The sequence below is a fragment of the Melopsittacus undulatus genome, chromosome 7 (assembly GCF_012275295.1).
Source record: "Melopsittacus undulatus isolate bMelUnd1 chromosome 7, bMelUnd1.mat.Z, whole genome shotgun sequence".
Taxonomy (NCBI): Eukaryota; Metazoa; Chordata; class Aves; order Psittaciformes; family Psittaculidae; genus Melopsittacus; species Melopsittacus undulatus.
Window position 1 is genome coordinate 37,381,022 of NC_047533.1, and position 288,358 is coordinate 37,669,379.

Below are 288,358 nucleotides of genomic sequence, written 5' to 3' on the forward strand. Positions count from 1 at the left end.
AATAGGAAGCAGTCTTCTCCTCCAGTTCTTAGGGACTTTGCTGTAGCATAGAAAACCAACATGAAAACCCTTTTAGCTATAATGAAACTTAAATAATTAAAAAAATTATGAAGTAAACTGATCTCAAATTGAAATAATCTGGATCAATCAACATCTCAAATTGAAATAATCTAGCAGCATCTGCTAGTATGCTAGTAAAAGTGTTAGATCAGACATATTTTCCCCTAGTACATTTGAAGAGTCATATGAGTGGGGAATTTTTTGCTTATAAAAGCTGTCTTTGCTGAGTTTCTTTTCAAGACTGTTGTTCTTTTCCTATTTGCTTCTCTGATTATTTTTGTTACCCTTTTTTTGAGTTCCTCTTTTACAGACGGGATCACAAAAGAGGCTGAAGAAGAGACTACAGAAGCAAAATGTGGACTGGATGCAAAGCAGTGGGCATATTGTGCCCAATCCTGATGTTTTAGCATTAGAAGATGGCATTTATGAAGAGTGCAGGCCACAATCCCAAGTCAGCAAGTGCCTACGTGGAGCTTGACATGAACCGAGGATGAAGAAAGCCATGGGTAAAGAAGTAAAAGTAGCAGTGCAAGCAAGATAGGAAGAAACTGGGATGTGTTAAGACACAATAGTGAATTGTTAGCAAGTTTTGGAGACTAGACTCTCATACGCTTAATGTAACAAAATTGTATCTTTGCTGCTCTGTGCTACACTGTACATGTAGCCACTATTACAGTGAGCTATTGATTATGTATCCAATCTTAATACAGCCAGTTATTGTGTATGTATCAAAGTATAATACACTGAGCTGTTGTAAGCAGACGCAGAGACTAACATGGAAATTCCAGTTTAGCCAATAGCTATATATAGATAGGCAGGTGGACAAACTAATGTAACCAATGAAGGAGTGTTTAGTAACGCATGGGCTATCAGTAAGTGTATAAATATAGGCGATCGTGATCAATAAAGTGAACAAGATGTGTAACTCATATTGAGTTGTTCTCTTGATTCTGGCTGTTCTCTCTGACAGCAAAAGCTCTTTCAGGTGGATGTTTGATTTATGTTGGGGATTTTCTCACTCATGTTATTCACTTTCTCAGATAGTCTTGGTTGTGCAGCAAGAGTTTTTTCATTTCCTAGTGTCTTTTTATCACATACCTGACATCTTAGTCTGCAGTTAATTCTGTCCACTTCAGCTAAAGAAGCAGTCAAAGCAGCTGTTACTTAGCTAAACTGTGGAATAAGGATTAGACCTTAATCCTTGCATGACAGTTGGGGCTAAAGCCAGTCCAGTCTTTCCATGAAAGAGATGAGATTTAAGTTTTAAAGATTTAAGGAAACTAAGAGTTTCAAAGGTACTCTGCACTTACCTGGCTAATATTTAACACTTTCTTTTTCATTTTTGGCCCCTCCCCACCACTCTCTCCTCCCCCTTTGGATTTTATTATATTTTCTTTGTGTGTAAGTGTTGGTGATAACTTTCTAGATACAAGGGATGATCCCCAAAAGACAGCAAGCAGCCCTCTTTTGTGTTCCAGTGCTCTTACAGGGATCTTTTCTAAATCCAGCTTCTGCAAATGCGAAATTCCCCTGTATAGCTGATTTCTTTTGCTACATATCCAGTTTGGTCAGAAAACTGGTGGTGGAGGACAGTAGTGTCAGTCTGGATTGCCATAGGGTAGGTACTGTAGCTGGAGAAAACATGAGCTGATGCTCCTTGGTAGATCTGTGCTGCTGAGAAGATAAGGTGCTGTGATAAACATCTAGGTATGTTCACTCAGCCCTATTGCACAAGGGCAAACTAAGTGATCTCTAAAGACCTGAGAATAGTTTCATTTTCATTGCAAGTTTGAATCTGGCAAGCTAAAAATATGTACCTACACTCTGACTTAAAACCTAGATATAACTTCTTGTAATGTCACAGAAGTTGAATCCAGAAGGCAACTGTTGTACAGCTGAAGAAATAAAATACCGTGTCTTTCTAATACTGTCCCTATCTGAAGTGATTTGCTATACTTAATTTTTCAAGTGTCACTGGATGTGTAATGTGGCAGCATTATATGTGGCTTAGGTCAACACTAACACAAACAAAAAAAATCACAGAAGTCTTACACAAATATAATACCTTGTGTTATTACATGGAGCATCCTCAAATGCACCATAATCCACTTTCACAAAATTGACAGATACTAGCTGCATTATCAATATTTAAGGCATGACCTGTTGAGTAAGATAGGATAATTTGCCAAAGATGAATGCATCTGATTAATTATTGCATACCATTTCGGCTTGTATTTTTTTTTTTACACTTTAGGTGACAGGTTGAATGAACATTAGTTGAATAACATTAGTTAGATGAATAACATCCATCTAGTTATTAATAGACCTTGAAAATACTTCTGCCTTCTGGAACCATTCAGCTGTTTTCTTTGGCATAGAATGTCTTAATGAAAATTAAAATCATAAAGGGTATGCTTCTGTTCTTACTCAGTTCCTTTAGTGCTTTCTGAAAGCTGTGTTTGTGGTTCCAAGGACTGCTTTACTGTTTGCTCTCAATTATATTACTGGACTTGTTTTATAATTGATATATGAAAGAATTGACATTGGCTGTATGTGCACTTACCTGGAGGATGTATATACATGAGTGTCTGTATCTGTGTGATAAAGATATATATAAAATGAAATACATGCATTTGAATAAAATAATTATCTGTTTTTTCAAGATTTTAAAATGTGCAATTTTGCTTGCTACATCTCATCTTTACAATTCTGCTTCCATTTTTTCATTTATTACCTCCATTCCTCTTTTCCATTTACTGTGTTTTATCTTATGGGTAATTACAGCAATACAATTAATTGGTTTGGGCCCTGGAGATTGATGTCCTTGAAGTACTGATGTTTGCTGAAAATCTTAGTATAATAATACGAGTAAAGACATAGCCGTTATAGCTTTTCACTGTTATCATTTTATCCGATAACATGGTTGATGCTAAGTTAGATTTTGTTTTGCATTTAGCAAAGTTAATAAGATCTCAGTACTATTGAACTGGGGGGTTTGTTAAATGCTGATCACTTTCAGGAGAAATCTAGAAACTGGAATGACTACCCAAGTTGGAGACTGAATCCTTGAAGGTGCATCAAGATGCATATACAAATGGCATATGTCATAATTCCACGTAGCAGCTCAGTCTGACACCATAATTTAAGATCTCTGTCCCATATAACTAATTATCTTAAACATCTTAAAATCACTGAGTATTGCAAAAATAAGATCCCAGGAGTTGCCATAATTTTGTCATAAAAGTTTACCTGTTAACTTCTGGATTGGCAAATGAATGCTAGTAATGATGTTGTCTTAAAACATAGTAAGATTGTTACCGTGGATTAAAGGCCTTCATTTGGCTTCCAGAATGTTGAGATATAATGGATATAATTGAGAAAGGAATGACAAAGAGGAATGGAAGTGGTTCCAGTAGACAGACACTTAAATTAAAGCATATAACTTGGAGATTAGCAGTAAAATACTGTTTTCAGACATTCACCAAAATAAGCATTACTACACTAATAGTCTAATAAATTTTCTAAATAATAGGTGAATTAAAATAACAACATAAAGCCAACTAATGTCACTAAACAGATGAAAATAAATCAGCTTTTCTGTGCCAACTAATATACACATTCAGTGCATCTTCAAAGCTAACACAATAACCCGTGCTGTATTAGTAGGGGTAATTTCTTCAAGATGTGGCTACTTAGGGTTCAGATTGGTTGTTAGAAGCATGACCATATTATTTTGTTTTACAGCTTTCTTTGACTCTTGTAAAAGGTTGATTGGTTGGTTTGGGGTATTTTTATTCATGGGTTTTTTTGGTTGTTGTGTTTTGGTCGGTTTTTTTGTTTTGTTTTGGGTTTTGTTCTTAAACTTACCAAAGAGATGAAGTGACAGAGGAATTAACTGCAAAAAGCTACAGTTCACATTGCAGACATAATTTATCTTGATTCGCTGGCTTATTGTCTCTTTAGGTCTGAATTTGCAGGATTCTATAGAGAGAATAAATCAGACATTCTCATTACAAAGATGATGTGGATTAATCTGCCTCCCATGCTGTGGTTCGCTGACACATACCTTTAAGATGATGAAGTTTGGTGTCACTAATTAAATCTCTAGCTCTTGATTTGTTTGGTTCTTCAGCTTTAGTAATGTTGTAAATCAAGTCTTTTAAGGTTTGAGAAATGGGAAAACTTGTAGTTGCTGAAGGAGAGGGTTCAGTGCATGCAGATACTTCTTGCATAGTGGTTGTGATTTTTAGAAATAGTGAAATTGAAACCTAATTATATACATTTTGATTTTTTTTTTTTTTGCAAACATGGCTAACAGAAATTTTAGGGGTAGAACAGTGAAAGAAACAACAGAAATTTTAGGGGTACTGGAGATGCAGGAGTCAGGGACAACGCGGAGACAATCAATGTGATCAAGAGATCGCCAAAGTTTATTTGGATACAGTGCTCTTTTTATACCCTTACATTATGTAACAGCCTCAGATAGCAAGATATGATTGGTTAATCTAGAGGTTATTACAGTTTACAAAGCTAAACTAATATTTATGATATGTCATAATTGTGGCTAATTATCCTGTTCTAGAAGATATATTGGAAAACTACAACCTTGGCGCGTGTTGCTGGTGGTCGGCTTCTCCCCTGCAGTCTTCTAGGCCATGTGTAGGGTGTCTGGGTCTGACGGGTGTCACCATCGGTCAGGCCCAGGGTGGCTGGAGCGGCTCCTGCCCTCACACACTGGGCAACCGTGGCGTGGTGCTGATGGCATCTGTCTGCTGCTGCTGGGGCTGCTGGAATCCTGTGCTGGAGGTTCCAGAGTCTGCCCCGATGCTGCTTGGCTGGCAGTGCTGGGGCTGCTGGTCTCCTGTGCTGCATGTTCAAGTGTCTGCCCCAATGGTGCCTGGCTGCTGGGGCTGGGGCTGCTGAACTCCAGTTCCAGATATCCAAGAGACTGCCCTGATGCTGCTGGGCCGGCAGTGCTGGGAGCAGGAAGCTCTGAGCTGGCACTGGAGGCTACAAGGGAAAGCAGGAACATTAAGGGCTTGACTCCCATGCCTGGGGTAGGGTAGGCCAGAGCAGTGCCCCAGCCCTCCGGGAGCATTCAGGCTCTGCCAAGCCCATAGCAGGCAACCACTGCCAGGCCTTTCCTGGCCCCTAGCCCCACACTTACAGCTGCCCAGGCCAGCACAGCTCTCACACTCCCATGTGGCCTCATGACTGTTCCCCAGGTTGGAGCAACATCTGTGAGTGCCCATGGCAGCGCAGGAGCTGCACAGGAGCAGCTGCCAGGGCCTGGGGAAAGAAGTGGATTCATGTCTCTAAGGATAAAGTACCCACAGCACGGGATTTTCCAGCAGGTGCTGTGGAGAAGCCTATGTAGCTGCTGGCCTTAAAACGCAGCTCCCAGAGGTAGCAGTTGATGCAGTAGTCCAGGAAGAGATTAGTTCTTCTCCGGAACCCTGAAGATACAAAAACCTGAGCCCCTGGCTGTACTGAAGAATGTGATGGAAGTCTGTGCTTATCAGGCTGGGAAGTGAAGATTTCCACGGTGGCAGAGGCAGAAGCCTGTGAGTTCTGGCCTCAGGAGGAAGGCTTCTGCCCCCCTTGCAACTACAACTGCAACTGCAGAATAGCTTCAGTTCCGTGGGTGCGGATGCGGGACTGGAACTCTGTCCAATAAAGCATCTGAGCCTGAGAAAGAAGGCTGGTGGCAATGGGTGACTGTAAAGGATGGAGTCCTCATCTGTCAACCCAACCTGTGTTCTAGGGGATGTTTTCTGCTTACCAAGGGCTCAGATCTCAGATGCTGTAGACACACTGATTGGGCTTTTCCAGCCCCTGGGCTATCACTCACTTCAGGTGAGCATCAGTGATACAGTCAATGGCACCTGGAGAGTATGCATTATGGCTATAAGTTTTCACAGGTCATGGTTGAGGACATATGGCCCAGATGGTTTTCTTATTTATGGGGTAGGGCTAGAGAAGGAGTGGACAGATCCTGTAGGTCTGCAACTGTTTGCATATTTAGTGTCAACAGCAAGGGCTGGCCTCTTATGACTATGGGATCTTCTTTGGGGATCAAAGGTGCCTACAAAGCAAGGTGATCTTCCTGATCAAGTGGGGCAAAACCATCACAGGAATGACGGGGGAGGGCAGTGAGGAACCACAGCAGGTTTTGCACATTATGTGAGGGAACTTTGCCTTGGGACCAAACAATGAGCCGGCTGGGAGCTGCTAGGTCATAGAGAGCAGACCAATGGAGGTGATGCTGTGGTGGGTGTTCACCACAGACCACCAGATCAGAAAGAGGGAGATGACTCCTTCTTCAGACAATGGGAAGAAACCATCCCAGAGGAGATAAGGCTCAGGGGATTTTATCCATGTGTATAAATATCTGATGGAAAGATACAGAGACAGAGACAGATTTCTTTGTGGTATCCAGTGAAAGGGCAAGAGGATATGGGCACAAGCTGAAATTTAGGAAATGCCATTAATAAAACCCCCAAAATACACAGCTTTTCACAATGTGGGTGTGTAAAAACTGGCACTGACTACCCAGAGAGGTTGTGGCCTCTCCATCCTTGCAGCTGTTCAAACCTTGCTGCACATGGCCCCTGGGCAACATGTTCTAGCTGACCCAGCTTTGAGCTGAGGTTGAACTAGGTGATCCTCAGAGGTACCTACCAGCATCAGTGATTCTGCAGCTCTGTGGGAAGCCACAGTCCTTCTTTTCCTTTCCATCAGTGAGGAACAAGGTAACTGATTTCTGGTGATGTGCATGGAGTTTATGTGGAGACAAAAAGCGGGAATGATTTGCAGCACAGCTTTCCCAAAGCATATTTGCTTTTTGTGAGTGAAATAATCTACCTTGAATTGCTTAGTTATTGGCAATAAAAGAAACCACAAGGCTGAACTGCAAATTACAGGGAAATGATGGACGGGGTGGTGCAGTTGATGTCATCTACCTGGGCTTGTGCAAAGCTTTCGACACTGTCCCACATGACATCCTTGTCTCTAAATTGGAGAGACATCAGTTTGATAGATGGACTACTCGGAGGATAAAGAACTGGCTGGATGGCCGCATGCAAAGAGTTGTGGTCAACGACTGAATATCCAGCTGGAGACCAGTAATGAGTGGTGTCCCTCAGGGATCGGTGTTGGGACCGGTCTTGTTTAATATCTTTGTCGCAGACATGGACAGTGGGATTGAGTGTGCCCTCAGCAAGTTTGCCAATGACACCAAGCTGTGTGGTTCCGTTGATACGCTGGAGGGAAGGAATGCCATTCAGAGGGACCTTGGGCTGATGCGAACCTCATGAAGTTTAACCATGCCAAGTGCAAGGTCCTACACCTGGGTTGGAGCAATCCCAGGCACAGCTACAGGTTGGGCAGAGAAGAGATTCAGAGCAGCCCTGCAGGGAAGGAGTTGGTGTTAGTCAATGAGAAAATGAACATGAGCCAGTTTCAGTGTGTGCTTACAGCCCAGAAAGCCAACTGTATTCTGGGCTGCATCAAAAGGAAAGTGACCAGCAGGTCAAAGGATGTGATCCTGACCCTCCACTCTGCTCCCGTGAGACTTCACTTGGAGTATTGTGTGCAGTTCTGGTGTCCTCAACATAAAAAGGACATGGAACTGTTATAACATGTCCAGAGGAGGGCCATGAGGATGATCAGGGGACTGGAACACCTCCCATATGAAGACAGGCTGAGAAAGTTGGGGCTGTTCAGCCTGGAGAAGAGAAGGCTGCGTGGAGACCTCATAGCAGCCTTCCAGTATCTGAAGGGGGCCTACAGGGATGCTGGTGAGGGACTATCCATTAGCGACTGTAGTGATAGGACAAGGGGTAACGGGTTCAAACTTAAACAGGGGAGGTTTAGATTGGATATAAGGAAGAAATTATTTACTGTAAGGATGGTGAGGTACTGGAATGGGTTGCCCAGGAGGTTGTGAATGCTCCACCCCTGGCAGTGTTCAAGGCCAGGTGGAACGAAGCCTTGGGTGATATGGTTTAATGTGAGGTGTCCCTGGCCATGGCAGGGGGGTTAGAACTAGGTGATCTTAAGGTCCTTTCCAACTCTAACTATTCTATGATTCTAATTCTATGAAATGTTTGTGTCTCTGTAGATTTTCTGTAATAGCACTAAGGGCTTGTACATTGCAAAATTAACACAAAAAAAGTTATAACTAGTACCTCTCCTTACTGCAAATGCAGTCCAACCATCTACATCACTGGTGTGTGATTTTTGATTCCAACTGATTTTTTTTGGCTGCAACTTGTTATTGTAAATTATTGTCCATCAGTGTAAACAATCAGTATTATATCAGTTGGGAGAGGCAACATAATGACAAAAAAATCCATTCAGGTGACATGTAATTCTTGCCATAATTTATAATGAGAAGATTTTTCACATAATTCTATTTAGTTTAGAGATTTAAAGAGACATGGATTGTGAGACTGTAATTTCAGTTTTATTTTTCACTAGCTACCCTAGCTAGTCACCAAGTCACAAATGAGTGTAGCTGGAGGTGTAACAACTCCAATTAACACCACAGCAGGTGTTTAAGTCCAGATAATTTACTTCATGCTTACAGAAGGTGTGGAAGATGAGAAATGAGGATTTAGACAGGCAGTAATTCTAAAGTGATTAGGTGCAGTAATTTATCTTGAAAACAGAGATGCAAATGACTGAGGTTTGGTCTTGCACCAAGTTTTCTGTTATAGTGCCAATGTGTTTTGAAGTCTAAGAGCTCACTGAGTAGTTAAGTATCACATTAAAATTATGAATATCAAACCTGTGCTCCTGATCCTCAGATATTTCTTCTAATCCTTCTGCCCTTCTTATCCCTCTCTCGCCCTGGAGCCCACACCCTCTCCTACTTAGTCTTTTATTTTTAGAACTGTTTCAGGGGAAATGTAAATGGCTTGCTGGTTTGCTGCTTTTTGTGACAGTTGAAATCAAAGTTTCTTGGGGCATGGCCATTGTCTCTGATTTTCTCTTCACGGTGCATGGCACTACTGGTCTGTGTTACTTCACTGAATTTCTACGCAGTACCACAGTATTACTAGAAAAAACATGGTTCTCTTCTGCTTTCCATGCAATTAACGTTCTTGGTTGAATAGAAATTTAACATTCATATGTATAGTTCTTCAAATGCTGTATAAGGACTTTCAGGAAAAAGATCAAATAAATAGTATGGTATCTCTATCAATATTTATCATGGAAAGTTATACATATGCTCAAGTACATATGTTACATATACTGAAAGTGGGATCATCAAGTTCTGCTAATTAGTAGGGAAAATGCTGCTCACATTACAGTTTCAAGAAAATGAAAATTTTGAGTCTCCTCTTTTCACAGGTTCTGGCTTCAGTTTTATCCTGTGCATGATTTGCATTAACTTTTAATTCCTTTCACGTACAAACTGCCTAAATTAACTCCCTTATTTCCTGTGTCTTCTAAATTGTTAGCCTAATTAAGAGCTCAGTTAGCAGAACACTTGCATATTAATCACAGGGCTTCTTAGCATGTTATTAAAATAACATGCTAACATATTAAGTTAAAATAACACTGTAATACTTAAAGACATGAAACTTCCATAGTGTTTCTATTCATAATATCTTAATATTCAGCAGATATCATAATCCATCATTTTTGCTGAGTTAAAAATGTGGCTTCAAATGCTCAGTGATGGGAATTTTATTTTCTTCATGTTATTACTACTTTCAATCTCTCTTCTTTGAGGCAGTGTCAGGTGAATAATATTGTTAGACTGCCTTCAGAAAGAAGACTTTCTGTTATTCTATGGTTTAGTATGTAATTTTGATTGTGGAAATATGAGGTAGTGTATATCTGCTTTTGAAATGTAATTCAGCTCCCCCCCAGGTTTATAAGAGCGATGATTTATAAAACAAATTTCTTTATAAGAACTGTGTTTAGTTAGAGTTTACTGTTGCAGCTAATACTGTAAGTATGTGATTTAAAAAAAAAGTAGGATTAGCAAGAACATAATTTATTATATTATTAATTCTGTCCCAAAATGTTTCAGAATTCTGTAAGAACCATGATTCACTTTCTCTTACTATGTCTATTCTGGCATAAAATACTTGCAAAGAAAAGAACTACTTTTCTTGCACTCTCCTCCTACTTCCTCTATTATAATGTTCCTTTATTTTCTAAATGTAACACTTTTACACCTGTATTCTAAAACTGAAAAATCTGAGGAATGAAAAGGAAAGTTCTAAGAGTCTTTAGCATTTGGGGTATTATTACAATTTTTACCATTTTATTCAATTTTCAAGCCATTCATTGCAGCTAATAACTTTCTAAGATCAAAGTATCAAAGTGTCTATGAATGTAAATTTTAAAGTAACTCATAGCAGCAGTGACAATGCCTGCTGAATTCTGAATATGTTTTTCCCAAATAGTTTAACAACTTTGATATACCAAGCACTATGAGGTTAATCTAGTCAATTTTGTAGGCTACCTAGGTTAAATTTCTGGCGCAATTTGTGTTAGATAACTTGGTTAGTCTTTTTTTTTTTTTTTCTTTGAACAAAAATCCCAGGGTTTATTGTAACTGCTGAGGACAAAATGCATATGTTTTTAGAAATGTTTTTCTAGGGGTTTTTCCCCGTGTTTTGTTTGAGATTTTAAGCTATGAAAATAGTTATTTTCAGAGAAAGAACTGAATATTTACCACAATAATTAACATTTTCAGACTACAGAACAAATTTTCAATTTAGTTAGCAATTCCTTGCAACACCATCTTAATGTATCAGAAATAATGAATGTCTAATGCTCAATTGACCTTATTGATTTAAAGTCATCTCCTGCTTATAGGGAAGAGAGAAAAGGCAAGAACTTCTTTGTTATTCTACAGCACATATGCTTTAATTATATGATATGAATGACAGAAACATCTCATTGAAAGAATCAAAGACTTTGTTTTATGACAAAGCATTATGATAAAGAGATGGGTTATAAGAGTGAGGTGAACAAGGTTGTGGACTCACTTCAAAGTGTGCAGATTTGTTCTGATTTAAGACACTAATTTTGCTCCTAGACAATCCTCTTTTCTTCACTTAATGCTAATTTGCAGCAGCAGTTTTGAGCCTGAACCCCTAACAATTGTATAGCAATTCAGTCCATGAAACTCTAAGTTACTTCTGATGTATAAGGAGATAGAAGAAGGAAAGAGAAAGTCATCTGCTTCTCTAACCACATTTCTAATAGGTACATGAATGCACTTACCTAAATTGTTTTGTCTTTTTCAGTGCCATGCAATGAAAAACCTCATTTTAATTCTGTAAAATACTGTTAAAGAGATTACAGATGTATCATGTAGCTATTCAGATTATCCATGTTTGATGGAACTCAGAACTAGGAAAATTGAAATCCTGCAAGATGGGGTTGTTACTCTCTTGTTATAGTCATATTACTTTAGAAGCAGCTGTCAGTATTTAATTATGGTGAGGCCTGCTACTCAAGGAAGTGATTTTTATTCTTTTCAGTCTTTGAATAGAACAATGTATTCTCTACACTTGCTTTAAATCACTTCATCTCCACTAGGGAGAGTAAAAATTAGCAGAAGAAAAAATTGTCAGGAAACGTATATGGGAGCTGAGACAAATGTGTCGTATAGAACCTTTAGAGAATAAGTTGGCTATCTTCAGGTTGTTGTTGGTAGTGGTGGTTTGTTGGTTTTCTTTGTTTTTTTGTTTTGTTCTGTTTTGTCTCATATTATTTACTGGAAAGCAAACACTGAATGAGATAACAGTTCAAGAATATCTACTGTGTTGGGCATTAAGTAGCTAATTTTGAACAAATTTGAATCTGCAATCTGATCTTCTCTGAGAGCTGATCTTCTCTGAGAGTTTTGGGGATGTTACCATGGCTAGGGAGATATCTAGACTAAGAATGCAAACTATAAGTTACATAGGTGAGTTGCATGAGATGGAGAGTCCTTTACATATATGCCTGAAAATCCAAAAACTCAAAATGTAAACCCTGTGGGGCTTTAAGGCATAAACTGTCCAGCCTCTGCAACACTGTTGTCTCTGAGCAGTGTGTTTTGTCTTTTAATAGCTTTGTCTACAATACCAGCAGAGTCTTGACAAGAATAGTACTGTCCTTGAATGCATTATTCTGCAAATCTTCAGTAGCTGTTGAAAACAGACTCTATGGAAATTCAAAACCTGTCAAAGATATTCCTCAGACGTGAATTGTCCCTTTTCTATTGATGCTTCTGTTGTTCCTCCAGAAGGACCACTTTTGTCACCAATTTCATCAGCTGTAGTGAGGGAAGGGCTTGAAAGCTCTCTTGTTCTGAGACCTAAGAGGACACAATGATTTCTGTTCTTTCTAAAGGCTCTGCATCATTGTGTGAATGTTACTTAGATAAAAAATTAGATGTAAATTTCTGTTAGAGGAATTAACCTTGAGATCTGACATGTATGATAAACTGGAGAGGGGTATGGATAAATACAATTAATATCTATGCAATTTTACAACTGAAAAGATAGTGAAAAAAAAAAGAAAAACATTTAGAAGCAGATAAACAATGTAATTGATAACATGGAAGTAAATCGGTGATTATATCAAATACAGTTAAATTATATATCCAGGCCAATGAAACATCTGTAGAAAACAACTTTTCCATTTGGTGGAAGGCTGCATTCCTTTTCTTTGTGATCTGTATATTACAGTGTCTCAACAACTTGAATTTATACAATAAAGTTAACATTCATCGTTTCTTTGAGGTCATACAGATAATAGAACTGCTAATGTACTTTGAGGAATTTTTTATTATTATTTGTTTTGAGCATATTTTTTTTGAGTACTATATGCCTGAATAGTTGATTCATATGTAGTTTGGTTCAGGATGATGGAATGAGCCCTGGTAATTCTGTCTTTCAGAGTTAGAAAACAGGTTATTCTGACTTTGAAGCGAGAGTTATGTGTCCATTATATGTAACACTGGTGAAGAATAGGATAGCTGTCAGTCCAGATTGAAATCTAGAGTTGTTTCTACAGAACTCGTCACGTTAATGTGTGACCTCTGTCAACTTCTCTTCCTTATTTCTGTTTGATGTCAGAGGGAGGGAGTGAAAGGATGCTTATTAATTTCTCACAGCAATGCTCCCAAACACAGGTCTTCAGGGTCACATTTCTTTTTAAAGTAACAATAGTCAGAACTTCAGCTGTTACCTTTCAGTGTATTTTCAAGCAGTTATACAGTATGTAATGTCATTTTTTCCTTTATGGTGGAAGTATAATGGAAAATGTGACTGCCCTACTGTAAGATATTACTGAAATGAAATAGCGAGGCAATGGCAGGACTGTGGGAGATGGTCATCCACCCTGTCAGTCCTTTTTTCTCCTATTTGGTCATCTAAAGTATTGATAGAAGCAAAACTTCTTTTTTTTTTCCTTTTTTTTTGTGCTATTCCCTTCAATGTCAGCTTCAAGGAAAATGGATGGTATTAAGCTATTTGTTGGGGGTCGAGCATGGGTGCTTGAACAGGCTTACAGCAAGCTGTGAGAAAGTGAACTTCTGACCCCAGGTTAAAAGAGGAAGAAGTGTCAAGATCAGCAAAACAGGAATGCAATAACAAGATGCCAGTAATTGCAGAAGCATGATGTAACGCTAAGCTGAAGCGAAGGTGTGAAACCAATCAGGAGAGGTAAAGGGGAGCGTGTATCCCTCGTGGGCAAAGTGAAGCAGCCAATCAAGTAATGCGTGATCACGTGTAAGACAGTATATTAAGAGCAGCCTTGTAATCAGTAAAGGGAGCATTTTGTGAACCTACATTGTATCGGTGTTTTCTCCCCTCCACCTGGCCGTGGCAGCTATTAGTAGTAGAATTATCCCCAGATATGGTAAAGCATTATAATTTAAGAACTGAAAGAATTCTTATACTGTGTATTTGATTTTTTGTTTTGTTTTGACACTTGCTAAGAAAACCAAATAGAAATATTTGTCTTGAAAATATTTCTTCTACAGCTGTGGGGGGTTTTTGGTCCCAGTTCCACCTTATCCTTAAGCTGCTTCATTGCTTTCCCCACTTCTTGCAGATGGACCTCCCAAGGCCTGCATTTGTCCCTGTTAGCAGCAGCAAACACAAAGCAAATCGCACTTCCTCTGCAGCTCAGCCATACTTGCAAATACAGTTTACAGATAGTAAGTGGTGAACAGATGAATGAAGTTGGTGCTATCCAATAGCATATTATTCGGAATGAACAAGTGCTTAGAAACAGCAGAGCTCTGGTGTTGAGCATGCGGAGAGAGCCCTGCTTTGCTGAGTACTAGTGCTCGAGTTTGCCATTAAAATCATACTGCTGTGAACATTTCACAAAATACTACATTAGAAAAAGGCTTTTCAGAGTCACCACATTATAGCTTGTTTGAACGGATGTTCAGTAAAGATAGCTGCGGGCTCTGTGCTAGTCAGTCAACGAAATTGGGACTGTATTTTTGAGGAAAATATAAAAAGGGAAGCAGACATTGGACTGTCCATACAAATGTGAAGAATAAAAAGTAGCCTGAAGATACTCTCACAACTCACTCACACAAGAACTTTAAAAAGGGAGAATAAAGAAGGAGGTCTGTATTTTCTTTAGGCTTGGTTTTTAAATTGCCTGTTTGCATACTTGTAAAAAAAAACCAACACGTATACGTACAATAAAATAATGTGATAAAATGTAAAATTAGTAAAATCACTGGTTAAAAATTCTAAATAGAACTCTGCAAAGTTTATAACAACATCTACATAGCCATAAAAGCCTTTATATATCTGTAGGTTAGATTAGCTGTAGAAGTAATTTTCATACAGTAAATTCTAGCTGTTGTGAGATGTCCAGCTTTTCTGGTTGATGATCCAGTTCCTGAGCAACCCTTCATGGAATTATAGAATCACAGAGTAGTTTGAGTTGGAAGGGGCGAAAACCGTCTGCCATGGGCTGGGATGCCTTCCACTATACTCATGGTTGCTCAAAGCCCCATCCAACCTGGCCTTGAGCACTTCCAGGGATGGGGCATTCACACCTTCTCTGGGCAACCTGTTCCAGTGCCTCACCACCCTGACAGTGAAGAATATCCTCCTAATATCTAATCTCTCTTTCAGCTTAAAGCCATTCCTCCTTGTCCTGTCACTTCATGACCTTGTAAATAGTCCCTCTCCAGATTTCTTGTAGGCCCTCTTTAAGTAGCAGAAGACTGCTCTAAGGTCTCCCCTGAGCCTTTTCTTCTCCAGCCTGAACAATTTCAGGTCTCTCAGCCTGTCTTCATAACATAGTTTGTGCAGTCTCAGAAAAGATGTGTACACTCAAAAATTTGAAAATCTCACCAATGAATGGACAGACTGTAGCAACTGCTAGTCATCTGAAGTTACACATCTAGTTATTTCATTTAAACAAGGTTTGAATAAATCTCAAGTCCTGGGTTTTTTTCCAGCTATGTCTGATCTCAGCATTTCTTGTTATTGCTGAAGCGGTTTCTGTGGTCCAGAGATGTAGTTCATGCCCTTCTCATTCTCAAGAAAAGTTTAAATATATGCCTTAGTAGATGGTAATTTTTCTCCATCATTATAGCTAACACAATGAAATATATATATCATCATATATTTCAAGGATACTATTCAGGGTTTAGAAACGTCTGCAGTTTTAAAGTGGCTAGTTTCTAAGTTACGCATATGTGTGTCGGTCAGTTTATGTCTATTTGTTTAATCATTGATGTTTGCCATGGTAATGAAGATAGTTGAGGTACTAGTGCTACTTCATGAAGTTTGTAGTTTAAGTAGTGACAAACAGTAGAGGTAGGTAATCTAACTGCTGATAGTCACAGATGTTTCAGAATACATAATTTTTAATCTAATAATAATATACTTTAAGAATGTGGCAATAAAATATTTTGTTTCTGAAAGTTGTCATGTTTCAAGTAGTTGATCACCTGTTCAAATGGAGGACGGTAACTCTGACCTACACTAAATTGCTTTTCAAGTTTAGCAGCATACTCACCCACCATTTTTTTAAAACACCTGCACTTCATAACTATATAACAGTATTTTAGAGCAGTTGAAGTAGTAAATTTTAGTTTTGAAAAAGGGACAAAATCAAATAAAGGGGGAAAGATTTAAAGTGTTCCTACAGCAGAGATAGAAATTAGTTCCAGCAATACTAACTGATATGCTAGAAAATGATAGAGCAAGAAACAAAAAAGCTATGAAGTGAGATATTTGTGGGTGACATTGATAAGACGAAAAGAGGTACTGACAATGGCAATTGACAATTTGAATTAGGTCCTGAAGTTGTGGGGTTAGCAAGAAACAGCAGAAAGCTTGGTACCAGCAAATTATGTTGTCCAGCTAATGAACCTGGTATATAGCTGAAAGTCTGGAATTTTGTTAGGCTGGAAGAAACTGGGTGGAATAGCAAGGTGGAAATAGCATTAGCAAGAAGGTGGGTTTTTTGGTTTTGGGGTTTTTTTTTTTTTTTGGGGGGGTGTTTGCTTTTTTTTTCAGTAGTGTAAAGAAACACATTATGTGTTTCAATAACTAAAACTAAAATGATATTTTTTTATTTGCAAGAGTGATCTCAATAAAAGAATGGTATAGATATGGTTATAATTATATAAGAAGGCCAGGCTGGTATACTACCCTTAAATGTGTACAACATTGGAGCTGCCACGAAAAGATGGTGGCTGCTTATGTATGATAAACAAAAAGGAAGGTAACGCATATCTATAAATAAAAACTTAGAACAGTCTCTTAACAGCAAAAATGTATGATTTTTTTTTTTTTTGACATGAACTTCTTAAAACCATATGGAGTGTGTGAGAATTTTCTAGCATTTCTCTGGTTTCATAAATACTCCATGGCTTACTTCTGAGAGATTAATGAGTTCAGTATTACTGACAATAACTATGTTTCTTTAAGTATGTGCAGTGAGGTTTTCTTGCTTACATATCACAGAAAATAATTTGTCTTGTGTTCTCTTCTCAGTTTGTTTATAGGAAGACTCCAGAGAAAGAACCTTTTCTGTTTAAGAAAAAATATTATAAAAATGCAGTTAGTGTACAGTTAGAGAAAAATGTTCTTCTGAATTATACTGGCCCTTAATGATGTGTTTCTGTTGTCATGGAATTCGGGGTGTTTCTTCAAGTAGGTTTATTTGTTCTGCTTTTGCCTTTTACAGTCCTCCATTTGTAAGTTCAATTTTTTACTGGCAGTGTTATACCTCATGAAAGAGCAGCCATACTTCCTTTATCATCCTTTTATTTCTCTTTTATGTCCATTAGAATTTGATGGCTAAAAGGCTGAGGAAGGAACAAATATTGGCAGACATAAAGATAGCAGGTATGTACTTCATATAGAAACAGTTGGCTTGAGTCTGGCAGGAAAAAAGAGGCATTGTTGTAAGGAAGAATGTATTAAAAAAGTTAAAAATTGCATTGGCCAAACATAGGTATTGTTAGCAGTTGCTTTCTCATACGCAGGTAAACTACAAAGTTAAATTACTGATAAAGGTTACGAAAATAGTGCAGATCTCACGGTGTCTATTCTCAGTTATTGACTGAACAGGAGATTCACTGCTACAAAAGTAATTTCCAGTTCTTTCATACTTATTTTTCCTGGTTCTTGGTAAGAAAAATGGCTCAAACATATATGTGGTTAAATTAATATTTTTTATTATATACCTGAATAATTAATGAGTTGATCTGATGCCGCTTCTGATGCTGGGAACCCCTGAGGTGCGTCAGTGTCATTCCTACGAATGACACATAGGAATATGTGTATCTGTTACATGAATACAGCTATGTGTGAATACACACACAGACATATATATACTTTCATAAAACACACACATATATATATATATGTACAGTTGCAGTTAATTTCTAGAGCTCTCTCCTAGCGGAGAGGAGGACCCACCTAGCAGCCTTTTGTTTATTTGTCTCTTTTTTACTCTACTGCTAATCTCCCTTTTTTGGCTTGTTTTTCCTTACTTATTCCCTTCAGAGCTTTGATGAAATGGATGCAGTTGGAGAAAAGTCCAGTGGTAGCAAAAACATAGCTGGCATGTACATAAAGAATTTACTGTAGCTGCTCCTTCACCAGGTCTTGAAGAAAAGACTCTGCAGTGGGGCACCTGAACTCATTAGCAACCAAATGCCTATTGCCATTGCAAGGACATTGTTCCTTTTTTTTTTTTTTTGTAAATTTTATTTTCTATCTTCTTATATTCCATAAAGTTCAGCTGAATGTTCCATAACATTCTGAGCTGACATGAAAAGTGTCTGAAGCATGATGACCTCCTCAGTGTCCTACATGTTCCTCTCATGCACTTTCTAATGGTCTTAGATGCATAATTTTCATTAATGCTTCCATGCAGTTAAAGAGAAACCATAATGTGCTGCTTTTCTCGTGAGAAAATCATTACTATAAATTGGACAGTCTCATAATCAATTGTATTTCTTATCAAATGTATATATTAATACATTAATTTTACAGTTCTAAAAAGTAACAGTAAAAAAATCAGGACACTTTTCATGTTTGTATTTTCTGAGTTACTATTGAGAGTAAATAACACATTCAGCTCTATGTAAATTCATTGGAACTTTTGCTATGGACTTAAAAGGAAATAAGAGTCTTATGTATATCATTCATAGTTATTTTTTCATTCATTATATTTCACATGACTTTTGACTCCACAGTGTGGAAAGCTGTGCATTAGTAATTCCTGATTATTATTCATATGTCTTGTGATGTGCAAGAGTCTTAACTGCAAAGGCTACTCTGTGCCAAATAGTGTGTGAACAAAGACAATGTCTAAATATAACTTGTAGGATAATGGAGAGAGAAGGGTATTGCAGATAGTCTATTGAGTATCTTGTTGACAAGATATTTCCTCTTGCAACAGGTGGCTGAAAGATGTCAGGGAAGCTGAGAGGAAACAGGACTGCTTGCTCCAGGCCCAAACTGTGCAGGGGCCTAAAGCATCCATTGTAGCTCATGGAGGGAAGAAGGAGGCCGATAACCCAGGGAGCTGGGAAATAACGACAAAAAAGAAAAACAAAAAAGAAAAACCAACAAAAAAAGGAGGAAGAGGATAATTAAAAGCAAGGGGCTTCCTCCTCAGTCTGTTGTCCCCACCCAGAACTGCTTTGCTGTGCTGCAGGGGGCTGATGAGGAAACGCACTTGCACCAGGAACAACCGGCTGATGCACTGTTAAAGATCTCTACTGGTGCTGTCAGGAAAAAGCGGTGGGTCGTAGTAGTAGGGCACTCTGAAAGGCACAGAGGCACCCATCTGTCGGCCTGACCCGGTCGCAAGGGAGGTGTGTTGCCAACAAGGTGCATGGATTAGGGATGTTGCAGAGAGGCTGCCTGTTCTAGTAAGTCCCACTATTACCCCCTTCTAGTGATCCATGTGGGAGCTAGGGATATAGATAGCAATAGCCTGGAGAGCATAAAGGAGGACTACAGAGCCCTGGGGGAGGTGGTTAGGGGGTCTAGAGCTCAGATTGTCTTTTTGTCAGCTCTCCAGGATAAAGGGGAGGACCTTGAAAAGGCTAGGAAGACTGGACAGGTTAATCAATGGTTAGAACGGTGGTGCCATAGTCAGGCGTTTATGTATCTAGAACATGGGACTCAGTTTAGTAGGCCAGGTAGACTGGGGGCTGGTGGAGCTGGTCTGACAATGAAGGGGAAGAGCTGAGGTTCTTAATGACTTCTTTGCCTCAGTCTTTACTGGCAAACACTCTGACCACACTACCCAAGTCTTGGAAGGCAGATGCCGGGACTGCGAGAATAAAGATCTTGGGCCCACTGTAGAAGAGGATCTGGTTTGAGACCATCTTGAGAACGTGAACATGCACAAGTCCATGGGCCCTGATGAAATCCATCCGTGGGTCCTGAAGGAGCTGGCGAATGAAGTTGCTAAGCCACTGTCCATCATATTTGAAAAATGATGGCAGTTACATGAAGTTCCCAATGACTGGAAAAAGGGAAATATAACCCCCATTTTCAAGAAGGGGCGAATGGATGACCTGGGGAATTACAGACCAGTCAGTCTCACCTCTGTGCCTGGCAAAATCTTGGAGCAAATTCTCCTGGAAGGCATGCTAAGGCACATGAAACCTAACACAGTGGTTGGTGACAGCTAACATGGTTTTAGTAAGGGGAAATCCTGCCTGACCAATTTGCTTGCCTTTAATAATGGGGCTGTGGAACTGATGGACAGGGGTAGAGCAGTTGACATCCTCTACCTGGACTTGTGCAAGGCGTTCAACACTGTCCCACATGACATCCTTGTCTCTAAATTGGAGTGTCATCAATTTGCTAGGTGAAGCACCTGGTGAATAAAGAACTGGCTAAATGGCTGCACACAAAGAGTTGTGGTCAATGGCTCAATGTCTGGCTGGAGACGAGTAACAAGTGGTGCCCTCAGGGATTGGTGTCGGCACTGGTCTTATTCAGCATCTTTGTTGGTGACATGGATAGTGGGATTGAGCCTGGACAAGTTCCTGTGTGATGTACTCTAGGTTACCCTGCTCTTGCATGGGGGTTGGACTAGATGATCTTTCGAGGTCCCTTCCAACCCTTGGGATTCTGTGATTCTGTGACTGAGTGCGCCTTCTGCAAGTTAGCTGATGACACCAAACTGTGTGGTTCAGCTGAGGGAAGGAATGCCACCTTAGCACACTTGTTAGGTGGGCAGATGCCAACCTCATAAGGCTTAATGATGCCAAGTGTAAATGGGTCAGAGCAATCTCAGGCACAGCTACAGGCTGGGCATGGATTCAGAGCAGCCCTGTGGAGAAGGACTTGGGGGTGTTGGTTGATGAGAAAATGGACATGAGCCGGCTTCAGTGTGCACTCACAGCCCAGAATGCCAACTGTATCCTGGGCTTCATGAAAAGGAGAGTGACCAGCAGGTTGAAGGAGGTGATTCTGCCCCTCTACTCTGTTCTCATGAGACCTCACTTGGAGTATTCTGGTGTCCTCAACATAAGAAGGACATGGAACTGTTGGAACAAGTCCAGAGGAGAGCCACAAGGATGATCAGGGGACTGGAGCACCTCCCATACAAAGATAGGCTGAGAAAGCTGGAGAAGAGAAGGCTGTGTGGAGACCTCATAGCAGCCTTCCAGTATCTGAAGGGGGGCTATAAGGTTACGGAGGATGAGCTGTTCTTCATTAGGGGCTGTAGCGATAGGACAAGGGGTAACGTGTTCAAACTTAAACAGGGGAAGTTTAGATTGGTATAAAGGAGGAATTTCTTTAAGGGTGGTGAGGCACTGGAATGGGCTGCCCAGGGAAGTTGTGAATACTCCATCCCTGGCAGTGTTCAAGGCCAGGTTGGACAGAGCCTTGGGTGACATGGTTTAATGGGAGGTGTCCCTGGCCATGGCAGGGGGGGTGGAACTAGATGATCTTAAGGTCCTTTCCAACCCTAATTGTTCTATGATTCTGTGGGTTTTGTGCTGTGCATGAACAGTCACTTGGTTATTTCTTCTCTGTTGTGATTCATGTGAAGAAATTGTAGAACCTGAAGTGGAAAGCAGAACAAATGGATGAGTTTATAGAGATTCCCTATCACTAAGTATAAATCAGCTCCTCCATCTGAATCTTGTAGGCAGAGTGTAGGTAACAAATACTGAGCCTTGAGATAAGATTTAAAGGATAATTTTTTTTAATGCTGCCTTGAATTTTGTCACACTTGCACACACTGAACTGTGATGGAATTGAGGGAGTGTGCGTTCAGTTATAAAAATATGATACTTTCTTTCCCTGTGAAGCAGTATCTTGTATGGGAAGCTGCTGTTTTCCAGTGGGAATAGTCAAAACTCTCTGTGATAAGGAGAAACAAGATAAGACAGTAGTGGGAACCATGTGGAAAAAGGCTTATTCTTGTCTGTGCATTTTTATATACATCCCATATTGTTATGTTTATATTTCTTGTTACTTTAACTGTATGCTGTGCATGCACTGCATACTCTTCTGTGCCTAGCTGCCTTCTTAGTTCCTGACAGGGAGTTAGTGGTAGTCCTCTTCATGACAAAGTGTTAGACCAAGTACGGCCTTTTGAAATCATCAGATGGTGCTTTCAGAAATTTCTCAAACTCTGAACACAAGAGAGAGACTTTACAAAGAGAAACTTGAGTGCTTTAGAAGACTGATACCAGTACTGGAACAGAGGCACACAGGGAGGTACACATACTGGTGTTGCATGTGGGGCAAATAATGTCTTTAATAGCAGTGTGTCAGCAACTTACTCCAAAAGACAATGGGGAGGGAAGAAAAAACAATGGTGTTATCTGTACCTGATTTTCACATATACTAGTCCTCTAAATTTTGAAGCTATTTGCATGAACACTTTGGTGTACAAAGACCACAGGAGTCAAGGGAATCTCAGAGCACATTAAGATATGAAATCACTCAGCAAACATTATTACAGCTTTAATTAAGTGATTGAAAAAAACAGAAGGGACTAATGTGGTCATCTCGTCCAAACTCCTGCATGATATAGGAATTAATCAGAGATTTCCTATGACCTAATTAAAGCATAACTAGGAAAATATCAGATCATTATTTTGATTTTGTGTGTGTGTTTTCAAGAATCCAATCTTGACAAACTTCTATAGTGTTTGGAAAAAAAAAATATATATATATATTTTGTTCCGGACTGGAATAGTTTCAAATTCCAACAATATTGACTTGACTTGAACAACCTCTCAACTGGATCTCTTTTCTTGTAAGTACTTTGTGATGTAGATGCTTCTTAACCTTTTTGTTAAATTTATCAGACTAATTACTCTGAGGTTTTTAAATTGAAAGGATGTTTTTCATAACCATGTCTGATACCATCTCAAATAACCATGGCTATTTTTTGAAGTACCTCCAGTTTTCAGCTACATCTTTGCATTGATGACACCAGAAAATGCATAGAATATTTCAATACTAGTTATAACAGTAAGGAATCAGAATATAGTCACAGTGTGTTTGAGATTGGAGAAGAACCCTGGAGATAGTGTAGTCCAAGTCCTCTCAACTTGAATTGTCAACTAGAATTGTGTGTGTGTGTATGTGATACAAAAATGATTCCAGTTCTTCAGAATTTTAGAAGGAGAGTATAGGTAATGTTAACTCTCTTCAATCTGGAAAATATAATTTATTTGCAAAAGTAAAACTTTACTGATAATAATCATGAAACACATCCAGTCAAACTGAAAGTTTTAACTTGCTGATAATACTTAAAATAGCTATAGATAATAGTCTGGAAGTATACTAATATTGGTATTCTGGATCAGAGGTCCTATTAATCAAGTTTTTATTATCTTTCTCCTCTTGATTGATACAGCATATATTAAATACATGTTTGAGTACTGAGAGGAACACATTCTTATCTCTTGTATTTTAAGGCTGGATATATGCAGCAGTGACGGATTTTCTCGGTGAAGGATTTTTTTCAACCAGGTGAGAATTCTGCAAAGGGGTTAATTTCCTGAACATGATAATGATGTTAGTGGTTATTAGTGTACAACATAATGAAGCTGCCTGCAGAGGTCTCCTTCACAGTCTCCTGTTCAATAAAATCCCTGTTGCTAGAAGTGTTAGATTATAGAAGGATGTAGAAAGGAATGAGAATAAATTAAGGTAGTTAAAGAAAGGATGTCTATCACACCTCTGTCATATATAACATCTGGACTTGAACACAAATAGGATTGTAATAACCTATCAAACCTCTGTTTTAGTATTCTGTGTTTGTACAGAACTTTTTTTCTCAATGGTTTAGCAAACAATGATTGACATTATTAGTAAGAATGCAATGATTTATTTCAATTAGTAAGACTTGTGTCAGGTGAAGGCCTGTTCTGAAATGCCTTCACATTCTATGATTATCCTGCTATTTCTTTGATAACTGCCTATTTTAAACAGGTACTTTGTTCCTCTAGATGAATGCAATTTCCCCAGAAAAATAACTGTGGGGAATTAGTAGAACTGTACACAATCCCATCATTTGGATAAGCAACAACATTCTACCAGTGTTGCACTTTACCTTCAGCTTCCTTCCTTCCTCTCTTAACATTCAATTTCCCCATTAATTCTGATAATTTTTCATGTCATTAAGCATTTCTCCTTTCCCTGGACACTTGTGTGAATGTCTGGCATGAGTTAAACTCTAGGATGGACCAAGTGCCCTTTGTTTATTTTGATAAAGAATTTGTGAAGCTGTAAATGAGAAATACACATCTTAGAACAGGCCATTAGATACATCTTGGAAGTCTTAAAGCTTCTCAATGCTTCCTCTAACCTTAGTCTGTTGGGATATTCCAAAGCTTAAATTTCTTTTGCCATAATTTTATAGTTATATTTCTATTTTGAATATGAAAGATATTAATTGTGGAGAGCTTTAAACATCAATTTTTATCATCCCATTTTAATTATTTTTGTGAGCCATTTGCAGATTTCCATAATCTGCTGCCTAATTTTGTAAACTAATTGCTACCTGTACATCAATGTGACTGTTTTGGTGAGTTTAGAAATGAGCTTTTGAAGTGAATGTCCCAATTTTTCCCACCTGCTGCATTTTGGTTGCATCACAGAATATTCTCTAAGAATGTAAGTTATTTTTCATATAATGAAACCAGAACATACTTTCCAGGATTTTGCTTTATGCTGCTCCTGCTGCTAAAGGGCAGTCTGTGGGACCTGACTGGCATTAGTCTGAAATGAAACCCCCTGAAACACAGAGAATGGGTATTGCTTCACTCCACAGATCTGTCACAACTTGTTCATACAGTCCTAAGCAAATTGTTGCAACATAGCTGAGGTAATTTGAGCTGGCTCTTGATTTTTCTTGCTCAGTTATAGAGGTTGTAGTTTTGGCAACATAAATAACATTGTAAACTGATAAACTGATTTGAAGAACATACAAAACCGGGAGCAAAGTCAGGTGTCTTGTCATGCTGTTCAAAGCTGCAAGTGCTCAACTACATTTCATAATATCAGAAGGGATACCAGGAGATCTGTTAATGTCATCAGCTTCCAGTTATTCTCTTGATTAGCTGTTTAGTCTCATTATACAGTTGGATGTTCTGTCTTGCCTTGCCATTTACAATTGTCATGGTTGTCCAACGACCACTTGCACCAATTACCTCAGCTCACGTTAGGAAGGAATTTTAGAGTTCTGTCTAAATGTAGTAAAGTATATAGTTACTACTAGAATAGTTTCCTTCTGCACAGAATTGTGCCGAGAAAAAGAAGACTAGCAGCTTGGGTAGTTTCTGGGTATACTTTTACAATAGTTTGTATATCGCTGGTGGGAAACGTGTTTCACAGGATGCTGAAGAAAAAAGCTTCTGTGGCTGCTGATTAGAAAATCACATGAAGTTTACATTTTCTGGTTTACTTTGTTACTCTTAACAGTTGCAGAGCTTTTTCTGTTTTTTGATTTTTAGGATTAACACCTAGTCATAATTTTGTTTTGTAAGGTCCTGGAGACACTTTTTAAAGGAACATCTAGTTTTCTGTTTTAACATTAATATCTTAATAAAATGCAGGTTCTCTCTCTCTCTCTCAAACTAATCAAGAGAGTCCTCTTAAGAAGGAGCTTTGACACTTATGTAGTTTGGAGGAGTTGATGTTTAACAGGAAGAGCTACTAGTACCTTTATGGCAATAATATCCACACAGAAAAATAGATTATTGCAAGCAGTGGGGGGAAAGCTCAAAGCTGTTTGGCAGTGCTACACTTTGCTTCACCAGTTACTGTGATTTCATCTTAACCTCTCACATATGAGTGTAGTCTTTTTAGAAAGTTAAAAACCCTATCATTAAAATTAAGGGTTGTGTGAACCTGATGTGAAAATGACCATAGTGAGGTTTACACCAAGCACTTACTCAGCCCAAGTTCTCATGTTTGTGTCCAAAAGCAGACAGTCTAGGAAGTGGTATAAGAAAAAGATAAAACTTTTCCATAAAATAGTCTTCTACTCTCCAATAATTTGCAGCTCAGGGTCCAGAGGTGAATATTCATATCCATCAATCTTTGTGATTCAGATTCTCCCTGCTCTCTTGGTTTTTTTCCCCTGTTCGAGACCCTGCTTAACTACAAGTTCCCTACTATGCAAGTTCTACAGTTTAACTACATGTTGTGTACTATGCCTTGGTTTTCTTCTGATCCTACTTTCTTTGCAGTTCATTCTCTTTATTGTTTCTTATTTTATTCTAAAGCACTCATGTTGTACAGTATTTATTGTATCCTATACCAGTTTATATTCAAAACAAAGCTTGTATGATTGTTTGAAGGAAAAAGGTCATTTGGTTTCATAAGCAATGTGTGGATTCCTCTGTTGCAAACATCACTGTTAAAGAAGTTGCTTAATTATTTGGTATTATCAAGAAACAAAGCTTAGAACTGATTGCTACCCTAAGTGAAATATTTGCCAGACACTTTTTAAAATATGAAAGTATATTAACATATATGTAAGAAAATACTTTGAAAATATATCGGGAGACTTACACAGATCTTCAGGTTTAAGGAAATATGCCTTTTTTTTCTTTTAAATCTAAGTGAAAGAAATATTCCTAGAAAGATGGAAGATACTTAAATGCTGTGATGTTGCTGCACTTCCATTTGTAGTGGCAGCCTCAATGTGTTGATTTTGAAATGATCAGTTGGATCCTGGCAGTGTTGAAGGCCAGATTGGACAGAGTCTTGGGTGACATGGTCTAGTGTGAGGTGTCCCTGCCCATGGTAGGGGGGTTGAAACTAGATAATCTTAAGGTCCTTTCCAGCCCTAACTATTCTATGATTCTATGATCTGAGAACTAAGACAACTAGTTGTTGCTTTTCACTTAGAATCAGAACCCTAGAAAGGTGAATTAAAAAGGAAAAAAGGAGAAGGAAATGCATAGGGTAGCAATAGAAATATGCATTCCGCTATTTAATTATATAGATGCAAAAAATTTAATTTATTTATAAAACATATATTCTGTTATGAACCAGATTTGAACAGATTTATATACAGTGTAAAAAACCCCAAACAGGAGAAAAAATGCCAAAGAAACCAACAAGCAAAAAAATCCCAACCAACCAACCAAAAAACTTTGTGTTTCTTCTGGGGTGAGTTTTTTGGTTTGTTTTCTTTTTTTTTTTGTGACTTGGAAGACAACACTAAGTCAATCTGTTTAGACAGCATATAGTAATGGGTGAGCTATTTATCATTTATATGTAAATATAGATTTTCTACCTTAGTAGATTTTCTTGGGGGTAAGTTTTAGTCAGTTTTTTTTTCCAGAAGATTAAAAGTTAAAAGTATAAAGAAAAATTGGACTTGTGTTCTAATTGCAGTCTTGGTGAAATAATGTTGAAATGATGTTGCATTACTCTCTAGACTTAGGTACAAAAATGCTAATTTATTGCTAGACTGCAGCTTCCAATTTGCATTCCAAATCAGACTGCAGAGCTCCCCAAATTAGTAGGTGCCCTCACAGTGTATTTAACCTATGCTTTTCTTTAGTAAATTCATAACTGTGTTTGTATGTGCTTCCTCACATACATATTGGGTGCTGCACCATTTTAAGAAGGTCCAGGTGTTTTAATAGTGATTTGAAGTATACAGCTAATTTTGGATATTAGCAATCAGGAAAAAAAATGATGCAAGGACTGTTTAAAATCTCTGAACTGCCCCTAAATTCCTGTTTACCGTGACACTGACAAATAATGTGTAGGGTGCATATAATTTGCAGTGGTTAGTGGTATGCGTTAAATTGTGCTTGTATGTGTGTATAAACACAGTTGCATACAAAATGGTAGGTATAAAGATGTTTACTAGAATGTTATAAGGTAATAGTGTATATTTGTTGTTAGCTCCAGATGATATAGATATATGAGATGGAGGGAAGAGTCATATTATTCTTAAATGTGCTGATACAGAAGGAGGAGCTGGGGGGGGGGGGGAGTTGTGGGTGGGTGGGAGAGAGAGAGAGAGTGAAGTAATACAGCATAAAGAACCCACGGGCATCTGGGCTTTCCCACTTCAGTGGCAAATAGGGGGAATTATGGGTTGGTTGTCTGCTTCCCGTTAGGAGGACACCCCTCCATCTGTTTTCAGACCAGCCAGCTTCCAATTTAAAACACAGATTTCAATACAAACCTTAATTTCTTTTCTCCATTTTATATGCTAAGTGAGGCTTATGAATCGGTGTTGCTGCCGTAAGGGCTCAAACCAAATTTCCCCAAAAAATTCACGGCTGTTCATTTGAATACCTGCTTACAGTGGTACACAATGGGCAGCTTTGAGAAGAAAAATTGATAATCTTCACGGAAGAGTAATTTGAATGAAATTACACTTGACAGCCTGTCTCCAAGCAAACAAGGAGAGTGAGGGAGCCTTAGCTAAGCTCTGAGGACTTGCCTAAGCCTCTGCTGTTGGAGCTTCCCAGGGAAAAAAAAAATCCACACTTTTTCCTACATCTGACTGAAGCTTTTGATTAATTCTCTGTAGCTGTTTCTAGTGAAGAAAGGTAGCCATGGAAGAGAATATGGAAGAGGGACAAACACAGAAAGGTATTGTGCTAAAATTGTTTCTCTTTGCAAGGAGATGATTATTTTGCAGTTCCTTATTTGCTTTTGCAGCATGATGTAAGGTTTGTGAATATCTTTGTGGCAGATGGGGATTTTTTCATTTCTTTTTTTCCTTTTTTTCATACCATTTAATTCATTTGCCTCTCTGCAATAGCACTGAGCACTAACATGGTGACTGTTATACAATATTTAGCATTTTACATCATGCTAATAGTATTCACAGAATCTCAGAAAGTATTTAATGCAACCTGCTTCCCAGACCAGTCTTTGTTAACCTTCATTTATTTAATGTTTTCACGCTTGTCTAGCTGGGTCAAGGGAGACTAGTGTGAACTATGAGAGAGCTACTCACACAATATTTGGAGCCAGTTGCAGTTGATATCTAACAGTGTAACCAGTATTTACACCTTGAATGAGAGTCCAGACTGAACAAAGACATGGGGCATATTTTGAATATATTTAGGCAGTACTGAAATTTCCTTCTGCCTTTTTTCCACTGCTGTTTTGTGGTGTGTTGAAGCAGCCTTGCTATAGTTCTAATATTTGCATGGTATATATTTGCATTCTTGCTGAAATCCATTTTGCATGTTGCAATCGAAATTGCTCTAGCAAGGTTTAAGCAGCATGTTCAGAGCATTGCTGTTCCACTGTTTCTGGTTAAGTTGAAAATAGCTTAATGTTATTGGATGTGTTAACACTTAAAAGTGCAAATAAAAATTGTTGCACCCTATTAATTTGTGAATCTCTGAGAAATATAGAGGGTTTAGTCTTTTCACTTAAGTGTTATACTATACAAGTGACATTACAGTATTGAAAGAAAACAAGAGGTTTTTTTAATTTAGTTTTCTGCAATCACAAAAGACAATCTTAGTGATTATTTGCTACATTAAATCGTGCATACCTTTCGTTTTTCCATTTATTTTTAATTCATTTCTATTTTTAAGGAGGATTTAGGAACTCACATTCATTTGATATTAATTGCCTGTAAAGGCATATTTTTCTGCACTGATGCCATATTCTGTTTTTCTGCTCCCTGATCAATCTGCTTTTTATATGTAAATGTCATTCTTTCTCATTATAAGTGACCCATTTAGACAGAATGCAGCTTTGAATTGTTTATGGTCTTGACTTGATATAGGTGCACATTAGTCATAATAAGACTGAAGGAGGATATATGTGCCCCTTCTCTGTGTGGGGCATACTTATATTTAGAAATTAATAGATTAGTATATGATCGGTGATTTCAGCAGTTTCTCTGGTTAAATTTTATTATTTGCAAGTGGTAGAAATAAGGGAAAGTACAAGGCAGTTCAGTGGGGTCTTATTTTGGTTTTGTTTGTTTCTGAAGGTAAAATCAATAATCTTGTATGGTTCCAATTATCTGTTGTGCTTTACATTTATGAGTTGAATACATGCTTTTTATTTTTAAAGTTTGAATGCATTTTTTCCCCTCTTAAAGAGGGTGAATTGAACTGTTTGACCACTGAATCAAAATACTTCCATTGTTAGTGAATGGTACTGAAAAAAAAATGTGAAATTGAAAATCCTTAATTTTTTATTAAATAGAAAAAATAAAAGCTGAGGAAAAAATGAATAGTTCTGTGTATTAAGAGAACATGTTGTTATTGATAAACTATCTCTTCATTGTTCATATGATAAGCATCTGAATGACCAATAGCCTCTCAAAATGGTGTGATTGATAGTGTGATTACAATAGCTAAAACTACTTATTCCCCACCTCCCATTTACAATGCCATGTGTTCAGCCTTTTTTCCCTTTAGTGGTACCCAGCTGTCATCACAGACAGTGACAGGAGAATGTTAAGAGCTCACAAATTATATATATTTTTCCTTATTTGTGTGGAAGGGGGTGCTGCTTAGTTCCTATGACCATACCTGACAACTGGTCATGTCAATATGTCGTGTTCAGATTATACCAACTTTTAAAATTTATTTAGAGTTTGAATAAAATTACTCACAATTAAGGAAGAAAATTAAAAAATAATTTATTTTTTATTTTTTGGGGGTGCTTGAGTGCAGTTTTTTGAATTATAGTGAAGTACAGAGATGATTATGAAATCATGGATTTCTTCAAGGTTTACACTTGAAAAATATTGACTGCTATTGGTATGTCTCCATACTTACGTTTTGTAGTTTCTGGGGATTTTTTGCTTTAATTTAGCAAGATTTAATAATTATGTGTTTACTTGATATCCATAGTATAGTTCGAGGTCATCTGGACTAGCTTTTCTAACGGTAGTGTCCCAGCAAGTTTAATTGTAATTCATATATTCCAGTTTTTGTCCTTCTGCCATCTTGAGTGGAACTGTTTCTTTCTCCTCTGCTTTCTACAAAATCAATGGGAGTACAAATTGTCACTGCTTATCAACTCCTATGCTCTTCACAGCAGATGCTTTGCACCTCCCACTGAACAGCATTACGTCTTCTTATCAGCCATGATGGAAGTGAATAGCTTCATATTGATGCATTTCATAAGTACCGTAAAGATAACTCGAATAAGAGGCTTGCAGATTTGAAAATCTTGTTATTTTAGATAATTTTAGGCAGTAAGATACCTATAAATGCAGACAATTCTTACCATAGTGTCTCCAAATAACGATCTTCTGCCCCACACAATCTCTGTACATTCTAGTGTTTAACACTTATGATTTGTTAATGGCTGTACCTTGGAAAATTGTCAGTAGGGAAATATATTTGTTTCCTGAAAACACTGATTTACTAGAAACTGTATCATTTGTGGTAATGATTGGGAAACAGAAATGGACACTCTACTCCCCTTCCCCTTTTCTTACTATTGGTCTTGGAAGTTGTTTCTTCTGAGGATCAGTATCCTTAATATGGTAAACTGAGATAATGCTGCTGTCCTGCAGTTTTCATATATAAAGCTGTAAAAAAATTAACAAAAAAATTATTCATTAATTTTCTCTTTTAAAGTATTAGAAGACTTGTTATCTTCCTTTTTTTTTTTTTAACTTGATAGCACATTACCTTCACTTACAAGCCAGTAGAGGTTGGGGAGGAGACTTCAAAGGTATTTGCTATATAGCTGACTGTAGCTGTCCAAGAAATGAAAGTGTATAGAAAGTCTGTCTGAAATATAAGCTATGTGTGAACACTAGAATATATTGTAATAAAGTAAAAAGTCATAACGTCCTAGAAATATCAACCTGTTCACAATTTCCATAATACTGACATTATGTTACATGCCTAGAACTGTAACATACTAACAGTTTTGATTGCAAATTTGCTGGCTGGAAAACCCAGGATAACTAAAGCTTGTAATTTATTTGGTTTATTTTTCAAAACATTATCAGATCCATTTAAAAGCAGAAGTTTCACTGATGTCTTTAGGGATGCATCATAATTTTGAAAACCTCATGTATAAATTTGCATGTGTCAGTGGTCGGTCTCAGCTGCTAGTATTTGAAAGACAATGACGTCAAACTGTTTGCCTTGCTGTGTGGAGAATGGTATTAGTGCAGTTCCTGCAGAACAGGTTGTAATGATGTCCCCAACCCCAGTCCTTTGCTCCAACAGAAAACTTCTCAGAGGGCAGGCACTGTAATTTTTTGCATTGTGTGGGACTTGGTACAATGGAGTTTGGGTTTATTCATTCTCATTGCATATCTATTTCAGAAAAAAAGCATTCTGTAGCACAGCAAGACATACAATTTGCACTAAATTGAAGATAAATGTGTGGGTTTATGGTTCATCCATAACTTCATTTTGTGTTCTGAATTCCTTTATGAAATAAAGTCCTTGGAGTGGGTGGAGCATCTGTGTTTGTACACTAGCAAACATGAAGAAGATCTAAATTCTGGCCGTAGTAAACCCAACAAAAAAAGATAAGGTTCCACTGGTAGTATAGCAAAAAAGAAAAAAAATATTGTGAAAATACATATTTGACTACTAGAAAATAAATAATACGTGTGTATTCGATCTGCACTAATGAATTAAGTGGTATTGTGGCCTATTATCAAAGTTTTTTGTTTGTTCCACAACATGCCAGCAAAGGAGAACTTTAAGCAGAGTTTTAGAAGAAATTCATAAGGAGTATAGGATGCTATTAGTAATATGTACACAGAGTCTCTGCTTGAATTGCTTCCTCTTGTGTCAGTGCTTTTTGGAAAATGGCAGACTGAATTAGTAGAGTACTATAGACTAGATAAAAGGGAAGATTTTTATTTTATATTAAGATATAGGCCATCAGCCAATAGTCGAAGCACTGCTGGCATCTTTTGCAAGTTAGTCTTCTAAATCTTTTTATTTACCTCTAAGAAAGAACAGTTGCCCAGTTTCTTGTTGTCTGTTTTTAGAAGTCTTAATATTTTGGACTTTCTTGAATGACTATACTTGTAGATAAAGCCAAGAAGTTATTTTCTTCCTTAATGTAAATGCCATGCTAGCTGTGAGCCATGCTTGTATCTTCAGTTAGATATTTTTTTACATTGTCAGTACTCCGCCTAGTCTTATAGGACCCCTGAGCTACAATCAGTTTGGTGAGTAATTTGGAAAAAGTTATTAAATTTAGCCTTATAAGTAGGAAGCAGCAAATATTTATTGGCTGATGTTCTTCATGCAAAACGGGGATTTGCAACATTTGGTTCTTAAAGAAAACATGGTGGTCAGAGGTCAATCTCTATTTCCTTTGGAAATGTATTTTCAATTCCACTTTTAGTTCCCAAGATTGGATTTCTGTGTTCAGATTGGATTTTTACAGGTTCCTTCAGAGTAGGATGCTCTTAACTTTCATCGTGTTTAGTGTTACCTGTTCTTAAAAGTGTGTGGCAGATAAAATACTTGACAACCAAAAAGTCACTATCAAAGTAAATAGTTTTTCTTCTTGATCAATGTCAAATATGGAAATAAATTTTAGCATCTGGCAAAATATATCACTATATTTCCTGTTTAATGCTCCATAGTAGTTAATCAATAAGGTTTGTTAAAGAATAATGTAATAACATTAAATGTAAAATTGAAGTTAATTGTTCCAATATTGTAAGAGATATTCTCCTTTATGTAGTAACATTAGACTACCTTATTTAATATTTTTATATTAGGAGCAGTGAGTTCCAGAGCTGTAATTTGAACATATGTTATTATTCAATACATTAGGCTTTTAATCACAGATGTTGTAAATAAGTTCAGTCTTTCTTGCTTATTTAATCTTCATCATTGAAATGTCTCTGGGAAGAGTAGAGAACTTTGTGTTTCTTACAGGCTTAATATCATACTAGTCAGAGGCATGAAAATCCAATATTAATAGGACCTAATTATTATTTTATATACATTCTCACAGGGTAAAAAGTATTACTGCTCCCCTAAGGCAGATGGAATCCTCAATTTAATGTGTAAGAATTTAAGTCTTCATGGTATTTTCACATTTGTATGTCAGTTTCATAAATAAACTATTTTAGTAATAAGATACTAAATAAGAGATGTAAATGCTTAGAAAAAAGTGTTGAAGATATTTTAAATGATTAATATATACTAATTATAGAAAAAATACTGTATCAAAACAACAATATAAATTTATGAAAAGCTTTTGCTACAGTTTGTGAATGTAATGACTCACTTTAGGGGGGAAAGGAGTATTTTGCTGTTTCTAATTACTCTGAAAAAATAAGCATTTGGTAATGACAAAACAATACTATAGATATAGCAAAAATAAATTTGATTCAGCTTAGTGCTTAGGTTCCTTTTGTACAAAGATTGACAGATTGATTAATATCTAAAAATGGATTCATTTTATATTATGAATATGCATTCATTTTAGATAAGCACCTTAAACAATTTTGTAAATGCAATTTTTAACTTGTTTGAATTGCTTAACATTGCACTAAAATACAAACTGGAAGAATGGATGGAATACTGTTATCCTTACATAACAACATTTGCTTTCTTGAAACAGTAGTTCTGAACTGGCAATTCTTCCTATATAAACAGATGAGAATATGTTTTTTTTTTTTCCTCCTAATATTCCTATATGGATAGTTAAGTAGAAAATATGAAGAAAAAACTAAAACAAAACCACTTTTTTGGGCTCTTTTGCTTCAGATTACAGACACTGTGTATGATTTTGTAAAACCATAAAGCACATAATCACCCAATGGCCATTGAACATCAGAATGTAAAAAAAGCACAGGTGTAATATTGCTGTTATAGAAAATATTTTTTCAGTTAATATTCTACTGACTAACCTCTTTGAGAATTTTCAGCCAAGTCATGCAACTAAAATGCATATTTGCTGCTGATATCTTACCCCATGATTGATTCCTGACACAGACCAGCAAGTCCACATTGATGTGTTGTCACAAGTCTTTTGCTCAGGGGGAGAGGAGGGGAATTACAGAGTTTTCAGCTCCAGTGTGGAAGGAATATGAAATAAGTCTTGTCATTTTCTCAGTTGCAAAGAGATCAGACTGAGAGCATCAAAATTGTGAGAGTCAAAGATTAATATCAAATAGGGATTAACTATCAGAACTGTGAATTTTTGTACACATGTGCTCTAAGGCCTTATGAAACAAGGGCATTAACACAAAAAATGGCTTAAGTATTCTGTTAGCTTATTTATGCCAACTCATTCTACAATACACTAGTCTCAAGAAGGCTAAATCTTCTCTCCTCTCCCCCTTTCCCAAATATTTTTATCTTCTTCTTACTAGTCATCATGTAGGACTTCAGAAGTCCTCCCAAAATTTATATTACAACCATCTGGAATACCATTGTTCCAAATAACAGTTGCTAAAATATCACCAACTACAACTAATTGTATTACTCTTCTATTTACATTTATAATATCACTGATAGTGGACACTTTGACAGTTTCTGAATAATTATTTGGTTCACATATTGGAAGTTGATGTTTTCCCAAGTAAAGACACCAATATAACTTCGTACAGCAAATAGATATCACAGTAAGTTTTGTATCAATTTAAAATAAAAATCTATCTTTTTAATGTGGTGTGAGGAAGCAGTGGATTTGCTGCAGTTCTTGTATAAAACTAAATTTCATCAAAAGGTGAATTTGCTGCACATTTGACATGTAAGCTTTGCAGGCAGGTGCTATTAAAAATAAAGTTCCAGGAAAATATGGTATTTGGAGTTCCAGTGAGCATTCCTTGCTTGTCAGTATCTTGCCATTTGTATCCTAAGTGCATGTTTTATAAAACGTAGCTCATTATGACTTCTGTCCTGCGGAAAAAAAATTACTTCCTGTGGAAGTAATTTTTTTTGGCACCTGGAAGGTGTGGAAATAAAATTCTGCAACATTTTAAAATTTCTTCTGTAATATAAGATGACAAGTGCTGCATATTTATTAATTAAGTCATAACTCATCACATTCTGCTTTTCAAACTGCAGTAGGATTGTTTCATATAGATAAAAGTGGACATTAAGGAGGAATTTGAAGAGAGCGTTGAAGCATAGTGAAGTGCTTAAGCATGGATTGCTTTGCATCAAGGCACAGTGGGGAAAAAAGTAGAGATGATTATGTTGGTAGAGGTTGAAGAAAAGCAGTATGATAAAAAAAAAAAGAAGAGCTATAATTTGAAATACATTTGGCAGTGTTAAGAAGTTTGAAACTGATATGGAAATAGAGGAAGACAATATTTGAGTTAGAAGAATGAGAGGTACTAAAATCTGGTCTTTCAGAGAAGACCTATAGAGGGTCTTGATGAAAATTTTAGGAGTTTCTTAAAATATAAAATGTGTTTTAAGGTGGAATGTTTTTAAATTGCTTCCAAATCTTTACATTTTAGTCTTTCAAGACAAAAAAAACAGACACCCCCCCAAAAAAAAAACAAAAAAACAAAAAAAACAAAACCTCTTATGGCATTGATATAATGATACAAATTTCAATAACTTTAAATTTAAAATAAAACCCAAGCAAAGCACATGTAATTTGAACAGAATAGTACTGGATTGATATTTGAAGATTAATGTTAGTAAATAAACATTTGAAAATCTTTACAGGCAAAGTTATTAGAAGCATAAATTCAGATTATTTTTTCTAAATAGTGAACATTTAAGTTAAACACGGTTTTTCCCCCCAGGTAAAACAACAGCCATTCTATGCTCATGGTACTGTGGTACTATTGTAATATTAGTATGGGAATATTACAACTGTGGGCAGTTTCTAACTATTTTGCAGTTATCCTTAGATGTTAGAAAGAGGGATAGCAAGTCTGGTTTTATCTTAAAGTAATGAGAGATAGGAAAGATTCTCTTGGAAAAGGAAAGTGTATCACTTCATGTTCATGGAAAAGTTATCATGGTTGACCTGTTGGCCTAGTTTCTCTGGTGAAGGAAGCTGGTACTGCCAACCTTTGCTTAGCAAGGTGATGTAGCCAGTGTGGGAGGCTTCACAGTGTAGGGGCACCCTGTACTATTGCTGAATCAGCTTACTTTCTTTACGTAATTCATCAAAGCCTGCCACCCCCTGATTTCCCACCAAATCTTGTCTATTAAACTGTATGCAACAGTAAGCAGCTGGTGTAATTTTGAATCAGTTTAAAAGCCTTCAGAAAACAACCATGGGAAAATCTTGGGGTGTCTCTTTGCAGCTCTCAAGTGAGGACACATTTATCCATAGTAAGAGTTTAGGATTGTATATTTTTATATAGGAGTAGATCCTGAGCTTCTGGTGTCATGGTTTTGGTTGATATCTCAGGGATAGATGAGGAAACCTATCCAAGCCAGGTACTCATCTCTAAAGTAGGACCTCTTCAGAAGAAAGTTGAGATATACATCTCATTGTGCTTTGCTTCCATCTTCCAAACTATTTGTTCCCCATCTTTTACTCTCCTATTACACATCTCACCCCAAACAACCCTCAACCTTTCAAAACCTTCTGCTCTGACAAAGTGCAAGTTACTAGTAGTATCTTGAATACTTTGGGACTTACAAGTTAGAATCTGTATGCAGAAGTTTATGCTGTGCTAAGTTTTCTAGTATGACAAGAAAAATCTGGACTGTAATACACAAAATACTGTACAGGTGCCAAGAGTGAACTCTTGAAGTCTGCGCTAGAGGTGGAAGGCATGTCAAAGTTAGCACTGCTGCTAGTTCTTTTGGTTCTGTTTTATCAGTAAACAAATCCTGCATCTTAAGACTGCTCTTTAACCTTTCACATTAGTAAACAGTTGCAGTTTGAGTGGTATTCTTTCTGATATGATTTGAGGGAAAAAAACAAAAATATGTCCAGATTCTAGATATTGTGGTGGTTTATATAAAGCCCCAAAGAAACTTGCAGATGGTATTTGTTGCTCTTATATTTTGGGTTTTACCTGGTCATATTCTTGGCCTTTCAGGAAAAACAAAGATGTACATTTTGACCGATAAGGCCAAAAAGGCTGGACTTGCTCCATGTCTCTCTTGTATGGGGGAGCCCAGAATGGACACAGCCCTTCAAATGAGGCCTCACCAGGGCTAAGTAGAGAGGGAACGTTTCCTCCCTTGACTTACCGGCAATGCTCTTCCTAAACCAGCCCAGGATACTATTTGACTTCTTGGCCAAAAGGGTACTCTGTTAGTTCTTGGACAACTTTTATTGTTCACCAGGTCCCCCAGGTCCTTTCCCGTAGAGCTACTTTTCATCAGATCAGTCCTTAGCCTGTACTGGTGCCTGGGGTTGTTCCTCTCCAGGTATAGGACCCTGTACCTGCTTTTGTTGAATTTCAAAAATGTTCCTCTCTGCCCATTTCTCCAGCTTCTCAAAGCCTTCTTTCCAACTATGTTTTTCTGCATCATTTATTTACCATGCACATGACACAATTTAGAGGCTGGATCTGGTCTCTAGGAAGCCAACATTTGATATACTCCCTTTTCAATGGAGAAGGAAGAAGGTAACAACTGAGCAGAAGGTGCTGCTGCCACTTGAAGCAGACAAATGCTTCTGTGCCCTATCTGAGTACAATGTTAAACAGGTCAGGTAGCTGCATTAGAAGAAAGGAGGTATCATGGCTTCTACTGGGTGCAGTGAGCCCAGATTCAACCTCTCTGGCTGTTGGATTAGTCCATTCTGAAAAACCCTAATTGAGCAGATGTCTATGATGAGATTTTTATTTTTATTGAACAAAAATAATAGTAACATCAATAACATTTTGAATTCTGTATATGGCACAAAAGAAATTCTAAACTTTCAAAGGATATTTTTTTTTCATGAAGGTTGTATACCAATGCACGAACTTATGGGCTTGTAGGTTGCTAAGTCATTGTAAATAGTAACTCAATATGCATAACTGCTTATGAAAGTAAACATCTTAAATTGTCTTGAGAAAGGGACCATTGACTACTGGCCACTGTGCTGTTCATAAACTTATTCAATTATATTATTGAATGTTGTATTATCAACTTTTGAACTGAGTAGCTTTAGTATGAAATACTTCCCACTTAACATGGTTTGCCTTTGTTAATGACTTGTTCATAAATCACTCCTATCTAGAAAAGGAACCTACATTTGCAGCTGAAAGACACAAATACAGTGATTTACTTTCTCATGAAACAGCCTGTTAGCTGTATAAAATGCTTTTGTTATTTTTTGCCATCCTTCAATGTAGCAGTACAATTGTCTTCAGAGACTTTCTCAGCCTTCTAGTTTCTTACTGAGAAGCTTACCACTCCTTCTGATCAGCATACACTTTTAACAATATACATAAGCATAACCATGCTTTCCCCCTTGTCTTTCCTCGTAGTACTAGGTTGCAATTTTTTATGAACATCTGTAAATTCTCTTTGTGGTTCTCATGCTATTCAAAATCATCTGATTACCATGTTAGTTAACTGCATGGCTAAACAAGATCAAAACTAAACAGTACTTTGTTTTCCTGGGTTTCATAATTAACTTGAGATCTACTTCTCTGAGCCATAAAACTTTTCTTCTGTTTAGTCTTAACTGTGTTAGCTATATACTACTTCCCTTTTGCTGGAAAATTCACAGTCCTAGTAAAGTAAGGACCACTCTCATTCACACCAATGCTGTAGAAATGATCAGGATTTGCTTGTAAATGCATAGATTGCCCTTGATTTTAGGGGAATCTAATGCTTCAAAACTGTACATGTAAGTAACTTCAGAATCTGGAAAATCAGTGACCAAGGCTCTCATCCTGCAAAGACTTATGGCATCTTTGATGTTATGCACTGTGAGCAATCCCACTGGTTTTATACCAGGTATTCACATGAGCAAAAAGGAAGCACATTCACATTTTTTAAGATTAAGAAATAACAATGCCGTAGAGTAATTTGCATGTAGCTGTCAGGTTTTGGCAGGAAATCTGTGAGAGGATATGACGATGTAATTCAGTAGGATCTGAGAGGAGACTGGAAGGAAAGTTGAATGGAGGTTTTTTTTAATCAGCTGTTTGCTTGTATTGGGGATTTTGTTGTTTGGGGTATATTTTCTTCTTTGGTTGGTTTTGTTTTGTTTTGCATGGTATTACAGTAGATTAATATGCTTTCAAGTATCTTGTGGCTGTTAACAGATTCCAAGACATTATTATTCTTTTCTAGATTTTTTAATTTTTAAGGGGTTTTGTTTGAATTACTAGAATTTGGATTCACTCTTGGGCAGGTTATACTGGACCTTCTAGGGTATTGAAATATTTTGCTAGTATGTTTTTTTTCATACTCTTTAGCCAAGCTGACCATCAAATTTGCTGTGCAAATGGAATTTTCCCCAAGGCAGGCTACTAATGACCTTGTTACCTTTTCTATGCAACATGGTCGTGGTCTGCTTTCTAAGATTCTCTGGGAGTTTAATTTTGTTAAATTTGTGCTGCAAGTATTAGGGCTAACACTGGACCTATCCTTCTCCTTGTCCTTTTGTAATGAGCTATATTTGAGACTTTTGGTCTTTTAATGCAAGTCTGAAGCAGTGTGTTAGTCGCCTGTGTTTTGTGGGATGGAGTGGAGTAGATATTTGATAAATCTTTCTGAACTGGGGTTCTATTACAAGACTTTCTGTTATTGCAAGGTTCTGGACTCTGACAGTATCTAGAGTGAACATAGAAAATGGGTGTTTCTTTATGAGATTTTTGCCCTATAAACTGCGCTGTTTAAAATCCTAAAGGGGAAAAAATATAGTGTTGCCAGCTATCTGTATAGTTGGCAAGAGTATCTTCTATTTTTATAATACCATTCTATCATACAGATGAAATTAATTAAAAAAGGTAGTTATCACTGTGAATATCTTGAGTTTAGTAAGAAATGAATACTATAAAAACATCCATGACATGAGGCACAAAAGCCATAAAATATAAAGTAAATTTATTTCAGCTTTTCAACAGCATATGGAGTCTACTATTTCTCAAATATATCATCTTTCAAAATTATTCTAGATTTATGAACACTGTTCACTAGTGAAAAAGCTGGAGTAATTATTACCTAGTGGTCAGTAGGCCTTTTAGGTCAGCTGTGTTTATGGTAATGGGTCACACAAGGTTTTTTTTTTATTTTACTCCTCTCCATCTGGTATAGTCATTAAATACTTAAGAAGCAAGGGAATTTCTTATGGACATCTGGGGTCTTTTATCAGCTTTATGAACGTGTTTGCACATGGGGGACTTTTAATGTTAACATTTTCTTCATTTTAATCTGTTATGCATGTCTGTACTATCTGTATTGTCTGTGCTTCCAGCAGATACTCTCCATTATTACCTATCTCATCCCCTTGTGGAAGATGAAAACATGGACTTTATTACATATTTATTGTTAGCCTTAACTTCTAAAACCCAGTTCAGGCTCCTCTGCCTTTCTTGAATGTCACTGGAATGTGCAGATTTCAAGACTTCAAAATACCTGTAGCTAGGGTGAGTGTGTTTTGTGAATGTTATACACAACCAGAGCTGAGATACACTTCTGTTTGCTGATTGAACAGTACAGTTATGTCCATGCCAGGGTTATTACCTTCTAAAGAACAGTTATTCATACTTGTCTGTCTTGATTTATTTCTCATATTGTTTTATTTTTATTATTATCTTTTAATGGAGACTCAACAAGATTTGATGTAGCTTCGACAACTGCTAAATCTTATGATAGCTTCTGGGATCTCACTTTTCTCCTTTGGTGGTTCGTCCTCTCATAATTCCTGATCTTTTTTTTGAGTGCATACAAGCTCTGTACCTCAAGCTGGAAACATGAACTCTCTGTTACTAGAAGTCTGAAAGTATCAGTACTCAGGAATGGCAGGTGTATATCATTCCTCTAACATCCTGACAAGTCAGTAGACTTCAGTGTTGTTACAGAATGTGGTTGTTTTATTTCTAAAGGGATGATTTTACTAGGATTTTCATGGTCCTTCAGGGACAATGAATTACACAATGGCCCAGATATAACAAGCAATATAGGAGTATCAGTCATTAAACTAAATTACTGCAGTCATACTTACTGTCCTTAGTCTGTAATGTTTTTATTCCATAACAACCTCAGTGTGATAAACTGTATAAATGAAAAGCTTCCCCACAGAAACGTGATTAGGAGTAATTTGACCAGGGTAGTACTAGGTAATAGCACTTCAAAATTTTTTTTCAGGTAGGCAAGATCATAAATTCTGCAAGAAATCAAGCTGCTAAGTACTAAAATATGGAATAATTGCATGTAATAAATGCAATTAAACAAATTTGCTCTTTGTGAGTGGGAACACATGGTAGAAACTTCCACAACAATTTGTTCACTATTGTCAGAATATGAAAAAACTTCCAATGTTTTTAATTTTAATCATGTTATGAAAAAAGAGGGCAATTATTTGCATTTACTTTATGCAATTGCTTTGACGGTTTTTATTCTTTGTCCATTATGACTCTTTTTATGAAATTGTTTGTTTTTCCTTTGTTAAGAAATATTAAGGAAACACTCCTCTTTTCTAAGTGTCTTTATGGCTGCTGGGATAGAACAGGAGTTGCTCTGTCAGTGTCAGTGTTTATTTTAATCTCTGAATTAATTTTCTTGGTTGCTAGGCAATTCTGCTTCGTAGTTTTAATGGAAATGACTAATTCATGCTGCTCTTATTGCAGATATGCAATCGTTTGCTTTAAAACTGAAACTAGGTTTCTCTATGACATAATGCTTGACAAATATTTATGTTGGTATACAGTTTTATGCCTATAGCTAATAAAGTACCCACATTTTTGTAATCCAGTCTTATGTTTCTTGTACATTCCAACAAAGCTATTGTAAATCTGAGGTACTCAAGGTAGAATTGGGCTTTTATATGTACGGGATAAATATCTGCTCTAACGTCTGATGGTTTAGAAATTTTTAAAGCCATCTTATCAAGCTGTTTGTGTAATATGTATGTGGAGCTGGTATCAGTTAAGTCTTTATATCCTCAATGGCAATAGTGTAATAAGTGCTACATATCTCAGTTACAGTTTCCATCCGTATTCAGCAAGTCTTCCTTATTAGCAGTGCAGAGAATTTAAAAAATAAGTGCGAATATTCAAAGTAGTAATAACCATAACTCTTAATTGTCTGTAGTTTTGGAGCTGTTTTTCATACTGGAAAAATATAATACCTTGGCACAGTTTCTTTAAATTTGAAAATATTTTTTATTCTCTTTCTATTCTTATTTAAGGACAGATATAGAAGAAAAAGAACTTTAAATGAAATGCCATCAGTTCCTCAGTATCAGGGTGGTGCAAAGGCATAGCCCTTGTTTATTTTGTTGCTCTCAGCTCTGCTTTCATTTCTTCTGAGCTATCAGCTAGTGAAATACTGCCTTTTGGCTTATTATTTCCCTTCCACTCTTGTGTTTCCATGTTGGTGAACTGCACAGCTTGAAAGTGAATGAAATCCAAGCATCTTGTGGGCCAGAATACCAATGACATACCCTAGTAGGCTCTCTGCTCCTGAAATTGGTTCAAGGTTTATCAGCTCAGTTTTACCCCAGAGCATCATTCTGCGTGCTTAATTGCTCTTTATTTTCCTTTTCCCTAGTTTATAGTAAACTTTTCTTCCTGATGGGGCCACCTTTTTCATAGCGCACTGAGGACCACAGCAGATTTGGTTTATCTGACTAATTTGTTGCAATCAGAAATCTAAATGATGAGTCTAATTTTGTCTAATTCAAAGACATAATATGCTATCAAGACACAGAAGATTTGGAATGCTGTATATTTTAATGATTTTTTATTGAGTTTACAATCTTTGTAGCATCTATTAATGCAGCTAAGCTCCTGTAAAATGTTCCAATTATTGTCTTGCAACTTTAATTACAGCTGATGTTGGTGTTAGGTAAGCAACAATACTGTGATATTTCAGAGATTTTTATTTAGATACGAGAGAAAACAACCTTCAAAAATCATACAATTAATGGGATTTTAGAGAAAATATCAAAAGGATATGGAAAAAAGAAGAAATTAAACATTCTGCTGTATTCTTGAGAGAACAATGTGCTTTTATTTAGTTGTTTGTTACATATGAGGTAATAAGGTGGGTAGATAGCAAGAACGTTTGCAGATGTAACTGTAATGTTTAATGAAAGTAAGTAGTTAGATCATTAGTGTCCAGTATATACCTGGGAGACCTTCTAACTTCTTGTAAGTGAGAGCTGGAATAAGCAGCCAAAATTCATGAGATTATATTCATTTTAGAGAGTTCTCCCAGCTCATCTTAATCTGTTTTACCAGCTAAAGAAAGCAGTAGTTTTTAATTTATGAAACTGGGTCATGAAACTCATGAAACAGAAACCTAAAAATGTTCATTTGAGTGAAGCAAACCTGTGGGAAATATGAAATAATTTTATTAATGAACGTATATCATTCCCTGGCTTCATGAGGCAGTACACTTGTTTGGATAAACTGATTATTGTAAATACAACTGCTTTACTGTAATAACTTTACCAAATATCAAGAATTGCCTTTCAACAAATAAAACCAACCAATGAAAGATCTCATCAAAGACCTTCCTAAAGTAGTTCCAGAAATGAGCAGCTTCAATAGGTACAAATATTGGACCTTTGTCTAATATATTAATTTTCGGTAAGAATACACAGCTAAAAAAAGGAAATGTATCATAGCAATAATTTACATCATGCTTGGTAATTCTAAAGAATAAAATGGTTATGAAATAATGAAGGTATCAAAAGTTGTATTATTAGATTAAAAGGACAGCTTTCTTTTAACCAGTAATTTATAAGATACTGGTTTAGAAATAATGTTTTGTGAAAATTATTAGGCTATCATTTAAGATTCTGGACTGAGATACCAAAGATCTGAAATTGATTATCTGTATCATTTACTCATTGTGTCTTTATTTCCTATATGTGAAAAACCTTACAGGACATGCATAAGCTTTCATGTCTTCCAGCCATGTTTATTGTTTTAGTAAATTTCTAGTCTTTACATTTCTCCAGTGGAAATTTCATCATAATTGAGGCCTCTAGATACTAAAAAAAGAGGAAGTACGCAAGGGAATACTTACTGGTTTGGGAATAAGTAAATAAATAGAAAAATGAATTGCAGCCAGTAAGTGTTTTTTGCTATTAAAGATGGAATACAAGGTGATTGAAGTATCTTGTCTGTACCATTTTAGTTTCTAACCAAATATTTTATTTAAATGAGCAAAACTAAAGGAGTTGCAATCATTATGCATATGGCATATGTGTTGTTAAAATGAAGAGTGACAGACCTTTGATTTTTAGCAGTGACATAATCTAAGGCAGAATGCTGTGATATACATATGGTGGATGTCTGTGCAGTATGCCAAAGGAAGGAACAGTTCAGAGAGTTGTTAAATTCAGCCCCTTCAAAAGAACTGGATTTCTTAGTAATAATAGAACTGTGACATGCAAAGTTCAGGACAGATATGATTCTACTAGGGATCACTGTCTCTTTTTACTCATTTTACAGAAGTGATACACAACAGTGACAAATCAGCCTGTGTTTGCTTGCTTGTTTGTCTAAAAAAAAACCAAAACATTTTCTTCAGATGATTGGACATTTTATTTTGGAAAGGTGACTGTAATGAAATGATGAAAATATTTGTTCTGTCTTTGGTAGCAGAAAACACGGACTTTCTATTAACAGCACATGATGGAATTGAATCCAAATACAAAGAAAATTTAAAGAATAAGATTAGAATTAGAATTTTAGAATTTAGAATTAGAATTAGAATTTTAGAAGTTATTTTAGAATTAGAATTAGAATTTTAAAGAATAAGATTAGAAAAGCTCTTTATAGAAATATACTTATAAAACTGTTTCTTAGATGTATCTGCCTTCCTTGGATACATTTGTTGTACTGCTCACCCAAAAAGAGGCTCTCAGTGTGTTCTCCAATGGGGCATGGGATGTGGTCCCATCATGTCACACTGTACTCAGCCTCTACTCAGAACTGTAAGGACCACTGCAAACTAGTTTGTCTTAGTGGAAAGAGTATGCTGTGGTGAGTTCTGCACGCAGAGGTAGATTTATTTCTGCTACTTAAGCTATCTTGTTTGAATGTTGTTTATAGTTCTTTCTTTCATACTCTTTGCTAACAAGTTGTGTGCTTAGGTTAATTGTTGAAATAGGCAGCCTTCTGAATACCCCTCATTTCATTGCAAATTTGAAGTCCTCTAAAACAGCATCTCCTGAAATGAACAAAATCTCAGTAGCTGAATTACAAAAGCAAATTCCTGGTCTCCATGACTTCAGTGAAAAAGTTATTCTTCAAATTACATATATAATGTGTTCTATCAGTAGGATATGTGTTATCTGAAGGCTCTGATGCTGCTGGTGAGACTTTCAGCATGCATATGTCCTATTCTCATATTCCCTTGCATGCTTCCAAATAACTTGAAATGCTGAGGGTTTTTTTGTTTTGTTTTGTGTTTGGTGGTTGTGATTTGGTTTTGGTTTTTTTCTTTTTCTGTGGTAAAAAGAGTAGCCTTAACCCTTTGATATTTTAGGTTTTGTGTCAAAGAACATGATGTACTGAGCTTTTGCTGCTAATGTGAGTAAAATAATGAAGAGTAGTTCTGCCTTCCTTGGGGTCTGACTGAAGGTAACAAATGTCAAGATTAGAATGAACAAAAACAATGTCAACTATTAGAAACTTCCCTAAATATAAAAGTAAAAAAGGATTTATTACAAATGAGACAGACAAAGTATAAGACATGAAGGTCTCTGAAGTTAGGCTGTCTAGTACATGGATCAAGGAAAAGTGGGTGGAACTTTGTCTTCAGCATCCAGTCAAGAATTATAATAGTGGGGTAAGCTTGCTGGGGATTAATGAAAATGCTAAGAAGTCAGTCCATTGAAGCACCCACCCATGTGTTACATCGCTGAAGAAATGTGGTTTTCATATTGTATATGAGAATCCTGTCACAACTCTCATTATTCCACTGTGCTTTGGAAAAAAAAAATACTTTTAAAAGGTACATCTCCAGGGGGGATGTATAGCTGTATACAGACAGCTGTATGGCTTTGTTTCTGAAGCTGTTATTTGTCTCAAAGAGTATCTGTGGGAAGTGAATTCCCCAGACCTTCAGCAAAGGAATTGGAATTTTTCTCCTACTGCTGCATGAAAATTTTCTTTGCTCTTTTTTTTTTTTTTTTTAGACCATAAGCATTTGTTTCCTTGCATGATGGGCAGAAAAAAAAACAACAACCCCTCACCCCAAAACCCTGAATGGCTCAGTTTTCATTATAATCTAATGTAGGGTATTCATACTACATTATACTACACTGCATACTATGTCAGTGCAGTAGTCACTGCTTGGAATGATTATCTGACATTTGATCCAATCACTTTTGGATGAACTCTTTGAATTAGTACCATGGTGACTACAGAAGGATCAGGCCTGTTTGTATCCTGTATATACTCAGGAAAAAGAAGTTCCTGTGACTCAAAGATAGATTACCAACAGCAAGCAAAAAGGTGTCATTGCTTTGGTTCATTGGCATGGAACTTGGAATGGTTCATTGCTCATAAACAATAGAGCCACATGTAAGTTATCAGGTCACGTTAGAGTACTTTCAGGAATGAAGTGATATTCATCAACCGGTTATATTACATATGTTGCATTCGACATTCAAAAAGGAATATTTTACTGGTATTTGGCAGGACTTTTTTTCTTTATTGGGAGTGTTTTCCTGTAAAGCAAGTTTTAGCTCTACAAAGTCAGCAATCTTTTAAAAAACTCCTCAAAACAATACAATTTATAGCTATATATTTAACATCTTAAGAGGACAGAGACAATGTAAAAATTTCTTTAAAGCATCCAAAAGAGTTTTCATACCCACAGATTACAATGGCTTTTTAATGTCAGTATTCTGAAATGTTGAATAACTGAGTACTTGATTCTGCTAGGAATGGGGTGAGTGTGTGTGAAGGGTGTGGGAAAAGAAGGGAAGTGAAAGTCATGTATTTGAAATTATTTCAACTTTTTCAAGCAAGTAATATTCAAAAGAAAGCTTTAAATTAATTTTGTACAAATTTCATACAAGCCTGGGAAAATGCATTTATTATTAAAAAAAATGGAAAAGTTTATTCTTTTCAAGATTCTATCTGATCTCATAACATTTTTTTGATACATAAGTGTAGTGCTTTCTTTATATTTTGACACATATAGAAAACTGTTTGGCTATGAGTAAACACTGCTATTCCTGGGAGACAGATATATTTCTGGAAGTGGCAGTTTATGATGCACAGACTGGTTTAGTAATGAAAAATTCTTCTCTGAGTCTTGAGTAGAGGCAGGTGAAGTAGTAGTAAAAGGTACTCAGAAGATGAATGTAATGTGTGAGCTTGCACTCTTGGGATACTGCATGTGGCAGGTTGTACTAGCTGTGCAATAATTATTGTACTTTCTGAATATAACTGTATTGTAGTTGCCATAAAAGCAGCGTGTATACCATTTCATAGAACAGTTTTCTCAGTACTGTGGAAAATCTGAGTCCTGTAAATGATGAAGAATAAAGCTTCAAGAAAATGATTTGAGGAAAAAATACCTTTTGTAGAATATCTACCTTTGTTGTGGAGCAAGCATTCAGCTATAGCATTTCAGAGTCATGATATAAAACAGACCAATAAGGCTTCCTGTGCTAGCAGCATGGGTAGAGCACAGTTGTATGTTGGTATTCCTTGCCAAGTGAAATTAGGAGAGAAGAAAATGGAAAGTGATTGCAGCTTTCTCATGCTTCACTGTTCAGCAAAGCCAAGCAGATATGGAGGTGAACTAGTGTGGAAGAAATAAATGATTACTGTTATTCATTACCACTGAAGAACAAAAGAACAACAGAAGAGTGAAGAGGATTTTAATCCTGAGCGAATTTAGAGCAGCTATGCAGTATATAGGGTGGCTGCTGCCTGGAAATGTATAGCAAGTCTGCTCACATTTTCAAAATTTCTGAGGACTGAGTAACAGAGATTAAATGAAAATTTCAGTCAATGTCAGAAATGAATGAAACATGTCGAAAATATGGAGTATTCTATAGGTTCAAGAACCAAAAAACAAGTGAAAGAATAGAAAAACATTCAACATTGCCTTGCTTTCTAACCACCCCCAATGCCCACCCCTCCCCCCCCCAAAAAAAAAACCACCAACCAAACAAAAAGACCCTAAACTGTTCTAAGAGGTGTATGAGCCTGATTTTTCTGTTTTATAGTTCATAGCAATTAATGTAGTCTTATAGGGTTAATTGTTTTGCGATAGCAGGCTTGTGACCCCACTGCAGCTGCTGCTTGGGTGAGAGCTGTCCTTTAGCTGTTCCTTTCAAATGAATCCTGTGTTTTTTGACTCCTAGAGGAGGTAGTAACTGGGCTGTTCAGAATATGTAGTTGGAGGTTTTGTGTTTAGAGGTGATGTACAATACAGTGGGTTTGTACAGGCAAAATGTATAATGTTAGTTCATTATATCCACTCAGTGAAGACCTGAATTTGCAGTCAGAGACTGTCAGGGCTGTATGGATTTACATGGAGTGGAAGGGTGAATAGCTGTTGGAATTGCCAGTGTCTGGCAAATGAGGTAACTAGGTGGATTGGGAGTGTTTAGTGTAGAAAGGGAGTTGTTAAGACAGGATGGTCTCCATCTTAGCAGGGATGTGGTATGGTATCTACACGATACTTCTGCTATTTGCTATCAAAGCAAGAGGCTGAGCAAATTAAAAAGAGAAGCACTTTTCAGCTAGAAGGAGTTTCTGCAACAGTCACGCTGGATCTGTACAAAGCTGTTGGGGACAGCCTTGGCACTGAGACTATAGCCAGAGTGGAAGCCTTGAGGACTTCAGCATTCTCCCCGGGTAACAACAGAAGAGAAACAGAAAATGCTGTGTCTGCTTCTAGGAGAAAAGTTCCCATGAACTCTTAGCCCTCTATCACTAGCTACCTGACAGTGCTGCATAGGATGGTCACATTAATTTTTATAAAAGCATTGCCTTGCTTTGAGCAGTAACTTGAGTATAGTCCAGTGCTAAAGCTGTCCTTTGGTGATATTTGCCAAAAGCTGAGTGCAGCATGTGCAATCAATCATAAAATGTTCCTTTTTTTTGTACTACAGTGAATTCTTTCATGTTTACTGCCCTCAGTCTTTGGCTTTGAGAAATGCAGCACAGTGTTAGGAAGCATTTGTACTGTTGAAAGTATTTTGCCACTGTTTCTCATGGAAATAACAGGTACTGGACTGGGATCTGCCTGGAGTTTTCCTGGTAACTAGGAAGAGAGTTCAAGCTTGTGTAGGGGAGGTAAGGGATACCTAACTGCCTAATATTGAGAACATACAGTAAAGTCTGATTTTTCCCTTCCAGATGCAGTTTGAGAAGTGGAGAGGAAGCTGAAGTAGTGCTTTTTTCCCTTCTAAAGGGACGTAAATGCTAAATTATATTTGGAAAGCTTCCATGGAGACAAAAATTATGAAATCATTATCTCCCACTGATTTGTATTTAAGGATGTGTTGAGAATCATAAAATCACAGAAAGGTTTGGGCTGGAAGGGACCTTAAAGACCATCTGCTTCCTGTCCCCATTCCATGGGCAGAGGCATCATCCACTAGAACACATTTTTCAAAGACCCATCCACACTGGCAATTAACACTTCCAGGGATGGGTCATTCACATTTTCTCTAGGCAACCTGTTCCAATGTTTCAACATTCTTAGTAAAGAATTTCTTTCTAATGTCTAATCTAAATCTATGCTCTTTCAGCTTAAAGCCATTTTTCCCCTTGTAAGAAGTCCCTCTCCAGCTTTCCTGTAGTCCCTGTTTAGGTACTGGAAGACTGCATCTTGTAGTCACTGACAGATGCAAAGCAGATGATCCTGAGGAGGGAAAACTGGAAGCTTTTTATGTCCTGCAGTCAAGGACAGCAGACAGAGCTGTGCAAATTAGAGAATTGCCAAGAATTTGAAATCATGGTGAGGATTTGGTAAACCAGCAGATACTCCCTCTTCACCAGAGCACCATAGGCTTTACATATGATGCAGTGAGTACGGGATAATTCTCCTGATATCCTATTTTGCAGAGGTGCAGGAGAAACTGTCCTGTGCTCCAACTGACATAGACCGAACTCCTGACAGCATTTGTTTCACAGGCACAACAAATATCCTCAGAGTGTGTGTGTGCCACAGATTTCTTGGACCAAATCTGAGGGAATTTGGGGAAATATTTCAAGTAGCACATCTCTGAGACTACACACATCTTGTTGCCATTTTCAAGTCCCTCCTGTGAAGCCTAAGACATCCTAAAGTGGTTCAAATAAAAGCTTGCTAGGTTTCCCAACCCTGAGGGCAAATTAATATATCTTCCTTTGACTTTACTCTGCAATAGTGAGCAATTTTTTTGCTGTAACTTTTAAGATTACAGACTAGTGGGAAATCATGCATAGCCAATTTCATGCTTAATAATTGATTTTGAAAAAATAGAAAATAAACCCAATGTTTTATGTTGGAAAATATTGACATAATGACAGGAACCCCTACGTCTGAAGGAAGTTGATTGTAAGGAAGAGGGGAAAAGAGTGGAAACAGCAAATTAGCACAGGTGTATAACTGTGTTACTGGTGTGTAGTATCTGTGAAGAATGAGTGATTATGGCTTTGATAAAAAATGTATTATGTGAAGTATTAATAATATATGTAGTTTTATAATATTCTGGTATTTTTAACAGCAAATATAAAGATGAATTTACTGTGTAGGGAACACGGCAAGAGAATAGGTAAAGTTAATCCTCCTGGGATATAGAAAGGAGAGTCCTTATGTTACTTCTGTGTGGCATAGTAACACAGTGGCCTAGGGAGCACTTAAAAAAAATGACAGAATTAGGATTTAATGTTGGGAAAAAAAAAAAAAAAGCTAGAAATGCCCATAGGAAGGACTGAGGGCTCATTAGCATGGATATAAAGAATGTGCATGGGAAAGAGCTGCATGTCATTCACCATCTATGTAAGCTATCTGAACTATTAGGCAATACTGCAGAGATATTATCTATAATCTAGAATTACAGTTTTTACCACTTACTGATGCTGAATTTCCTACATTATTGTTCTCCTCTTTAAGTCTGAGTGGTATCCATGATCTCAGGCAAGCATAAAGAACATTTTCATTCCCCCTCACGCCACTTCCTGTAATTTTTTAAAAAATAAAAAAGTTATGTTATATGGATACTATGGGTGTCTGCAAGCCATGTCAGGTTTGGAAACATCAGTTTCAAGCTGTGAAGTGATACCCAGTCTTAGGTGTTAATCAGAAAGGCATTTCTGATGGAGGCAGGAAGTGGAGAAGCAGTCCCAGGATTTTAGTAATATCAGATAGCTGTAGTATGGGTTCTTATAGCCAGGCAACTAATACACATATAGAAAATATTAGGAGTAAACAGATAAATAAAACCTTCATGGTTTAAAAAGTAGCCTGTTCTACAGATACTGCAGAAGGCTGCAGCTATTTTTTGCTCTCTGCATGGCTCCTTAGATAATGCCATTTGGTAACTGGTGACACATGCCTTTAAAAAATTGTTGACTTTCTTTTAAAGTGACAGGGTAATATTGCTAGGAAACTACAGGATGTACATTAAATATATATTTTTGCATTTGGCAGTATGCCATAATATATATTTAGTTCTCCTGATAGTTGCTATTCTCTTCCGGCAAAGTATTTATATTGGAATAACCTATTTGCAGGGAATAGAAGGGGAAGAAGCTTTTGGAGCATGTCTGTGATACTTATGTGAAGTGGCAGAACGGCATGGGAAACCTGTAACTAACCTGCATGTAGTTCATTTAAAAATACAAATCCATGATCTAACTATCTTTCAGAAATCACTGTGAGGTTTTATTATTATTATTATTATTATTATTATTATTTGCTCCTATGGTATCCACCTGTACAAATACATTCTAAATTACTTTTTTTTATAGCTTGGAGGAACATATATAGGTTTTAATTCTGACCAGTTCTCGCCAAGGACACAACATATGAAAGATATTTAATTCCCATTGCTCTTACAACAGTATTGGCGTAGGTTTATGAGCATAGTTAAAAAAACAAACGCACAAATAATGAAAGCAGATTATTGTGGTAAAAACGTCTCCTTTAAAGCAACAAATGTATTGGAGGATTAAAACATATTACAGCTAACTCTGTTTATGGTGTTCTGGCCTTTCAAACTGACTAAGATTTTGTTCCAGTCATCTTTGTAGTTCAGTCTCTGGGATTTAATCTCTCTAATGTGTTACACTTGCTATTGTCCCAGTGAATTTGTTGACAGACAGTAATTGGGTCACTGCATTGAGATGCCCGATGTAAGCTCTGAGTTCTCCCTGCTTGTTGGCAAGGCAACCGCTGTGGTCCAGGAAACATGCGCAGAATGGGCTCCCGGCCTGCCTTTCTCAAAAGGTGTCACTGGCAGGCAGGGAAGAAAAACCTCTTGGATGCTGGAACAGACAGCGAATTCTTCCCAATTTTTTTAATGTGTGCATTGTCTTTCATTGGTGGGGGCATGGGGATAGAAATTCAGACTTGTGAATAAAATGAAACCATGTGCAGCAACTGAACCTATAGATTATGGCTTTGTTCTTAAGTCTTTGGATATTATTTTAGGGTGCAGTGATTGAATACATTATACATCAGTCTGATGTAGTTGTTCTAATGTATGACAGAAGGATAAATATTTCATAACTCCTTTAGACCTTGCTCTGGATTTCTTTCCCCCCCTTACCCCCTCAACTCCCTATAGAGAAGCAACTGATATAGATATATACAACACTGATAACGTGCTGCATACCGTGAATCTATAAATATAATTCCACATGTGTTGGAATTCTTATTTATGGTACTAGTTGACACCTTTCATTGACAGTTTTTTGGTGCTTTTTTTTTGGGGGGGGGGGGGGCGTATTTGGAATGGGCACAAAAAAGGAGATAAAAATCCATAGAGACTGTTTCACTGTCCATCGTGTATTCTTCTTTTTTATCTGTTTCCTTGGGCTGCTTGAAAAAAGCAGTTTGGAGATAGTTTTATCTAGAAGCATACCAGATGCTTGAAAATAGAGAACTTTGTTTTTTTCCAAGCTAAAAAACCTCTACAAATTCTTCTGCTTTTTGTTCAGTCTGATCTAGACTGTGACAAATCACAAGATGGTACAAGAAAATGAATACAAACTCTTGTGCAATCACTGAATTTTTAATTTCCAAGGGTGTCATTGTCATGGACATTGTTTTTCATAGATTATATCACCTCCTCATTGGCTTAAAAATCTTTTCAAACCTAGAGTTTTTAAGTGATGAGAAAATAAGAAACTGAAAATAAATTAGTTCAATAGTTTATTTTTTTGTGTGTGTGTGGATGAAGGCGTTAGCATAGGATACTATTCTGTACTAAAGTATGGTAATAGTGTAAGTAATAATATAACAGTATCAATATTAGTAATATCACAGTAACAAGTAGTTTTTATCGTAGGATATAGCAGTGTGAAAGTATGTGCTCAAGAAGGAATGATGTAGATGTGTCTCCTGTAGGTTTTGAAAATTTTGCTTGCTTCAATATATGCAGATATTATAATAGGATTTGAAAGTGAAGCTGAAGTGAGTTATACAGCTGGGATTAAAGTCTCTTCTTCAGTGGCATATTCTTGCTATCCTTACAGACAACAGTTAAAACTCCAGTTAAGTAAAAAACACCTGTGCAAAACCAGCTTGATTTAGAGTCTCCACAAAATGGATTCTACATGTCTGTGTAATTAATAACAATGAAACTTAAAAGCATGAGGAGCTATGTGATTTTTTACTCAAGTGAAATAAACTTGGATTTTGTGCCTACACAAAAATTTCAAACAAGGAGAGAGAAAACTCATTGTGTCTTATTGAAAAGGAATTCTGCTCTGTCCAGTCAAGATATTTGAAAGTGTGGGGGGGGAAAGTTATGTGAAATTAGTTGAAGGCTTCAGACATATAGTTCGTAAAATAGTTTCCATTCTTTTAAATACAGAATTTTCATTATTGTCAGAATCTCTTGAAGCAATATTCTTTTGATCTAAATAAGTAGAAATTTAAGAGAAATGCTGCATACTGCAGATGCTTATGGAAAGATAAGTTAGGAAACTTCATTTGCAAGTCAAGGAGATGGGATTTAGCTGAGTTCTTCATGGTTGTTTTAGTAGCTTTTTCAAATGGCTAGAATTTTCCAAACTTCCAAAAAGGTAAAATAAACTGCTAGTACTTTCTATTTACTTGCTTCAGTTCAATAGTTATTAGCATTTATATTGTTACTAGAAGTTAAATATTTTGATTTAGACAGAAAAATCTGGAGTAGAAAGAACTGACATTTTATCTTGAATTTTACCATAGGTTACTTTAAACTAGACATCCAACATTCAACAGATGTCAGTGATAGTTAACATCCTTACCAGTTTCTGAAAAGTAATGCAGAGGGGAAGCTTGAATTTGAACATCCACAAGTTTATAGTAAAAAAAATCATTGGTAAAAACACCTCTTTTTTTTTTTTTTTTGCAAAATAAAAACACTCTACAGAGTTGAGGGTCATACTGTGTTCTGTAGCTAAAAAATGTATTCAGTTAGGAATTCCCACAATTATTTTCTCAAGGCAGCTGCCATGGAGTTGGTTACAGTAACAGCAGCCAGCTCTGTTTTACCATCCATGCTAACCTACCGTAAGGAGCCAGATTTCCTTGTACCTTTCACGTAGGTCTCAGTTATAAAAAAAATCCCAACAAACTAGTAATGCCAGTGTCATAGTGTTGGACACCTGAACCTCATACAGCATGTAACTCTTGTCGCCTTCACAACTTCCTCATCAGCTTATCAACAGCAATTGCTTCTGCTGAAGGATAAACTCACACTGCGTGGTAAATATTTCACACTTTGTGTTTTGGGCCTGCAGATGTTTCAAAAGTAGCACAAAAAATACAGTTTTGAAATGGCTAGACATACTGCTGTTCAGTTTGATCATGTAGCCCTGTGATTCTAACTCTTTTGTCCTTGTGGCTAAGGGCTCAGTGCTGCTTTTATGGAAATTAATGATAAAACTGCACAGATTTCACTGCTGTATAGTCAGATCTTAAATTTTCTGATTCTGCAGTGCTTTAAATTTCTTCAGGTCCAGGAATAAATACACTATATTTCATTGGAACATGTTAAAGTATGTGAGTGACAAAGCTATAGAAAAGCCAGAAACAGCAAATAAAATCTTCTACAACTTCAGCCATTTGCTGTGCTTAAGGAGTTTATTTTCAAATGGATGCACAAGACAATGGAGGACATATGGCACAGTCTTAAATCTCTCAGATTTCGTTGCTTTTATTTCCTGTTAGTAGCACTTTAATTTTCACTGTGTGATGCGTATTTTCCAAAATGAACTTTTGATAGAAGAATTGTGAATTTGATTTTATTCAGATGCTTTTTCTCCTTTAGACAGTATATTTGGAGATAACTAGTACCTGTAGAAAGCATACCTTAAATACTCACTGGATATCTGTTTTAACAGATGGACTACAGTGAGCATACATGAAACTGGTGCCAACTCACAGTCAGCAAAGTGTGTCACAGCTAAGGATATCTTTAAGAGGTTAAAGAAAAATAACTTTCTCCAACACCAAAAATGCCCAAGTCGCCCAAGCCAAATAAGCCTAAAAATCCTACCACTTTCATTTTTTATAAGTAATTCACTGCATCATAAAATAAAATTAGACAGTTGAGGGTTTTTTTGTTTGGTTGGTTTTTTGTGTTTTTTTTTTTTTTTTTTTTTTTTACGGAAAGAGCAGAAATGCATTTTCGCATTGAAATGAATTCAGTTGAATATTTTACCGATAAGTCAAGATGACCAGTACACCTTTTTCTTGGTCTGGTTATCATGTCTTTTTGAATAGCCTACTAGATGTGAAAGGTAAACCAGAGATATTTAAAATACTGCAGAGAGATGTGGGGAAGATCTTTCTTTTGCCTGAAATGTGGCAAGGCTTCCTATGGAGTCTTTTTCAATTACGTTTCTCTGGCGGTTTTGAAAGTGCCAGATATAACTTCCCCTGCATTCTTGGGGAAATAACGCATAGCCTAATAGATTGAAACATCACAGAGGCCATTTATGTTTTTCTGTATTTTAAGATCTTGCAAAGTTAATGGAATGCCACAAAAGCATCTCTCTCCACATTTGCATAGTCAGGAGTGCTATTGTAACACAACCCGTGGTTGTCTTTTATTGGAGTTTTGTGTACTGGGAAAAAATAAAAGCTACAGCTGAAAAATATGAAGGGAATGGGAGGAAAAGCAGTTTTTCTTATTGTGATATCCTTCTGCAGTAGAAATGTTGGGACCTGACCATAATTTTGTTAGTTTGTTACATTTACTCTATTTCAACATGTACGGAACATTAAATCACAGATATGTTAGCTGTGAATTTTGATGTTTCTGCCACAAGATAGTCAACAATACTTCTCAGGGTTTTGCATCAAGTGTTACATCATGAACTTCCAAAGAGGCTTATTTTAAAGCATATCTACTTCTCAGAAAAGCAAGCACGGGAATACAAGCTAGGTAATACCAAGAAGATCTAAAAGAATCTCGTCATACTGTTTAGTTCTGTAGTTTCCTTCCTACCCTTCCCCAGAGATGTCTAGGTGCTTGTCCCCACAGAGCAGCTTTGGGTCTAAGCTGATAGAAGGGCCTCCTGAAATCCATAGCAGTAGTTCCATGTGAGCTGTGATGGGCCATAGCACTGTATTTTCAGGTTACCAGCCTGAATACCTTGCAGTTGTCCATATGAAAGGAGTGGAAGACTTAGGATCCATCCAAAAGGGAGTTAGGGGTTATGTATGCGCATTTTAATCTGATCCTCACTAAACCTCATAAGGTGATGTGTAATCCTGGTGGCTTCTAAAATGTGCATGTACCATAATATGTAAGTTATATTAGAGGCATCCTGGAAGTGGAGCTGCCAATAACTGGCTTACTGACATTCACATCTTTGTACAGTTCAAATACGTGCAGAGTGTTGCCTTGCCTGTGTTCACTTGCAGGTTTCATCTTGTCAAGTGTGATCTAAAAATACATCAGAGATGGAGACTGCTAAATTAATTGTTGCAGAACATGCTTGGGATTGATTCCTTCCAAACACACGTTTCCTGTGTCCCTGAATATATTCTGACAGCCAAGCTCTAGGTCAGGTCGAAATGGAGGCCATTCCCTCTCTGCTGAAACTGTTGGATTTTACTGAAAATATTTATACATTCAGTAGAATATAGAGAGGAAAGAAGGGGAAAAAAAAAAGGAACGGTAAAGAGAGCATGATGATGAAGCCTAGTGTTTTCATGCATATTTTAAATAAGCTGATACTAAATAAATTATTGAAATGAGAATTTGAAAGTTTATTTATCATGCTCAGCTATCCCGGTTTCATATCTGACACATGTAGTTATTGTCCTTGTCTGGGGTAGGAAAACTATGCATCTTACAAAGAATTTTTGTAAGCTGTAATACCAGTCTTATACTAAGGTTGTAGTAATGGCAGCTAGTATGTATCAAAAGAAATGTGTCCTGATTATTGTCTGTTTTTGCAAAGGGAATATAATAAATGCAAAGTCCTCTAAAAGTACAACATATACTTTGATGCCCAGCTTCTATGGTTGTTGGTCCTCTAAAATCTTCAAGGATGGAGTGTTTCAATTTAGCCCACACACTTTTTCAGTCTTTTCTATACCATTATTATACATTGGACACTGAATTCTGGATCTCAATGGGTATATTTTTCAGATATTATTAAAGCACAGTTATTATTGTAAATGAAATATGAAGATAAAGTACATAGCTAACACTTTCATATGCAAATATTAGGCAGTTTAAAAAGCCATTACTGTTCTTTTCAGCCAATGACAATATCATTTGCTGAATTCAGTGAAAATTCAAAGCTCATGTAACACTGTAACTCTGTAAAAATAGTTTTAAAAGCACCAGTAATATGTAAAAAGAGGTTTTTCTGGTGTATCTTAAGGTGTATATGCAGTAATTACATGATGTGGTTAATGACTTTTTTCTCTGTTCTCTCATGATGGCTAGAGAAGCCTCCAGTGCTCTCAGTCAGTGAACGCAGTCATCTGAGACTCCTGCACATTCTTCTAGGCATCTCTTCTACTTGCACCATTACATTCTGCCATAGTTTTAAATGTGAAAAATAAGGTAATCTGTCTAGGCAAGTAAGACTTGAAAAATCTCTCAGCCTTGTTTTTGTTTAGCAATTTGCATATGCTGAGGAAGAATATATATCTCTGAGCCTTGAGGTGCTAGCAAGCTGTCTAACCAGACACAGAGTTGTATGTCAGACTGTGGTAGCTTTAGCTGTTCCATGCTCTCGTGTGCATAGATGGTCATATGTTTCCTAAGACAGGTGGTACTCCTCTGCTTAGCAGGAGTATCAAGCGTTACGATCACAGAAAAAGGTACATGTATGTCCTAAAAATCAGTCAGATGAAATAATCTGATGATAAAGGCAAAGAATACACACATGCTGGATGTGAGGCAGAAGAGATTCATAGGTGCAAAATAGTGTGCATGAAAACATTAATGTTACAGGTACCTAATACTTTCATAATTACCTTCTGTTGATCCACTGTCTTCCTCCTGGGTATCTTCTAGGTAACACAGTGCTGTGAAACATTAAGTGATGAGCCTATCAGCCTGCCCTGTTAATCAGTATTAAACAGACATTCAATGTGTGCATTCTATTGTTAAATATGTATTGCAGCTTCTGACTGGGAGACAGCCAGTCATTTATTCTATTGATCAAGTACTGGTGTTTTGTGGACATTGATTGGTCTCATAATCAAATCTTGTATTTGCATGAATTGTGATTTAGTATATACTTAGTAGTTTTTTAGAGTACACAGTAATGTACTTAACCCTTTCAAAATGCCTTGTATTGAATTTGTAGATATGTGGCTTTGCTCTTACTAAAAACTTCAGAATTAACACAAAGCTCCTCAGTGCATGCATGATAAATTTGTTGATGTTTGACATGCCTGGCATATTCATCTGTATCAACTTTTCAGGGCTTACTAGTAAAATGGAATATTTCTTACATGAAAGTGGCTTCACACTATGAAGGTTTTGAAGGCATCCTATATGTGCAAAGTACTTGTGATCTAATTATCTTAAATCCTGTCTATTTAATCTGAACTGTAAAGTTAAGTACTAGTCTGGTCTTCTCCTGCATTAGTATGTCAGATATTCTGGCTGTATTAGCATATGGTAAAGACACTATTTTGCATATATTTCAGCTTCATATGGGCAGGAGCTCATTCAAGAGAAAACCAATTTGGATTTATGGTTTCTTCTTTAAAAGCTACCTCCTTACATTCTCTTCATGTCAATAATCCTTGCAGTGATACTTCTGAGACCCATAAAGATTACTTGTCTCTGCCAATGCTACCATTTGGTGCTATATAAGTTCAGTCTTGGCTATTTAGGTTTGTATGCATAAAGTTTTAGTGTTTAACATTTCTGATCAGTGCGGAGCTACTTTTTAAAAATACAGTACTCACTGGCAGTTATCTGCTAGATTCAGCTTTTATTGATTTTATGATTTTATAAATATTATATTAACAAAGCACAGCTGTGTTCTGATGGGATGGTGTGGCACTGGTAACTGAGTGAACCAGAATAAAGAGTATGGTAAACCCCCTGCCCTCAGCATTAATTATCAGTATGTGCAAAACATAGGTCTAAATATATTGTGAGGGGGACAAAAGCCTACATGTAACTTCTCAGATGAGAGCTATGCATTTCAGCGACTAACTCAACTGCCATACTAAGGCTTCAGATATTAAATGATGTATCTAGCTCTTATCTAACTGGGAAAACACCAAATTGCATCTGAATATCTGAATAGCAGTACTAATCTTCTAGCAGTATCTTATAGTAGTAATACTCTGATGTCTATTTTGCAGATTTTAGGGTGAAAAGCAACAGAATGAATATTTAGCTTATTCATCCTACACCCTTGGCGTATATCTGTAGTATAATAGAGTGGATAATTTATTAAAGGACATGGATGTTTTTGGTTTTGTTTTTGTTTGTTGGTTGGTTGGCAGTTTTTTTTGTTTGTGTTGTTTTTTTGTTTGGGTTTTTTTGGGGCAGGGGAGGACTCTTTGATTTGTTAGTTGATTGTTTTTTATTGGTTTGTGTTTTGTTAGTTTGTTTCTTAGAATCCTGTTCTTGTAATGTTTCCAGCATCAGTATCTGAATAAGTTACACACAGACTAAATCAAACCGTTGCATATTTTGCACATCTGACTTCTTTTTGGAACCAGTCCCTATTTTAATATTCTGAACTGTGCTGATTAGTTCAATCATGCTATCTATTTCCTGCCCCATCTGGATTCACCCCCTTTGTGCTCCTAACTATCTGAGTCAGTTTATGTGCCAAGTGTCATGATAAATACCTAGTTTGTATGAGTTGCATGAAAAAGGTGCGACACGATTTTATCACTTCTTTTCCATATTGCACAGTATGGTGTAGCATGAATGCATCAAAATACACAAAGGATAGCAGGATTTAGGTTTTCTGTTGCTTCGAGTTAGCTTTATATATTTTTTTTTATTTTTTTCAAGTAAATCTATTCAGTGTTTTATTGCAACTTAAGTACCTTCTCTTAAATGAGAAGCTGTTTGGTTTTATGTCTTATGACCATGTAAGTTTTTCCTAAAATAAACAGGAATATGTGATATGGAATTTCACTGCTTGGTGGGGTACCAGGAGGCAATATGTCTGTACCTCTTTCTGGATCCTTTTTAGAGAGTACAAATAGAAAAACTTGCTCATATTTTGTCCATCTTCAAAGAGGCTAGAGACAACCAGCTTCATGATATCAACGAGTCTAAATTTGTCTTGACTGAAAACTATAATTTCTTCTGTGTTTCTGCTTAACTGAATTTGAAATGAAATTTCTTCTGAATGATTAAATAATCTAGACACACAAATCTAAGCTATGTGTATCTAAGCATTCATGTACAAAGATACAATGCACCATGCTTCTCTGACTACTTCATATGGTCAAACCCAATTCATTACCATAAATGCAAATACCTTGGCAAATAAATCCAACTTTTGGAAATGCTTCAGAACCATCTGATAAGTATTAATGTGTACTTTGATTATGATTTATTTTTTATTTAACTCTAGTAAGTTTTAGTGTGTCTTTGTTCATGGTCTATATGTAGTTTCGGAGTTTCGGTTTAGATTTTGTTTGGGCTTTTTTTTTTTAATAACCTCATGTATTTATCTTTAAATTTTGAATGTGCTATGGTGTTGTCCATACTTAATTTTTCCTTTGGTAGACGTTTTCTACCCTGTGGTTATGGTGAAAAAAAATGCTGTTTAACAGGTTTGCCATTTTTTTTTCCATTTTGAAGTTTTCTTTTTAATTTGTTTGAAGATTAGTTTTGGAGTATTTTCTTTAGTTATCTCTTCCTCCCGCAAGTAATACTGGCCAGTGGGTATAACTCCAAAAAAGCTTTCTAAGCTTTTAAAGCAACCAGGTTAAAATGTCTTTAAAAGCGTCAAGCAAGAGTTCTTGATAAACTGAGTTCCTGTGCACAGTGCTTCTGTAATTGTTAGTTTGACAATGCTGTTGAGACTACATGACATACATGTTCTCTGAGAAATGTTCACCTTCCATTACAGTCTTACCTTATCAAACACTTGTAATTCTTTGTGGTTTTTTCTTTCCTTATGACTTGGGTAACAATATAATTCAATTTTACCTTGCCTACTTTATGGTTTCATTACTGCTACAGTTTCTTCTTTTTTGGATGAACATCTGTATCTATTAGAAAATCATCTCCTTCTAAGTTAAGAAAAAAAAAAAAAGGCCATTGCTAGGTAATATGTCAGGAGCCCAAGGCTGCGAGAATTGCCTAATGGAGGCTGCATTTTCAACTCATGTGAAACAGTTTCTTTCTGAACTAAAATGTGTTCATTATTGAGAAAGGAACATTTGCCAGCACTTAGTAGATGAATAATATCTATGTAGTTTTATACCTTATTTTGAAGGTGTGGTTCAGACAAATTTGTTTTTTCTTCTGAGTAAAAGAACCTCCCCGTACTGGAGGTTTCAACATTCCATATAGTAAACTGAAATGTTCAAAAAGCACGGATGTCAACATGAAATTCCAGTATAATCAGGAATAGAAGTATGAGTGCATATCCGTGAGCCTTATTGTCCAATGCTTCCAGTGCAATTTCAAAAAAAAATGTGAATCATCAAAAAAGTCTTTTTACTCAACCTCTGTTTAACATTTTCTCCAAAATAGTGAATTAGATAGGTATGTTATTACGAATCAATTTGATAATATTTAATTGTACAAGACAATATGTGGAAATATGTGGCTGTTTCAATCTAATGGATTCTGGGTAAGAGAATTTATTTCTGTTTCTCTTTTTGTAATTTTAAAATAATCTATAATTGAGATATAATTCATGTTTCTAATAAAAATGTATAAAAAGAGCAAACTGCATATCAACAAAATTTTATTACTAAACGATTTAATAAAAGGCTTTTGCCCTTTGAAAAATAATCTTTGCTGTTGTCCTTTAAGGAAATGATCTTGATTTCCTTCGAATCATTTTTAAAGTACATGATTTTCATTAAAAAAATAAATAGGGTATGCCTTATTATTCATGTATGTAAGAGAATTAAGATTCAGGGAAAAATGCCTATTCTATATTACTAAATTTGTCATATAGCTAATTGTCAAATGATCTTGATCTTCATAGAATCATAGAATGGTTTGGGTTGGAAGGGACCTTAAAGACCATCCAGTTCCAACCCCCCTGCCATGGACAGGGACACCTTCCACTAGACCATGTTTCTCAAAACCACATCCAGCCTGCTTTTGGACACTTCCAGGGATGGGGTATCCAGAAGCTCTCTGGAAACCTGTGCCAACGTCTCACCACCCTCATAGTGAAGATTTTCTTCCTAATAACTAATCTAAATCTATCAGTTTTTTGTTTGTTTAAAGCCTTTTATCCTTGTCTTATCCCAATGTTCACATTTTATGATTTGTTATGTTCTCTTGTTGTTTTTTTTTTGCTGATAATTCTTTTTCTTGATGTATCTCAACATAAAATTAATTTTTGAAAAAAAATGCTTATTCTGAATTTGGTGAATTTTTCTAAGAATAATTCAATTTATTATTGCAACAATAGCATTTTCTTTGTGATCTGTGAAAAATCATCTAAGACATCACCTAAAACTTGAAGAACTAATTTTCAATTTCTACAGTATGGGCCCTCCCCCATGAGATTTCTTTCCTTACATTAACTTCACAGAAACCCAAGGGTAGTTTTTGTGACAGGTACTCTTTATTAAATTTTATGTTCACATTTGTAGGAGATACAGTATATGCATGAATCATGTCAGTTTATCAATAATTTATATTATTTGTAATCTAGAAGTTCTGAATACATTCTTTTAGATGAATGATTGATTGTGAAAGGTGCTTTTGCTGCCTGTTTTCCATTTTGTAAAGCAGTGATATACAAAGAAAACACTGAGGCTGTTTGCCTTATTTAGTTTCTGAATTTCTCTGGAAATTAGTTAATGGGACCTTGGTTTCTGTATAAGAACTCTAACTTTTGTATGATTTGGTTCTGTGTTGTGAGTGTAAGTCCTCTTGCTAAGAAAGAATAGGATGGTATAAGCATCACTTAATAGTCTGAGGGAGGTGTCAGTGTTTAGTCTTTCTGAGGGATATAAACCATTTCATAAGGCCATTTTTATGGTGGGGTTGGCCATTTATATGGTGGGGTTTTCTTGTTGAATGTTAATGTTTTTAGCATTTCAAGCTACTTGCCAATCTTATGTGGGGCTCTGCAGGACAGGGAAAGACTTGATGACTGTACTGAAAGAGGTTATAGAACATAATTTTATAACGTCTAATAGTTCTTATGTGGCCATTTGGGGACTAATAATAATTCCTTGTGAGCACTGAGATCCCTATTTGCCATAGGTGTCCTATTTCTCCCCCATCCAGTAACAGCATTCACTGGCTTCTAAAGAAAACCACTGTTATTAGTATTCTCCGAAACAGACTTATGCACTATGCCACTGCATCCTGGTACAGAGGTTTGAACTAACAAGTGAAGAGGGAACTTTACGTGTGTCATCATCAACAAGCGGGATAACTGAATGAATTTGAAACGTTTTTTTGTCCCAGTGTCTCTGTGTTCCTTTGCCATGGAAAAGTCCCACAGGAAATTACAAATTCATTTTCTTTCTGTAATTTTTTACATATTTAGGACACAGGTCTAAATCTTTTTAAAGCATTACAGATATCTAAATCAATAAATCTTTGAAGTGGAGATTAAATAAACCTACTGCCACTGTTTGAACAGAACTAACTTTTGTCCTAGCTTGATATTTAGTTTTGTCTGGTTATTTTACTTTTTGTTTAGAACTGTACCCTCAGGCTGAAAATATCAATTAGATTGTTGCATATAATGCTAGCATGCTTAGCTTCAGGGTTGGTTCCTCCACCCATCTCCCACCCAATCAAACATGCTGTTGGATGTGTATTTTTTAAAGAGAATTGTATAAATAGCATTTAAAAATGACAAATTTTTTTCAATGGTGTATACCCTTGAGAGCATGTTTAATTCATTCCCTGAAGAACATGACAGTTCACTTTTAGGATTTCCTTCAGCTTTTGCACAGAAAAGCAGGGCTTAGAATTTCTGATAAGTATCTTTATACAATAGATACATATTCTTCTCAGCCTTATAACAGTTGGTGAATGTGCATTAAGAGATCATCTTCCTGTCCCCCACAGGAGATCACCTCCACACAACATATGCAGCATTTATCTGCCAAAATTCAGAAGTCTTTTGAATCAAGCTTTTAAAAAAATTCTTCCATCTGGAGCTCTTAGTGTTTTCCAGAAATTCCATAAATTCTGCTGAAAGAAATTTCAGAATGTTCCAGAAGCTATAGTTAAGCTTAAATATTTTCTAAAGGAAAGGTTCATTTGAGTATTGTGAAATAAGCAGCACATCATTTTTATGATGTGGGTGTATTTTTGTGGTCTGACATATATATATATATATATATGCGTTGAAATGCATATATATTACTTTCCCCCTCCCTTTACCCAGAGTTGTAAAGAGGTCAGATTCAGGACTGGTGTCACAAAAGTGGTATATACTCCCTGGGAAATTATTTGTCATGCACATAATTCATTTTATAGTAATAGCAATTGCAAGTTCGTAGTATTGGCAACTGAAAACTTTATGCTGATTTTAGACATGAGGACTTGAAAAAGAGAAGCAAAGATGGAGTGGCAAAAATGGAAATTTCAACCCCTGTATTCTTCTCACACTATTCTCTTTGGTTTATATACACAGGATCTAACTCCCTAGTTGCCTAGGCAGAGCAAAGAAGAAGAAGAAGTGATATTATGAATACTAAACAATCTCTGCAGTTCAGCTTTCTTGCTGGGAAAATGTTAACCTTTCTTTTTGCTAGCTCTACAAAAGCATGTTTTCACTTGTGGTGATCAGCACAATAAAAATGAGTCTTGAAGAACAGAGAAAGAGAAAGGCACAGTGGAACTGCCGTGGTTCCTTAGACTTTAGACTATTTATTTTCAGTGCTAATAATTTGGATAATGACAGTTGTGGACTGTGGTAATGGTCAACATTCACAGATCAGATGGGTGCAACTTACTTTGATTGAAATTCTGAGGTAATTTTGTCAGCTGACTTCATTTAGCAAAAAGCTCATTTTATAAACTACTTGTTTCCTAACAGGTTTTGACAATCTGATTTTATGAAATGGTTGTCTTGGTAACCCATTCACTTTGCTTACATCTATGAAAAAGCAGATGAGAAAACAGTAATCTAGCTAGAATTGTTTCTTTAATCTTCCACCATATACTTGTTTTCATTTTCATGTCAGATAACATAAAAACTGGAAGACAAAGTAATATAAATATGTAATATGTAACATTGAATAATATTATCTGTATAGCTCACAGGCAGATAGATGTACTATCCTCAGCATATAATTCAGAGGGGTTTTAATTATAAGCTCTTGAAGGCAGTGACCTCATTTTCAAAGACATCTGTTGAGTGCTAAGCATAACAATTGTACATTCTGAATAATAACTCTGTAACTACGTAAATTCTGTAAAATTATCTTGTGAAAAAATAGAAATTTAATTCCTTCTTTGCTTATATTTTATAAGGGTGCATATATAAGTTATACTTTCCTTTATTTGCCTACTTTCTTAATGGTTATTTTTGTTAAAATGTATTTACATTGAATTATTAGTTTACATCATGTTTTCAAGATGTGCAGTATAATTGAGTATCTGTAGTATAACATAGCATTTGTTTTTCCTGAAGTACAATATTTTTGGGGATTTAAATGCCACAGGAAGATTTGATTAAGATAAAACTATAAATAACAGGAAGGTTATTACTGAAAATTATCAAAACCACCACCCTGTTATGAATTACTTGTAACTGTATAAAATTAGGACTATGTCTAGCATATAGCCACATAGGAATTTTAGAACCTAGAAAAGCAAATTTGCAAGGCATAGAGAAATGTAGCTAGTAATGTGAAAAATGAGAAAGAAAATTATGCCAAAATGAAACACAGTCGAGCAGTCTTAAAAAGCACACTGGTTAAGGCATGACTGATCACATCTCCAAGTGAACAGAATGAAAGAAACAGGAAAAAAGCCATGTGCCTTCATGACACAGTTAAAGATATAAGGCTGAGAAAAAAAAAAAAAACCTCCCAAAAGAAAAAGGAAACAACCAAGTAACAATAAAAGGAAAAGGGAAATTTATTCATTTTAGTAAAAAGGTAAGGGGGCATATGAAATGCTTTTGGAAAAGTAGGAAGGAATAAAGAAAAAATAGAACCAATATTAAGAAAGGTAAAGGGGTTTATTTTTTTAATTTTATTTTTAAGAAAGGGTGAATGCCAAATCCTAAGGTTTAAATATTTTTAGTTATTTCTTTATTTTTGAAAATTGAAATAAAATTGAGTCCTGATTTTCAAGTTTCCCTTTTCTCCACTAACTCTCACAAGGATGATAGCCCACAAAAGTTTAAAAAAGGGAAAAAAATGGGATGTGTGTGTGGGCTTTATGGAAACAATAGGGTTTCATTTACCACAGATTGTTTCCTGAGATGTTTGGGCAAATGTCTCTAAAAGTTTGTTGCCATGCACGTTTGGGATCAGCTTTTCTTAACACTTGTGGGAGATACCATATCTCAGCTTTATATGGTAGGTATATTTATTTATTTATTTATTTAATTTTTTTATCTATTTAATTTTTTTATTTTCCAAGAGTGGATGTGGGAAATTGCTGTGATTTCACTTTTGTTATGCTAGTATTCAACTTTCCAGTTCCAAACCACTGGAAAGCACTAGAAACAGAAGAGAGGAAGGTGTTGCAGAAACAATTTGCAGAAAGTTAGTTTGTTTGGTGGTGGTATGTTCATAATTATTTTACAGTATGCTTTCTCTTATACTGAACATGGCATACAGGCTACCTGAAGCCTAAGCATATGTTCTCTAAATTCCCTGCTGAATGGTCTATCACAGTCACCTTGTGTATTCAATTCACTGTGGTGATTTGTGGTGTGGACCCCTTACTCTTCCATTACTGCATTCTGTCTCTATGGCACTTGGACTGAAGGAGATATCCCAATATTTTACTGAAGATAAGAGAGTATCTCAAGCCTTATTCAAATCACTTCTGCTTCTCCTGCCCCCTGCTTTCATCTGGCCTGTGCTGTGCCTGGTGGAAGGCTGTGCCAGTAGAGGATGTGCTGGTGATATTGTTAAGGCTTCCCAAGGACTTAAAAATTATAAATTCTCCATGCTTTTGTTGTCAGGATTTCCTTGCTATTATCTATTCCCTAAGTCATATTTAACTTGAACCAAATTAATGAATAATGCAAGCATAAGCATTTATTTATATTACTTAAATCAGGCAGTATGGTTATAAATTATTATGAAATACTTAGAATACTAACAAGAATGGTTCTTAGTATATTAATATAGCTGTAGTATAATAAGGCTTTTCTGCTTCTTTCTTCATCTTACTGTTTCCTTTTCATGGTAGCAATCATCTCAGCATTATTTTTGTGCCTTTTTATTTTGTATTTATATTTCATTGTCAATCTGCTGTTTCAGGTCTTCTCAGGGATCTTGACTGATTTAATCTTTTTCCTGAAATTCTTTTATTTGTTTCCTTCAGCAGGAGACAGTTGTAGTTTGGCATGACAACAGGTTTAAATGGCTTTCCCCAGGTTCTTTCATTGGTGAAAACTACCCACCTTTAGTGAAAACCTTACTGACAGCAGTAATGTCATAGTAGGAGATTTTCAAAGTCCCTCATACTCATTTCTCTATGCTTTATACCCTCCCTGTTTTGGTATGTCCCCACAAAGCACCAGCAGTCTTTAGACTGCTATGGGCATACAAGTCATGTGTGAATGTTGTGCATAGCTGGCTGGATGCCCAGACATTGGTCTGTGGCCTTGCTGACTAAGAGAAATTCCTGGTGCCTAGACATATGGCCGTACATTGCATTATGTGGTAGGTAAGATCTTGACTTTACACACAGATGGACAGTATGAACACATGCATTTTATATTTTAATATTAATAAAATAAAGAATTTTAGATGTGTGAATTAAAGTACAAGATGCCATGCAGTGAGTTAAGCATAATAAAGAAAGGTTATTAGCACTTGCTAAGACATTGTTCTGATAGACTTTACACCACTGCCTCATGTACGTTTTCTCTTTCCTTCCCTAAACAGGGCAGATTTTCTAGTAGTACACAACAGCGTCATCCTTCTGCTTAACCAGTAACATATAATAGTTACTATATATACTTTTATATATATATTATATATGATCTACTATATAAATATATATTATCATATATACTTATTCAATATATAATAACAAATATATAATGCAGATAATAAATTTTGTATGTTAATAATGTAATATAAACTATAGGTATATATAAATTATATTAAAATACATTATCTAAAATTATATATAATATATTGTAATATATATTTATTTATATAATATTATATATAATATAAACATATATTTATATACATTTATATATTATGCATAATTATATGTATTTTCTATAATAAAATATGTATGATATATAATAGTAATATAGTTACAAAATCATAGTTTTTGTAACTTCCTCTCTGGTATGTCTTTTCATTTCTGGAAGCATTTTTTTGGCATGGGTCTTTGGAAGCATACGCATCTGTAGGTAGTGTTACTCAGGTAAAAAAATATAGTGATAATAATCATGTTGCTTTCACAAGATTAATTATTGCCCCCCCAGATACGTAAAGAACTATTCATTTTGTTTGCATGACAGATTGCTAAGTGTGCTGGTTAGAAGTGTCAGCAGAAGAACTTTGGGTAGTAGAACTAAAAATGTAACAAATCCTTGCAGTTATTTTCTGGGTTGCTCACTAGTCAGAGATACTTGGCCTAAAAAATGTTTATAATTGATGCTCATCATTTTTGTTTGTTTTAGAAGTATTGAAAGATATCTCAGGAAAGGGTCTTTACCTGACTTTATTGTTTGCCTTGTAATTCTACAAGGATCACAAGATACTGTATGAATATTTGTTCATTTTTTCCATCTGTTGTAAATTCACTTGGCAGTTTATAGAAAACAATTTATCTCTGAGAGTGATCAGTCACTGAATGGGCAAGTCAAAGATACCTATATATTACTGACACTCCACTAATATTTTATGTATTACATACTGCAGGCCTTGAAGGTGAGCTGAGTTTCCACCAGATTCCAATGACTTCTCATGGAGTAACTTGATAGGAACAAACTCAGGTCTAAAATAGCTATATATGGATGATGCAGGAAACCTTAGGTGGGTTTTGTCATGTGTATGTCTAATAGCTTAAAGTTCCGACATGCTGAAGTGCTACTTCAGACTACTAACGGCTGCAGGTGGTCTTCTAGAAAAAAAAAGGAAAACCTGCAACTTACATTTATATAAGATTAATGTAAAGCAGAATGAATTTCCAGTTTATTCTAACCATGTGATGCATCATTGTTGACTCTCTTAATTACATGGCTGTCATCTTTCAAGAACATGGTATACACCACTGGCATGCAGCAAAGCCATCAGGAAAGACTCGAAGACAAAATAATTGTCTTTCGGTGATGTCTGTCTTTGAAAGTTCATGCTGAATTGGCTCACCAAAATAGGTCTCATTTTAATGGTCTGGATACATTCTCCACCATGCAGATACACCTGGGAAATCTATGCCACTAGCCTCACAAGATTGACATTGACAAAGGGGTGCCCTGGATCCTTCCCAAAATGTTTTGGATGTCTGCCAGCAGATTTGTAGGCAGTCAGAGCTTAATCAGGATGAGATGGAAAGCAAGTGTCAGCCCCAGGGGTGCCCACAGAACAAAACTGGATTCTTGAAAAATTCTGCAAGCTATGATTTGCCATATCACCTTATTGATTAGACAGAACCTCAGTGCGAGTCCCAGAAATAAAACCTCTGTCTGAAAATTTGTCTCTCTGTTTTCTGAGGTGAATTCATTCCAAATAAGCAAAGGAACTAGTCTGTGTATTTTGGTAGAGGATCACAGCATGGAAGAGTTTACCAAAAGCTTTGGGGTTTGTGTATGCAGGCTAATCTATGTAAATTTAATGTTGGCCCAGGATTTAAGGTCAGAGTTTATAAACTGGATATTTACCGAAACCCTGTGGGCACATTTAGATGATGTTCATAGACTTTTGTAATCATAAATGGGGTGTTGGCCCCCTCTAAATCTAAATTTAAAAGATAATTCATCTAATCTCTAAAAGTTATGAGAAAATTATTTCAATTACAGAGCAAGCATCACTCAAATTCTGTTAAAAACCTAATATATCCTGGATTTCACAAACTGTGATATGTATTGAAAGTGAAGTCCTTTTTAAGGACTGAGATTCTTGTCTCTAAAAGTTTATATAGTGTTATCCATGATGCAACTTCAGAACTTTATTTCAATCTTGTATCTTTAAGTTTGGTATTTGAGCAATACTTGTCTCTCTCTATGGTTTTGGATGTGATATTTGTTATGTTTTTCAAGAAACAATTTAAAGGGTCAGTTATGCAAGCATCTACAAATGGGCAGAGAGCATTTTGCACACAGGTCTGAGCGAAACCTATTGGTTTTGTCAGCCACCTATAATCTGTGGTCATAGCTCTGTATTAAATTTGCTGCTGGTGACTGATCAGCATGAAAGGTGAAATGAACAGACTGATATTCACCAGATCTCTTAGCTGGCTTCCATTTTTTCCCCCTGGCTTATCCATTAATAGTATTCCCCAAAGGAAATAGTATAAGTTTCTGTGTTACTTCTGTTTAGAGAGTTTCTGGAGCACCTACAGGGATGCAGTAGCAAGAGAAATGGACATCTGAGATGTAGATGTTGCTGTCTGAAGATTTTGCAGAAGCCATTCATTCAGAGATTTTTGAATGCTGACAATCAACAGCCTTGGAAGTGATGACTATTGATTGCTGTAGCAGAAAGTGAACAGTCCTACCCTTCTAGTAGCCAGGATCACTGGAAACAAAAACGTCTTACTTAACCATGATCTCAGGAAGCCCATGCCAGTTCTTTCCAGAAGCCTCTCAATATATTCTGGCAGTACATTGCAGATTGCTGTGCTCTTCTAAGCTCCTACAGCTGGGAAAATCTGAAAATCAGGAACAAGAGGGCAGAGCAATATTCATTGTACTTCAGCAGAACCCTAACGAGAATTTTCCTCCAGAGTCCTGTTGCTGCTCTCTTGTTTCGTATTGAAATGTGTACATAAAGGTAAAACTGGTAAGGAGAAATTTATTACTGCATCATAGGACTAAAATACAGCTCAATATTTACTTCTCTTGTTTTTAAGGCAGAAGAACCACAGGACTTTTTTCAAGAATTTAAGAATTCTAGTTGTGTACATTTGTAATTCACATCAAAATATATGCTTTGTGTGGTTAAAATAACTTATATTTTAAAAAAAAAATTCATTTTACTTGAAAGTGATATGCAGATATACTACTGATATGCTAATTAGAATATATATGATGCCTAATTTTTCAGCTGTTCTTGCAAATGAGACACTGTAGACAACCAGTAGTTGACTGTAGACCAGGATTTGTTTAAGAAACCGCTCTACTAGAGCTTTTCCTTTGCTTATTATCTCACACTTCATTCACATTGTCCCATTTGTTTCTCTCTCCTCTACTCAATATGCAGTAGTTCACAATTTCCCTCTCCTCTACTCAATATGCAGTAGTTCACAGAGATTTCTGCTGGCCCAGGATGGTTGAGCAGAAAGTTGTACTAGTTCTTGTGCTGCTTACACTTACCCGTATTGGACATTGTTAGCTGAAGAACCTGGGTGACCATAACATTTGTCTCCATTCAATTGGCTGATCTGTTGCATCTACTCCCAGTTCCAGGATCTTTTGTCCAGCCAAGATCTTCACCACCTTTTCTCCAGGCTCCCTTCTTTTTGTCCTTTTCCACTAACTGAAGGTCCCAGACTTCTTAATTTTAGCAGCCAGTGTGCAGAATCATGGTATGTGACCAGCATCCTAATTTGTAGTTCTGTCTTGTGTCTCTAAAAATTGGAAGATTTGGGATTAACCATTTTTAAACCAGCTGTTACAAAAATTTACAAGCAGACAGTACTTATTGCAGCTGGCAAATAGAAAACTTCTGCTTGATTGTTCAGCAATTCAGTTACTGACATTCAACCTTCTACACACATACACCCAATTATCTGCCACCTGTTAATGATCTCAGTTTAAGTTGGAAGGGTTTTCTTGCCTATGGCAGGTGCTGATACCTAAAATAATCTGTAGTTGTACCTCCTGCAGACTGACTCAATCCTAAACAGTTTGCTGTAGCTCTGCCCTTCCCTAGAGCTGTATGGTGTGGGGTCAGTAGGTATAGGGTCACTAGAGAAGAAAAGACCTCTTCAAGCTCCTTTGAGCTTTGCCCTAAAGGTGAAATGTGTTTTAAAAGCAGGTGATGACATCAGACTTTCAATAACTGCATGTGAAAGATGAAGAAAATTTTTGGTCCTTGGTAGATGACTGTGCAGAAATAAATTCCCATCAGTAATCTCATTGATAACATGTCATATAGCTTCTCTTATCTTGAGGCTCTGAAGAACTTCAGTGAAGAAATGCAAGTGTTCACATATTTGGCTTAGAAGGTACAACTAAGATAGTTCATAATATTATCAAACTATAATTTTCTTTTTTCCTTCTTTCACCATGTTAAGCCATAGTTGAAGCAAGGAAACTTCCATATTTTGTAAGCATAATCAAAACCAAATCTCTTTTCTCCTGGTTTCTTTTAGATGTAAAAATATTCTTGTAAGTAAAATATTGGGATGCCTTTTTTCATATTATGTGAGAAATATTTAATAAAAAGCTGGGTTTATTTTAATGTTTTTTATTGACTTAGAGTAAGCAATCTTCATTTATTTGAGATGCAGTCTTTATATGGGTACAGACATCCTTTGTGACTTTTATAACTGCACATGCTTGTGTGTTTGACAATGTCATGGGTTCAGCAGTAGCAATCATTTTTTCTCCTTCTTGGTAGCTGGTGCAGTGCTGTGTTTTGACTTTCGGGCTGAGAACGTTTGCTGATAGCAAGTATGTTTTGAGTTACTGCTCAAACGTTTGGTTTTGTCCAAGGCCTTTTTCTGAGCTCATGCTCTGCCAGGGAGGAGGGGAAGCCAGGAGGAAGGAGAGACAGGACACCTGACCTAGGCTAGCCAAAGAGGTATTCCATACCACAGCACGTCATGCTCAGGGAGGTAACTGGAAGTTGGCTGGAAGGGGGGGAGTTAGCTCTTCCGGATTGGGATCGTTTCAGCGGGTGGTATTGTATTCTCTCTCCTTGTTTATTTATTCTATCATTGTTTTTATTAGTGGTAGCAGTACTGATTTGTGTTATACCTTAATTACTGGATTGGTTTTTATCTCAGCCTGTGGGAGTTACATTCCTTTAGTTCTCCTCCCCATCCCTCCGGGAATGGGGAGGTGGGGGGGATAAGAGGTGTGTGGTACTGTGGGAGACTGAGGCAGGGTTTTAAACCACACAGGCTGTGCAAACTTGGTTTTAAACCACGCAGTCTGTGCGGACTTGGTTTTAAACCACGACAGACAATGAGCATTTATAATGTGCATTTATAGATGCTTTGGTGCATTACAAAGATAACTTATGTCCAAAGAATTTTACAGAAGAGCCCACTGATATCAAGTGTGTAAGAACTTTGCCAGTATTTTTGGCAGTCAGTACTTCATTCATTTCCTGTTTATTCATAAGCAGATTTTGGTTGGTTGTTTGGTTTGTTTTTTTCGGTTGGTTGGTTGGGGTTTTTTTACTACTGTACCATTACACACTCCTGAATTCTAAATTTCAAGAAAAGATACTCTTGCAGGAAGAGCTAGTACAAGTAGGTTGTGTTAAAGAGAAATAGTATTCTGATCGTATCACCAGTAACAGCTGAAGTGAATCCAGGCAAATGATTTCAGGCACAAAGCCGTACTAGTTGCAGCTTGTCTATGAATTTAGTGATTAAGAGATTGTATATAAGCAACTACTGCTTCTGATTTTTTATATATCAATCAGTCAAGAACTGGAGGATGTATTTGAATAAATGAGCATCAAAAATTACTAAAAATTTATACATTTTAACAATGATCCAGAATTTGTCCAAATATGTTAGGCTGGTGTTCACTGACTGAAAGACTGATGTTTAACTTACATTGTCTTCTATCTTTATTAATATGAGTAAAAGAACTTAAATATTTTTAATTGAATGTCTATTTCATAAACTAAGTACTATTTAAATACAGTACACAACTATGTTTCTAATGTTTCTCTTTATGAATGCTCAGTATAAAAGGTATTCTATATTTTCAGTTTCCATCATAACTTGGTATTGCAAAGGCAGTTAAATGAATATGATTATGAGTAATTTCTATAACCATCATGACTGTTCATATCTATTTATGTGGGATAATAAACCACTACTAGGCAAATTCCTGAATACAAAATAAACCCCAAAATAATCGCCAAGTTTACTGATGACAGTTTTGTTCTTCCTCAGCACCGCTGTTTGTGATAGTCCCTGGTGAACACAAATATTTACAAACTCTTTGCAAGGTTTGTTTTAGTATGAGAGTTTTTGTTTCATTTTGCTTTCCTACAGATTTCATTGCATGATATGCCACATGTCAGTAAGACATAAGCAGGGAACAAGCATATTCAGGAGAAATTGTGTTGACAGTATAGAATCATAGAATCATAGAACAGTTAGGGTTGGAAAGGACCTTAAGATCAACTAGTTCCAACCCCCCTGACATGCACAGGGACACCTCACATTAAACCATGTCACCCAAGACTCTGTCCAACCTACCCTTGAACATTGCCAGGGAGAGAGCATTCACAACTTCTTTGGGCAACCCATTCCAGTACCTCACCACCCTTACAGTAAAGAACTTCTTCATTATATCCAATCTAAACTTCCCCTGTTTAAGTTTTAACCCATTACCCCTTGTCCTTTCACTACAGTCCCTAATGAACAGTCTATCCCCAGCATCCCTGTAGGCCCCCTTCAGATCCTGGAAGGCTGCTATGAGGTCTCCATGCAGCCTTCTCTTCTGCAGGCTGAACAGCCCCAACTTTCTCAGCCCCAACTTTCTTTTTTTCTTTTTTGAACTTTCTTCATATGGTAGGTGCTCCAGTCCTGTGACCATCCACATGGCCCTCCTCTGGACTTGTTCCAACAGTTCCATGTCCTTTCTATGGTGAGGGCACCAGAATTGCACACAGTTCTCCAAGTGAGGTCTCACAAGAGCAGAGTAGAGGGGCAGGATCACCTCCTTTGACCTGCTGGTCAAGCTCCTCTTGATCTGGAATTATTACCTGATATTCTCTGAAGCTTCTTTAAAGCTCTGTTTCCATTAAAAACATTTGTTGCAGAAGTGCAATGAAGCCAAATAGCAAAATTCTCTGGTTTCACTGGTCTCTGTTCTCTATTTCTGCGTATTTAGAGAGAGCTTAATTCCATTGTTGCCCTGAGGTTTCTTTTCAAAGTTTCTGAAAGAAAATGGCACTGAATTATGAGTGTGCAATATGAGGTTCTTTCCCACAGCTACGATTTTCAGTTAAGGGAAAGAGCATTTCATCATTCACCATTCATTTTATAGTATAAAAGTATTCATGTAAAATTGGCTGCTGTAACTCCAGTCTACATCATGTGAGTTTATGTAGATATGAATGGGGCAGTAAATGAAGGGGTTTGATGTTAAGTGGATGGCTTTTGGAGCAAAAGAAGTGTTTCAAAATCCTCAGGCTAAAATGTTCCAAGGTATTACTGTGTTTCTCCAGACGATGAAATACACAGAGATTTTTTCCCGACTCTTCAGGAGCTGTTTTTTTAAGTCCCGCTGTGCATTTGCCATAAAGAAAGTAGCGTGGTTTATTATATTTTACAGAGTGAAGCCTGAAGTCTTCAGCCTCAAGAAATATACATTTTCTAGCATGTATTTGTCTTGTTAAAGAACTTTGTTTAATAACCTGAAGTATAAATCAGCCTCTACAAATCCATACTGGCTACGTACTATCATGTTTTTGACAGAGTTCTAAGTCTCCTAGAAAGATCAGTTCATTCCTGAGTTGTGTTTATTACCAACTTGCAAAAACCCAACCCATCCTTTTCCTCCCTCTTGAAGGACTGTGACTTTTCCTCATCGATTAAAACGTAGATGCTTAGGTTCTCTCCTCATTCAGCATTTTTAAACACTTTTTTTCATTTTTCTGCCAGCAGATTTCCCAGTGAAAATGAGATTACCGCTGGAAAAGAATTCTCAGTTTTATTGAAGCCTTTTTCTAGGTTGCAGCTGTAGAGAGAGCTTAATAAAGAAGCTATTCCATTGGACTGTTTCCTTGGACTGTGCAACTGAAATTTTCTGCAACCTATGACCTGAAAAATTCCCCTGGAAATGATTATAGGTTCCATATCTTGCCTTGCATTTAATGTGTACTTTTTGCAAATAAAATTATTGCTAAAGTTTCAGTGGCACATCATGGGTCTTTCAGGAAACATTAGAGGCTTATACCACTTTTGATCTTCTCTATTAAAATATGCTTACCTTGGGACAATAAAGCCATGATTTTTTTTAATCTGTTTTTTCTCTTTTTTTTTTTTTTTTTTTTTTACATCAGATCTGTACACTTAGCAAGCCATTGTGAGGACCTCTCTCAGTTCTGATAGCAAAGATATTACTAAGGTTTGGATATCAGCGTAAACTAAATTTACCAATAAGATCAGAAAGCCATCTTGCTTTTATCTGTGTTAATCACTGAATGTAGTAGATTAATGCTGGTATTAATGACTACAGAAATAAGTGGCAGGTTATTCAGAAGTGAAGATGGATGGTTTCTTGTCTCTTTCAGAGCATTCACAACTTCCTTGGGGAACCCATTCCAGTGCCTCACCACCCTTACAGTAAAGAACTTCTTCCTCATATCTAACATAAATTTCTCCTGTTTAAGTTTGAATCCGTGATGAAATCATTAATATGATTTTTTTTCCTGAATTTCCAGGAGTATGGTTTTGATTAGATTAGTTCCCCTGAACATTGTGGTTTATTGTTGATTTGTAAGACCTTGGACACCCAACTTTTCATGCCAGTAATGTCTTCAACCAGTGGATATAGAAATGTTGGTAACTGTAAATATTTACTTATTTAGAGAAATGTTTTAAACCTAAAACTTTTCGTGACCCATTTACTCTTAGTAAATAGCTAGTGATGAAATTATGGTGTATGAAGTGGGAGAACAAACTGTACATTGTCTCCCTACCTTTGCTTTTATCTTTCTGATGAGTTTTTCATGCTACAAGAGTATTTCATATTTAAATTTGATACTACATAGTATGTCAGATATGTCTTAAATTTCATATATCTCATGACATTATATCACTTCTGATTTTTTTCAGCAGTAAAGAGGTAGGACAGAGATTTTAACCAGGGCTTTTAAAGCAGTTTTCCTATTTAACAGGAATTGAGGAATTATAATAAGTAAGCATTCCTGTTTTATTTCCAGAAGCTTCTCCACCTTTGGAGACTTTTCTCTCCTTTTATTGTCTTGAATTGGAAATAAGAGGAGAGGATATACCTTTGTTGGCTTTTAGATGTACTGAAAAGCTAATTCAAATAAATTGTTTTTAAGGGGAAATAGAATATCCATTAGAAAGTGGTTTCAAAGTCAACTTACCAGAAGGTTAATATAAGTGCATTGGGTATGATTGGTTTCTCTGTGATGGGAGGAAATGGCCTAGATGGTTCTTAAAGGCCTTTTTTTCTCATATTGCATCAAATGATAGAAATTAAAATCTTCACATCTCGAATATACTATACTCAGTATAGGTGTTCCAGTCAGCTCTGCTGTTCTCTTCTGGGTTAAATAACAAACAAAAGAATAAAGAGAGAGAGGGGGAAAATTCAGTATACATTATCTCTTCTATACTTGGCCCATGACATCTAGTAGAACATTACAACTCAGTGGCATCAGTAAGCTAGTGCTGGAAATAACCCATATGCTGTGCTAGCTTGGTAGGTGACTCTGTTTCTTTTATTTGCATGAAAAGAAGGAAGAGTTTACCACAAAGTCTGCTCTTCAGTTTGTGAAGTGCCAGTAGCCTCTTTGCTTTTATAGTTGTTATGTCTGGGAAAGCAAAAAAGTAGACTTCTACAGCTGTTTAGGCCATCTTATGACCAATAGAACTGGTTTAGCAGTAGGCCGTTAATTCCTCTGGAAAAAAAAACCCAAACAATTCTTCAAATATACAGTTTGATAAAATGGTACCATAACAGCTACAAGGCAGGGGCAAGGTTGCTATAATTAGAAATCCATACAAGTTGAAATTTGAGCTAATTGCCTAGTTATAAACCCTGCAATGTCTTTAGGCCATTATCTTTGAAATTGACATCTACCCTATTGACCTCTCACGGTTACTGAGAAATTTAGTGTTCTACTTTCTGTAGTGGAGGACATGTGTAATTAATTGGCCAAAAGCAAATAGTATGTTAACAAGACTGGGAAAGCCTTTACTTAAAAACAATAAACCCTCTGGCATTTCCTTCCCAAAGTTATCAAGAGTATAATTAAATCTATCTGTAGCCCAATGCTTTTATCTAAGAGCACTATATATTTTGAAATCAGAGCAGGTTAATATGTAAAGCACGCCAGTTGTTTCCTAAAACTTTCTTATTGGCTGGATAGTCAGTCCCACAATCCCACTTTTAGCTTCATCTTAGGACTTGGACACCTGACATGCAAAAAAACCAAATAAAATAAGTCAATCAATAAGGCAAACAAATCTTACAAAGAACAACAATTTTAGTAAATGCCATTATACTTAGGAGGACAAAAAACCCTCACCAAACTAAAATTATGGAGATAGACTCTCATTCACATGCTTTTCTTACTAATGTACAAAACTTTGTGGTCTCTAAAATCTGCAACGATCTGACTGCAGTCATCAAACATACAGTTATTTAGGATTATTCAACTCTTTGTGTGCGAACATTCAGATTAAACAAAAATGTTTAACTTCCTTTATATTATTTATAGCTTACAGCTTCTCAAAAGGATGAAATACAGCTATGTGAATACATTTACAACATTTTTGTAATTGTCTATGTGTGAGTTATATGTGTGTTGTGTCATAAGTAAATTACTCCCGAAGAAGTTAGGGTGTTTTTAAATCATTTGGAGAATGGAAATTTAATTGTAGGTTACTGCTTCTGAACTTAATCTCTTTTTTTTTTTTTCTGATGCAGGGTTTCACTTTTTCTTTATCTCCTTCCTCTCTAGGATATTTTGTCCTACTGGGTCAGACCACTTATTGAAGAAGGAATGCAAGGCTTGTGTAGGGACATAAGTAAATTAGAATATATGTAAGAACAAACAGTAAATTCTCCCAAGTTTTCTGGACATTTTTATTCAGTTTTCAAATCCTTGGTATTTATGGATCATCTAGAACTTGTGGAAGGTTAACACATCAAAACAGGTATCATCGCATTTCTGCTGTTGATTCTAAAAATGCTTTCGTGTCTAAAGAATGATTTTGGAATTTTTGAGAATTTCACAATTTAAAATATATGATTATCTAGTGATTTTTTTTTCTGAATTAAGATTTTCAAAGCTTCTTTACAACTTATTAATTTCCAGTCCTGTGTTACTTAACATGCAGTAAATTTATCAGAATAGACAAGGAAGCCTGTATATCTTATGATCAGAACACAATAAATTAGTCAAAACTTCTTTGGGCACATATATGAATATTTTTATCTTCACTACAAAATACAGGGATTTTAGGGAAGTTTTGTACCAAATTATTGTCATTGAAATCAGTTTGTTACAAGTATGTTGACCAATTTTTCCTCCGCAAGGAGAATAAAGAACTGATGACTCAGTTATAACTGAATCATTATTCAATGAATCAATGAACATGAGCTATTTCTAGCTGGTTAGGAGTAGTAGCAATGAAGGATGTCAAACCTTTTTCTTTGCAAAATTTTTTCAAATGTATGGTTTATGAATGTTGGGGGGGGGAGGGTGTCCCACTTTGTCTGGATTCTACTTGATTCTTTGTCTTCTAAAGCAGTATTATCGACAGCAGTTTTAACCTGTGCTTCACTAGGAATAAATGCCTTGGCAAATGTCCATTGTAACAGATTTTCTGGGTGACATGCATATTCTATATTGATCTTGCCAAAGCCTGGCATTTCAGATAGCTTCCTTTTCAAGAGCAGGTGTTCATTTATTCCACATCATTCTGCAACCTTGGCAGATGAGATAAAATTCAGAGCTAGTGAAAAAGAGCTTGTTGATCATGCTCCATAGAAAATAAATTCTAAAGCTTGGAGCCTGAAGTAGAAAATTCAGAAAGAGGAAGAAGTGTGTGAAATTGCCATGTATCTGGGTGGAAAAAGGGAAGGATGGCAAATTATACCTGAACATATTATGTCATTAACTTGTCTGGATCCTGCACTTTTCCAAGGAGTATGATAAATCTTTGCCTACACAATTATTTATTTTCTATGTAATTCTTGTACTGGTTGGATTTATCTGGACAGGAATCTTAAAGTATTAAAAAATGTCACTTTACAACCATTCATCCATCCTTAGGAATACTGAGGATTTGTAGTTGCCATTTGATTACAATAGTTGCCATTTGCTTACAATAGTTTTCTTATTTTGTAAAATAAATCTTATCATGTCTCTACTTTGTATATCTTGACTTTATCAACATTGTTTTAATTGCACGTAATGTAAACCATCAACATTTGTTATGAGTGCAAAGCATAGCTTACACGCATGAGATCTGATAGCAAAACCCAGCTTGAGAACCTAATGTATACAAAACCCCCCATGTCAAGAAGGAAAAATATTGTCAGCCTGTGCGTTTGCATGGATATTGTACACTTGAGGGAGGTAAACATCTGATGAATTTCACACTATAGTAATCTCTACTTTCTATATACTATTCCATCACCACTGTTCCCTTGCTTTCAAATAGTAGATGTAGTTTATCTTTAAAGTATTACTTCAGATTTGCATAGGCCATCACAAATTAAACCAACTGCAACAAACATTTTTGTCTTATGCGTTGCTTAATTTATCCCTTGGCCAATGTAAATATTTAAAAACTGCTTATCAATCTTATGTGAGAAAAATAAACAAATGCGGATTATTAAGACTGCTGAGACAGAAAATAAGCTTACTGTAAAAGTGAAAGTGTACATGTATAACATAAAATTTAAATCGTCTGACTCACCTGCTCTGTGGACTGAAGACTCTCTAAAATGTTACAGAATCTTCTTGTCACAATGACACAAGAGCTAACTAGATGTGGCCAGAGGACCTCTTGTAAACTGATGGTACTTTTAAAGAGAGGAAGAAATAAGTTAAAATACGGCTGCAGCTCTTGGATACATCTCTGATCTTGCTACATGAATAAAAAAATCCTTAGGTATTCTCATCAATGTAAACTGGAAATAATGTAGGCCAACAATCTTCAGATGGATTATGGAGCTGGTGTTGCTATGTAATGACACAACTGCTTTGCTGACCATACCTGGACTTACTGCAGCGTATACCTGTATGATTTAGGATTCCAGGAATTATTCTGTTATAGTAATTTTCAACTATGAACTTGATCTACAAATACTTCATTAGTCTTACTATTTGGGACATGTTGAATAATCGCTTTTTTTAGAATATCTGAGCAGAAAACAGGCTTTCTACTCTGTAGGATTTGGGTCTCCAGAATTTTTTTTAGTCAAAGTAAAATTCAGGTTCACAAAACCATGAAAAATTAGTATAGTTTGTGAGAAGTAAGCATGCATCTTCTGGAATAGATTTATATCTCTAATTTGAATGTAACCACAAAGCAGTTCTCTGCATTTCTGCCATATTTTTGAGTAGACATTCATTCATCTAGAAATGACAGAATAACATTTTGTAAAGAAAATTTAATCAAAAAAGATAAGTTCCAAAAAACTTTTTATTCCCATTGAACTAGCCTCTTTAGAATGATTTTTGAAGCAAAATATTAATGATCAGCCTAACACTTACTGAAGAAAAAAAAACAATTATTTTTAGATTTTCAGCAATCCTGGAAGCTTATCTTTAATTGTTCAAGAAAAGAATGTGTAGTTATATTTGTCCACATCACACTAACACTGACATGACAGTGCCATACTTTTTTTCCTACATTCTGGACACTTTTTTTAGCTTGATCTACAAAGCAGTAGAAAAAGATGCTAAGTTATTACATATTTTGGACTGACTTAATTTGCCTTATCACACTGTAGGTTAAAATAGCATAATTAAAAAAAATTATTTCTAAAACACCTTTTATCACAATGTAAAGGTATGTATAATGCAGGGAATGTAATATTATGGAAACAAAAAACATATTAATTACTCAAAATATGAAAATTATATTTTGAAATATAAGAAGACTAAAGAATCTCTATTGGATCTTTAACCCATCTGAATTTAGTCAGTGGCCTTGGCACAAAAGTTTTTCAGGGAAGAATTTGGAATTATGTTTGAGATACTCTGCCCGACTTTTGTGCAATGCATATTTAAAGCATGTGCATTCCTTGGTATTGCAAATATCTTCTGAGTCTTCCTTTCCATAATTTTACCTGTGTTTTGTTTTCTTGTTAAAACTTTTTTTTTATTCCTCAGTCTAAAGCAAGATATACAACCTTATGAGGTCTTAAGCATAGAGTTTAATTAAACAGAAGTGGCCTAGGAGTTTAACTTATATTGTCTTGGTTTTGTCTGTTACACATCCCTCTCATATAGGTGCAGTTGGTTTTCCCTGCATCCCTGGCTACCTCTTACTTTCTTCACAGCCCTTTTACTTTCTTCCCATAGGTCATTGTTTCCAGATATGCATAATCCATAGAAAACACTTGTGTATCTAAGGACGATAACAAGGGATACTGGAGAAGCTAGACACTGCAAATTTAGTTATGAGGGATATCAGGAGGAAAGCAGGTGACTGTGACTGAAAAACATCTGTGGTTAGGAGAAGGTAAAGAGAAGAGTATCTGACAGCCGTCTATGATCAAAGTGCACTATTACTATCTTTATCCTATGGCAGATAGATAGAACCAATAACAAGTAATCCTGCTTTTGGTGATAATTTTTTCTTTTTTCATAGCATAAGTCACTAAAACATGTATTTGCATTTTAATAGTAAAAGTGATTGTGACTTATCTAGCTTGTGTTTCTCTTTTAGGATCTTTTTTAAGGTAATTTTATCTACAAGTGTGTTCCTACAGTTGTATAAAGTACTAGAGTTTCACAATAAGACTGAATATTACTGGAAACAAAAGCTGCTTAGATTATAAGACTTCTTGAGACTTTCAGTACTGTACATCTCTTTTTTACCCAAAGTTGTCACAAAAATGCCTATGGCTAAAACACAGCACAGTGAAAAACAAAAGTATAGATTTGGAAATGCAAACTGCAGAATAGAAATAAGTTCTAACATTTTAAATTCTTTTGACAAGTGATAAGTTCAAATTTTGTGGTCAGTACTGCTGAAAGTTTGGTTTTCATGTACTGAGACAATGACATTGTGTGTCTTTTACTAGAAGAATCTCTAAGCTTTTAATATTCTACCCGAAAGTAGTCACAGCACATTAGCTTTTCTTAATTGCTCTGATTAATATTTGGAACCTCTTAAAAACAAAATTTATTTTGAAACATTATTTTAAATATCAGTAATAATAATGGTTCTGCAATTTCATCACTGTTCTGCTCCAAACTATGACTTTAGTTAGATTTGTGGCTGTTCCAGCTGGTGTCATTTTTTAACTGATCTTCTTTTTATGTAACTTCTGAATTCGCATTTGGCTTGTCTTTGTAACATTAATGCACTGATGACTGCAGAAATAGTCTTCCCATAAGGACCTGTACACAGTCACTGATGGATAGTAGGCAGCTGAAGATTTTGTTTACCACTCCCAAAACATACCTAGGTGTCTCCAGAACAAAACCCAGAAATATTTATTAGCCTTTATTTTGTGTGACTAGGAGAATAAAACCTATGTATATATTTTTTATGAGGAACTATAATCCTCTTCTTATTTGCAAAAAAAAAAAAAAAGTGAATAAATTTTTATTTCAGAAATCGTTAACTGGGATGTATTTAGTGGTTTTTGAGGCCCATCTGGCATTGGACATCAGTATAATGGCCATGAGAAGCCTTTCAGGCTGTTAGTCCATATGTGTGACAGCACACCTTGATGGTGTCATACACACAAAAATATTGTACCAGACTCCAGGCTTACTCTGTTTACTCTGGTTGTTTACTCTGACAAAAACTGCATATATGAGCAGAATGTGAACAAATGTTTTGGTGATACTTAACTATCCTAACTTTAGGTGTGTGGGAGTGGGCGCCATCTAGAAAATGAGCTGTCTTCTTTTTTTAGTATAATTTTCAAGCCCACTGGGCCAGCACAGTTCTTCAGAGGCCTATGGGTAGGAGTCTGTGAAGCTGTAGTAAGGTTTAAAATAAAAAAGCCCACCAAAACAACAAAAAAACCACAAAACCCTTCCATCAGCAAAGCTGCAAATTCTTCCATGCTGAAATACCATCTGCTCTCCAAAAAAATGTATTTTTGCTAAAATGCAGCATGTTTGGCTGAAGATGCACCCTGCTGTGTGTTTTGCAGTTTTCCTCTGTTGTACTTGCACTACTACATTAAATATTTTCTGAAGTCTCTAACTTACTGTTACATCAACAGATCTGAAAGGTATACTTGCTGTCTGAAGGTATGACTGAGATCTAGAAGGACCCCTGAGTTCCTTGTCATCATCACCTAAAATATTATATTGAACTTTTCATCTCTTTTTAGAGTGATTTTCCTCAGAAGATACTATTCAAGAAAACAGAAGAAAGTCTTTTAAGGTCATTCAGATGAGCTCATATAAATATTATTGTAATTTGTGCTTGCGAACATGAGCAGTTTACTCTTTAGAGGAGGTATGATTGCAGATTCATCAGGATTTTTTTTTTTTTGCCTAGCTTACTAGAGCATGTTGGCAAAATGTTTTTGTGCTTTCCCAAGCTGCAGAGAAGTTTCTTTGGTTTGAGGATCGGATGAAAATCATTCTGATTTGATCCTGTTTTGCTGGCCTTCTCTTGTCAGCATTTCAGGCATATGTGGATGTAAGCAGTGCAACCTGTCTGTTAAATTAGAACAAAATATTTAGAAAAAAAGTGGAAATCTTCTATATTGTGTAAGTTTCTGTACATTATTTGTTTGACAATTTCTGGAAATTGGAACCTTTTTTCTTTGCTTATGTCTCTGAGAAGAACTGCTCTTTAATTCATTCTCATGAAGCTATACAATTACTCATATCATGCAAATTGCTTTTCACTACATATATGCCATTCTCCCAGGCCTCAGAATTCAAATATAGGCCAGCTTCCAAAAAATCCAGTTGTGAGTCTACTGATTCTAATACTGAGCTTCTAGAGGCCACTGCATGACTGTAGGTAATGTTTACTTTAGTTTATTCAGAAGGCCATTGGCTACTTTCCTTCAGTATCTCTTTGGACTGCAGGAATGTAATTCTCTGATTTCTGGAATGTGTTTCTCCCTTTGCACACATCATCCTTCTTCTGAATCTCTTTTTACAAACAATAATCAACTAAGTTATTTTTATATTCTGATTTTATATCTTTAAAGTGTTTATCAAGTTAGTCTATTATGTTGCAGGAGAAATATTTGTAGCCTCAAAAATAATTGGCAGATGATGCCTTAAGAAGGAAAAAGTAGTGTCCATTAGTGTTTCCTATGCAGAAAAGCAAATAAGAATAATTCTTTCTTTTTTTATTTTCTTAATATATATTTTTGGTTACATAAATTTTTGGTGTATGATGTTGAAATAAGGATAAGCAAAGGCATATGAGAATCTGAACTGTAAAAGACCATGAAAGATTATGAAAGAAAGATTATAAAAGAAAGATGTTGCCTCTAGTTCTATGTGGTTTTGTGTGCTCGTTAATGCCTGTTTGGAGTCTTTGGATGTTATATTTAAGGTAATCTTGAAGCTTTGCTGATACTCTAAGTGTTTACCCCTTAATATACTCAATAAGTGCACAGCTTATTGACACAGACCATGTGTGCTTGCAGCCAGACTGAGATTTTCCCACCATAAACTGGTAAGCTACTCTACTCATTTGTGTTCAGTGAGTTTTGTGAGCTGCACAAGGGAATCATTTATTGTAAACTGGTTTCCGCCCCGCCCCCATCATCTCTTTCAATGAATTCTGCAAGGCCAAGCAGATGAAACCCCTGGAGGCAGCTGGATTTTTGTTCCCTGTACTAGTGGCCTGTAACCTAGCCTGATTACAATTAAGCCATGATTGAAAAGCAACTGGAAGAAACCTTTCTGAGATTGCATGTAACATACTGGTGTGTTTCCTGAATTAAAATGGAATAGAATTACCAGCTTCTATATTTTTATCGGAATGCACTGAAATGATTGACAGTGATCTGAGCATAATTTTGGAACTATCCCATGATATTTATCTACAGAATGTGGAAGTAGACTAAATTGTAGTTGTTACAATAACAGTTGTTACAATAGAGTGTTTTTCGTAGTGCTCCCTGATAGTATTTGCTGCAGCATACACAGCTGTGGTATCTTCATATAGGGAGGAGATCAGCAGCTTTGGAAAGAACTTTCATGCATTCTTCTTCATCAGGCACTGTTATATTTGGCTATGTGTAATGAATAAGATCAAAATCTTTTGTAAACTAGGGAAACAGCATTATAAATCCATGCCAACACTGCTGCAATGTGACCAGCAAGGGATGTATAATCCAAATATTTTTAGCATAATATTTTATACATGTGTTGTTAACAATTTACTAGTGTCTTACCAAACAGAGAAATTTGTAACTTCCATGTTGGATAATATCCTGTTCATAAAATAGAAATTCTTAAATCAACATCATTTAAAAAAATTAAATGGAAAACTTGTGTTCTGGTTTCTGTTGCCTTCTTCGACATCTGGTTGCAAACTCCCATCAAAATGTGAATCCCATTAGCTTGCATTTTTTTGTTACACATAGTTCATCAGTTAACCTTCAGCTTGTTGGTATGCTTTCAGTATTGTTGACATAAATCAGAATAGCTAGAATTCACTGAAAATTCAGTATTTTACTATATTTAATTTCAAATACACTGAGGATTTGGTCAGCAAAACAGCTGTCTTCCAAATCCTTGAGTACCTCCCTATATAATGTTTAGGATTCTCAGTTTCTTTTCTGTGTTGCACATTTAGAGAAGAGGTAGTCCACATACTTGTCAAGCGATTCAGAATAAGCTTGTCTGGGATCCAGCTAATACATGTATTTATAAATGAAAAGTTTAGCACTCTTTGAGTATGCCCAGGCAGAATAGGTAATGCAAGAGGCAAAGTAACAAGGGTATCTTAATCTTGATACTTTATTTGAAGTTCTTAGAGAAAACAAGCAATAGATCATTACATGATGAATCAAAGTATATACCCGTCTTCTTTTCTCAGTGTCTTAAAGTATAAGGAACATAAGTTGGACACTCTGTATTCAACTCTTCTATCCTGAAAGAGCTGAAGTATTGAAATCTCAGTCTCATTTATGAATTGTTAATTCATAGAAACCACTTGGCTTTACCAAAAACTTCTGTGTTTATTTTATTTTAATTTTATTTTTATGTAAATCTCTGTCATGGTTTGAGCATGTTTTGAGGGTGTTTTTGTTCAAGGCTTTTTCCAGCCAGGTGGAGGAGGGGAGTCCGGGAGGAAGGAGAGACAGGACACCTGACCCAGGCTAGGCAATGAGGTATTCCATACCATAGCACGTGATGCCCAGGAGGCATACTGTGAAGGAGAGAGCTGGAGGGGGGAGAGCTGTGGAGGAAAATGGAGGAAGGAGCACTCAGTGCTCGGCCGGGCAGGGTGGAGTGAGTTATGGGTTGGTGGCTGGTGAGGTGTTGTATTGTTTTCACTTGCTGTTTGCTGTATCATTATTATTTGTAGTAGTAAATGGCAGTAGGGGTTTTGTGTTATGCCTTAGCAATTAAACCGTTCTTATCTCAATCCGTGGGGGCTACATTCTTTGGATTTTCCTTCCTAACTCTCCGGGAGTTGGGGGACTTGATTTAAACCACGACAATCTCCTATAAGAATATTTTTTAAAGAAAAGTACTGAAATTCAGGCAACGTGAAAAATAAACAAATCTGTTGAAATTGTAGTTTTCTTTCCAATAGATTGTATTTAATGAACAACACTTTCTGAAATGGTTGGGGGAGAGAGGGCTAAAACATTGCTTAGAATACCTCTGAAGATAGTACTAATTCCTTCTTGCCAGACTGTGTAGTTCTGTGCAGTGCTTCCACTATCTCAAAAAGTGGTCTAGTGGCAGCCAGAATAAGTGCTTTCTCAATTTGCAGTTCATACAGATGACATTAGGTCACAAGAGTGGCTGATTCTTCAATTTTCAAAATTTATCTATATTGCAATTGTGAATATCCTGACCACAGCCTCTTATCACACTACAGCAGCTGTTAAGTGCAACACAGCTTTCTTCTCATATGTAAGAGAGGAATTTCCCATGTAAATGTGGGTGATGGCGTGTGCTGGAAGTAATGATATTGTAAAGGCATACATGAGATCCCAAATGAAAAGACTCATCTTTGCATTCCCAAACCTAGACATAACTGCCATAGACATAAAAATTGATACAGTAAAAAAATAATTAAAAAAAACCCCTGAGTTTAACCTAAATTAAGTTATATAAATACTTATGAATAAGTATAGTACAGATACTTACAGATGTATACCTTTTAAATTTTTTTTCTTCTTCTAATGTGTTTGTCTTTGTTTTGATATTTTGTCTCAGAACTTTCTGTCTGTGGACCTTTTCACTTTTGCATTTTTTTTTATTTCCCTGACGTAAAAGATATCATTCTTAGCACAGTGGTAGAATGAGAAGACTGTAAAGGAGCTCAGTAAGACTTACAGACTATGACCTTTTCTAAATATGAAAAGCTACCTTCTGCAGATAACTGTGGTAACCTATTTAAATTAGTGCACAGACGCTGCAATGGATTAATTGGACAGCTTCAATTTTTAAAAAAGTAGTAGTTTGCAGCTGTTGTTACTTTAATTTTAGTGAAAAAATATAACATATTTTCATTTTCTTAAAAAAAATAGAAAAAAAAAGGTTGTGAATTTTTTTAATATAGTTATACATAATGGTAACTGCTTTATCAAAAAGGGGTTATTGCTCTTTAGTTCATGTTTACTATTTAGCAACAACTAAAACATGGGTGTGCTGTCAGCATTGTTCAGAGACTAAGCCAAAACACAACACTGCAGTGGCTACTAGGAAGAAAATTAACTCTATCCCAGCTGAAACCAGAACCAGAGTTATAAACTGAGAAACTAAAATGAAAACAAATTTAACATTCACTAATTAGTATTTGACCATCATCATCAAGTGACTTGTAACAGCAATGTTAGGTAAAAATCATTGCTGTAAAAAAATAAATATGGCTATTATTTATTGGTAATAACATCATGTGTTCCTAAAGCAGCTGCTGTACACTTTCTGTAGTGACCTTGCTTTAAATCACCAGTATATTTGATAAGATATTACATTAGAAAGTTTTTATGCTTAAACTTTTTGAGAATGTGAGAAACCATCTGTGTTTCAAAGTCAGACTTCAACTCTACTTGGAAATTTTCTTTGTTTAACCGTAATAAAGTAACTACAAATATTTTAAATACAGAAAATCCAATAAAAGTTTTACATATTAAAAATTATTTTTAAAGACTGTTCTTATTGAAGAGGTCCTTATACTTTTGCGAAATTTTCTTTTGAACTGTTTTTATTGTATCTATGGTTTCTTCCTACATATGATATATTGGTTTCTTGATATTTGGTTTGTTGTTTGATTTCTTTTTTTGGAACTGTTTCATTAAAATAATTTACAGGAAGGTGGGTATTTCTGGCTGTGAAATGTGAGATTAGAGAGCACCCCATCACAGTGGTGTAACTGTGGAGAACTAGAGAGCTCTCCTGCCATAGAAGCACAACTCTCTCACAGCCTGTCTTCATAAGAGAGTTGTTCCAGCCTTCTGATCATCTTTATGGCCCTCCTCTGGACTCACTCCAAGAGAACAATGTCCTCCATGTTTCATTCTGTGTCATTTGAAATTCATAAATTAATACTTGATTTCTTTTTAAAAAGCAATTCAGTTGTAAGTTACAGTCTTAGTGTACTTTTAGGTAAGGGTTAGATTTTATGGGAAGTATATTGGCTTCTTGCAGCTTGGTCTCATAATAAATGATTTTTTAAAAAAAAAAATTTGTAAGTTTCTGTCAGTATTTGGATAAAAGTGTTAAATAGCAGCTTTACTTTTACTTTTCAGCGAGTTTCCCACCTTTTTATTGCCTTGACTCTTTCAGAGTTGTTTTCTTGCTTTTCCATGTGCCTGTTTTAAAAATAGTTCCATAACCTTGGATTTCTAAGATTAAGAAAAGGATGTGATGCATATTAATCATGTTTCATGTTCTGTGTTACTGAAGAACTCTTTGCAATATTATCTATTACCTCCCTATCCTTCAATTAATCTTAGCTAAGGAAACACGCCTTGCTTTTAGCTCAAAAATTTCAAGAAAGCACAGAATTAGTAGAACGTTCTCATCTTGTGCAGCCATCATCCTTAAAGAAATTTTTTTTTCCATTGAATAAAACACCTACAAAAGGAAAGGGGGCAGGGTATCTAATAGCAAAGATATTAAGATTTATTAGTGACTTTCTGCATTCTATCTAGACTGAGTTTTGACTAAACTATCAAATTTAATGAATATAATTATATCTAATTATCTTACAGATGAACCTTTCTGAAACTAGACAGAAAAGAATTTCACGGCAAAGAAGCAGTTGAATAAAAGTAATATGAAACATGAATTCTGAGTGTTCTTGAAAAGGAATTTTCTTGTCTGCCTTTCATATATTAGTTGTGAGTGGTTTTTAGTAGTTTAATATATAAGAATAAATGTTTTTTCCAGTTTATGTAGAGAGTGAAAATTAAGTGCATGCTTAATGCAGATTGATCTTTCACTAGATTCTAATTTGTCTAGTTGAGAGCTATTTTCCTTGATGCAGTTATTCACTCCTTTACTTTAAAAATTGTCACTTCACTGAATACTTGCTGAGATTTCTGTTCCTGCTGGAGGCAGTAAGAAATGCTGTTTAACTCTAGTGAGAGACGGCTTAGGTTTTAAATACGTGGTCTTTCTGAAGCCCATAGAATTTGTCTGCTGCAGATGTTTCAGTTCAAAAGACATACATAACTTAACTTGAGATCTTCGTAGAATGAAAGTCAGTGACTCAGTTCCAGTGAAAAATTTTCAGTATGATATCATTATTAGTTTCAGGCTTAACAGAGTATGTCAAGCAAAGAGACTTAGCTTATGACCTGTATCTTTTAAGCTGTTATTAAAGAAAAAGGTGACTGTAAATTTGCAGTAACTAAATGATACCTTTAAATTGTTTAAGTTCAGTAACAAACAGTGATAGTTTTATTTATATCTGCAAAATTGCTTATTGGTAATTCCATTGATTTGTGTTTTTAAATAGGATTAAGGGGTTATTTACTATATATAGGAGTCTAAACAGTGCATTTTAAAGTGTTGTACATATTCACATGTATGTGTTTTGAAAAATGCATAAGATGTCATTAGTTAATTTCATGGAACAGTCTTCCTCATAAGTAGCCAAATCATGACTGGTTTATTCAGATCATTCGGAAGGATGACAGCTATCTGCCCCATCATCATCTGTTGCTTCGTCTATTCTTCTCTCTGAGGTGTTGAAGTGATAGTCATGTGTTATCTAATACTACCATTAAAAGATTATGGTTTTATTTCCAGACAGAAATATTCATGATATTCAAAGCTTCAGACTGAAGTTTCTATAATTGGTTTTGGAGTTTTTTTCTGCTTTATTTGGAGCTATTCTGCCTGTTTGTGTAATAAATATATATGACAACTTGTTTCATTGAGGAGTATTTCAATGCCTTGGAGAAAGTTGGTGGAGTTAGATGCCTACAACAAGGATGGGAAGAAGACAGAGACAAAGCTGTGTTCCCACTGCTTATCCCCCAAAGCACATGAGCTTCGTTTCTCCCAACTTTAAAGAGAAAGAAGAGAATGAGCAAGATTGCCTGCTTTGGTTGTTTCTCAGGAAAGCAGGTGTTCAAAGGAGTAAGACTGGCCAGGATGAAGACAGCCTGAGGGTAAAGGGAGAAGATAAAGCCAAAGAAAGGTTTTTGAGATAAAAACATCAGAAGTTGCATATGATATAGAATAAAGAGCGAGGTTGTTTTGAGTACCAAAGTCACTTGCCAAATACCCTGTATGTTCCTCTCTTCCACCACCAAAAATAAAAAGGAGGATGCTACCTTCTCTAAAATTAATTTTTGACTGATTTAATAATCAGTCAAAATGTTTGATTGGTAAACAATATAACATTTTTTTATGTTTAAAACAAAAAATAGCTTTTAAACATGTAAAAGGATTGTAGAACATTGCAATTAAACATGTGGATACACAGAAAAGTCATGAAGGGATATTCTCTGTGGTTGTAAGTTTTGGATAATGCACTAAATAAAGAAAAAACATGTACCATAAAGCCCTGTGTAACTCAGTCTATTTGTGAATGAGGAAAAATTACTGCTGAATTATGCTTCAATACATGCTTTGTAGTAGTTTTCTACTTGGGAGAAATAGTTCTGTTCAAGTCTGAAGAGAATGATCGAGTGATTGACACTATGAACTCTAGATGAATGGGATGAAAAGGATACTTATTGTCTAGTGTTATGGTCCATGGCATTGTAATTTGCTTTATAATGAGAGTAATAAATGTTGTACAGAATTAGTTTTCTTATAAACTGCTATTCTTTCCAGCAGACCAAAAACATTATTATGAACACCTGTAATAGTTTCAATCATTATTGATATGAATATAATAGTTCCATGCATTATTGATACATATCATATTTTTATAACCTATTTATTAGCAATAATGAATTGCTAATTTATTTTATTAACAAATCTTAGACACATGATGCATAACATGCATGTAGTGGGCAAACCACTGACTAAATTCTTATATTTCTATCACATTTCTGTAGCTAATTTCTTTCATTGCTGTCCCTTTAGTTTTAGTGATTTTGAAGCTGACAAACGTCTGTGTTAAATCAGCCATCAGTTTTTTTTTTTAAGATTACAAGATTGACTGTGTTATGCCTAACTGATTAGTATTTCAGGAACTGACTGCTCTGTGTCAGTAACTTTAATACTTATTAGCCACTAGATTAAGATTTGGCTCATTAAACAGCAATAAACCTAATGTACTGAAGAATCTATAACAGCTAGTCACAACACAGTTTTCTGTATGTTGTCATAATCAATAATGTCTTACAAATAGGAGTATTCATGTTGCTATGTCTTTCAAAGTTGTGACTATAAAAGTTTTTGCATGTACGTATGTCAAATATTTTAATTAATACTTTTTATGGAATAGTTGCAGTAGTTTACATTGCAAGCTACAACGGTACCTATAAAAAGAGAGACTTCTCAAATGCGTACAGATCCCCCTTCCAATGTTTTCATTTAATAATTGTTCCATCTCTCACTGGCAGCATTACACATTTGGACACAAATAAACAAAACCAGCATGAACATTTATAAATATCACATATGTAAAGTTTTTTATATAGATGTGCAACAGTGTCATGTACTGTGTCTCAAATTTGGTAAGAAAAGTCTACACCATACTGTATCAATTTTTAAAATTGTTTCAGCCATCTAGGGTCTGATCTTACTAGATTTTCCATCTACTTCTACAATACAACTATCAAACTACAAGCAGGCCTCAGGAACAACAGCAAGGATGGTGGTTGTTAGAGACAAAATGGGAAGAGGATAGAAAGTGTTTTATAACATACTTAATAGACCTAGTTAAAAAAAATATATATATATATAAAATTAAAAAATATATTGGTCTAAACCTGTCCCTAAACAACTGAGGCTTCCTCTCATTTTTATTAGTGAAAGTTAAAAGTTTTCATACATGCTTACTTAAGAAAATAATGAATTCAAGTAAAAGGTGAGGCTGCACTATTAGGAAATAATTGTGCTGTGATGTCACCTATTTCTGGCTATCTGCCTCATATTCTGTTTTATTGAAGCTACAATTTTAATTTGATTTAAATTGATGAGACATGCACATGCTCAATACCTTACTAAATGAAGACTTGTGTAGTAACTGAGCCAATTTATTTGACAAGCTGTGATATGTGCAGCCAAGAGTTTTCTCTTAAATTAGTTCTTAGAATTGCAGTTGACAGGCCTGGGAAAGGTGATAGTGATACCTCAAAGGAAGCATCTAGGATGTATGATGATCTGTCCATCAAGGAAGAAGGAAAAAAACCTAAAATGGTGAAAATGCTAGCTTCCTGCCTGATTTGCGGAGGATGAGACATTTTTCCTAAAATAAGATAGGTTTGGTCAATCAAAGATATCTCTCCTGGGTTCAGAGTTATGGAGTAGAAAGGAGGTACAGAGTAACAATTTGGGATGCTGTGCAGCCTCTGCCAAAGCTTGGAATGTGTCTTCATTGCACAAAATTTAGAACTTTCATCATGATTCATGAGTCTTCACTGCCGAGCCACTGATTTTCTGCTGTCACAGTAGCTTAGATCTGCATTCTGCCAAAAGGTACTAATATTATGATATATAGCAAGTCTCCTAATACTTTTACACTTCTTTAGTGCAACAGAGGAAGTCAGTAAACTATTTGATCATTGATCCAGTATGACAGAAGTTGAATTTTTGCACTTTCACCCTTCAGAATGGCTAAAGTATGACAAATGAAAGACATGAGGAAATTATTTTATTTGCTAATTAATTCAGATTTGCTTTTGTATATACACTCAACACATAACTTTTTTATTTCGTTCTGTACCGTTGTCGTGGTTTAAAGCAAGTCCACACACAGCTCGTTCACTCACTCCCCCTTGCTCCCCCGACTCCCGGAGAGTTAGGAAGGAGAATCCAAAGAATGTAGCCCCCACAGGTTGAGATAAGCACAGTTTAATAGCTAAGGTATAAGATAAATCGCTACTGCTGCTACTACTACAAATAATAATTATAAAGTCAATAACAAGTGAAGGGAATACAACACCTCACCAGCCACCGACCCATAACTCATCCCACCCTGCCCGACCGAGCACCGACCGATACCTCCTCCATCCCCCCAGAGCTCCAGCCTTTCCGGGTCTCTCCCGGTTACATCCTGGGTATGATGTGCTATGGTGTGGAATACCTCTTTGGCTAGCCTGGGTCAGGTGTCCTGTCTCCCCTTCCTCCCAGCTTCCCCTCCTCCCTGGCAGAGCATGAGCTCAGAAAAGGCCTTGGACAAAACCAAACATTTGAGCAATAACTCAAAACATACTTGCTATCAGCAAACGTTCTCAGCCCGAAAGTCAAAACACAGCACTGCACCAGCTACCAAGAAGGAGAAAAAATGACTGCTACTGCTCAAACCAGGACAACCGTGCTGGATGTTATAGTAGAAATGTTTGTATACACACTTTTCTAGTATATTTCCAGTATAGATAAATATGTGTATTTATCTATATCCAGCTGTGTTTCAGTTACCCAGGAATAAAAGCAGTAGGTAGCCGTTTTTTTAATCCTCTAGATTTCAGTGCAGTTAAGAAGGATGGAACAAAACAGAAGCATGTTTGTTATCTATGGGATAAGTATATACTTGTGACTCTGAATCTAGGAGAAAAAGAGGACCTCCTAGCTTGCTGTGTAAGTTGCCATTCTGTGTCCTTTGATGAGAATTAAAACCATGTTTCTTTATTTTAGATGTATCTTTAAGCTTAGTTGAAAACTGAATTTATATTTTTAATTATAAATATTATAAAGTTTAATAACAATAAATATATAAATAAACAGTATTACAAAGTTTTAATATAATTATTTCAGATATAAACCACATCTTTAATTTAGCTTTGAAAAGTTATACTGGGTGATGATAACACAGAAATTGCATATATCTCTGTCAAGTGAATTTGCTAAATAGTTTTTTTAATAGCTGAGTGTTATTCTGTTGCAGATTTCTTGAAATCATATTTCTTCTCATTGACTGACTAACATATTTCATATTACTACCTCTGTGCACTAATTCTGTTAATTATTTGAAACATATTTAGGCATTTCATTTGAGATTTAATTGCCTTGAATATAACTGAACAATTCTATCCAGTGCATATGATGAAAATGTATATCTAAATTATATTTCTGATATAGAAAGTATCATGATGGATTATTAGTGAACCTGCTGAATTAAGTTTTATTTCTGTAAATGTAATTTTTTTAAACATTACAATCTGAACTGGAGTTTTGAGTGCTTAGTAAAAACCAGGGACAATTCTGGATGAAATTATACTTAATTTTAAGCAGTGTACAAAACCTAAAAATTCTGTTGCCCTTGTTCAGGTTTTAATGTTACTGTTATCCATTAATCAGTAGAGGAGAGTATCAAAATGAGAAAGAGGGAGGGATATTGTGTCATGTATTGTATTTAGATACATGCCATATATTACAGTGCCATGTAATAGGTATACCTGTATTTTGAATGATAATTATCATGGAGAGAAAGAACTTGACAATTTATTTATGCACTAAGAATAAATAGGTATTTTTAAATTTATTTGGAAAGCAGGTCTTTAAGGGTCATAGTAGTTTTCCCATTCCAATTCACTGCATGATTTTCTATTTTAATGAGAATTAGTGTTCCAAGGAGGATTTACTGACGTAAAAAAAAAAAAAAAAAAACACCTTGCATTACATGAGACACTTGAATTTGCATTTGACTACCCTAAGCCAAAACTTCACTTTCAAAGACTTATGTGGGCAAGAGATGTTGCTTCATTTTTTAAATGCATTGATGTGAAATGGATCCTCACCTAAAAAAATTCCACTGCACAGGCTGGAAGGGCTTACTCTTGCTTGTCTATATGGACAGGTGAGGGTCGATACGATAGGTGACAAGGTGCATGAGAAACTGCAGATCCAACCTTTCATGAGGGCGGACCAGCTCATAGGTAGCTCGAGATTACCCAGGAGATGACAGTCCTGGTCAGACACTTCCTGATTACCTAAGCACCCTTTTCCAACCAGATTTGTATATTCCACATGCCCTTGGTCATCTTGCTTGTAGTAAGTGTAGTTAAAGCCCTTCCCAAATCTTCGCTCACGAAGCCAAGACATCAATCAATCAATATGTCTTGATCTGCACTGAGGAGAAAGTGCTCAAATAACTGTGGCGGTGCAATTTGTGTGCATATTTAGCATGTAAATCGTAGAATCATATAATAGTTAGGGTTGGAAAGGACCTTAAGATCATCTAGTTCCAACCCCCCTGCCATGGGCAGGGACACCTCACACTAAACCATATCACCCAAGGCTTCATTCAACCTGGTCTTGAACACTGCCAAGGTATGGAGCATTCACAACCTCCCTGAGCAACCCATTCTAGTGCCTCACCACCCTAACAGTAAAGAATTTCTTCCTTAGATCCAATCTAAACCTCTGATGTTTAAGTTTCAACCCATTACCCCTTGTCCTATCATTACAGTCCCTAATGAATAGTCCCTCACCAGCATCCCTGTAGGCTTCCTTCAGATACTGGAAGGCTGCTATGAGATCTCCACGCAGCCTTCTCTTCTCCAGGCTGAACAGCCCCAACTTTCTCAGCCTGTTTTCATACGGGATGTGCTCCAGTCCCAATCACAAAGACAATTTCTGCTTCTGCTCAAGGTATAAATCTTTTGACTTCTTGATGCAGAGGAGAAATCACATAAAAAGAAAAGGTCAAGTTATGTCTGGCTGGTGCACTTGGTTATATATTATCAATCTCTCACCCAAATAGCAGCATGAACTAGGAGAGGTGTGTGCAGATAGCCTGTACAAGGAATACTTCATATGCCTTTCAGGGCAGAAAGTTCTATATCAAGACTATTTCTGATAAAAACAGTAATAATTATACTAGAGGAGCAGATGTATTTCTATGTCTACAAGATCTTTGCTGACTGAAAGTGAGTATATGTAGTGCATTGTTCATGTGCACTATTTAAATAATTGAATATAGCCAGTATTTTTGAGTTATATTTTATCCTTGTAAAAGAACATTCCTTGTCATCTTCTATGTATTTTATTATTATGTTTTCTCCGTGAAATGATTTATGATAAAATAAAAAATTATAACATTCTTTATGTTGAAAGCTACAATAAAAGTATGATGGTTTGGATTATTTCCTATGGTTTATACAAAAATATGTCTTCCAGCAGATCTAGATTTTTATCTAAGGGAAAATATTGGTAAACTTAAGCAAAATAAGAACAATAAATGCTGAATTCTGTTGCATATTGTCATTATGCAGGCTTATTGTACAGAGTGAACTGTTTGAAAAGTAATGAAACCTGTATTTGCAGAAGAAAACAAGTATCAAAGGAGCATGCAATCTTTTTTATCTTTCCTAGTAATTATTTCTGTGGCTGTATATTTAACTGTCTTGTGAAGATGGTGTTCAGAGTTGTGAATGACTGCCTGTCTCTCACAGACATATATACAGATTGCACAGCTGAGTCAAATTCTGCACTGGTTGTTCAATACCATTGTGCAAGTTAAAATTGAATTTCTATTGTTCTGTTATTACACAGCTATTTTCACATTATGAACAGCTGAAAGAAAATAATCAGAGTAAATGTTACGTGCACTGCATTATCTTCTGTGGTGTATGAATGATGTGTGTTACCATTTTAAAATCTTAGCCCTGATTCACTGATCTCCTTTAGTTTTGAGTTGATTTGACAACCCTGATAACTCTAGAGTTACTCATGAAGTAAGTGGTGAGAAAGGCAGTAAGCTTATGGAAAAGCTGAATAAATGAGCAAAACCTCGCTCAAGAATACCTGATTATTTGAAAATTTTGTGTGGTTGGAGGAATTTTTTCAGTAATTTTTTGTACTAGTGAAAAAGTGTTCAACTGCTAAAATATACTACTATTGAAATCTTCCCTCAAAGTATTATAAGCATGAACATTTTTATCATGAGAGAGGAACAGAAGCACTTTTTCTTCACAAATTATAAATATGTTTCAGTTATTTTTCAAATTTGGAAATAACTGGGGGAAAAATGGATTTGTTCCTGATGAAATGTTTCATTGGTTGCACCTAATTTTATCTGTTATCACTTTATCGTACTGTTTTTACTGTTATGCTGTTCTACTGTATTACATTATTTCACTATAATAAAGTAATATTACCGATCCTGAATATTTATTTAGGTTGGTGATATCTGAGTGTGTGCTCATCTCTCATTGTAGAGGAGCTTCAGGAGGTAGTGCACAACCAGATGTTTCCAGATACCTATACTCAGTCTATTAAATACAGGAGTTGTATGTGAGTTTGACCTTAATGAAATTTATTCTCGTTCAGACTAGTAGCTATTTTTGTCCCTGTGTTATTTCTTTAACTATCTTCCACTTCACCTGTCTCAGAAAGTGAAAAAGATACCTTTAGAAAAGTCTCTCTTTCACCTCCCTGCCCCAAGCTATTGCAATATCAAGAAACACTCTCCCTACACTCCATGTGTCCCTGTAAATATTTGTCTACTTTCTTTTTTTATCTTTGACTTAACAGGCCCTCATACATCAGTCTGTTTATCACTCTACTGTCATCTCTTCCTCTCTTTTTACTTTTCATATAATGCTGACAGGTCAAGAGTGTTACTAGTTTCCTAAAGCTTTTTCTGCTGTTATGCTGTACTGAAAAATGGCAATGAGCATTTTGTGATAACTCTGATATCACACAACTATGTATTTCCCTGCAGTCCTTGTTCAATTTATTATTTTCAATACATATTTCTAGGTTTTATGCCCTTAGACAGTAGATTATCCAATGAAGGATAATTTTTCTAATATTTGTGTAGGCTTTTAAACACTGAAGAACAATAGTTATTGTTAACAGTAATCCTGGAAAACAGGGCTAAAGGAATCTTAGGCAATTTCCTGTATTTATGTGCATGAAGAATTAGTTACTCCAAAAGCTCTATTACAACTGTGCAGGTGATGGCTGCTGTCAGTGGGTGATTTGTACAACTGGTTCCTTAGTAAGACTTTAGAAGTAATTTAAATACCTGAATTAGTACATTTTGCATCTGGGTATTTTACAGCTGGCTGTGATAATAGTGATTTGTCCTCAAGCAGAAGCAGTCTCAAGATACATCTTTTTATTTTTATACAGCTAGCACACATAGTTGGGAATTACCCCGACTTTTGAAGTTTGTTTTCTTGTACATATTTAGTATACTCATTTCAATTTTTCTTACAGGAATTATCCAGCAATTTTAATAATGCCTTTTGTAGTACCTATATTTACAAAATACCAATAGAGGTTTCTATACTGCATGTATATTTGAAAATTGCTCTCTGCAGGGAATCTTGTGTATAAGTAGCTACTAAACATATACATATATATATATATATATATGAGATAGATTGTTATTTGTTCATTAAAAGTAGAAAATTAATGTTTGAATGAACAGAGGAAATTACTTCTTTGGTTATCCAAGATAGAGCAAATAAGAACTTATTAACTTAAAGGACAAAATACAAAATTACATGTAGAGGCTACATCTACTTTGAGAAATGTAGATATAGTTTCTTTAAAGATACTGGCTTTTTTGTGTTTTGTTGTTGTTTTTTTCTTTTTTTATGTTGTTTTAGGGGGTTTATTTGGGGGGATTGTTTGGTTTTTTTTGTTTCTTCTTCTTTTAATATATCTCTGGTATGCTTGTGATTTAGCATAGTGTAAAGCTTTTGGGGCACATTGAAATATAGTGACTCACACCTGTTGAATGTTTTATAACTTTTAATTGGCTATTGTGTGTATAAGCATTTCAAGTTTATGGGCCTCACCTTGGTTTCTATCTGAAATCCTTTCTGGCATTAGCTGGTAACGTTTAGTCAAAAATAAAACTTCTGGCATGTGGATGTTCACCTTCTCTCAGTCAGTGATTCATGCCTTCCCTGTCCTTCCAGAAGGCAATAGGAAGGGCTCTACAGGACATTAAAGTCCATATGGGAATGACGAGATTTGGGAGAGTCAGAGATGTTGCATTCACAAGACTACTTGACAAACTAGGCAAGGTAGTTTTGGAAACTTGAGCACCCTTGCTGGGTAAAGGGTTTGCTGTACTGGGGTACTGGGCACTGCTTTAGACACTGATGGCTGGACAAAATGCTGCTTTGTACAACACAGGAGCAGTTGTCCTCACGTAACAAATATTACACAGAGTAAAATATATTGAGAGAAAATTCAACTTCTATAATTGTTTCTAATTCTGTACTTTTCAGTGGATATCTTCATTTATACTTGTGAAGTATTTCAGTGACGCACAAAGAAATGATGCAGTAGGCAGGAGCAATTCTTTTGTCAGCACTGTATAGATGAGAAAAATGAATAAAGCTATAACGATGGAAGGAATTGAACTGGATATGCTCTTTCTGTGGTTTTCCTGTTTTTGAGGGTTCTCCTCAGTAATCCAGTATGTTAGCAACAGGAACTGTGAATGTACGTATAACTTAGGATTGACATTGTAACCTGCTCTGAATAAAACCATGAAGCTGTACAAGGAATTAACTGTTTAATTTTCATGATAATCAGATGGCATGTCTATATTTAATAGGTCAAGCAGTAGCTGAGAAGACTCTGCAGCAGTACTGAGAAGACTGAAGTTGAATTAACCTGTGCTGTTTCACAGATTTTCTGACATTATGGGTTCTTATACTTGACCTCATCTCTCTTTGGCCTGAAGTCTTTAATTTTCAAAAGCATTTCTCTAGAGCAAAAATCTTCTTTCTGCTTTCTTCATATAATATAGTAACAGACAATTTCATTTTTTTGTAGGGTGCTTTGAGTGCTGCATCAAATGCCTGGGAGGTATTCCCTATGCATCTTTGATTGCCACTATCTTGCTGTATGCTGGAGTTGCACTATTCTGTGGTTGTGGACATGAAGCACTTTCAGGAACTGTCAACATTCTGCAAACCTACTTTGAGATGACAAGAGCTGCAGGAGATGTTATTGATGTCTTTACCATGTAAGCTACTAGTTTCTTTTAATTATTTCTTTTTAAAACTACTGAAGTTTTCCACAGGCAATACATATTTGACTCAAGAAAATTTATTGCAATGAAAATCATAGAAAGAGTGACTTGGATAAGCTCAGGTGATGGATTTTTGACAGAACTGATATTTTTACTACTTAAAAGAAATTTGCAACACTATTTAAGTTCCCATAGTTATAATTTAATTTATTACTAAACATTACTTCATGTAATACTGATGAATCTGTTCCATTCATGCTTGCTTTTATCCTTTTTATCCTGGATTATTCTTTGCTGTAAAGTGTAAAAAATTAAAACATCTGCATAGATAAAGCAGGAGTCTGTAACAAGTAACAGATTAGTTCCAGGAAAAAATGCAATAAATGAGTTCTATTGCCTCTGGTTTTCCTAGATTTCATCTGTTTTGAAGGTTTCATGTTTTGCTACTCCTGAAACCTATTTATTTTGTTGAGCACCTCCTTCCTTTTGGCAAATAAATTTAATTTAATAATTTACTGTAATCTGAAATTAAATTATGTATTTGCTAATCTCTTTAATATTGTTTCTTTAAAACATGATCTCAGATATTTGAAATCCAAATTCTTATTTGGCTGTTAATGTTTATAACTAACGCTCAATATTATCCCCAGTTTTTTAAACCTTTTCTTTTTTTAATAATTTTTTGAGAAGTGATTTGATCATCCATCAAAACAATTACGTGTTATGTTGTATAGTTCCATGATAATGGCAGCTCAGTGCTTAGCAGTGGTCAAAAAACAAACCATGTACCAGGAACTACTGGGAAAACCACAGAGAAGCAGATAACATACTTATGACATTGTATAAATCCATCTTTCATCCATATCATTAATACTGTGTGCAACATCAGTGCCCCAAATAAGCAAAAAAACCCAAAACAAACCAAACCAAAACAAAAACAAACAAACAAACAAAAAAAACCCCACCAAAACACTATGTGGCTAAAAATTGAATATAATAGGACTCCTTAATCTGGAAAGAGGATGATTAAGAGATGGTGGGCTAGAGGTCTGTAAATGCACAACATTATGAATAAGCTGTGCAAGGTTAGATAGTCTTTCTCTACCAGTACAAGAAATTTGAGGTTTTGGAGGAAACTAGTAGTCATGAAGTTCAGAAGGTACAAGTGACAGTTCTTCAACTGCTGTATAGCAGACCTGTGAAGCTAGCTGCACACTATAGATGCTAAAAACTTCTGGATAAACCCCCAGATAATCTTGGAAACCAGATGATGGTTTCCAATGATATAAGGATTCATCCAGCAGAGGAAGTTTCAAAGGCTACAATAGCATTGGGTGTTATTCTGTCACCTTGCCTGATTTTACTTTTTTATAATTCATTGTTTGTGATGGAAATGGACAAGATATGTATTTGATCTGACTTGGTATCACGTGTTCATGAAAGCTGAAGACTGAATCTTAAATCTCAGCTTGTGTAGAGCTATATTATCAACATGCTTCCCAAAGCTTCTTTTGTGGTTTAAGCCCAGCCAGTAACACAGAACCATGCAGCCACTTGCTCATTCTTCCTCCTTTTTAACTCCCTCCAGCTTCTGGTGGAATGAGGAGGAGAATTGGAGGAGTGTAACTCCAATGGGTTGAGATAAGAACAGTCCAGTAACTAAGGTATAATACAAAACTACTACTGCTATCACTAATAGTGATAATGATAAGGCAAATAACAAGGGGAGAGAATACAATCACTCACTACCTGCCAACAAATACCCAGCCCAGCCTGAGCAGCGATCTAGCCCTTCCAGGTAGCTGCCCCCAGTTTATACAGTGAAACAAGGGGAACAGAAAATCACAAAATGGAATTTATAAACCTTTAGAATTAGTTTTAAGCAATGTTAAGTTCAATGGCTTTGTAACAGTAGCAGTGGAAAATTACTGAGGTGCATAATACATAGAAAAAATAGAGTACAGATAGAGAACATACTGGCACAAGATAAATCGTTATAGTTGATGTGGTCTTAAGAAAAACAGTCTAGAAAAACAGGACACAGGGATAAGGAGTATCTGGGAATAGCAGGTGTCCAGGATAGGCTGTGGGTAAACTAACTGATAAGTAGGAGGATAGGGGGATTATTATGTCTCTGGTGCTAGTGAACCAATTAAACTGGTATGAGCATCTACTGCGCGTGCTTCAAAGGCTGCCAGAAGTGATGAAGATTGTTGGAAGAAGTAAACGACCCTCAGAGACCACCACCACAGTTCTGTACGCATGCGGGGAGCTTTCTGGAAAATGATGTAATCCATACGTAGCCTCATGAATATGTATGTATGCCCAGGGACTATATAAGGATGGCTTGTGTAGTAATAGGGAGACACACGTTAGGAGGAGTTATCCCCCGTGTCTCCCGGCGCCGCAATAAAGAATACCTGCTTGTCAGCTTGAAAACTTTGTTGGCAAGTTTGTTCCTGGAGTTTTCTCCGAATCAATTTGGCACCCCAGATGGGACCCTCTCTGCTCGGCTGCAGGACCCGCTGAGGACAGGGCTCCCTAGGGCCCTCGGGAATTTTTCCCGGAGGGACCCCTCGACTCATTCGGATCACTGCGGGAGCAGACAAGGACCATCTTCATAAAAGGTATTCTTTTCTTTTCTATAGTCTGTAAGGTGCAGGGGGCATCTTGCATAAAGACTGCATTGGTAATTGGGTTGGTTTGGTATGCGTACGCAAGGTTTGGAAGCCTTCCGTAAATCGAGATAAGAAATCTCGTAGGTAAAGGCGTATACCCGGCTGCTAGCGTCCGTTTGGTATACACCCACAAGAAGCAGGGGGCTTCTTGTGGTTTGGGTTGTACAAGACGCAGTGGGAGTCTTGTAGAAAAGGTTTTGGATTTTACTGGTATACACCCTCAAGAAGCAGGGGGCTTCTTGTGGTTTGGGTCCTGCAAGATGCAGGGGGTGTCTCGTGGAAATGGTTTTGGATCTTGTTGTGGCTTGTGACATTAAGGATTTTGGTCTTGTGATTTTGGTATTGGTGACAGGATATTATAACTGTGTTATTAACTGTGGTTTGTTTGATAGAATTTTAGTCTCTGTCTGTTTCAAGTGTTGTAACTGTGTGGAGTGTGTCTGTGGGATCCCGTGTGTGTGTGAGTGAGAGATTAATAATGGAAAATCAGCAGAGTGAAGAGATCATGCAAAAGAGTCCTTTAGGGTGCATTTCGGCACACTGGAAAGAATTGGGAGGGTCTCCTGGGGGTTCGGTAAATAAGAAAATGTTGTCCAGCTGTTTTGAAAAATTTTGTAACCGATGGTGGCCTTTGTATACTTTGGAGGATCAGGAAAAATGGTCTAAAAATGGAATCTGAACTATAATACATTGTTACAATTAATGTTGTTTTGAGGCTGCAAGAAAAATGGCATGAAGTAATGTATGCCGATATGTTCTTCACTTTAAGAGACCACGTGGAGTGACAGACGCAATGCAAAATTAATATGGCTCCACCAGATCCCTTAATTTTGGCTTTGGAAAAGGACAGGGAAAAACTGAAAGTTAAGATGGAGAGATGTTGTTCAGCCTGTGATACTGGGGAAAGATGTTTAAAGTTAAAAAACAGTAATCAGGAAGATAGGCTGTAAAATTATCTATCACAGGTACCTCCGAGAGGAGCACCCTCTGCATCTCTCCTCTGATATTCGTAAGGAGCGAGAGATCACTGTCACTGGCACCAAACGGTAGATGCACATTCCGAGTTCAGAAAGGGTTAAACCAGCAGTGCTGTTGCAGAGGCATCTGCAGCCCCCGCAGAGCAGGGTGAGCAGCTGTGAGGAAAAAAAAAAAGGAAAACCTAGGGGGAAAGGAGGGGAGGTCGCGCAGCTCCTGTGTTTGAGCGTGGGATGCTGGGTGCTGGGGCAGGCAAACAAGTGGGAACAGACATGTGCACGGACGGGACTGAGGGGTTGTTGAATAAATGTGGACAGGAGGAAGCATGGAGAGAGTATAGGAATCAGGAACGAGTAGAAAAGAAAAAGCCGGGTCGTGCTATAGCCACGGCTGCGGTGGTTGCTTTGAAACTGCGGGGGGAGAGTTCGGACGCTGGAAGCGAGACTGCCCTTGGGGGGAGGGGTAGTGCCATGGTGTGGCTCCAGCGACTGAATTGGAACCAGACTGACAGGGACCTGGGGAATCTACCCTGGCAGATCCACTGGTTAAATTAAAAGTAGAAACTAAAGGAAATAAAGTGGAATTTTAGTGGATAGAGGAGCAACTTATTTGGTGTTAAATCTGAGAGAAAGGAATTTGTTACAGATATGGGAGCTACTGGCCACCAAGAGAAACAGAAAAAAAACAAAAAAAAAAAAACAAACCAACTCACAAACAGCCCGAGGCATTCTTTCTGAAACCCTTAAAGTACAAATTGGGAAAAAAATAGGAATGCATAAATTTTTATGCATGCCAAATTCTCTAAAATATTTCTTAGGGTGAGAAGCAACATTTAAAGAAGGCAGAATGGAATTTAGAGTTAAAAACAAACAGTTAATTGCAGTTTTGAGTTTATCTTTAATTCAACAGAAAAGCAAACACGAGAACCTCCCTGAAATAGAAGAAATCCTTAATCAGGTATATCTGGGAGTATGGGCATCTGAAATTCCAGGTAAGGTGTAAAATGCTTTGCCTGTTAAAGTGGAAATAAAAAGGGGGGCCTGCCCAATTAGAATAAAACAATATCCCTGAAAATTGGAAGATCAAAGGGAATAAAAAAAAAGTCATTGATAAATTTTAAAATATACATTATTAACTGAATGTGAATTGGAATATAATATTCTGGACAGTAAAGAAATAGGATGATAAAAGTTGTAGATTGATTCAAGATCTCAGAGCAGTCAACAAAACTGCAGAGGATGTTTGTCCAGTAGTAGCTAATTTGTATGAATTATTGACTAAATTGAATAATAATCAGAAATGTTTTGCCATCTTGGATTTAAAGGATGCTTTCTTTTGCTTACCATTGGCCAAAGAAAGACAAAATTTATTTGCTTTTAAATGGGAAAATACTGACACAGGAAGGGAAACTCAATTAACTTAGACAGTATTACCTAAAGGATTTAAAACAGTCTAGCAATTTCTGGAAATCAGCACGAGAACTAGGATCATGGAAGCCACCTGCTCAGATGGGGACTCTGTTACAATATGTGGATGACCTATTAATTGCTACAGAAATAAAGGAAGAATGTATCCAGTGGACAGTGAAATTATTAACTTTTCTGGGACTGAATGGTTATTGGGTATCCGGGCAAAAGGCCCAACTAATCCAAACCCTAGTTTCCTACCTAGGATATGAAATAACAGGAGGACAGAGAGAACTTGGAGCTTCTAGAAAAGAAGCCATCTGTCAGACTCCACGAACATCAACTGGCAAGGAGCTCCAGACATTACTGGGAATGACTGGATGGTGCAGACTTTGGATCCATGATTACGGTGTTCTGGTAAGACCACTATATGAACTGTTGAAGGGAAATCCTCCCTCTTTAGAATGGACTAATTCAGCAGAGGGGGATTTTAGAAATTTAAAAACAGAGCTAATGAGAGCAGCAGCTTTGTGACTTCTGGATGTAACTAAATCCTTTTGGCTATATTCCTATGAAGAACAGGGAATAGCCTTGGGGGTCCTTGCTCAAAATCTAGGACCCTACAGAAGGGTAGTGACGTTTTTCAAAACAGCTGGATGAAGCAAGCAAAGGATGGCCCAGATGCCTAAGGGCTGTGGCAGCAGTTGTCATGAATATTGAAGAAGCTCGCAAATTCACCTTGGGACAAAAATTACTGTGCTAATGTCCCATGTTGTATCAGCAGTCCTGGAACAGAAAGTAGCCCACTGGTTATCTCCTTCATGTTTTTTTAAATACCAGGCTACCCTTGTGGAACAAGATGATATAGAAAGTGTGGTCACTAATGTTGTCAGTCCAGCATCCTTTTGCAGGAACAATTGACAGAACCACTAACACAAGACTGCTTGGCCACCATAGAGACTGTATATTTGAGCCGACCAGACTTGAAAGAAAAACCTCTGGAAGATGCTGATTCTTGGTTTACTGATGGTAGTAGCTTCATGAAGAATGGTAAACAAAAGGCAGGATATGCCATTAACACCACTTCACAGGTAACAGGGGCTAAACCTTTACTCTCGAACACTTCTGCCCAGAAGGCAGAAATAATAGCATTAATGAGAGCCCTGGAATTGGCTAAAGACAAAAGGATAAATATTTGGACTGATTATGTACATGGTGCTATCTGAAAAGAATGAGGACTTTTGAACAAACATGCTGCAGAAATTCTACAATTACTGGAGGCTGTTCAGCTACCTGAAGAAGCAGCTGTTATGTACTGTAAAGGACATCAACAAGGTGACTCTGATCAGGAAATTGGAAATAATTTGGCCAATTCTGAAGCCAAACAAGCAGTTGAACAATCACAAATCATGTCCTTAATCCGTGATGGCAAACTAACAATTGAAAAATCTAAACCTAGGTATTCAAAAGGGGATAAAAATTGATTGAGGATCTAAAAGGACAGGAAAATAAAGAGGATTGGGTTCAGATACCTGATGGGCGAATTGTAATCTCCTATAACCAACTCTGGAAGTTAGTTCAGGGAGAACATAATAAAACTCATTGGGGTAGCAACTCTTTATATAAATATTTAGACAAATTGTAGGAAGAAATCTATACAACACAGTTCAATCAGTGACAAGACAATGTCAGCTATGTCTTAAGAATAAGCATAAAACTGAAAATAGAAATCAAATTGGGACAATTGTAAGAGGAAGTTTCCTGGGACAGCAGTGGCAAATAGATTTTTCTGAATTATCAAGAAAAGGGGGTTATCAATATTTGTTGGAGTTAACAGATACTTTTTCTGGCTGGCCAGAAGCATTCCCTTGTAGGATAAATAATGCAAGACAACTCATTAAAACATTATTTAATGAGATAATACCTTGCTTTGGAGTACCAGCAGCAATTTCTTCCAACTGAGGTTTGCAGTTTAGTGCAAAATTGTTATGAGAAATAAGCAAAAATTGGAAATTGATTGGCAAGTACATGCTCCATACAGTCCTCAGGCCAGTGGGCATGTAGAAAAGAAAAACCATCTGATCAAACAACAAATTAGGAAAATATGTCAGGAAATGAAATTATATTGGCACCAAGGTTTACCACTGGCTCTATTAAGAATTCGAACTAAACCTCGGTGGAAAGAAGAGGTTAGCCCGTTTGTAATTTTATATGAAAGACCATAACAGTCCCAAGTTAAAGGAGAAAGTCTGCAGGAAGTGGGGGAAGGCTATCTCTGACAGTTTTTGGTCAATGGGAACCAATTTTTTTGGGAAAAGAATTGGAAGAGATAAATAAGAGAGTAGCAGGGACAAGAGCAAGAGGTTTGGATTATCTGATTTACCCCTTCAGATCTAGAGACTGGGTTTATGTTAAGAATTTTTCAGGAGATCCTCTACAGGACAACTGGAGTGGACTGTACCAGATATTACTGACCACCTTTACAGCAGTGAAGATAAAGGAACAACCTGCTTGGATACATTATTCAAGAATAAAGAAAGCACCAGAACCAGAGAAGACGTGGCAGATGGAACCTTCAGTACTCTTACGTATGAAATTGCGTCGGTGATAATTTGGACTCATACGATAACTGGTGCATAAGCTTGAGACCAGAATTTATACCTGAAATTAATGCAAAATGTTACTGAAGTTTTAATCGTAGTGACTGTCAGGTGTGTGCACAGTTGCCTAAATCAAGAGAAAGCCTGGAACTCCCATTAATTGGAGTTCCAATTCCTAACACTGTTTCATGGACAAATCTGTGGGTGAACACTAGCAATTTGTATTCAAGTGAAAGGTTAAAGTTTGGAATAGTTAATCCTAATCCAGATAATAAATATTACACCTGTGCACAAAGATGTATTACACCAGGAACCAGGGTAGGAGACTATACTTGCTTAAATGCCACAGATGTAGGTCACCGTTCAAATTGCAATTACACTATTAATATAGATGGTATCGTAGTTCAGTGGTGGCCCGTTCCTAAAGGGAAAGGATGGTATTGGTTATGTGGAGAAAATGCTTATAAAACTTTACCCCCAACTGGAAGGGGGCATGCACCTTAGGTGCTATAATACCCAATTTTACTATTATCAACAGGTATCCTTCCAGAACCTGGATTAGAAGTTTTGTTAAACGGATTAAGCAAAGGTTTAACCCTATTATTGAACGGCACACTGCATTTCATAGTTTTGTGAGAGGGCTAATTCCATCTTTGGGAGTAAGTGAATTAGAGAAAGCAATTGTAAATATCTCAGCAACCATAGAGGAAATGGAAAGTAAAGATATTGATATAATGCAGGCAGAACAACAAAACATAACGAGCCTATCTAAAGTGGTATAAAACCGAATGGCTCCAGACATGTTATTGGCATCAGAAGGAGGAGTTTGTTCCATAATCAATGAAAACTGTTGTTCCTACATAGACCAAAGTGGCAGAATTGAAACATATCTGGAGGAAATTTGGAAACAAACTAAGATATTTCATGGGACAGCCATGGATGACACCTCCTATGGTTTCGAAGAAATATGGAAAAACTACATGGTTACCTAATCTCTCCTGGTTGAGGCAACTGATGGCAAGAATATGGATGTTAATTATTTTAATATTGTTTACTTGTGGTATGATACAATGTTCCCTCTGGTGTTGTAAACTATCTATGATAAATTATGAAGATTGGAAAAGGAATGAAATTAGGCACCGAGTAGAAATGGGAAATTATTTCAAAGGACTTTTGATGGTAATGGTAATATATAAGATGTTGCAAAAGAATTTGCAAAAGGACAGAAAAAGGGGGGAATTGAAACAAGGGGAACAGAAAATCACAAAATGGAATTTATAAACCTTTAGAATTAGTTTTAAGCAATGTTAAGTTCAATGGCTTTGTAACAGTAGCAGTGGAAAATTACTGAGGTGCATAATACATAGAAAAAATAGAGTACAGATAGAGAACATACTGGCACAAGATAAATCGTTATAGTTGATGTGGTCTTAAGAAAAACAGTCTAGAAAAACAGGACACAGGGATAAGGAGTATCTGGGAATAGCAGGTGTCCAGGATAGGCTGTGGGTAAACTAACTGATAAGTAGGAGGATAGGGGGATTATTATGTCTCTGGTGCTAGTGAACCAATTAAACTGGTATGAGCATCTACTGCGCGTGCTTCAAAGGCTGCCAGAAGTGATGAAGATTGTTGGAAGAAGTAAACGACCCTCAGAGACCACCACCACAGTTCTGTACGCATGCGGGGAGCTTTCTGGAAAATGATGTAATCCATACGTAGCCTCATGAATATGTATGTATGCCCAGGGACTATATAAGGATGGCTTGTGTAGTAATAGGGAGACACACGTTAGGAGGAGTTATCCCCCGTGTCTCCCGGCGCCGCAATAAAGAATACCTGCTTGTCAGCTTGAAAACTTTGTTGGCAAGTTTGTTCCTGGAGTTTTCTCCGAATCAACAGTGGGCATGACATGCTGTGGTATGGAATACATCTTTGGCTAGTTTGGGTCAGGTGTTATGCCTCTGCTTCCTTCTGGCTTCCCCTCCTCCCTGGCAGAACATGAGACTGAAAAGTAGTTGATCAGAGTAAACATTACTTAGCAACAACTGAAAACATTGATGTTATCAGCACTGTTGTCAAGCTAGAGTTGAAAACACAGCACTGTACCAGCTACTAAGAAGGAGAAAAAATTACTGCTACAGCTGAACCTAAGACAGCTCCTCTGTGATTATTTAGCTGTATTGTCTGATGAATTAGTAGAGGGGACAATGTACCAAATAAGGATGTCACTGTACCCAGTTTTCTTCTGTATCCAGATTTCATCTTAGGACTGAGAAATTTAGATGTACTTGTATAATAATATATGGGTCGATAGGAAGCACGTGACTTCTGCCTTGCCTTTTTGGCTTGGCATTTGGAATAATGGGTCTGACTTGACTTGGTGACTAAAGTTCATTGTTAACATGAGTAAAAGATCTGTCATTTTATTAGCTCTAACTTATTTTATTAGTCTCTGGGAAGCCATTAGTGCAGAACAGCCACAAATCAATGCTTTCTCTTCATAACAAGTTTTCCATCTTCTCTCTGTCAAATGCTTAAATGAAAATATCAATCTGGAGATATAGTTCAAATGCATATAAAACTGTGTGAAGCCAAATGCTTCCAATTCATGGGAAATAATTAAGGAACTGTAAAAAAAAGGGTTTTTTTGGTCTGGGTTTTTTTTTTTTTGGCATTTAATTGTTAAGCTTAACTGGTAGCTTTTTGATGCATTTGGGTTTTTTGATTACTTAAAGTTATACTAAACCCAGTTCTTTACTTGGCAAACCTAACGGAATAAAAATTTTAGTTTATTCAGTTGTGAAATTTGTCTCTAAAATTATGTCTTAAAGGAAAGAGGAGGAGGAAATATTTTGACTAAAAGGAGATGAGCCATTGCTTTTAACTGGGTAAACTGTGTAATTCTCAAGAAACTTGCACAGTCAATTTTCTACCTGTTTAAATATATATTACTCTGCTTTTAAAAATATTTTGTAGAAGAAATACTTCATATTTTGTCACAACTACCGATTAACAGTTAGTGGTACAAAAGCTTTGTGGTAATTATATTGCTTTGAAAGGTTAAAAAGCAGAAAGAAAAAATAAGTAAGTAGAAACAAACAGTGCAGTACCTACTTAAAACTATACATATTGAAAGGAAATTGCTGTCATAAGCTGCTGTTTGGGATGTGGATTACTTCAGTGTGTGTAGAGTGCTTAATTTAGTTCCTTGTTAAAGAGATCCTAAGAAAATAAATATGGTGGTTTAAATTATTCTAAAAACTGCCTTTATGATATTTTAAATGTAAGAGGTGAAAGGTTTATGTTGCCTGCTTTGTCCGTTTAACAGCTCTGTAGACCACTGAAACTGAGTAACCTGTTTAAGGAGGATGTGATATACAGTAATTTTTCTAATAACTTAATAAATTGTAGTATATATCTGCAAAGTGCTGGGTATAACTACATTCCCTTAATCACTGATTTTGGCAAGATTCTGAAGTCAACAGGAATAGATGTATGATTATCAAATGTGTGTTGTACTATCTGTATTTTTATATTTTTCTTCTGTTTTGAACAAATTCTAGAAGATATCTTGTAAGAAATCAGCAGCACAAGGTATGTTTGGTGCTATTTCCCAACAGCATCTTTTCACAGTTCTTTCTCTTTAGTATGCAAGGCCAGCTAGTGCCGTCTGTCACATGTTTATGATATATAGGCCACGAAACAAGGGAATCACACTCTTAGAGTGCAAAATAAAGAAATCTTCCTGATAGAAACATTAACGTTTTCCTACTACAGTCAGAGATAATTCAGGTTGTTGTAGATTCGCTTCCTTTTAAATGTGTGAAACCAAACAGTAAACTAAATGAAGTCACAGTCTATAAATCTGTTGTTCCTATCTTCTCTACTGGAAGTGCCACAGACACTAATGTAGGCACGCTCTTACAGCCGAAAGTTTCCTTTCAAGATATGAAAGCCTCTGTTTCAGGTGCTGTTGTGTCCATGTTTGATGCTTGCTGGTAAGCTTTCTGTCAGTGGACAGTCGTTGTTTCTGAAAAGGATATTATTTGGCAATATACATATGTACGTGAAACTGTTTTTATTTGAATGAAAAACAAAAGAGCATACATAGAAGTTTTTATATCCTCCCTCTTAGTGTTTGAAAACAGTGTTTTGAGAGGTAGATAGATAGATAGATGGATGATATCCTGATCTTCTGCTGGTTCTTTCATTCAGTTGGCTTTGCAATCATCACAAGTTAAATATTGGTACCACTGAAAATACTGTTGTTATCAATATTTTTATACTAATATGAATGGAATACTGTGAAAAATATTACAATGAGACCTGTAATAAGGGCTAGCTGGTATGAAGTCTGATATTTACAATACTTTTGCATTAGACCACGTGGTCTAACCCTCTTTTGATGACTATACAGAATCTGCCTTTTTGATATTTTGGGGATGTAATCTCCAAAGATGCGGTCCAGAGTTAAGTGGAGAAGTCATATGGCTACATGCATATTAGAAAGCAGTGTTAACACAATAGAAACTATTGGTAGACCTAAATACTTGGTTCTAATAACTTGCTGTTCATACAGTAAGTATTTCAGGGGCTTATTCTGGGCTCAGTCTTGCCTGGTAAAATAGCCTGAATACTCATGAGTGGCCTGAGAGCAGTAGGAGCACTCCTGAAGCATACTTAACATTTAGCTTTACATGGAAAGGAATTCACGTTGTGCCCTCTGAAAAACACGATGCAAACCATATTTCAATAAGCAGGGACAGCTGCAAGACTTGCTTAACCCCCTCCTCCATAGTATATTCTTGACCCAAAATGCTAATGGTGATGCACCCATAATCTCTACTACCCTAAAGCTTAATGATAAAAAGACTTGTAACTCGACTAAGGAGAGTTCCCACTAGTAGCACTCTGAGTTCTTGTACCTGGATTCTGGTTATGTGTAGAAGAATTAAGTTATCTCTTCAAGGAAGGCCCATACGTCTTGTTCATGTACAATAATTTGACAGGAACAACCAGAGAGAGTACAATGTCATCAAAGGATGCATTTTTTATATATATAAAAAAATGCATTTTACTTAAGGAGAACAGTTTCTAGTTCATGGGAATGGTTCAGTCACACACAAAAAGTATCAATGGACAAATACAGCATATTAAAGATTAGATGCAGAACATGGCATTTTAGATCTGGTATCAATTGTTAGATGCATTAACTCTAAAAAAATGTGCCAGGACCTGAAAATATGACCTTTTCAAGATGATACAATGCTGAAATGTCACATTTACTACCTACTCAGCTGTAGTGTGTAGCCTGGTGTTCTGTATTCTGTTAAAAGTAAAACCAGCAAGAAACTATGTAAGTAAAATTTAGGATGTGGGAGGTACCTGCAAAAGTGTGATCCTAATTTTATGAAATGATCGAAGAAGAAAATTCATAGGAGAGCATTTCAATAACAGCAGAATAATATTACATAAATAAGTATTTGGCCTTCTTCCCTTTGTCTGTGAAAATACAATCCACTACTTTTAGCCAAACAGCTGTATAATTTAATACTGTCTTAAGCAGCTCTCTTTCTTGGTTGGCTGGAGTTTTAGATTGGCTATAACCACTGTGTGCCTGTGACTCAAAGCATTTGCAATAGACCTTTCTCAGCAGGTGGCTCATCTTCATAGAAAATATCTTCTTTGTTTTTAGATGCCTTCATTTCCTTTTAATCTTAGTTTACTTTATAAACATGCAAAATGGAAAGTATAAATTCTTATGTAATATACATTTTGGTAAGTCTTGCTTCATGAGACATGCAAAACTAGGATAACTGGCCTTTCCACAGGAGATCTGAGAATGGTAAAATTAAGTATTACCTTCACAATCTGGAGTTTTAGTATAAAGTTGTTAACCTGAAACTATCAGTATGTACTGAGTATGACTCCAAATTTACATTAGTAATAAGAAAATACTCAGAAAACTTGTGATATGCCTTTGCCACATCTTTTTACACTACTGCTACAGAATTGAGTACCTATAGTGTACAACATCATGTAATTCTGCAATAAGTCTGTGTATTACTGTGCACTAATTTAAATCTTTTTTGTCCTTCTTCAGGCAAAGAGGGCTCCAGATTTCTTCTGTAATTAGCATCTTTAAAAATATTTCTAAGAAAGTAGTTTTGCTAGAGGTGAGCAGATAGAACAAACCTGGGTTTTCAGAAATAACTTTGAGAAGAGCCTCATCCATATGTCATAGTCAGAATCTTGTGGTTTGGACTAAAATTTTTCATGATTATTTAAATTCTTAAACTGGATGCTTTCCTCTTCCAAGAAAGTAACAAGATACACAGGGCAAAAAACAGCTTTACACTGGTATTGCTCCTTTTCCTTTAGCTTGTTAATTCTTTACTGTTTTTAGAGCTGCTCCACGACATCTTGGCTCAACTGTCCCATTCTTCTGAAGGAAGCAACCATCAAACTTTTACAGAATGATGATTTACGGTTGTATTCTGCTTACCTGTAGAAAGTTGTACACTACAAACCAATGTTAAAATCAACGATATCATATTCTGTTTAGAATAGAATAATTAAATCTGGCCCTTGCAGAATGTATTTTCCATATTATAGTATGATAATCTTTTATTTATATAATCCTAATCTGGCTTTAGTTTTGAACAAATTATTCATACCATTACATACAAAATTTCTTTCAGAAATACAGAATCAGAAGTTTCTGTTTTCTTTTTATAATGTTTTATTTCTACTTTTATGTCTTTGTTGCTCTTATGCTCTGTCTGCTGTTAATTCTTTCTCCTGTTAGCATTTCCTGACAAACTTTAATTGAGCATTCTGTACTCCAGTTTTGTTTTTCTCTCCACCTGATATTCACAAATTTAGACTCTGTATTAACTTAAATCTCAGAAAAATCCCTCATGGACAGAATGCTTGCATTTTGTTATTGGTTTCATTTCCCCTTTCTCCATAGTGAGGATATTTCTATTTCTTTTACCTCCTTTATGTTGCTACCTAGAGTTTTTTTGGACTTACTTTGCAGGTAGCAGGCAATTATTAATAAATCCTTCTTTCTCCTTGCTGTGTGCTTGCCTTCTAGGGTTTGTCTTTGCCTGTCTCTTCCTTTTGCTAACAATTCCTCTATGCTTCATGGTACCAACTACCATCTTTGCTCAAGCTGTTTAAGTGGATGTGTTATGAACTTACACCAAGAAATTGTTCCCAGGAGACCCTAAACACTGTTTTTAAATACTTCCACGGGAAATGGGTTCTGCATATCCTAGACAAACCTTCTTATTTGCAAACTTCCCCTTATATTGTCTCTTTAAAAAACATATTTGCAAAACTGCTTCTACGAGGTTGAGATAGCTTGAGGGATCAGGCTGCTATCTCAGCCTCTTAGCAGCCTCTCAGGATCAGTGTTTCAGGGGGCAAGAGGATCAGGATGAAGGCCAGCATTGCTGTTTTACAGAGTAAGGGAGATAATTGTGCACTCTAGATGTGATCATCAACTATTTAAAGAAATAAAAAAGAACAAAAACAAACCCCCCAAACTGGAAAAACTGATCTATCCCAATGGTAGTAATTATGTGCATTTGTCATGTTCCTAAATTGTCTATGCCAGCTATAAAAAAAAGGCAATTCTTAATTAGGAATTTACTATTATAACAAACTTTTCTTAGCACTTTGATAGCTTAAATATCCTTATTTTATGTGTGATTTTTTTTTGTCTGGGTTTTGTGGTTTTTTTTTTTTTTTTGTTTTGCTTGAAAATATGTATAATTGCCTTAATCTACTTGCATTCAGAAAGTGTAGGTACACTTACTGGCAATTGTCTGCTATTCAGCACCTGTAGTTATCGAAAGTCCATATCTACATTGGAGAAGTTATAAATTCAGGAAAATAAATGTGAGGCAGAATTATAAATGCTGGAAAACTAGTTTCACAGTAATATCTATTACTCTGGCTAGGCCAAACAAAATCTCTGTAATATTAGGATTATATTACTTGTTCAGGCTGAAGCCTGCACATACTCTAATTGTATAAAAAGGTTTTCTGGACAGCATGAGAATCACCTGTTACAGGGCAAACTGATGTGGTGGGTTTTGCTGCTGTTAACTGACAAAAAAGGTCTGCAATGCGTTCTTATGTTAACCAAATTAAAAATGTCCCTAGCCAGCATGTAGATTGCTCCAGAGAAATATCAAGTGTTTTTGATAAAAAAATATGTCAGCGTATATCAGTTGAATACCAACCTTCAAACTTGAGGGTAGAAAGTATACCATGATTAGACTGAGTAGTGTAATGCTTCAAGGTTTTTACAGTTTGCATTTCCTTCAATGACACAGTAGAATATAACAGGCCAGTGTTAACAGTTCTTCTTGTCTTCTGTGTTGGGGTAGTAAATCCATTTATTATGCTGGAACAGTAAAGATTTATTCCAGTGAAGTTACTTGTTCCACAAGACTAAAACATTATTACTGCTAGATGTGGTTAACAGGAACTAATTATGAATATTGAAATAGTTTCAAAACAGGCTGTAATAATTATGATCTTAGATGATTGAAGGAGTCTCAATAACAGCAAAATAACTTAATTTGTTATAACACATTTTTGACAAAAGCCTGCTACATATAGACCTGGTCATTCTGCAATTAGTCTTATTGCTCGCTGATTTATTTTACTTTTTAATCCTTGCATTTGCCAAAGCACTGTGAAAATCATAGAATCATAGAATAGCTAGGGTTGGAAAGGACCTTAAGATCATCTAGTTTCAACCCTCCTGCCATGGGCAGGGATACCTCCCACTAAACCATGTCACCCAATAAAATACACGATAGGAAGTCTGCGATATTGACCTGACTCACTGAGAATGTTTTTACCTCTTAACTTGTTTCTGCTGGAATAGTCTACTCACTGCTCAAGTACAACCTGTTCACAGAGATGCTAGCATTGACAGCTTCCATCAGTAACTTCTGCCAGTAGAAGAAAGTGTTTTCTTTATGGCTATTTTAATATTCATCTTGTTGAATAGAATCCAGATTCTGATGAATGAATTTGGAAGTCTGCTTCATATGGAATAATTAATGATGCAGCAGCAGAAAAAGACTAAAAATTGAAAGATCAGTTTGATTTAAGTCACAAATTGAAAACAATGATGTTTATTTTCCTAACATTTCTGAACACAGTGTGGGGAGGAAAAGTAAATCTGGAACCCGGGGAGCATCTACAAGATTAAGACAGTATGGACATTATGTCTGAGATTATTCCATTAAAAAAAAAAAGTGTTTTACTAATTTCAAGATGTGATTTTCGCAATTAAATTGGGGATTAAATAATCATTCAGCTTATGTTACCCAGCAACTTAGGTTATGTGAAAATTGCATGATCAGCGCAAATTTGTTGAGATCTGCACAATCTTTATTGACTGCCCTTTAATAGAAATGTTCCACGGCTTTAATTATGTTGTTATATGTATCACATAATATTAATAGGAGTACTACATTTACTGAATAAGCATTCAAGATTTCTTTTTGTTCTTCTCATTTAGTGTAACTTTAATCTTCATCTACTAGATCTCTTTCCAATCCTGTCAACAGTAAAAAATTTATGTTTATAATTTTGTCTCTTTTTCCTTTGCTTCCTGCCCACCCTTTTCCTTCCATTCCAGCCAACACATGTGTAAGCCTTGCTTGTCCTTTTTTTTGTCCTTACCCATCTCATCCATTGGCTCATGTTCATCATCCCTTCTGTCTTTCTCTTCAATCTCATGCTTTCATACACTGTCTGCAACATTTGAGAATTTGCTGAAACACAGATGGCAATTAATTGCCCTGGGTTCATCCAGGAAAAATCAAACTTTATTTTGAAGAAAGGCAATTTCCAATTTACAAGACCTATATTTTATTATCATTTTATTGGAAAATCAAAGTTTATGTGAAATTTATTAGATGCTGCAGAATAATTTAATACCACCACTATCATCAAAACTATATATATAAAAATATTACTTTTGTAGTATGTTCTCTTTAGCACACACTAAAAGTTGTTATATTTCAATAAAATTCTGACTTGTAAAGAGGCAGTTGAATGATTGTTTCACAATTTTTATTTTTACTCTTTGCATTATGCAATATCATTTCTCCTTGGAGTAATTCTGGCTATTTCATCTCATGTGGTCTGATCAGCAGAGATTTTACCACTTTCCTCTGTAGAGTGTGTATGAGGAAGAAAATTATTTCTATATTTGACGAGTGTGTAGCTATATATATTTTTCCTTTTGAAAGGAAAGTTTAAGGAAAAGGTATGCCTTTGGTTACACATAAGGTGGAAGAAAAAGCAGAGATCTTTCAGTACATTTTTTGATACAAGCAGCTCAGTGGGAGGCTCCAGACAGATGCTTTAAAGGGCTGTTGCAAGAGCTGAAATAGTTTCTGGATTTTCCCAAAGTCTTAATCTCTTAGGCAATTATAGTTTGTAATTTCTACAGCACTGAGCACACAGAGATCTGTGAGGAGCTGCTGCTGGCAAAAGTCCCACCCTTCAGCAGCTGGTGGAGGTCACAATTTTATAACATAGATAATGCAGGAATTGGAAGAGATCTTATGGAATAGTCACAAAGTTGCTGTATGCTTATTGTAAATTTATTTTCTTCAGTATCTATAAGACAGTCTCAAACCACCATTTTCCTACTAAAACAGTGTTACACTGTCTGAAGTACTATAAAATTAGAGAAGTAGGATTTTTACAATGTAATCAGCAGTCTTATGCATTAAAATAGATTTCATCTTTGCATCATCTAGTACTGCTACAGTGTTAAATTTGCTTCATCATTTTGAATATTCACGCATCTATTCTACACAGATACCAACTTACTCTCATTTTCACTTGAATATGAAATAAAAAGTGATGTAGGGAAAAGCTGAGAGGACTTTGTCAGTGGAATGTTGGGAAAAAATCATATCCTATCTCATTCCCAGAACCCTTCAGTTACACCCTTATGAAAAAAATGCTACAATAGGTGCCCAAAGCATTACTTTATAATAATTGTTCCACTCCCAATCAGGTCATAAGTTTAACCGTGTTTTTAAGAGACTAATGAAAACTAATGATACATTCAGTTAAGCTGTAGACACAGTTACACATCTGAAATATCAGCTGTAAACTCTAATCTGAAATGCTTGAAAACCGTCCAAACTCAAAGATATTTAATGGGGTTTTGAGCTTTGTTATTGGATTGTGTATGTAAAACATATTGAGAGTTTCCTTTTGGATGGTGATGAAAAAAATAATCCTAAATGAATATTACCATTAAATATTTCTTTCATAACAATAATTTTTCTTTTTTCTTGAGTAATATGCAGCTTGGGTAGCTGTTTGGTGCATGTCAAAATTCTTTTTGTAGATACTAATGGGTCTCTGGTTTATGTTTTTGTCCTACTTTATTAGGAGCTGTTGCTATATTGACCTGAACAATGTGACTATAACTAACTAACATCTTAAACCTAGTCATTTTCTAAGGTGTGGCACGACTTCTGCAGTGTCATATTGATAAACTCAAAGTTTACTGTGGCTAGTTTTTTAGGGAAATCCAAGAAAAAAATATTGAATGATGTACCTAGGTTTTTTTCAGTGATATCCAGTGATAGGACAGGGGCAATGGGTGTAAACTGGAGCATAGGAGGTTCCATGTGAACAACAGGAAGAACTTCTTTACTGTGAGAGTGACAGAGCACTGGAAGAGGTTGCCCAAGGGGGTTGTGGAGTCTCCTACATTGGAGATATTCAAGGCCTGCCTGGACAAGTTCCTGTGTGATGTAGTCTAGGTTACTCTGCTTTGCAGGGGGCTTGGACTAGACGATCTTTCAAGGTCCCTTCCAACCCTTGGGATTCTGTGATTCTGTGATTGAAACTTGCTGACCCCAGGCAATGTTCACTAGGAAAGTTTCTATGTTTAGACAAAACACTTAGAGCAGAGAGGTTCTTCCAAACATCTTTCCATAAACCCTGGTTGTGAGATACATCTGAGAGGCAAACACTCCTTAAGCCACTGTTGGGCTTCTAGACAGTGGACATAGCCCACATAGCCACACAGGACAGCCACATATCCCAGTTAATCTTCTATGTAATTAGTTGAGCCTTGTAGGGCTCTGCATGTTACACATAAGTCGTTCTTCTGTTTCTTGAATTTTGGGTCTGTGAAATGATGCTTTTGAAGCTCGATTATAAAATAATGCTACATGATCTGACCTTATGATTTTCATAATAACATATTTCTGGTTTAAAGTTAGGGATATCTCTTGATGACTATTATTCTGCATCAGACACTTTTTTCATTGGGATATAAGTGGAAAAATAATGAGGAGAAGATTGGCATTACAGCTTGACAATTACTTGTGTATGTAGAAAGGTTTATTGAAGTTTGTGACAAAATATCTTTTCTATAACAGGAAACGATGTTCTGGATGCAGTGCTGACTACAATGTGTTACTCAGGAGATGTATCAGATGCTTGTTTCCCCTTTTTTTTCTTTGTAACTTTAGAGAGCAAATAAAACAAAAATTAACTGAATTTTAAATTTTTCTGACAAATTATTCTGTCTTTCCTACACAGATCTATTTTTACATATTATTAAATTAAATGGCCCATTGTTTCCTTTATCAATGCTATTTTATTCCAAAATTTACTCTTGTCCTCAGCTTCAGCTATCATTATAGCACATCAGCACTTCAGATGTCTCCAGCATAGAAACTTTGAGATTTAGTTGGTCCTATTGTCTCACCCTGAAATTTCAGTCATCTTTAAATATTTATGCAGTTAAATAATTTTTTGCTGTTTCTATACAGGATTGACATCTTCAAGTACGTGATATATGGTGTAGCAGCTGCATTCTTTGTATATGGCATTTTGCTGATGGTGGAGGGATTCTTTACAACTGGTGCCATCAAGGATCTCTATGGGGATTTCAAAATCACCACTTGCGGCAGATGTGTTAGTGCGTGGGTAAGTGGTTATGAAACCTTTTGTACTTATGATAATTTCAACATATTTTGTATGCCTTGCGATGTATATTTTTTGGTTGTTTATTTTTTTGATTCTTTAATCTTTTCTTGTTTAGGAAAAAAGTCAGCAAAGGGGAATAGAGTGTTAGAAATGTTCTCTATATTGGTTAGTCACTAAGTAACTTGCTACTTAGGAACAATTAATTTCACTAGTCGAATGGGAAACCTTGTTGTCTTGGCAACATCAACTGTTTGGGACAGGACTAAAAGCATGCTATACCTTCAGGTCTACTAGGCAAGAAATATTTCTCTTACTAATATTTTCACTGTTTTTTAAGAAATCTTGCCTGTTCTGATTTGGGACAAGTTGAGACCTATCATCAGGTTTGTTTTGATTTTAAATGACAAACAGGCCATTATTTGCTCTTATTTTATCACCATTCACTTATGACCCTGGAAAACCTAGATTCAAAAAATTCTGGTTTGTATTGGGACTTTAATGGAGATTTGTCATACTGAAATTGCTGTTTGAACTAGGATTATTTTAAGATCTCTGTTCAACATCAGGTAACCAACCAACATTGCTGGTATTTGACTCTTCTGCATCCAAGGTAAGAGGCCTGGACACTTGGTAACTGTTGGAGTTGGATAACTCTACAGACACCATCAGTGTGAATAAATCATATTTAAATCATATTTAAATCATATTTTCTGATGAAAAATAAATTATTAAATATTGAAAAGTATATCTGGGTGTTAAGGTACACTTAATGTTGTACTATATTTACGAAAGCTGATATATAACTTAATAGCCAGAGGAGGGTTAGGGTTCAAATCTCAAAACTCATTAAATTGGAATACACACTAAGATCTAATATAAGCAATAGAGAATATCTTCCAGCCACATTAAAGACTATCAAAATTATTATTTTGGATATCCTGACATTTTAAATTAAGCTGAATACAGATAATCTAGACATTGGAAATTGGAGAATAGGGTGTGTATGCCATCCCTACATAGATGTAACATGTTCCACAGTAAAGCTGCTATTTCATTTTTTTTTTTTAATTTTTCACCTGCCCAATGTCATGGTATGATTTTAACACTGAATAAGTATTGTTGTAAAACCTTTAAATAAATATACAAAGACTGGGACCATTTTAAATAAAGAGCAATCATTGCTTATACCAACACTGCTTTTATCTCCTGGAAAGAAGTCTCTAATTTATATTCAGTGAGAACCTACTAAGCTAGTTCAAATTCTGTGCAGAGTAGCAAATTTTTCAGTGCATTGTGTTTTCTTCACGGTTCCCAAAATGCCTATGCTCAGTATTGCAGCAGAGCAATGGTGCTCTTGCAAGTTTCTTTTCCCTCACAGTATAAGCTGTAATTCTGTAGCGCATGTGTAGAAGAAATTAACAGTTAAACATCTATCCTATATTTAATATCACTGTTATTGTTAATGATTCATTAAATTGGTTCCTTCAGCATTTTACTTGCCTCATCAGTAATTTGTAATGTTTTTGTTTTACTTTCAGAAACCTTGGGTTGATATATGTTATGTAGCTAAGGCTAAAGTTGTATACTATTTATGACTGCAATTAAAATAAGACATCAATTATTTTGAGTTAAATACATTGTTGTCATTATTCTTGCACTGGTTGGAAGTTCTTTATTTTACCTGCAGTTTGATTGCTTGTTTTATTCTGATGATGCTATCAGTAAGATTGCTATGCAAATGCCTGGAGCTATTTTAGGTTATTATTCTGGCTTTTGCTTCTGTGCTCTAGAGGTTAGGGAGTAAAATAGCATGTACAGCAATTTTGTCAATTAAAACTTGATACTGTTTTTTACTAGGTTTATTTTGATTAACTCATATTCAAAATTCTAAAGGGGCAAATAACAGATTACATTTTAAAAAACATTTGGAATTAGAAAATATTTCAGTCTGGAAGTGACATGCTTGTAATTTATTCAGTTCCTTAAATCATGCAATGCTATGAAGAAATAAGTTCTAAAAACAATCAAAAGATGACTGGAGATGTAAATTGAACCTGATTAGTACTCTTGTGTGTCAAGCCCGGACTAGTGTATTGCTATGCAAATTTGCTGTAATAAATTTTGTTATGTACAGTTGCCAAAATGTGTTAATGTTATTGAAGAGGATTGGCAGATACTGTATGTTGCAAGAAAACTTCCTTGTATAAAATATTGAGATAATACTTTTATAAATATAAAAATATAAACTGCCAAAGACTAAACAGTTTGTCAATATCCTAATGCTAACGGGAATGTGCACACAGAATACTCGTTGTTTTGAAGAATTAAAATGATAAAATGGCTCCACATCAAAACCACCTTTTAAAAATCCAGTTGTGACTGATTCTATGATTTCCCTTCAAATTTGTTGATGTATTTCTAAATAACAAGTTAGCATTTTAAAGTTTGAAAATTATGTCCTTCTTTACCATTGTCACCAATCACTTCTCATTAATATTTTGCAATCTATTATGCAAAATATTAATGAGCATGTTTCTTATGCCTGTGACCAAATCTACTAGGAAAATGGAGGACAAAAATAAATGAATTCCAAGGAGGTAAAGCTTGTTTTAACTTTGTACCAAAAAGCTATATTTCTCACAGGAAATCTGAAGAGTAACATCTTTTTTCATCTTTACCAAAATAGTTTTTGAAAAGCAGGCTTTTAAGAAAACTGAAAGCCAACATCTACAAAACTTTTCATGTGCCCTTTCTGACTCTCCTTCACTATGAATAGCTCACTTTCAAGTTCTGCATAGCAAAAGGATTTTTTTTTGCCTGAAGTAATGGGAAAGGAAATAGCTCAACCTAACATTTCCAGGGATTATATAGTTGATTAATAAGAGTATTCAGAGTGTTAGCATCCAAGTCATGCCAGTGCTTCTGTGTAGTGTATCATCTCAGATCTGAGAGAGGGCCTGTGACTGTGACAGTGAAGAGCCTCATTGGCAACGTTTTCAGAATTCATTTGCTATGACAAGTAAAACAAAAGTAGTGTAACAATGCCAGTCACATTTGATAAGGGAAGGCTGTGGTTTAGTCTTCTTTTTCTATGTCTGAGCATGCTTTTAGAGAATTAAATAAACAGCTATATATAATTGTGCTGCAACATGGTTAGTGAAGAATGGGAGACGGGCCTGAAGCCAACTGTGTCACTGTATATTTGTGATTTGATACCCTTCCTATTTATTTTAAGCTAGCCTGATCATGGAAAGTTTCATTTACACCTTATTTTAGAATGCCTGCTTACAGAGTAAATTAAAAAAAATGAAGAAAGCAACAAAGATTAGGCTTTTTTCTTCATTCTATGCTAGGAAATGAGGAAGCAGATCTTTTTATTTGTCAGAAAACAGTGGATAAAGATTTCATCCTGTCAGTTGTATTTCTATTTCTTTGTATCTCACCTTTTAGTAGAAACATGTTAAGGCTCTAGAGAAGGCTATTTTATATTTGAAGTTGCACTGACTGATATATCTTTATTGTCTTTAGTATTTAGGAACATTTTATTTTAATAAGTGAAAGGAATTTTTCTGCCTTTTAAAATTATTTTGGCTACCTCAATACTATATACTATTTGACCCATGTTGCTTGAGTGCTTAAAATAAAACTTGAACTTTCAAAAATATTAAAAAAAAACAAAACGTGTAAGTGATGTGAAATTGTCACTTCATCTTTCCCTTACCAGACCAGTTATTCTAGAGGCAGTGAAACTGCATCATGTTAACATTTCATTCTCTGAGTAACAGAAGGAGCAGAATTCAGTGCAGGCTCAGCTGTCTTTCCCACCCAGAACAGATGCATCAGTTCTGAATGCTAGAAATGAAGCTCTCATTTCTGAAAATCAGATACTGTGTCTGCATATCCTGGTGGCAAAATGCTGAGCTGACAGACAGAGAGGCCTTCCTGATTGAATACTGCTTTATCTGAAGAACGCAAAATGCTTCATACCACTGCTTCTTCATTTATGAGAAGTGCCTTCTCTCTGAGACATCAGATGTACTTATCAGTCTAGAATCCTTTAATGCAATCTGAAATATGGAAAGTCTAACAGAACTCTTGTCCCCGTACATGGTAAGCAACAAATGCCATAAGTAGTTTCAGGCACTGACATAGGAAATGGGGAAGTTGAGATTCGTATGGTGGTCTGACCTTTCACACTACATAGTTAAAAAACAGAATCTTGAATTATTGCCATAATAACCCAGAAGCTAATGGAGAAGTTAGTTTCAGAGGGAATGTGTTGTGACACAGGTATATCTCACCTAACTAGTAATTTTGCTAAGGTTGCCAAAAGAAGGGCCTACACTCCTTCAGTAGTTAAAGGAGAGATAAGAGGGTTAGAGAGACTTTCTCAGGTGAGATGAATTTATCTAAGACTATCTTATTTTTTGCAAAAAAAAGTAATCCTCAAGTCTTTCAAGAGAGGCGTTTTTTATTAAGCATTTCAGACAGCTACCTAAATTTGATATGATGCTTGGCCCCTTTAACTGGAGTTTAGGTTAATAACATTTGCTATTTAAACATTGCTGGAGTTAGTAAATAAAATAAAACTTATTAACAATTGTATTGGTTTCTGAGATTCATCAGATCTCTGGATACTAGATCAGTGTTGGAATTTCTTTAAAGGGCTAGATTCCTTGTAATCTGTTCTTGGTCTTGAAGTAGGAAGGATAAGCCCCAGCAATATTTCAGAACTCAGATGAGTGGTTAAAAGAATCTCTCATCTTTATGCTAGTACTCCCAGGTACACTGTTAATACAAATAAATAATAATGCAATTTATTACTTTTTCTTAATTTCTATACTTGTTATACTTTAAGAAGTCATCTGCACTGAGCTCAGAGATTTTTTTATATATATATTTTTAGATGCTGACTGTATTTTCAGTCTGTCTTATTCCTGTAATCTGACAGGTTGCTTTGTTAGGTTATTTTTATTTTATACTGAGATTTTTCTCACTCAGGGATATCACACTTATGAAGTAACTCTTTCATCTAATCATTCCTGTTCTCACATAACTTACCATGTGTTTTATACGCAGCCTTTTTGTTGATTACAGAGATCTTTACTTCCTTTAATAGAGTGTGCCAGACATTGTAATATGCCTTGCCAGTAGCTTCTCTTGGCCTGGCTTCCCACTGACAGAAATTTTGTTGTTGATGATAAACCGGACAAAACATTTTTGCTTCAGATTGTGCTGTGTGTCTTTCACATCGAGGACAGAATTTTTCTTTGCCATGTAAGCTCAGTCAATAAGTAGTTTCTCAGACAACTGCAAGAAAAGTGTAGAGAACAGAATAAGAGGCTCTATGTAATGTTTGTTAACCTCACCAAAGCTTTTGACACTGTGAGTAGAAAAGGCCTGTGGCTGATCTTGGAACAATTAGGTTGTCCCCCCAAGTTCCTCAAAATGATTATTCTCTTACATGAAGATCAGCAAGGCCAAGTCAGATATGGTGATGTATTCTCTGAACCCTTCCTAATAAACAATGGTGTGAAACAAGGTCACATTCTCTCACCAACTTTATTCACAATTTTCTTCAGCATGATGCTTCAAAGGGTTATGGTAGACCTCGATGAAAAAAACAGCATTTGTATTCAATATTGTACTGATGGGAACCTATTCAATCTAAGGTGACTGAAGACCCACACTAAGACCTTAAATCATCTTGTCCATGAACTGCGTTTTCTGATGATACTGCCCTTGTTGCTCACACAGAAGCATCTCTGCAGCATTTAACATCTTGCTTTGCAGAGGAGGCTGAGTTTTTTGGGCTGGAAGTCAGCTTGAAGAAGACAGTGGTTCTCTACCAACCTGTACCACAAGAAGATTATCATCATCCTCGCATTACCATTGACGAGTCAGAGCTTAAGTCAGTTCAGCAGTTCAGCTATCTGGGAAGCATTATTTCTTCAGATGCCATGATCGACAAAGAGATAGACAACAGAATAGCAAAGGCTTATAGAGCCTTTGGAAAACTCCATAAAAGAGTCTGGTGGAATAAACACCTGAAGAAAAGTACAAAGATTAGTGTCTATAGAGCCATTGTACTGTCTAGTCTTTTATATGGGTCTGAATCATGGGTTATCTACCGCCATCACCTGCGACTCCTCGAACACTTCCATCAGCACTGTCTCCGTACAATTCTAAACTTCCATTGGACTATGTGTCAAATGTTACTGTCTTTGAACAGGCAGGGGTCACCAGCATCGAGGCCATATTACTGAAATTGCAGCTGTGCTGGGCAGGGCACATCTCAAGGATGAAGGATCATCGCCTCCCTAACATTGTGCTTTAAGGTGAACTTGCCACTGGTTGCCGCAAGAGAAGTGCCCCAGAGAACAGATATAAGGACTCCCTGAAACAATACCTTAGCCTTGGCCATATAGACTACCATCAGTGGTCCACCTTGGCCTCCAGTCGGAAAACGTGGAGACACACTATACATAATGCCGTTGTCTCCTTTGAGAACACGTGAAGAACTGGTCTCCAGGAGAAAACACAACATAGAAAGAATTGCGCCCCTCCTATACCACCCAAGGAGAGCTTTCGTTGTGCTTTTTGCAACTGGATTTGCCTATCCCACATTGGCAGTTTTAGTCATCAGCATGCTTGTAGTAAGTTTGGGTAAAACCCTTCCCATATCTTTGTTCACGAAGTCAAGCCATGATGATGATGATGATGATGGAGTTTCTTTAATTAAACTTTTCTCTGAGAAACTGCTGTCATACATTTCCAAGGTGTGCTTGACTGTGGGAGCTGTTACGTTTTCTCCATGGGCTTCCTATTATGAACCATCATAAATTGTTCAAGATGATAGCTTTATTTCCCTTCGGTTCAGATAATCCTTCTCAGTTTTAACTAAAACACTTCATCAGATGATCAGTTTTTCCTGAACTTTGTTGAACCCTGGCTGTCTCGTTCTTTTTCACTGTATCTAGATATCTTACTCTTTTTGTATTTATTCACACTTGTGAATGCCAGTGGTGTCATCACAAATTTATGGTCAAAGATGTGTCCCTTATATACTCCCAATGGTTTCTAGCCTGCTCAGTTTTCAATTCTCCCACTTAAAGTTATTATCTTCAAAATCTACAGAAACCATATGCAGCTTTTTTCCTTCATATCAACTTCATCATCATATTGATGTCTTATAAATTCATAGCAACCATTCTAAATGGGGTTTTTTTTTTGTATTGCTTGCCAAGGAAGAAGGAGGAGAACTTGTAAATTTATACCCTCATTGCTTGCATGCCTTTATTACATATGATGATTAGCATTTGCATTACCTGGTTAGTCTTAGCAAACCAGAGTATTTTATCAATATTTCTTTCAGCTGAAGAGCTTTAAGTTTTAGGGTCACATTTTCAGAATCCCCTGGCTGATTAAAAGTCATGTTATCAACTTTCATTTCTCGGCAAAACAGCAAATGAGAAATTGAGGTCCGTACCCCTTGATTGTCTCAGAGGCTCTTGAAGCCCCACTAAGAACAAATCAGGAAAGAATACATGTTCCTATTTTTGACAGTCAAGCATTCACTTTCAGTCACACATCTGTTTAGAGAAGTTGTGAGAGTATTATTTTTACTTTCTAGTTCAAGCTTCACTGTCTTGTTCCCAAGTAGAGACCATGCAAACTTCCTGAACTAAAATTGCAGTCTTGGCAGTGTGAAAAGGTAAACAATCTGTAGAGTGCAGTCTTTTCCCAGCCGGGTGTTATCTTATTCTGTGTAAAGAAACTTGGCAACCCTGAAAACCATTAGAGCATGTATCAGAAGCTTATAAATAGGTTTGTCAGCAGTTTGGAAGCAAAATACCTGAAAAATTTTCTACAAGGACCTGCCTGTATTGGTAGGGAGTGGGTCATGATGGAACTGATTTTTTTTCTTATTCTATGTCTTTGAATTCATTATGTGGTGTGAACACAGCCTGAAGAACCCATGAAGAAACAGAATTTAATAAGATCCCTACTCCATTATTATTTTTTAAGTAGTTTTAAAACCGGTTTATTTATCTGTAATTGCGTTTAAACACAAAAGCAATAGCTTTCCTGAAGAGTGCCCAAAGTGTTAGAAACACCACCAAAAAGAAAAACAAGAGTTTTGTTTTTGTTTTTGTTTTTTTTTTTGAGAAAAAGTAATTCCTATCTGGAATTAATCTGTAAAATTAAATAGGAAATTCAGCAGCTGTTAAATAGCAGATAAGATCCAATGCTCTCTGCAAGACTTCAGAAGCCTGTTGGAATGAAAAAATTATTATCTTGCCTGAAGGTTGTATAAAATAACTAATGCAAACAACTTTAAGCAGCACAATTCTACAAAAACATCAATATACTAAAGAAGATTCATAAATAAAAAAAATAAATTAAAATTAGTATAATTGTTTTATAAGGAAGTACTGAAAAGATAAATCTCCAGGGAAAAACTAGTTTTGCATAGTAAAGATTTCTTCTTTATATGCTCTGTTAGTGGATTTGTTTTACAAAGCAAGTTTTCAAAAAACTGATCAGTTTGTTAAAGGATCTTCTTTTTGTATTACTGATGAAGCTGTGGAAATCTCCTCACCCATTGCTAGCAGTAAATAAATTCAGAGTAAATCAGAAAATAAACCAGCTTTATGTAAGCATCTTAATAGTTGCAAAGCAATAGACATCATGCAGAGAACATTTCAACCTTGAAATATACATTAAAAGGAAATTTTAGGAAAATGTGTGTGGAGATGAAAAGCAGAAACTAACAGGAAAGATTGCTTCTGATTTTGTCAAAATCAGGTTTTTATCCACAAAAAATGTCTGCAGAAGAAAAATGTTTAAAAAGCCTTAAACAAAACAAATCCATAAAACGGATGCTTAAAGTCTGTCCCACTGTGAAAAGAAATTTGGACCAACATTGACTTTTTTTTTGTGTGTGTTGAAGCAGTTGACTTGAACCTAAGCCAAGAAGAATCATCCACATGACAGTAATAGCATAGCATGAAATGTATCCGTGTTACAAGACTCTTGGAGCTGTGCCTGGGAATATAACATGTCAGAGAGAGAGATAGAAGGAACGTGTTTTGTACTGGCTATAATAAGTGTCCAACAAGTGATTGTGAGTGACGAGAATGATAAATTAGACAAAGCAGAAAAGATTTTGTAAGTGTATATTTTCTGTGATTTATAGCACATTTAGTGGTAATATCAGAACATTAGTATCTGTATTCCAGCAGCATTATATGTAAAATGGTACAAGCTGAAATACTTTTGCTTCATCTTTTACTTTTGTTGAGAAACGAGGGATGAATTTAGGAGATGCTAGCTGGTGCAGAAATGGGAATATCAGATGAAGCTCTGTGGTTATGAGATACTTAACAGTCCTTAAACATATTTAGATTTCATACTGTGTGTAAGAAGAGAGTGAATGAATGCCAAGAGATGTTGTCTAGGGTGGCAAAGGATGATGTGTAACTTTTTAAGCATTGATATATCAGTAATTTTAAAGACATCTGTATATTTTTTTAATTTCTGATTTATTTAGATTTAAATAAATAAAACCAGTATTATTAGTTCTAGACAACCTGACATTCTTTTTTAAACACCAAAGGCTGTTTTAGCTTAGGCAATGTTAAAGTCCTTTCCAAAGGAACTGATCAAGTTTTTCCCCTCCTCTCTTTTGTATTTCCACATCTGGAACAATATATTTAAGATGCTCTTGTAAAAATCTTTGGGAAGAAGTTGGAACGTTTATGTAGAGATTCTTATTTAAAAGTGCAAAAAATGCAAAATTCTGTTTGAATGAATTCTGAACCTCCCAAAATTAAAAAGAACTAAACATCTGTAGGGTAAAAATATGGATTGTCAACAAGAACAAAACATCTAGTATTTATACTAATCCATGATAAAAGTCTATTGATCAAAAGAGGTACTGATTCGGGACAGTAGATGTAAGCTCGTAGGCATAACCCTGCATCATAGAAAATTGAATGCAAGTAAACAATAAATCTGAGGTAGGAACATGTGGGAATTCTTAAAGAGCCAAGGCCACATAGTGAGTGATCCCGATACCCTGAGCCTTATTACTGTAGAGTAAGAAGATTCTTGGCAGGCATAAGCAAGGTCAATTGTCTTGTTAGGCCTCTGTAATTTTCCACTGAAAATGCGTAGAGAATGATCTCTGCCAAGGTTGTAGTTTCCCACTGTATTTTTAGAGTAAGGTATTTAATCGCAATTATAAAACGTTATAAACATTAGCTTTGTAAACAGTAGTAACCTCTGGACTAACCAATTAGAGCTCAGTATCCAAGGCTGTTACATAAGAAACCTAAGGGTATAAGGGTATAAAAGGAGCACTGTATCTGAATAAACTTTGGCAATTGCTTGATCACATTGATTGTCTCCACGTTGTCTGTGACTCCTGCATCAACAGGAACACATGTAGTAGTTTAAATTCTGACTTCTTATAAACGGCAGGAAGAACCGTGCACTCTATCAGTCCAACTTAATCAAGACAAAGTTCAGCATTTGAGAAAATACTTGGCATCTGTAATAACTAATTTTAAAAAGAGCATGTAAATGTATTTATTCAGAATGTGCACAGAGTAAGGAAACAGTAGGATTAACTCAGAGAAATTTCTCATAGGAAAAATGGACAAGACTGAGGCAAAATGCCTGCAAGCCAAAAATAATTTATTAAATTAAGGCTGGGCAAAGTGCTAAAACTAAGTTTTATTAGTATTGAAATTAAATCTATAGCTGAATGAAAATGAACGTGATGTTAGAAAGATGGTAATTCAGGAAGAAATTAAAAAGATATTCCTGCTTATGCTTCTGAGTTGCCATCAAATGGCACACAGGGCCTTGTTCTGATGTGCAAAGGAGAAACTGCACCAGAACCAGGACTATGTAATGCACTGCAGAGGTCAGATGCCTCCCATTGTTCCAGTTAGAAACAGACAGGGTCACCCTGGTCTTATCTTCAACTGATGTCCTGCACAGACAGGCTTTCATAGCAAAGCACAATAGACTTTTGGCAGGATGGAGGTGCGTGATCTCTGCAGGTACAGTTTTGATCTCTGGCAAAAGCTGTCAAAAAGTATTTCTGAACCTGTGAAGGCTTGGAAGGAACTTCTTAGATCATCAAGCTGAAAATAAATAAAGTTTGTGTGGGTGTCATAGGATAAAAAATCCAAACGGATATAGAAACAGCAAGGTACTTGTACAGACTATTTGACACTGTTGCACATGACATCCTTGTCTCTAAATTGGAGAGACATCAGTTTGATAGGTGGATGACTCAGTGGATAAAGAACTGTCTGGATGGCAGCATGCAAACGAGTTGTGGTCAATGGCTCAATGTCCAGATGAAGACCAGTAGCAAACGGTGTGCCTCACGGTTCGGTGTTGGGACCAGTCTTGTTCATTGGTCCTGTTGCTAATGACACCAAGCTGTGTGGTTCAGTTGATACGGTGGAGGGAATGAATGTCATCCAGTGGGACCTTGACATGCTTGTGAGGTGGGCTGATGCCAACCTCATGAAGTTTAACCATGACAAGTGCAAGGTCCTACACCTGGGTTGGAGCAATCCCAGGCACAGCCACAGGTTGGGCAGAGAAAAGATTCAGAGCAGCCCTGCGGAGAAGGACTTGGGGGTGTTGGTCGATGAGAAAATGAACATTAGCCAGCAGTGTGCGCTTGCAGCCCAGAAAGCCAACTGTATTCTGGGCTGCATCAAAAGGATCATGACCAGCAAGTCAAAGAAAGTGATCCTGCCCCTTTACTCTGCTCTTGCGAGACCTCACTTGGAGTATTGTGTGCAGTTCTGGTGTCCTCAACATAAAAAGGACACGGAACTGTTAGAACAAGTCCAGGGGAGCGCCACGAGGATGATCAAGGGACTGGAGCACCTCCCATATGAAGACAGGCTGAGAAAGTTGGGGCTGTTCAGCCTGGAGAAGACAAGACTGAGTGAAGACCTCATAGCAGCCTTCCAGGATCTGAAGGGGGTTATAATTATGCTGGGGAGGGACTCTTCATTAGGGACTGTAGTCATAGAACAAGAGGTAATGGGTTAAAACTTAAACAGGGGAGGTTTAGATTGGATATAAGGAAGAAATTCTTTACTGTTAGGGTGGTGAGGCACTGGAATGGGTTGCCCAGGGGGGTAGTGAATGCTCCATCCCTGGCAGTGTTCAAGGCCAGGTTGGATGAAGCCTTGGGTGATTTGTTTTAGTATGAGATATCCCTGCCTATGGCAGGGGGGTTTGAGCTTGATGATCTTAAGGTTCTTTCCAGCCCTAACTATTCTATGATTCGAAGATGTGCATCTTACAGCTCTCTGGGTTGAAAGCTCATGTCAGAGAATTCAGAAAAGGTATATGACTAAGCTGAGAGGAAGTGAACATACAAGTGCTGAGTGGGTTAGGCCAAAGACAAAATTTCACAGAGACATGAGGTTTGTGGAGTTAAATTTTATTCAGACACTTCTGAATTTGTTGCTGTTGCTATGTTGGTTTTGTATTTTTATTTTTTTTTTAGTAAGCAGCAGTGTTATCATGCAATAAAATGACTGGAGTTTACTTTGTTTCAATTTCAATTCAACTCTCTTTAGTAACAGTACCTTTTAGAAATGATGTAACCGTTTGTCCCTAGGGTCACTGAATCAATCATCTAATATTTCTTCAGGTCTTAAAATATGTATCACAAACTAAAACAAGCGCAGTATTTGAAATTCAATGAACGTACTTTCCAAGGGACAAGCAGCCATAAATTTTAAAAAGAAAGTGGTGACTGAAATCTAGATCTTATTAAAACAGATAAGATTTAGTTAATATTTTCAGTGGAAACAGGATTTCAACCATCTATGACCACCAAGGAAAGCTGTCATGCTGGATACATATCATTTCAGACCATGCTCCGAAATTTCTACTTCCAGACATTGATTTTATAAGAAAAAAGTCTTTCCAGTAGGGTTGATGGTTTGCTGGCTTTTATAATCTGTGATTCAGGAAAGCCATTACTGTCAACAAAAATTTTATTAAATCTGACAAGAGGGTTTTACCATGGTGTTTGGTATGAAAAATTAACCTCTAAAAAAGTTAAAGAATATTTTTTTCAAATAATTATTTACTTTAGCTTTTCTTTCCTAATGTGAACTGAGTATAGTGAACTTTCATCTTCATGATTTGGTAGATGAATTTTACTATCATTCATAGTTTGTTTTGTGTTTATGTGTTTGGCTTCTTACAGATCAGAGAAAGCAATTTTCACTACCATAGCATACTAAAGAACCTCTGTGATACCTCTTTAAGATGCTGTACTGCTATTTCATAATTCTTTGGCTTGTCATGTATCATGAATGCTACTTCAAAGCAGAAATATCCCTTTGACTCTCAGGAGACTGAGTTCTGAATTTAATAGCTGGAGTGAACAGGCTCCTTAAGAATTTTTTGCAAAGTCTCAAGAGTGAAGACAGAAGATTCTAAAGCAGAGAAAATTATCTAAAAAACCCTCTAGTTTTTCACCTGTAGTTTAAGGAAAAAATAAAATTCACAATTTCACTCATTATAATGAAAATTGACAAACTAGCACATTCTATTTCTAGAAACTGCTAACTTCTTGTACAAGGTTAACCTTTTGCATCTTACTGCCCCTGAAGCACAAATTGTAGTATTAGCCAGATCACATTTTTGTGTTTTGCTTCACTGACATCAGTTATAGCAGCTTCCAAGGATAACTCATAACTATCAAGTGATTTTATGTGAAATTTTACATTTTAGTTGTGCTTACATGAAACAGAAGAAATTCCTCTAATTTTTTTTTTGGTGTTATGACATGAATTTGGGCATATTGTTAACCATTAGCTATTCAGTCAAAAGTGACTGAGACAGGAAAAATGAAGTTCTTCCTTTTCTAAAATATGGTTTTTAAAATTAAGTCAGCATTTGATTAATTTTTCTAAGACACTCAACTAAACAGGTTCATGTTTTTAAAAGAGAATCCCTTCCACAAACAAGAATGCAATTCTCTCTAAGAAAGCAGTTCATGTGACTCCCAGCACCTATCATCTGACAGATTTCTCCTGCTCTTATTCTATGCCCAAGGCGGATTTTTTTTTTAGGGGATAACAAGCTCTGTTTTTCCCCTCTTTGCTACACCAGTGCTTTGTATTATCTCAGCACAGATATTTAATCAAGCTTCTTAAGCAAGCAAGACTACAAAGAATTTCATCTATACTGCAGCTCAGAAAATAAAATGATATTAAGAAGGGATAATAATGCTCATAATAAGGCTGACATTTTTTCTCCATTCTGTTGTAACCACCACGGAGGAGGAAGATTTCTGAATCTGTGTGGAACCCAATCTTAAAAACAGTTACCACAGTTCAGTAATGCAACTAATATAAAATATTTAGTTGTCCATTAAACTATTATGCATGTACTACTTTGAAAGTTGTACTAAATTTATGAAATATTACATAGTTCAGAAATTCTAGAAGGTACAAGAATAAGGTCTCAGACTTACCTAGTTTTACCAAACTCATAGAATAGGAGGCTGATTTTACTTTTAAAATACTTCTAGAATTCAGTAAACTGTGAATTTAAAGGTGATTCTGAGAAGAGAAAGCCTTCTTTCTTATGTCTCACTCCCACTTTAGAAAAATTGAGTACGACTGTTTAGCTTGATAATAAATTAAGATCAGACATAGCATTTTAGTTGGGAATTCATAGACCTGAAGCGAATCTACATTTCTAAGTAATTTTCCAAGTAATTATTTGTAAATGAGTGCCTGGGGTTGAACCAGATGTTGTCTCATTAGCCTTACCACAGTAGTATGGAGAGAAAAAAATATGAGAAAAAAATAAAGGAGCAGTAATGAAAAATAAATAAATACAAGTGCATACGGAACACTATTTACTTGCATTGATGATTTTCTCTCCAATATTTAGAATAGTATTTCCATTACATAAAGCAACTGACAGGCAGAAAAGTCTTCCGTAACATTCAAGTAGTAGATTTATTATATACTTTTTTATAGACTTTGCTTTCACTTTATCAATTGATTTTCTAGTAAGTATCATTTTGGGAAAAGTTGGAAAAGAAGACCTTTATCTTCATGAATACATTTAAAAAATCTTTAAACTGCTTTGATGTTAAAGTTAAAATGGTTCATTACTTGCCAACTGGCAGGTAAAGCTAAAGTGTTGAGTCCTAAATAAAGGATAGAAAGAAGATACCAAGTATATGGAATACTTCTATTTGTTCCACTTTAATATTCCTGCATCCGTCTGCTAAATATTTTTAGTGCTACAAATTCTCTAGCTTTTAAATCTGGCAAAAGACTCATCTCTCTAGGGACAATCAGGAAAATGAATCTGAATTGAATTTTAAACTGGATTAATTAAACTACATTAGATCCCTATGTAAATACACTTCCTCAGAATTTAAATGGCTTTTATTTAATAATCTTTAGAAGTGAGTTAAATTAAATGAAATTAAGGCCTCTTTAATATTGCTTGAGAATGTCCATCTCATAACTTCAAAGTAATAAAACTGCCATACCTAAAATTCAGTCTGTTTGTTGGTTTGAATTGCTATTCCTGATCAGATCCACATGGACAAGCCACCCCTGTAACAATTCTTACTACTATTTACAACCTTTTTGAGTCTGACCTTGTTTGATTTCCACAGCTAAAACCTGTGTTTATATTAGGCTTTTGCCTTTATCACCTGATGTGAGAGAACTTACATTAAAAAAGAATTAGCAAATATCTGCTATTTTCCCCTTACATAGTCATTAAGGTTTAATTTTAAGCAGATTATGGACCATCTTACTCAGCTTTCAAAAATTGCTCTTATTTCTTATTCTCAGCTAGTGTTTTTCTATGGTAAGCAACTAAAGGAGTACTAGCATGCTGCAAGTGTTTTGATTCAGTAATGTGTTTATATTTGTCAGCATTTCCAAAGCCATCAAATCTTGAGGCTGATTTACTTCCACATTTAATCATGTAGCATCTTCATATCTTTTCCAGAGCATAAAACCAAAAGGTAATTATTATTGATTAATGTGTCTACTAGTTGTCTCAGGTTAACAGAGTGGTAATGTAGCATGCTTAACTATGTACAGAAGCTGGGTGTGTTAATGCAACTACTGGCCCTGAAGGCAAGTAGAGTTCAATGCCTCCTACAAGCAGATTGCTATAATCTTTGCTAAAAAAAGAAAATGTGTAGCCTTTGGAGAACACATGTTACAAAGCACATAATTTAATACACTTCTTGACAGAAGTAAGCACCCTAATTTGTTCTTAATGATTAATTACCTTTATGTAGACCCCAAATATATTTAAATATGGTAATAAAATGACAAATATGTTGTCTCATTGGTTCAATACAGAATGGATTTGCCAATGAGATTCTGACACTGCCATGGATAATGTATTTGTTTTATTAAGACTCAGATTTTAAAAGCAAAAGCAAGCAAAGCTTATGGTATTTCATTCTAATATTTTGAATCATGATTGTTAGTGGAAAAAAAAACAACCATGTGGCCTCTTGTCTTAACTGTGGAGTACTGGTGATGAGAGAGAGGGAGAGGCAGGCTTCACAAAGCATGCAGCTGTCTGTACTTCAGATGTGGTGCTTTGCATCGACTGTAGGCCCAAGAGCGACAAGAATGTGGAATAAGCTTGTACTTCCGGAAACATAACTGCTGTTTCTTCAGAAACATCATGTTAGTGCTCTATAAGTCACTTTGACCAGATTATTTATTGATCATCAGACCAAAACCATAATTTAAATAAGGGCAGATACAGACAAATCCAGTCAGAAATGCATGTGTCATTTTTCTGTTCTCTTTTTTGCAATGGAGTATCAATTAAATTCTGACATACCACTGGTTTTGGTTTTTTCCTCTTTTTCTGCAGTTTATTATGCTGACATACATCTTTATGTTGGCCTGGCTTGGAGTTACAGCTTTTACATCTCTGCCTGTTTACATGTACTTCAATCTGTGGACCATTTGCCGAAATGCCACCGTAGTGGATGGAGCTAATCTCTGCTTGGATCTTCGCCAGTATGGTATGTGAATGAACAGCACTAAATATAAACCAAGATTTCATAAAAGAGGACATCACATTGCTTTGTTTTCTTGTATCTCAAATGAACCGTTCCAGTGTTTCTGAAACAATTGTTAAGCATCTCTTTCTCTTCTTTTGCATGCTAGTCAAAGCAGTATATTAAAAATACACTGCATTTCTGGGCCTGACAAAATTTAATCAGCATTGTTGATCTTCCCAGAGTACTGAAAATTTGGCTTGGGGCTTCTGTTGAGTCTCTTGAAATTGCTGGAACTTGTCTGAAATGCTTAATTAGTCATTTATCTGAAGAATGACTCTTTAATCTTGTGGTAGGACACTGATTCACAGATGTGGATCATTTCTATCTGCAGAGGTGAACTGGGACAGGACAAGACTGATTGCTTGCAAAAATTTTGATGAGGAGTAATAATATAAACAGTAAAACTCTAAGAGGCTGGTGAAGAAAGAGTAGAGCTAAAGCCTAAACTGTGAAGGTTAAAATAAAGTTGGGATATGCACATACTTGTGTTCTGTCTGATGGGATGGTAAATCTGGACAAAAGGGGATTTGTAATTGTAAAAAGTCTGAGAATTCTTGTGTTGGTGGTGATATTTCAATGAAATATTTCACATTAGTGTTTTCATGTGGAGAAAAAAATAATCTTTTTTAATTTATTGATTCCCACCAGCATGAGAAGTGAGTCGAGAAAGCAATTATCCATACAGATCTCAAGAGTGTTCTTTCCATGACTTTTAATTTTGCTAATACTCATGGCTACTTTTTATCATTAATTCTATTTAAAATGTGCGTGTAATGTTAACATACAAAATGTGTATTCTGGAAACATACCTGGTTCCTGTAAATTCAGTGTAAAAACCACTGATTACTGATAGGAAAGAACAGTACCATTTTTCATGATAACCAAGTTATAACAGTTCTCTTCAAGTTAGTCTTTGATTTATCACCTAGACATTATCTAAAGGAAGCAATGGATAAGGTTCCAGTTATTTTTGTTAATAGAAAAACTGTATTACAATGAAGTGTATGTTTGGGTAATGCTTTTTTACAACTAACAAATGAGGCTTTGTACCAGATCAACATGTTTGAAAACAATATGCAGCACATTTCTTCACATGAGAATAGAGAATGTTTGTAAACAACATGAGGAGTATATGTAGGAGTTGCAAATAAATTTCGGTTGTTTTGATTAGTGTGTTGATCAAAATCAGGGATGAAGATACTTTCAGAAATGGCTGAAAAATTATTACCTGCATGTTTTCTAATAGGGCTTTTACTAAATACATTCTGTATTAGTTTTGTGATGGCTGAAATTAGCTAGTATCATAGATCACAGCATGGTTTGGGTTGGAAAGGACTTTAAAAATCATTTAGTTCCAGCCCTTCCTGCCATGGGCAGGGGCAACTTCCACTAGACAAGTTTGCCCAAGGCTCTGTCCAACCTGGCTTTGAACACTGTCAGGGATGAGGCAGCCACAGCTTCTCTGGGCAACAAGTTTTAGTGTCTCACCACCTTCACAGTAGAGAATTTCTTTCTTATATCTAACTTAAATCTCCTATCTTCCAGTTTAAAGCCATTCCCCCTTGTACTGTCACTACATGCCCTTGTAAAAAGTTCCTCTCCAGATTTCTTGTAGGCCTCTTTAGGTACTGGAAGGCCTCACCTTCCACTATAAGGTCTCCCCTAAGTCTTCTCCCTGCTGAACAACCTCAACTCTCTCAGCCTTTCTTAGTAGGGATGGTTTTCCAGCCCCTGATCAACGAAAAAATGACCTTTGTTAAAGTTCTGCAAGTCAGTCACAAATTTGTATGAAATAAGTTTCTATATGATAAGAATATTAAATATTGTGAATATTTATTCTGCTCCCAGGTATTGTAACTATTGGAGAGGAAAAGAAGGTTTGCACCTCTTCAGAAAGTTTCATCAAGATGTGTGACTCTAATGAGGTGAATAATGTGATACTTCTGGCAAACCATAATATATGTTATAGTAGAAAATGACTGATGTGTGTTTTCTTGCTCTTAATGTTCTAATTCTAACAGCTATGGTGATTCAATAAAGTCCCAGTGGAAAATACACTAAGCAAGTACTTTCCCCATTCTTACCACATATCAAATTTAGACATTGCGATTTCTACAACCTTTTGTTTTCTAAAATATGCTTGTATTCTTCATTTCTTTTTTATGAATTCCATTGTCATGTATATTTTTTACCGAGATGTTTTTGAAAGCTAATGCATCTGCTGCACAATGAATAGGTCTATAAAATGAATCACTGTTTGAAGATCTTATGATTACTGTTGTGACAGGAAAGTAAGGTTTTCAAATGGATTTGACCAAATCTTTCAGTGTGTTAGGATAATAACGCCTAGTACATTTTTCTTTGCAGTTTTTCCCTTAGGCAAAGGCCACCTATTTCAGTCTGGCTGAGGTTTCTGCATTTTTAAATGATCAGGAATGAAGGACAAACAAAATTACATCTATTCACATAAAAAGAGAGGCTAAAATCTTGATCCCTCTGAAGTCAGAGAATGCTTTGATAAATGCTTCACTGGGTCTTACTGTGTTTGAATAAATCTTAGAATGAAGGTACATGATCTGCCTTTGTAACAAAACCATCTAAGGAAATGCAACCCTTGCTGTGCAGTCAATGCTCAGTGTGCTGGTAAACCAGATCACTGAAATTAAAACAAATGTAGTCATTTTGTTTGGAGTGGGGAAAGGAAGGTAGTTAACTTGGATTGTTTAAGAAACCTGTTTTATATTATACGACTATGGTTAAAGTTTATTGAGAAATTTGGAAGAGAAGTAAATCAGTATATGAGGGTGGATAGCTACATCTAATGAAGGTAAACAGGGTTTCCTTAGGCTGTCTCTACCACTATTGAAACCACCACAAACGTTTATAGATCTCATACGGTATTATTGTAACTAATAAAAGTAGGACTGTTTATTTTTAAATAATAAGCTTGCTTAATATTTTATGATTTAAATATATTTTAAAATAGATTATGCTTTATCCCTGCTATGAGTATTGTGACAAAACAAATACAAGCACAATGTCATGTAGGGATCTCAGTCTTTTGTAAAAAGTATCAGTAATCGTTAGTTGGTAGAGGGGTGGCACCAGGAAGGTAATTATTTGCTCTATGTTATTCTTACTTTTTGATCAGTTTCTGTTTAGTGTGCCACCCTGAAAGTCACTTTCTTTGTCTCCCTTTGCAGCTAAACATGACATTCCACTTGTTCATTGTGGCACTTGCTGGAGCTGGAGCAGCAGTCATTGCTATGGTAAGCTATCCAGCATTCTGTACTCTCTTCATCACCTGAGTTGCTATTTCATTCTGATTGTTACTTTGTATCAGTTATTCAATTTTCATACTATCACTCAATGCTGTTACTAAAGTAAAAGTCTGCAATTCAGTACTCTCTCATCTCCATTTAAAATATGCTGGTGGATTCCTTTTGAAGTAGAACATTGTGACTGCTGTTTTGAGTAAAACCTCACCTTTAAGTAAGTGATTAGAATTTTTACTGTTCACTTGCTCTCTTCAGACAAGTGTGTGAACTCTAATGTCTGTTTCATGACCGTAGCAACATACTTTTATGATTTATGCCTTTCTGGGTATTCACAGGTTTGCCATGCTGCTATTTTAGGAGCAGACTCTTTTTGTCGGTTCTGTGTATATATGTGAGTGCATCAGTTTTTCTGTCAGGACAATTTTTTGAGCTTTTTAAATAATGAAGATTATTTTGAATTTGATCCCATTTTGACAAAGGAAATGTTCCACTAAGAGCTCAGGACCTAGTGCCTTGTTCTTTGGCTTTTGTGTGCTGTGTCTGCTTAGGCATAACAATAATGTTAGAATGAGGATTCTGTTCCAGTGTAGGTTTGCATAATACACACTGAAATGAGAAATGAAAAATGGCTGTTACTATTTATACATTCCATAAGAAAAACATTAGTGATGTTTATTAGTATTATAACTGTTACTGGTAATTTTTGGTTGAATCCTAAGGTCATAAATATTTCATTCTCCTTAGAATTCCATTTCTAAAAAAGGACAACCAAAGAATACTCAATTAACCTAGCATTCATGTTGCATTAGCGATTTTTTTTTTCTTCTCTGCCATTTTTTTGGTATTATGTGACACCCTGCCAAGAGGTCATCGCTTAGCAGAGATAGCCAAATGGAAGAAATTTATTTTAAAAGTAATCTTTGTTTCAAGACCACAAATAATAATAGTAGAATATAACTTATATTAATAATTTATTTGATTTTCCAAAATGAGATTTTTATGCTTCCAGTTGGAAAAATGGTGACCAAATAACAATAATAATAGTATATAGGTATATTAGTGTCATAGAATCATAGAATCATAGAATAGTTAAGATTGGAAAGGACTTCAAGATCATCTAGTTCCAACCCCCCTGCCAAGGGCAGGGGCACTTCACACTAAACCGTATCACCCAAGGCTTCATCCAACTCGGTCTTGAACACTGCCAGGGATGGAGCATTCACTACCTCCCTGGGCAACCCATTCCAGTACCTCAGCACCCTAACAATAAAGAGTTTCTTCCTTATATACTGTCTAAACCTCTGCTGTTTAAGTTTCAAACCATTACCACTTGTCCTATCACTACAGTCCCGAATGAAGAGTCCCTCACCAGCATCCCTGTAGGCCCCCTTCAAATACTGGAAGGCTGCTATGAGGTCTTCACTCAGTCTTGTCTTCTCCAGGCTGAACAGCCCCAACTTTCTCAGCCTGTCTTCATACGGCAGGTGCTCCAGTCCCCTGATCATCCTCATGGCCCTCCTCTGGACTTGTTCCAACAGTTCCATGTCCTTTTTATGTTGAGGACAACAGAACTGCACACAATACTCCAAGTGAGGTCTCACAAGAGCAGAGTAGAGGGGCAGGATCTCCTCCTTCGACCTGCTGGTCACGCTTCTTTTGATGCAGCCCAGGATACGGCTGGCTTTCTGGGCTGTAAGTACACACTGAAGCTGGCTCATGTTCATTTTCTCATTGACTAACACCCCCAAGTCCTTCTCTGCAGGACTACTATGAATTTCCTTTTTGCCCAACCTGTGGCTGTGCCTGGGATTGCTCCAACCCAGGTGTAGGACCTTGCACTTGTCATGGTTAAACTTCATGAGGTTGGCATCAGCCCACCTCACAAGTGTGTCAAGGTCTGTCTGGATGGCATTCCTTCCCTCCAGCGTATCAACCGACCCACACAACTTGGTGTCATCGGCAAACTTGCTGAGAGGAAACTATATCCAAAAGACCATTAGTTCTCCAGTGCATTATTGTTTTAAAGTATATTCAGTACTATCTATCAAATGCTAATTTGTTCAGATAACAATTCTGCATTTCAAAGAAGTGTTTTGAATAGGAATAGCTATTGAAAGTTTTTTAGTGAAAAGCACATGTTCAGTGAAAGCCAATTACATGGATACATTGAGCCATGTAGCTTAAATACATGATACTTTCAATGAAGATTAAAAAAAACCCTTTATAGGTCACAATACCATATCAAAGATGTCATAGATGTGTTACACCAGTCACTAGTCCACTGGGAATTCACTTTGATAGATCACAACTATTTTTGGAGGGTTACCCACACTCAAGTATGCTTTTTATTGGATTCTGTGACTGCATAGAGGAAGCATGACAGCACTGACTGTTTCAACAGAAATGTAAATTAAGGATCTAAGTGCTAGTAATTTCTGCAGCATCCAAATGCACAGGAAAGAAACAGCCAGGATTTTAAATCATAATTCATTTGGATTATGTATGATTCTAAACATTGGTATTCTTTCTCATGTCTGTATAGGTAATAAACAAATACAGAAATTATTGTTGAAGTAATATATATTTTACTGTTGTTGATGTTTCAGATAGAAACAGAGGACATGAAGTTGTTCAAATGTAAATTCTACCATCCCAAAGGGTTGATTCTAAAGCTAGCAAGCATTCTGCCTGTGATATTTTCCTAAAACCGCTACAGCAAAACTCAATTATGAGACAGTTTCCCCTCTCAAAAGTTACAAAGTGAGATGTGCTCTTCAGCTTCGGTAGACGTTTTGTCCTGCAAGATGGAGGTGCAATCAATTCTCCTGAAACAAGGGGAATGTATAAATGATCTGGTCCCTGTCTCCCAGGATGATTGTGATTTTCTGCAGGATATTGGATGCATATAAGGGGAAGAAAAAGTTATTTAGTCTTCTGCCCTCCTGATATAATGACATGTCCCAAAAGGAAAGGAAAAACAAAGTAAAACCAAAACCCTTCCTAGACTAGACGCAATTTTACAGTTCTGAAAGGTTGAAGCATACTTTCACCTTATAAAGAAATATAAGCAGGAATATTCTGTGATTTAACACCAGCTGGCAACCACCAAGGTAAGATGAGGAGAATTGGAAAAAGTTAAAAACAATGGGTTGAATGAAAACAGTTTAAAAGAGTAAAGTGTACTATTAATATTGATGAAAAAGGAGAAAACAGAAAGAGATCTAAAACTAAAAAAAAGAAACAAAAGAAGATAAAACAAATAAAAGTGATGTACAGCACAATTCCTGACCAATGCTCTGTCCCGAGCAGCAATCAGACACTTGTGGCTAACTCCCACCACTTTGTATATCAAGCATGGTGTTCTGTGATATGGAATACCCCTGTGGCTAGTTTGGGTCAGGTGTCCTGGCTGTGCTTCCTCCAGACTTCTTATGCACCTCCTCACTGGCAGAGCACAAGAGACTGAAAAGTCCTTGATCAGGGTAAACACCACTTAGGAACAACTGAAACATCAATGTGCTATCAGCATTATTCTCAGATGAAAGCCAAATCACAGCACTGCACCAGCTATTAGGAAGAAAATTAACTCTATCTCAACCAAAACTAGGACAGAATGTTTCAATATGCAAAAAACATGTGCTGTCTTGCATATGTCTGTAATTAAAATATCCTGAGGCAGACTGTGGAAGCTGCCCTGCTTCAGATTGAATAAGCCTTGACAGAGCTCCACTGGCTTCAGGCTATTCAGGTCATGGAAGTGTGAAATTTAATTAGACAGACAGTTAGAGATGACCTCCTTAGTGTGACAATGCTATCTAGGAACTTTGAGTTAAATGAAAGAAACAAAGGTGGTGGAACTATTAAACATATATGTCATTATATAACATGGATATTTATTTGAGATTATATAAAATAAAGTAATTATTTCCAGGCAAGTCATCCATCCTACCTATAGTGAGTATGAACTCCAAGAGTTCCAGAAGTTTTGGTTTGTAAAATTTTAAGGAAGGGATGGACAAAGAATGGGAGTGTAACGAAGGTAAGACTGTAGCCAATGTACCTTCAGAATAGTTTGTCTTTTTTTTTTAGTAGAAGAAAAATGCCAAGTGAAACTGTAATGCCTTAGGTTTATATTTGGCTTTTACTGGGTTGTTATAACTTTTGTGAGGATAAGAAATGTGCTATGTGGTCCCATTTTCATCATGTATTCTTCAGTTGAAAGGTTTTCTGGCACACGTGTTTTAAGAGATCACGAAGATATGAGTACACTGCTCAAAGACTCCCTACTTCTAGGATTCTCATATCTACAATCTGTTCAAGGTTCAAATTCTATACTTTTTTTAAATCTATTTTTTCCATGAAGATGTGTGGAGTAGCTGAAGTAGTAAAACAGCGATGCTTTGCTGGTTTCTCAGTTCAGTTCAAGCTTGAACTTTGTGTCAGGTTGCTGTTCTACTTCTTGACTTAACCATGCTTAGCTCCTTCTGATGAAAGAGCTATCATCAGTCTCTATCATATAGTTTTCAAGTGTGAAGTTGCTCTATTATGATTAGTTCTCTCAGTTCCTAACTTTCTGTGACTTCTCTTATAGGTTCATTATCTCATGGTCTTGTCTGCCAACTGGGCCTATGTGAAAGATGCTTGCAGAATGCAAAAATATGAGGATATTAAATCAAAGGAGGAACAAGAGCTTCATGATATTCATTCTACTCGCTCTAAAGAGCGGCTTAATGCTTACACATAAAAGAAATCTTGTCTTACTTTTTACCATGAAAATGCTTTGTTGTTTAACTAAAGGCCATCCAACCATTTTAAAAACAATTGAAAGTGCTTCTCACAAAAGATTGTTTGGGTGATTTACATATCACCCATGTACAATTCTTAGTTGTCTAGCACTTGGTTTCTTAATTACTTCTTTGTGTGACCATTCTCTACCACAAAACTCCTAAATAGCCTTTCCTGAATTCTCTTAAGCTAATTAGTTCTGCTAGATCAATGATACTAAACTATTGTCAAATGCAAATATGTGTTTGATTTTTTTAATCACTTTGTATGTGTTATGCATAACACCTTTTGCATTGTTTCTTATATGTTTTTGGAAAAAAAGAAAAAGGTAGCTTTTTATACTTTTTAGTTTTGAGTTCAGTAACTACTTTAACTACAGGTATATTTCAAAGGGACCATTGTACCTGATGTACAATATAGTAAGAAAACATTCTGATGACTTTCCTTTATCTTTGGAAATCTTGCTAGATGGACCCTGATCCAGTTGAAGGTTCTACTAATGTTTTAAACAATCAAGGGTGCAATTTCTAAATTTGTAGTGGGTAAAGAAAAAAGGGAGAAAAAAAGAGAAAAAAGTTAAAAAAAATTAAAAAAAGGAAAAAAAAGTGCTTCTTATCTTTGTTAACAATGTATTATTATTGATGTTTTTAAAGAATATTCTCTTGTTCCAAGTTCCATGGGTGATAATTCCTGTTTGTATTGTGAGCATGCAGACCGTGGTGCTAACAATGCATGGCCACTTGCCTTTTGAAGGAATTTAATACCACGGCTACCTGTTAAAGAGTTATGGTATATAACAATTGTTAATTTAGTGATATAGTTATCCATAGTTTTTTACAGAATGATCACACTTTAATTCAATGATAGTTATGCTAAATTGGAGCTGTTCATGTGATGATGTAAGAAATTACTGCTTAGCTACATTTATGAAAGTAATATATCAAAAATACAGTGACAATAGGAGTCAGATGTCTTTTTACCTGCTTTCAGTATTTAAATGGATTGCACCTGTCTGAACTGTAAAAGATATATTAAAAAAGACTTCCATAAATGTTATAGCTTGGCTTCTAGCTTTCCTACACGTATTGGTTTTCCTGTATTACGTTGAAGTAAGGTGAAAGACCACTAAAGATATTATTTGAAAGTATAGTAATATATTTGATCCTTTATTTTGATAGGATATTGTTATCAGAAAGGTAAGTCATAATTTGAAAGAACTACCTGTACCAAAAATGAAACAAAAAACCTTATGTAATAAAAGTCAGTACTATTGGACCAAATTTGCTGGGTTTCTTTTTTGTTTCTTTTCTTCTTTGCTTTTCTTTTCTGTCCTTTTTTTCTTTTCTTTTTTTCTTTTAGGTTTTTCCTTTTTTTTCTTTTTTCTTTCTTTCTTTTCTTTTCTTTTTGTTCTTTTCTTTTTTCTTTTTTTTTCCCTATTTCTAATGCTACAAGAATGCTGTAAAGTGTCTTTTAAAGTGATGTAGCCTGACAAGACATTTTTGTCAGTGTTAAAAATCTTAGGTAGTTTTGTGCACTTATTGGACCATTGTGAATTCTCTCTCAGTGTAAGTGCATTTCCAATAAAACTTCTTGAGTAAAATTCTTTGTACTATTACTAGCCATGCATCATCAGTAATTTTTAACAATTCTTGTAGTAAGTAGAGGGTGATACTATAGTTACTTGTGGCATGATAATGCATTAAGTAGTAGTATTAGTTGATTGAATTTTTTTTTATTTCCTTTTGCTTGTTTGGGATTTTTTTTTTTATTTGGGGCTTTGTTTGGGGTTTTATTTTTTTTTACACTTAGGCTGCCCTACAGGGTTGACAGTTTTCTGATGTGCAGTACCAGTATTACAGTTCTGCAAAAAGTATTAGAAACTTCTTTTTGGATTCTATATTGTAGTGTTTCAGTTTTGTGTCTTAAAACGTTTGTGCTGATTTTTAAAAATGTCTTTTAAACTCATGTAATGATGTTAATGCTTTTGGCTCTTCTCTGGTATTAGAGTTTGTATTTTCACAAAGAATGCTTTGTAGCAGGCATTACAATTAATCTGTTTTGTACATAAATGTGCCAACAGCTTGATGGTGGCGTTTTCGAAGTGTAGAACAAAGTGCTTGCAAAAATGTAATAAACACACTTGTGTACTTTGTGTACTTATTAATTGTTTGTGTCACATAGTTTTTCTTTGCCTATACTGGACAAATCATTATAATCTGAAATGGAAGAAGCTTGTTCCTTCTGTTGTCCTTGCTACCGGTGGACTGTTCTCGGTATTATGCATTTTTTGTACAACCTACTTTTAAATGTTCAAGAAGATAGTTCCTTTAGCTGGAATAATAAGAAAAAAGAGTAAGATTTAAGAACAAGTAGTCTAGAGATGTTATATTAATTAGAGAATCTGTCTTTGTCAAATCTTTGACAAAAAAGTCTGATTGACATGAATAATTAAAAAAAATAAAATAAAATAATCCAGGCTCTAAAGAGTGATATTCTTATCCCTCTTCCTGACACAATTCCCCCTGATCTGTACCTTTACAAATAGAACATAGGTAAAAGTACAGTGTGCAGCCTTTCAATGGTTAGAAATTATGCTTCAGTTTTGGGTAGTTGTTTCCACTGTATTGCAACTCCTGGTCATTGCTCATTTGCAGATTGCTTCAAATATGTCTAGTGTCAGAAACAATATATCGTAATGCTATATAACTTATATATATATACAAAATAATTTGATATATAGAAATAATTTTGTATATATAAAAATTTTATATAGAGAGAAATAATTATATATATTATATATCCCAATTGTATATAAAATTTACTCTTCAGAATAAGAGAGTAAAATAATGTCTAAGATCAGAATTTCATAGTTAAGAAAGAGCCAGGTAGCATGAGCCATACTTGTAATATTTTTAACATATCAGTCAAGAGAATAGCTGGATGAATTCACATTACTGCAGTGTCGTTTGAAACAGCTCAGCAGAAGCTGGTCTGATATCCATTTGAATGTTCTTAAGGATACCAATACCTAGATGCTACAGTAGCTAATGCTTTAAAACCTTGATAACAATACTACCTTACTTATGTGGATGCAAAGTAATTTAAGTGAAATTGATAGAGGTACCAATTGACATGATATCACTAAGGAAAATTAATCAAAATACAATTTCACAATGTGTTTGTTTCTCAGTTAACTACCTGTTAGAAAGCTCTTTATGTGCTCTTGATGAGAACATGTGCCATAATGGCAGTTTTTCATCAGTAGCACAAGCCAAGGAAGCAGATGAGCTTCCCACAGCACATCCGTCGTAACCAATTCACTTCAAACTCTGTGCATATTTGTTTTATTCCATACTCTTTGTTGACAGCCTATACTAATTCTTCCTAAGGTAGCTTTCATGGATGTTGATTTCTACAGACTCTTCTGTGCCTAGTCTAAACTTGTGACTATCCTGTCTTCAGAAACAAGAAAACCAATTGCAGATGAATCAATGCAGTGCCTTTTTTTTTTGTCTGAACAAATGGGAGCATGTAGTTAAATGAAAATTCCAATTTAAGAAATTTCCAGTCTTATATCCTCAGTTTTGCATTTTCTTTCCAGTTTACTGTGCCCTGTCAATAGTAGTAACAGCATGTTATGAAACAGATTTAAAAATTGCTTGGGTTGCAAATCCTTCCCACCCGTTTTTCCCTACCCACATCTCCTCTTTTTTTCTTATTTTGCACAATGTTATTTTTCTCCCTCAGAGAGATGGTATTGGTGTTTCTATTGTAAACCATTCAGTCAGTGTGATTTAGGCAACAGTAAAGTACACTGCAGTTGTGGGGATGAGTGGCTACAAGCAGGGGTGAAGAGAGAGGAAAGGGAATTTTTAAGCCAGCCTCACTCCTGAGGCAAATGTATCATATAGAAGCGTGTTGTGTTAAAAGCAGGAGGTGCTGAAATCATTTGCAAATTTCATGTTGTTAAATGTTAATGATTTTTTTTCCCCCAAAGGAGCTAAAATGGAGTAAGAGGATTTCTACTATAATTTTAAATATATTTACAAATTGTGTTTTAATAAAATATGTGATTATTAGTCTTGACTTAGTGCATTTATTTAAATTACAACATATATGGGTTGGTCATAGGCATTTGTTGAACATGACCGTGATTGTAATTTACCTTCAGTTGGTATAGTAGATATTAGGACAGAACATTCCTGTACTATACCACCTATAACATTCAATGGCAAAAGTTTATAGAGTTTTTTTGTTAAGATCCAATGCATCTTTCAATTATTCAGTTCTGGGTTACCACAAGTATGAATACAGCTGGTTTTCTGAAGAGCAAAGCTCAATTCGGCTAAGCCATTAAAGACCAGACTATAATGCATTTCATCCCAGGAGAAAGGTGGTGTTTATACAAGCTGTCTCCTAAAAAACACCCAACATTTTACTTTCATTGAGTTGCACAGAAACCCTGCAAATAGATGCTGTTTGGCAGGAAAACAACTTATGTCTCCAGGCGATACTGCATTTCAGCACTGCCTCCACTTTGGGTTGATATCAATTGAAGAGAACAAGTTCAAAACAGTTAATGTATTTAACAGCTCTTTCTGCCCCACAAGAGTTGTTCTGATTTTTCAATGAGGAAGGAACTCCAACAGTTTCTGAAGTTTGAGATTGTTAACTATAGTTTCTTGTTCCTTCAGATATCTGTGGAGGATTTCTAGACTTCTTACCTCTCTATTTAACAGTTATTATCAATGGTGGTGACAGGTAAGTGATTCTGCTGATACATTGAGAGAGCTAGTTAACAGCAGAGATGTGGATTACCTGTGGCTTACAGAAGTCTAAACATCAGCCAGGGGACTTGCAGGTATTCTGAAGGAACACAGTTGTCCTGAGAAAATGGCTCTGCCCACCTTGTACAAGCAGTTGCGGACCTTTTGCCCATGACAAGTGGAATCTGGCCAGATAAATACGAGCCCCAGAGAAGATCATTTTAGTTGCTTTTTGAATTAGCATTGGCAAACTTCCCATGGCTGAAAGGGATGATGTGGGGGCAGTGTATCTTCTCTAGAAGTGATGAGGTAATATCAAAAAGAAGCTCATTTCAAAGCAGCTGCCAGAGCTGTAGCAATAACACGGCAACAACTGATTTTTTTCCACTAGATCCCAATCATACTAAATAAAAAAAAAACCTGAAGAAAATAACAAGAGGTTTGCATGAATACTTGATGGTTCTGCATGTTGAGCTGCTCAAGCCAGAAATACTGCATAGGCTGGAAAAATGATAAGAGACAGGTTTTCCAGTTTCTAAATATTTTTCTTCTCAGCTGTCCAGGAAAAATTATATTTAGGCATTAATCGTTTCCATAGTTAATAGAGAATATTTTGCTTTCTGAGACAGTAAGACCTACATTTTTAAAAAGTGGTTTACTCACCTGTATTTCTTCTTGAAGATAAATATTAATTTAAGACTTAATCTTATCAGGAACAAATTTATCCTCCATAGGTTTAAGTCCCAGTTAAAACATGCAAATAAATTCCTGGAATTTTATGATTCAGCCTGTTTAGTTTGCATGTATAATCACACTCTCACAAGTTCAGTCTTTTGGAATGAGAAACTAAATCACATGGTTAAACACACAGGCAAATTGTCATGTTCATCAGCTGGCTGGTCCGAGCTGATTAAGCACACTGAAACCTTTCTCAAGAAGTCAGTGTTGAACCCCTCATATCGATGTTATTGTTTGAAACATGAAAATGTTAGGCGGCAATATCTTAGTAAGGTATTTCATTCATGTCTGTGTTCCCCTTTTGTTATTTGCTTTTCCTTGTGCCATGATTTAAGTGAAACTGAAGGAACATAAAATTTGCTGCTGCAGAGGAGATCTCACCAGTACACTGAGTGGTATACCACGTGGCTGGAAACAGGGGTGAGGACAGTGAAAGAAGAGCAAGACAAGGAAAGGTAAGATTTTCACTTCCTAGTAAACGCTATCTGCAAACTAACAAGCTGGGCTAAGGACCTGTACCTCAATTAAAGAACTATACACAGGTATGCCTCATAGGACTCAGGAGCTCAAGGAATAGTGAGAGTTTCTGTCAAGGTACAAAGGGCAAATACTGCCTGGAACACAGCAATTTCGGACAGTCCAAAGCCACTTTCCTTGAAGGAACAGATGGGTGATGCAGAAGAAGGTCATTCCTGCAAACATTATTCTGGTCCCACTGAAGCAAGATTGTATTTCACTAACAGAAGGGAACCAAGTTAGGATTTGAGGTTGAGTAGTGTGGAAGATCTGCTGTTTGTATGTCTCGCTTAAAACCAAGCAACACGTGTTAGAGGAGTTTTTTGAGTGTTTGATTACATTTTGCATATCTTTTAAATACACACACACACATACAATATATGGTCTGGTAAACCAGGTTTTTATAAAATATACAGTTAATCAGTGCTCTGTTGCGTGAAATCATTCCAGACTTAGAATAAGAATCAGCCGAGATCCTGCAGACTTTTGTAACATTTTGATGTCCTGTGGACGTGTCAGACCATTATATTTATTCAACAGTGCTTTTTTAAGAATCTAACATAAAAAATACAATTAATTGGTACGTGGATATATCAGCTACACTTGAGAAGACACAGCATGACTTTTATAAATGAAAGTCTATTAACAAACCTACTGGAGTGTTTTGAGGGTGTCAGCAGCCATGTGGTTATCAGCAGTCTCTTTCGTTCCTAGTTTATTTAAACATCCAAAAGGCTTTTGGTATTGTTTCTTGTCATAGAATCAACTAGATTGGAAAAGACCTTTAAGATAATCAAGTCCAGCCATTACCCCAGGACTGCCAAGACCACCACTAAACCATGTCACTAAAGGCCTCATCTACAGGTTTTTGAACACTTCCAGGGATAGTGATCCCATCACTTCCCTGGGCAGCCTGTTCCAGTACTTGTTTACCCTCTGTGTGAAGAAATTTTTTCTAATATCCAGTCTAAACCTTCCCTGGTGCAGCTTGAGCCTGTTACCTTTTGTCCTATCACTTGTTACTTGGGAGAAGAGACCAGCCCCCATCTCACTGCGATCTCCTTTCAGATAATTGTAGAGAGCTATAAGGTACCCCCTGAAGCTTCTCTTCTCCAAATTAAACAATTCCAGTTCCTTCAGCCACTCCTTGTAAGATTTGTTCTCCATATCCTTCACCAGCTTTGCTGCTCTTTTCTGGACCCACTCTAGCACCTCAATGCTCTTCTTGTAGTGATGGGCCCGGAACAGAACATAATATTCAAGATGCAGCTGCACCAGTGCCCAGTACAGGGGGACAATCACTTCCCTGGCGCTGCTGGCTATGCTGTTTCTGACACAGGCCAGGATGCTGTTGGCTTTCTTGGCTGCCTGGTCACAAGCTGGTTCTTGTTCAGTGGCTGTCAATCAGCAAACCCACTTCCCTTTCCACTAGGCAGTTTTCCAGCCACCCTTCCCCAAGCCTGTAGCATTACATGGGGTTGTTGAGGCCCAAACACAGGACCCTTCTCTTTGTATTAATGAGCCTCATACTCTTGGCCACAGCCCATCGATCCAGCCATAGGCAAGTCCATTTGTAAATAATTGGTTAACAGATATAAATAAGACAGTTCTTACATTGGAGAAAGGTTGTTTTTGGACTCTGAATTCTACGCTAGCTAATCTTTGAGGATGGTCCTGGCTGTACGGATACCTCCATCACTCTCAGGCAGAGTATCTGATCATTTCAGTGTTTTACAGGGATGGTAATATTGAACTCTGTATTTTGGGGCACACAGCTCTCTTTTCCTTGTTTGAATTTACCTTATCTTAGTAATTCTTGAACCAGGGGAAAAAGTTTCTGTTGTAGGTGATGACTAGCAACCAGTTTTCTCACTGAAAATTCTGCCACTCTTGTTGCTCCAATACTTCTTTTTAGCTGCTCAGCATCCTCTATACTGAACACATGGATCCCCTTCTCCTTAAAGGTTTGTGACAGTTGTATAGTCAGAGAATAGACCTCCATGCTACACTAATATTAATGCCACACTTAAAGGAAAATAGGAAATTTAATTATTAGGGGAACTTTTTTTCATACAAGAAATGGCACTTATTTTACTTTACCACATTCATCAAATACTTGTCCAAATTATAAAATATTCTGTGAGAATCATAGCAGTTTTGACTTTTCTCCATGAGCCTATGCAGCTTGTTTTGATTTCTGCTTGCATCAGGCCTCTGGACTTTCATGGTATCAGGTTTTTTTCACTTCAGATCTTGCAACCATTCTGTCAGAAATGCTAAGCATAACAGTATTTAGGATTTCTCTAAGAATTTACATGTTCAATTACATGTGATAGCATATATTTTCCCCTCTTTCTTTCTTTAACAAGCCAAATGCTATTCTTTTCCTCCCTGAACAGTCTCTGCAGTGTAACCTCAGGTGCTGTAATTTAATGGTTGCTTTCTCCGAACACTTTTCCTGGTAACCCCTTCACCAACACATAACTTCCCCGGGCAAACATTTGCAGTGCCTGGCTTCCACCTTTATCTCTGCAAGTCAGGTCTGCTCCAGCTGCACACAGCTGAGAATGGCATTGGGATTAATATGACTTGACTGAGCAAATTTGAAGTTGTATCCAGTTAAGTCTCCGCCACAGTTATTCATCGTGCTTCTCTTGGAATGTTCTCAGCATGATTATCCAAATTTGAGGAATAAACAGTAATGTGAGTACCCTGTGAAGACTATGAAGGTGTTAATTAAGGGGAAAAATCTGAGCTCCTTAAAGAAATTTCTACCATCCTTCAGTATTTTTAGTGTAGGAATAAGAGAAAAACAGGAATAGGAGAAACTTTATACATACAATATCATCTTACCATAAATCCTATGCAAACTTGTGCTATGCAATACTTTTCAACTGATACTCAAGATTTATTGTTGTTGCTCTTCAAAATCAAGCAAAATCGTGATAATTATAGAAACAAATAATATTTTCCTAAATCTGGGGAAGGATGTTCATCTGGGGCAAAGCAGCTGATACTAAAAAACCCCAAATCCACTGAAGTTCATGAAAAAAAGAATTGAAAGTAAAATTGAACGTGGGTTCATTCCGTAAATTATATGATATAATTAAGTGAATTATAAAAGTCTTAATTTCTGTTCCCAAGGAAAGAAGTTTATTAACAAAGAAAATAAATAAATAATCTCCTTATTTAAAATATATGACAGGCTAACAGTATTCAGGAATGACATGCATTTTAATGTTTTAGTAATTTGTGTACAGTGTGATATTTTTGCACTTTGACATTACACAGATTCATATTCATTTGTATTTAATTTCATTAAGATATAATAGAGTTCCATGTGCACTGAAGGAGCTATCAACATGTGAAAGTTGTATCCTCACACCAAAGCTTTCTCTGTGTGCCATGGGGAGCAGTAAGAGTTTGTTTTCTGCAGTAATCTCTTTAACTGGATTAAATTCTTGAGAACAAAATACATTCAGTTCCAGACAAGTATAGAGGACAGATTTGTGGAACAGGTATTTATGGATAGGCAGGCAGACATTTTGAGTAATGCATAATTTGCAGGTTTTTTAGGGTCATAGTCCTTCTAGTAATTCTATTGTTTTGTTTCTTTTATCTGACTAAAAAAGAACAAACCAAAAACCAAGACAAAACCAAAATTATAGAGAGCTTTCTGAGTGAAAACAAGCCTGTGTTTGATCCAGTATTTTTTTTGGCTACTGCTTGTGGGTTTTTTGCTCAGTGGTAGACAGGGACAACAAATACATAACCTGCTGTTACACTTCAATTAGATGAATGCTGCAGAGATTGTTCTTTTCTTTTCCATTATGATGCATACTTTATTGTCAGGCAGTATAACAGAATATATTGCCTTGAAAATCTGGTGTCAAAATTCTCACTTGCCTGCAGAAATGTACCCTTGTTTATATTTTGGCAGCTACAGTCCTGACTTCATATACTTAAAGCTAATACAATGTAATTTCCTCTGTGTTTTAAATAGAGAAAAGGTCAATAACATTCAATTTGTCTGATGGTGAAGTTTTTGGTAATATTGATTTTTAAAATTATTTTTATAATTTTTTATGTGTGAATTTTTGAAAATGCAATAATCTCAGCTAAATTTCTTTCTAGGAATGTTTTTGGACTAAGAAATGTCAGTAAACCAACTAAACGTACTCATCCATTCTTTTTAAAGCATTATAATTTTCAAAAGGTCTCTGAAGTTCAAAGAGAATCTTTCTTCTGCCCAAGTGCTTTGGGTCACACACCAAAAAATGGATGTAACCAAGTAAAAGTAGTGTGGTGATAATGAAATTGTATATTAGAGACATTTTTCTGTCCTGAATTACATGTCAGAATTTGCTGCAAAATAGCCTGTGGAGTGCTGTGCTGGCTGAACTGTCTTTTCTATGAAATTCAGGCAGTTTGTTTCTTGATGACCAGACCCATCAGACCTCTTTAAAGTAAGTTAAACAGCAGTGAAAACCCTAACATCAATAAAACTATTATGGAATTTCTATTTTTTTTTTCTGCCAATATAAGAGAGCTTAGTTTTACAAGCATAGCAGTGTAAGACAGTACTGCGGGTAAAGGATGCATGTTGATCTTCATAACTATTCCTCATTACGTGTGATCTTCATGACTATTCCTCATTACATTTAAATGACTTTACATATAAAAAAACAAAACGAAAGAACCCACAGTACAAAAAGAGTATTCATCTAAGGTATTATTTTGAGGCTTTTAATGACAATAAGGAAAATGGTTGAAGGGGAAGACCGTGGCAAATCTCATACTGAAATTTCTACAATACCGACATCTGCTGGTAAAACTACTTAGAACAGAAAGATGTGGCTAATTGTGTAGTCCCTTTAAAAGATTATGATTTTAAATAATCACTTTCAGTAGATTATTCCAGTATGTTTCTTTTCTGTTCTGGGTATTTAGAAATTATTCTGTAACGTACAATTAAAAAAAATAATCTAAATGCTCTGGTTTTATACAAAAATATAGGCAGTGTCATCCCTTAAGTCATAGTTGAATTGGGTAAACAGTCAGCAAGTGGATAATTAAGGAAATTCAGTGGTGAACCTGACTTCTTTGCCTACCTTATTATTCTAAAAGGGATTTTTTTTTTTTTTAATTATGCTTACTTGTTTTCCCTGGTGGAAAAACAAGGCTGCTATCCTTTTAGAAGCACTTTATCACTTTCTAGAGTAAACATACTTTTAATTAGACTAATGAGTGATAGTAACAGCAGCTTCCAGTTGTATCTAAACTTTATTTGACAGTGAAGAAACAGCACAGTTCTAGACTGATGCGGAGAGCTGTGCTTGTTTCAAAAGCACAGCTAAAGGGATCATGAAGCAGCCACAAGACAACTCAACTTGGCAAGGACTGCAGTAAGTGGTGTTACCTCTGTAGACATGGAGGTTGTACAGTAACCTGCCTTAATATCTAGCTAGCCAAGCAGCTGTTCAAAAACAAGCTGTATCATCACTACAGCCTAAAACATAAGGGGGGATAGACTGGATGACACTTATGGACATTTCAAATCCCTTAGGTCTTCAGCTACTACTCCAGAAGGGGTGTTGAAGATGATATGTCTCGCATCTGTTAGCCCTGTGAAGGGTATCAAAAATCCTTAAAACATGTGCAATGACACTGAAGATACTAGAGTTACGTGAATGAGTCTTATATCTGTTGAGACCGGGTTGGATGAAGCTTTGGGTGATATGGTTTAGTGTGAGGTGTCCCTGCCCATGGCAGGGGGGTTGGAACTAGATGATCTTGAGGTCCTTTCCAATCCTAACCACTCTATGATTCTATGATCTCCAGTGTTCTGGCTGAGGCTTCTCAGTGCAGGGAAGTCAGGAGAGCCAACCCTGCTGCTGCTGTTTCTAGCTCAGCCTTCCAGTCTGGGTTCCTTGGTGAGATGACAACACAGGCATATCCATCTGTGGCCTTTCCATCTTTCAGAGGATCCCATCTGGAGGAAAAACTTGTACATCACACATGTAGCCCTGCTATTAATATAGAATTTCCTCTTATCAGATAATTAAAAAATAGATCTGATTTAACAAGGAAAATAGGAAGGATTATGTCTCAAGACAGAAAAGAACATTTACCTTTCATGTTCTGATGCCTTCATAGAGCAGACAGTGAATGAAATAGAAAATAATAATTATTTTAATGTTAAGAAAAATATGTTTATTAATGCAGTAACAAAATGTGTGTTTGTTTTTTTACTTAAATGAGGGAATCTTATCAGAAATCAAGTCATTACCAAAACAATATTTTAGCAAAACCCTTGGGGAAAAATAAAATGAAAGAGTTTAATGACTCCCCAAACATGTAATTTTATTGGTTCTTCCTTAGCTTAGTTTAATAATAAATAGTCCCTTCTCAGGAAGAAATTTGCAGGCTAGCACAAAAATAGTGTTATAAATAGAACTGTGAAAACATATTGTGATATTTTCTAGTATGGCAAACATGCCCATGCAACTGCTTAATTTTAAGCTTACTTGATTATAGGTTTTGTCTAGATGATGAAAGTTAAAAAAGTACAGGTTGGTTTCTTATTTGATTGAACCAACTGTTAAGCTGAATAGGAGACATTTCTTAGAAAAACTTGTTTTCCCCCCCAGACCAAGAAACATAAAAAACTTACTTTTTGGAGCCCACTGCATTCAGACTTCCCAGATATTCAGATTAATTTTATTTTAATTCAGTATGTTGTACTTTTGGCTTTACTGCAGCATTCTATAGAAGTTTTCAGCTAAACCCTAGCTTCTCTATGAGTTTATGGAGATGTTGTTTCAAAAAGCAACATTCTTCACTTTAGTTCTTTGTTTGTTTGTTTAAAATTTGTTAAAAGAAGATGTGTATTGCGTATGATTTATCAAGATCCTGAAAGAAATGTTAGTAACTGTTAGCAGAAATGCTATTTGGTCTAGTGTACATGAGAAAAACATCAATTACCTCTTACCAGAGATTCCTGACTGGCAATGAGAATGGCTTTCTGTTACTGTAAAGTCTTGAGTTGTTTACCATCAAAGAAAATTAAGAATTTGACATTTTAACAACTTTTAAAATTATATTTTCCAGAAAGAGTTAATATGGTATTACAAACTCTTGCAGTACAAAATGTAAAGGTTGAACAGATTAATTATTTGATGCTATTACCATATGAAAACATAGATGGATAATTCAGTGAAATTATAGAGAATTAGCTTATTATAACAGGTACACTAATGTAAAATTTAATTTGAATATAAAATACTGATTTTCATAAAAGGATTAATGACTTGTTAACAAATATTTTTGCCAAAATCAATAAAGAACAACATTCTCTTAAAGATTATTAGGAAGAAGAAGCAATATTAAAATGATTATTTTGGGAATCATAGTGATTGTTACTGTTTGAGGATCATATACATAAAGGTAATTGTAAATACAATAGAAAAATCATAAAGATGTATTTATTAAAGTTTTTTTTAAACACACACAAAAATACTAGAATATTAGTCGTTTGGACCACATTGGAATACAGTTTTATTTCAGAGAAGTGGCTTTAGATATTTCCCATCAAAGTTTCCAAAATATTATAGTTATTATTTTCAATTTTTCAATAGTGATGATTGAAAACAAGTTACAGTTCTCTTTTTTTATATATTGGCATGCTGAATGTATGATTTGACTGGTGTGTTCCTGAAAAAGATACAAGATCCTTCTCCTATCTATGTGGGGTCACAGATGAGTGTTGCCATTGAGTGAGACAATAGAGTGGAATTCAGCTCCACTATAAGGTAACTAGAAGCATCCACATGCGTGATGCGTGTGTTATCTAGTCTATTGTCTTGGATGCTCTTCCAGCACATGGAATCTAGAAAGTAATTCAGACCAGCAAAAGATGATGCTTAGGAGCTCACCAGCAAGTAACACTGCAAGTTCCGCTGGCTATGGATCCGATTGCCAGTCATAAGTATTTACTGAGAAGTTGTAGGCCAGTACAAACAGGCGTTAAGTCTGCTGTAATTCAGATGTCAGATCTATTAAGACAAGAGCCAGTTCCATGCACGTATCACAGTTATGCTAGGGAAGTGTCAGAAGGTACTGCAGGTAATCAGGTGGCTGAGCTGAACCTAAGATCTAAACTAGCTATAATGACATCTTACATATTTTGCTTACATACAAACACCTAAAATTGGGTGTTTAAGCATCCTAATACTTCAGAAATTTCCAGAAGTAGGAGTGTTATTTGGGAAATAAACATGTGACCAAAATGTACAGAGGTCCATGACTAACAAATGGGTTCAGTAAGTACCATAGGGGGGTTTTGTGATAAGCCAAATATAGACCAAGAAGTACAACCTTATAAACTCCATTTTGATTAGTATACAAATTAGTTTAGCTAGAATACAAATTTAATCACCAAGAAGACTTGGGGTACAGGTCTCCTTTCTCATTGCAGCTGGGGTTTGATATACAGTGAGACCCATCCCTGATATCTAAGATACAGCTCTGCCAATGGAGAATCCCTCACTGCATATCAGAAAGGTAATGTATATGTACATCTGAAATGCCCAGAGCAGTTTTCTCTCTTAGAAGTCCTGTTTTGCCTTACTACACACTCAGATAGGTCTTCATCCAGCAGTTATGCCCAGATTACATTTTCAAGCCTTCCAAATTAAGTGTAAGGGCTAGAGCTAAACCAGAGGTGCACTATGAAATATACAGAACCCAAGATAAATGCCATCACAAACTTTTCAAGCATAGAACACAGGGAAGAGTAGTAAATGACAAAGAAACAAGGGCTACAAGTGAAAAGGAAAGACAAAGAGCTGAAGCTCTGTACTCTATTACAGGAAAGAGGTTCTGAGGTGTGAGCATCTAAAGCAGAATGGGAGGACTGCAACATGGGACATGGGTCTCTACAGTTAAAGTGGAAAGAGTTTCTAGAGAGAGGTAACCAGTGAATCTGGGTTGAGAAGGCATTACCACCAGATTCCTGAATCCTACACTTCCTTTCTGAAGTTACTGAAACACGGATTTCTTCACAAACCTTTTCTCTTCAAACTAATTAAAAACTGGCTTTATAGAAAGTCAGGCTCTTAGTCAAGAATGAGACACTAAAATAAGTGACTAGACAAATTCAGAGTCAGAATATCTGTAGTCATATGTTGACGCAGGAGTCACAGACAACGAGGAGACAATCAATGTGATCAAGCAATTGCCAAAGTTTATTCAGATACAGTGGTCCATTTATACCCATACACCCTTAGGTTTCTTATGTAACAGCCTTGGATACTGAGCTCTAATTGGTTAGTCTAGAGGTTACTACCGTTTACAAAGCTAATGTTTGTAACTTGCTATAATTGTGTCATGGTTTGAGCATGTTTTAAGGGGACTTGGTTTAAACCACAACAAATTGCGATTAAATACCTTACTCTAAAAATACAGTGGGAAACTACAACCTTGGCAGAGATCATTCTCTGCACGTTTTCAGTGGAAAATACAGAGGCCTAACAAGACAACTGACCTTGCTTATGCCTGCCAAGATTCTTCTTACTTTACAGTAACAAGGCTCAGGGTATCGGGATCACTCACTACGTGGCCCTGGCTCTTTAAGAATTCCCACAGTCATATTTCTAGTTTAAGTGGAAATGCTGGCGGAATTTAAAAGCACATTAGCTGCCAAAGCCTGACTTCACTGTCATTCCCCCCTCCCAGCCCCTAAATGTGTGAAATATCTTCCTGCACTCATCTCATCGTTATTTCTGCAGCCTCTACAGTTTGGAAAGAGTCCTGGAACTTGGCTTCTGGCACTAAATGCAGGCAAAGGGACTGTCAACCTCTGGTTTTAAAATATGCTTGTCCAAAAATTTTATTTGGTGCACTACATTTTCCACATATTAGTAGTTAAGTTTATGACAACCACCACATAACAACATGCGTGTACACATTGCTACTGTTACACGCTTTGCTAATTTGTGTATGTCTATCTCGAAGCTGGAGTTGAGAGAGAAGAGCAAACTATTCCCATGAACTTTTTTGGACAATGAAATGGGTGCACATGCAAAGTAATTGATGGAACACTGAGCAAATGGGTATTGTTAGTAAGGTAAAAATTATGTGATAAAAAAGAGACAAGAAAAAATTATGACAGTGTAACAGGAGCTAAGGGCCTTCAGGGTATGGGAGTGAATCAGAATTGAGGCAGTGTAGCAGGGAGCCCTGAGAGTGGAAACAGCATGGACAGGTCACACTGAGAACAAGGGTGGGAAGTCAAGCACCAGTTTGATATGGGACTAGAGAGCAGATCTGAATGAGTGGGAAAGAACTGTAAAAATCCACACCCCAATAGATGGTGATAGCAAATGTGTAACAAATTATTAAAAAAAAATGAATAGATGAATACATAGATGTAAAACTATTCAGCAGTATTTGGAGACCCAAATTTGGAGACTACTTGCTCTCTGGAAATTAGTCCAGAGAGAAAGTAGTCGTGGACAATTTACAAACTCAGTGGGACCTTGAAATAATAATAGAAAGAACTGCCAGGAGACACTTATACTAAGTGCCTCTTGACAGTAACACAACTGGGAACACCTGTAATAAGGCTGAAATACAAAGCGAAAAGAAAGATAAATCTTTGTAAGTCTGTAAGTCACTGCAGAATTATAGCAAGCAGCAGAAAGATTTTAAACATCAGACAGGATTTCTCTGACGTATTTTAGAAGAAGTTATGTAGAGTATTAAGAATTTATACAACACAAAATTACAAGACGTAAACCAAGCATTCCCAAAGGTAATTCCTTTCCATAAAAATGTTAATGTGATTTGTACTGCTGTTTACCCTGTCTTATGTAGTTTGTTTTTCTCCATGGCTCTGGAAATGGAAAATATCTTACTGTACTGAGACAATCTTCACATTTTGAAAACCTATCAATGTATCACTGAGCACCCTAGCCTGTGTGAGTAGGCTGGTGCCACTTGTTGGTAACTTTTATTTATTTATTTATTTATTATTAAAATAGCAATAGTAATGAAAAACACATGACAAAATGAATTAAATTAACTACAGCACAAATGTTTGCTTTTAGGTTCAGAAAGTGTTACACTTTCATATTTCTGGCAACTGCAGTAATTTCAGTTGTCCTTACCAGCTTCTCTGTTTTATACTTTTGGTTTGGAACTGTCTGCTGAGTTACTTGCTTGTGGAATGTTTTGATCAAAAGGGGACTGTTCTCTGGCTCCTCATAAGCTATATACCCTGATGACTTGCACACAGCCTTCCATGTTAGCTAGTGTTATCTCATGAGTTTCCTTTTGTCTGTTGCATCTTCTTTTCTATAGTTGTCCAGATCTCAGGAATGCTTTTTTATCCTATGTTTATGTAGCAATAAGGACAAAAATGTGCTGTTCTGAGGATGCAATGGAATACAAATATTACATACACAATAAACGAAAGTTATGAAAGATTGCCTAGTTTCTGGTCCATTCTGGTAAGGGTTTGTTCAGATTAGCCAGAGGATACAAAAACAGAGAGAGAGATGTGGCAGCTAGAAATTAGTGGTATTCAGAAATATTGCTGTTTCAGTGTGTGTAAATGTAGTAATTAAAATTTTAAAAAATATTGAAAAAAGAGAAAACCCTAAAATATACAAAGTTGTGCATTTTGCAAGCATGTCCTGATGTATTTTTATTACATTCTATTCCAGAATTTCTCGAGATTTAAATGTTTTATTTGCTCATTAAGTTATTTTGCTTTTCCTCACATGAATGATAATTCAAGCCTCCACTATCTCCTTGCAGGACTGACATGGTGCAATGTAGATTTGGCTGTCAGAGCTGGTTGGCCCATAATGCAAATATTCATGCAGCTTGCAGAGCATTAGGGAGCTCATCTGAGGATACTATGAGGCCTCACATCACCTCTACCCTAAAGCACTATCCTAAGGAAACAGTTTATTGTTTTAGGATTTTTAACACCACTTTGAAATGAAACAGGTCAGGTAGCTTTGAGTTACATCGAACTAAACCAACCCAACTATTCTATTTCAGTTTTAACCAAAAGCATCTTGTAATACTTTCCCAAATAATAGTTTGAATTGAAGGAAATTCATGAGAGGAGTCACTCCAGTAGAAAATAACTCTCACCTACCCTATTAATGCTTTGTACCCAGTTTTTTTCTGAAGGCTAAATCCATATATATCTCTTGCTGCCACCTAGTGTTGTCACACAGAGTGGTAGGAAAAGTTACCCGCAGGGCTGTGGATTTGTAATACTGTACTTTCTAAACAGTCTTTATACAAGAAGAAGGGATTCAGCTTCTAAGCAAGTACTGGAGATTTTGTTTGTGAGATTGAAAGAGGACGCTACACCCTGACCTTCTGACTAATTTAATAGTGGCATAAAAATGAAAATTATATGTGAATTGTATTGTCCTTTTACCTATGCAAAATCTTGTATGGGAAAAAGAAAATTATGGGATTAGATGTGCTGGAATGTTGGCTGGAGTCTGTTTAGTTCTATGCTCTGCAGACACTTACATATCTGCCACTCCCAAAATCTCTTGCTTACATACGCACATAAAAACATGTGCACAGCTGCTCTATTAAAGAAAATAGTGCAGCTTGCTAGCAGGGTATCTAAAAGCTGCAAATCTCTCACAGGGTGAATGAAAATTTAGTGAATGAAGAATAAAACCAAGACGCTTCTGGCTAACTCTGTAAGGCAGAGTGCCAGCAGCAATTGCCTGTCTGCCAACAAACAATCACTCCATGACTGGAGTGTGGATCCCTCCAGATCACTGGTCCTTGTGGCTGTACTTGATTTCAGAAAGTTCTCTCAGAGCTTCTTTCATATTTTCTGCAGATGTAGGCAGATTGTACTCTGATTAAGGCAAAAAGTGAACGTAAGCACTGTGTAGCTGGTTCCTCATTTTGCTTAATTGCTAATTCATTTTGTCAAATTGTATATTTTCAGACAATGACAATGCCAATGTATAGTTCTTGCAGTGGGGTGCACTAGTGATATCGGATGAGATTGTGCCAGGTTTGGCACCTTACAAAGTCCCTTACCAGTAATCCAGCAAATTTTTTGCCATTATTTTTCCACGCTTACATATAAAATTTATGCACCCTTACTTAGTTTCCCATGTAAAAATATTCTGATTATAATATTATAATATGTCCTTCATTTTATATGTGTCACCCTGAATTTTAACTAATTAAAGAAAATAGTATTTATTTTATAGAGCTGTAAAGACACCTTATGCAGGCTGGAAGAGACACAGTCAAGAGCTATGCTATATGGATGTGGCCAGCATGTACTAGTTAGGCTCAAGTCCGGCTATTGGTCCCTTATCTTGCTCTCTGTGTTTATTTGTTTACAACATCTTCCTTTTGTAAGCATTTATTAGTACATATATTGGATTTGAAGCTAATTAAAATTAGGAAAAAATATTTAAATTGCGGTATTTTATTAACTGAAAATTAATATGCAGTCCCCTTCTCTCATTCTGCTGCTGGTTGTTTCTGTTCTATTGTACATCAAGAAAGAAGTTTTGCCCGTGGAGTAAAGGAAGACACAAGAATTCAAGGAAAAAAACCAAACTTCTTTTCTGAGCATACCAAACACAGGCAGAATGGACTGAGTTTCTGCAGAACTGTTATACTGTTGTCATGCTACCTGGGAATAAATGCTTTAATACAATATTAGAAGGAACTTGTGCAAGGTCTTAGCTAAAACACTGCCTGTAGTTCAAATGACTTGACTCCAGCAAAAATGCATGGAAATGTTTCAAAGATGACCAGGTAAATGAAAAAGACTGAATATTCAGCTAAGCAAAGCAAAACTCATGGGATACGGTTCTTCAATAAAACAGAAGACTTGTATGACAGTGAACACGAGAGGAGTTGTTCAGTCTATTCACTAACTAACATATATTCACTAATGTATAAAAATAAATACGTAAAAATTAACTCTCTTATTTTTAAGCTGGAAATTTTTAAAAAACAGATTCCAGACCACTAATGTAAAGATTTTCTGCAACAACTTTTTAATGGGAAATAGAAGAAAAAAATCTTTTTAAACAGAACTTAACAGTGATTTTGAAATAATTCTATGGTATTTTTTTTAAGAGTAAAGAACCAAATGCAACAATCTCAATCAACAAATATATTTTTTGAACTAAGTAATAGTATATACAGAAAATTTCCACAAGGTGGGGATGAGTTGATGTTCCATATCACGATATTTGTTTTGTACAGGACTTAGTTTATAATTTGTACTCTTTTTCAAAGTTTATGGAAGTGAAATTTCGTCTTATAAATCAGGGATTCAAATAAAATATTCATGAAAACACAAGAGGTTTTCATAGAGTGCACAATACGATTTATTGTACAATACAATTTAGACTTGTTTTAATAACTTGAACAGTATAATCCTAGGGGTTATTAAGCACTGGTCCTGAGAGAGTTCCATTCAATATTTTTCACTTTGTTTGTAAAATTGATCTTATGTTTCATTTGCCCAAATTTTTTTTACCCTGATTTGAACTAAAACATTCTAGTTTTATAACTACGAAAAAATATGCTGGTTTATAAACATAAAATTTCAACTTGTAAGACTGAATCCAAATAAGAATGGTTGTTGCAGCATAATATAAGAGAAAAATAGATGCAAAAAAGTCTAATACATATAAATCAGATCTAAGGAAATTATGGACTAAGTGTAACAGAAATAAAAGGGTTTGCCTATTCATGGTATTAATGAACTCTTTTACAAGAATGTTTTGCCTAGTTTGGCTAGTACTCTTATTTCAGAAGAGACACAGATTATTTCAGGGCACACATATTTGCTTGTTTGAAAGAGATTTGAAAAGCTTTTGGTTATTAAGGTGGAAATTAAATATTGACTTGACGAAGAGTTACAGGAAACAGAAAACTCATGTATTAGAACCAGACTGCTAATCAGCCATGTTGATTTAACCTTGTGTTGTGTTACATACCATATAGAAATGGAATAAATACTGCATGTAACAAATGAGGAAGAAGAGATACATGCGGCAATCAAATCAAGAAACATTTACATGTTTGCAAACTATCACACAATTTTCCAGTTTAGATGAATTCTGCGTGACAGGTTATATCAGGGTCCAATATTCTCTGAACAAATTTATTTAGTTATTCCACATAGGAAAGGTTTAATATTTTAATGCCAAATTTACTTATTTGAAGATGTTTGCTTCTAGACATGTTTTTGATTGAGCAGCATGATACAGCATTTTATCAAAATCATAGAATAAGCACAATATAGCAATTGCAACATACAGTTGGATGGCAGTACCAATATGATTCCCATTACTCGTTTCTACATGCTCACTATCACAATGCTGGGCCTCCCGGGTTGCTTGGAGGATTAGTTGAAGCTTGCTCAAGTACTCTACCTACTAAGGTAATTTTGTTGGTTGTTCAGATTTTATCATCTGTATTGGGCTGAGACATTGTATGCTTCCCCCTGGGGATCTGGCTAGCTCAGGAAGACATTCACACCTCTTTTGGTGGGATCAGAGTGGTTTATCAGCAAAACTCCACTTGACACCAGAGTTACTGTCCACTGTTTTGCAGTAAGATAACTGAGTAGGTAGGAAGTGTACCAGCTGGCATGTGTGCCAGTAACCTATAAAGTGACAAGGAATTACAGCCACATGTTAGCTTGGATCTGAGCTGTGGATCCTAAATCAGTGACTTTTCATCTGTTTGTCTGGAATTTATTAATTATGCATTATGTCTTTATCATGCCAATTTATTGGATTTATTCTTTTATCTGGTTGCTAGGGATGCACTCAAGTTCCAGTCATATGCAACACAATATCAAAGAATCATTGAATCATAGAATCAATTAGGTTGGAAAAAACTTTTAAGACCATCACATCCAGCCGTTACCCTATAATGTTTAACTGAGGCCATATAGATTTACATATTATATTTGGGTTATATTCTTTTCCCTTGTAACACTGCAAATGTCCACTGAATATTTTTCATTGGTTTTTAAGCCCATAAACATTCTTTGCAGTAGTCTATTCTGAAGCTATAAATTGCATGTTCAAGATTGAGTCCATAACATGGCTCTAGCTCACTCTCACTCTTCAGGCCTGTGCATTACTGCTTTATCTTGCATGTTTAATTTTAGAAGTATTGCTCTTGATCTTCAGAATCATGGTCTATACTGGACAATTCTATTACTAAAAAAATTTGTTAGTATGGTTTCTACAATTCTTACTCATGATGAAAACTCATTGTAGATGAGAGAGTACTTCTATTATCAGTAAGGCATAAATACATTAATTGATGATATTTAATTGCATGCATTACTTAATAACACTTTCATTAGATGTTAGCATTCCATTAACACTATTGGGTCACTAACTTTGTTACAACAGACAAGTGCAATTTTGTTGTAATCAAGAAAGTAACAAGAGGATGATTTGTGCACCACAGGATAATTTACAATAACAATAAACTCTAATGAATTCTATTATTCATTCTTTCCATTTCAAGGCTGAGTTTACATTATGATGTCAAGCATCTGGGTTGTGAAACAAATGGGAGAGTTGGCATTCTGTCTTAATATGGCACTATCAGTAATCCTTGAGAGCATTTAAAGTTTGCACTCCAGGGATTAGAATGAAAGTATATGGATGATGTAGTAGTGATTCTATGGTGATGGTATTTTGAGTCTCAGAGGAAACCTATTCTTCACTGTGCTTGTGAGTCAGCAAGATTAACCTCAACTAGAATTTTCTTTGACTAGTGATACAGTGTAAGATCCAACTGCTGGTTTATTAGGTTTATATGAAGAAGAGTCCAAAAAAGAAATTCTGGATTTATCTAAGAGGGGAAGACAGTTTTGTTTTCCTTCTGCATGTAGTGGCATTAAGCTTGGCACAGCTTCCCTTGTCACAGGAAAGGTTAGTGAGGATATGAAATTCCACTACTTCCATCAGGTTCACACCTGCTCATGTCCTGTCCTTTTGGAACACTGTGTTCTGAGTAAGATTTTGGTAGAAGACAAGAGTGACACAAAGTGATGGGACCTGATGGACCTGCATTACAGTGAATAGATATAGGATTGTTTTCCAATAATTTCTCAGTTTCAGGTTAGAGAGAGACTTTGAATTCTAGAATAGAGGGAAGCTTCCTGTGTAGGCTGAAATAATTCTGAAAATCTCGTAGAAATTTGTATGTTTTGTAAAAAATCTCTTCAAAGGTTGGGGAAGAAACTGAGGTGGTCTGAAACTGTGGTCTGCTTGTAATCTTGAGCTCATATCTAGAAGAAAACAAAAAAAAAAAACAAAAAAGCCATTCACAGTGGACAAAAGTCAGAAATGTCAGAAGTACAAGCTGTAGCTGCAAATAGCACCATGCCTATGTCTATAGTGCTCATAATCTTGGCTATGCTCTTCATTAGATTCAGCAGGAAGTGAAGGAAGAATGTGTCCCATTGTAAAAAGCTGTATAAATGACCTGCTGGCTAGGATGATCCCATGCTCCTTTATTCCCTCTTCCCTCTTTTATTTCTCTTCTCCTTCTTCCTTTTTTTCTTTTCTCCTCCTTACACTTTTAAGTGTGGAAGTGAGCTTGAGCCTTTCACTCACTCACTCATTAGTGAGGAAATGGTTGGATGAGCAAATGAAATTTATCTCAGTGTGTATATGCTGCTTAGTCCACTTCTTTCGCAGTAACAGTAAACCACTTCCATAGCCTTTCCTGTCACCTCACTCCTGTAATTCTTGACTTTCTTGCAGTGAGACACCAAACCATGCCTTCATCTACATCTTGCTTCTAACTTTTTTCACCTCAGCAACACTGTATGCACTTGGTCTTAGTCTGGAATCCTGAGAATAAATGTAAATCCAGGATTGCCTGTGTTCCTTGATCAGACCTGATGAGTAGTTTGGATGAGAAAGCCAAGAGCTTTGCATCAGTTCATTGACATAGGCTGCCAGTCAGCTGATAGTGACAGTCCTGCAAACCAAAACAACATATGCGCAATTACTGTGTTTGTGCCTGTTCATGTATAAGGCTGGCTGCATGCAGGTGGTTTGAGATCCCAGCAGAAGGCTGTTCTGCAAAAGGTGGCTTTTTTCTGCCTAATCAGAGAATTCCTGATGAATTTCTTTTTGTCTGTCAGTGCATATTGGATCAGTGTCCTTAGGGAACCAAGGTGCAACACTTACAATTTTTTGAATTTTAACGTGCCTGAGGCAACTGGATTTGTACCTTTGCCAGGAGAGCAGCACCTTCTGGAGCGTGTCTTAGTGAAGATTGCCAGCAGATGTCTAAGACATCTCCAAATGTAAAGTTAGATAAATTTCTTTTCTACCTGCATTCTGGTTTGGATGCCAGTTCAAGTAAATGAGCACATGACACTGTAGTTGTAGCTTGATGAAAAACATGTATGACTTTCCATATATTAACTTGTAAGTTACCAAATTTTAGCAGAGACAAAATAAATTAGGAAATTTAAGTTAACTTCATGGGCTGGGAAATATTTTTTTTACTCTGAGGAAACACTGTTAAACACTGGAACAAATTGCACAGAGAGGGCATAGAATCTTCATCCCTGGAGATATTCTGATCAACTTGCTTCAATTTGGCCTTCTTTGAGCAGCAGCTTGGACTAGAAAACCTACGGAGGTTCTTTCCGACACATTTAATTCAGTTTCTATGATTTGCTGCTATTTGCTAGCATTGTTGCATATGCTACTGATCAGCTCAATTAAGCAGCTAATAGAAATGAGATTATTCATAACAAATAGAGGCAGTTCTTTTTTGCCAAGGTTTTCAAGGCTGTACTTCACACTTTAAAACATACCACTAGGCAGTGTAATACTGTTGGCAGTAACAAGTAATTCTTAACTTTGGCAATTGCCAGCCCATCAACTCCACACTAGCAGCAGCTGAAAAACTGCAACTTCTTACCAAGAATGACATTCAATTCCGTATTAAGGCTAGAGCTTGAATCACACAAAAAATTGTGGGGGGGAGGTGGGGGGGGGGGAAATTTAGCTATTGAGTGTTCACCATTCTTCCCACTCATTCCCACTCATTTGTATGTAACAGCTATATTGGGCCACTTTCACTAGCAATCATGGAAGGAATTCTCAATATGCCTTCACTTCTTTTTCTGTTTATTGCTGTACTGTAGCCTTTCAGCCTCCTTTTGCCAAAACCTTTTCTCTGACTCAGAGCACACCTCATGCTACTGTTGGTTCTTGATACAACTGATGATCATACCTTCAGTCTTATGCTGACTTCTGCTTCAGTGAGAGTTTTCAGCCGTCAGTAAATCTGAGCTCAAAAGTCCATCTCCATCCTGCCAGCTCTTCTTCTGAAACAGCTGCTGGAAGGGGTACAATGTTGTTTCTTATCACTCAGCCAACTGATGACTCCCCCTATGTTCCCCCTGAGCCAAAAATCTGTGGTTTACATAACTCATGCTTCGACCATGACTTTGTATAATTCTATCTGTATTCAGTGAAGAACAGCAATAAGCATTTCATGAGATTTACTGCATGCAATATTCAGGAAAATCAAGCATAGCTACACAAATTTTAGATTTAATAAAGGATGGGCAATGCTCTTGTCTTCAATAAATTCCCTCCAGAACATACACTTCAAGTGTATATATGGAGATATATACATATATGGGCATATATATGTGTCTATGCAGATACATATATATATGTGCATATATATGTGTGTCTATATGTATATATACACACACACATATATAGGTCACTGTGACCTGGCTCAAAGGTAAACGGCTAGCTCACTGGATTACTTTTATGAAATTGTAATGATCATTTGATGCAATGAGCTTCCAAACATTAAAAAAAAATAATCAAAAATCATTGAAATCAAATAATAGATGGAGTTATGCTGCTGACAACTCTGCAGTGAGCCATGGAGAAAATTATATTATTATTTTTATGAAGGCATATAGCTCTGCAAAATGTGAAATTAGAAAGCTGGTGTTCTACCCAAAAGCAGACAATTGCCTTGCAGATATGTAAATATCTGTCTAAGATCTGAGAAATGGTTAAAATGAATATTTGTGATGGATCCTCAAATTTATCAAGTATTTTTAGTTCAGAAACTATGAACTAGCAAAGGAGAGGAGGATACATGGGAAATATCTAAGGAAAAAACCCCAAAACTGTCACTGAAAAAGTTCACCTGAAATTTTTGATCCTTTGATATCGGCTCTTCCTATCATTGTGAAGCAGAATTCACCAAGCACTGGATTGTTCATCCACTAATAGGGAACATGAGCTGGGTTTAGACTATCATGAGACAGGTTAGTTTTACCCTACTGATGATGTGTTACTGCAATAGTAATCCTGCTCAGTAGGATTCTGCCTAGATGCTTGAGATTGACCCAGGAAATGGCAGTCTTGCTCAGAATGTGTGGGTTAAAGCCCTTCCTGAATCTTTGTCAATGAAGACAGGCCTTCCTCATAGGAGAAGGAAAACTCCTATCTTCAAACCCGATCTGATGGAGCTCGTCTAGCCTTGTATGGTCTTCCATCTAAGAGAAGAACACTCTTACAAAACCTACGACCTGTGGACTTTGCTGTCATCGTCCTAGCTAGCTATTCTGTGGCAGTTAAACCTCAGGTGTAAAGGGTGGGGACAGTTCTGCACAAGCTGCACCTCACCCAAAAAATCCACTGTGCAGGCTGGAAGGGCTTGCTCTCATGTCTGTATGGACAGGTGAGGGTAGATATGGTAGGTGACAAGGTGCATGGGAAGCTGCAGATCCAAGCTTGCATGTGGGCGGACCAGTGCAAGGGTAGCTCAAGATTACCCAGGTGATGACAGTCCTGGTCAGACATTTCCTGATTGCCTAAGCACCTTTTCCAACCAGATTTGCATATCCCACTTGCCGTTGGTCATCGTGCTTGTAGTAAGTGTGTTTAAAGCCTTCTTAAATCTTCACTCGTGAAGCCAAGCCATCAATGGCTCTAGATATACATACATATTTCAAGAAGTTTATTGTAATTCGTATTTGCAGAAAGGGAAGTGAATGAGAATGGATACTTGATCAAAATATTTCAGGACTGATGGAACACAAAAAATGCAACTAGCTAACAAACCTAACAACCATCCATCCTAAGCAGCAGCAAGAACAAGAACTTTCTGAAGATTGCACAAAAGTGTTTATTTTGGACCCAACTTTGTAAATCACTCTCTTTGGTTTAGTTTCCATATTCCCAATGTTGCAGATTTAAACTCATCTATCAGCTTTTGAAAGTTTGAAGTCTTTGAGCTGTCACTTAGTGTAGTGTAACCACTTCCACAGAAGAGGGCTTATATGTATAGTTGGTTAATCTCCAGCTGACTGAAAAATTGAGCCACTGGAATGATTGCTCATGAGTTAGAAAGACCAGACACCACTGCCACAGGCAGCTGTCTTATACAGACTCTTCACCAAGGTTAACTTTTCTGTTCATGCAGGAAAGATTTCTAGGAAAGTCACTAGAAATTTTCATCATGTTAACCACTGAATGATCAGCACAGAATAGCCACAAGATGTCATTGTGGGCCTGCTAAGATAACCAGTTAGGGTTGTAAAAATATAAACCGTATAAATCAGAAACCAGAACTAATTTTCTATTTTGCATATTAATTTACAATGAAAATACAAATAACTATTATATATATTTGGAAAAATATATTTGCAATGTTTTCCATAGTTTTTACCTGTTCACTTTGGAGTACAAAAAATTTAAATACATGAGTTCTTTATATCAGCCCTTCAATACTGCCAGCATTTGAGAAGGCATTCACTGCTGGGGTAGCAACTGCTTTAGATGAGATGAAACATATGCTTATAGGAGTTAAAAAAACAACAAATAAATAAACAACTGAAAAAAAAGACAAAATTTTATGACTGATGTGTGATTTTCTCCCAAAATATGAACTTTAAGAAATATAATAAAGATTACTTTTATCAGAATAAGATAACATTTTCAGACCTGATTGCTTTTAGCTGAATTCTCCAAATCAATTTAATTATGAGCCAAAAGATCTGAGGGGAAACATGGACTTTTTGATGGATATTGAATAGGTGATAATATAATGTAGGTGTTATCATATTTAAATTTAACATTTGGATATCCCGCCAGTTAGAAAATTTTCAAGAACCCCATACAGTGATTGAGAGTGCAAGGCATGTAGGGATTCAGGGTTTCACACTAAATGATGAATCACTGAAACACATATAAAATGTCAATGGGAAAGTCTGACTTAATCCTGCACTTTGCAGAGAGTGAGGGGCCCAGTCCCATGACTCTGGGAAGTACCTTCAGTCTTCCGAACCTCACAGCTATTAGTGTGGGTTAGCATTCTCCAAAGTATTCTAATGAAGTTCACTATTGAGAAATGCAATGTAATTAATGGAGGGGAAAAAATAAGAAAAGAAAACAAAACAGAAAAACAGCTAACCCAAAGCATCTTGCAGGCTCTAAATTTACTGTATTTATTTATAAAAGGAAACTGAACAACACATTGACCTATAGTGATCTGTGCTCAAACTGCACAACTGAGATGCATAGGGGAACAGAAAATAAATTCTTTGGAGAATTCTGTTGTTCTAAGAATTTTGATTCTATGAAAAATTATGTTATTTCAGAATTTACTACTGAAAGATGAAAACTACATCCTGTCCTATTAATAAATGAATGCAATGTAAGGTTGCATTTTTGTTCTGGTATCACAGACATTTCTGATCTAATTAGTTTACATGACCAGGATAAATTTGGTGTTTATCCTAAGTTAGCTTGTGTTCCATCAACTAATGACCTGGGCTTCCATCACGGCTTAAAAATATCCGCAGTAATTAAATGATCCTTAGTTTCTGTGATCTGACTCCCAGTACACCAATTAGTAAAAATTCAAAGAGGACCCTTACTTTTAAATATAAGCCCTTTTTCCTGATTAAATAATTACACATTTGTTCAGCACCTCTTAGACATTTTCTGAACTTCAAACAGAATTATTTTGGTTATGTGAAAAAGAAATACTATTGTGAAAGGAAAACCATATTTTTTTTTGTTACTTGCAATAACACAATTCCCTTGGCACTGATAGGATTAAGATATGGCTATTGTTGTTCTTTCCTGAATGTAGAAATGCTATCCACAGAGCAACAAATGGTTTTAGCATTATAATAAGGAATATCTCTGCTTTCAGTATAAGGAGTTGTTTCATGCTTTGTGGACAAATATTTTGCAAAAGCTAATGATTCTCAAGATATCATAGATATAACTTTTCTTGTTTAGTGTATAGTAATCTGGTGATAGGACAAAACAAAAAATATAGAATGTATATGGCTCAAAGCTGTAGCCATAGGGAACTTAATATTTGCAGTTAGAATGCAAGATACATATAATTTTTTATGGTGATGTGTGGAACAGAAAGTAGTCAGACATATTTTTATTAAATTTTACCTAGGCATCTTCTAGACTTTAGAGGAAAAAATTATTTTTACTTCCTTTAGCCTTCTATTTTGTTTCTATGTTTATATCTAAATTTATCAACTGAAAGTTTGTACTTCAGTGGGAACACAGCTGGGGACTTAGAGACAAATCCTTGTGAAGTTTGGGCTAGGTGATAAAGATTTGTAAATCTATGCAGGTTCAGAATTTAAGAAAAGAATAATGAAGTCATAAGCAGAGTAGTGATTTTATGTAAAACTGCTTATTAAAAATACCTAAGAAAACTGTAGGGGGAGGAATGCTTAAATAACAGCCTCGAAGAGTCTGTTGTGATATTAATTCCTCTTGCTCAAATGATGAGACATAGGATAGTGACAGACACATCGATGTTGTGCCAGATGAGATGTTCAAAGCAGTGTTGAGAGAACTGTTATGATGGCAGATTGTCTTAGCTTAATCCTCTCCAATAGGAAAACCTGTAGTGAATGAAAAAGGCAGATAGTGTCTTTGAAAGGGGAACAAAGCTGGTGAAGGATCTGGAGAACAAGTCTTATGAGGAACAGCTGATGGAACAGGGGTTGTTTAGTCTGGAGAAGAGAAGGCTCCTGGGGGATGTTATTGCTCTCAACAACTACCCGAAGGGAGGTTGTAGTGAGGGGGGCATCAGTCTCTTCTCCCAGGTAACAAGCGATAGGACAAGAGGAGATGGCCTCAAGCTGAACTGGGGGAAGTTTAGGTTGAATATTAGGAAAAATTTCTTCACTGAGAGCGTGATCCAGTATTAGAACAGGTTGCCCAGGGAAGTGGTGGGATCACCATCCTTGTAAGTGTTCAAAAACTGTGTAGATGAAGCCCTCAGTGACATGGTTTAGTGGTGGTCTTGGCAGTCCTGGGGTAATGATTAGACTTGATGCTCTTATAGCTCTTTTTTGACCTAGCTGATTCTATGATTCTATGTTTCTATGAATAAAGTTTCTATGTGAAGACAAAATGTATAAAGCTAGTGATGAGTCAGTAATAATTGCTACGAAGGAACTGGGAAAGAGGATTACCAGAAAAAGGCTTTCTGAGACCCTGAACAACTGGTGAGGTAAGGAAAGCAAGTAGTAGAGATGGCTTGTTTTCTGCTTGATGAGCTGATGCCAATTGAAAACCCATGCATCAGGTAACATAAAGACCAATACTGGAAGAAAGAGAACTAATTTCTGTGGGAAAAATATGTCAAGTGATTATGACTGGTCATCCATCACATAGGGATTGGAATATAAATCGTTCATGAGGTTTGCTAATGACCTTCTGCTACCAAAATGAGAATATTCTTTTGACTGCTGAAGAAGGTAAGATTTGGTGGGTCATGCAACAAATCATGTTTTCGGTTACTCCCATTGTGGGAAACATAAAAGTTTTTTACTGTGGTGCCTGGATTATGGTAGACATTAACTGGGCAAGGTTTTCATGAAATAATAAATAAAAATAAGGAAAGGGAAGCTAGAGTGTAGAAGAACTTTAGTCTGACATGACATGATGAAGCTGATGTTAATCTATAAAACACTCTGTTCACTTTTTGACTAACCTTCTGATGGAAGTGAGATGCTTTCTGTTCCCTGATGGGGATTTTCATGATGTACACTTCCATCCACTGCCTGGATCACTCATCCTCCTTATATTCCCTGTTGCAGAGCTGGGGTTTTGGAAGCTCTGCTCTGAGTTCTAGCTCCTTAACAGTCTGTTAGGAATATGTAAGAAACTAGGAGCCCAGGAATACTGAAGCCCAATTTTATTTGAAAACTGCAAATGAAGTTCAATTTTATAAAATTAAATTCCTGATTGTTAGAAAATTTACAGATTCTTTTCTGCTACAAATTTATCTCCCCCCTTCCTCATCAAGTTTGTGCAGAATGGAAATTCTCATATTCTGTCAGCTCTAATCACAGATTGCTGCTAAAGCAAGGAAGACCAGTTTGGGTACATTATGCTGCAGCAGATTTAAAAAACAATTTAAATCTATATCCCTGAACTGTTCATAGAATTAGAGGGAATTATTTAAAATATAGTTTCAGTTTACCTTCTCTCTGATTTGATTTGACATAAAAGCATATATAGGGCAGGAAGTATAATGAGACCTATATGTTGAATCAATGCTTTATGGTTTGTCACTAAGTATTGCTTTGTCATGAGTACTGCTGACACCTAAATTATCATGTTTTGGTTTTCCATGTCATTAGTTAATGAGTATTACTTTTATCTAAAACTAATGCAATTAATTTCAACTCAAATTTGAAAACTAATAACTTTATTTGGAATACATATCAATAGTGATATAGTTCTATGTAAATGCATACACATTATATACCCTAACACTGAAATAAATGTAATTATTTTAACATATATGGCACTGTTCTCCATTCTCTCCCCACTGTCTTCACCTGGGGGTACAGAGATGTATGAAGACCCTAGGTTTTTCTCTATGTGGTTTAATAAAAATAAAATTCAGTCAGGTAAAATTTAAAATATTTAAAAATATGCAAACAATGCCAGGTCTTCCATGTGGAAAGCTGTTTCCAAAGGAAACTCCATTGCTTACAAATGAAAACTTGTCACTGTTCTTTGTACTTTCTATCAAAGTCACAGCATCTTCTCATAAACTCTCTTCTGAGAGCATATCTGGGGTAGTACACTTATGCAATTCATTGTGTAAACTTAATCTGTACTATTCATATAATATTCATGTATTTATGTAAAGAGCAGGGACACCCTGTGTTAAATCCCTCTATATGGAGTAGAAAAATTGTATTTATAAAACCTGTGGAAAAGATGGATATGGAATGAATAATGCAGCATTTAAGAAATGAATTTTCCCTAATTGATCAGTTGCAGTAGCAAAAACAAATAGTAATCATAATAACAAAAAATATGTATTTATTATTTGGGATTTACTTAACATTGAAAATGGTGTAACTGACATACATAAGGTCTACTTCTACAATCAAGTATCAAGGCAATGATTTCAATTTTCCTTGATTCCATGGTAGAATTTTAGTTTCCTACATTTCAGTTAATGAAGAGTCCAAAGTGAGCAGCATGATGGAGCAAGGGAGAAATTACTGGAATATAGAAGAAAGGAAGACTAATCAGTTATATAAGGACAGAGACTTTATTGTTGGAAATACAGTGGTTAAGGTTAAACAATTGCCTGTGGAAGTGTTCACTCTCACTCTCTAACCCATTCTAGAAACACTTAAAGCTAATTTTCACCATTCCAGTGCTTTGCTCTTGACTACACTGTGTTGCTCAGTTAGATAAACTAGCGTTACTAATAGAAATATTATGCTTATTCCTAGTGACATTCAATATACATGACTGTCTGTATATTTAATGTGAAAATTTATGCAAAATATGAATGCCAATCATTTGTCTCAGTTCAAGACCTTGCCTTCCAGTTCCATACTCACAGCTGTAGATAATCCTCCATCTCTATGAAGAAAATATAGGTGAAAAGAAAGCCTTATTCTGGTTTTACATCCTCATCCTAGTTTGAATCTGAATTATTTAAATTTAAAAGTTCAAAACTAAGCAGTAAGCAATGCAAATAGAGCTAATAATAATAATAATAAAAAAGATAGTGTTAAAAGAAGAGATATTGTGAAAATCTGTGTTTCATAACTTAAGCAAAAACTAGCTCTGATGAAGAGGAACTTTCTCATTTGGGACATCTATGATAGCATACTTGGTTTCAAAAGTGGAAGGAAGGATACACAGTACTCTAGCAGCAGTTACTGTAGCAAAGATACAGTCATTTGAAAGGCAGAAAAGGTTGAGTTCCTTCCTAATTAATTTGTAAAGCTCTACGCTTAAAAAGACCTGAACTGAGAGTAGTCGTAAAATACACGATGACAATATACATGAGAGAAAAACCAAAGAATAAAATCAGTAGCTGAGCTGATATAAGGTGAAAACATGAGGTAAAAATTAGCAACTGAAAAAAACCCTTATGATTTTTTAAAAATTGTTTTTATAGTCTTTGGAGTTTCCAAGTTTGATGGGGATTTTACTAGTGTTTGAGTATGTGTATATCAGATGATAGCCCTTGTGTGCTTATCTATGTACAAAGCAGAAACGACATGCAAAAGTATGGGTGGAGGGAGAACCACAGAAAATAGAAGCAGCTCATGGAAGGTCAATGGCCAAGTCATGAGCGAGACTGAAAGTTCATGCCTCTGTGCAGTGGTCTTCCTGCTGAACTACAGTCTGCCTTGTCTTGTATTACAATTGCTTAGAAGGAATATGTAGAGAATGGGTAAAAAAAACCCAGAAGGCCCAAGAAATCTAGTTGAATTGTTTTCTTAGTTAACTGCCCACACCATATTCAATACAGCTTGTCAAATCGGCAGCATCTGATACATATGAAATAAGGACTGATTTTTTTCCCCCATAAAGTATAATTCATCTGGTGGTAGGAAGCTGCTAGGGAAGCACAGAATAATAGCCTTAACAAGTACAAAAAGCTACTAATGTATGTGTAAGCCAGATTCCTGGTAAAAAATAACTCTAGGAGGCAAGTAAGGGAGAGCATCAATAAAATCTTCTGTTTAGACTTCCACTCCATATGGATGTATACACTAGCCAAGGGAAAAAAAAAAGAGGAAGCTATTACAAAGTGAACTACAAGAATATGACAAGTAAAAGTGAGGGTATTTTGTTCAGCACTAACAAAGTAAGAATACATATTTCCTTCAGCATTACAATATCTGAATTAGCCAGAGATATTGCATTATACATGGAGATTAGACCAAAGCTAAATTCAGCAGAAATAGAGAAAAATGCAATAGAATTTTAAGTAGTTCTATGATACTGGGTACTGCAGCATGTGTGGCTGCTGTGAACAGTTGCTCTCCCTAATGAATAATGCATAGACTGATTTCTTTCAAGGGAATAATAGGCTATCTAATGAAAACTTTGAAAGGGGTTACAATTTACCTGTCTGAAGTGAACCAAAAAGAAAAAAAAAATGCTAGATAACTTATTATCAAACAAAATAGTATCAACCCTAGCAAAAATAAAAATCAGCTTATTTGTTCTCTTAGCTATTCCAGATATTCTATCACTTCTTTTTTGTTTGAATACACTACATTAAAAACATGAGATTTCCCATGTTAAAAAAAAAAGTTGCACCTCTCTAGAACAATGTATATTTTCTACCTATATTGCAGTAAAAAGATGAATGACAATGTCATAATATGCCACCGAAATATAATTTCAACATTCTACTCACCAGCAATACAAGGGCAGAGGATATTTACTTTATGCTCTTTTTTTGTTTGTTTTGTCTTTTTTTCTTTTTTAACTTTCAATTCTAGGGAGACTTTGCTTGAGTATATCTATTGTTCCACATTACATTTGACACTTTTAATTTTGTCTGGAATGCATAGACTGCATGTGTTCCTTGCAAAAAAACCAAAGTGTCAGGAAAGTAAAATGAAGAAGAATCAACATGTCTGTTGAGTTTAATGTGAAGACTCTCATTCATTTGTAAAGAGCTGAAGGCTCTTCAGTTTCTTCGTTGCATATGTGTGTCATACAGCAGTAGAGAAAGGAATGTAATCTGTAATATCAGTCATTGTGTAAAGATCCCTGAAATAATTAGCATAATTGCTGAATGGTCTAGAAAGGCTGGAAGATAATTTGCTTGTATGGGGTAGGCATAAATACTGACTATAAGTTGATTAGCATAACAGGATGTCAAGTACTTTAATATAAATATTAGGACTGGTTTTGGTTTTGTAACTAACAGTAAGAAGCAAGCATGCAGTGCCTTGAAATGACATCAAAAATCTACAGCAAATAAATGTTAAAACAGAACTGTTAAATGCTCAAGAGCCATACTTTCTGTCCTCTTTTTCTTGTTATAAGTGTACTGCATTGCATCATAATATTTGCATGAAGAGACAGCAAAAAAAAAATCCAGACTATTTAATTTAGAAGCAACTTTTCAACTCCACAGGGCTCAAAGGTAAACACTGCTTGGTAGCCGAGTCTCTACACTCCATCTCTGCACATTTTAAAAAGTTTACTTCGTGCTGCAATTGATTTGAAGATATTTGGTGATTGCTTGGTTTGTTGAGGCATGGAATGTTTTGCCCACAATAATGACTATGCTAAAGTGCCTACGAAGGAGTCTAGTTCTTATACAACTTCAACCATTTTTGTTAACTCTATATTAATTTAATTTGTAGGGTTATGATAGACATTGTTGCAGAGCCTTGGGTACAGGAAGCTGCTAAGTTTCTTACTTTACAAGGAAGCATTTCCTGGATCATCATTTTTACATGAAATTTAGTTAAACTAGCTGTAAAAAAATCAACCTTACCTTCCTTTTTTAACTGCATTTACTTAAGCATAGGAAAATAATAGGAAATGGTCAGAAGCCATTTTCAAAAAAATCACTTAAAAAATGCACTATATTTAATGCAACACAGCCATTCAAATCAAGATTATAAAAGCATTACCTGCATATGGTTAACAGAAGAATACAGAGTTATTATAATTGATTGTAAGAAAGATTCTGTGGCAATGACATGTAAGGACTGTTCCAACAATTGTCTATGGTCCTCAGTAATAGCTTCAGGCAGAATCAGATTTTTCAGTTGTAGAGCAGTTCAAATAAATTATTGACTTTTTGATTTTTTTTATTTTCTTTAACTTTGAAAATGACCCTTTTGCACTTTATTAAAAAAATAATTATTCTATGACCAATTTTCTTCAGGTAATATATGCAGTACATTTCCTTACTCTGTGTGTAGCACAAGGTATTCAGAATATAGGAAATGGTGATCAAAGGAAAAGTAGGACTTAGAAATTGTAATTGTTTGTCTTCAGCTCTAATGTGGCTTCTATAGAGGAAGGGATAGAAGACACATTGAAATGAAGCACTCAAGTACCAGTTCCTGTATATGCTGGAAATTATTCAGATTGCTACATAACCGTACAGGACTTTGCAAACAACTTTCAAAAATGGGTAGCTCAACTCAGCTTAACTTGCCTTTTATCAAGACAAGGTAAATGCAGTGATCTTCAGTAGGAGCTCTTCAGGCTGCAGTTATCATTTAGAAAATGCTAAAATAATAAGTTGGTATTTATATTCATGCAAAGAATATAGAGATATATAGAGATATATCATATCAATATAGAGATATCGTATTTGTTATATATATGTATATATGGGAAAAGAGGATTAAATTGAAATGTATTTTTTCTGCATTTAATAAAAATAAAAAAGCCAGAGGTAAAAAATTTCAGTTAGCAATGGGAAACATATATATTCTCTATAGTTGAATAACCTATTTGTTACTTAGAATTCTGGGAGTACTGAGAGAATTGGGCTTGTTCAGCCTGGAGAACAGAAAGCACAGAGAGGACCTTGTAACAGTCTTCCAGTGGCTAAAGGGAGCCTACAAGAAATCTGGAGAGGGACTTTTTACAAGGGCATGTAGTGACCGGATAAGGGCGAATGTCTTTAAACTAGAAGAGGAGAGATTTAGATTAGACATTAGGTAAAAAGTCTTCGCTATGTGGGTGGTGAGACACTGGAACAGGTCGCACAGAGTTGTGGATGCCTCATCCCTGGAAGTGTTCAAGGCCAGGTTGGATGGGACTTTGAGCAACCTGGTCTAGTGGAGAGTATCACGGGGAATGGCAGGTTTTGCGTCCCTGGAGCCCAGTAGCTACCACCCAAGCCAGCTCCTGCAGCACAGCCTGGCCCTTCCACCATCCCCCAGCTCAAGGGGACAACGTGACCCATCAGCTCCTCAAGCCTGAAGCACCAACTCCGTCCTTACCAGAGGAAGCGGCGACGCCTGCAAGGCCTGAGGGGCGCTGGACAGAGAAGTGCGCAGGAGTCCCTGGAAAGCAACACACCCCTGTGAGCCGGGGGCGGCAGAGGAGGAAGAGCCTGGCTTTAGGGAGCTGGCAGCACCCACAGGAGCTGATGCATCCAGTGCATCCAGAGGGGGCAAGGAGCGGCATTTCAGGGGCTGGGGCAGGTAGTGAGGGAAGCACCTTCCCGTGACATGGCAAGGCTCTGCACAGCCCCAGCACCAGCCCCTTAGGCCTGCTGTGCCTGGGCAGCTCAGCCAGGTCCAGCAGGAAACCTGCTGCCTAAACGGAGCCCTGCCCTTCGCCTCCGGCAGAAGCTCCACCCCCCCCCCCCCCCCGACTCACCTGGCAACACGGGCACGCTCCCGCTTGTGGGCTGGCTGGTGTCAGTTAGGCTGGTGCTGGTGGAAGCGGCTTGCCCAAAATTGAACAACGCTGTGGTCATGGGTGCTGCCCATGTGCGCCTGGTGCCAGAGCAGCCCTGGGTGATAACTGCTGGGAGGGAGCAAGAAATCAGGACCCGCAACGTGCATCATGGGACTACCCCTTAGCAGAGCCTCCCAGCACAAGCACTCGCGGCTCTGGCCCTGGGGAACCTCGCCCATCACTCTGGGGACTGCGGGGCATGAGGTCCCCCTCCTGAGTCTGTACAAGTCTCTGAAGCATCAGAGCCAACCACCAGGCAGCACTGGCCCAGCAGCTTCCTCAGCCTGTGCTACACAGGCACCCGCTGCCCTGCCAGCATGGGCCACGGCTTTCTCCTCCTTGCCATGCCCTTTGCGTTCCCAGTCTGCCCTTACCAGCCTCGGGTACCAAGAGCCATCGAGTGTGCTGCCACACTGCATCCCTCTCCCTCTCCAGGTTCTCCTGCACGATGGGGTAGCTGGGATTTAGCTCAGGGAGCTGCCAAGAGAGAGCAGTAGCTTAGTTCCTTCTCAAGGCAGGCAGCAAAGCCGCCCTGAAGGAGGTGTGGAAGCAGGCCTGTGCCAGATCCATTGTCGTGGTTTAAACCAAATCCGCACAGTTTGCTCACTCACTCTCCCCCTTACTCCCCCAACTCCCGGAGAGTTAGGAAGGAGAATCCAAAGAATGTAGCCCCCACGGGTTGAGATAAACACAGTTTAATAGCTAAGGCACAACACAAATCACTACTGCCACTACTACTACAAATAATAATGATACAGCAAACAACAAATGAAGAAAATACAACACCTCACCAGCCACCGACCTATAACTCATCCCACCCTGCCCGACCGAGCACAGACCGATACCTCCTCCATCTCCCCCCAGAGCTCCACACCTTCCAGCTCTCCCAGTTGCATCCTGGGCACCACGTGCTATGGTATGGAATACCTCATTGGCTAGCCTGGGTCAGGTGTCCTGTCTCTCCTTCCTCCCGGCCTCCCCTCCTCCCCGGCAGAGCACGTGCTCAGAAAAAGCCCTGAACAAAAACACCTGAGCAGTACCTGAAAACGTGCTCGCTATCAAGCAACTGTTCCCAGCCCAGAAGTCAAAACACAGCACTGCACCAGCTACAGGAAGGAGAAAAATGACTGCTACGGCTGAACTCATGACACCCATGAAGCTGTGGTTCTGCCACAGCCACCGCGGAGCTCCGGTCCCCACTCGTTTTGGCCCCCTGCTTGGCACTGTGGGCACGGCAGCCTTCCCCAGGCCAGTACCTGCTCCGGCAGTGGGCAGCAGTCACGCACAGCCAGCACACACTGGGGCCCGGCACAGAGCTGGGCCCCACCTACACTCACCTTCCTTTGTCTGCATGGCCTTGTCCACTGTTGTCTGAGTGCTCTTGTGCTGTCGCCTCTCTTTCCGTTCCCTGTGCAAGTGGGAGATAGCCAGTTAGGGTCAGCGCCAGGCAGAGACAGGACATGGCAGCGCCCCACGGCAATGGCACCACTTCAGCCATCTGAGTCCTTCGAGCTCCAACCCGTCCTGGGGGCAGGGCAGGGATGTTGCCGGTCAGCACTGCCGGCAGCACAGCAATGGAACAAGAAAGCAGGGATGCCGACGGACACAACAAGAGGGCTTCCCCACCACTGGGTGACCCAACAGCCGTGACTCACGGGCCTGGAATATCCCAGCTCCGGTCAGCTGGGAAGGCGACTGCTTTCTTCCTGGCTGGCATTGAGAAGCAGGCACTGGCTGGGTGAGCAGTACGTTACCTTCCTGTCCAACGTGGCTCCTCACAGTAGGATCCCACGCCAGATTCCGGGGTCTCCGTCCTGCACATCCTCTTCTATTGGAATGTGGAAAGAGAGCAGGAGTAACTAATTAGGTTCAGGGGAGCACAGTCTCCCTTTCTCCTGCTCACCACAGAGTAAATGCCATGCCCCAGGTGCTGGCTGCCGAGCTCGGAGCCTCTCTTACTTCAGCACTGCTCAGCTCCCCTCCGCAATGTCCGTGGAGGGCAAAGCCTGAGCACCCCAAACTGAATTCACTCTGGGAGCAAGCGGCCTCAGAGCAAAGCCTTCCTTACTGACCCACCCTGGGTAAAACCTTTCCCTGCACAGCTGCAGAGCTCCATCAGCCACGACTACAGCCCACTCTCACATCTGCAAAGCCACCCCAGGATGTGAGCAGTGTTTTAGTGCAGCCCAGCAGGTGCTGAGGAGACCCATGTCAAAGCGGGTTCCCATACGGGGCTCCCACACGTGCTGCTGCCTCCAGCTGAAAAGGTGCCAGCACATGTCATGGGTTCAGCAGTAGCTCATGCTCTGCCAGGGAGGAGGGAGAGATAGGGTGCCTAGTCTGGGCTAGTCGGGGAGGTATTCCATACCACAGCACATCCTGCTCGGGGAGGGGACTGGAAACTGGTCGGAAGGGAAGGGGTTAAATCTCCTCCAGGCTGGGCTCGGAGAGGGAACTGGAAGCTGGCCAGGAGGGGAGGGTTAGCTCTCTCTTCAGGGCTGGGCTCGTGTCAGCGGGTGGTATCGTATTCTCTCTCCTTGTTTATTTCCTCTAACATTGATTTGTTAGTGGTAGCAGTAGTGATTTGTGTTACACCTTAATTGCTGGACTGATTTTACCTCAATCCGTGGGAGTTGTATTCCTCTGGCTCTCCTTCCCATCCCTCCGGGAGTGGGAAAGTAGGGGGGGGGGGGAACAAAGGAGTGTGTGTGGGACTCCAGGAGTGAGTGAGGGAACTGTGCAGATTTAGTTTAAACCACGACAGCACAGCAAAGAGATTTTGTCCTTTCCTTTCCCCTGGATGTGTCCCCCTGCAGTCTGGCCAGGGCAGAGCGGGGACAGCAAAAGAGCTGTGTGCTGAGCCATGGGCGGTGGAGCGGGGCCGGGCATTGGGCCCATGGGGAGGCCCTGGCCATCTGACTGTCCCAGCGTACGGGCGCGAAAACGGCCTCGGGGCTCTGGTCCTGGGGCAGCAGGTCCCAGTGCCACACGGTCTGCGGTAGAGCTCTGCAGGGGCACAACAGTCACAGCGCTGTTAGTGGCAGGAAGATCCCATCCCATCCTCCCCCCAAGCTCACCAGAGGCCGTAGCAGCAGGACGGGTGCTCTCAGCATGGATGGTGCCTGCAGTTGGGCCACTGTAGACGCCATTTTGCCGCGCGGGCGACAAGAGGACAGGAGCGATGAGGGCTGGCAGGGTCGCATCACACACCAGGACCCCCTCCTCCCAGCAGCCATCCCCGCAGAACCACGCAGGGCAGTGCCCCCACCAGGGCAACCACCATCCCTATCCCTTTCAACTCAAATCATTCTGTGATTCTATTCCATAAAAATAAGTTCTGCTCTATCAGCAGTTCAAATGAAAAGGAGTGTGCTGAGGCCAAATCACACTACTATATAATATGCTGGCTTTAAATATTTTCTCCTTGAATGACAACATTTATTAAGCATGCTTTTCATAAATAACATTTAAACCACAGCTCCTAAAAGTATGTTGTGATCTATTGTTCTTCATGAAAATTTAAGTGGTTGTCTGCTAAGGGGTTAAGTATCAAGAGAAGACATGAGAAAATTTCATCATCAGCATAGAGTTAGTACTGGATAACTGAACATATGTACTAGTGTAAATTTTTATATAAGATTAGGTGACTATAATATATTTTAATAAATTTTGTATAACTTAATTTTCATAAATTAAAGATACTGTGTATACATAAGTGGTTTATAAGGACTGTGTATGAAATAATTACATACATATATACATTTATATACATGGACATTCATTTATATGTATGCATATACATGCACTACTATTAACTAAGTTTTTGCTTTCAACAACATAAAGAAAAGCAGCACAATATAACTCAATTAGGAAAAGTTTTACAACCTATGAGAGAGATTTTTATTCTTAAAAGTCTTGTTTTCTGAAAGTCTGCAAATGGTCACTAAATGAATATGTTTAAAACCCTTATGTTAAGTGATACTAATTCTAAAAATCTATTTAGTTAAAAACCATAATTAAAAGTCATATATTGCAATTCTGAAATCAACTGATAATATAAATAGCTGAAGTCTATGACCTTCCTTCTTTTTTCCTTGATCTTATGGGATACTGGACAGTAGACTATTCCCCTGATTAATGCTATGCAATTAGAAAGATTTAGAAAAATGTAGGTGATAAAGAGCTACCAATTTTTACCAGATATATATATTAATATTTGCTCTCAACTTGTATTTTTTAATTTGATTTCATATATTTTCTTAAAAGACAGGCTATTGTAGAAACATCAAAATTGTTCAGTGTCATGGTAACGTGCTTTTATGTAGGGATACATTTAACAGTCCTAATGTTACACTATTCTCTCTATCTGTTAATTGCTGCACATAATGCTTTTCATGTAAGTATATAGCTCAGTCATCTCTAAAATGGGTATGTGAGCTGATCACCTCAGAGGTGCAGTTTCAAGTTGAATTACTGAATGTGGCAATGCAATACAGGCCGACAGGTATGAATTTACTGTTGTAGTCATTGTTAAGCCATGCCAAACAAAAGGGCAGGAAAGGTGTTTTGAAAGTGCTCAGTTACCCCCAAGAGTGGTTGGCTTCTCAGAAGTGCTTAGTCTTTATCTCAATAGCTGCTGAAAGGAATGGTAGAGTTCATGAACTCCAAATGAATTCCCTCTAAAATCAGATTAGTAAAATCACTAGTGTTATCCTCTAATGTTATCAGTACTGTAATGTCAGACAACTTGGTGCTTGCCAGAAATCAGGCAGTAATTGCATCTTATGAAGCATAATCACAGTGTTGATTCTTAGCAAAGACTTGACAAGTTTTATGGCTTTCAAAGTTATATCTCCACAAGGCTTCCTTTGATAAGTAGTTAAAGTATGTGCCCCTAACAAGATACTAGTGCAAAATTATGTCCCATAACAATATAAAACCTTCATGTTTTCTCTCTCAGTTTTTAATAGGGATCAAAAATAATGATATAGTAAGTTACATTTTTATTGGTCTGCATATTTCCTCATAGGATGTTGTCATGGGTTGAACAGTAGCAGTCATTTTTTCTCTTTCTTGTAGCTGGTGCAGTGCTGTGTTTTGACTTCTGGGCTGGGAACAGCTGCTTGATAGCGAGCATGTTTTGAGGTTGTTTTTGTTCAGGGTCTTTTCTGAGCACGTGCTCTGCCGGGGAGGAGGGGAGGCCAGTAGGAAGGAGAGACAGGACACCTGACCCAGGCTAGCCAATGAGGTATTCCATACCATAGCACGTGATGCCCAGGATGCAACTGGGAGAGGGAGCTGGAAGGGGTGGAGCTCTGGGGGGAGATGGAGGAGGTAGCACGCGGTGCTCGGCCGGGCAGGGTGGAGTGAGTTATGGGTCAGTGGCTGGTGGGGTGTTGTATTCTTTTTGCTTGTTATTGGCTTTATCATTATTATTTGTAGTAGTAATGGCAGTAGTGATTTCTGTTGTGCCTTATCAATTAAACCGTTCTTATCTCAACCCGTGGGGGCTACATTCTTTGGATTCTCCTTCCTAACTCTCCGGGAGTTGAGGGAGCAAGGGGGGGAGTGAGTGAGAGTACTGTGAGGATTTGGTTTAAACCACGACAGGTGTGTAGGCTGTTATGCAATTATTTTGGTCTGAATATCATGTGTGGGAATAGTACTGCTGGGACTTACTGCAAAGCAGCCTGTTCACAACTGTTGAATCATTTTACATAGTCAGTGATAATAAACTGTAACTGATAGAAGCCATTTATAATCTTAGCTAAATATGTTATTTTACCAGACACAAATACATACAAATAATTATGTATTTTTAAAGAAAGTTAATAAAACCCCATTATAATAAACCCCTGCATCTTTAATCTTTTCTAGCAGTATAAAAACTTTCCTGGAGTTCTTTCAGACTGTTTGGTTTTGAAGTCCATTATAATGTTATTTTATCTTTTAGCACCAAAGAATAAGTTGCACTGTGAAGTAAGTTCCATACTATATGCTTTTTTTGTTTCTAAAGCAAAATCTTTTAATATTTACTTCTTTCAGGTTCCATATATTCCTATAAGCACAACCACAATACATTACCAGCAAACACACATTACATAAATTTGTCTACAGGAATGAATGTATTTTGCCTACTTTCTAAACCAGTCAAAATAGTAAGTTCAAAATTTTCAGTGGATGTGAAGTTATTGCTGTTTTGAAGTAATATTTTACATTTATGACAATGTATGATGTTTCTTGTCTTAAAACTACTGCAAGGTTTTCGTAGCTTTGTGTGTCCTTTCCATGACTTGTTAATTAATGCACAATAAGAAATCTGAAAATACGTAACAGTTTAAGCCTGGCCTTCCATACAGGATGGCTTCCTCTGAAGCTCTAATCATAAGTGCCACATTGCTGTTCTCAGAGCAATAGTTATAGAAGTAGTTACAGATGCAAGTCTCCAGAACTGTATCAAATATTTTTTCAACTCAAATATAGCAAAGGTTTGCAGGACTTTATATATGATTGGAAGCAGCTCTACTCTTCTGGTTTGCTGAGCTGCTATCATCATTCTCTTCATGTTCCTTTGAGTTTACATGCCGTTTAGCAAGCATAACCAATGTGCAGGACTTCAGAGACAGCAAAATTGTTGATGTATAGTACTTTGCAAAAATATTAATGATGGCTGAGCTTCAAAAATTTATTGAAAACAGTGCACCATGGTGCTTCAACCAATCAAATTGCAAGTATAAAATACACATAGCAGCACAACATAGTCCGTATAATTCTATATCTAGTCTTGCTTTCAGAATGTCATGATATATTTTACCTCTCTGTGTCTTTATTCTGCTAATTTTATTCAGCTAACAGAGCAGACACAGGCTGAGTATTAAGTCTTTTTACCTATGGGACACATTTTGCTCTCTGTAAAATGTGACTGTTGTACGGCTATTCTTATTTAAACATTTGTTGTGTTCCCTTTTACATTTACTTTCCCTGTTTATGTGTGCTGCATGTGACAACCAGGCTTCATTTTGTCATAAATATCTATGTGCTACAGCAATAAGAAATGTAAACAATCTAAACTTTCTAAAAAAAGACTCTATTTCCTTATTTCATGAAAATTACATCTGACTATTTAAAAGTTAATTAACTATGAATATGGTGCTCAAATTTTTGCTGCAAATAGAAAAAAACAAGTCAGTGACATGATCAGTAATCATAGCCAAAGAATTTGCTATTGTGATGATACCCAACATAACATGAAATGTTTTTTGTTCTAAACACTAGCTCTGAAACTATGTCCACATGTTGAGTAGGAGTATTTGCAAATTAGTTGAAATGGTTGAACGTTTTTAGGTGATCTTTCCCTCTTTTTCTACTCTAAGGCAACAATTTTATTGAAATAGTATTTCATGTACATATTTACAAAATACAAGATATTAGTTTTCCATGTTGCATTTTTTTTAATAAGAAAGAAACCTCTATTTAATATAAAGACACTTTAAAAAAATCAGAAAGGAAATAAACATTGGTTTGGATAAGAGACAACTCCTGTCAAACCGAATTGATTAGGGTTTTCAGCCTGGGTTTATTTGTTTTTTTGTTTGTTTGTTTGTTTGTTTTTTGAGGAGATCATAGAAGCAATTCTCTTAATTTTGAGTCAATTTTCTACTTGATCAGTGATACAAACAGTCAGCTTTTTGCATAGTGCCCTTCTATGCCAGGTGTCAATTTGCCAGTATGATACTAATGCTGTTTAAACAAAGCTGGTTTTTTTTCATCACCAGCAGCTGAGCCAGTGAGTTGTAATGATGGGAACTGGGAAATGCATCAGAGTGACTAATCGGGGACTTAACTAAATGCATAAATGTACCATATTTCATAGTGAGTTTTTAATGTGCAGCATTTCAGAGAAAAATAATGTTATTTCTGTGACCCATTAATAAATTTTATGGCCAGTTTAACAGTGGCCAGCAAGGAACTGTTTTTTCCTCTATAACAAATGGTAAGAAGTGTGAACACATAATTAAAGCAGCTTAGAGTACTGTGATTTTCTAGAAAATCAGCCAAACTGGTACAGCTGCCAGTGGCAAACCCTTTTTATTTCATTTAATAAGCTTTTAGTTGCTGGATCAGGTCCAGTCTCACAAAACATTGGACTTTGGCAGACATGTTTCTTAGTCATAAAGACAAACTCTGGTACCTCAAACACTTACAGTTTGCTAGCTAGATGGTGAAGCAACCAACAGATGTGATCCACACTGGTAGCAAAGCATTTTGTTTGCTGAATCAGGGCAATTAAAATTCCATCAAGTTATATACAAAACTACAGCAGTAATTTAGAAAAACATAAGCATGAGAGCAATTCCTCTAGACAGTTTAATGGTGGGAATAGCGAAGCATCATACTGTCTAAGATGTCTTCCTTTTCAAGCTTCAGATTGGTATTACATTCAGCTACAGCCAGATGGTAAATACTTGCTTCTGGCAGTTCTTGTTTGGGTTAAATGATTTCACAACTGACAACAGCTAATTGAAAACACCTAGGGACCCCTCAACACACTCTCAAGTACTTTAACTTAGATAGTGAAAGTCTATAATACTCTGCTGTCTGAAATACAGGGCAACTGTAAAGCAAGTCAAGAAAGATTAACAGGTGGTTTAGGGATTGCTGCAGAGAAGAGTCTCAGAAGCTCATATCTCAGAAGGTGAGCAGAGCAATCCTCCTGGTGGATGGGTTTCACCTGAGTACCCAGGAGAACCTTCCAACCTTCAAGCTGTCATGAATGATAAGAGCTATGAGAGACACTTTTGTAACCTACCCTTTTAACATGAGAGACAGAATGCCCTTTCAATTTTGTTATGTAAAACACACAGCCTTCTTAAAAAGGTGTGTGTTAGAAGATGAATCTTCTTACTTGCTGTTCGTATGAAAATTGATTTATGCCTTTGATTATTCTCTTGTCTAACTCCATGTAACACTACAGGCTTGGGGGAGAGTGGTTGGAAAGCTTCTTGGTGAAAAAGGATCTGGGAGTGTTGGTCAACAGCCAGACGAATATCAGCCAGCAGTGTACCCAGGTGGCCAAGAATGCCAACAGCAACCTGGCCTGCATCAGAAATAGTGTAGCCAGCAGGACTAGATCATCCCCCTGTACTTGGCACTGGTGAGGTCACACATCAGATACTGTGTTCAGTTCTGGGCCCCTGTCATGGTTTAAGCCCAGCCGGTAACCCAGAAAAACCACAGAGCTGTTGGCTCACTCCCGCACCTGCCTTCCCCTGCTCCCAGAGGGATGGGGGGGAGAATTGAAAGAATGTAACTCCCATGGATTGACATCAGACCAGTCCAGTAACTAAGGTATAACATAGATCACTACTGCTACCCCCAGTAATAATAATGATGAGGGAAATAACAAGGGAAGAGAATACAACCACTCACCACCTGCCAACGGATACTCTGCCCGATCTGAGCAGTGATCTAACCCTTTTGGCTAACTGTCCCCAGTTTACATTACATCCTGGGCATGACGTGTTGTGGTATGGAATACCTCTCTGGTTAGTTTGGGTCAGGAGTCCTATCTCTGCTTCCTCCTGGCTTCCCCTCCTCCCTGGTAGAGCATGGGACACAGAATGTCCTTGATCAGAGTAAACGTTACTGAGCACCAATTAAAAACATTGGTGTTATCAGTGCTGTTCCCAAGCTGAAAGTCAAAACCACAGCACTGCACCAGCTATTAAGAAGGAACCCAGGACAGCCCCTCACTACAGGAAAGATACTGAGGTGCTGGAGCAGGTCCAGAGAAGGGCAGTGAAGCTGGTGAAGGGTCTGGTGAACAAATCTGATGAGAAGTGGCTGAAGGAAATTGGGTCATGTAGTCTGGAGAAAAGGAGGCAAAGGGGAGACTATTGGTGTCTCCAACTACCAGAAAGAAGGTTGTAGCAAGGTGGATCTTGATCTCATCTCCAAAGTAACAAGTAATAGGACAAGAGGTAACAGCCCCAGATTGTACTGAGGGTTAGCAAGCATTGCAAGAAGCTTCCCAGAGAAGTGGTGGAGTCATTATCCCTAGAGGTATTTAAAAGATGTGTAGGTGTGGTGCTTAGGGATCTAGTTTAGTGGTAGACTCAGCAGTGTTAGATTAATGGTCAGACTTGATGATCTGACAGGTCTTTTCCAACCTAAATGGAATTCTTCCCTTGTAACAACTCTTGAGATATGGGGTCAAACCTTCATACTCAACATATGATTGCACCATGGATTTTTTCTCTGTTTCTTTTGCTACAGTTTCTAAGTTTTCCTTTTTTCTTGCTGTTTCAACACTGAAGTGAAACAAACTTTTGTGTTTCTACTTCTAATATAAAAGATGTCAAATTTACAGTCCATTTGGTTTTTAACTGCAGTGCCCACACTAAAATTGTTTACAAGCACCATATTCTCAAGTTATATAAAGAATTGACTACTGTAGTATTTTACCTTGTACTACAGTAAATTAGTTTTGGATGATGTGGGAATGTTTTATATTTGGAATGACAGTGCTTTGATATCTCTTTTATTAAATTGTATGCTAATGTTGCTGCTGGCATTGCTCCTTTTAGCAAGAAATATAAATAATAGTAATATACTGTCTGTTCATTGTATTATTTATATTATTTGTAAAATCCAAATAACATTGGAGCTTTTCAGTGGACGCTCATAGACTAGAAAATGTGCAATTTCGGTATACAAAGAATGTTGTACAAACATTTTGTTCATACGAGAAGAAGCTATTATGTCACACTTTCTTCCCATCAAATTTGCTGCTGTTGCAGAATACAAATAGTTTGGACTACTGCACTTATTAACAAGCAAAGATTTAAAATGCAATATATAGTGGTTTTGTGGAGTTTATTGCTACAGATTGGCAACTGAAATACTGTGAATTTTTTTAGCAACTAGTAAATACTTTGAAGACTTCTAGGATTTGGACTTATGACTAAAAGCAGATAGTGATATGGGTAATTGTGACACAATTCTGCGTCACAAAAACTTTCACATGTGCAGAGTATCACGGGAGAGTTGAAGCCATGATATTGGGCTGAGTCAGATACTACTAAACACAAGGTAGCGAATCAGGTTAATAAAAATGTATGGTATGCCAGCAAAATTAAATCCATAGTACTGCTGTATGTGTTTCCTCATGACTAATAGTATTTATGCAGCACTCATGCAGTATATTTGCCCAGCTTTGGATTTCAAATGGCTTTCCCCTTTAGTCACAAATACAGCTGAAGTCACTGTTTGTCTCAGAACAGCATAAAGTATAGCTTTATAAACTTTATAAAGTATTATATTTATATGAGCTTGGGACTGGTACATCCTCCCAGAAAGTTGTAGATATGTTAAATAATAAAATTTATTTTAATATCTCCTCTTAAAAATCTAAACAAGGTCACGGTTTTCTGTCAGTGTCTCATAGTTGTGTATCTTTTCTTTCTTTTTTCCTTTCTTCTTTTCACTGATAAGTGGTGTTTGTACCTTCTTTTCCAGAATCCAGTCAGGACACAGTGCATGTCTGCATCAGTACTGATGAGTGTGATGCTTAATTTCACATCACCAGCAGAATTATTTCTCTGATTTAAGTTACAATTGCACAACTATAGTCCCAAATTAGATGATGACTTATCACACTCTCTCAAGAGTTTTTTTTCTGAGGCAGATTAGCTATGAACAGTACCAAGGCTGCTTTTTTATGTAGAGCTCTATCTATACTCCTTGGTATTAAGACACTCTATTGATAAACAAGATGATAGCTTATATTCCCCAGTGTTCTTTAAGTGTTCATTACTTAGAGCTCCTGGCAACAAAAAGTGCTTTAAAACAGTTAAGCACTGTCGTCCTGTATCAAAATGTTCTTTTTTTTTTTTTCCTTTAACCCAGGAGACCAATATCCAGCATGTTCACTGCATTATCCAGCCTCCTCCATCAGCTTCTGCAATTCTGGAAAGAATGAACTCTATCAGGTCATTCAGTTTCACATTTAGCAGTGAGTCTAAGAAGGAGAGCTACAGCACTCAGGATTCAACCAGCACTCTACCTGGGTAAAACAGAGTACTTTCTCCAAAGGGAGACATCACATCTTTTTTTTTTCTTTCTCTTTGAAAACATAAAATCAAGAAAAAAATCAATCCCCCTTCTAAGCAGTATTTCTATCCTTTTTTGATAGATTCACTTTTACTACTAAAGAAAAATGTCTTTTTTATATATCTAGGTAGCTTTGAAAAAGAATTATAAACTTTTTCTCAGAATGGATATATCCTATAATGCCTTTTTTTTTCTTTTTTTAACAGAAATAGAATTCTATATTTTTAGATTAAGCAAAATTCATGTCTGCTTGGAATGCTTTTATTGACATGTGCAAGGATGCTTTGATGTCAAGAGGACCCTTCCAAAACAAGCTGGCTGGTAGATGTGGTCATTTGAAGAAACATGAAATTTACAGGGAGATTCCTTGGAATCTCTTCTAAATAGGTTAGTATCTTTAATTTCACAATAAAAGCATATTAGGCAATGAGCAGTATTTGTTCCTTGTTCCTACTCCTTTTGTAAGTGTGTTCTTGAGTTTCAGTGACCAAATCTATTTCACTGGATATCCCTCCCTCCACACTTCCCCAAAAACGTGAAGATGAAAAGCAAATCCTTTCCTCTACTTATAGTTAGATCAGTTCCCCAGCCTGGTTCCTAATGCAGTCAGGTGAATCTTTGTTCTAACAGGAGTCAGAACAGCAGTTTGTGGGGGGAGGCTGAGGCAGATAGAAGAATATGGTTTCCTCATCTTACTTATTCCCACTTTATTTATTATTTAATCCATGGACATCTTAATGCTCAACTATTTTAAGACTGATTTACACCAGCAGGAAGCATGCATCTGTTGGTTTTTTTCTCATCTCCCATATTTGTTTACTTGTACAATTACTTTTTTCTGGTAATGCATTTTCTTATGGATAACTTTTCATCAGTTTGTACTTGGTTTTTTTTTTTCACATAGAGCTAATAGAAATGGCATTAGCATAAATGGATTTATTTGCTTCCCCTCAATGAAAGTGATGCACTTGTTTACTTTATCTTGATGATCAAAAATCATAACCTAGACAAAGATGATCTTAAAACAGCAGGTGCACATTTTGTTTCGTTATTCTTCCTGATTATTTTGCAAACATTAAAAATCATTCTCAGAGTAATTTCAGAATAAAAAAAATATATTTTAAAAAAAATAATACTACTATTCTTAGTCTGTGACTTAATTCCAATTAATAAAACCACAAGTATTTTCATGCTGGAGCAAATTAGTTATCACTATAATTTGTTAACCTGCTTAAATGATAGGTATGCAATCAAATCCTGCAGGGGCCATTTCTGAAATGTTTTTTGTACATTCTGATAGAAAATTGCCTAGGACCGTATCTCTGTTGCTTTGGTTAATAGAACTCTACATCTTATCCTCTTAATTTTATGTTGATACTACTATGCGTTTCATTTTGGTGTCATCTGCTCACACTTAATTCCTCAAGACAGTACTATTTTCCAAATACAAGAATTATGTGTCCCCCAGATGTGCATACATCTGCTGTATTCCGAAGGCCCTAAAGCATCTCAGGCAGGTCAAATATTGGTATTTAATTAACTTCTCTGCCTTAATATGTTATCAGCCATCAGACAGTCCAAGTCTGACAATCCCTACATTTTTTGCCAAATAATTTTGAATTGTATTACGTCATGGAATGCAGTTTCATATATTAGAATAATTAACTGTTCTGCAGTTCAAGGTACTGCTAGGTTTGTGTTTTGAAATCGAGCTTGGTAGGTTTTCAGGAGGGATATCATAAACTGTACTATTAAGTGAAATAAAGGTTTCTGTTGTTCAGTTTTGAAATTCTTTGATTTTTTTTCAAGGAATATGAGTTCTTATAACAGCATGCTTTGGAGAGGCTGAGGGAGCTGGGTTTCTTTAGCTTGGAGGAGACTGAGGGGTGACCTCATCAATGTTTACAAATATGTAAAGGGTGGATGTCAGGATGATGGAGCTAGGTTTTTTTCAGTGATATCCAGTGATAGGATAAGGGGCAATGGGTGTAAACTGGAGCATAGGAGGTTCCATGTGAACATCAGGAAGAACTTCTTTACTGTGAGAGTGACAGAGCACTGGAACAGGTTGCCCATGGGGGTTGTGGAGTCTCCTATGTTGGAGATATTCAAGGCCCGTCTGGACAAGTTCCTGTGTGATGTACTCTAGGTTACCCTGCTCTTGCAGAGGGGTTGGACTAGATGACCTTTCGAGGTCCCTTCCAACACCTGGGATTCTGTGATTCTGTGATTCTACATTGCTGAAAAATAATAAAGGCTTCTGCTTGTTTAAAGAAATCACACTAATATGACGTACTTTTTTTCAATATTAGTAAATGGGCATAGCCTTGAAAACACCAAAGAGAGATTCCTCAGAGCCCAGTACTGGAACTCTTGTTGCTAGGAAACTATTCTTTTAAAACAACTAAATCATTTTATGCCTGGCTTCAAAGGCAGCTAGGAGGATGGGAGCAGAAGGAAATGCATTTTAAAAGTCTCACCTTTTCTTCCTCTTGTTTTGAATATGAGAAGGGCAACAAGTTATACAATGTGATGGGATTTGGATGAATCATAGAATAATAGAATAGTTAGGGTTGGAAAGGACCTTAAGACCATCTACTTCCAACCACCGTGTGTCCTGGGTTCAGCAGTAGCAGTCATTTTTCTCCTTCTTTATAGCTGGTGAAGTGCTGTGGTTTTGACTTTCAGCCTGGGAACAGCACTGATAACACCGATGTTTTTACTTGGTGATCAGTAATGTTTACTCTGACCAAGGACATTCTGAGTCCTGTGCTCTGCCAGGGAGGAGGGCAAGCCAGGAGAAATCAGAGATAGGACACCTGACCCAAACTAACCAGAGAGGTATTCCATACCACAGCATGTTATGCCCAGGATGTAAACTGTGGGCAGTTACCCGGAAGAGCTAGATCACTGCTCAGATCGGGCAGAGTATCGGTTGGTGGGTGGTGAGCAGTTGTATTGTCTTCCCTTATTTCCCTTATCATTATTATTACTGGTGGTGGCAGTAGTGATTTGTGTTTTACCTTAGTTACTGGACTGGTTTTATGTCAATCCATGGGAGTTACATTCTTCCGATTCTCCCCCCCATCCCTCTGGGAGAGAGGGGAGGACGTGGGGGGATGGGGGTGGTGATCAAGCAGGTGTGTGGTTTTGGGTTGATGGCTGGGCTTAAACCACGACACTGTTCCATGGGCAGGAACAACCTCACACTAAACCATGTCACCCAAGGCTCTGTCCAGCCTGGCCTTGAAAACTGCCAGGGATGGAGAATTCACAGCTTCCCTGGGCAACCCATTCCAGTGCCTCACTACCCTTACAGTAAGAACTTCTTCCTTATGTCCAATATGAACTTCCTCTGTTTATGTTTTAACTCATTACCCCTTGTCCTGTCACTACAGTCTCTAATGAGAAGTCCCTCACCAGCACCCTTATAGGCCCCCTTGAGATACTGGAAGGCTGCTATGAGGTCTCCATGCAGCCTTCTCTTCTCCAGGCTGAACAGCCCCAACTTTCTCAGCCTATCTTCATATGGGAGGTGCTCCAGTTCCCTGATTATCCTTGTGGCCCTCCTCTGGACTTGTTCCATGTCCTTTTTATGTTGAGCATGCCAGAACTGCACACTGTGGGGAGTGATGGTGATAAGATTTGCATGAAAAAGAGTTTGGGAATGAGCTCTGAGGCCTTGGTGCTTGACAAGCCCTGGGGTGATGAGTTTTAAAGTTGAAGCAAGCCTTGGGAGGATGGGCCAAGATGTAGCTGTAGTGAGAATCTCAGTCGGAGGCCAGAGGATGTGGGAGTTGTGAGGGGGTCTGCAACATTGTTGTTGGACTATTTACCTGGAGAGTTTCACAGTGGCCAATGAAACTGAACGTTGTATTTATGTGCAGGCTGGGAAAATACCAAACAAGGAGATAAAAAGGACTTGGTGGTAGTAAATGAGGATCTGAGTCTCTGCATCAGCTTGAGTCCGTGTCATGAAATGCCACAGCACACAATACTCCAAGTGAGGTCTTATTGAGAGCAGAGTAGAGGAGCAGGATCACGTCCTTCAACCTGCTGGTCATGGTCCTTTTGATGTAGCCCAGGATATGGTTGGCTTTCTGGGCTGTGAATGCATACTGCTGGCTCATATTAAGTTTCTCATTGACCAACACCCCCAAGTTCTTCCCTGCAGCCTGCTCTGAATCTCTTCTCTGCCCAACCTATAGCTGTGCCTGGGGTTGCTCCAACCCAGGTGTAGGACCTTGCACTTGACATGTATGAATAAATGATCTAAAAGCAATAGGGTCTGTCTTGTGTGAAGCGGGGGTGGCCATTTGGGTGAGTGTACAACAAAGCCATAGTACCCCCTGACTCCTATGGGGCTTCCTCTCGCTGCTCCTCTTGTATCATCTACCTGCTCCCGTTTCTTTCCCTTAGGTACCCCACAGTACCATTTCTGGTGACTCCTTTTCATTTGTGTTTTGGGGCTCTCTGGATCCTTCTTCTCCCTTTCAGCTTGCTCCATTTCCTCAGGCCTGGTTCTTTTGGAGAGGACAGGCAGGCAGCAGCCATGGTGGCCATGAGCCCTCACAGCAATGGGGAAGGAAGGAGACAGAAAGGGCAAAACCACTATGGCCACTTGCTTACTCCCTAACTTATCTGCCTTGTCCCCAGTGAGTTTCTAAGTGCTTCTTCATGTCAAGAGTTTCCTTGTCCTGCTTCTAGCTTTCTTCTCTCCCCAGTTTTCCACCTTGTATTGCCATGCCCAATGTCTCCCCTGGTGTGCTCCGGCCAGAGCTGTACTTTGATTCACAGGTAGTGAAGGGGGTTCTTGCCGCAGAAAGGACTCAGTCAGAGACCAATATGATCAGACAAGAAGCCATTTATTGCAAAGCATTAACTCCTTATATACTGTTGCTTACACACACCTACAGCAATCTGGCATATAATGATTGGATACTTGTCTTGAGGACCCTTAGTGACTAACATATAATTGGTTAAGCACAGGTGTGAGAACTTGACCTCGAACGCTTGCCAACAGTCCACAGTTCTCATAACTCAGTGAATTACAGCTTCTTCTTATCTTGCTTGCTTAGGCTTCCTCAGGCCTCCCATGGCCTTGCTGTATCCCTCGGAGTTATTCAGAGCTCATGTACCAAATATTCATTTTCCTGTGACAACACTGTCTCCACATCTCCCCCTTTTTAATTTTATTAAAAGTTTTTGACAATTTATTGTCTGCTCTATCACTGCTTGACTTGTGTAACATAACAACCCACTACTCTAGGTAGCATTATTTCAGTAAGATTGGTCTGACTTGAAGTCACTTAAGTCAACTTTATAACATGTGGCATACCAGTGAATCCTACACACCATGTAACAGGATGGACTAATGGGGATTTAACAGATGTGCTCAGTATACTTGTCCATTACCCACGGTCACAAATAATAGAACAGATATTACAAAGATTTCTGTCATTGCTGTTTCTTTATGTTGTTGAGTTTTGGGGCTTTGTATATTTCGCTGGCAGTCAGTATGGTCCTGTTGATAGTTGTACACAGCTGGGCCTACCCTTTTCTCCTGGATAGCTCTCTGATAACAGTGGAGGCCATCCCTCACATCAAGGTCTGGCATGGCATGTGTCTCCACCGCTCTACGCCTGCTGGGTTGCAGCCAGCAGCGGAGCTAAAGGTTCTTCTTGGTGGCAGACACAGAGGCCAACCCAGTCTTGCCCTTGACTGTAGTAGCAGGCATTTGGTCAATCTCAGTCCTTGCACCTTGTTGTCAATGCAGAGTTTCACCTGCTTAACCCAGTAACAAGTCACTACTACAGCAAAGCACACACAGATTTACATTAGCAGAGTAACTATCACAGAGTGCATCAGCATGTTGAAGATGCTGATGACAGCAAGGGACTAACCAAAGAAACTTCTTACCAGTGGAGTTCTCCCACCCTCTTAATTTGTTCAATTACCTGCTTTATAACACTACCATCATATTAGAATCTTTCTAGCTTTTACCTTAGCATTTTCTAGCAGCTACTGCAAATCTGCATGCTCTAACATCTCTTTCACAAGTGATAAATCCATACAATACAAGGTATAGCTTCTTGTTAGCAACTGGCTAGTAAATACAGGTGGTTTTATATGCAAAATCACAACCTCTAATAATAGCTACTTTACAAGCATGCATATTCAAGCTGTTACTTTTCTGTTGCCCTCAAGTGATTTTTTTTTTTGTTTGGATTACACATGCATATTGTCTGGAAAACAAGCTTGAAGCAATATACATCAAAACTACAGTCATTAATAACAGCTAGAGTGAGTTAATTATTTAGCATGCATAAAATTCTTACCCAATAGTTGTAAAAACTATTGCATGAACCCAACAACAAAACAAAACACTGTCTGCCTCATCACACACACACACACACTTGGGATCCCACAAGCACACTTCACCCAACTACAATATTCGAAACACAAAATCCATACAATCATTACTCCCTCTACACAGTCCCCCATAGAGAGCATGGCACAAGGACCTTGTGAAGAGTATCAGGAAACCAGCTCTGGGAAGCATCATTGCAGTGTGAGGTGGCAGGCTCAACCTTAGCGGGCGTCCCCACAGAGGCTCTGCCTCCCTCACATCGCATGAGGCTTGGGCTTTTATACTGACCAAAATGCACACTCATTCCGACACAGGTGGCCAGCCTATGTTGGAAGAAGTGGTCAGCCATATCTATAAAGGTCTCCAAAGGTCACTGGAAACATGGATATATTTATATTCACTAACTTCTAGCTCATAAGCATCACAGACTGACTTCGTGCAAAAGGGTAACCTAACCCATAATCGTCATTTATATTTTAAACACTCATGAGAGACCCACAGTTCACAAGACCCATGTATTGGATAAATTACAGAATCACAGAATCCCAAGGGTTGGAAGGGACCTTGAAAGATTCAGTCCAACCCCCTGCAAGAGCAGGGTAACCTGGAGTACGTCACACAGGAACTTGTCCAGGCGGACCTTGAATATCTGCAATGTAGGAGACTCCACAACCCCCCTGGGCAACCTGTTCCAGTGCTCTGTCACTCTCACAGTAAAGAAGTTCAGAGTTCATCCAGTTAACTCATTCAGCTGTTGACAAGGGGGATATCCTGGTTCTCCTTTGGTGCTGCTGGCTCTTTCCAGGGCTTCACCCACCGAGCTGGCACCCACCGCAGGCCGGAGTCTGTAATTACACACATATATCCTCGACCACTTAATTTTACTTCCACAGGACCCTTCCAAATGCCAGTTTCCTTGTCCTTGTGTTGGACCAGGATACCCTGAGTCTTATTCATATAACCTGACCCTAACGCCTGGCCATGTATTACAGCAGGAGGGTCATTAAAGTCTCCTTTTAGTCGCAAGAAATTCATAACATATACAGCTTTCTGTATTCTTGCTACTGGCCTAAGCCCTTCTTCCCCCTTTTTTTGTTATTCCAATAACTGTTTCAGTGTTTGATGTGTTCGTTCAATGATAGCTGGTCCTGTAGGAGAATGAGGAATACCAGTAACATGAGAAACGCCCCAATTGCTCAAAAATTTAGAAAGTGTTGAAGAAGAATAGCTAGGTGCATTGTCTGTTTTGAGCTGTAAAGGTACTCCCATAGCTGCGAAGCAGCCACGTAGATGCATAATTACATGGCATGCTGTTTTGCCAGCCAGGGGAGTGGCCCACACAAAGTGAGAAAAGGTGTCAATAGTAACATGGACACACTTCAATTTTCCAAAAGAAGTCACATGGGTCACATCCATTTGCCAAAGCTGAAGAGGTTGAAGGCCTCGAGGATTAACCCCAAAGCCTATGCCCACTGCTTGGCCCTGACAGTCAGGACAAGACTGTACAATACCTAGGGCATCTGTCAAGGACAGGCCGAACTGTTGAACCAACATGTTTGCCGATTGGTGGAAGAAGGCATGAGATGTCCGGGCTTGTTGAAAAATATCTACTGCGTGTATGACTGCCATCAGATAGAAAGACATCCACCAATTCTGTACTAATTTTTGTTGATTGCATTCCTCCGATTCCAACAACTCCTGTGGCAATGGCTTGTAGGGGCCAAGCTTTTGGCCACTGACGATATGGTATGATAGTAACATCAGCCCCCGTGTTGATTAGCATAGGCAGTTTAATTATTTGATTATTATGGCCCTGTATAGAGACCTGGTCCTTGGGTTTGTGCTTTGCAATATCCAATGCAAACAAAATGTGTGGGATTCCTGTGGAACCCCATGCCTGATTTCCTCTGATTTTTTGCCCCATCTGGGGAACTTTTGCTTAAAATGGAACTAATTGAGCTATTTTAGAAACCTTGGGGATGTGTACTGGGGGTGCATGTGTCTGCACCATGATCCCAACATTTCCAGTATAATCAGCATCAACTACGCCTGGTAATACAAAGATTCCTGTCCTGGATGTTGATGAGCGTCCTAATAGCAAAGCACAGAACCCATGACCAGGGGGCCCACTTAATGTAGATGGAATGCAATGGACAGAAGTATCAGTAATGGTAAAATCTATTGCTGTTGCCATGTCCACTCTGGCACTCCCTGCTGTGGCAGAGGGGACGCAGTCCAGACACCCTGATTTTGTGTCATCGTGCGGGGTGGTGTCGCGCTCACCACCAAGTTTCCCAACAGGGTTCTATCTTTCTTAAACCTAGAATGACATGCTGCTGCTGTGTGACCACGTCTGTCACATCTAGCACAAACGCTTGAGCCGCTGCCCTGGGGGGGGCGACATTTCTTTGCAGTGCATTGTTTTTTTTAACATGTCCCAGCCGTTCACAATTATGACATTTTACACCCTTCATACCCCCTCGATCATCCTGACCTTGTTGTAGAAGAGGTCTGACAGCAGTGGCAAAGGCACATGCCATATATTCCACCTTTTCCTCTGCTGTGCCCACCTTAGAGCATGCATTCATCATTTCTTGTAATCCAGCAGATTTTGGCAAAACCTGTAAAATACGCTTACAAATCGGGTTAGCATTTTCCATAGCTAAGGACATAAGCACAGACTCTTTAGCATTAGATGCCAAATAAATATTTTTTTCCAATAGCATCTGTTAATCTATCGATAAATTGCATGTAAGGCTCAGTAGCTCCCTGTTTTACCGATGTATAAGAGGGATTAGGTTTTCCTGCCTCTGGCACAGCTTTTAAGGCAGCTAATGCCAATTGCTGTGCTTGCCGTAAAACCTCAACCCTCATATGAGTCTGTACTGCATCAGGATGAAATTGGCCCCTCCCTAGTAACATGTCAGATGTGATACCATGTAAAGGGTCAGTGGGATTGCGAGCTAAGTTGTCATCAGCAGCTCTTGCAGCTAACTCTTCAAACCCAATCTTAAAGTGTAAGACCTGGGAGGGGGTTAATAAAATTGCAGCTATTCGATAACAATCACTAGGAGTTAACAGCATACTAGAAAATAAGGCAGTTAGCATCTGTTGAGTATATGAGGAAGACAACCCATATTGAGCAATTGCTCCTTTTAGTTCTTTCATAGCCTTCCAATCCATAGGAGTCCAGAGAGGTTGCCCTTGGGCATTCACAATAACTGGAAATGCAGAAGGGACATCAATCGGTAAAATAGTGCCATCTATAATCGCATCTTGAATAAGACCACGCCATCTCAGGGCACTGGGAGCAGCTTGCTGAGAGAGTGCCGGAGTTGGTGGTAGCGGCACCTGAAAAGGGTTAACTTCTGTGAATTGCTCGAGAGCTTGCACCTTATCTTTAGGCCCCAGCTCCTCCAGGCGGTCTCGTAAATCTTGTAGCTTTTGATCTAACAGCTTTAACCAGCAATGCCATTCCTGGCTATTTTGCGGCTCCGACGGGAGCGATGCAAGTGCTGGTGTCAAAGGCGAAGGGGGGTGTTTTAAAGTGGGAATTTTATTATCCTCCTCAAAAGGCTCTCTCTCCCCGTCCGTAGGGGGTTGGGGTGGGGGTGGTGGGCCGGGGGAGAAATATTGTCTGCCTCTGGGGCAGTAGCATCACGAAAAGGATTAACCATAGGTGGTCGTGGTCGTGCACCCTCCCTCTCCCAAGCCCCCTCATCGCATATTGAGGGGTAGGAGGGGGGCACTGGGTCCTCAAACATCCGTACTTTCTGACGCATGGGCTTTCGAGCTGGAGCTGCCTCACCCGAAACCAACACTCCGGCTGCTACCGGCGCACCAGCAGCAGCCGGCTGTTGCTCAGGCGAGTCCAAAAACATCGGAAAGGCAGACATGGCTAGTTCCTTCTCAGCTTTCATAGCAGTTAGTGTGTCTTTTAACAGTTGCCACAGTGTGGCAAGGGGCCTTGCCTCCTTTGACCCTTGGGAATTATCGTCCCACAAACACAACAAACACAACACACACAAACACAAACCAACAAAAAACAAACAAAAAACAAACAAAAAACCCCAAATACAACAAACACAAACAAACACAAAAACAACTTTCTCCCAAATCTCAGTCTTAAAAGCTTCACCAACCTCCACAATTAGCTTTTTCTTTTTACACCAGAGTAAAAGCCTCTTCAGAGTTTCATCATCATACTTTATCCCTCTCTCAGAGAGGATATGTTGGAAGGGCTTAAGCATTACTTCATCTTCTTTACTTAACTGTTTTCCCATCCTTAAGCTCCCTTCCAACCGTCCGGCTGCTCACCTTATTTGCACTGTGCAGTGTCTTCCTGGCTCACAAGGCTCCGATCCGAGGATTCCCTCCTCCGAGGCTTCTGCCTCCCGATCTTGGTCCAGCCAGATCAATTCCAGCTGATTTCTTCACGGCCCAGCGATTCACACCCTCTTCCATTTCAATGTGAACTTATATAGGGTCCCTGTTTGGGCGCCATTTGCCGCGGAAAGGACTCAGTCAGAGACCAATATGATCAGACAAGAAGCCATTTATTGCAAAGCATTAACTCCTTATATACTATTGCTTACACACACCTACAGCAATCTGGCATATAATGATTGGATACTTGTCTTGAGGACCCTTAGTGACTAACATATAATTGGTTAAGCACAGGTGTGAGAACTTGACCTCGAACGCTTGCCAACAGTCCACAGTTCTCATAACTCAGTGAATTACAGCTTCTTCTTATCTTGCTTGCTTAGGCTTCCTCGGGCCTCCCACGGCCTTGCTGTATCCCTCGGAGTTATTCAGAGCTCATGTACCAAATATCCATTCTCCTGTGAGAACACTGTCTCCACAGGTTCTCTCAGTTGGATGGGGAGCATCTGAACTGGGGGAAAAAAATAAAAAAGAAAACCCAAGTTACTTCTTAACTCTTGAAGTCATTGGGTATGACTCCAACAGCTGCTCTTGTCCAACAAGGGGAAACACCAGTATGAGCCTGAAGAGAAGTTTGTTGCCCCAGTGTCTCACAAAGAAATGGTTGCTCTCCATGTTCTCCCATGGCAGGAAATGGTGGGCTTTTGGTGGATGTTGAAGCTTTGTGTAAGCAGAAGTCTTTGACATTCTTCCTCCTGCCCACCCTGAAAAGGGACTTTTTCATACAATGTTTAGGGTTTTGGGGGAGGGTTGAATTTTAAATTATGAGGAGCTGTCTTCTTGGGTTCTGAAGTGCTTAACAATCTGTGTGCACTTTTATACATAGGAATAACTAAAGTGGGGTATGTTTTTGTTCGAAGATTTGCAGAATGTGAAAAATTGAATGTAAAACCAACAAACATTTCAGATAAAGTCTAAGCAGACTATTTCAATTCCCCTTAAAAAATTCTACCAATTGGTAAATCCTATAGCTGAAAATAACTACATCAGAAAATATGGCAATACATTGTTTATGTGGCTGTGTTTAATATTTTCTGTATTTGTTCTATGACATTGAAGAAGCAAATCCTAACACCTGTAACATTAGTGTCTCTCTCCCAACCTTCTGGCAAAATAAAATTCCTATAATGTAAATAATGGGAATCTCTAGGAGAAAGATGGGATGTAGAAAGAAAATATAAGACATGAATGGAGATGAACTTTGTTAAGCAGGAGTGATAAAAAGAAAACTGTATTTACGTGGTATGTTTGCAAATAGACTTGCAAGTATTCCACATAATCAAGATAGGTAAATTTTTAACTCCACTGCTACATGAATACTTCCAGAAAATGAGCTCTTCTCCACAAATTCTTATTCTGCTACTTCTATTTGTCATCTTACATCTGTCATCTCACTTCTCTGTTACTTGACACTGGGTGGCCAGCTTCATTTTTCTCTCAGATATGCAAAAATTTTCAAAAGAATAAACAAAAAGCTAAAGGATTTATAGAGCTATTTTCTGTATAAACAAGCCCTAGACCTATAAATTATCAAGTTAATTGTATTCTGCCATGTAAGCAGGACATCTACTATACTGCCTTCTGTTTTCAGTTTCCCTGAAGGATTAAAAACAACAGCACAACTGCTAATCATTGCAGTTTGGAGTTTTTTAAAACAAACAGGCTTCCTGAGTACATATACAGCGATGGTGGTGGCAACTTTAGATTCCACAATGTCAAGGGACACATTATGGTGCTTTTCAAACTAATTGGGTCAATTTAGAGGCAGCAGGAGAATATGGATTCTGGCTTCATGTAGGCTGATGTGTTTAAAATTTCACCGAGTCTGGTGCAGAATGACAGTAACTACAGAAATGGTCACCAACTAAGCTTCAGAAAAGCTTAATAGTGTTCTTATATTCTCAGGTGCATTAGCTATTAAAAATGTTTCAGGTTGTCAATAGAATGTCTTCCATGCAGCATATTAATTATAATAGAACTGGTAATAGTCTGACTCTATTTTCTGTTTTTACTTATTTCAGAGAAACTGCTTAATGATTGAAGGAATTTCCTTTGCTTATTTCCCATGAAGCAGAGAACAAATGGTCTGTGATGTGTTTATTCTATAAAATCAATTCAGTATGAAAATCTTTTACCTTGGGATGTGTTTAAATGTTCTGAAGATACCATGTGTCTCACAAACTAATCAGAACTGGTGAAAATATTTTCTTGAAAATTTCTTCCTAGAGGAGAAGGATTTTCATTAGCAACAAATTAGTCTGTGAATCAGAGCCAAGTACCAACGCTGGGCAGAGACTTCCTAAACTGAAACAAAACGATGAAAACATGCTGGTAGTTTATAAATAAACTTTTTGATATCTTTTATGAAATAACTTGTGTGCTAATATTATTTTTATTACTTTATAGGGTAAAAATTTAATGGATATATTATCTAAAACCCAGAAAATTTTGAAATTCTGAGAATTGCCATTGAATTTTTAAAATAACTCTGAGTTTTCTAGTCTGCTGCAATATAGTTATCTTCTTAGACTTTACCTACTTATTTCTTCTGGTTTACTTTTTTTAAATTCTTTCCAATAATTTTAATTTTTACATGGAATCAACTTCCACTTTCTGTTCCAACCCAAATCCATCAAATTCTGTAGACACCACTCCCCAGCCCTCTCCTTTCCTGTTGGTAGTTGAAAAGTTGAGTTACAACTTGGAATAGATTGTCTATTTAAAGCTATGCTTATCAAATTTTTGAGGTAAAAATGAAAGAAGTAATCTGGAATTCAGTTATAAACACAGATTATGTAAAATAAATATTAAATAAAGCTATCAGCAGAATTCTGTGCTTTGCCAGTAGAATTGAAAGTGACACCGTGAATTATTGAACTTCTGAAACAGTGATTAAATTAATTTGTTTCAGAGTTCACCGGATGTTAATCGAAACTGCTACTGGTGTAAAAGGAAGCAAATAAAACTTAAATATTATTTAATCAGTTATTCATTTATTGTCTTCCCAGCCTCTGGTGTTTTTAAAATATTTTGAGAAATAGGAAGGTAATGATGATGAAAAGCTTTTGAAAGGAGTAGTTAGATTGGTGCCCCAATACCTGCTGAATTTCTATAATGCATGTTATAAATATGTTTTCTGTAAATATTTATGTCATGTCATAATGCATGACATTTCTATAAAATGTGATAGCCAAGTTGTTTAAATTGAACACTAGAAAATGAGAAAATCACACAGCTTCTTTGATATAGAATCATGTTGCCCAAGGCTCTGTCCAGCCTGACCTTGAACACTGCCAGGGATGGAGCATTTACCACTTCTTTGGGCAACCTTTTCCAGTGCCTCACCACCCTCATGGTAAAGAACTTCTTCCTATCATACCATATGATAGTTACAAAAATTAATAAAAATATCCCTATGATATCTTTACTCTCTTAAGAGGTTGGAAGAAGTCCAATAAAAGTTAACCACAACATCCACAGCTTTTTTCCATTTGGAAGTGTTTCTTAATGATTCCATTAGAGTGGTAACTTTACCTCAGGAATTGCAAAACTTTTTTGCTTCATTCACAATCTGCATATACACCTTTATTAAAAACCATCTTAGGCATTTTTATCCTAAGACTATTTTACTAACTAATGCTGAATTTTAAAATACTTATTGTAACTGAAGAGTTTTAAATTATATCCACATCTGTCTTTGTTACCCTTGAAAGCATACATTTCTAAAGTGCTTTAAGGTTGCTGAGTCTAGTCATGCAAAGTTCTGCAACCACAAAATTAGTCACTCTGCATGTTAGTGATGAGTGCTATTCTTTGAAAATAATTCATTAATTTTGTAGCTGAAAATTTGGCTTTTATTGCATAAACACATTTAAAAACAAAACACTTGTTGGGAGGAAAGTGAAAGAGGTAGTTTAAGCATAAAACAGAATTTTAACTGTAGAAAACACATACCAGAACTCAGCTGCAGGAAAACATGAGAAAGATAGACATTAACAGGAAAAAATAGTCTTTGAACTTCATAATTTTCTTTTAACTTGAAAATTGGTCTTTTATTACATACGAAGTAACTTTTTCTCCTTCAGGAAAATTCTGTGATATGAGAAGACCCTTCACTGGTACAAAATCAGTATGGTGACCTCCATCTGTTTTCAGTTATGCTCTAGAGAACAGGCATTTATTAAAAGCATCTAGTTTGTAAGCATTCATCAAAACATGTCTGTAAGGAGAAGTGATATCCCGACAGATCTGGGGAAGGAATATATAATCTTAAAATTTTCTGAAAACTGAGGGGTTTTAACCTCTACTCACTATCTGAGATGTATTGCCTATACTTACGAATACTGCATCTGTTTCATCTCCCAACCTCAACAATAATGCCAGCAGTATACAAGACTGTCTTTAGAACATTGAATTTCCAGGAACTGAAACTGTTTTTGTCACTGAAATGACAGCAAGCATTCTAGCACTTCAAATAATGCATAGAACAGTTTGACTTTTATACTTTTGAGGTCAAATGAAATTGTCATGAAATAAAATCTTCACTTGGGAGAAAGAAAGATTAGTTTGGCCCCAGTATCTCATCTTTGAAAATATTTTCAGTTCTTCCTAATACTCCACCCCCATACTACAACAGAAGTGTTCTGTCTGCTTCCAAAGCCATTCACCTTTCAGATGCTTCTGCCAGGGAGATGATGCCTACACCATGCTGCTCTTTTTTTCTGTCCCTCTCCCATTTTGGAGCACATTCATGTATCTCCCTTCTAAAGTGTAGGAGAGAATATAATCTCATTTGACGTATTTCCCTGTAATCATTTCCAGTATTTATGAATCTCAGTATTTCCAAACTAAGATTCACTTTGAAAATTCAGTTTAGAGACTGATTATCTGCCAGATGACAGGTGAAGGTTAAAGAGTCCTCTTCCCCTCTTAATGTAATATTCCTTTCCAGTGTCAAAAGAAAATGCATTTTCTGATTGTTAATTCATCAGTGAATGCTATCTGCTGGTTGGCATAGCACTACTAAGAAAACTAAAGGTACAAATACTTACAAATAACTTACCTAGGAACAGTATTTGAATTTATTGCATTTATTATTTTGTTCATGAAACAGCTGATAAAAAACTGAAGCTATGCTCATGATTTCCCCAGTGTTAACAGAGACATGGATAATTTCTAGCACCTATAGACAGTCATGCATAAAGACTGGTGTTTGGTTAATTCCTTTGTGATGGAAAGTTTTAGCAGAGATAATATACTAACACTAAACTGCAGCATGAGCCTAACTAATTAATAACAGCTTAAGTTCACAGCAGTACAGACATTTGGTATAAAATTATGGAAAGACTTAAGAGAGTAATATTTAAAATAAATGCAAAGAAACAAGTATTAAGTGCTTGAATTGGGAGGTAAAAGTGTGAAGGGAAATTTAGCTTTTGAACAAGTAGACTATATAAATATGCATAAACACCACTTGTTTCTGCATTAGTTATCATATACATGTGTGTGTGTAAGCAGTTTTCAAACTCTGGATGTCACAAAAAGAAGGAAAAAACTCATTTCTTTCCAATTGTATCCAAAATGTTTCAGGAAACTGCTTTAAAAGAAAAAAAAAAAAATGTTGCCTTTTGCCTGGAGACCAAGTAGTGAGAGAGAATACGATGTCTCTCAAGTTGTTTCCTAATGCTCCGCCAGGGAAAAAATAAAGATGCCTGCAGACTGAATAATAACAATATTGTGGGTTTTTTTTTCAGGGAACAAAGAAATATACTGACTTCCTATCAGAATACTTCAGCAGCTGTTCTTAATGTTAAGCTGCCAAGTATCATCTCCAAGGCCTGACATTAAGCTCTGTAGCTAGGCAGTGATGAAAAATTTGTTCAATAAATGTATTCCCCTTTACCATCTGGAAATTGTCTGAAATACAATAACCTTACATTTCTTCACTAATAAAAATTCATTGATTTCTCTAGCAAATAACGTTTACGCTGTAGATCAATTATGTAAACTTATCAGGACTACAATTTGCAAGCCTCAGTTCACTGGTTAAGCAAACCTCTTGATGTTTCTGTTCGTGTCTAAAATAAGAATATGTACAGAGAGGGTCAAACTCTACACCTTCTATGCCTGGTTGTTGTAAGAGAATAAATTTAGACCTTCCAAAACCATTGCTAAATTTCAAGAACAAGGCTCATTCAAAACTCTGATATTTTTAGATCAAGAGAAATGCTCCAAAAGATCTTGCCTTCATAGCCTATTTTGTCTCTTGCATTTATCTTGGAGTAATGGGAGAGAGAAAGAAACTGAAAGAGACCTGATTTACTTTTTCCCCATGAAAAGCTAATGCTGCTGCCAATGACCTACCTCTTAACATTTATTCTTGTGCCATTATTAGATGTGACTATTCTTTGAATATTACTGTGAGGATTTTCACTTGTGCGTAAGAGTGGTAGTTATTCATGTTTAGTATGTCTCCCTTGGAAGTTACCATGCTACTGGAGAAAATGTTAAAGCATTACTGTTTGCAATAACTCATTTCATTTTTGGCTATGAAGATGGTGATGTGGGCAAATCAACAAGTTTATTTAATTTTCTTAAATTTAATGAATAATGACCTTTCTTTTTAGCTACCTTGATAAATTTTCTCTTTCATCTATGCTTATGCAATTAATATTTCTCTTGTGTATAATGTGACTGTGTATAAATACTACCTTTTAAAATGAAAGTGGTTTTTTTCTCCTTTTTATTTATCCCCCTGCTCTTTGTAGTAAAATGAGAAATAGACAGGTGCTTATTAATGCAAAATTAGTCTTTGGTGTAGAGAAGATTTCACAGAATATTTGAATGTTGAGTTATTGATATTCATGATGGTCAAGGACTTCACAAAATATTGCTTTTTAACCATCTTGTAGAATTTTGACAGAAAACAACCTGTGAAGCTGTATCTCTCTAAAACTACAGTGCGTTGATTTATCTACTGATAAAATAAAGTATAGCATATAGGTAAATGTACTGTTTCACTAACAAACATCAATAAACTGTTATTTTTTCATAAAATAGATAAGGTAAACAAACTGTCAAGGTGATTAATGTTATTGTAGCTGATACAAATTATCCCAAGGCTGATGCAAGCTCAGTGAAAACAGTGTAAATCACATTTACTGTCTTTGACTTATATCTAAACATCCCATTGCATTCATCTTCCTTAAGGTCTCTATGCACCTGCTTAAAATTTCAGCTGCATTTGTATCACCTCCCTATTACAGTAATGGCAATGAGGCTGAATATGTCTTGCAAATTATTTATGTGGTGAAAAAAACATTAAAAACCTCAAATTGTTTGCCTTGGATATATGCCAGGAGCAAATTCTCAAAAGATTTTTCAAAGTTTTTTTGGAGGTCACCATTTAAATTGTAAATCTTTAAAAACCATAGCTCACGTGTAATCCTAGGTTCCAAATCACCCAACAGTAGCTTGTGGAGAGTCACATGTCACCAGACTAATCTGAGGTTTTAAATAATGATAATTACTTGTAACAAAAGTATTTCAAGTAGGAATATTTTAGTCAGGTTTATGTTTAGGTGCAATATGAGTAATTTAATTTTAATAAAGTGGATTATTATTTTTAGAGTTAAGTTGTTTGTTAATTTGTAGTAATTCAACTTCCTTTTAATGGACTGTGTGTACTTTTCGTTACTAGTTTTCTGATGAATATGGAATAAGCTCTGCTTTCAGCCCTGTAGTATTTTGTAAATGTCAATTATTGTAACATAGTCTGATTCTGTATATTTTACTCACAAAGTACTTTAATATTAGTAAATTTGTAGATAAATGATATGTCCCATAAGTGATCCCATCATTAGTAAATTCTTGAAGCCTCTTTCAGGCCAAGCTGTCATACAAGCTCTGCAGAGCAAGAAAACATGAGAACCTTCCCACTGAAGATGATAAGTCAGAGTGGATTCCAGCTGGTTTTGGAAGAAACTGTATCAATGTTAGTTTTTATTTTAGCAGGACAATTTTTTTTGAGATAAACATTCTCTTGAAAAGAAAGTTTAATAGCAGTGCTAATTATTTGCATACCTTCTGGTCACTGCTATACTTAATCAAGCATTTTTATTGCCCACACAACACCTGAAGAACTGTTTAGGAACTTCTGAAGAGACAGGGGCTTTAAAGGACACTCATTTTTATAGACCTGGGTATTGTGTTTCTCAGCCCTGAATCACAGAACTAAGAGCTGAAGAGAGCTGAAAGAAGAAAGGATGCTCATATAAATCTCATATGATTATTCAGTGGTTATTGCATCAGATTGCAAAAGATTCTGATTTCTTTACTTTGTCTGAGGATTATTTAAAAGCAGCTTACTCAAGATGTTGTGCTGTCTTGTTGGATGTTGGATTCATGGAGGTTTAAGTCTCTCAGTCATTGTCGCTGAACATATTTTCCTTCATGTAACAAAACAAAGCTAAATCCTCATCATGCTAGAGAATCATAGAATGGTTAGGGTTGGAAAGGACCTGAAGATCACCTAGTTCAGCTTCTCTGTCCTTCCATGCCTCACCTTAGACCATGTCGCCCAAGGCTCTGTCCAAACTGGCCTTTTTCTCTCATTCAATGAAATCTGTTCTAAATTTGTTGCTCTTAAACTTGCAGCTCTGAGTATTGGAATGTCTGGACAGACAGGCTGGCACGGCACTCATATGGTTGCATTAATGTAATACTCATTAATGCCCAGAAGTGAGGTTAACTATCCTAACAGAAATACTATGTAAATGCTACAACACGGCTGATAATTAGTCTATGGGGAGTCTGGTTCCAAAATGCTTTCTGCTTATGAAATAAGAACTAGCTTGGGTATCATTGCAAGGCATTGTTTTATTCCCTGAAATATAACCTGAGTTTCGATCTTAAAAAAAAAGTGAGGAAAGGGAAAAATTATTAAGCTGCAAGTGTTGAAAAACTACTATTTTTTTACAGACCAGTCAATCTCACCTCTGTGCCTGACAAAATCTTGGAGCAGATTCTCCTGGAAGGCATGCTAGGGCACATGAAAAACTGCAAGGTGCTTGGTGACAGCCAGCATGGCTTCACTAGGGGGAAATCCTGCCTGACCAATTTGGTGGCCTTCTATGATGGGGCTATGGAAATGATGGACGGGGTGGAGCAGTTGATGTCATCTACCTGAACTTGTGCAAAGAGTTCAACACTGTCCCATATGACATCCTTGTCTCTAAACTGGAGTGTCATCAGTTTGATAGGTGGACCACTCGGTGGATAAAGAACTGGCTGGATGGCCACAAGCAAAGAGTTATGGTCAACGGTTCAATGTCCAGCTGGAGGACAGTAAGGAGTGGTGTCCTTCAGGGATCGGCGTTGGAACCGGTCTTGTTTAACACCTTTGTCGCTGACATGGACAGTGGGATTGAGTACACCCTCTGCAAGTTTGCCGATGATACCAAGCTGTGTGGCTCGGTTGATATGCTGGAGGGAAGGAATGCCATCCAGAGGGACCTTGACACGCTTGTGAGGTGGGCTGATGCCAACCTCATGAAGTTTAACCATGCCAAGTGCAAGGTCCTACACCTGGGTCTCAGCAATCCCAGGCACAGCTACAGGTTGGGCAAAAAGGATATTCTGGGCAGCCCTGCAGAGAAGGACTTGAGGGTGTTGGTCAATGAGAAAATGAACATGAGCCAGCTTCAGTGTGCGCTTTTAGCCAAGAAAACCAACCGTATTCTGGGCTGCACCAAAAGAAGTGTGACCAGCAGGTCAAAGGAGGTGATCCTGACCCTCTACTCTGCTCTTGTGAGACCTCACTTGGAGTATTGTGTGCAGTTCTGGTGTCCTCAACATAAAAAGGACATGGAACTGTTGGAACAAGTCCAGAGGAGTGTCATGAGGATGATCAGGGGCCTGGAGCACCTGCCATATGAAGACAGGCTGAGAAAGTTGGGGCTGTTCTGCCTGGAGAAGAGAAGGCTGCATGGAGACCTCATAGCAGCCTTCCAGTATCTGAAGGGGGTCTATAGGGACTCTGGGGAGGGACTCTTCATTAGGGACTGTAGTGATAGGAGAAGGGGTAATGAGTTGAAACTTAAACAGCAGAGGTTTAGACTGTATAAAAGGAAATCATTCTTTACTGTTAGATTGGTGAGGTACTGGAATGGGTTGCCCATGAGGTAGTGAATGCTCCATCCCTGGCAGTGTTCAAGACCAGGTTGTATGAAGCCTTGCTTGATATGGTTTAGTGTGAGGTGTCCCTGTCCATGGCAGGGGGGTTGGAACTAGATGATCTTAAGCTTCTTTCCAACCCTAACTATTCTATGATTCTATTTTGTATGGAATCCAAGTATCTAATAGAAAGACATTTTAATTAAAAATTGGTATGCTTTTTAATCTCAGAATAATTGAACAGTTATGAATTCAATTTTTCTTATAAGATTGTGTATTATTTATTGCTGTTTTACTCCTTTTGAAAGATGTTTCTTTCCTTCTAGTCTAAAGGAAGTAATTCCTTTTACTAAAGTATCTATTTTACCAACTATGGAATTTGAAGACTTCTATGAGTCTTTGTGTTTGAGAAGGTTGCTTTAAGTACCCTGTTGTGACTGTTGTAGTCACTGTTTAAATTGTCAAGTATCATGTAGTAAGGAAGACTTTGACTGAAAAATTTCTTTCTCATTTTTAACTAAAATAGTTACTGTTAGCTTAATGTGTCAAAATCAAAAAAAGCTTTATTTCATAGTTCTAATGTCTAACTAACTTAAATTTAACAAATAAAATCTCCATTTACCAGTTTAAATTTCAGTGTCTAATTTCTCATACATTTCTCATATTTTACACCTTTATTTTCATGTATGTAGCACAGATTTGCTCACTTACCATTTTGTCAGCCTTGTTCCTCAGACTGGCATGCTTGATAAAGATTTAGGTCTTCAGCAAAATATAAATATTCTGGTTAAACAAAGTATATACAACACTGTAGTATGTGTAATAAAAAATAACATGCAATTATGAGTCCCCATCCATTTTACTTTGGAATCAGTGGTGTACTTTTGTTTGGTTTTTGTTTTTTTGTTTTTTTTTTTTTTTTTTCTTGAATAGGCTAATACATCAGTTTCTGACTGAATGCATGTAAACTATTTGTTCAGCGTCCAGGCCCCATGGTCATGTCTCATTGCATCTACTTTACTTTTGGTTAAAAATGAGTTTTATCCCTTGGATAGCACAGTAATCTGATGTTATAGTGTGTAGCTGAATTGACCTTTAAATAGTTCCAAAGGGCTGTGGATCTGCCTGTAGCTTAAGGATATTTTGAAAATTTTACAAGAGAAGGTAGAGAAGAAAGATTCTAATTCATCAATTGGACAACTTATTACTTTGATGCTAGGTTTGGTTCTTAAAACAATCATTTACCCTGACATGTGAGTAAAAATATGAGCTTATCAGAAGCTTAGAGACCCATTGTTTCTACTTCATATAATGTTAGTATTAGCTCATAAATTTTTTTTCTTTTTAATACAGGCAATGCTTTTTTTTGCAAGGTCAAATTATGTAATTCTAATTTACTTCTAATATTTCTTTTCCCTTATTCCTTCAAAGAATTTTTTAAAGAAAACAATGTTTTCTTTTTTTTTCTGTTTCTACTGGAAACTTGGTTGAGGTGATACTGCAACATCATATCAAAACAGATTTTTATTTTTTATTTTCTATATAAATTACAAATGGACGCAGAAGGCTTTGAACAGTAATAAACCAAAGTTTTGAAACCATAAAGTGAGACAAGAAACTATTAGCTTGAGAAATTATGCAAATGAGGTTACATAATACTGCCTGAAAATTTCCAGGATTTGCAAGTTAATAAAACACAGAAATGGATTTTCAAACAAAAAGCTGATATCATCAATAGTTTTGAAGGCAACAGCACTAATAACTGGTTTGGATACAGTATATTATAAAAGGCTTACTCTAAATGTTCAAAGTTGACCAATCTGAGCCTGGCTTTTGCTATTCATCACACACTTCAACCTTTGAGACTCACACTGTGTGAACAAGGATACAACAGGAAATAACTGTGTAAAATCTGCTCTGCGGCCTGAGGAGATGACATCCAGGAAAAGCGTCCATGAGAATTGTGCTTGTTATAGCCTTGTTCAGGGAAGCAAGGACATGGGGTGGGAGATTAGAGGAGGAGGAAGTTTTAATTTCATATTTCTGATTGCCATGAATTTTTGGGCCCTGTGAAGTGTAGGTTCTCAACAGCTGAACTCTTATTTCCATTTCTCTCTTCTTGCTGAGCTCCCAGGGGTGCTTATACCTGTTTGCCTGATCTCTCTATGATGTACAAAAGTGTAGGGGAGGGTAGGCAGAGCTAATACTAATGCATGGATGCAAGCAATGCATTTATTTAAAAGAACCCCATGCATTTATTTTTTTTTCATCAATATACAAGCGAGCAAATCCAGATTAAACTGCCTATTTATGTGTCTTTTGCAGATCAGTTGTGTGATCATTGTTACAAGTTCAAAAACTTTTATAGATTGACAAACATGTTGCCCAGGGAGCCCTTGGATCCCTTCTAAGTTAAGTGTTACCTTCAATAAGATTTAAAAGTTTTAATGAATAGTGAAGCTGGAGGCTGCAGGAAGAAAACAAATTTTCCAGAATAATAAAGCAGCTCTGTTACAGATGTTTCCTGGGGGAAGGTGGTATGAGAGGAGATTGTGTGGGAGGCATCTGTCAGGAAGAACAGATTTCCCATGAGAGCAAGATCACCTTAACAGTAAAACAATGGCTTTGTGATGACAGAAGTGATGAGTTTAATACCATATAAATTAATTTAAAATTCATAATTTATATAATCTAAATTAGTGTTTCCCTGTGAATCAGCCTACACTGTCTATATATGTTTATAAAATGTAGGAGGGTTTTACTTGTTTTCTTTTTGTTGTTTGGTTTTTTTATTTGGATTAAAGTCTAACTGAATTCATGAAATATATAGCAATGAGGCAAGATAATTTCTTTTGATTTCAACATTAACTTTGTGTAAAATTACATTCTTTAAAAGGAAGGAAGTCAAATATCAATGATACCTATGGGGACTGCACTGAGAATTTTTTGTTATTTATGTAGGCATTATAGGGCTATTTCTTCTTGGGTATACGCACATTGCAAAGCATCTGTGGGCATGTGTCCTAGCTCGCAGTTTTTGTATTCTCATTTTGTTCCACTGATTTCAGTTCCTCCCTGCGTCTCCCTCCTTATTCTCCCTTCCATTCCCCACCATATGATGGAAAAGGCCTGATTTTCACCATCACCTACTGTATTCAGGAACATTAAGCAGAGTTGGATCTAAGGGTTAGCATTCTTCCCCACCAGTCTCTCAGGTGCTGCCTATATTAACCAGAATACTTATCTGTAAAGTAAGTACTTGTCCACATAGACTCAGAACTTCCAAATGCCTTTACAGAGCATTTCTGTAGAGTATTTGAATTATTTTAAATGTTGAAGACACCTCAAAAAAGTAATTGTACTTTATTATTGCTCATAAATGGGATGCTTTCCAATACAATGCATGATAAGAAACAGAATACAGGAGAGGGTGCATGTCGTCTTCCAGTGACAATGAGCTGAGAGAAAGGAAGACAGCTGCACTAGATATTTGAATTTATCTGCTAGATCTGTTTATCATTGAAAAGGGTGGCACAGGTTCTGATTCTGGCACCATAGGCAGTCTAGACTTTTATTATGTAATTGTACAATCTAGAGCTCCTGTTACAGGATGAAATAAGTATGTAATAGAGGACTGGTCCTGTGCATGCCCTGGCATTTCTGAGGATGGTGATGCTTGTTTTCAAGGTATTTTAGTATTGTCTTTTTTTATGCTGGTCATGAATGCATGTTGGTGGAGGGAGTCAGCTTCAGGCAGGAGTCAAAGGCTTTTAAACACTCAGAAGGAATTAAGGTTTTCTTTTCACAAGTTTGTCTTCCTGAGGCATATCCAGGAAACCTCTAAATGTTCTCTATGATTAAAAGAAGTTCAGTAAACAAACACTGTCTTAGATACCTGTGCAGGTCTTGCAGTGATTTATAGGCAGTAGTTTTTCTATGCTTTGTGAGTAGCACTGCACATGTGAATGAGAAATTTTGCCTTCTGTAATGTCGTAATAGCTGAGTTAACATTCTTCATTAGTTTCCCAAGTGCTGACTTTATTGCATTCTGTTTATTTAATATCCTGGTTAATTATAATAGTGTTAAGGTGTTAAGCCATCAGAAAAATTGGAAAAAAAAAAAAACAAAACATATGGGTTGAATGAATATTTAAAACTCCTGGCACAAGTACATTTTTCTGAAATTAGAGAAGTGAGCTTTATATAGTCCTCTTCAGCAGCAACTGTAGCGATAGGACAAGGTGGAATGTGTTTAAACAGGGGCAGTTCAGGTTAGATATAAGGAAGAAATTCTTTACTATTAAGGTGGTGAGTCATTAGAATAGGCTGTCCAATGAAGTGGTGCTGTATCCCAGGCAGTGTTCAAGACCAGGTAGAACAGAGCCATGGGCAACATGGTCTAGTGTGAGGAATCCATGCCCATGGCAGGGGGGTTGGAACTAGATGATCTTAAGGTCCTTTCCAACCCTAACAATTCTATGATTCTATGATTTAGAGGCATTTACTTCCTTAAAGAGAAATTCTATTCTTCAATATTTAATATTGTTGAAAATTTAACTTAAGGACTAGAGGCACATCCAGAGGTTTGAAGTGGTGTAAGTAACAAAAGACTCAACCTGTTGTAGATGAATGAGCTTTGCATAGTGTTACCAACAAGTTTAAGCAAGTTTTTTTTGTTTGTTTTTTTTTTTCAGTGGATTTCACTGTTTATGATGGGAAATTCTGTGCAAATCAGGTTAAAAAAAGGTGAGGATTTCTGCATCAACTGCAGATCCCTGTGCATGACACTGTAGACCTCTGCTACTCTAACTGCACTGGCAGGACCACTGTATGAAACCACTGTACTTGCTGAAGGAATTCTTTCTACTTGCATAACATTTTACCTCTTACATTGCATAAAATAAGTAAGTAAAAAAAAACAATTCTATTCACAGGATCTCTAAAAAATACATCACTGATGATTGTTACAGTGATGAAAGCCTGTGCTGTTACCCCTGTGAGCAGAATTCCGTAGAGCAGACTAATGCTTTTGTTCACTCAAGAACATACTTTATTTTTGTTTGTAAATAGATGTGTTGAAACATAACTTATTTTTTATTCTCTCTTATTATGATTTAAAGGTGGGATACTAGTTATTTTCTTTCTATATTTTTTCTTTCTAGAAAGATATTTCCTGAATTTAGAACACAGAACTGCACTAAGGTGATGAAATATTAAGATAGGTTTATTTAGTGGGAAGTAAAAAGTGGTGTAAATAATCTCAAGGAGATAGATTTAAGAAACCCAAAAGCCTGAGGCAGTGCCTTAAGCTAAATGTCTCTGTGGGCCAGAAACAAATGAAGTCTACAGATACTTTTCTGAAAGATGTCATTTCTCTGCCTCCGTGACTTCCTTGCTGTTATTTAAAACAATTTTATAGTTATTAAATACAATTAGAGATTCATGCAAATTCCTTGTCATCCAAAGGATACAGTTGATGATTATAGATTTCTATTTTGAACTGTCTCCAGTACAGTAGCTCTTGAAAACAACACTTGTAGAATAGTAAGTAAAACAGAATAAAAAAATACAGTTTTCAATAGGGACATTATATGTTAAAAATGCAAACCAAAAAAGGCTCATACATGAGAAACACAGTTTTTCTGAGTTTTATGTGCATTCTGATGCACATCTCTTCATTACAAGTAATGTGTCCTCTTACTTCATACTGTATACTAGCACAGTGGTTCATGTCATTTCCAAAATTAACTCATTCTTCTTTGATGGGTATTAAATTTGATGCAACTAGGCACACATCTATATTTAGTGAAGCTGTAAAAAATTCACATCCCATTTTCTCTGAATGTAAAAGACCGTATATTTTCTAAAAATAAGTGCAAATCAGTGTTACTCACAAAGGACTGACAATACAAACAACATACAATTGTCATATAACCTAGAGGAATTTTTATCTACTGTACCAAACTGTGCAGTCCATATTTGCAGCATGTATTCAGGCTTCTAGTTTAAGCCCTTCAATGGCTTAAAATCTGTTTTCAGCTGTGTTGTTCAGTATAGGATCTACCTAATAAGGAAGTTTAGTGACTTTGCCCATCATCACAGTGTGAGGGTATTTACCTGTTTTTTCTGTACTCTACCCAGGTATTCTTTAGTACAAAACACACTGAACAAGTGTATTCCTTAGTTCAGAATTTAAGTCATTCTTCTCAAGACAATCCTATTTCCTCTGATGCCTAAAACATTTTTATTCTTTGTAGATTTTTCTGCTCATATGAAAGAGTACTTTTTATTAGAATATTAGCTCAGCTTTATCAGAACAACTGGCAACTAGCACTGTCAAGAATGTGAGGATAGGGGTAACGGATGTGATAGAAAGTAGAAAAGAGAGGTTTTACCTTGCTTGGGCTGAAAGGATCTAGAAATTAAAACTAGCACTTCTTGATGCAGCACCCTAACTAGCTAGTACTCTAGACGTACAAGAATTTCTTTTTATGTTTCTAAGTTTACAAATAATTAAAACATATTTTTATATGCTCCCTAACTGTACTTGGGAATAGGAGTCTATATTCATCTCTGCCTTACATGCCTGAAATCTACCTAATCTTAGTATAAAAGAATTCAAGAATATTTCTTAAGATGTCTAATTTCTGTCCAGAAAACAGGAGGTGTCATCTATTTATAGCACTCTAGAAGAGATAGAAACCTGCACCTCTCAGGGCTAAAAGAAGTTATATTTGGGAATTAATATCTGGTTTTTAATATGATGTGACAGTTTAATCCAATTCTAGATTTTGTGTATGTGTTTCTGAAACATCTGGTAGCAGACACAGATGGACACATGGTTAAAGATATGCTGAGTTTCTGATTTGACTTTTATGTTTTGTGCTCTTGATGTGGCCTGATATTAATGTTTGGGCTTGGGATTTAAAAGGGCATGAATGTCTGTGTATTAAATATCTGTCATAAATTCTAAAGTAACTATATGTTGGTAAACAATGTAGAAAGAGATTTATATCTCTAGATAATTTCAAGTGCCCCTGATCACTTACAACCACATAAAGCCACTTACAGTGTCTCATTTCATGCACAGCTTCTTTGCTTGCAAGTGCATGCGTAAAGCATAAGCAATGGGTCTGCATGTCTGAAGTAGTGAACTGCAGCAATCTTCAACTTCTATTTAAGGGTGAGAAGTGGGGAAGGAATAAGGGCTCCCACCTCACACAGGCTTCCATTCAACAGGAACAGAATTGACAGATATTACTAACTGGCATATGTGCATATATGCGTGTATGTATGTGTGGAAGGTTGGCTTCTGATTTCCTGAAATTCTTATTTTTCACAGAGGAACAGATAAAAATGTAGAAAGAAACACACAACCCGTCCCAAAAATAAGAAAAAACCCAATCCATCATGCTTTTTATCTAGTTATATAATTAATTCTAAAATATAAGCAACAGCATTGTGTGCAGATAAAATACATTCTGGAAAAGCACAATCACATACCTTCTGTAGAAGTGAGCTTTAGAATAAAGCTTTGAAATGAAAAAGGAATAAATATTCAGAATATTTTTATATGACTATGAATATGTTGTGACAATTTTGAAAAAAATCCTTTGTGCTCCTCTTTACAGTTGTCCAGATGTTACAGAGCTCAATTCCATTACAAATTAATTATGATCATGTGACTCAATTTTTGTGCACTGTGTTAAGATCATTACCAGTCAGAAAGAAGAAACATGTAGGAGTTTGATGAGATACTCAAGGCAATATCAAGATATATACTCCATCCCTGGCAGTGTTCAAGACCAGGTTGGATGAAGCCTTGGGTGATATGGTTTAGTGTGAGGTGTCCCTGTCCATGGCAGGGGGGTTGGAACCAGATGATCTTGAGGTCCTTTCCAATCCTAACTATTCTATGATTCTATGATTCTATGATATGCTCACTGAGAACTTAAGAGTCGAAAAAAAAAGTTAGTGGAAAAAAAATGTGTAACATGCTACACTACACTACATATCACATATACATAGTTCTTGCTGTGCTGCATAAAATATTTAAGTTTCAAGAGGGCCCCATTTATCCTGCACATCCTGCTCAGACATGTAATAAAATTTGGAATTACTTTGGACAGATATTATCTTTTTGGAAACTTGAAATGTATAATTGCATACTGATTTTTCTTGAGTTAATATACATAATTTTTCTTCATGGTTTGTGATTTATTGCTTGCAGCTGTACAGCTTTTGGACTGGAGCTGGCTTGTATCTGCCTGATAAGGACTATTGCAGTTTATTCATAGCTGCTTCTAAATATAGCAAAACTTGTATTTTAATATAAATTTTAGTTTATGAAAAGGATATTGTTTTGTCTTAATTTTTTTCTTTTCACCCTTTTCATACAAATACTGTGGAAGAAAAAAATAATGTTATCATATAGAAAATGCATATAAATTTGATAATGCTTTTCAGGAAATGTCTTAATTGTCCTCAACAACCATGCTGTTTGAGTGACATTGTTCTGGCTACAGAAAAAGGCCAGCTAAAATTGAAATACTATTGAAACATTCACTTAACTTACCTTCAAAGTCTCTGGTATGGTACAGTACACAGACTACTAATCAAAAAACCTTATCAGCTGGTGGTATTACCATATATATTTTTCCTGCTATTTGCCATTATATTCATTAAAAATTAACATTAGCTAAATTTCTCATGTTTGTCAAAGGACCAACACTGATTAAGCATTAACTAAACATTCAGAACACCACTGAATATTCAGAATGAATTCTCATAATTCTTATTTCCGAAATGTGAAATAATCATGCCTTTTATTGGAGTATCGGTCTATCTAAATATTGTTCTGATTTACTGAACTATTTTAAAAGCCTGTACATTATGAAAAATGGACAGTGCTGAAAAAACTGTTCACGTGGACATCTAAAAAACTCTCCCAAAACTTGAAAAAGAATAAAAAACCCTCCATAACCTGGCTAACCTGCATGCTTTAATGAGCTGTAACAGAGCATTAGGGGTTGCATTGCAGAGGAATGTCAGTTCTTAACCAGTATTTTTCTTTGCCTATGTTGCCACTAATAATTTGCATCTTTTTGGTTATTCCATATTTAAGAGAATGGCAGAAAAAGTAAGTTATCATGAGCATGTGTGGTAGTAAGCAAGCTGCCTGCACTTTGGAAAATGTGACTGTATTGCTCACAGTAGATATCCTGAATTTCAGCAGCTGCTTACATCACCTCCTGACAGTTCTTGGCAATGGGGAGCTGAGTAATACACAATGCTCTGTTCTGCCACTTTACCTTTACAACTTCATTTGTTAACTTTGACTTTGCATTTGAGCTCCAACAGGGTGTGGGAACGAGTATTGCATTTTATGGTTGTCAGAAGCACAAAACCCTGAAAGTTTCATCAAAGGTTCTAGACTGTAAACCTTTCAGCTGAGTCAGCATTAACTCCAAGTGGAATTAGATCCCCAAAATAAGTCTTACATACTCTCTCACACAGAATGTGAAAGTGCTGCCCTTACCTAAGCAGACTATAGAAATGCTCTGTGGTTGAGGCATCACATATTCATGCTTTCTAAAACATACTGCTATCCTTGAGGACAGGGGTAGCCTATTTCCATAAGACCTTTAATATGTGCTAGCAACTAATGTGACTAAAACCCAACCAATTTGCTGATTCTGTTTTACAATAAACCATAGTCAGAAGGAAGGATTTAAATAAAAATGTTATGATAATGTAATCATAAAGAGTCTCCTAGAATCTAATTTTTGTAAATTAGTTTCTGATTGAACACAGTTCAGGAAGAGGAACACTAGTCAGCTGAGATGTTAAGTCAGTTGTGAAATTGTTCCTGTGGTGGCGGTTTGGATGGAATATATACTACTGCCTGATGCAAACAGATAACTGCAAAATTAAGAATTCTCCAGTTCTGCTTTTGACTACATGGTGGCTAATGACAGTGGACAAAGATAAAACCAAGATCACTAAACTAATATTTAGATGCAAAATAAGCAGTCCAATTTCAACAGTGGAATGGGGAATAAAAGATGGAAAACAAGGGTCTCATTTTAAGGATTCACAGAAAACACAGAGAAAAACAGGAAAGAAAACACAGAGGAGAATAACCTGTTAGAGGAGGTAAAAAAAAAAAAAAAAGCCCAAGCCAAAACCAAACTCTCTCCCATACAATTCCGATAGAATTGACTTATGAAAATTGCTCAGGTGTAATATCTGTTAGTGTAATAAATATCAATATAGAAAAATTCTGGTTAACAGAATATTAACACCTTGCCAATCTCATATGCATGTGTCTTGTTACATCAAATATCATGAAACATTTACTCATTAATTTCCCTTTTCCATTAGCAATATATTTACTAGTTGTGCACCAAGTTCTCCGGGGACGGTATTATGTAGAATTAGTGAATTAGCAGAAAATTAATTTTAATCTAGATCAGGTATGAAGTACTATATTTGATCATGGCTGTAAGCAAAGAGTACTAGGATTATATCCAAGAATTAAAAAAGAATTATGGAACAGCCATGGTTGAATATTTTGAATGCTGTGGCAGGGAAGGATCAAGAATGGGAGTGGTGTCAATCACTGTTTTCTTTTTTTTTTTTTTTGTTGGGTTTGTGTGTACATGAGTCATGAGTGTGTGTGTGTGATTATTTTGAGGTAAAATATACTTAAGCAATCTTAAATCTAAAATTGTAGTCTCTTCTGATTAGAGGATAGCAGTAGTTGCACAGAATGTGTAAAAGTTTGAGTTTGCTTATGAATTAATTTAAATAAAACCTCAAAGCTAATCCAATCAGAAACTTTCATTAGATTATTGAACCTCTTGGCTACTGGGACACTTGTTATTTTAGCACTGAACCTTTTGATTTGCAGTTTTGGAAAGTTTTGTCTTTGTCAGGGCTTTTTTTTTTTTTGGTGTTGTTGCAGTAAATGGATTTTTGAAGGAGTTTTCTAAAATCATTGATCTTTGCTGCCTGTTTCTCTTAAGCTTCCATTTATATTCATAATTATTTACAGGTAACTTACAAATAAAGTGGTAACTCTAGGCTAAGTTAATAATTTTGAGAGCAGGATGTCGTGAAGGACCATGTCAAAGGCCTTACAAAAGTGCAGACAGATGGCATCTGTAACTCTTTTATAAAATAAAAGTCAGTGAAATAATGCATGGAATAAAACTCAGTGTGATGGAATAAAAGTCAGTGCAATGCATGTAGCTAGTTTCTTTCGAAGCTTCCTTTTGGATTCTCTTCTACTTTGTATCCTCCTCCTTGCAATCTAGATACACAGTAAGCTGTAGGAGGTGGAGAAAGCAATTCAGTAGGTTTCCCATACCAAAAAGCTGGATCCCTGCGGGTGGCAAAAAGGAGACTAAAGTGGTATGAGGCTCTTTCTTCAAGCAGAAGTGTGTATACAAACAGTGGAAGGCGAAAGAAATGCTCCCATCCAGAGGATTTACAAGATACTTTACCCAAAGCACTCTGAAGAGACTTTTAAAGGTAATTGTGAACTGGTAGGGGATTAATGATATTCTCTGGAAATATAAAATTTTCCTGTAAAACTTTCTGATCACACTTAACTCTGTCTATTGCCTTTCAAAGGAACTCAGTCACTGGTTTTGAGCTTAGAAAATATTTTCTCATGGCTAAGTGTTAGGCTGTTGGGGTTTTTTGTTTTTTAAATATCTTTTTTAGTATTTATTAACAAGTGATAAAACTTTACTCTTGAAGACCTATGTCTGATTGTTTTATTAAAATAAACCTTAAAGATCACTTGATAATTGATACTTTTTACTAGGTCAAAATGCTCTATACTACAGAGGCAGTGTCCAAAATCTGAGGTATAAATTAGACATAAATTTCAACAGTGAGGGAGATTAGTCACTGGAAACAACAAAAGGAAATTAAGGTTTTCCCTCCTTTTTGTTAACAAGGGTAGATGACTCTCTGATTTTTCCAAGATGCATTTCAGCCAAACAAGAGTTATTTGGATCAATAATGAGATAACTGGTGGAAAGTTGATACCCTGAGTCATACCAAAAGTGAGGCTAGATTGAATGCTTCTTATCAGTGTTATGAATAATGTATGTAAGTATCAGGAAGTTTTTGGTTATGGCTTGCATACATTTCTCCTTTCATAATCATCTTTCATTGTGCTACAGTAGAACGACTTTTGTTATATTGAGAAGTATTTCTCTTACTCTAAGAGATACTAGAAGTTATCTTTACATTTCAGTCAGAATTATTTTTCATTGGAAAAATACTGTTTCAATATATGGGGACATTATCAAGTTAAAAAAAATTAAAAATCTTTATTAAGTAAGACTTAACATGTTAATACTTTTAATGAAATAAACGTGATTAAATTTTATTGTTTTTCTTTTTTTAATGTTGAAAAAATAAATTCTTATTTTATGTAATGCTCAATTCTTAATGCTGCTCATTATCATAAGTGCTGCATTCTTGGAATGTACAGGTTTGTTATTAATTAAATAAATATCAATATTTCAATTTGATCATATATTGCAGTGAAATCCCAACTCCCTAAACTAAAAGAATATTTAGAACTGTAACATTCATTTCCTAAGGGACTCTTTCTATCCATAAGAACCCCAAAAAATCCACTTGAAAATACAAACTGAGCTGGTAGAGTCTGGATATTTCTATTCCATGAGACATTTTGAAATGTTATATTTTTTTCTGACCCCTTTCACAGGGAATTAGAGATATCTGATTGTTCCCTCTGCTTAAGATGCAAATTTTTAGAATTTTCAACTCTCTCTTCTGAAAAGAGAATTTAAAGTTCTTAGTTCATAGCATGAATAATTATTTAGTTTTTACAGGCCACAAGAGATCCATTTAAGTCTGAGAAAATAAAAATTTTCAGTTTTCTTGCTGCAGAGATGGAAACCAAGCCCTGACTGGAGACTGGACTTCCAGGACTGCATGGCAATCTGTATATAGGTTTCATTTGGAAGGATAAATATGAGAACTGTAATTAGTCCATCAGGTACACTGACTGTAAGCTAAAAGTAGCAAAATAAAAATTCACCAAAAGTAGTATTCGTGAAAACCAGTCAGTATTTGTGTGTTTTCCCATATATCTGTATTTAATCAGAAAATTCTGACCTCCTAATGCTTTTAGATGTGTATTCAGAATCCTATATGGGTGACTCATGCTCTCTGTCGTTGTTTAAACCCAACCAGTAACTCAGCGCCATGTAGCCTCTCGCTCACCCCACCTTTCCTCACTCCAGGTGGGATGGAGAGAAGAATCAAAGGAAAGTAAAACCTGTGGATTGAGATAAGAACAGCTTAATAACTGAAGTACAGTATACTACGAGTAATAATAATAATGAAAAGGGAATTAAAAGGGGGGAGAATATAAAAATAAAACTGAAAAGGAAAAAAAAACAAACCACAAATGATGCACAACAAAATTGCTCACCACCTGCTGACTGATACTAAGCCCACCTCTTGCTATCCTTGCCAATCGTAAACTATTTTCAACATTTGAAATAGAGCAGGATATGTCTGAGAGCATATGTATAAGTAGGTACACACACATGATCACAAATACATAAATGCAAGTATATAAACATATATATGTGCGCATTTACAAATATATGGAAGATGCTGGAGTGTAAATTTAAGTTGCTAATAGTGACAGGTTCACAGGTTTGATCTGAATTTTATGTATAAAGAGACTTTAAGCCAGTGAATGTACTTAAGACATATACATATTTTGCATATGTAAGATAATGCCTTGTTTCTAGCATATAGGCTGAGATAAAGAAATTCATATGGGTGAAAAAATTAACTTCTGGGCCATCAGATGGGACTTTGATATTGCACTATTTTTACAACCTCATTCTTGCTCAGAATGTGGGGGGTGGGGGGGGTGGGGTTCTGCTTTGTTTTGTTGGTTACTTTTTTTTTTAATAAAAGGATATGGAAACATATAAAAGAGAAAAGCTGAGACAAGGTGAATAAGTCTTTCAGGGTAGCAAATTAAATTGTCAGAGAAAGTATAGTACTCAAATCCAGAGAAGACATGCAATTCCAGTGATGTGGATACAAATCAAATACAGCTTCTTATGTAATTACATTAACATTTGCTAACGATATATAAAATGGTGGCAATAAGAATAAATTACTTCATATCTCTTGTGATATAAAATCTAAGCAGTTGTCTTCATGATTGTGTGTTATGGTTTGAAAGAATGAGATTATAGTAACTGTAAATGTTACATATTTTCCATTATTTTTATAGACGAAAGACCTACTTATAGGTCAGAATCAAGAATGATGTAATTCTTAAGTTTTCACAGAATATTAAATTGGTTCTGCTCTTTTTCTCACACAGATAACACAAAAATTTAATAACAGATCTACATTATCTAGTTTTGGTAAAAGAAATCTGGGAAAATATTTTATTGACTCAAGACTGAGCTTCACAGTGTTTCGGCAAACTTTCATCTTATCACTCTGAAATCTTTGTTTTCCTGTTTGGTACTAGTGTATCACTCACATATGGACCTAGTCTGGTTGAGTTAGAGAATGCGAATAAAGGAAATAAATAGCTCTTTGCCCTCCACTAAGAGAATATGAAACTTACATTTTCTGCAGGCAAATGGAAGACATCTCCAAAATTGGACAAGAATTTTACAATGAGAAGAGAGAGTTTTCATTTCAATGATTGACAGAAATCCATGTTTGAAAGTCAAACAATTTATCAATTTTATTACCTTCCATATGAAGACTGGAAATTTAAATTGTTACTTTACTTAGATGTATTACTGTAGTACAGCAGTTTCAACTAAATCCCTCAGAATTACCAATTTTCAACAAGTATAAGGGGATTGCTTTCAAATGGTCATGTTAGAAATTGCTACCTGATCAGGGGCTGCTCCAGAATGAATGCGGAAGTGAATCTTCCACACTAAAAACATTCTTGAAAACATAAATTTAAGAGCACTCAATATGTGTGGGGATTTTCTTCCATTTTTTTTAACGGCTGTATCAGAAATTATTTTGCAACAGGGAAATCTTTTTTTTTAAATTTACCTATTCCCCATGTCATTGTCCCTTTTTTTTGAGAAGCACATTACAAAGTAGGCAAATAACACTGAAGGGTCACGTATATTCTTTCAGAAGCCATGTGATTCAGAAGCCAGGTAATTGATCAAGAGGAATCTGAGGATGAAGCACTCTACAGACAGATAGGAAAACCCTCATGCTTCCAGGCCCTTGTTCTCATGGGGGACTTTAACCACCCTGATATCACTTTGCACAATGGTACGGCCTGGCACAAGCAATCCAGAAGGTTTCTTGATTGTGTGGAAGACAACTTCATACTGCAAGTAATAGAGGAGCCAACGAGGAGAGGTGCCATGCTTGACTTCATGCTCACCAACAGGGAAGGGCTTGATGGAAATGTGACTCTCCAGGGGAGCCTTCAATGCAGTGATCATGAGACGGTTGAATTCGAGATCCTCAAAACAGTGAGAAGAGCGTGCGGTAAGCTCACTGCCCTGGACTTCAAGAGAGCAGATTTTGGCCTCTTCAGGAACTTGCTTAGTAAGGTTCCATGGGATATAGCCCTAGAGGGCAGGGGGGCCCAAGACTCTTGGTTGTTATTCAAGGATCACCTGCTACAAGCTCAGGAGTGTTGCGTCCCAACTAGAAGGAAGTGCAGGAGGAGGGCCAGGAGACCTCCTTGGATGCTGCTGAGAAAAATTCACAGAAAAAAAAGAGAATTATAAAAGGTGGAAGCAAGGAAAGGTGGCCTGGGAAGGATACAGGGATGTTGTCTGGGAAGCTAGGGACAGGGTTAGGAAAACTAAGGCCCAGTTAGAGCTAAACTTGGCTAGGAATGTTAAAGATAACAGGAGGGGTTTCTGTAGGTATGTAGCAGCTAAGAAACAGACTAGGGACAACATAGACCCCCTCTCTAAGCTATAAGAACTGGCTACACAGGATTTGGAGAAGGCTGAGGTTCTGAATAACTTCTTTGCCATGGTCTTCGCTGGCAAAGGCTCTGACAGCACCACCAAAGTCTTGGAAGGCAGATGCAGGGAATGTGAGAATGAAGACCTTGGGCCCACTGTACGAGAGGATCTGGTTTGAGACCATCTTAAGAACCTGAATGTACATAAGTCCATGGGACCTGATGAAATCCATCCGTGGGTCCTGAAGCAGCTGGCAAATGAAGTCGCAAAGCCACTGGCCATCATATTAGAAAAATCATGGCAGTCAGGTGAAGTTTCCAACTACTGGAAAAAGGGAAATATAACCCCCAATTTCAAGAAGGGGAAAATGAATGACCCAGGGAATTACAGACCAGTCAGTCTCACCTCTGTGCCTGGCAAAATCTGGGAGCAGATTCTCTTGGAAGGCATACTAGGGCACATGAAAAAGAGAAATGTGCTTGGTGACAGCCAGCATGGCTTCACTAAGGGAAAATCCTGCCTGACCAATTTGGTGGCCCTCTATGACGGGGCTACAGAAATTATGGACAGGGGTGGAGCAGCTGACGTCATCTACCTGAATTTGTGCAAAGCATTCAAAACTGTCCCACACAACATCCTTGTCTCTAAATTGGAGAGACATCAGTTTGATAGGTGGACCACTCGGCAGATAAAGAACTGGCTGGGTGGTCGCACTCAAAGAGTTGTGGTCAACGGTTCAATATCCGGCTGGAGATCAGTAACAAGTGGTGTTCCTCAGGGATTGGTTATTGAGACTGGTCTTGTTTAACATTTTTGTCAGTGACATGAACAGTGTAATTGAGTGTGCCCTCAGCAAGTTTGCCGATGACACCAAGCTGTGTGGCTCGGTTGATACGCTACAGGGAAGGAATGCCATCCAGAGGGACCTTGACACGCTTGTGAGGTGGGCTGATGCCAACCTCATGAAGTTTAACCATGCCAAGTGCAAGGTCCTACACCTGGGTCTCAGCAATCCCAGGCACAGCTACAGGTTGGGCAAAAAGGAAATTCATGGTAGTCCTGCAGAGAAGGACTTTAGGGTGTTAGTCAATGAGAAACTGAACATGAGCCAGCTTCAGTGTGCACTCACAGCCCAGAAAGCCAACCGTATTCTGGGCTGCATCAAAAGAAGTGTGACCAGCAGGTCGAAGGAGGTGATCTTGCCCCTCTACTCTGCTCTTGTGAGACCTCACTTGGAGTATTGTGTGCAGTTCTGGTGTCCTCAACATAAAAAGGACATGGAACTGTTGGAACAAGTCCAGAGGAGGGCCATGAGGATGATCAGGGGACTGAAGCACCTGCCATATGAAGACAGGCTGAGAAAGTTGGGGCTGTTCTGCCTGGAGAAGAGAAGGCTGCGTGGAGACCTCATAGCAGCCTTCCAGTATTTGAAGTGGGCCTACAGGGTTGCTAGTGAGGACTCTTCATTAGGGACTGTAGTGATAGGAGAAGGGGTAATGAGTTGAAACTTAAACAGCAGAGGTTTAGACTGTATAAAAGGAAATCATTCTTTACTGTTAGATTGGTGAGGTTCTGGAATGGGTTGCCCATGAGGTTGTAAACGCTCCATTCCTGGCAGTGTTCAACGCCAGGTTGTATGAAGCCTTGCTTGATATGGTTTAGTGTGAGGTGTCCCTGTCCATGGCAGGGGGGTTGGAACTAGATGATCTTAAGGTCCTTTCCAACCCTAACTACTCGATGATTCTATGATTCTGAATAAATATAGCTTTCTGAATATATGTTATGTATTTTAGCTTTATTTACATAATTAGGTTTCAGAAATATAATTGATTGGAATGATTAGACCCATGAAAGTACTTTTAAACTTTATTTAAGCTACATGACAACAAAATATTTCCATCATTTATCTATGCCACTCCCTTGTGGTCATTAGTCTTTATTCAAGCTTTCTAGAAACACAAGCTTTACCTCCAGTGTTATCACTGCTCTTGCAATTGGAAAAGCCAGTGAAATTCTCTGAGGTGCAAAATTAATAATAAATAAATAAAATACATTACATACTTCCCCTAGAAGCAGAGTTAGTCTGTGTCTGTGTTGTAAAGGACCTTAGGAAATGTGTGAACTAGCACTCACCACTAGGAATGTGTGAACTAGAAGTCACTGCTAGCAGCTCCTAATAATATAGCTGAAAAATAAAAACAAAATAATACACAGTAGCTCTGCTCTTCCTTTTTCTCTACCAGTTTTCAAACATTCACTGTCTATCATCACTGAAAGTCTTTTGCATAAATTGTTTTGGTTTCTTCTTTCTTATTGAAACATTTTTCTCTTACTTTCTTATATATACTATTTATCATACATTATTTTCACTCTTCCTGTTCCTAGGAATAAGGAATAATATTTCTGTGATAAGAAAGGGAAAGGAGTCTCACTGAATCCATTTTATAGCAATCTCTTAATTACAAACATGAGGCATTCAGACCAAGAGCAGCTGTAATCTGCCTAATTTAGATTAACTAACAAAACAAAATTCTGCTACTGACTGATGCCTGGGGGAATTCCTTGCACAGAGATGGGTGATCTGTACTTTTGAAATTTTTGCTGCAATTCCTCCCAAAATAAGTAAAATAAAAGTTATATTCTATTTGCCTAGTCATAGTAATCATAGTTCTGATTGCCACATTTTCGTACACATGACTGCGTATCAATTTTAAAGGTAATTTGTGTGACCAAACATATGATGCAGCATCTGCAGGTTGATTTATGATATAAGCATCTTACAAGTGAGGACTTTCACACCTGCTCTAAAATCTTATTTTCTTCAGTATGCTATGCACTTTTTACTGCCAGCCTGTTCCACTTAATACCATGTTTTACTACTGGTTTTTTTTTTTAAAACAAATATTGGTAGGTAGAGTTTACTTTTGGTGTCCTCTCTGGGAACATTGATACTAAATGCAAGGTACTGTGAAGCTGTAGCAACAGATGGAGTATAAAGCTCATGGGAGTGAAAACTCAAGATACATCTATTTAATATTTTTATGAAGTATATTACTTTTTTCTTTTCAGTTGCAGTCTTACTGGGATGAAAACTTTTTATACATTGTATAGCACAATCTTTAATAGCAATTTTAAATACTATAAATGTGGAGAGAATTGGATATAAGCAACAGAGATGGAGAGTTACTTGTCTTCTGACATGAGTCATCAGGAGAAGGCAGAAGAAAGTACTTCAGCACACAGTTTGTGTGTTTATTCAGTAGTCCTATGTTAGAACTTTAGTTAAATAGGAAAAAGCTTTACATTTTAGCAGGTATTATTATCAATGTAATAGTAGAAAATAGTTCATAACATATTATACAGAAAGAAACTACTGCTAATGGAATTTAATTAAAATCCTGGTAAGGTGAACACTGAGTGAATTGCTTCAAATCTATGAATCTTCAGAATTCACATTTAAATAAATAAAGTCATCCAAACTAAAAATGTCATACAACTTTTGAAATCTATGTAGTAGAGAGGTAGAGTTTTGTGGTGGGGTTTTTTTGGGGTTTTTTTTGTTGTTGTTTTTTTGTGGGTTTGATTTTTTTTAGAAAAAAATGCTTTATTTTTTAATAAAAAAACCAAAATTTAAGTACCTTTCTACTTTTTTTTTATCTATATTATATAACATTTTATTAGAAATTAGTTTCTGCTGTGGAAAGGACTCAGTCAGAGATCAATATGATCAGACAAAAAGCCATTTATTACAAAGCATTAACTCCTTATATACTGTTGCTTACACACATCTACAGCAATCTGGCATATCATGATTGGATACTTGTCTTGAGGACCCTTAGTGACTAACATATAATTGGTTAAGCACAGATGTGAGAACTTGACCTCGAACGCTTGCCAACAGTCCACAGTTCTCATAACTCAGTGAATTACAGCTTCTTCTTATCTTGCTTGCTTAGGCTTCCTCGGGCCTCCCACGGCCTTGCTGTATCTTTCAGAGTTATTCAGAGCTCATGTACCAAATATTCATTCTCCTGTGAGAACACTGTCTCCACATCTCCCCCTTTTCAGTTTTACTAAAAGTTTTTTACAATTTGGTATGTCTGCTCTATCACTGCTGGGCTTGTGTAACATAATAACCAACTACTCTAGGCAGAATTATTTCAGTAAGACTGGTCTGATTTGAAGTCAATTGAACCTTTATAACATGTGGCATACCAGTGAATCCTAAACACCATGTAACAGGATGGAATAATGAGGATTTAACACATGTGCTCAGTATACTTGTCCATTACCCATGGTCACAAATAATAGAACAGATAATACAAAGATTTCTGTCATTGCTGTTTCTTTATGTTGTTGAGATCTGGGGCTTTGTACGTTTTGCTGGCAGCCAGTAAGGTCCTGTTGATAGCTGTACACAGCTGGGCCTGCCCTTTTTCCCCTGGATGGCTCTCTGATAACAGCGGAGGCCATCCCTCACATCAAGGTCTGGCATGGCACGTGTCTCCACTGCTCTACGCCTGCTGGGTTGCAGCCAGCAGCAAAGGTAAAGGTTCTTCTTGGTTGCAGACACAGAGGCCAACCCAGTCTTGCCCTTGACTGTAGTAGCAGGCATTTGGTCAATCTCAGTCCTTGCACCTTGTTGTCAATGCAGAGTTTCACCTGCTTAACCCAGTAACAAGTCACTACTACAGCAAAGCACACACAGATTTACATTAGCAGAGTAACTATCACAGAGTGCATCAGCATGTTGAAGATGCTGATGACAGCAAGGGACTAACCAAAGAAACTTCTTACCAGTGGAGTTTTCCCACTCTCTTAATTTGTTCCATTACCTGCTTTGTAACAGTATCATCATAATAGAATCTTTCTAGCTTTTACCTTAGCATTTTCTAGCAACTGCTGCGAATTTGCATGTTCTAACATCTCTTTTACAAGTGACAATTCCATACAATACCAGGTATAGTTTCTTGTTAGCAACTGGCTAGTAAATACAGGTGGTTTTATACACAAAATCACAACCTCTAATAATAGCTACTTTACAAGCACACATATTCAAGCTGTTACTCTTCAGTTGCCCCCAAGTGATGTTTTACAATCATTCATTTCTCTCTATCTCATTCTGCTTGGGGTTTTCACGGTCAGCTCCTGTAGCTGATGCATCAAGTTCTTCCACTCATCTGTCCAGCTCATGGCAAGGTTTGACAAACTTTGCAGGCAGCCGCCATGGACCTGTAGGTAGGAGGACAGAAATATACCCCTTCCTCCAGGTTATCAGCTCTTGAGAAGTAGACATGTTAAAGTGATTCCTTAAAGCAGAAGCATTCTGATGCAAACAGAATGTGAAGCAGCTGCAGAAATAGACTGTACAGTGTTAACAGTCAAATTTGCTGTAGCATTACCCTTTTTTTTTTTATCACACATGCAGAATCAAAAGCAACACTTTCAAACCCCTATGGATCAGACCATATTGTCTGGAAAACAAGCTTGAAGCAATATACATCAAAACTACAGTCATTAATAACAGCTAGAATGAGTTAATTATTTAGCATGCATAAAATTCTTACCCAATAGGTGTCCCTATGGGGAGAAGGCAGGTTCAGCCCATCAGATGATCCCAGAAGTTCCAATGAACTTCTCCCCTATTTCCATTTCTTCTTTTTTTTCTTTTTTTTTTTTTTTCTCCTCTCAGAGTCGATCACGATCACCCTGCTTTGCACAGCTACAAACACCAGCCTGCTCAGCAACCGCACTTTTACATTAACCCTTTCTTGCCTGAAAGGTTAAACTGCTACCTGTTAAAACTTTTACATGAACCTGACAACAAAAAATACATAGAACACTGTCTGCCCTCATCACACACACACACACATATGGGATCCCACAAGCACACTCCACACAACTATAATATTTGAAACACAAAATCCAGACAATCATTGTTCCCACTACAGTCCCACATGCAGAGCATGGCATAAGGACCTTGTGAAGACTATCAGGAAACCAGCTCTGAGAAGCATCATTGCTGTGCGAGGTGGCAGGCTCAACCTTAGCGGGCATCCCCGCAGAGGCTCTGCCTCCCTCACATCGCTTGAGGCTTGGGCTTTTATACTGACCAAAATGCACACTCATTCCAACACAGGTGGCCAGCCTATGTTGGAAGAAGTTGCCAGCAATATCTATAAAGGTTTCCAAGGGTTGATAGATACATGAACATACTTATATTTACCAACTTCTAGTACATGAGTATCACAGACAGACTGTATCAAAGGAGTTGTATACGGGGCCCCAACTCCACGGTCTGACACATTCTGCCCGATACCCCTGATAAGAGCATACAAGAGATTTTCCCACTGTGGGTTTTGAACCAGCATATACACCACAGGGAAACCGTGCAATTCATCTGCATCCCCCACCCATCTCACTTCTCCCTTTACAGATGCCCATTTATCACAAGGATCTGGGGGATATAAGTCAGGCTTCTTTTCCGGATGAATAGGCTCCAGCTCAAAAGCACCATCCAGGTCAGCACTGGCATTATCAGGCATCAGAATCTCAGGAGCAGCAACAGCAAACTGATGAACGTGCACAGGCTCCTCCTCGGGGTCAATAGGACCTGAATCAAAAGGATCATCTTCATCCCCAACTTCAATCTTCGCAGCCATAGCAGCAACTGGCGGAGGTTTGGGGGGGAGGGTGGGGGGGGGAGTGCGCTGGTCTCCATGATCTCATTTTTTGACTTTAGCATCTCTAAAACAGTTCTCCAAATGACTAACAAACTTTTCACAGCATCATTGCCTTTCGTGGCTGCATTCCACAGCTTAACTCCTGCCCCATTCCACAAGGGTATCTCAAATCCAGTAGACTCATCAATCTCTGAATAATGCATCTTCAACCATTTCAACATTAACTTTAAGTCTGTCTCTTTAAGGGTTGCTCCCTTCACCTTAAGAAGGACTGAAAACATCCATAAATCAGAGGCTTCTTCCTTAGTAATTTTCTCCCAAGTCTCGAGATTAAAAGCTTTGCCGACTCCAACAATTAACTCCTTTTCCTTACTCCAGAGCAACAATCTTTTTAGCATAGCTTCATCATGGTCTGTCCCTCTCACAGAGAGGATATGTTGGAAGAGCTTAAGCATTACTTCTTTACTTAACTGTTTTCCCATCCTTAAGCTCCCTTCCAACCGTCCGGCTGCTCACCTTATTTGCACTGCGCAGTGTCTTCCGGGCTCACAAGGCTCCGATCCGAGGATTCCCTCCTCCGAGGCTTCTGCCTCCCGATCTTGGTCCAGCCAGATCAATTCCAGCCGATTTCTTCACGACCCAGCGATTCACACCCTCTTTCTTTTCAATGTGAACTTATAGAGGGTCCCTGTTCGGGCGCCATTTGCCGCGGAAAGGACTCAGTCAGAGATCAATATGATCAGACAAAAAGCCATTTATTACAAAGCATTAACTCCTTATATACTGTTGCTTACACACACCTACAGCAATCTGGCATATAATGATTGGATACTTGTCTTGAGGACCCTTAGTGACTAACATATAATTGGTTAAGCACAGATGTGAGAACTTGACCTCGAACGCTTGCCAACAGTCCACAGTTCTCATAACTCAGTGAATTACAGCTTCTTCTTATCTTGCTTGCTTAGGCTTCCTCGGGCCTCCCACAGCCTTGCTGTATCCCTCGGAGTTATTCAGAGCTCATGTACCAAATATCCATTCTCCTGTGAGAACACTGTCTCCACAAGTTTCCTCCCCATACAAAGCATTCTAGGTTACAATAAAATAGAAAGATAATAATACATCTGTGAGGTTTCTTTTTCTATCTATCTGTAATACTGTGTGTCTCCTAATTCTATTCTTTCCTCCATTTCCCCTACACTTTTTGATGTCATGGGGTCTTTGCTCTCTCTTAAACTCCTGTTTATTGAAATAAAACTCTTCCTTTAAGATGTCTTTGTAAAGGTTATAAAGAATCATGCACCTTGAGGGCCTGGTTGTAATACTGTCAGACACTTTTTAGAGTTTTGGATTAGGTTCACAGTGAAAAAAATAAATGAAAACAGAGTTTTTGCAACATTTCTTTATTGCAGCTTTATCCATTACAAGGCTTTTAGCTTTGGAACACCTGATCTAACACAAAATATACTTCTTACCGCATAAGTAATCTGCTTGGTCTTATTTTCTGTCTGCCCTTCCTCCTCTGAATATATTTTATCAAAATATTCATGCAGGATATTTTGGCAGTTTATAACCTCATTGCAGTTCTGATCAGAGCCCTTTTTTGTTTTTAGCATTAATGTAAAGTGAAACAGATTTTGTGTAGTGAAATGCTAATATTTTTCCTACTTTAAGGTGAGATGAAGTTTCATCTTACTGCATACTTCTCATGAAAGTCAATGCCACACAGAACATTAGTTCCCATAGTTCTTCATGTGGAAAATACATTGTTTGCTTCAGGAGCAGCTTATTTAGACACTGCCATCCCAAAGAGTTCAGAGGCTGGAGTGTGGTATTATGCTTTGAGAGTCTAGTATCAGAGTTGACTGAAGAGCCATAAAAATATGAAACTCAACAATACTGATTATGCCAATATTGCAAATGCCTCTAATTTTACTCCTGTTTGCTGAAAAGCAAAAAAAGCAAAAAAAGTGGTATTTGCTTCAGTGAGTCTTTTGTCTTCTAAGTCCTTCTGGATCCTTTGTTTTGATTAATCTTATATTCTACAGGTAAGCTTAAACAAACCTGGAGTACTTACTGTTTGTAATTGCTCATGTATAAATTTCCAGTTGGAAAGATTTTCTATGAGACTTTTAGAAACTATTTACGAGATTGGATTTAACAGTATTATATCAGAGCATAATATGCTTTGATTTCTTAAAGAAGGGAAGGAGGTTAAAGAATATGTTCTTCCAGCATGTGGAACCTCCATGAAGTCAAGTTCACAAAAAAGTAAGTTCTAAAGGATAGATATGCCAAATTTGAGGATAAATTTAACTGTTAGCTCCTCATTTTGACTACAGGTTATATATATGAAAATTTTTTCAGCCTTCCAATTTACCTTTTTTACTAGAAAAAAAAAACTACTGAATATTTTTTGAGTTTCTCTGTTCATTGTCAAAAAATGGATTTTCCCTGATTTGCTAATTTTGCTAATGCCATGCTGACAGATTGACCTTAACTCATGACACTTTACAGTTTTCTAAGTCATGTTAAGTCTCTCGTGGGAGGACATAATAGTGTGTAAGTATTTTTTTTTCTGAAAAAATATTTTTCAATAACAAGCACTCTAATAATAAAAGGGAATAAGATAAAACTACTACAGGAATAATTGTTTATGTCTTTAGCCAAAGAGAATAAAAATATTTCTATTACATACCGGGTTTTTAAAGGTGATTATCATCTGTAAACAGGAGTAAGCTGTAACAAAAAAAGAAAATAACCTGCTTACAGCATAACATGCTTATACCATTTTCTGAAGATGTACTGTTTTAAACCTTTACAGCTTCACTATTCCTCAATTAATACAGTGTAAAATCTTGTTCCAGGAAAGACAATATGATTAGGATGTTTGATATCTCTAGGTTTTCAGCAAGATTATGAAAGTGTTACATTTTAGGTGTAGCAGTTAGCTGCTACTGACATATGCAACTTCCTGGCTCTTCACCAGAGGAAAATTGTTTCTAGTTGAAATGATCAACTGTACTGAATCTAATGTACCTTGAGAGTTAGTTATGAAAGTCAGTGATTTAAAGGCCATTCAGCTGTAAGCTAATTGTTCCTACAGTGGAATGATAGAAACATTGATACAGACACCACTGAGAAGGAGCAGAGGAAATATGTGCATACACAGGAGCATTTTAAAACCTGCTGGCCATCCTTTTTTGTTGTTTTTTTTTTTTTTTATCCTATTGTTCAGTTGATGTGCATTTGTTTTGAGCTCAGTCATCATGCTTAAGGACATACAAGCATGTTCTGTACTTAAACTAGAATATGTTCTGAAGAACTTTTCAAGGTTATATGATTAAAACTATTATTTATTTCTTTTTACGTAGAAGAGGGGAAAATTAAGGAAATGCATCTCTAAGGAGAGAAGAATACTCCTTCTGGGTAGCAATAATCAGTTGGCCAATCTGTCTTTTTAGAGGGACTCAGTTTAGCATACAATCCCCTATCTTGTGATCAACAATGAAGAGCATCCTAAGGATGCCATGTGTATAATTCCAAATAAAATAAAACTGGGATAAAACAGTTTGGGTTTTTGGTTAGGTTTTTTTTTTTTTTTTACTTTTTTCCAGAACAACATGTTAAAAAGGTGTATCTTTTCTTTGGAACTCTACTCACTAACACAACTTTTTCAATTAAAATTGTTGCTTAAAGGTGCTTGATGGTAATTCAAAATATTTTGACATTCTTGAACATTAAAGATTTGCATTTTCAGCATAAAATTCCACTTAAACTAATTAGAATGTTCATTATGGTTAATTATTTGTGATTTCTTCCTGTAAATCTTCAGCAGCCTAACTAGACTGAAAGAGGGACTCACATTTAAAAGTAGCTATAATTTGCTTTGTTTCAGTTTTGATACAAAAGATAGTGGTACTTATATTTCTTTTGTGTGCATCAGTCTCAGAATACTCAGTAATTCCTTAGCTCTGATGAATATAGAGATCTTATTTATTGTTTCAGTGCCATCTTTTCCTGTATCCTCTTTCTCTATTTTAAAGGGTTAAGGATAAATAAAAAAGTAATTAAACCACTATGGTCTTGTTTGTGTGATCATATTGTTCACCAACATTATTTTCTTAGCTTTGCTATATGAGACATATCTTTTTTGCATTATCTTTTAATTTAACCTCATGTCTTGATATGAACATCTGGTTTAATTGAACAAGAAACATTACCATTAAGATCTAAGCATTGTTCACCTCATTATGCATGCTGTGATGTATAGCACAAGTCGTAATGGCGTATTGAAATGAGTCTCACAAGGGTAGGAAGGAAGGATTACCATAAGAAAAGTAAAGGTTAGATGTCTAAGCTAAATACTAAATCAAGATCTTTGTGAATAGTGAAATTTCCCACCAAAGTAGTCTTTTCTTTTGTGAATATCGTTAAACTGGAGAAATGTGGAATGAATTCTGACCACATCTGATTGTGTGTTGGGATGGAATCTGTACCCCAGCTATTGTGTGCTGATGTAATAACTGCACGAATAAGGGATAGTGGTATGCTTCAGTAAATTCCTCAGTCTGATTATCTGGGAAAAAAAACAGAAGGTTGCACTCTTTTCTGAGTTTAGAAACAAGTAGAGTGCTTGTCCTAGCAAAATAAAAGGATAATTTCTGAAGGATGCCTTGAAGAGCAGTGTATCCTTTCCATGGTCACCCCAAAGCAGTCAAATGTATTCATATTCATAAGTGGGAGCATATAGGTGTGACTAAGTGCCTCAGAGTGGCACTGGATGAGTATAGATAGCTTAAGCATGTGTGGCACAAGCATTATGTTTTGCAATGATTCAAGACATTTTTATTTCACAGTACAGTATCTAATATCAGCATGCTGTTCCATTTCTGTTTATTGAACCTGTTCCAAACAGTGTGAAAATTGCTCCTAACTGGGGCAAAACAAAATTTAGTATAAGAAGGAAAAGAATGCTAGATATTATTTGTTGTAAGAAAGCAGAAAATATTGCATCTAATCTCTTTATATATCTGTTTAAAGGATTACATAACATTATAACATCTATGATAGAGTGAGCAAAACCTACAGGTGAAATGATCAGCTAATTCTAAAAGTCTGACATTACCTTTATTTTCTACCATTTTAGTATCTCTATAGGTGAAGTCATAGAATCATTGAATAGTTAGGGTTGGAAAGGACCTTAAGATCATCTAGTTCCAACCCCCCTGCCATGGACAGGGACACCTCACACTAAACCATATCAAGCAAGGCTTCGTCCAACCTGGCGTTGAACACTGCCAGGAATGGAGCGTTTACAACCTCATGGGCAACCCATTCCAGAACCTCACCAATCTAACAGTAAAGAATGATTTCCTTTTATACAGTCTAAACCTCTGCTGTTTAAGTTTCAACCCATTACCCCTTCTCCTATCACTACTGTCCCTAATGAAGAGTCCCTCACTAGCAACCCTGTAGGCCCACTTCAAATACTGGAAGGCTGCTATGAGGTCTCCACGCAGCCTTCTCTTCTCCAGGCAGAACAGCCCCAACTTTCTCAGCCTGTCTTCATATGGCAGGTGCTTCAGTCCCCTGATCATCCTCATGGCCCTCCTCTGGACTTGTTCCAACAGTTCCATGTCCTTTTTATGTTGAGGACACCAGAACTGCACACAATACTCCAAGTGAGGTCTCACAAGAGCAGAGTAGAGGGGCAAGATCACCTCCTTCGACCTGCTGGTCACACTTCTTTTGATGCAGCCCAGAATACGGTTGGCTTTCTGGGCTGTGAGTGCACACTGAAACTGGCTCATGTTCAGTTTCTCATTGACTAACACCCTAAAGTCCTTCTCTGCAGGACTACCATGAATTTCCTTTTTGCCCAACCTGTAGCTGTGCCTGGGATTGCTGAGACCCAGGTGTAGGACCTTGCACTTGGCATGGTTAAACTTCATGAGGTTGGCATCAGCCCACCTCACAAGCGTGTCAAGGTCCCTCTGGATGGCATTCCTTCCCTGTAGCGTATCAACCGAGCCACACAGCTTGGTGTCATCGGCAAACTTGCTGAGGGCACACTCAATTACACTGTTCATGTCACTGACAAAAATGTTAAACAAGACCAGTCTCAATAACCAATCCCTGAGGAACACCACTTGTTACTGATCTCCAGCCGGATATTGAACCGTTGACCACAACTCTTTGAGTGCGACCACCCATCCAGTTCTTTATCCGCCGAGTGGTCCACCTATCAGATTGATGACACTCCAATTTAGAGACAAGGATGTCATGTGGGACAGTGTTGAACACTTTGCACAAGTCCAGGTAGATGACGTCAACTGCTCCACCCATCTCCATCACTTCTGTAGCCCCGTCATAGAAGGCCACCAAATTGGTCAGGCAGGATTTTCCCTTAGTGAAGCCATGCTGGCTGTCACCAAGCACATTTCTCTTTTTCATGTGCCCTAGCATGCCTTCCAAGAGAATCTGCTCCCAGATTTTGCCAGGCACAGAGGTGAGACTGACTGGTCTGTAATTCCCTGGGTCACCCATTTTCCCCTTCTTGAAAATGAGGGTTATATTTCCCTTTTTCCAGTAGTTGGAAACTTCCCCTGACTGCCATGATTTTTCAAATATGATGGCTAGTGGCAATTGCTCTCTTCCTCCTTTTGTTGGTTTGTTGTTTTTTTTTTTTTTTTGTTACTAATTCCCAGCTTCTCTGGTCAACAGCCCCCTTCTTTCTTCCATGAGTTAGAGGGGAAGCTTGAGGCCCCTGCACTGTTTGGTCCTGGAGCAAGCAGTCCTGCTTCCTCTCAGCTTCCCTGACGTCTTGCAGCTTATTGATAGCATCCCGCAGCTCAGCCACCTGCTGGAGGAGGACCTCCATCAGGGAGCAGGGAGTGCAGCCCTGCCCATTCTGCACCTTTCCCTCACAGACCAGTGCAGGCACTCTCTACTCTCTGAGCTCTGGACCGCAGCCTCCCCTCTTACCGGCTCTGTCTGGGTGCCTACGCTGGCCGCCGTCGGGGCAGCCAGAGCAGAGCTCCCAGGCCGGGCCCGGGTCATATGGTGAGTGCTCACCATCCCGCTCGAACTGCCGCACAAAGTGCTTCGACCTGCCCAGGTCGCCGCGCTCCCTCGGTCACTTTTTAACCACTCACAGCTAATGCCGCTCCTCCTGGTTCCTCCCCCTGTGAGTCCCTGCTCGCGTCAGCGTTGCTGCCAGTTCCTGGGCAAGTCCTGTCGAGGGTTTGAGGCTCCCTCGGTGGCTCTTGCTGCTTTGTGTTGAGGCTCCTGGGCGCTGATCTTCCCCCGCTCCGGTGGTGAAGGCATCCTCTCTCGAGCTACTCACCTCAGCAAGTCAACATAAAGTAATATGTCTCATCAAATGGAGCAATTTAATCATTAAAAAAAATGAAATTATATTGTTAGTATTTTAAAAAACCTAGCACTTTCCCCCCCACCCCCCCCACCCCCAGTGCTTGATTTGCAATAGTGTGCCTGAAAGTGGTTTTTGCTGAATGCTCTAGATAATATTATCACACTGGATGCCCAGATGGAGACACTTACTTTGGAGTACAGGAATCAAGGATGGTGTCCTGCAGCCCCTGGTGCTGAGGGATGAAACCAAAAATCTTTGAAGCTTATTTCAAAAGGCCTCCTTGTGGAAGGACTCTGTAGCCTCAGCGACCCATAAACTATCATTTGGACCTAAAAAGATTTGAGGAAGATTTGGGGATGCTTTGGGTGATTGCTAGGAGAAAACACTGCAGGGAGGCAACCTTAATCTCTAGCAATAAAGTTGGGCAGGGTTTTTATATTAGGTAAAAGACCTGGAGGAGTGGGACAATTTAAAGCCTTCTAGATACAGTCTGGGGACAAAATTCCAGTGTATGGATGGAATCATAGAATCATAGAATAGTTAGGAATCAGCCAGGTAAATCCATTTGTTCTGGGAGATATGGGCATAGTGAGTGGACTGGATTTCTGTAGTTACTCAGCAAGAAAAAAGGAACAGATTTCAGCTAACATGCCTCTGGTTGTAGAGCTATACAAAGATTTTATTAACTGGAAAGATTCATTTTCATGAAAGGCATAAAAATTCTCTATACAATTTGTGAAATATTTATAGTCTTTATCCAAAGGGTGCAGTGTGAACACACTTAAAAATTGCTGATTTTTTTGACTGATGCATTCTTATTCATACCACTAAGTATTTCTGCTGTACAAATTACAACTAACTACTCTGGAACAGTTTTTATTTAGTAAGTTAACCATGTGCTTAATGTACTGAATGTTAAATCAAAAGTGTTATGCTTCAGGCCAATTAGTACCTAAGTATATGTACACTGTATGCTTCTCTTAATATAAATACATAAAAAAATGAAAGCAAATATGATGACACTCTCTGCTGAAGACTTTTTACTTAAAAAAAAATCAGTTTATTTTCTCAAAGGATGAAAACATTCCAAGATCATGTGGTACAGTGACATTTTGAAATTAAAGAGAAACTTGATATTTGCACATTCACTGGAGTTTTAAATGCAGGAAAGATTACAGGAACACCTATGATCTAGAATTATGTGCACATCTTTTAGGACTTCAGAAGTAGTTTGAAGAAATATATAGATTCTTTCATCTTCAAGTAGTAGATTTATTTTACTTGTTGCTTATTTTCTGCTTTTGTTACAAGCAAGCTCAGAAATAAATATATTCTATTTTCTCTTGAAGAAAACACTACTAAAGTGATTTTGTCTTGAACCTAGGCTGTTAGTATTCATTACAAAATTTTCCATCGCTAAACATACGAATTATCAGCAAACAAGTACCCTGGAAATCTTTTAATATAATAATCATCTGCTTCTTTCAGAAACAAAGATCCTTGTAATAAGATATCAAATTTTGACTCTTCTCCTGTGTTTTATCTGTAATGTTCAGGAAATTAACTGTATCACTTTACAGAACAATGCTTTGCATTTCAAAGGGTCATTCACTGTATTTATTTGATTGTATTACATAATAAATAGAAATTGTCATATTTATTGTAAACTAAACCCAGTAATTTTTTCAACATTTAGAAAGTAAATGTAATTTCTTTTAATGAAAGATATTTTTAAAAAGCTTATTTTCCTTTCTTTGACTATTCTTATGCTCTTAATAATGAATGTTAATATCAATATTATCAGTGTGATAAATACTGAAATAAATAGTTAGCATACATCATGTACAAGTTATTAAAATAGCATGAAAAGTAAAACCCTGATTTGTTCAGGAGGGAAGGGCAACTTTTTCCCTTACATCATATTGAATGACTTTATACTGATATGTCACTGACAAGGTTTTTTCTTTATTCTACAAGTCAAGCATCTGATATTTAGTCTTGTAACTGAATAGAGGTTATCAGAAAGAACCTCATTACCAAACAGAAATCATATTTTCCCTCCAGCTTTCTATATCTTGATGCAAAATTTCATTTGACTACAAAACCTATAGTGGTTATTGATATAATATTTAATAGGTGATCTTTAGGTTTAAATTATCCTAAATGTTTTTTTGAAAGTGCTGTCTTAAATTACCCCTACAAGCTAACCTTTGTTGATAAGGACAGGAAAAAACAATCAGAAGTGTTATGATTTCTTTTTTCTTGGCACAATTCAAAAAATAACATTAAGACAGACACAAAAGAGCCTTTTATAGGGGAAAAAAAAAAGTACATCCTGCCAAACAAATCACAGTGGGCACTTTAAGCAAACTTAACAAGTAAGTAGAACAAATATGGTGCTACATGATGTATATTTTATGAGACCACAGGCCCCTACATATTTTTTTTCATAAATTTTTAAACATGCAATTTTCCACTCCAATAATTTAAAATGAAAAATGTTTTTCCTTTAGAGAAAATTAGTTAAAACACTGAAAAGCATTGTATGAAAAAAAAGAAACTTTGTTTAAGACAAAGAAAGTATATTTTTTTAATGAAAAGTTGTTTCACATAATTTTGTTAATTGCTTGAAGTAGAAAAGTGCATAAGCAATTCAGGAGTGCAAATTGTCCTGGGCTGGTTAGAGCTTCTTGCAAATTACAGTGATGCTTCAGAAAATACTTCCCATTGGTTACAGAACATATTTAGGCAGGAGTCCCAAAATTACTGTTGTAGATAAGACAAAGAACATCAAGGCTTTCACTGACCATAACAGAATTCCACTTTTCAGTGAAAAGCAGGCTGGATTGGTTGGCTAGTGTCCTCCAATAATGTGAAAGAGTTTTATTTATTTATGACTTTCAGAACTCATTCAGGAAACTGTTTGTGATGGGACTATGTATGAAGAAGTACATTCTACTTTTTCAGAATAACTCTATGCTAACTTAAGAAGAAGCGGACCAATGGCAATCATTTATTAATGTAAGATTTTTTTATAATAAAGCTATAACCGATGACATAGAGATATTATATTTCAGATTGATTATGGTGATAAAAATCTTATGATCCTATTGCCCATGAAATGACAAATGAAGAGTAAACTCTTGTCTAACTTTTACATGAAGAATATTAAACTCCTACAGTGAAGAAGGTTTTTCAAAATTTCTGATCCTTGTAGAAGAAACAAAGCTAATCATTTGTCTTCTCTGGCGAGACAAACTTTATAGGTGCTGGCAACTACAGTGTGTCCTGTGTGAAACAAAATGATAAATGTTACTACTTGGTTTAAAGCATATGGCAAAAAAAAAAAGACTATGACCTTACCTTTGGAGAAAACTGTGACGAAATACTTTTATATTTACATAGATAACTCATTCAAGGGAGGATAAAAGGATCTTGGCAGCACATTGAGTCTTAAAACAACTTGCAGAGTGGTAGCTTACAAACTCAGTCACTGAAGATGTTTGGGATGCTTTTAAAGGAATGTATGTATTGGAATTTTAATAGGTTGTGGATTCCTCCAAGGTCTAATGTGATATTGCAGGCTGCACACAGTCACGAAACTTGATCTTTTCAGACATGCCCTGCATAGTATGACAGGTCTCATATCAAATCTCATTTCTGCGATGTGGTTACAATAAGAAAGCCTTGGAAACTATGTTTGAACACAAGTAATAAAGTATAAAAATCATTTACAATGTTGCTGTGATAGAAAGAAACTCTATGTGCAGAGGGCTAGCTATGAAAATTCATCTGTAGTAGATTAATATGGTAACATGACCTGGTACAGTGGTGAATGCACAGTAGATTGTTGATAGAGTGCTGTTTGCTTATATTTAAAAAAGAAACATTAATATAAAAAATAAGTTTATAATAGAATAAAAACACTAGTAGAATAGAAAAATAGTCAAGAGAAAATAAAGCTTGTTTCAAGATAATGAGCATAGTTAATCTGTGAGTAATTTTTTCTGTATTATTTATGTTGTCATATTAATTCCTGTCAGTGTTCAGGAGTTCTTGGTATTGGCTGGAGCCTTTTAAGCCTAATGATATGGAAACAGAGCTTCAGAGAGTTTGTAATTTTAAGTATTTGTTGAGTGGTGATGTGTGAAAATCAGATACTCTAGAGGACAAGGGAGCAGTCAGTGTTGGTTAGCTATGTAAATAATTTTGTCAATACAATGCAGACTAAACATGCCGTTTCTGTAGGTATACAAACCCGTGTTTAAGCAGAATGAAAGGGAGAACAATTGGTTAGTTTCAGTAAGAAACAAAGCACAGAAGTGTTCATTAGAAAATTTAGAAACATAAGAGAATTTAGGTTCAAGGGACTGTTACAGAGTCCTCTAATCCAACTCTGCTCAAAGTCAATTGGTAACAATTAAGGAAATTCTGAAATAATTTTGGTACTGAATTAAAAGATGTCAGTTGTACTTACAAAAGGTCCTGAAGGGTCTGTGTCTTCAGGGTGAATATACCTTATTTATGTCTAGTGTAAAAAAAATATGCAAGTTGATGAACCACTCTTAAGGAATATGTACAGGGCCAATCCACGTTTGGATCTGAGCCTCTTGATTTCTTGTCTTGCTTTCCTGTCCTTCCTAGTGCTGCCCATTTTACTACCTCTTCCATTTTCTCTTGTTCACCTCACATTAGCAGCCTGCAAAAGCAGTTGTTGTTTGGTTTCTTTTGTATTAACCATCTTAATTCCTCAGTTTCATATTTCTTGATAGAGTTATGTTAGGTGCCTTAGAGGCTTTTAAGAGACAGAGCTATAAGAATTAGAAATATGCCCTAGGAAGTTCTTTTTTTTACTTCTGCTTCTGAAGAGACAAATCTGTCAATTTTAATGTTTGTTGCTTCTCATTGCCAACTTCCAAACTAGGACCTGAAAAAAAAAAGTAATGAGGTAATTTTTGCTTCCTCATCTGTCAGCTTAGACTATCCAGTTTTAGTTTACAAGAAAGAATGAGAATTTTCTAACAGGAAATTTAAATCTTGACAGTTTTTTCTGATCTACTTTCATTCTTAGTGTGCAATGGAATATTCTGATATCCATAATTGAATTTTTTCTACATAAAATTAAAAAAAAAGCCAAACAACCCAAAACCCAGTTCTGTGCTGAACACCCATTTCCTTTACACCCTTCTTTAGGAATATATATGCTGCTCCATGCTGCTATAAAACTTGCTAGAAAATCTTAAATTTGCCTTTGGTCTTAATCTACAAGCAGTGAACATAATGCATGTGTGTAAAGATTTTAAAGCAGGCTCTTATATCAGGTTTTAACTCAGGCTCAAAATTGAAAATCTGCTGCACTACCTAGCAACTGATTGTAAGGCATTTGGGGACCTTTCAACCTTTGGCTGACTTTTTGGTACTTCGAAAAGTACTATAGCATTTTAAAGTCTTATTTTAGCCAATCATATATGACTCACAATATCAACAAAGATATAAACTTTTTAGTAAGAGCCTGGAATGCAGTTTTTAGATGAGCCTGGAATGCAGTTGTGATAATAAAAGGAGTTGAAAGAGTACGTTACAACATGTCAGCTGAAAATACATATTTTCTTGAAAAATATTATCAGCTTTGTTGTGCCAGTAGATAACATCTGTCAACTGTTGTGTATTTGAAAACACAAACAGAAATTACTTAGTGAGCTCCCTATGAAAGCAGCAAAACACCATCCACAGTGTTTGATCTTTTATCTATAGCAACAACTTGCATCAGATTTGGATTCTTTACAGCCCTCAAAGTGATGAAAGGGGAGGTATTTGAGGAAGGATTTATAAGCTTGGGAATTTGCTAAATTGAGATGTAGAGTAATTGTTCCTAACTTTCAATAAGCAATTTTTTTTGTTTGCTGTTTTGTCTGTTTACCTAATAAACCAGACGTAATCATATCCTTTTTAAAATTTATTTTATAATGTTTTTATTTTATTGGGGTTTAATTACTATAATTATTTTATTATGTTCAAAAAATATAACTACTGATAAACAGGTGTAATTAATGGTCACTCTTGGACTGCAATTCTGTTTGTACAGCCCATAGAAACATAAATATAAAAGGGAAGAATGCATTATAACTCATGTATCTTGCTGAAAAGTGCCAATGGTTACGTATTTTCCACTGATTAATTATAAGTTCTACAGTCTATAATGGGGAATAACTAACCCTCACAACAGAAATTATGACAATTGAATTTTGGGAAACATCAATGGTCAATTTATGGGAGAAAAATTCTGATCCTGCAGAGACAAACATTTTTTGTGTATAAGGTCTTATATGGGAGTTGTTTAGATCTGCTCCAGTGCCTTCTCGCTTGAAAACACAGGACTAAATGAATGAATGGTAGAGGCTGACTACTGATGAGTAATTGTTAGGGTATACTGCAACTTTTTGTTATTTGTGCTAAAGGAATAACCAATATCATTAAGCTTAGAAGGTCTCCCAGAAACTGTGAGTTTTCTCCACATTTCAAAAAGTCCAATCAAAAAAGCAATACAGAAGGATGTCATCAGAATCTGCTGGATTCCATTCAAATAGTTTAGTTGGAAAACATTCAATTACAGCAAAGCCCAAATAAGCCAGACAAAATCTGTGCACATATTTTGGAAAAATGCCTTTATTTCAGTTTTCAGTCAGGAATTACTTACTGATAGATATACCCTCAAGTCTAACACATGGATCCATCTGTAAAATAGGCCATAAAGCAGGAAAAAATAGTGCACTTCCTCAGAAGACAAGATGAAAATTGAATTTATGAGGGTTTTTTTAATATTGTCTTCAATTAAGTTATATGAATATAAATTCATGTCTTTGACATTAATACTTTTGAAATTAGAAAATAGATAGACTTATGAATTCAAACGACTGGATAAACTAGTCACAAGATTGTGAAAATTGATGCCCAGAATGATATTTCGTTGGTATAGTGTTGGGATGGGTTTCATAGAGCTGGAAAGACAAAGACAGATAAAAAGCAGCCCGAAGCATAATGCAAGAAAAAAGACTTGAAAGGCAAGTGTAAGATGTTGCGAGTTTTCTTACTCTTGATGCTGTGCAATGAATTCTATTATATTTGCAGCTACAGAGTGAAATGAAGGCTGATGCATTTTCCTACTCTCATTGTATTTCTATATTAGGACAACAAATTCATGCTTTGAATGCAGTCTCATTCTATTAACTGTGTGTATTTCTCAACAGTATCTGATCTAACAGGAAATTCACTTTAGCACCCTCTCAACATCTCCAAAAGCATCTTGTTTACAATGATTGCTCAGTAATATTTCCTTGAAAAGTGTGCTTGGCTGGAGCAAATAATATTTGTGTCTGGTTAGAATCTCTGAGTGAATTTTCACACAGTGTGACTGCTATGTAGGTGCTTGTAAAAACCATGAAACCATATCATGCAGTCTATTGCCTGACATTATTTTTTTCTTATCTCTAAATAGGCTGCATCACAAACAGACACTTTGACTTATGGTATCTGATGCCATACATTTCCTTGCTTCCAGTCTTAGACTTTTAAATGAACCTTAGCACCAGATGCATCTTTTAGCATGCAGGAAAAATGATTCCTTTTTGACACTTGAAACTCCATTCTCCTATCTTCAATACAGACTTCAAACAGTATTCTCATCTTAAATAGCTTTGGTTATTATTACTGGAAACACAGAGGGCTTACCTGAAATATTATACTATATATATGGTGTAATATATGTACATACTGTGTTTTGTGGGTTTGATTACATATACCAGGATAATTTTCTGCTAAAATTAAACAAACCCAAAGAGATAAGAATTTAATTGCAAATATATGTACACAAACTATATATATACACATATATAAATTATTGCTTCTCTTGCAAAACAGTAGCATGGAATTAACATGAAAATTTTCCATTTAGTCAGAGAACCATTGCATTTTTATCAAATTACTGAGTTTAGTATCTATAGTCAATGGTGTCTCTAAAGCAGTATTGCTCTTCAGTAAACATTTCCTACCATATGCAATGAAAGAGGCTGTTTCATAGTTATTTTGAAGCAGAGGGAATTAGATCTACCAATGGAAATGCTCACATCTGGATATTAAAAATACATGTGCTCTCATTTTGTTGTGCAAGTGCCAATGACAGCTCTCCTTTCTGATCTTATATTTTGCAATAATACCACATTCCTATGGACTGTCTGTATTGCTTTGAGAGTGCTAAACATACAAATAACTAAAATATTTTCCTTATGCTTTGGATTTCTCTTTATCATTTTCCTATGAATAACTAAATCCTTAACTGGTGAAATTAAACAGTTGCCTACGATATATTATGTTTCCTCTAATACATGAGGATTTCTAACTTTGTCATGTAGAAATCCATCAGGTGTGTCATCTGCCTCCTAAGACGCAGCAATCTGGCTCAAGGAGCAAACAAAAAAGGGACTGAAAGTGGGTTTTTATTGAGGATCTAGTGTCAAACACTTGGCATTACTAATTGATGAGGGTCTTCACACAGTAGTGTCCTACTTAGGTACCACAAGTTTATGGTGGCACTTACTAAAAAGTCTTGTGAGATGTTATGCTATTCCACTAAGATGTCCTTTTTCTCTTTTTCATAAATTTGTATAACATTTGCTGTGCTGCCTGCATCTACACATGGAGTGTTTTTCAAAGGCCTCTCTTCAATCTGAAGAGAAACTCAGTCCAGCTGTGAAAAACTTCTCATATTACCCTGGAGGGAATCTCTCACAGCATAATTCTCTCTTCTGTTGATACATCTCATGGTATTATGAGTATACTGCATAGGGGCATTTTGGCTCACTTGTTGCAGTTTTATATAACAAAATCTTAAAAACTGAATGTGTTAAGAAATACATGTTAAGAAATACATGTGTTAAGAAAAAGCTGGTAAGTCTTTTCTATGTGTCTATCTCCCCATGACCTCTCTGAAGCTTGCATATTGCAATCAGATCTTTACAGAAACATCTCTTGAAATCTTTTGAGTTTGAATTTACATTAAGTTCATCTCCATGATTTAAAACCAAAACAAACCCTCCTAATGAAAAGGTAGCTGCTCTACTGTACATGTTTCAGCTGGGGTAGAGATAGTTTACTTCATAATAGCCAGTATGGTGCTATGTTTTGGATTTGTGACCAAAATAGTGTTGATGGCACATCAATGTTTTAGCTATTGCTGAGCAGTGCTTAACACGGTGAGTAGGCTGGCAGATGCACAAGTGGGAGGGGACACAGCTGGGACAGCTGACTCCAAGTGACCAATGGGATATTCTGCACCACAGGACACTGTGCTCAGCAGTAAGAGCTGTAGAGAATGAGTTCAGAGCTATGGCATCTGTCTACCCAAGTATCAGTTACATGTAACAGGCCCCTGCTTTCCTGCAGATGGCTGAACATCTGCCTGCCAGTGGGAAGTAGTGACTGAATTTCTGATTTCCTTTGATTGTGTGCAGTTTTTCTTTACCTGCAAAATTATCTTTATCTCACCTCATGATTTTTTCACACTTTTATCCCTTCAATTCTCTCATCCCACAGAGGGGAGTGAGCAAGCAGCTGTGTGGGCTTTGACTGGCTGGTGGGGTTAAGTCATAACACCCAGGTTGCACACTTTCACCAACTACCTTTGATTGGCTCTGGGGCTTGTCATAATTCTCCTCCAGTAGATTCAAATTACTAATACAACATAAAGCTGCCATCCTTGCTCTCCTTCACCACTCCTGTGTGTTTGCAAGCATAGTTTTCTATTGTGTAATGATACCAACAATGATACCAAGTGTCACAAATTGTTCAAACCAGCAGGAAATGATGAGGAGTCCTTCATGATTACTCTCATCTGGTGACAATGAGTTGATGGATTAGCAGTTGCTTCCTTAAATCTGCAATCTTCCTTAAAATCTGCAAGTAGCAGCTCATCCTTTTTTATGTTCTCCACATACTTTCTTTTGGTTTATCTCTGCTTCAGTCTCAGAAAGGGGAACAATATTGCCATATATGAAGTTACCAGGATTGTACCCCAAATTGTTTAACCTCTATGTGTGATTGTGTATATGTATGCAATTCAAGCTTGAAAGTATTTCACTAACAGTGATGTAATTAAAATAGTAATTGCTGGTTTTGCATACAAGAGAAATAGTAGTCTAACTATGTATTTATTTAAAAAGTGAACTGTGAAAAGCTCATAAACTTGACTATGAATCTGCAACTATGTTCAATGCTGCTTTTAATACAACTAAGGATTTATTTTATTACCTGGGGAGTATATATTTCTTAGTTGTTCTTAGAAGAAGCTGCCTTTGGAAAACTATAAACTGCTAGCCACTGAATATATTTCTGATCCTTATCTTTATTTTAATTTGATTTTTTTCAGGGCCAGACTATGTGCCCTGAAATTGCTTTTTTAAACTCAGATTCTCATAGCTAGCTGAGTCTAAAAGACAAAATAATTGGGATTTCTGGGACTCAGTGCAGAAACAAAAATGCAGAGTTCACAGTGAGTTAGATAATAAAAAAAATAAACAACTGACTATTCTCAATTCCTCATAGGAGATGTCTAAAATAAAACCACTAGCTACTGGGAGTATCTGATACGCAAACAGAACAAATCTTAGTCTTTTTTCTAAGCCGTTTTATTTATGTCTCCAGGAAGATGCTGCATCTGTCAATCTTCAACCTGCAACATTTTCTGGCAACAGATGTTCTCTCTCTTTCTTGTAACAAAATAAGCAAAACTCACCTCATTCTTTCAGCACATTTAACAAGCTTCTTTACAACAGTTAAATATCCTAAATATAAGTATCCCTTATTTGTAAGGGAATCTCAGTCATAACCACATCTCATGACAATTCCTAGAAGAGGCTGTTGTGTAACCTGAGACTAGAATTTCAACCAGGCTGCTGCAAGAGCCCACTTCCAATGGAGAGATGCTGAACCAAAAGTGATGCAGACAGATATTGCTCTTTTTTAGAGCGTATGCACTGCTAAATCTGGCATTGCATCTACTGTACATCAGGAGGATTGTAATCATGTCTATTTTTCAGACACTGGCAAATCTTATATGGCAAATGCTTATATGGAATTAACATTTTCCATCTGCATATGTTGTGGTTTAAACCCAGCCACTCGTTCACTCACTCCCCCCTTTCCTCCCCCAACTCCCGGAGAGTTAGGGAGGAGAATCAGAAGAATGTAGCTCCCACGGGTTGAGATAAGAACAGTCCAGTAACTAAGGTATAACACAAATCACTACTCCTACTACCAGTAATAATGACAAAGAAAAAACCAAGTGATGAGAATATGACACCTCACCACCCGCCGACTGATAACTCACCCCACCCTACCTGACCGAGCACCAACCAATACCTCTTCCAAACCGCCCCCTCCCCCCCCCCCCCCCCCCCCCCCCCCCCCAGAGAACTAGCCTTTTCTGGGTAACTCTCCAGTACATCCTGGGCATGATGTGCTATAGCATGGAATACCTCTTTGGCAAGTTTGGGTCAGCTTTCCTGTCTCTGCTTCCTCCCTGCTTCCCCTCCTCCCTTGTAAAGCATGAGACCCAGAAAGTCCTTGGACAGAACAAACATTTGAGCAGTAATTAAAAATATAGGTTCTATCAGCACTGTTCCCAGGCTGGAAGTCAAAACACAGCACTGCATCAGCTACCAAGAAGGAGAAAATATGTCTGCTACTGCTGAACCCAAGACAGCATAGTTTTTAAATGGTAATTCTGAAAGAGGAGACAGCTTACTATTGGCAGAGGGCCTGTAGAAAATTTTGAACTGTTTACCAGCCAAATGAAGTCATGCAAAAAGTTATGGTTAGAACTTTCTACATACTGTTCCATTCTTCCTCATGACTGCGTCTTTTCTCTGACGTACATTTAAAAGTATACGACATATTATATTTATATATAATGTAGGCAGGATCAGCAAACTATCTGTACTTATGTGTGGACACGATAGCTTAGATGTTTTGTACATGCATTATCAGAAGTTTGGTGAACTAAATCTACAACATTTTGCAGTGGGTGTTTTTTATTTCACTTCAACTTAAAAAAAAATACAGAGGGTAAAGACCACAGAGAAAAATTATAGTTTTAAGAAAACCAACATAATATCATAATATTTTCATAAATTTGTTTATGATAAATTAATAACAATTTTCTTATTACAGGTACAATATCTGAGCGCAAAAGAGCTGATTGTTTGCAGTTGCACTCAGCAATCTGAGTGCAACCTGAGTGGAAATAAAACTTAATGGAAAATAAAATTCAGTGGAAAAACTGAACGGTGTTAATAGTAGCTTCTTTAGTATTAAAATATTTTAATTTCCTTGGATTAGCTATAACTTTCAATCCCTGAAGCTGACTGTCCATAAAGCCTTTGACTATGAAATGCAGCTGAAAGCAAAAACGGGTTTTTTTTTGAAGTGGAATCTGTTAGTTAGGGGATTGTAAATATTTATTGTAGGACCAGTATCTGAAGGGGGCCTACAGGGATGCTGGGGAGGGACTATTCATTAGGGACTGTAGTGATAGGACAAGGGGTAATGGGTCGAAACTTAAACAGCAGAGGTTTAGACTTGATATAAGGAAGAAATTCTTTACTGTTAGGGTGGTGAGGTACTGGAATGGGTTGCCCAGGGATTTTGTGAATGCTCCATCCCTGGCAGTGTTCAAGACCAGGTTGGAGGAAGCCTTGGGTGATATGATTTAGTGTGAGGTGTCCCTGCCCATGGCAGAGGGGGGTTGGAACTATATGATCTTGAGGTCCTTTCCAATTCTAACTATTCTACGATTCTATGATTCTATGAAATTAAAGGCAAATCTACATTTGAGCTGACTACTTCAGGGAAAATGCTGTCTTAAAATAAATAAACTCCTTGGCTTTTCACTTGGTTTTGTTATTTTTCTGAGTCACCTCTTTCCCAGCGTGCATGCAAGAGCTATGAACATAACTGACTGGAGAGGATATTAATCAGAAACAAAATGGAAGTGAAAGTAAAAATATATTGCCATTTACTAATTATCAGCATTTTAAAAAATTTGAGGTTTCCTTATTTGAAAATAAGAATTGACTTTCTGATATAAATCCAGGTTAAGTTACTGTAATGTTGGAGCTGGTAGCCCAAAGACTCTGTCAACAAGAAATTTAGCCAGTTTTTCCTTCATCTTGGATTACTTTGTCCACTTAGAGTCACTCAAGTGGTGTCTTCTTGGTTTATTTTCCTGAAACATTTCGAAGTCCTTGTAAAGGCCTAATCTAACTTTCAGAAATAAGAACATGCACAAAGAAAATGGCTAGTCTATAAATAAGTTTAAAATAGGATATCAACTGAATCTTAGCTGACATAGGCATATGTCTACCACATTTTCTCTGGTGTCCACGAATTAGTTGTTAAAGTTTTATAAGTTCATTCATTTACTTACACAGCAGTACATCTTGTTGCCGTGTTTGCCAGAAAACAAAGTGAAACTTCTGTGCATAATCTTGTAGACTGATAACATTTCTACTCACTATACTGAAATATGTACAGGCCTTAAGTCCTAGTGAGGAGGCTAGAACTGCTTGCCTGTCCAAGTCCCTGAGTTTAAAAACAAAGCAAAAACACAATGTGTTCTGGTTCTTTTCTTTTGTTAAAAAATTTGGGCTAAGTCATCTCTGAAGTAGCTGTCATATCTCCCTAACTACTGCCACTAGTTGCACCTAGAGGAGGAGAACCTTTACACTGTGCTCAAATGTGGGTTGGCAAAACTCTCAGAGATTCCTCTTTATGCTGGAACACGAATGTTTATACAACCATATTAAACAGAAATCTTACTCAAAAATACATTCTGCAGTACAGTGATTCTCTCAGAGAACAGCATGTTACAGGAAAGAAAATATTTCACTGGCTGAGATCTGTTTCTAGGGTTGCCATTTTAATACTTACTAGCCTTGTTAAAGCTCAGAAGCAAATGCAATAAGAAATAAGGATTCACAAGATGCAAATTTAGTCTATACTCCTCATATATACATATTTTCAATTTCTCTCACTCTATAGTCAGTATTTCTCTAAATTGTTGGTTTGGGGGTTTTATACAGTGTTGTCCTTCCACTGCTCTCCCAAGTCCTCAGATTAATGTCTTTGGGCTGGCAGTGGGCAATGGTGTAGCAAGTCAGCAGCATCTCTCTTTGCCAGAAGTATGACGTTGATGGCTTTTTCATCCACATGTGAGAACTTACTTGGTAGTATTTCTACACATTGCTAGTACACATTACACCTTACTCTTCCTTGGTTCAAACCTACATGGTGCATCAACATTTGCTCTCTATGGTATGTGTTACTTACTGTTCTTTGTTCTCTTTGTTAACCCCAACATTGTTTTATCCATTTCCCAGAGCTGCATTTCTTTGATAACCAGTAGCTTACTGCTGGTGAGTAGCATTGGTGAGTTTAGAGTCAGAGGCAGTTCATTCTACTCTTAATAACTAATTGCTATTACCAGCCATCTCTTCAAACCCTATGCACACTATGGAGTCAGTAGTGTTAACAGTTCTCAATAACAAAATTTATAATAAAGTGGAAAAACGTCTTTCACATCAGAAAGTGACACCACTTATTACTTGAATTTTGACCTTAGCAGAAATTTGATTTAAATATTGTGGATATCTCAGTGATGACTTCATTTGTGTTGCTGTCTTCCTTTCTTTAGCATGCTGTATTTATTAAACCAGGGTCTTATTTAAACTTGAAAAATAGAAAGGTGAACTTTTATTTCTGTAGCTATGCTGTATCATCCTTCATTTTTCTCTGCACTGTTTGAATATCTGAAGTGATATGTTTTTGTGCTTACCAATGTTATGTTCTTGCCTTTTTTTTAGTTGTGCAAATTATCTGTTTTTACAGTTGCAATAAATACTGGAAATGACAATTTAATAAATAATATACTGTTTTCCTAGTTCTAACAGCTATAAAGGCTAGAAGAAGTCCTTTGTAATTTATCGTGTTGAGTTACTTTCTTACTTTGGACTGTGCCTTATATGTTCTAAACAAATAGGGAATTTGAGGCTTAAACAAAACTGCCTGGTATAGATAAGCAAACAAGAAAACCCTCCTACAGCAACAACCTTTTTAGTCCCTTGTGATTCTTTTTCAGGGTCAGTGAAGTTTTTTTGGAACCTGAAAATGGGAGATCTTACTAGATGAGAGAGCCAAGTGAGCACTTACCTCAAATAGAATAAGTTGCAGTGTGCAGTGCAGTTGGTACAACAAAGCTAACATAAATGAAGTACAGCCACTGAGGTGGACTAAGTCATATGGAAATCCAATATGTAATTCAGCCTATAAAATTATGCCATAGAATCAACATTTTGAAAACACTTAAAATACAAACGATCATGAATTTTTAAATAGGCCTGTGGACATTTCAACTTATCATTGATTTTTATTAAATAAATAATGTACCTAATAAAAGCAATAGTAAGCAATATCTCCTCTTATGCATTTAGAAGGCTCAGAGTAAGATGTAACATTATCTAGTGGTAAAGGTATGAGTTAGGCACCCATCAGAAATTGTTTAGGGTTTCTTTTAACCTCTGTTCTTTTCTGCATAGTAACTAAATGAGATCTATCTTTGATCATCTCTCCTTAATTTTCTCTAAGCCGTCGTGTCTCATAAACCATACTGTTAAAATGCTACTCTGAAAAATACTGGTATATTTAAGTGAAAGTCTCAAAAGCTTTAGCTGCAGCAAACATTCTGGTTTGGAATTTTTTTGACTGTTATATTAGCTGTTTAGTATAACCTTTGGACTCATTTGGTTTTTTTACCCTTTTATTTTTTTTTACATAATTTAAATATAAATCACAGGATACCCATGCTAAGCAGTATTTTAAAGATTCAAAGAGCTCTGCCTTTATGCTTCCTGCCATGGAACCCAGTTGATAAAATAGCTTTTGTATCAAGTTATGGATTTTTTTTTTTGGTTTTATGTTCATCGGTTGTTTTAAAGAGACAAATTAATCACTTAGCATAACTGTGAACAGAATCAATAATGTGTATGTAGCTAGCATTTTTTAATCTCTGTTTAGTACCTCAAACCTTGTTATTTCTCTTGAGTAACCTAGATCACATTTGTTTTCCCTTAATTGCTTCATAACCTGTTTCTCTTATTTGTCTGCTGAGAACTTTTTTTTTTTTAATGAAATGGCATTTTTTCTAACTTTTTATATACGAGAAAGTTTTTTCTCCTTTTATCTATTTTCTCATCTTGTTGAAATAGCAAGGCTGTTTTCTCTTGTTGTATCAGGATTAAACTGAGCTCTCACTTTCTGCCATTTCTCATAACAAACTTGCATTTAATTCCACAGACTTGCTGGCAATATTTGCATAACATTTGCAAAATTTGCTTAATATTCTACAGAGTTGCAGGCAGTATATTGCAGGAGAAGAAAGTATTTTAGGCAAATGAAGCCATTCTTTGAAGAATCAATATGGTTCTCTGAGAGAGCCTGCAAACCTCCCCCGCCTCCCAGCAACAACATAGGCTATTTTCATTCCATCTCTACCAAAATCATCATTTGTATAATTTCCATTGGAAATTGTACACAGAGAAATTTTCTGTGAATAATATTTTCTCCTCTGGGTCTCAGACACTGTGTCACCTTTTGTTTATATAGCAGCAACTAATCTGCAGTGAAAGGGTTGCAAAGATGAAGATAATAAGTGGGGGAATAAGTTGCATGGGAACTGTTTGCCTGGGAATAGAGAAGACAGTTACTAATGTGAAATTGTAAGGCAAATCTTACTTTTATATTTAATGCCTTACAAAATATGAAAAAAATAGTATATTTAAACTGCTTATATTACAATTGCATCCATCTAGTGTTTACAGGTAGCAAATGATTATTTTATTTGTGGGTAGTTACATGTTTTCCTAAGTCAGAAATACTCCAGGGAACAGAAAACAGAGAATCTCTCATGTCTTCCTGTTTGCATCCGAATGCAGAAACAAACCAAAATTTTGCTGAAGCAGTAGATTTTAAACCAGAATGCATGCTCTACTATGCACTATTTTTTTTGTGGTATATGGAAATGGTAATTTGTGAAGACATTGGGGTTAGACATTGGTTAATATATTTTAATTTTAATATTAAATTAAATAAAAATTAATTTAATATTTTAATTTGTGAGTAAAAGTGCATAAAAGTTTATGGCTCTAAAGGCTTGCTAAAAAATATGAAATGCATGGTGTAGAATCAGACTCTTTTGGGCTGCTTTTCCATTCTGAAAAGTTTTAAAGCAAGGAGATTCTGTTCTGTATAAAGGAAATCTAAACTGATGCTAGAAGGTGGAAAAACAAACCAAGAAGTTGTTGTTACTTGAGGTATGGGGCTGCTTCTGTGCATCTAAACCATTCTGAGTTTTCTCTTATGGTTGTGTTCACACAGATCAGCTAAACAAGCTTTACTGAAAGGAGGTTCAGATACTGAGGGAATGGTGGTACGGGGATATTTGACTTTTGCTCTATTCAGGTGGTTCAGATAGCTCTACAACTTAGGTCCACATTACCCTGATTCTTTAGAGGAACAGCATTTTAGTTTCAGGTCAAAATTAGGGTCTAGGGAAAGGATTTTTATTTTCCATTCATCCTGAAACATTAAATGACTATTTTTAGACTGCTGCACTATTAAACCTATATTACTACGAAAGCACATAAGCTTGCAACCATTCCCTCCAGAGATCACCCTTGATGTATGATCATTCATATTTAACATTACAAGGAGGCACTTCTCAACTTGTCTCATCATTTAAATATTCAAATTTTAATAATTTTTTGAGCTATTGTTGGGATTATTGATAATTATGTTAGGGAAAAATATGTGGGGACACCAAAAAAAGATAATTGCAAACTTCTCATATATATACAAATTTTTTTCTAAGAGAAAATGCTAGAAAGACATGCTGGTGTCTGTCACTGTCTGAATAAATTTATGTTTCTTTAGTATGTTATTTTAATGCCAGTCATTGCAGTGATTTTGAATGTGGAAGATAATAGAATTGTATCTCTATCTCCATATTGGATTGTAATTTTGGGGAGTAAAAAATAGAAAAGGGAAGAAGAGGGGTTTTAACAGTGAAGAAAAATCAAGATTTATTATTCTCTGGCCAAAATTTATTTACAAAAAATTCTTTCTACCAAGCTGAATAAAAATGTTTTCTGTCTTAGAAACTAAAGGAGAAGAAAAGAAGCCCTGACATGCGATGAGCAGCAGTCACCTGGAATAGACACAGCCCCATCAGCTGACCTCCTGCTCAAGCTATATAGCTTCTAAATAAGAAAATTAAATTAGGAGGAATCAACCTATGAAGGATGGTAAGCTCCTGGAGGAGAAATTACATACAAGAGAATGGCGAAGCATATGCTATCGTAGCCACTAAATTCTTCTGGCCTAAGTGAAAATGTAGGTCAATAGTGGGTGACATTTCTAACTCAGGGGTGTTGGATCCACTTCTGGGACAAGTTAGTCCCTATACCCAGATAGTGTGCTGATGAAGTCAACCAAAATACTTCAGTTTACTGAAAGCATCAGAAATTCATAAACAAACTGAATTAAAACGGCAGATTCCAATGCAACATCCAGCCCTGTGCTTCAATAAGTTTTTATTGGGACAGAAACTGTGACTTAGACAGAAAGAGTGCATGCAATGATTAAATCAGAACTGTTTTTGGAGGGATTTTAGAATCATAAGATCATAGAATAGTTAGGGTTGGAAAGGACCTCAAGATCATCTAGTTCCAACCCCCCTGCCATGGACAGGGACACCTCACACTAAAACATATCATTCAAAGCTTCATCCAACCTGGCCTTGAACACTGCCAGGAATGGAGCATTCACAACCTCCCTGGGCAATCCATTCCAGTACCTCACCACCCTAACAGTAAAGAATTTCTTCCTTATATTCAATCTAAACTTCCCCTGTTTAAGTTTTAACCTGTTACCCCTTGTTCTGTCACTACAGTCTCTAAAGAATAGTCCCTCAAGAGCATCCCTGTAGGACCCCTTCAGATACTGGGAGGCTGCTATGAGGTCTCCACGCAGCCTTCTCTTCTCCAGGCTGAACAGTCCCAGCTTTCTCAGCCTGTCTTCATATGGGAGGTGCTCCAGTCCCCTGATCATCCTCGTGGCCCTCTTCTGGACTTGTTCCAACAGTTCCATGTCCTTTTTATGTTGAGGACACCAGAACTGCACACAATACTCCAAGTGAGGTCTCACAAGAGCAGAGTAGAGGGGCAAGATCACCTCATTTGACCTGCTGGTCACGCTTCTTTTGATGCAGCCCAGAATACAGTTGGCTTTCTGGGCTGTGAGTGCACACTGAAGGCAGCTCATGTTCAGTTTCTCATCAACCAACACCCTCAAGTCCTTCTCTGCAGGGCTGCTCTGAATCTCTTGTCCGCCTAACCTGTGGCTGTGTCTGGGATTGCTCTGACCCAGGTGTAGGACCTTGCACTTGGCATGGTTAAACTTCATGAGGTTGGCATCATCCCACCTCACAAGTGTGTCAAGGTCCATCTGGATGGCATTCCTTCCTGCCAGCATATCAACCGAACCACACAGCTTGGTGTCATTGGCAAACTTGCTGAGGGTGCACTCCATCCCACAGTCCCTGTCACCAACAAAGATGTTAAACAAGACCGATCCCAACACCGATCCCTGAGGGACACCGCTCGTTACTGGTTTTCTAGCCGGACATTGAGCCTTTGACCACAACTCTTTGCGTGTGGCCATCCAGCCAGTTCTTTATCCGCCGAGTGGTCCACCTACCAAATTGATGTCTCTCCAATTTAGAGACAAGGATGTTGCGTGGGACAGTTTTGAATGCTTGGCACAAGTTCAGGTAGATGATGTCAACTGCTTTTATATAGTAACTTGTGCACTACTTGACATTTAATACCCCTGCAGTCTAAATGTAACAAAAAACATATGTATAGATAATTTATATACTTTTCTTGGAAGAAACATAATTCCATTAAGTTGTGTAGAGAGGAGTAAGGGAAAATGTCCTGTTTCACTACACTGTAAAATGGATTGCTTGGAGATTCTTTGTTCTGAATAGGGAACCCTCATCTTTGTACCTTTGTAGGAATGATACTGTTGTTTTTTTGCATAATTTTGAAAATGCAAGGTCCTTAGAAAGAAGGATCATTTTAAGGAAACCCTGCAACACATGGAACTAAAGCATGAATTTCAGAAAGTTTATTTTGTATGAATATAGTGATTTTTCTTAATGTTTAAAAAAACATTAAATATTTCAAGATGATTGTAGGGAGTGGATTTTGGCTTTGTTTTGGAATATATTACATATATTTGAATGTGGCTTTTGTTTTTTGACAAAACTGAAAATCAAGGTCTTTAATGGGCTTGATAGTGATCAAGAACATGAAACTTAAGGACACTTTAATTTTAATTCTAATCCAATATTTTAATTCTGTAATAATCACTTAGGCAGCATTAGATGCTTACAATTTAAATGTTTTCCCACACTGCTACAAACTGAAAAGGAGACCAGCTATTACCAAATGTGTATCTACCTGCTTTTGCTGTTTTGAGCTATATGTCTGTAATATGCGAAACTTTTTCTTCTCTTGAAGCCTCACAAAGATTTTTCCTACTCTTAAATAAAGAAGATTGGATATTGCACAGAAGCTGATGTTTTTTCCAGTTCAGTATGTGAATTACAGTGCACTTCCAGCTCAACTGTCATGAAGACAATTTTGTCTTTTAAACACTTCATGTTTCATAAAATGTTATTCAAATTACCCTGACATTTGCTGCATTTTGATATAGGGTTTGTGACTGAGGACTATTATTAACGTACTAAGGAGTTATTAAGATATGTGATAGTTGGCTTTTACTTCTTCCTCAGGAGCCAAGTACAAACACACTTTTATTTATTTTGAATTTGCATACAGTATTTCAATTCTAACACCTGTAGCTGGAACTGTTTCACCACTGCAATTCTGAAAATTCTTTCACCATGGCATGCTAACTGAGTTAGGACTTGCTGCTGGTCAGAGGAAAACACAGGCACAGACACATTCACACCCCTGATTGGCTATGAGTTATCTGAAAAGAGATTTTGATGAAGTAATGAGCTGAATGAATCAAAGTAATGTGCTGTGAATCCATCTCACCTGTTGTCAAGGTGATGTAAGGTTAAAAAGTAACTTGATAGGGTGGCTGCTGTGGCCTTTTTATTATTGTTTTGAACAGATTTAGTATTTTCTTTAAAGTAATTTTGAAAGCAGTTAGCTATTTCCCAAAACAGACTTCATGAACAAAATGATATGTGTATAGAATGAGGCAATGAGGACCAAAGAAAGATTGGAGGGGAAAGAAGGTCTGTGAGAGATAAAAGAATTATGATGAACATTGTTGTGTGGGAGAGCTACCTTAGGTCAGGAAAACTGGAGGCGTTTCTGGAGAGTGAGGGGAAAGATAGGGAGAAGCTTAGAATTAGGTCTGAGCAGGAGCATCCAGAATAGTTTAAACGTTGATTATTAAGCTGAATTGTCTTTATTTAATGATACACAGTGAAAGACTTTAGCCTGTGGCTTTGTAATGCTAATTCTATATAGTCTGAATTTTCACAGAGAATCACACTGCCCCTGGAACTGCTAAGAGAGGCAGTGAATGTGTTGCATGAAACAGCAATAAGTCAAACTGTAGTCAAGGCTCAGCCATTCATGATCCAAGAAGAAATTTAGAAGTCAGCTCACAAAACATTATCAAACTGAAGGAAGTCTGTATCTAGTCCAGAACAGGATGCCTCTGGGTATGCCTAGTAATAACAACAGAGTTTTTGCTTCTCTTATAAACTCTACCAGACCAATGGCTTTGCTGATCTTCATTTGACATGACAAGCATCAGTGTTACTTCAGGTCACTGTAGTTTAGATTTTGTGGATGTTTGAAAACCTAAGTCTCAACTCAGGCAACAATGTTTGACGTATGTTTATCCCTAATGAAACCAAAACTGAGTTGACCTGTTATGGACTTACTCTAAATGAATCACAGGCATAAATGTTTGGAGCAAGACATAATTACTCTCAAAAAAAAGATGTGGAATCTCATTTATAATCCTATTTGTATAAATTTTTATAGAGCTGAAACTCTATGATTCTATGTGGACTGTGTGGAATGTGAACAGTGATTGTTCTCTTAGTACATATATAGCTTCTGAAACCAGCATTTCACAACTTGTTTAAATTACTCTGAGGTTTTCAAAAACACAGGATAACTGTTGACAGCAATTCCAAAGAAACTGTTTATGTACATTAACAAATATCTCACCAATTTTAAAAGTGAGACTGTCATTAAATTGGCAAAATGCTGATGTCTTAATTTGCCAAAAACTGCTTTAAACATCTAATCCTTAAGTACAAATAGTATAAGTAAGAAGGGAAGTCTAATTTGTAACATGCGAGATGAGAGTAAATCCATGATTCCTGAATGAAAGAGAAAAGCCTTTTACTTGGCAGATATATTAAAAAAAAAAGTAGCTTTGTACATTTGTACATAGTTTTTTACTTTGTGTTGGCACTGAATTTACTGTCTTTTTACACAGATAGATCAATAAAATTGATCTATACAAAACTATATAGGAAATCCAATTATAATAAACTGATTTCTTAAAGACATGGTGAAACCATCCCCAATATAATATTCTATCTTTTAAAAACAGGAAAAATTCAGCATAAAATTTTTAGAACTTAAATTACTATTAATCATATTGTGTAAATAAATAAAATTGGCTCATTTTCTTTCTCACAAAATAGTCTCACTGAAAATCACTAATTTACTCAGGTACCAAATCTAAACAAAGATAAGTGAAGAAGCTTAGATAACCAGCTCCACAGGTACTGACTTTTGTTTTGAATATTAACAGATTTTGACAGATAGAAGCTTTGTCATATAAGGTGGGTTTATATAGATGCGGGTTCTGCATTGAACTCCTTCAAAATGCAGATGAATTCATACTGTTTGCAGTAACTGTATGCTGAGCTACCAAGTGCTAATACAGCGAGGGTTTCCTAAGCCAGACAATTTATTGTGTTTCTGTAAGTAAGTGGTAGGAAAATTACTTTCATGGCTATTATATTTGTCCAGCTTTCAATTTGTTAATACTTTCAAGTGGCTGTTGTTTTGAATTCTTTACAAAGTTTGCTTGGATAGTTTCCCTCTCACCCTTTCCTTGTGTGTGTTGCCTGAACTCTGGCAAGGTTGAGCTGACATAAGCCTTCATTGCAGTGGCTCTCTGTAATATTTATAACAAAGTGCAAAAAAGCATATGCATTTCTCTATCCCATGAATAGTTTTGTTACAGACCAGGTACTAGAATATGTATCATAATGGGGAAATTATACCTGGATCTTAGCCACTCTGTAGAGAGAGGGGTGCACAAGTAAATCTTGAGAGAAAGGTGATACATAGGAGACAATATCAAGAACATCTAAGCCCTTAGAGGCCCTGCTTAAGCTAGATGAAGGAGAAGAAACCTTTCCCAAAGAGACATATGGAGAAATAGGTAATTGTTCTAGGGAGGTAATTGTCAACTTAGCTGAATAGCATACTTGATTGTATGGCTTTACACTTTGGGGTATTAAAACCCTAACCTGCTTAATGCTTATGCAAAGAGAGATGTGAAATTTGAATTGTTACCTATGCATAGCCAACCGGAGGTTTTTTCATTGGTTTATGTTTGGAGTAGTGTTTGATTTCCTAAAGTCATCTCATTGTACGGTGGTAGACTAGATTACGTCCAGATGTCTCTTCGAGACTCAACTATACTGCAATAGAGAAATATTTATATTTGCCATATTATATTTCCTCCTGAATAATGCATTTATTTACTTTGTTCTTCATGCGCATAAAAATCTTGTTCAGGAATAAGAAAATGTGATATAATTGTGTCCTTAATGCTTTTTAAGGGTACTGGTAACTAGAAAAAAATGGATTCTAACAGTTTCACAATACCAAAAATAGCATCTGTTCAAAATTGAAATGATGTTAAAAATTTTTACTTTCCATTTAGCAGTATATTTCATTGTTTCATATATTCATTATGTCTGACAAGATTAAAGACAATGAAGACCATTAAATATTTTAAGCACAAATATTTCTTTTATCATTCAACTTGAAAGGCTTTTTGTGATTCAGGTTTGTTACACAGAAGTCAGAGCTTAATTTAAAAAAAAACAGATAAAACTGGAATAATTTCTAAGGTTCTGTTTCTCTCTGGAGAAAAGGATCAGGTTCCTGTACTGAGGCACATGGTAGTTAAAACAGGCTTGAAAGAACATTACATTGTTTGTTTGTTTGCTTGAGGAGTTTTGTTTGCTTATTGTTGGGTAAAGAACAATTATATCAATACAATTTAAAAAAATCTCTGTTATGAATGTTGTAGAGCATTGAAGCATACTAGCTTTCTGGAGAGCAGCCTAAGGAGGACTGCAGTACAGGTTTTCACTGGTTTTGTAAATGTGGCCAACTGTGTGACAATTCTGTTGGTCCCCTTTGTAATAGTTTTCCATTATATTGCCCTGTTTCAAGTACAATCTATCCAAAGTAAATTATATTTGGCTTTAAAATATTTTAAAGGGTGCCATTGCTGCAGGAAGAGCTACTTTTGCAGTTGAAGTGGATACTATTGTAGAAGCTCAAAGACAGGATACGAAGACTTAAGATTTTGAATTGATGTGTCAATCCACTTTACATATATATACACTGTACAGATGTTTGGTTTCCACAGTACTATTTCCACTTTCTTTTGCCAATCAGTGCTCCGATGGAGCAAATCAGCTGCTCTCTGTTTCACAAGTGAGTCATTTATTTGTTTCTCAAAGATACTATTTGCAGCTTTTGGCTCCCAAAATGAGTCATTTCTTTCTGTTTTTCCAAGGCTCAGTTTTTAACTTTCAGTTCATTCAACAAAATTCTTTACTGTATTTCAAAAGATCATTAAACAGAGCTCATACTTTCTTAAAATACTGTATTACTCCTGGGATCACTGTATATTAATAATTTTGTGTTATCAGATGTATTGAGAGGAATTTTTTCAACTAATTGCAGTGGGTAATTCCAGCAAAGAAAATCTTTGTAAAAAAAAAGAATATATATTGTTTTAGTAAGGACTGTTAAATGGTGCCTTTAAGCTTTAAAATCAAACCACTATAAAATATTCTCGTGTATAATGCTTATACGGATAAATTTGTTACTTGCTGAAGTTGTTAATTTCTCGGAGATCAAAGTACATGTTCTGAATTGCAACCAGTTCTCTTTCAGGCTTTATAAATGCCCAGAATTAATCACATAATCTCTTGTGGCACGCACTCTCATGTTTTAAATCTATAGATGAGGAAGAATGCATCTTATTAGTCTTTTAAATCTGAAACATAGTCAACTAGTGTTTACTCTATCTTCAGTATTGAAAAGAGTAATTACTTTTGCCTTAAAGGCAGACAGAAAAGATAAAAACTCTACCTGAAATTAATGAATAATTGCAACTTATATTCATTTATTTCTGTTGACAGTACTATAATAGATTTTAATACTCAAAATGCCAAGGAAATGCAACAGAATAAGAATTGCTGATTTTCAAAACAATTATTTTATCACAGAAGAATTATGTTTTGGTGGCATGAAAGTGTCATGGTACTCTGTATTTCTAGTGTAACATAACGTCTGCATCTGTTGGTTGCAGAGAAAATCTTTTATCCTGGTGTTTCAGGTTTACAAAGTTAGTACACCATAAGTCTGAGAAGGGCAGATCAGATAGATATTGTCAGAAGTAGTGTAGAAATAGTAGGCTTTTAAACAGAAGTTCTATAATAGGCAATAGGCTGTAGAAATTGAGTTGTTTTCAATATGGTAAATGTACCCCACAGAGCAATTTTCTCACTTCCTGAAACTATTGCTAAAAACTGCATAGAAATGTGCTACTCCACACCTCTGTTTGTTTCAGATTACCTCTAATGCTTTAGTTCCTATTCCAAAGTGACAAAGAAAGCCCTATTGGAAGGTGTTACTAAATAGGAAAAATGGTAAACACTGCCTTAATATCAGATCTACAGAGCATGCTAATAGACTCATAATTGCTTTCTCTTTGTTTTCAGTCCCAGCTCTAAAAACAAATACAGCCTGGACCAAATCATCTTATGTTCTTTTCCAGTCTTCCTACCTCTTAACTGCCCTGAGATAGTCTTGCTACCTGTTTAGAATGAAAATTGAACTGATGACCAGTCGTTGCAATACATTTGTGGATTTAGTGTGTTCAGTGCCCATTGCATTAGTAACACCTAAGTTATTTGAAAATGAATGCTGGTGATCTATTAGACAAGCTTTCTTTAAAATAATAATATTCTTGCCATGCTGATAGTTTAATGTTAATCCGTTACCACTAAAAAATGTAAAGCATGGTCAAAGAGTCTGCTTGCCTTAGCACTAAGGACCTTGTTTCATCTTCAGGATACCATAAAAATTTGGGGTGTGGGTTGTTTCTTTTGGTTTTGTAATTTTTAATTTTTATGGTAGACAGCAACTCCAGCCCATAAACCAGTACAATGTGCATAATTAATAGTAGTTACTAAAGAGTATAAAAAGTAAACTGATTTAGAAATTTCATTTGCTGACCTTCTGACAGACTGCTAAGTGTCATCTACTTCTTCACTACATATGTTAATTTTATCTCTAAATCATCTTGATGTTTATAATATAGGTAAGCTCTGTAGTGATGAAAGAAACCTGAAAAGACAAGTCCTTCCCAGACATCTAAGATATATGCCTTTCCTGAATAACTTCAGCTGGAAGCTGAAAGATGTTTTCTTGGCAGTACATATAATTTCTTTATAGTCCTTTAAAATTAAGTGCTCGGAATGACAAAATGTGCATTTAAAGCTATAAAATTAATAGATAATTTATCTTGTAGTTCTCTGTTAAATAAGATTTACTTTTAAAAGATTTTTCTTTTATTTTTATAAGTTTATTAAAAAATCCTTATTGAATTATAGTAAATATATGAATGCTAAGTAGTTAAGACGTTAAAACGTCAGGCAATAAAGATATTTTTCAATAAATCAGCTAAATTTTTCCTTTATTGTTTTAGCTGGGGTTATAGCACACAAAAAATATTTTTTGCAGAATGATGAAATACCATGGATTGTATCTAAGCAATAGCAATAATGAGACATGTTCAGATATCCACTGAATCAAAAGTTTGTTTTAGTTTTACTATATACCAAAACTAAAATAGGAATTACTAAATTAGGTAGCTTCTGATACGACTGATAAGATTATATTTTTAATAAGCTGAACTCGTTTCCATCTCATCACATCTTCAGGAACGGCAAGGTCAAACAAAATAGGGTATGATGCATAAATACACAAATGTTTCTTTTTACAGGAGTATCTGGTCTCTTCTCAAAGGAGATAGAGTAGGGCAACCCTTTTGTTAGTGCCACTGCATGTTTAGTTCCTGCAGCCGCTCACATTGTGCTGCATGGGGGAAAAAAATCCATCTTATTCTGTTTTAATTAATACGAAATTCTGAATGCATTGAATTTAGAGTTCTGTAACTCTACACCTCACTTAGAAGTTTTATGAATATAAATTAAATTTAGTGTGGTTCTGTTTAATTAATTTTTAAATCCAATTTTGAGCTTCTGACAGTATAAGGATAATTAAATTTTCCTTTGGTGTTTGCTACAGAGTTCAAGCATCCACAAAGCAATTAATAAATGCTCATCCTCATAATAATATCAGCTAATTTATTGATTCTGCTTACAATACGAGGAAATGGTTTATATTTTCAATTCTATTCTATAATATCAATTCCATTTCAGAGTGTTCTGCAATTGCAACTTTAATCAACCTTTACTTTAAAAGCTATTAGTCACATGAGCAAAATGATAAATTTGTTATTTTCCTTTAAACTGTTCAAGATTCATAAAAGTTTCCACTAAAACAAGAACAAAAGATTGCCGTTTACGTAGACATCTTAGTTTTAAAAAGGAAATGTTTATATCAGTATATATGTTGCAAGTTCTTCAAGGCAATATACATTTCTAATGACTTGGAGAAAGCTGAGTAATTTAGCCTATGATGTGGTATATCAGAGCATTTTATGAATCTTTGGAAATGAAGGAAAAGACATATCTTTTAAGAGGAGAGAAAGAAGAACTAGAGGAATGTGCCTGTGCAAAAGCAGAATGACATCAAAAGAGCATGTAAAGATAATAGCTTTTCCTCCACATTCTTATAACCTTTGTTGCTGTGTTGTGACATGAAAGAGCCAGAGGAAAATAAAGAAAAAGTTATATTCAAAGTTATTTCAGACCTTATTCTCTTTTTTCTTTTGCTGCTTCCCACCCCTGCTTCGTTTTTCTCTCTCTCCTCCCCACCAGCTTCAAGCTGCTTTAAAATTTGAGCTGGAATCCATAACTTGTATTTAGAGTTAAGAACTCAGATATAATGCATTCTGTAAAAATGTACAGACTAATGGCCATCATAATAACACATTTTATTTTGAGAAATAATAGTTATTCAGTTAACAGCTTTAGATTGGAGCATTGGGCAACCATCAATGGCATGAAATATTACAAGAAAAAAATGTTGGATTCTGCAGCTAGGATGGAGTAACCCCTAGTGATTAGTATAAACTGAGAGAGGAGTGGCTGGAGAGCAGCCCTGCAGAAAGGGATCTGGGGGTGCTGGTTGACAGCAGGCTCAGTGTGAGTCAGCAGTGTACCATTGCAGCCCAGAGGGCAAACTGCGCCAAACACAATATAAGCAGCCTGTCAAAAGAGGTGATTATCCTGCTGTATTCAGCATTGATGTAGCCTCACCCCGTGTGCAGTTCTGGCTGCCACTATTCGAGAAATATGTGATGGTCCTTAAATGTGCCCAGAGGTGGGCAACAAAGCTGGTGAAAGGGCTGTGAGGAATGCCCTATGAGGAGCAGCTGAGGACTTTGGATTTGTCTAGTTTGGAGAAAAATAGGGTGAGAGGCAACCTCATTGCCCTCTACAGCTTTCTGAGAAGGGGAAGTGCAGAGGGAGTTGCTGATCCCGGTGGGATCCAGCAATAGGACACATAGAAACGGTTCAAAGCTGTGCCACCTGAAGTTTAGACTGGACATTAGGAAGTATTTCTTTACTGAGAGTGTGGTCAAACACTGGAACAGGCTTCCCAGAGAGACGGTCAAGGCCCCGAGCCTGTCAGTGTTTAAGGGGAATTCAGACAATACCGTTTAACAACATGCTTTAACTTCTTAAGTCCTACAATGGTCAGGCAGCTGGACTAGATGGTTGTTATAGGTCCCTTCTAACTGAAGTATTCTATTCTATTTTACTTTCTAATTGTGCTTTTGAAAAGATGCATCCTAATCAATGGCAATAGTAAAGGAAGGGTAGTTTAGGCTGTGAACTCACAAATATGTCTTCCAAAACATTTGAGTGATGGAAGATAAAATGATTATAAAAGATGTAAGATATAGGAAATCAAATGTGTCTGCATAAAAAATCAAGATAAATAGCTCAAATGTAAAAATAAAACTTGGTGGTTTGTGGGTTTGCATTCTTTATTTTTGATTTCTTTTTTTTAATTCAAATATCCTATTGCTGTAATTTATAATTTTGAAGTGTTATCTGGAATGAAAGTATCTTGAATTTCATCTCATATGATCTTCACAGTTCAGTCTGTGGCAGTCCTTTTGACATCAATGTCTTCTGTCTGTCAGATATTACATTGTAGATAACCTTACAAAAACTCATTAATACAAAAGCTATATTGATATCCTCTCTTCTACAAGTTACAGAGAGCATGTTGAGTAGAGCAAAGCTTGATATTTATCTATAGCTGGTCTTTAGGCCACAGATGATACAATTTTCTGAATTTAATGCTTGCAGATATCACATAAGAGCTGCTTTTTCATTCATTGACTTGCTAGTTTCCTCCCAGCTCATACCCAAAATATTCATATAAATATTTTAAAAGTGTCCAATCTGAATTCTTGTCTACCTATCTCATTGACTATCTCTCAACAGGATAAGAAAGGAAAAGGCTGGATAGACTGTAAGCATTCCTTCTGACATCCCATGACCCATCTCTTCCATGAGCAGCTTTCATCATTCAAATGCACTTTCTTCTGGAACAAAGTAAATGTTCACCCCCATTAACCAACTCAAGCTGTGTTAAGCCAATTTAAATTTGATTAATAACTAGCTTCTGAATTTAATTTCCTTTGTGTATACATTACTGCTGTTGTGCATAGGTTCAAAAGCTACTGACCTTCAAAAAAGTCCACAATCAGATGCTGTTAATCTAAAACAGTAGATTCACTTCTTTCATGTTTATTCCTCCAGTTTCAAGAATACTGAACAGAACTAAATCTTGCAGTTTCAAGAAACATTTGACCTGCAGGAAACAGTTTTTCATCTTTGTAAAGCTTGGCTTTAAAGAAAAAAATAAACTTTATTAATAATATTGTTTACTTACTGTTAGACAAAAAAAAAGATTGTTTTTGTCTAACAATCAATGTGAAATAGCTTTGTTTGTTAATTGTTTGCTGATTTAAATAAATATAATTTCTCCATAACTTATTATATATATGCTAGTGTTGAAAATTTCAGAAATATATGCACAGTTGTGAGAAGCCTAGGAAATTCAGTTTTCCAAAGCAGTTGCTTGGAATCTCTAAGCTTTATTGATACAAAATAGGTGTTACCTCATTTCTTTCTAGGATATTGCATAAGAACTAGGTCACATTATTTCTTCTTTTCTCATGTCTTTGGCTTCCACAAGCATGGGGTGTTAAACTAATTTCTCTCCTAAATCACTGAATCAAAAAAGTTTTATGTTACATTACATTGTAATACAATCTAGATAGCTCAAATTAAAACTTTAATTTCTGGGGTGTGCAAGTGGGTTTATATAATAACAATAATAATATCATAATCAATTAATAATAACAATAACAACAAATAATAATAGCAACAACAGAACTGGAAGGGAGAACGGAAAGTTCTCCAGCTGTGAAGCAGAATGGTGTCTCCATACACCATTTCTAACAGATTTAAGAAAAAAATTTTACCTTTTCTTTTTAAGCACATTCAATGAAGGGTCTTTACATGTGTAATTCTCTCTATTGATAGATTTTTTTTCAGTTTACAAAACTAGTTTTTCATTTTAATTAGGAGTTAAGCCAACTACATATTCCCATTTTATCCAATAGGGAATATCCGAGTCTTTCAATGTACCATATTTTCCAGATGTCTTTTATCCCACCTAGCTCTTCTCTTACTTTCCCCAGATTTTCAAGATTTTTTTAGGTTCATAGCGCTAGTAATAGTTGTATTTCTGGACCAGCTGCCACTTAACAAGTGCCAAGCAAGCAACAGTTCTGTGGATATTCTTATTAGCCAATCACTTGTTAGTTCATTCAGTTTTCTACAGGCAATCATGTTGGGATGTGGTAGTAGGTTAATCTCAGTTTTGTTTCCCCATCTAATGCTTCTGTATTCTAACCAAACTACTTTTTGACAGAGAACCTTTTTTTTTTTGATTCCTTGAAAAAGATTTCATGCTTTTATCTTTTTATCAGGCACTTTGGATTAGAAACCTATAGGGACCTTGGGGACACAAGCTAAGGACTGCCAAATTTAACTTCAGAAGGCATGACTCTAGGGTAACTCTGAGTGAAAAGGCTGTTTTTTTTAATGTATATCTGTAAAAAGGACTAGGCACCTCAGAATAAGAGAGAAAATGCACTTAAATAATAAATAAATAATTAAATAAATAAATAAATTCACAGGTAGGTTTAATTAAAAGCTTATTTCAACTGGTTCACATGTGCTCTGGGTTTCTTTCATTTTGTGGAAAGTGGAACAAATTCACTAGGAAGGCCATAAAATAATTGCCTGTAAGGAATCCTTTAGTCTGGATTCAGTCTGTCCTACTGACTACGGTTTCTCCTTGACTTCCTAGGAGATGTTAACTGACTCCTTTCATGAAGAAAGTAAAATGGCTCTTCCAGGTGAGCACTCTGAGCTATTGAACGATTCTTCCCATTATTCCCACTGTGGGATCCAGGTGGATGAATGTGCTCATGAATAGGTACATTAGTAAGCATGCTACTTTGAAGAAGAAATGGAGACCTATACCGTGAATTGTTACTGTGTAGACTGTGGTAAATTGGATGACAAGAAAATCTATAGGTATTATTGTTGACATTAAGAATAAACCAGAGGAGATATTGTGATTTCTGAACCAAAAGAGACTAAAGAAAGAGAGAAAAAGAAAAAAACCTGTTCATACACAAAATCTAAGTGACCTTATTAGCAAATGTGTAGGTTGAAAGAACTGTCTAGTTCTCATTTCAGAATTTTCTGGGTATAAAAGATATGCCAAAAATACCGATTTGGAACTCAACAAAGTACGGATGTACCACAAGGAACATGGAGCAGAGCTATTCAAAGAAATAATTTCTGAGATAGCAGTAATTGTAGCCAGCATTAAATTAGCCTTTTGAGTGTTGCTTTGTGTGAAATATTGTTACATTGTGTGATACATTTTGGAATCACATAAATATCTACCAACCTGCAACAGCTTGCCAAATTGTAGTAGCATTGTTTAACATCAAGAAAAAAACAACTTAGAGATGTACCCCCTGCATAAAGAGCAAAGTATTCTGGAGAGCTAGAACTGCTGCTGGGGCAAATCTCACTCTGATCTTGATGAGATAACAGCACTCCTCTGTAGTGTTATTTCAGCATAGAGTATTTGGAAACAAATTTTATATAAATATTTCATCCACTGTGAAACATGAAAAAAAAAAAAAACTTTAGTAAACAGAGAATTGTTTGAGGTCTAGGCTATAAATACTGCATAAAACTGTAGAAACACTTCAAAGTTCCAATCATTTTTTGTTGTAGTTTTATCTAATCAGGTTGGTCTCTTAGGCTGACAGTTTGACTTGATTTTAAGGGTCTTTTTAAATGTTTCTATGACTCTATGATCATTTGGACAATGCCATAATGAGTAACTTAACAGTAGCATAAAATAGCTTCACTCTTAAGACTGAGTCATAAAGAAGCTATTACAAAAAAATCTATTTGCTTGAAAGCATTGTGTAGCAGCATCAATTTCTAAGCTCAAAGCCAGTCAGCTACAATGTTCCAATGATGCCATGAGTTTTCTTCCTTTTCTATATAAAAGTATTTCAGAGAAAGTGACCTCACTTGCATTTTCTAATTGACTTATTCTTAAAGTTCCCAGAGCACTGAAGAAAATAAGTTTCAAGAATGTACACAGTAATCTGCATTAAAGAGAACATATTTGAGCACATCAAACATTTTAATATATAATAAAATGAGAGCTGCATTTCTAAAGTGCTCTTGAAGGTAAAATACTAGAAGTTAAAAGAACACATTCATGTTTATGTAATATTGGTAAGAAAGGAAGGAAAAGGTTTTCCTACAAAAAAATAATGCCATCAAACAAAGTCTGAATCATTTCTTTTCCCCTCTTAAAGATAGTACCCAAAGTATAGTTGGAAAAGCTCTTTAGAATCAACGTCAAAATGCTAGGGAGTCAGAATTGAGAAACACTAGGATCTTGTGAGATTAAAACTAAGTAAAACTCATAACTGCGTTATTTGGATGATAACTAGGATCTTGTGAGATTAAAACTAAGTAAAACTCATAACTGCGTTATTTGGATGATAACGTATCGCCTTTGCTGAGACAAATTACACCTTCATTTGATTTTGTATATTTTAAGAACTGCTCTATCTCTAGCTCCACTAGCTCACAAGCCTTTGCAGATGTCCTGGGTTTAACAGTAGCAGTCAATTTTTTTCCTTCTTAGTAGCTGGTTCAACACTGTGTTTTGACTTTCAGCCTGGGAACAGAGCTGATAACACCAATGTTTTTAGTTGTTGCTAAGTAATGTTTACTCTGACCAAGGACTTTGTGAGTCTCATGCTCTAGCAGGGAGGAGGGGAGGCCAGGAGGAAGCAGAGACAGGACACCTGACCCAAGCTAGCCAAAGAGGTATTCCATACCACAGCACATCATGCCCGGGGAGGTAACTGGGAGTTACCTGAAAGGGCACGCTCTCTTCTCGGTTGGGCTCGTTTTGGCAGATGGTATCATATTCTCTTCCCTTGTTATTTCTCTTATCATTATTATTATTGGTGGTTTGTGTTTTACCTTAGTTACTGGACTGTTGTTATCTCAACCCATGGGAGTTACATTCTTTTGATTCTCCTCCCCATCCCTCAGGGAGCTGGGATGGGGAAGGGGGGAAAGGAAAGAAATAGGGGAGGGGTGAGAGAGAGAGACTGTGTGGCTGTGTTTAAACCACGACAGTAATCTGCTTACCGTGATTAAATAAGATTCCATCATTCCTAATAGTATTTGTATCTTGCAATAGTACCTAAAGTATTAAAATGTTTTCCAGTACAGGAAAAAGACATGTTTCTTGTTTGGAAAGCTTATTCAATAACAAAATAAACAGGCAGAAAAGTGTGAGAGAAACAGGGCAGGAAAAAAGAGCAAGAGCAAGAAATGTGGTGATAATTGTTCCCACAGACCCTTCAAAGGGTTTGTCATACAGAATTCTATCTGGAAAGAAGAAAGAAAAAAAAATTCAAACAGCTTATTTTTTTGTGTCTCTCTCCACCTCTCCCTCCACCCCTGCCAGTTTAGTTGGGGTCACTGACATTGGATTATCTAAAGAATCTGAAGAATCATTGCTGACAAGAACTATATTGTTGTGGATGATGTTCATTTTCAAGATTATTATTTCAATAAATATGGGAATGAGAACTGCGGATCTCGTGTTCTGTGAAGAAGAAATTATGTCAGTTATGCATATTGTGATAAAGGGTTGAAAGTATTGTCATGATTTGATGTGTGAAGAAACCCAGGAAAGCACCTGTGGATCATTATGATGGCTGATACATATTTATAAGGCAAGAGCTGAACAGTAATTGGCATTTTATTTCCCTTTCTTTCCTATTATGACACAGAAAAGATTCAATACATACTGCATGCTGCCTATTAAGGTAAGTATGCAAAAGCTATGATAAGGTGATTCAGTTAATTGCTAGACACTGAATTACATCCTACTAGCTGTTACAGAGGAGAATAAACTAATTTGCTTCTGTTAGACTGAGCTGTCACATCAGTTCTCTCTACTTGTCTTATCAACAAGGAAGAGCTGTACAATTCTCTGGTTTTCAAGGTGAACTTTCTCTTCTATCACCCCAAACAGGGAAATTTGATTCCACAAGATTAAAATAGTTGGTAATCTGATTGAAATTTTACTTAGTAATCTATTTTTTCCAAGGAGTTGCAATTGATTTTATAAAAAATTTTTATTAAAAAAAATATTTATATATATATATATATAAAATATATAAATTTTATAAATTTATAAAAAAATTATTAAAAAATCTTCATTTTTTTTCACATGGATCTTTTTGGAAGTGCATGAAGTTTTTTTAATGTTAGCTACAGTAATTCTGCCATTTCTTGGCTATAAAGGCAGTCATGAGTAAATCCCAACAGACTGAACAGCTACAAGTATATATATTTAGATACTGATTTTTTCCTTACAGTAGCTTTTTCTGTAATGTTTAAATTTATGTTTCTGTTATGTTTTGGGGTTTTCTTCCCCTCTGAGTTGGAAGAAAACCAAGTAGAGCAGAATGGCCTTCAAAAAAGCCATCACAGTATAACTTTTAGCCCAAAGTCTTTGAGTGAGAAGCAGAAAAAACAGATTCTCGAGCCTATTTTCCTGGTTTGGAACAGGACATTTTGTCTTCACTTTCTCGTGTTTCTCCATTGCACACAAGTTTCTTCGCACAAAATAATTAAACAGTTTTTGATCAAAACCAAACTAAATCCAAAACTGGAGCATGAAACTTAACTTGAGACACCTGAGCCCTGAAAAACACCAGTTTATTTTCTTCTGATGAAGCTTTTAGTTTAAAATGGGTATGTTAAACTTCATTAAACTTAATTTCAAAGTAGATTCAAAATAGTTGCAAATGTCATACTATGATTCTTCCTGTCTAGCACTGTTGAATCAATCATACCATTGCTCTCTTAGTTTCTGAAGTGATTGAAGGCATGTAGTTACACAGTAAAACCAACCAAAGTACAATTAAGTCCAGCTCAAGAACTGTGGTTACCTAGTTTGCTATGAGTACATCTAAATATTGATCTGATAAGAAATTTATAGATAAATTGTTGTTTGTTTGGTTTGTTTTTTTTCTTTCCTTTTCTTTCTTGTTTTTCTTTTTTTGTTGGTTTTATTTTTATTTGGAGGTTTGCACTTTTGTTGGGTTTTTCTATTCAGTTTAAGTCACCTGTGAATACAATTCCTTAGTATTTGTGGATAATACTTTTTTTTTTTAATTGCTGTTGCCACTTTAATTTGTGTAATACTGTTTGCTTGGTAGTATATGAAGTACCAGATAAGATTTTTTTCTATAGAGAAACCATGAGGAAAAGTGGAAGAAGCCTGTCGTTTGTGTATCTATCACTTGTGGACCTCTCCATGAGTGCTACATTGAACAACAAACATATTTCTGGCTAAACAGAAATGCAAGCTTTTACTAGAATTCTCGGCAGACTATTTCAAACCTAAAGGGTGTCAGTGCATGTATTTAGCTATTCTGCAAAATTATTTTGATACAAACCCCAGTTTTTTTAAAATTAAATATTTGAAAACCATGCTCCCTTTTAAATTTTACATAGTGATCAGATAGTCACTATGAAATCATAGATTTCCTTATTTTTTTATTCTAGGCCCTAGTTAGGCATGGATCTGCCAATTTGCAAAGCTACCTTGTGTTACTATGTGTTCACAGCAAGCATATATATACATGGAGGCCAGAGAAGAATTACTTCTTAACCTAAAAGGTGGGAAGTGAAAGGTACTAAAATAAAAAGAATATTCCAGACATTTTCATTGTTGAATCTAATTTAGTGTTGCATTATTGTATCATTTTATAACCTCACAAGTGCATGTCATGTTTCAGCAGGGAGAATGAAAATAATCACACTTTAATGGAGCTTTTCAGGGGAACCAAGACTGAACAGCAGAAGGCTGCTCCTGATGCTTGTGTATTCTGCAGCAGGATGCATCAGTTTTTATATGTAAATTAGAGTATTCATAGAGAACTGTTCTTCAGTCTTCTGAGAAATAGCGGTGAATGAACTCAAATGATTGAGAGCTGGTTGCTAGGAGGTCTTTGTGTTGCCCTCTTTGAAAGATGTGTGTGCATGAAAGGCAAAATAATCTAAATAGACATAAATTGTAGCTGTACAATAAAGACTAGAGTGGGGAGGAATTTATGCTCATCTTTGGAAAAACACATG

At 36.7% G+C, this 288,358-nt stretch overlaps 1 protein-coding gene across 1 annotated transcript; it reads left to right on the forward strand.

The window, feature by feature from the left end:
• Window positions 1-28,431: 28,431 nt before the first annotated feature.
• On the forward strand, window positions 28,432-150,464 carry GPM6A (glycoprotein M6A). Its single transcript, XM_005145529.4, has 7 exons — window positions 28,432-28,631; window positions 103,844-104,036; window positions 124,550-124,706; window positions 141,642-141,795; window positions 143,683-143,759; window positions 145,038-145,103; window positions 149,704-150,464. Exons 1-7 carry the CDS (start codon window positions 28,595-28,597, stop codon window positions 149,854-149,856), a joined length of 837 nt encoding a protein of 278 aa, XP_005145586.2. The 5' UTR covers window positions 28,432-28,594; the 3' UTR covers window positions 149,857-150,464.
• Window positions 150,465-288,358: the final 137,894 nt, after the last annotated feature.

Bases quoted from the DNA above. Each gene is read 5' to 3' on its own strand.
- GPM6A (XM_005145529.4), top strand. From the start codon at position 28,595: ATGGAAGAGAATATGGAAGAGGGACAAACACAGAAAG. The intron at 104,037-124,549 runs GTAAGCTACTAG...GTTTCTATACAG, and splicing joins GTTATTGATGTCTTTACCAT to GATTGACATCTTCAAGTACG. The intron at 143,760-145,037 runs GTGAATAATGTG...CTCCCTTTGCAG, and splicing joins AGATGTGTGACTCTAATGAG to CTAAACATGACATTCCACTT.